Source organism: Desmodus rotundus, chromosome 3, assembly GCF_022682495.2.
Source record: "Desmodus rotundus isolate HL8 chromosome 3, HLdesRot8A.1, whole genome shotgun sequence".
Classification (NCBI taxonomy): domain Eukaryota; kingdom Metazoa; phylum Chordata; class Mammalia; order Chiroptera; family Phyllostomidae; genus Desmodus; species Desmodus rotundus.
The window spans coordinates 39,272,676-39,561,033 of record NC_071389.1 but is presented as its reverse complement, the minus strand read 5'-3'; positions in this window follow the sequence as shown (position 1 = coordinate 39,561,033).

Sequence of the window (288,358 nt, the reverse complement as noted above, 5' to 3'; positions counted from 1 at the left end):
CGCTAGGTGTTTGGATGCGAAGGTAGCTGGGACAAGCTGTCAGTTCTTTTGGTCCCAAAAGAAGGAGCAAACCAAAGGGGGCTAGAGTTATAGATACTGGATGAAAGAGGCGGTGTTTCAGCTGGGCTATGGAGGAAGGCACCTTCATGATTCCATTTTCTGAACTAAAAATTGCCCATAATGTGGTGGACATTAGGGTCACGCAGGCTGGAGTCTGCATCCTTGCTTTTGGGGGACAAAGTGAGCTGATGAATGGCAAGCACTTAGCACATGACATGGCACTGGCTTGCTGTCGAGGAAATGTTACTTGTCTTTCCTTATCTCCCTACACTGCAGTCTTCTTTTTTTGGTTACTGCTGCTGCAAAGTTTTCTTCTTATTTTCCCTGGGGAATCTAAACACTTCATATTGGCAGTATCATTGAGAGCCATGTGATTGAAGGGTTTGCCATTTCACTGGGAAGACTAGTTTAATGGTTGGCATAGCGTTCGTTGCCTTGGTGTTATAAGCCAACAGACTTGAAGCTCTGAGATACCATCTGTTTCTAAAGGCATTTTTTTTCTGGAATCTTCCCTGAGACTATCATTTATACTTAACTTCAGAGATACATTTCTTTTACCTATTAGACAATTTGACTTAGGCCAGTCATCACTTGCCCCCCCCCCCCGCCCCGCCAATCCCCACCTCAAACTCAACCTGAATTTCCTACTTTGAAATTCCCAGGTTGGAATTTCCAAGTCTGTAAGAAAGGCCCCAGCAAAGTATGCCCACTCAGGCTGCAAGCATCAATATATCTAAAACCGTCAGCATACCTATTTACCTGTTAGTAAGGGAATACACAAACAGTAACAATTGAGATATTATTGTTTTTTTCTTAGGCATAGTAACTTGTAAAACTAAAGACAAAGATGTGAGTGTAGGATAGTAACTGAAGCCTAGTGAGACAGAGTTGTATTTCTAAAGGACAGCTCTGAGAGCAGCTGTCCTCTGCTCTAAAACTACCGGGTCCCCGATGATCAGAGTGAAGTTCAGTGCAATTCCAGTAACATATCCCGTGGTGTTTTCTACTTCCTCACTTTTTGCTTTTGCCCATATCATTACTTCAAGTGGGGCCCTTCCTCCCACTAAAATCAACTGGACAGAAAAATATTTAGGAGCCATTTGGTTGCAAGTAATAGAAAACCCAACTCAAAGACTTAAACATTACTGGAATATATTGGCTTATGTATTTAAGAAGTCCAGAGGTATGGGAGAACTCAAGGTTGGTTTAAACCTGTGGCTCATCAATATCACAAATGGATGTTCTTTCTGTCTCTTTGATTTACCTTTTATGGAGCCCAATTTTATCTCCTTGAGTTTTCAATATAGCTGGTAGTATCCTCATGGGCTACATGCTTCCTTCTTCCCTGAGGGAGCAGAGTAATATTTTTATTCATTCACTTCTGAACTAATTTCAGAGCTTCCTCTGATTAAACCTTCATAAATCAGTTGCCCACTCTGGATTACTCTAGCTAGTGTAATGGGCTTCACTGAGTGCCTTAAGCCAGGATTATGTGTGCATTCCTGAACAAATCACAGAGACAAGTTGACTTCCGCCAGTCATCACCCGCCCCCCCACCCCTGCCCTAATCCCCACCTCAAACTCTACCTGAATTTCCTACTTTGAAATTCCCAGGTCGGAATTTCCAAGTCTGTAAGAAAGGCCCCAGCAAAGTATGCATGCTGAGGTTCCAAGCATCAATGTATCTAAAACTGTCAGCACTTAACAAATATTTATGGAGGACATGTAATGCTCTAGATAGGGTCTTAGGCTTAAAGGAAGTCACATTTAGTGGAGGGGAAGGACAAACACAGAACACTTTGAGCATCTGTTCAGTTGCTATAAGGATGACCTGAGAAGAGGATGGAACACCCACTATGCAGTTTGGAGGTAGATGAGGTCAGAGAGGGCTTTCCAGGGGAGATGATGCTGAACTGAGTCTTGAAGGGAAAATTGGATTTAATTAGGTGAGAATATAGAAAGAGGGGAAAGGAAAGGATGGTATGGGGAAAGGAAAGGATGGTATGCCAGATAGAGAGCAGAGTATATATGAAGGCAGAGCAATGGGAGAAAGCATGGCGACTTGGGGAATGCAACAAGTTCCTTATAGCACAGGGTCAAGAGCGTGGAGTCTGACATTGGAATGCCTGGTCCTACCATTTAGTGGCCCTGGGATGGGTAAATTACTCAACCACCCTGGACTTTAGTTTCCCTGTTATGAAATAGGTATAATAATACTAGTAACTACCTCATTAAGACTGTTGGTGAGGACTAAATGAGTTGTGAAGTACTTGGATAATGTCCTACCATAGAAACACTGGAAAAGTGTTGGCGATTATTACCATGGCCAGGGCTGTGTGTATGCACGGGCACACATGCTGACTAGCTGGAAGAAGTGAAATCTGGGACGAGGATGGGAAACCTGCAGAAATTTGATGTTGTATATAACATAGTCTTGCTTTGCTTTTCCTTTCAGCCCTGGCAGAAGTTCAAGGTCTGAGAACTGTGAAGAATGTCATTGTTCTTTTCTAAATTGATGGTCTGAGCTGCTGAGTCAGGGATATTTTGCATGGTCACGTCAATGCTGTAATCTTATTATCACTGTAATCACTGCTGCTTAGCAATTTTGTTAGCTCAAAAAATGAGCCAGGATACTTTGTGCTTGAACGTTTGTGCTTTGGAATCAGGTAGATCTATCTGGTTTTCCTCCTGCCTTGTCGTAGGCCTTTGTCTTTGGGTTCTCACGCCAAGTCTGGGAGCTAGTTCTTGTCACTCCCATTTTGCACATGAGGAAGCTGAGACTTGGAGAAGTTAAGCCTCCCACCTGCTCTCATTCAGATGGCAGGGCTGTACTCCAACCCAGGACAGCAGGAGCTACGGACTTTTATTTCTGTGGCTTTAGTTTTTTTCTTTTTAATCTTTACAATGGGATAATGATCATAACTACCAACATCATGACTGGCCCAGAAATAAATCTTTGATAAATCAGTTCTGATGATGATGATGATGGTGATGATGGTGATGATGATGATGACATTTGCCTTTATTGTGTATTTGATAAAAATCATATTAACGAATGGGTATGAAAACAAATGTAGGGAGGGAGGACCATTCATTAAGACTACTATGATCCAAGTTCATGATAATTAACTCAGTTAAAATTGCATACTTCCAGCATTCACCATCCCTGTCCTGCTATATTTTTCCCCAGAGAACTTCTCACCATCTAATATGCTATATTTTATTTACGTGCCTATTCATTTTTTTCATGTTTCCAATGTAAGCTTCATGAGGACAGGCATTATAGCCTCTTTTGTTCTTTATCACATGTCCCCCCAACCCCAAAACAGTGTTTAGAAATAATAAGTGCTCAATCAGTATTTGCAGAGTGAATGAATTAACTTGTAAATTAATACATCAATTAATAATTAGAGAAAGGACATTTCAGGTTCCTTCCGGTTCTGAGATCCTATGATTCTGTGGGTTTTCCTGTATTTCTCCCTGTCTGCCACCATGGCCCTTAGTTTCCTCATCTACGAATGACAAATGTGAATCCCTCTTTCACAGAGGCATAGCAAGGATCCAGTGAGCCAATTCATGTAATATGTGTCATATTCGCCAGCACAGTGTCTGGTGCATAGTAGGTGCTCAATAAATGTTCATTCTCTTCCTACCTTCTTTCTGAACCAAAAACCTGCCTTTCCTTTGCTGAAGCACAAGCTCAACCACCCCCTCCATCTCTGTGATGACAGATCATCAAGTAATTAGGGCAGCGAGCATTTGAAATTGTGTCAGCTCCCTAATGATTCAGTTTCTAAGCACCTGGCCTAGTACTAAGTGAGGCATGTGCTTCTCTCCCAGCTGCTGTACTTCCTAAGAACCCTGACCCTCTACCTGGGATGGAGGGAAGGAAGGAAAAAGGAATTCCTGAGGTGCTGATGCCGTGGGCAAGGTCAGCAACTTTCCATGTCTGCACAGGAGGCTTTTAGGTGGGTATTTGGTTGTGGAGGTTAGTGAGAAAAGCATGTGTGTTAGAATCGGATGATGTGGCTGAGTCCTGGCTCACACCCTTACTACTCCTAGTATCTAGTACAAGTTACCTAACCTGTCTGAGCCTGTCTCCTCAGCTCTGGAATGGCGATAACACTGTTTATCTAACTGCCTTCTCAGAGAGATCAAATTAAATAATGGATGAATTACATAAGATATAATTTCTAAATGGCGATACTGAATATCGATATTAAGTTTGCTGTGCTGAATAGACATTTAGGGACAGAAAGCGCCATTCTCATAGCAGACTTTCTTTTCCACTTACTGTCTGGATGAACCAGGTGAACATGTTGGTGATCACCTCTGAGTCTTAACATATTTATTTTTAAAACAGGGGTAATTGCCCTTATGCTTCATAGGATGAGCTATGTATATGTTCTTGGTAAACTGTAAGGTACTAATGATACTTATTATTATTGTTATTCATGCTGATAATTGTGGCTATACTGATCTATCTCTATTAAACCAGGACATGAGTAATATTGTTCTTAGAGGAGAGTGCCCCATAGGAAGGTATGGGGAAGTGACTTAACTCTCTGTTTCCTCAAATATAAAGTTAAGAGGATGAGTTTGATGGGCACCTAAAACAGGGCCTGGCACACAGTAAGAGTGCAATAAATTGAAACAGAGCAGGTGCTCAATAAATAAATGTTAGGTAAGTTAACGAGTGCATGGAAAATGAAAGTTATTTCATGGGGTTATTTTGAAGTCTATGTGAAATGAGCAAGTGCGTTAGATGCTACGGAGTGGGGCATGTGTACGGGAATAGTACGATACAGCAGATCAGTCCTATAGCATGCCCAGCCTTCTCCTGCCATTCCCGCCAGAATAACTGCCTTCAGCCTGTGTCTGTGTGCCCTTCTCATGCAGCACAGATGCACTCCCCACACCCAGCCCTCTGGGGACAAGCCCAAGGCTGACTGTGAAGCCCGAGGAGACTGTGGCGTTGTGTGCAATACCAAGCAGAGTGACGGTAAAAAGCACATTGGAGGGGCCTTTGCCTTACTGTATTCCTACTCCTTCATACAGTCCCGTTAGGAAGGACACTGAATCCAAAATCGGAGATTTATGATGGTGTAACATACCATGTTCCTTTTAAGGTTCTAGAATGTTCAGCAATCTGTGCAGACATCTTTTTAAGCTTTGCTATGTTTCTGATAAATGGTAATTGAATGTCTCCTTTTTTCTACATGCTGAATTAAAGAAATAAAATACCCCTGCATAGAATTGGAAAGCATTAGAGAATCTTATAACTCACAACTTACAGACACAAGGATGCTTAGATAGGGACTTCTACCACAGCCTCCCACCCAATTCTTCGACCTCATCCTTGTGAGTACTTCCAGCGATGAGATACTGCTATTTTATTTGGCCTCTCAACTGCTGAGTCAGTGTTGGCCTGCCCTGCATTTCACCTTCTTGATCCTAGTTCTGCCCTGTGGAAGCTCACAGTAAAAACCTCATCCCTCTTCATGGCATCCAGACTTCAAATGTTTGAGAACTGTGCTCTTGGCCCATTGTCTTTTTTTATTTATGCTAAGCCTGTCTTTAAATTCTTCCCGCTATATTCTTGTTTGTGATAATAATATATAACATTTGCCAATATAAAGGTTAATAGGCACCAGACTCTCTCCTAAATGCTTTATGTATTTTTTTCATCCTCACCCGCAGCCCATGAGTATGAAATTTTCATTACCCCAGTTTTACAGATGAAGTGGTTGTGGCCCAGCCCAACTAGTGGATGGTGTGGCTGGGATCTGATTCTAGGGTATTGGCTGCAGAACCCCTAGTCCATAATCCCCCTTTTTTATAATGTTGCTAATAAAATACTGTTAATAGTATTATCATAGGTGCCAATTATTGGTGCCTGCTAATTGCTGGAGTCTGCTAGGAATTTTATATACATTAGTTCTTACCCTCACAAGAACTATGCAAGGAGACCTCTTTGTTTACAGGAAAGGCACCTGAGGTGTGAGAAGCCAGTAATTACTGCGACCTCCGACTTCTGTTTTATTGGTGAAGCACTGATTCATGCTTGCATTCCACGATATTAGATGAGTACCAGGCACAGTGCTAGGCACTGAGATGTACAATGTTAGACAAGACAGGGCCCTCTCCTCCCGCTATTTCTATTGGAGTAGGAAAACAGGCACTAAACCACTGGTTACACAATTGCTTATATCAGAAAGTTTACCTTGTGATGTTAATCACTCAGATAAGGAATTGACATTATATTCAGTGCTATAGAGAAAAAATGAAGAGTATATAGAGAGGGGATCCAAGATTGTGGGATGAGAAGGAATTAACTAGTCCAAGGGGGAGCAGAGTAGGGGAGGGAACAGAGGGTATAGCATGGGCAAAGGCCTTGAGGGGGTATTGGGGTGCAAGGCGAGTTACCTGCAGGGCAAGGCTGGAGAAACAAGCCCAGCGGCCAGGCCCAGCGGCCAGGACCTGTGGAGAGCCAGATGAGAAGTTTACTTTTTGAAATGGTGGTCTTGGAACTTGCCTCAGGGGGATCCCACCAACCTGAAACTATGTCTACTGCTCCCTCTGAGCTGGAAGGAGACTACCTCGCTCCACTCTAACCCTTTATATCAACACACTCCGTACAGTTTCTTTACAGCACAAATCAGAGCCTGTCATGAGCTGAATTTGTTTTTTGCTTGTTTCCCCTCACACACACTTCTTTTTACTAAATATGATTCTTGTCTGTCTTGAAGGCACTTAACAAGTATTAGGTGAGTGAATCTAGTATAATATCATGGTTAAAAGTTCACTCAGGCTCTGGCTGGTGTGGCTCAGTTGGTTGGAGCGTCATCCCATAAACCGAGAAGTTGTGGGTTTGATTCCCACTCAGGGCACAAACCTATATTGCAGGTTTGGTCCCTGGTCAGGGTGAGTGCAAGAGACTACCAATCCATGCCTATCTCATATCGATGCTTCGCTCCCCCATCTCTCTCCCTCTCTTCCCCTCTCTCTGAGGTCAATAAGCATGTCCTCGTGTGAGAGTTAAAAAAAAAAAAGTTCACTCAGCATTTGAAGCCAAACTTCCTGGGTTTAAATCCAGCCAGTGATTTTGTACAAGCTTTTAAATGCTGAGACCTTCCAGTGCTTGGCCTACAGCAAGCATAGCACGGAGTAAGTGCTCAACAAATATTAGCAATAAAGAGTCAATTCATTCACGGGGTTTTGTGAAGATTAAATGAGAAAATGCAGGCAAATTTCCTAGTTAGCCCAGTGCCTGACTCAGAGTAAGTGCCCAATATATTTATCTGTTCGCATCAGCAATGGTCCAGGGTAAGTGACTGGAAAGCAAGTCTGTGTCCTCAGCCTCAGGGTCCCCTGCAGCTCCAGGCAATGCACTGAGAAGACCAGAGGTGAAAAACACAGGATGGCCAGGTGATGAGCAAACCTCCCACCTCAGCTCTCTCGGGCAGAGAATCCATGGCCTGCCTTTACTCCGAATTTTCCACACTGCCTGCCCAATGCCAGCACTTCACACACGCACTTCACAGGGGTGGCTTGAACCAGATTTCAGCATCATCTCAATTGCTCAAATGCTGTCACTCCCAGCCCAGCAGTTTGAGGAAGGCGCTTCCAGATCTAGGGGCTGGCACACTGCAGCCTCCAAACATGTGCCATATTTTTTCGCCTTCCTCAGACAGATTGTGGGTTGCGTGTTCATTAATTAAGATGAGAATAATTGGTCCCAGCAAATAGTCTGCACATCAGCCTGCAAATTGTGTGCACAACGAGGCCCCATGGTTCTTTCTCTCCCATCTCATATCCCTGTCGCTGGTTCTTTGGCTTCTGACTGTTTCCCCAAATCCCCAGGCCCTCGTTTTACCGTAACAGTTGAAGAATAAAGGGAGAGTAGGATTCAAAATGGAATTTCCTTGGCTTATTGGAAGTCTTTTCTTGCCCAGGGAGGAAAGAAATAATGAACCCCCTCGTATGTGTGTAATACTTTCTGATTTCTAAAAAATGCCTTCACTTATGCAATTTCATTTGTTCTTCACTTCATCACGGGGAAGCAGCTATCATTATTGCTGAACGTGTGAAGAACTCAGTCTATGGAGCCCAAGTCTTGTGTCTTCCACTTAGTGGCTGTGGGAAGAGCAAGTTGCTTGGGCTTATCATGTGTCACTTTCTCAATGTCAAATCACATGATAATTTAGGACCTGCTTCACAGGATTAAATTATGGACTGTGTGAGATATACAGGGAAAGCATGAAGTACACATAGGGGGCTCTCCAAGGCTTTTATTGGAAAGATAGCCATTTTACGGATGGGAACTAAGGACTCTGAGATGTCCAGTTACTTGGCCAAGATCTGTAGCTTGTAATGGATTTGACAAAAGTTTAGACTTCAAGTTATTTGGCTCCTAAGTAGACAGTTAATACTAGCTGCCATAGGCTGAGTGTGAGCTAAGTGAGGTCTGGACTTTACCCTGAATTTTGATGACAGTGCTTTTGGTCTACAGCATGCTCTCTGAGGGCTATTATGTACAGGGAGCCTGGCTCCCAGGAAACACTTCCTCTGATTCCCCCACCCCCACCCCGTGATGGGATTAACTAGTAGCCATTGAAAAGGTGTCATTTTTCCCCTGGCAACACAATTTATGCCCTACCCCAGATGTTGTACCCCCAGGCCATTTTAACGTGCTATGATTTACAGCATTGTGACCCCAGAGCAGCTAAAAGGCTCTGCTGCTTGCCTTACTTTCTGTAATTATTTTGTTCTTTTCTATCCCTAAAACAACCTGTTGTTTCCAATAGAATGGGCCTCTATTGACATTCTGGATCAAGGACCAGAGTCTTTCTCCGGCTGGGGACTCACCATGCTGTTCACCCCACTGCTAGACTGTGCCCAGCATAGCACCTATCACATGGAAATCCCTCAGTCAGTACTTGTGGCATGGATGAAAGAACTAATCAGTTGATCGATAAATCAAGGTTATTAGCTCATATGCTTAGATGTTTCTCTAGACTATTTCAAATGCCTATTTCTTCCTGCAAGCAGTTGTCTCCTTTTGGGTGTTGTCCTGACATTTCTTGGAAATGGCTCACCCAGATCCTGATGCAGGTTCTTTTGGACTCATCCATGGGAGGGTATGCATAATGTGTGATGTCTATTCATCTTGGAGTTGTAACTTGCCAAGGGCTGGGGGACTTTCTCAAAGTAGAAAGCCACAGTAGGATGTAGCCACAGTAGCCCAGGCAGCCCTCTGTCTTATGCCCCACCTGACCAAGTATCAGGGCTTCGGTTCCTGACACCATAGTGTGTTTCTACCCTGCCCTAGGGGCAGAACTTGGGACCTTGGCTTTGCTTCTGAGGTGTTAACTCTGTGTGTTCGGATGTTGTTGAGCAGCAGAGTGGCGTGGTGAAAGATATGGACTTTAAAGAGGAATCTAAGATAGCTGTGTAGAAGGTATTTGAAGGAGGGAGGCCTGCCAAAAGTCAGTGGAAGGCTGGTAGGAGGCCAGCGCCTTCCCTGGAAGCCCTCCCTGACCTTGCATGGGATTGCCCCATTTGACAGTGACTGAGGGCCACATGAAAAACCAAGCAGTAGAGCAGAAAGCCCTGGGCAAAAACTCGTAAGACCTGAGTTCACTAGGTCTGTGACCTTTGACAAGCTCTGTAGCTATTGGAGCCTTGGTTTCCTAATCTGTCCAAAGGGGCCAAGTTGTCCCTGCTCTGGGTTACTGTGTTGTGTTGCAGTAAAGCTTGAACAAGGTGATGGCTCCGGAATGAGTCTGAGAAGGACAACTTAAGCTACGTGAGACAAACTGTTATTGTAGGAGAAGTTGGCAGCTATATATAGGATATTTTAATATAGAAAATGTTTCTCTGGATGAAATGGCTTCTTCTCCTGAGGACAAAAATCAGTTCAAGCTCAAGGCTGGTCATTAAATCAGTAAAACGATTTTCCTTTTGTTGGCCTCAGTTTCCTTACTATTTGAAATGGAAGTTAGATACAGTGGTCTTTAAATTTTTACTAGGAGCATGTAAGGATACTAAGTTTGGTTAATTTATGGATAGTAAATTGGCTTTATGGAAGAGAGGTCCCTCCCTATCTTTGGGAAAGAACATCATATTTACTGATTCCAAACTGCTTTTCGTCAGGTTCTTAGCTCCCCTACTCACTTAACTGTCATACAGCCCTGTGAGGCGAGCTTTATTATGCCCTGCTCCACTGAGGAAGGGTCAGCCTCAGAGAAGGTGATGGGTTAAATTGCGCACCCCCCCCCAAATTCATGTGTTGAAGTCCTAACATCTACTACCTCAGAATGCGACCTTATTTGGGAAGAGGGTCATTGCAGATGTAGTTAGTTAAGATGAAGTCATTGGTATGGGCCCTAATCCAATATTACTGGTGTCCTTTTTTAAAGGGAAAATTTGGACATGCAGATGCAGTCACGCGCACACGCACACACACACACAGACTGCCATATGACGATGAAGGCAGAGATCACGGTAATGTTTCCACAGGCCCAGAAATGCAAACGACTGTCAGCTAACTGGGGAGAGGCATGGAGCAAATTTACCCTCACATCCCTTCTAATGAACCAACCCTGCAGACACCTTGATCTAGGACTTCTATCCTCCAGAACTGTGAGACAATAAATACCACTGTTTAAGCCACCCAGCTTTGGTATTACTTTGTTATGGCAGCCCTAGGAAACTAATACAGAGATGCTGACGGTTGCAGAGCTAGTTTCCAAATATGATTTATTTCAAAGCCCATGGACTTGTCCTTGCAAACACCCTCTGTAGACTGGACTCTCAAACCCATGCATGTGAAGGAACAGGGCCAGTGAGGATGTGCTGGACTTAATCTCAGACTTGGAGCATCCTCTTCCTGCAGCCACCACTGGTCCTCTGCTGGCCTAAGGAAAAGGATAGAGTCACTGGATCCAAAGGTGCTTCCTTCTGCCTCTGCCTTCTTACTGGCTGTATTTGACGAAGCAGACTGCCCCTGGCTTGGCTGGCTTCCCTGAACAGTGGCCTCTCACAGTTAGAATGTGGCACCTTTCTGCTGAAGAACAAGATGTCCCACGTTGGAATGTGATGTCACAGCAGGAGGGGACGTTCCAGCAAAGGTAATCAGGGAGAAGCTGCTTAGGCCAATGTCGCCTTTTGTCTAATAGGCCATGGGTGGCTCCTGGCTGGGGCAGCTAAGAATTGACAGTATAGCCCAGGACTTATGAGCACGTTTGAAACCTGGGATGAACTCTCTGTTGGCAGTCCAGAACTAAATGGCACTTGGGCAAGGGGCATCCCATAAGCCCCATAGCAAGTGGGGAAAGGGTAGCATGGGACAGACCCTAGATTAGGAAAAGAAAACCAGTTAAGTCTACTTCCTGTGAGTTTTCTTTGCTACTTACTCACACAGAACATCACTTCTGACACTTCTGATCAACAGATATGTCAGATTCCACAGGTTAAGGGCTCAGTTACTCAAGACTGCTTCCACACCAGGTCAGATGCCAATCACAGGTTACCCACAACTTCTGTTCAACTTGGCTACAAATTCGAGGTTCCCGTGACTCACCCCCATCCTTGGGTTCAATTAATTTGCTAATGTGGCTCACAGAACTCAGGGAAACACTTACTTACATTTACTAGTTTATTAGAGGATATGATAAAATATACAGATGAACAGCCAGATGGAAAAATACATAGGATGAGGCTTGGGAGGGTCCTGAGCATAGAAGCTCATAGAATTGGGGTGCATTAAACCTGCCCCCACTATGTGTATGTGTTCACCCACCGGAAGCTCACAGAACCCTCTTTTTTGTGGATTTTATGGAGGCTTCATCGCTTAGACATGATTGACCATTAACTCCATTTCCAGACCCTCTCCCCTTTCTGGAGGATGGAGATGAGGCAGAAAGTTCCAAGTTTCTAATCATGGCTTGGTCTTTCTGGTAAGCAGCTCCTATCCAGAAGCCATCCAGGAGCTCACCCAGAGTCTCCTTGTTAGAACAAGGCAGTCCTATCAACCAGGAAATACTAAGGGACTTAGGAGCTCAGTGTCAGGAACCAGAGTCAACGGCCAGGTATTAGAACAAAAGGTGCTCTTAGGAAATAACATGGGTTTTAGGAGTCCTGTGTCAGGAACTGGGGACAGAGACATGTTTTATATATGTAATATATAAAACATATATTATATATGTTAAATATATCTCTATATATGAATATATGACATGTTTCATATTATATATATATATATATATATACACACACACACACACACAGTCTGTCCAAAATAAGTCCAACCATTGTTAATATAATGAAAACAGTTTGCACAACATCAATGTAACCTGGCAGCCAAGCAGGTAGACTGGAATGCGCATGTGTGAACAATGACAACTTCACTGTACTAGTCACTGGGGACACTAGACGCTGTTGAGTGAGCAAGTGTACCATATGGCTGTTGCATTCAAAATGACTGAGCAAGTAGAGCAATGAATCTGCATCAGATTTTGCATTAAGCTTGAACATTCCTCCATGGAAACTATTCAGATGATTAAGAAGGTTGTAGCTATGGGCAACTGGTAATTGGCACCTTCATCATAACAATGTGCCCATTTATTCATCATGTCTTGTGCAGACTTTTTGGCGAAACATCAAATCACCCAGGTGACTCAGCCCCTCTACAGCCCAGATTTGGTGCCTTGCAACTTCCGAATTTTCCCAAAACTAAAATCACTTTTGAAAGGGAAGAGATTTCAGACTGTTGATGAGATTCAGGAAAATACAGTGGGTTAGCTGATGGCAATTGGGAGAACTGTGTGAGGTCCCAAGGTGCCTACTTTGAAGGGGACTGAGGTATCATTGTCCTATGTACAATGTTTCTTGTACCTTGTATCTATCTTGTATCTTCTTCAATAAATATCTCTGTTTTTCATATCACATGGTTGGATACTTTCTGGACAGATATACATACATGTATATTTATATATGTATATATGTATATGTGTGTGTGTGCATTATGTATAATTTCCCCACCCCACCCCATGATCTCACAGACCCTCAGAAGGAAATCATCCCTGCCAAGCACCTGCTGTTTCCAACTAAACCCTCCCACCTGGAAGCTTTAACCAGTCCTTCTCTGCCCAGGGGAGGAAACAGACTCAGAGAGGTGAAGTGAGTTTTCTAAGGATACACAGCATGGAGCAGGAAACCTAAGATTAAAAACCACTTTGTCTATAGGAGTCTCTATGCTTTCCTTCACAGCAGCACAGACCATAACACAGAGGAGCAGTGGGTGTGAGTCTGGCTCTCTGCCTGTTTCTCAGCTTACTTGGCTGGCAGAGGATGGAGATAGAACTCAGCATTGTGTGGGAGATAGTTTGAACTTCAGTTTCCTTTCCAAATCCCAGACCTAATCCTGTGCTTTAGCAGATGAGCCCCTTACTGACTAACGGAAATAGTCCAGACTCCTTAACCTGCACTTAGTCCAGCTCTTAGTTCCTTTCCCACCCTTCCTCCTCCCTCTGCCACTTTCCCCCACGGCAGAGTCCACTTCCCCTGAACTAGGCTATCCCTACTTCTTTGCTCAGGCTGTTCTTTGCCCTGGCTTGGTGTGATTTTTCCTGCATGATATAGAAGTCCTTCTCAGGAGTCCAAAATCCATCTTCCTTATGCAGCTTTGCCAGACTCTCCGGGTAAGTTCCATCCCAGGTCTCAGTGTGGTAATGGCAGCATGCATAGCCCAGGTACTGTGAGCATGAGCTCTGGAGCCAGATGGCCTAGGATTGGAGCCTTTCTCTCCTCCTAGATGCATAACCTTGGGGAAATTGCTTGACCTTACATTAACTTTACTTTTTTATCTGTGAAATGGGGATGGTGATGAGCATCTATTTCACTGGGTTATTGGAAGGATTAAAAATGACAGGCATATACAACTGTAATTGAAAAACAAAATTTTTCATTAAAAACTTAAATTAAATACATGGCAGGCTTATAAAAGACTCCATTTAGTACATTGGGTTGTTATTAATTCTTCCCTGCTTGAGCGCCCTGTTAGAACATGTGCTCCTGAACGGTGAGAACTATGTCTTATTTGCCTCTGTGCCTCCTATACTTTCTAACACAGGGCCTGGTGACTGTTTGATAAATACTGTTAAACAAATAAATAAATACATATGTAAATAAAAGGAGATAACCAGATGTCCAGTAGCACTGCCATGTGTGTATCCAGCATCAAGCAGGTGATAACAACATTAATAATAGAATTAGCTAATGTTTATTGAGTGGTTATTATGTGTCATGCACTGTTTTAACTCCTTTACCTGTTAACTCATTCAGTTGTCTTTATAACCCTCTGAAGCAGTTACAATCATTTTCTTTATCCTTTTATGGATGAAAAACTAAGCACCTGGGGTTTCACTGACTTCCCTGTGACTAAACAGCTGGAGTATCGCAGAGCAGGATTCATCCTGGGCTGCCTGGCTCCGGGATCCTGGCTCACAGCCACTCCGTTGCACTGGTTCCAGGGGAGCAGAGGAGGATCCTGGGACAGCAGCCTGTGCTGGGAGGCAGGGTGGGGCAGGGCTGTGTTTGGAGCAAGCAGGTGGCCCAGGTAAGTTCCTCACTTTTCTCTGCAAGTCAGTCTAATTGTCTTAAAGGAAATGAGATAGAGCAGATGGTCATCAGGCAGCAGGTGTGGTCCTACCTGAGGACTGGAAGATGGATAAGAGGACTCCTTCCTTTTGTTTTGTATTGTGTTCCTAGTGTCCAGTGGAATGTTCAACACAGAGTACATATTTAATATATGACAGGTGGATGAATGCATAAGGCTTCAGGAATTCCAAGATTTGGTAGCATGCACAGGTATCCAATTTCCATTTATGTTACTGTAAACCACTTCTCATCTGTATGCCAGAAAGCCCAGTTTAGGGGAGAGGGGGCTAGGACCATCTTTACATGATGAGGTTTTGCTTGTCCGAGAAGCCTGTCTCCCACTATCTGTTCACGCAGCAGCCATTCTGACTGTTGCGCTTCTGGAGCTCTGGCGGGTGGCATTGCTGTGAATGATGAGGCCCACACATGGTCTCAGCAGTGAGCAAATATTAACACTTTGAATCAATTGCGCCTTCCTGATGACTGGGAAAGCTGTTCAGAGGCCAGCCGAGAGTTATTGTGCCATGCAACAGTCGAGGGTGGGTGATAGAGTAGGAGCGGGCAGCATAAATGAGTTTAGGGCAAAGATAGATTTGCACTTGGAAACCGAAATCATATGGTGGGCTTGCTGGTGGAATTGCAAAGTACACCTGGAAGAATGCCAAGAATAATGCAGATGGGCCACTGGCTGTCTCAGCCCGTGTTTTCTGTCGTGGCCAACTGTAAAATGGAAAAATTAATGGTACCTACCTCATAGGCTACTAAGGAGAAGCAAATGAATTAATACAAATAAAGCACTTAGATCAGTGATGAGTATGTTGTAAGCTCTCAGTGAGCATTTCTAGGTACCACAAATAAAACTAAGACTAAGAGACTGGGTCATGCTGTGCTCACAAACCTCACAGTGTAGGAACATCCAGGACATAACTGTTGTGCACCGTGATGGGCACCATGACAGCACAAACTCAGGGCAGCTCAGAGAAGGGGTTTCCTTAAGGTGGACTTGGAGAGTCAGGGGAGACCTCATGGATGAAGTGACACAGTGGGAGAAATAAACAAGCAGGAGGCGGTCAAGCAAAGGACTGCGGAGAGGATGCTCCTAAGCAGAGGGAGTAAGCATTGCATGCAAAGACCTGGAAGTAAGAGAGTGTATCATTGTAGGAACTCGAATTCCACTTAGCAAAATACCACAAATGGAGTGGCTTTAAACATTAGAAATTTACTCTCTCATAATTCTAGTGAAACCAAGGTGTTGTTAGGGCCATGCTTTCCCTGAAGATTTTAGGAAAGAGTCCTTGCTTTTTCCTGGCTTCTGGTGGTGGCCACCAATCCTTGGCTTCCTTGGCTTGTAGCTGCATCACTCCAATTTCTGCCTCGGTCTTCACAGGGCTGTCTTCCCTCTGTGTGTGTCTCTGTCTTCTCTTTTTACAAGTCATTAGACTAGGGTCCATCCTTATCCACCAGGACCTCACTTTAACTTAACGAATTTCATTTGGAAGGACCCTATTTACCAAAAAGGTCTCCTTCTGAGGTTCTGGGTAGACGTGAATTTTAAGGGGATACTATTTAACCCAGCACAGTGGGGGTAGCCTAGGTGAATGGAAATGAATGAGAATAAAAAAGGGACAGCCAGACTATGAAGCGAATAATAATAATGATGATGATGATGATGATGATGATAATGCCTCATTCATGAACACAACAATGTGTCTATCAAGCACCCTGTAAAGCAGTTTACACATATAAAATGTAGATTCCCTTTGAGGAGGGAGAATTAGGCCAATGGGTGCCAGAGGGAAAACTCAGAGCTCTGAGTTCATAAAGTGTATCATCAGTCAGGAGCCTGGTAGGAAACAGATGGCATGCTTGGCTTAGGGTAATTCAGAGAAGGTTTAATGAAGGCACTGGTTATGGAAGTATGATCAAGGTATAGGAAAATCACAAGAAATAGAATAGGGCACGAGGCTGCTACATGGGTCTGAAATATGTAGATGAGGGACAGATGCTAGAACCCAGAACCAAAACACTGTGTGAAGAAGGCCACCTTGAGATGAGCTGTGACCTTTGACTAAGGGAGATAGCCATCCCAAGGTGACCACAGAGGGAGGGAGCCAGGAAAATAATACCCTGACTGGGTTCCTTCTTCCCTCTGGTCTCTTGTCAAGACCCTACTGGCCTCCCCCAACTGGGAGCCAGAGGAGAAGAGTGCCCACTGATGCAGTCCCCATGTATCAGCCTCATGGGTGGAGAGGACTGGAGAGGCAGACAGACATCCTGCACTGGGTCATTGAGGAAAATGCAGAGCCAGAAATAGGCAAATTACAGTGTGATGAGAAAGATGATATAATCTAACATTAAAAAGGAGCCAGGGATCTGGAGTGAGACAGGCTTGCATTCAAATCACTAACACTCCACCCTCCTAGTAGCTGTGTGACTTTGGGCACATTCCCCCCCGCCCCCCCCGCATGGGGTTTTTGATATCATTATACACACCAGTGCAGCTGAAGTGCCTTCACAGTGCACAGGACATTTAGTAAATATGCAATTTGCACCCGCTACTATTTGTATTATTATGAACAGCACCGAACATCAGTCTTTTGCCTTGGCCCACTCTTGGCAGCAAGTCACTCCATACAGCAAGGATGCATTAATTTGTACATGGATCCATTGAACATGTACTTGTGAGCATCTACTGTGTGCCCATCACCGGCCGACATTGAAAAACAAACAAACAAACTTCTCTTCCCACATGGAGCTTACCTTCTGATGAGGAAAATAGACAATAAGCAAAGAAAATAAGGAAAATAGACTGTTAGAGAATGCTCAGTGCTGTGGATAGGAACAACACAGAAAAGGGATGCAGGGGGTGCTTGGGATGGGGTTGCAATTGGAATATGGTGGCAGGAAGGATCACTGAGAAGGTGATATTGCACAAAGATCTGAGCTGAGTCGAGGGAGGAAGCTGGAGGGCCGAGGGTGCTCAGTAGATGGAAGGGCAAGGGCAGCGGTGCTGAGGCTGGAACACTCCGGAGCATCTGAGAAGCAGCAGGGTTGTGGCACTGTGGGGAGGGCGTGGGAGGAGGTCAAAGAGGCCACTGGAGCCAGACCTGCAGAGCCCGTGGTCTTTAAAGGACTGTGTTCCACGGGACAGATCCTGCAACCCTGGACATCTCCCATTAACACTGTTCCCCCATCTGTAAAATGGGGGTCTTTCAGTGATGGTAAGTGTCCAGTGAAAAGATAGGCTATGATATTATATTGAAAATAATTATTAGGCAAGATAATATTTTTATTGCTTGGTGATTTTGCTTTAGGCCACCTGCCGCTGACTACAGAGACTGACCCTGCCCTCGAGGCTTTGGCTGTGCCGGACCATTGCTTGACAGCAGGCTGTCCTCTCTTTTACACAGAAACTCATCTTCTTCCTTTGCCTCTTCAACTGCAGGGCCTGGTTTTTAAAACAGCAGTTGCTTCCCTACTGTGTTTCATGCCCCAAACCTCCTCAGTGGAATTACAGACCAGTAATTCATGGAGGCCCGTTATTTATCCTATATGCAATGAAGACTTTCTGTAGGTTATAGGAAATAAATGTGCTTTTTACTGTCATCTGTGGTTCTTATTAAACTTATCACCTCGGTGGGGAAATATCTTTGTGGTACCAAGCACTTTTATGTCCAGACGGCCAATGAGCTGATAAAGGGTTTTATGTCTGGCTGTAACCAGTGGCATTGCAGGCAGCTATTCCTTCACTGCAGTCAGGACTTGTGGGGTTCTCAGCCCACAGCGAGTAAATACTTCTCATTAATCTGGTGGCCTGTGCTTGAAAGGAGAGAAGCTGGTGTCCCCATGCATGTCAGCTGTTGGAAGTATGGAATCCGAGAGGCTGTAATGCACTTGAAACCTGAACCAAGAATGAATGGCAAGAAATTAAGAAAAAGGATGGAGTAGTAGAAAGGAACTACTGGTGGAGTCTTTAAGTCATGAGTAATTTAAAAAATTTTTTTATTGTAGATACAGACCTGCTCTGTTACTTCTCTTGGTAGGGGAATGGAAGGAGCCAAGACAACTAAAATTTGTTGATAATTATTCTGTGCACCAAGCACTTTACATATACCATGTTTTTTGATCTCCCAGAAAATCCTGCTGAAATTGACATTGTAACCTCCATTTTATAAATGACGTGAAAGGGAATTCGGGACTAAGAGACTTACAGTTGATATATAACCGAGCCAGGGCTGAGACACAAGATAGCCACACTGAGTCAGACACACCAGCTTCTCATCCCAGAAAGCGTAGTAACACTTAGTGTCTTCATCTGTAAGGTAGATGTGATAATGCCACACCTGTAGGCTTGGAGCATGAAGCACCAGCATGGTGCTGGTGTGTAGTTTGTGTTAGGCAAGAAGAGAGCCCTGACTTCTGGTTCCAGCTTCATTCTTCTTTGCTTCCTTCTCTCTCTTCATTCCCTTCAGTATTACACATAAGTGAAAGTAACCTGCAGGCAGCAGCAGTGTGGGGCTGCGGCTCGGGTGAGATGATGGGAGGTAGGAGCCAAAGCTAGGTGATATCAGTAGAAAGTGTGGATGACACTATGAGAGTCTTGGGTTTCATTTAGAATCACAGTGTTGTGTTAGCTTCCAGAGTGATTTCATGGGGGAATTATTGAAATGTAAATGTAGAAATTAGTTTTCTTTTTATCACAATTGGGAAAGGGAAGAGGAAAGTGAATCAATAGTCATTGGTACTTACCATGTGGCAGCTACTTGCATGTATTATCCTTACCATATTTTGAAGAGAATATAAAGTCCATGAGGGCTGGAATTTTGGTCTGTTTTTGCTTACCACAGTATCTGTGGCACCTATGTCAACATGTGGCATGTAGTAGATATTCAGTAAATATTTGCTGAATGGACTGTGGCTATTTAAGTAACAATATAGCATTAGGCAATAACCTATCAACCAAAGCCACTGAGCAACTCATGAAGACAAAGCAATCTGGTTGATTCTCTCTCTTACTGCCCTAAATATTGCTTATACGAATCCCCTTCTCTCTGTTATAACATGGCATGTCACATTTCACCTTTATTCTTGCTGTAGCCTTTACTTCATTCTCCACACCACAGCTAATCCTATGTCTTGCTATGTATCCAGAAAGATTTTTTTAAAAACACAATAATGTCACTCTCCCATTTAATATTTGTCAATAGCTCCCTGCCTTCTGAATGCCAGCCCTCACTCATTCGTGATCATAAGAGCTTGCAGGGTCAGGCACACCCATCTCCATAGCCCCATGGGTCTCCTCTTTCTGTCTGGACTGAACTATTTTTAGGTCCTCAAATGAGCCACACCCTTTCTTGCCTCAGGGTCTTTGCACATACTGTTTCATCTGCTTAGAACTGCCCAATCCACCCTCCACACCTCTCCAACAATCCCTGTCTAGCTGATCTCTATTCATCGTTATAGTCTCCATTTAATATCACTTCAAGGGGCCTTGCTTGAAATCCACCTCCTAAAGCTCCCCAATTTATGATTCCATGGTGCCCTGCATGTCCTCTTTTCATATACTAATAGTTTTAAGTATTTGTTTTCCCCATCGGGCTTAAGGCCTCATGGAGGAAGAGATAGAATATATCTCGTTTATTCCTGTATATATTTTACCTCATTTAATACCTGGCATATAATATGTGTTCAATAAATATATATTGAATAATCATCATTTGATATTAAACTAACCTGCAAAGCAAGAGTCATTCTCATTTTCAGGTAAGGAAATTGAAGTCCAAAAAGATTAAATTTCAAATTCACAGTAACATAGCAAATAGCATATTTGAGTCAAATCCAAGTCAGACTCCAAGATCCATGTTTTTTCCTTTATTCCAAAATGAATTGTTCCAGAAAATCGTACATTCTGCTTACTGGAAAGTCACAACATATGTCATATGCTTGGTACCAATTTACAAAGAATCAAAATACACCAGACACAATCAGTTCTGATGACTCAAAGGCCCTGCTGAGCCTTTCGGAGTGGGTGCTGAATGCGCATGATTATCATTGGAAAGGAGAGTAAAACAGTTCAGGTTATTTATGTTTCTTTTTTTTTCTCAGTTCTAAATACATCGTCTTTGACTAGAATTTCCACTCAGAGAGACGATCTGGTTTACTTCCTGGCCTGAGACCCTGTCGGGAGAATAGCCCATACTTCTCACATATATGGGTGGCACTTCTCACATGAGGGCCTTCCATTCATTCTATCGTGGCTTACTTCAACTCCATCCCCTTCACTACCTACGTTTCAGATTTGGACATGTGATAATGGTTAGTAGGTCACCCAAGGGCCTCATGGCACCCATCCCACCCATTCTGTGGGATGCAACTCATCGGTACATCCACCAGAGGGCAGCAGCAGCAGAAAAGGCAGCCTCCCCCAGGCCATGCTCCATACCACGCAGCCCCACATTGGGGCCACTGGCCACACTGGAGCACTTGACCTAGGGCACATGTTAAGACAATAATATTTGATTATATTTGGTTATAGAATGTATATTGTGGCTCCTCGAAAATTTAGGATTACATATGTGGCTCACATTCAGGGCCTGCATTATATTTGTATCAGATAACATTGCCTGATGCAATTGATAGAATAATAAAACAATTTGCAAAATTTCTAAAATTAGAACACAGTTTCAGTCTGTGTTCCAATTTTAGTAATAAATGTTTTACACAAATATTGTGATATGATAAGAATTAGAGGGAATTTGGAGCTTATCTAGTATGTCTTTATTTTGTAGCTAAAGAAACTGAGGTGCAGTGAGATGGAGCAACTTTGCCCAAGGTCAGTAAGTAAGTGGCAGAGTTGGGCTTTGAACCTAGGCCACCAATCAGTTTCCTCATTCAATGAGTGGCCTGCAGAAAACAGGCACCGTGGGACTCAGAACATATCCATGGGAGCCTCCCACCTTTCTGTTCCCAGCACCAGTGCCTGGCATGTGGTGGGGACATTTTTTTTTTAATTGAATACCTACTTGGTCCAAGATGCTTTATAATACTGCACAAAGGATACAAATATGAGTAGCACTCAAGCTCTGTTTTCTAGAAATTCACACTGTGGTAGAGAAGATACCAGATGCATAGTAACCAGTTAAAATAATAAAACAGAGGTATGGCGAAAAGCTAATATTCAACCTCACTAGTAATTAAAACATGCAAATAAAAACCACGATGTTTCATTGTTTACCTTATTCATATTTTTTCTAGTTTCAGAGGGATTTAAAGTAGTTCATCCTGCATTAGAAAAAAAATCAATAGAAAATAGAATCAATAGAAAAATGGAACGGTATTCTTTCTGTGAGCGTGGCCAGTGGGGGACAAGGCTTTAGCCTGAGTAGGTGGTTTGGACTATACTTTTCAGTTACCTGGTGTGCTTTACCCCAGTTTGCTTGGCTTTAGAAAAATAAAAGTTAATTATATGCCATTGGATATTTACTATACATTGGGCAAAACATTTATCTTCATTTAGTTTAAGAAAATCCGAAATTCCCTGGCTTTTCTTCAGTATCAACACGGGAAAGTTCCTTTGCTGAAGAAACCAAGTCTTATTTTGAGCCCAGTGTCTTCCATAGGACTTTACACAGAATATTCAACTCAATAGAGCTTTGCTGAGTATAGGAAGGGGCCCACATTACACTGTGTCAGTTATGGATCCATGCACTTTACGAGCCTCTTTGTATATGAGCTCATTTACTAATCTCAAAATCCTGAGATTCAGATTCAGAATCTCAATTTGCAAATAAGAAGCAAAAGCTCCAAAGGTTAACAAACGTGGCTCAAATCTCTGTTTACCAGGTAAGAGAGCTGGGATTTGAACCCATAATGTATCTGGTTCTCAAACTTGTGTCCCTGTGTCATGTGAAGGAATAGAATAAAGGGAAAGACCGAGAAAGAATGCTGGGGGAAAAAAAGAGAAAAGGGGAGAAGGATGCAAGAGAGGAGGGAGAGCAAAACAAAGATGGGAGAAAAGGAAGGGGTGAGTGAGTATGAATTAAAAGACTTTTGGCTCATAGTCTAGGAAGAAAGACAAAGAGAAGGGTCAGAGTTTCCTTGGAGAAAATGATTCCTGGCAGTTTAGAGAGAAATTTTCTAATGGCAGGTTAAGAATTCAGCCCCTCTTGAAGGCTTGGCTCTCCGAAGTTCCCCCAGGACGGCCGTTTCTCTCGCCTCCTCATTATTGTGGGAACAATCTTCATGGCCAGTAATGAGGGAATCTTAATGGCTGTGGTCTCAGGAGTGGGTAATGGCCTTGCATATGAGTCTCGGGTCACAGGTTCAGGCCTGGATGCTGTGGAGTGAGCCATGGGGAGCTGCCAGCTGTCCCCCTGGACTGACAGTCCATTAACCCTTACCCTCTCAGCAGTGCAGTAATGAGAAGGTGAGGCCCACTCCACAGTGACGCGGGCACCGGCAAGCAGTGTCCTCGGTGTTGTGGTTGAGAGAGACAAATTCAAACGGACTATCGAGTCCTGTGGAGGAAGAGGGATGGCACGGCCACTCTCTCAAGGGGAGAACAAGCCAACCCTTGCCTTGATAGGCTTTTATTGGCTTAATTTTATTGGCTTAATTTGCATAGGAATACAGGACGTATATGGAAAGCTCATCAATTATTGTCAGGCAGTAATGATCAAATAGATAACATTCAAAGAACTCTGAGAGCTTACTTGGAGTCAGGGTCAGTTAGCTGAAGGGCCATAAAACTTTGGGGAAACAAACTCATTTAAGGCTTGGACCCTTATCATTTAAATTGAGGGTATTAGCAAAGCAGGTTTCACAGGATTTTATGCATTCTTTCTTAGGCCTGATCGCCCCAGGGAATCCACCCTTTCCAGCACAGGACTGCACCACCCTCTGTCATTGTTTCAGGCTTAGGTCAAGCAGGGGAAGTGAGGCAGCCAAGAGATTAGGAGATTTTTTGCAGACAGAATGAGGACTCAGGCCACGTCAAAGCCGAGGGGCGAGGGTCCATCACCCCCTTTCTCCGTAGCCCCCCAAGTCCTTCCCTGAGGGGCCCCTCATGACCATGCCTGTCATCCCTCCCTTGAGGAATCTTACCTGTCATTGGCTAACCAGGCATGCACTGGGAGCCAGGCAAGGTGAAGTAAAGTGGGCAGAGGTGGTGGTCCTGCGAGGGAGATAAGCTTGGTCTCCTTAATGGCTTAGGATCTCAAGGTCTCTCACTCAGCCTTAGCCATGGGGGGTTACAGTTTGAAACCAGGCAGGGAGGTTCCCAACACCACAGCTCCCTGCCGACAGATCATCAGGGTTGGGGTGCCGCCTCCCCGATGGCAAGCATGGCTTGCTTTGACCCTGATGAGCCTCCTCTCCTCACAGTTCTCTAGGTGTGTCTACCAGAATAGCTTCTGCCAGGATTTGGCTCCTCCCAAACTCTGCTCCTAATAAAAGTGCATGTAAATTATTAGGAAGCTGATAGCTCTGGATTTACATCTGTAACATCCTTTATAGTTTCCAGCTGTATATGTCCATCTGTGAGACCATTCTGTATAGTAGAAAGAGAGCAAAGACTTTGCAGTCAGAGTTTTAATCTTAGCATCTTTCTCTATTAACTGTGGGACCTTGGGCACATTACTTCACGTCTGTGAATCTCCATTCCTCACGTGTCATGAGGAATAATAATACCAGTCTCATAGGGTTATTTGGGTTTTTTGTTATTAATAATCATAGCTCACATGGAGTTCTATGTGTTAGGTTCTGTGCTAATGGCTTCATACATGTTTTTGATAATCTTCACAGCTCTACATGTAGATATTGCTTTTATCCCTAACTTACAGAGGTGGAAACTGAGGTTGAGATTGAGTTAGAATTATACCTGCCAGAACTAGGACCTGAAGCCTAGTCTCTCTGACAAACTTTGTAAACTTAACCACTAATATCTCTGAAATTAAAGATTGAAACACCAAGAAAAAGAGCCTGACAGAAGAGTACATTGTCAATAATATTTATTTTCTCCCCCTTTTTTTCTCTATAACTAATATACCAGTTAGAACACAGTCAGAAAACAGAACTCTTTCTCGGTATTTTAAACAGAGGGAATTTAATACAGGAGCTGGTTGCATGGGTGTTGGAAGAGCTGAGAAGCCAAAGGGGGACACTGAAGCAAGCCAGAGATCAGTGATGGAAGAAAGCCACTGTATTCTTTAGGCTGGAAGAAGGGAGAGAGAACGTGGTACCACCAAATCCCAAAGACCAGGGTCACCTTCAGAATCTAGAAATTCAGAGAGAAGCCAGCCCTCCTGGAGATGTGATCCAAAGTCAGGAGAATTGGGGATAGAAATATCCTGACTTCTTTTCTCCTCCTATCCTCCAGTCACCCCACAGTGCCTTAAATTGGTCACCCATACTCAGAATCTCCAGAGCAAAGAAGCTTGGGAAATGTTGTTTCCTGCAAGCTTGACAAAGGACAGAGATTTCCGAAATCAAACAGGCGAGTGCCTGGTGCATCTAACAACCTTCTGAAATAGGTGGGTTGACATTATTCCATTTAACTCTGACAAGTATTCGAACCATGGCACAATAATGACCCCATTTTACAGACGAGGAAAGTAAAGGCCAGACATTAAGCAGTACTAGAGATCTAAAGAGGGAATGATTAATCATATGCGATTCAAGACAAGCTTTAGAATGAGGGGGGCTTTGAGGATATCATGACTTCTGGATGAGTAGGGATTCCTCAGATGGCTCAGCTTAGAACTACTCCAAGCAGTAGGAACAGGAGAGATAAAGAAATGAATCCATACATTGAATGGTTTGGGCTGTGTAGTCTCTGAAATTCCTGCCATCTTTAAACGTTTTTGTTTTAACCTTAAATTTCTATTGGAAATTAAAGAGATATGTAGTCTATATTGTTTTCATAATACCTTAAGGGAAGCACTTTCAATACTCAATTATGTCCTTACACCATCTTTACACTGGCTTTGTGATACCCTTTCTGGTTGATGGAGAAATTGAGAACATAGATGTTGAAACTGTTGCTAAGAAGATCTGCCTGAAAGGGACAGAGAGTTTTGGTTTCTCATTCGACCTCTTCCTGCCAATGTGCTGAAACTAGTGTTCCTGTGATCCATTCCTTCCAGAGTCTGTCTGTCGGGACACAGGACCCACATATCTCCATTATACAGTCCTTTGTACTGAGTTTGATGGATAACTATGCTATCGATGTGACACCCCACATTTTAGCTGTTACCACGCAACACCCTCTCTGGGAATAGGTGCCTCTAGTTTCTCCTGGTTCCCTCCAGTCATCCCTCCACACCCCAGGGATGGACTGCTTTTTTTTGAAATGCAAATCTTATTGTAACAAAGCCTTCCTCATCCTCACTAAAAATCCCTCCCTCAGCTGAGCCCCATACCTTCAAGATAAACCTAAGCTCTTTAGAATATCTTGGCTTCCCCTTCAATCTCCAAATCCCCCGTCTTTGAACTCTGACTTTCTGATATATTGAACTACTGACCATACTGTCTCATGCTTCCACCTGAGCAGACTTTGCATGTGCCGTGCCCACAAAAATATCCTTTCCCAGCTTGTCACCGGCAATTCTATTGCTTCCGAGGGGATTCCTCCCGCCCTACTGCCTCGTTTTTGCATGTTTTCAATGTGCCACGCATACAGTGCTGGCACAATCACTCAGTATTTGCAGCCAGGGTCTGTACAACCTCCTTGAAGGTCCAACACATAGTAGAAGCTGGTAGATACTAGCTATTGGGGGAGGGGGATGCTATTGCTTTGTCTTATGCATTTCAGCTTTCCTAGCACCAAATGCAATGTATGGCACACAGTAGGTGTCAGATAAGTGTTCGTTGAATGAAGAATTGGAGATTTAAAAATAAAAGTGAAACAAAACATTTTAAAAGTCTTCTTAAATATGGTACTATTAAAAGACAGTTCTTAATTCAGACCTGCTCCCAGATAGGGGCCCGCTTCCCACAGAGTTGGCAAGAGGTGCAATAGTGCTTTTTTCAGAGGGATATTACAGGAGCCAGCGTCTCCTTATGCCTGGCCCTGTCACAGTGATCCACCACCTTTGCTTCTCAGCCCAGCAGCCACCTGGGACAGGGCCCTGGGTTCACAGCAAACGTCTTCCTGGGGCAGAGCTAACCTGACCCAGGACAGAAAATAAGAAAGAGCCTTGGCAAATGGCAGTGAGTATTTGTGCTTTCTACTATTTATCAACCGTCCGAAGGTCCAACCATGTGGGCTTTTAAACTGCCTCAGCTGGGATATCGTTGTGAGACACTAGCCCCTTGGTTAGCAGAGGGGCCTGGCTGACCACCCAGCGCCAGTGCTCAGTGCCCTCTTGTTCCTCTGTCTCTGTCTGGGAGTGGTTCACTGACCAGAGCCCCCTTTCCCCTCTAGCTCCGAGGCTGCATCTGTGTCCTACACAGAGTGCACCAGGAAGCCAACACACTAGAGGAAGCCTAGTTGCCAGCCCCAGGGCATTGTCACTGGAGTCCCTTCTTTGTGAGCAGTGTCGGGGGTCTGTGCTCGGTGCAGCCAAACTGCCTGGGGCTGGAACCCACACTCTGCACCCCTCAATGCCCCAGGTTTTGCAGCTGTAACATGGGGATGATCTAGATGTAAGAGTAGCTTGGGTGTCAGTGTTTTAAATAAGTATATATAGGTGATACACTATATACAGCTGTGCCTGATGTGTAATAAGCACCATATAAGTTTGGCTCTCATTAGCCATCCCACAAACACATGCTGAGAGCCTGCTATACATATGAAAAGTGTTGCTCTACATACCATGTAGGGAAACAGATGAAAAGATGGGCTTCCCTCTCCATAGTCTCAGCCTGCATGGGGTGTGAGGCAAGTGAGCAAACGGTGGCAGTGGAGTTTGATGACTATGAATTGCAGGCTTACAGAGGATCACCAGAGCAGAACATCTGCCCAGAATCATCAGGGAGGTCACTGAATGCTTCACAGAGAAGGCACTGGAGCTAATTCTTAAAGGGGCCTCAGGAGTTTGGCAGAAGGATGCGTAGGAGAGAATATTCCAAATAGGCAGTAATGCATGTGCAAAGGTTCAGAGCTAGGGCCCAGAGGAGCCGTAAAGTGTCACCTGTGCCTATGGATGACAAAGCAGGAAGAGGGGGGGTGTTACAGTCAGGCAGGGCCCAGTCCTTGGGCCTCAGATACAACTTTGAAGAGCTTGGACACAGTTTCTGTGGGTAATGAGGACTCTGTCAGAGAAAGAAGGGAGAATTGTGATGGATGTTTCTGGTTGTACTTTGAGCTATTATGTTTGTTTTTAAGAGAAAAAAAGGGAATAAATCAAAAACAAAACTTTCATGAGATGGGTGTTAGATCTGAGTTTCAATATATTTAAATGAAATATTGGTTCATGAGCTAAAAATTCTCTTTGGGCATGTGGTATATTTTTAACTGTATGATTCTTCTGACCAAGGCTCTCAGTCTGAAGGAAACTCATTTAGCCTGAAGGTTCTGCACCAATTACGTAGTTTTATAAGGTCAAAATAAAAGTTGGGAGTCATTTTATCTTCATCTGTACTTGTAGAAATTACACAATCCAGCTGCTTTAATGAGAAAAAGCACGAGGAAGGGAAAAGTGAAAACAGAAGTGTCAGCACCGTTGGAGATTTCTCTGCATCCGCATGTGGGAGACGAGGCCGGGGCAGGGCTGCGAAGCCCCTTGACGACCCCATCTCTGTCTCCAAACAAGTCACCAGAGCTTTAAGAGGAACGGACTTGAAACACAACGTCCTTCCACCCTTATTAAGATTTAATCCTGCTTTCAACAGGATTGCAATTGTTATTAAATTAGATTTTTTTCCCTTCTTTCTTAAACAGGATTTAACTTTTGCTTTCCTGACATCATAATCAACAGGGAACAGACACAAAGGGGAAATCGTGTGACCATGGGCAATATGGACCTAGGCGTCACGTGTAGCATGTGAAGTTATTAAAATGGAAATTAATTCTCTTTATTACAATCGTGCCCTATCAATTAATTTGGTTGGAGATGCTTATGAATATGCAATTATTCCTGCTGCCTGCCTGCCCCTTATTCTCTGTGTGTGGAAAGCATGGTAACGGGGTAGGTAGAATTTTGGCTAGTTTTTCTAACACGGTTCCTCTTTGCTCCCTAACAATACCGATGAAAATGGTGATAACTAAGAGTTCCTGACTTCTTTCTGAGTGCCAAGCACTGTTCTGAGCACTTTACCTCCATGGCCTCATTTAATCCTCACGATACATTTTTGAGATGGGTGGGTTTATTATCCCTGTATGAGGCGGAGGAAGATGAGGTGCACAGAAATGAAAGCAGCTTCCCTGGTCCCCAGGCATTCCGACTCTGAAATCTGTACTCTTCACTACTGTGCTATCCTGCCTCTTAGAGGATCCAGGGAAGGGGCTGAGGCAGGGCATGAGTAGGCTGAGAGAGAATGTGGGGACCTGGGTGGGATAGAGGGCTCTGAGTCGGGGGTACATGTTTTATAATATAGATTTTATTATTATTATGTGGCAAGGCCAAGAGATCAGGAGGAGACTGCCATTAATAGTTTGTTACTCACAGATCCCAATAAGAGAGGACACACCATATCACAGGGGCCACATGGGAAGCTCCACGCTTGGTCAGAAAGGGGAATTGGGGGTGAGAAGAAAGCATGGGCAAGAGCCTTTATTATGGTTTCCATGGGAAGGAAAGAGAGGTTTAGGAATGGCTACTTTAAATTATTTCAGCAGGCTCTGGGGCATAGAGGCTGTCCTTAGTTGTCTGGTACCTGGCCATGGGGTGATTAAGGCAGAGGGAGAGTGGCCTGGAGTGTAAGAGGTTAGGGGTATGGGATCTGGATTGGCTGGGAAGAGGGTCCCTGCAGTATTAAGACCCCAGATGTTAAAGCGTCAGAAATATGAAAAATAGAAGACATGTTTAATAAAGCCCAGTGGGGGGTTCAGTGGGAGGCCCCCAGAGAGTGCCCAGGCTGGGAAGGAGGTAGGCAAGGTAGGGAGACAGGTTGGCAAGTAAGAAAGGCCTGACTGTACAATGATCTTGGTGAGGCCTGGTCAGGGGCAGGGAATTGGAGACATGGAAATTAAGCTTCCAAGTATCTTTAGGTCTTTTGATATTATCCATAATGCATATTTAACACCATATAGGTATTAAACTTTAAGGTGGGAGGAAGTCATGGCTCATCTTCTCAGCCTGACATTTCTGTCTTGGCAATGGAGACTATCTTGATCAAGCTTACATTCACAATCTATGGGTTCCTTTTTTAATTGAGTTTATTGGGGTTCCACTGGTTAATAAAATTAAATAGGTTTCAAGTACAGAATCCTATAACACATCATCTGTATATTCTAATTTGTATTCCCCACCCAAAGCCCAGTCTCCTCTCCTCACCACTTATCCCCCCTCCCCCCTTTTCTTCTTTCCCCCACCCCGCTTTCCCTCTGGTAATCACCATGCTGTTCTGTATCTGTGTCTATCATTTTTTTTTTTGCTTAATCCCTTCACCTTTTTCACCCAGCTCCCCAACACCCCTCCCCTCTGACAGCTGTCAGTCTATTCTCTGTATCTCTGAGTCTGTTTTGGTTGTGTTTGCTTATTTTGTCCATACAGATTCTCCTGTGAGACTCCCTCTCCCAGGATGGAAGAGCCCTGATTCACACCCTGTTTATAAATGCTGGCTCCTCAGTAATGCCCCCCCAGGTTCAGTCTCTCTTCTAGTGCCATTTGCAAACTGTGGTTTTGGTAAGAGGGGGCCTGTTAACCCAGGTGAGAGGAAACCTGGGTGAGGAAATGGTGGTCATGGCTTCTGTTTTCATTGGTACGGGATTCACATGGGGGAGGAGGGCCAGTAGCTGAAAATTCAAATCACCTTTTCAACTAAAAGCCCTAAGGACCAGAAGGGCTCAGATCAGGGATGAAGTGATGTCACCAAATTTCTTCTTTGGAATGCAAAACAATAATTTCTGGGTTCGTGCTACTAGAACAATTGTAACCTAGAAACATTCAATCCTTTTCTCTGTGTATTTCTCTTCTGATTTTCCCGTTTTTATTTTGGGATCTGACACACTAGAACTAGAAACATTCCCTGATATTTAAGTTGGAGAAACTTTTGTATTCATTTTCTATTATTGCCTAGCAATCACTCCAGATTTTAATGTAACAACACTAAACATCTCACAATTTATGTAGTTCAGGAATCGGAGGGCAGCTTAGCTGGGTTCTTCCGGTTCTGGGCTCTGGGCTCTGGCTCACGTTGCAATACTACTCAGGCCTGCTGTCGCCCCAGGGCTGGGCAGGGGCGGGATCCATTTGTAAGCTTATTCTGCGGTTATTGGCGGGATTTACTTTCTTGCCGGTAATGGGGCTGAGGGCTCCATTCCTCTGGCCCTTGGCTGGAGGCTGCCCCCAGTTCCTTACCATGCGGGTCTCCTCCTAGGGCATTTCACAGATATGGCAGCTAGCTTTATCGGAGCTAGTGGGCAAGAGAGCCAGAGAGAGTGAGCGACTGCCAGCTACACGAGGTCCCGTTTTTTTTGGAAATGAGTCATCAGAGCCACATTCTACCCCCTTTGTGGTATTTTTGTTTGTTAGAAGCAAGTTAGTAGGCCCAGGCCGTACTCAAGGATAGGGATTCACACAGGGGCACCAGTACCGGGAGGCAGAGATTGTAGTGGTCACTCAAGAATTTACACTGTCAGTGCTCCATCCAGCAATGTCAGAGTCCTCACATTTCGCGCCACCCCTAGACGTCACACTGCCACACGTGGGTTATAATTCGGGTGCCTGTGTGTCCCAGTTTGCCTGGAATAGGCTCAGGCCCTGTGTAGGATATTTTGATTAAAGGGAAAAGAGTCACTCTAAATGTAAAATAACAATGCTGTGACTATAAAAATGTCAGTAGAAATCTTCTTCATTTTTATAAGGAAGAAATGGTTTGCTTAAGAAAATGTAACTTTGTCACTCTTAATTAATTTACTCAACAAATATTTATAGAGTGCTTTCCAGACGCTGTGGCTACAAAGTAGAATAAAAATATACTCCCTGTCCTTACAGAAGTCAGCGGCACTGTGTAAGAATTGTGAGAAAGGGCAACCCAAAATGTTGTGGGACAGGAGGTGGTGACCCTTGGATTTTTCTGAAGGATGAATAGGCGTCAGCTGGATGGAGAGTGTTTAAGTCAGGTTTCTAACAGGAAACAAAGGGCTCACTCATTCATTCAAAATCGGAGCATTTATTTGGAGAAGTATTTATTTCCAAATGTGAGGGTGTAAGGAAACTGGAATAGAGTGGGTACGTGGCATTCGGCCGATACCATCCAGGCCCCAGGAGATGAAAGGAGGCTGCAGCTCCCAGAATCGGGAAAGGGAAAAAGCCCTGTAGCATTGGTCTCCTCGAGAAAGGAGAATCTTCCGTAGAGGGACATAGCCAGCTCTCGTCAACCTGGTAAGAAAGAGCCAACAGAATAAACACTCTGACCTCACTCCCTCTTTTCCTGTCATCCTCTGCCAAACCCCACTAGAAACCAGAGGACAGAGGACCTGGGACAGAGGAGCTGTAGCCCAGACAGATGAGCCTCCAGGGACACAGAGCCGAGTGGAAAGGTCGAAGGTGGGTCTGGAGGGGCAACTAGAAGCTGTCTGACACAATGGGGTCGGTCAAACCTTCTCCAGAGAAAGAGACAACAGTGAGGTGGGGAAGATGTAAAATGTCCTGATGACTTTGCACTGACAAATGGGACCTGAAACAAGAGGAAAGGAGGAGATGAGGCCAAAGAAGCAGGCAAGGTGAAACCGGAAGAGCCGCTGTTCCTGCTGCCTGTCACCTACTGTTACAGAGCAGGCAGGGGGTGGTTCACGATAAATTATTACAGAAAGGATCCCCCCTTTTCTGTCTCTGGAGTTCCCCCCACCCCGTGCATACCTGCTAGGTTCGAAATGCCCACCACCAGAGGAAAGACGTCTCTCAATGCCAGAGACTGGTGAAAAGGAAAGGAATTGTTTATTTAAAAGTTACACAAACTTAGAATAATGACCTAATGTCTTCAATAAGATACTAAAGTCCTCTAGAATGCCCACAGATGCACAGTCCTTCCCTCTCCCTGTGCCCAGTCCGGGGTACCGTGTCTCAGGAAAAGAAGTAGAAGTCCGTGATTCAGGTTCCTGGCACCATCCGCTGTGTGGCTGCTGCAATCTCCAGTTAATCCAAAGCCATGCAGCACCTTCTCATGGCCCACCAGCAAGAGTCCTTCCTCCCCTTTTCTCCCCGGCAAGGTCTCTCTCGCTGCCTAAGCCACATGGTCCTTCCTATTCACTCCAGAACCGTGTGGTTCTCTCTATTTACTTCGCCAAAGCTGCACGATCCTCTCCTTTCTCCCCCAAAGCCTTGTGGTCCTCCCTCTCTACTTGCTTCAGAACCTCGTGGTCTCCTCTATCTATCTACTTGCTTCAGAACCTCGTGGTTCTCCTCCTTTTCCCTCAGAACCTTGTGGTTCTCTCTCCACTTCACCAAAGCTGCCTGATCCTCTCCCTTCTCCTCCAAAACTTGTGGTCCTCTTTCCCTTCATCAGAACCGCGTGGACCTCTATCTATCTACTTGCTTCAGAACCTCATGGTTCTCCCTCTTTATGGCTGCCGCGCCTAGGTTTAAATCCTAGCACCCATCTTCCTTTGCAGCCCCGTTTCCGACTCCTCCTACAGTCAGCTACACCTGCCAGCATCCCTGCATTCTTCCAGCTTTACTGGGCTGCCATAGTAAGTCTGGGCAGGTGTGGCCCCATGGCTTGGAGCCAATCATCTCCAAGCTCTCACGCAGGCCCTGTAACCAGGGGGAGTTGCTTCCTCGTCCCACCTTGGGTGGAAGTCACTCCCATCCCCCTGGCTCAAAGCACGGCCACAGCAGCTATTTAACACATCTATGAAACCAGTTAAAGGTTACAGATATGTTAAATGACTGCGCCAGGGGTTAGCTGCAAAGCTCTTGCTACCCAAAACATCTCTGAATGGCCCTGCTGCATGTGTCCCATCCCCTCTGGCTCAGGCTTGTGGGGGTGAGGACATCCTATATATATTTTTCTAATATTTCCTAGACACCCTGAGTTCTGGACCCCATTACAAATCCCTTCTTGGGGCCCTCCTCTCGGCTGCTCCCTGCTTCAATACCACACCCAATAAGCAGAGACAAGAATTGAATCTTTAGGGTGCTGTATTCAGATGGCCAGCAATCTGAGAAGATGGTGGGTTTGTACCCTAACAGACCGCCTTACCTTTCCTTTCAAGCCAGCTTTTTTTTATAAGGGGGAAAAAGTGTAGGTAAGGGGTCTGGAATTCCAGGGAAAAAAACGTAGGTCAGGGATTTGGAATTCAGGAAAGAGGCGAATCAGATAAAAGCTGTAGTCCAGCAGTTTCCCTAACATCCATTCATCTGCTCACCAGTCATTTTCTTCACCTGTGTCCTGTGTCCTGTGTCCTGGGCGGCGGACTGTCTGTCCCTGGAACTCAATGGCTGGGATGCCACCTTTATTGCTGATGGTCTCTTCTGGACCAGAAAAGTCCGTTGCCTGTGGTCTCCTGGAGTCAGGGTGGGCCACACTGCAGTTCCTGAAACAATAGCTTTTTACATGCATATACTAAGTGTATTAACTACTACCTGAAACTAAAATTTTCCAACTCTTGATTCCCTCATCAAAGGGACAGATCATGAAATCTCTCTGGGTCTTTTGCAACATTGTCCTAACTGACCCGGCCAAGTCCACGCTCAGCCTGTGCTCAAATGACACCTCTGTAACATACATCCAATGACATCATCCCCAGTTAAGCTGTGCAAAGGAGCTTGACTCCTACCCGAAGGTGATAGAGTAATTTTTGGCAGGACACACGTGTGTGATCTCTGCATTATATACAGGGTGGCTGTGATGGGGAGTGTGGGTTGATTGGAAGGAGCTGGTTCAAACTCCAGCTCTGTCCCTACTGCCTTACGACTTTCCACAAGTTCTTTAAAATCTCTAGATTCTGGCTGGTAAGTGTAGCTGGCAACTCCTGCTGTGTAAACACGAGGATCTGATGAGATAGACATTTTAGAATATACAAAATGATCGACATAAGGTATTCGTACACAGTTCAAATTGATTTTAGCAGAATAGTAATGAGAAAAGAATTAGCACTTTAGACACCACCCACATGCCAGCTCTTGTACATGAACACTTTACATGTAATACTCCACTTACTTCATGCAATAGCCCCCTGAGATAGCTATTACCTCATTTTACAGAAGAGGAAACAGGTCTGTTTTGATTACTACCTGCATACACTGTGCCTGGGGGATATGAAGGTGAGTAAGAAACAGTCCTGGTCTTTAGGAGATCATAGTTATGGACGCTTAGTCATTTAGATCTGCGCTTCTTACATTGTAACATGCGCATGAATCACCCATCTGGCTTCTAGTTAAGATCCTGACTCACTAGTACTAGAGCTGGGCAAGAAATTCTACCTTCCTAACATTCTCCTAGGATAGCCGAAATATGTTGATGCTGCTGGTCTGTGGACAATATTTGGAGAAGCAGAGTTTAGAAGGTCAGATTCAGAGTTTAGAAGGTCAGATTCCCACACTTTTATCAGTGTTTGCAACCCTGATACACTGAAGCAGAGGGAAGATCTTTTACAGCAATTCCAACTTTAGGAAGTGGGGGAACTACAAAGGGAAAAACCATGTGCTCTAATATTCGTCTGAATAGCAGCTACTAAGGCCAGGCATTTTGCTTTAGAATTTAAACCTCCCCTTGTTTGGGCTGAGCAGGATATTGTTTTTTTGCCCCTTGGATATATCCCATTATGAGCGTTGATCAAAGCAAACCTTTCCCTTTGAGGCTTAGGGCACATGTTAATGGCTTTGTTACTGGCATGTATCTGCATATATTTGCAAAGCAATTCAGCTGCTTCTAGGGGCAGGCAAGGTGGGGGCTGGTGGCTGAGCCTGGAATTGAAGCATCTCTGAAAAGCATGGTGCTTAGCATTTCAACTTAAAGGAAATCCAGCAGCAGAGAGCTGGTGCAGTCCTGGTGAAGAGGGAACTAAGAGCTCAGTTTCCAACTGCTCACTCTTCACAGCTGTTCACTGGAGATCTTTGCCAGGGGGAAGTTTTCCCACTCCAGTTCCTGCCCCCCCCCCTTCCCCATTCACTTTGCCCATTGCTGCCCAAGTCTCTTCATAAAGCATTCCTCCCAACAGGTCACCTTCCCACTGAAAGGCTTCCTAGTGTTCCCCTTTATCTATGGGAGCAAATAAGTCTTAATAGGACATCCAAATCCCTCCCTCAGTAACCAAACCCCAGGTATGCGCCAGCCTTCCCTCTACTGCCTCCCTTAGAACTCCATGCTCTAGCCAAACCGAAACATTTCTTGTTTTCTCTAAGCCTTCGAAACTTCGCATGTGTCATTACTTCTGTGAGATGCCTTCTCCTCACTTTCCTCGCTCATGTTCAAATTCTGTCTATCCTTCAAACTCCGGCTCAAATCCTAGCATTTTATGCTTAACTATCTTATTGCATGAATTGTTTATTTGCTTATGTATTAGAACTGTCACAGGTCATCACTGCATGTCTTAAAGGGCTGTCCAGGCCCAGTCAGGGAACTGCCCCCCCCCAAGAAAAATGGAATTTATTTATAAAAAATAGTGTATGTATTCTTACATGTTTAAACTTCAGGCACCTTCGAAGTAATCTCCATTTGATGCAATATGCGTACTGTAACATTTTTCAACTGCTCAGAACAATTTTTGAACTCATGGATTTTGATGCCTTTTAAGGTGCTTCTGCCATTTTTTGTTTCACCTCTTTCACATCAGGATAACGTTTCCCTTTCAGAACTTTTTTCATCCAGGAAATAAAAAAAGTGTCACTCAGGATGAGATTGGGTGAGTAGGGAAGGTGGGGCATGGGGGTCATGCCATTTTCAGTCAAAAATTGCTCAATACTCAGCCCAGTGTGGGCAGATGCACTCGTAAATCATCCATCATGAAATGGGCAAACACGTTGGAAGAGTTTAAAAAAAAAATTCACGGAAGCTAAACACAGCCTCTTACAACAACACCAGCTGGTACACTGATTCAGGTGGGTTCCTAGAACTCTCGCCTAGGCGGGGGGAAGCCTGTACTACAAGGGGCCTGCCCTCCAGAAGATAATTCCCTTTTGCGGGGGATATAGAGATATAAAATAAGTTCTTAAAAAAACTTTGAATGAGTGCATGAATGAATGAATGAAAGATAAGACAGATGGCTTCTGAACTGTGATTTTATAGTAACCTATTTTTCCAGTGTATTCATTCTTTCAATACATATTTATTGAGCTCCCTCTCTGTTGCAGGCACAGGGTTATGGCAGTACAAAGGTGAGAGAGCCCCGGCCTCCCAGGGGCTCTTCTGGGGATAGGGCCATCTCATGTTCTTTGTTTAATTAAGTTGGCTGCACTCCAACTAGTTGCTTAATAATAAATGATTTGAAAAATCTGAAAACATCTGATATTTTTACAGATCAGTGACCTGTTAGATGAACAGGCTAAATCTTGTTTAATCTGTGCTTCTGTTCATCAAAGCAGTCTTTTGGTGTGGAATGTGACAGTAAATTGGATTGTACTTTCATTGTACTGTTTGCCTCCCATCTTAAAAATAAAAATGGTATATATTTATGGTAAAAACCTTAGAAATAGTAAAAATGAATAAAAACCACTCAATTTCACAAAACAATGATTGTTAACATTTGGCATATTGCCTTTCGATATTTTGTTTCTGTTTTTCGAAATACACACACAAACACAGTTTGAACCATATTATGTTCTTTTTAAACCTCACCTGAGGATATGTTTATTGATTTTAGAAAGAGAGGAAGGGAGAGAGAAAGAGAGAGAAACATTGATTGGTTGCTTCCTGTACATGCCCTGACTAAGGACTGAATCCACAACCTAGGTACATGCCCTGACCAGGAATCGTACCCACGACCTTTTGGTGGGTTGGACAATGCTCCAACCAACTGAGCCACCTGGCCAGACATTGAACCATACTTTTTGTATCCTGGCTGTACATTTTTTAACTCACTATTGTACTTTTAGTATTTTTCCATGTTAAAAATTCTTGAAAGTAATTTTAATTACATTGACACTTTATTGTTTGGATATATCATAATTTTTAAACCAATTCTCCATTATTTTAAAAATTGCACACAACTGTACTATGATGCATCAGCATTTTTATGCATCAATATTTTTCCTGATCTGATTTTATTATCAGTCTTGAAGTGGAATTAGTGAACTAAAGGGTATGAAGATTTTTGAGTCCTTTCTTTTTCTCTTTAGTGATTCTTTATATTAGAGATGGTTAATTCTTCCAATCTTATTTGGATGAGTCTGGCCTCCATTATTAAATACCCTTTTGTAATTAACACAGAGACTGTGGGCTCCAAGTCCCCTCCGTCATTAAGGCACAGCAAGTAGCTTCAGAATTGTTTTTGAGACAATACTCCCATTCATCAATATCTGCACTGCTGGCTAATGCTGCTGTTGTTGATTTTTTTGTGGATGGTGGATTTTTGTAACAGCAACTGTAAGTGGACTTGACATCAGATACACTGTTTTTAGTGCATCTAACACTTATTTTGATCTTTCAATTAAAATATACTGTACTTCTTTTGCTCTCAGCACCCAAGAAGAGTAATCCCACTGAAGCTGTGTTGAATTAAATTGAATCACCAGCTTCTCATTGCTTGCTGGGATGAGGGCTGCCCAGCCAAGGATGTCTCAAGGTCCTGGTTCTCATCTTGGTTTGGTATTCATGCAGTTTTATAGACTATAACTACTGTGAAAAACAAGAATCAACTATGTCTATTTTATGGGTTGTTGTGTGTAAGATGTCTAGAGTAGGCATGATTCTTACTGTGACTCAGAGAAGTTAAATAAATTGCTGAAAGTCATATAACTTAGAAGAAGAGCAAAGATAATAATTCAGGTCTTTCTGATTCCAGAGCCCCCCTTCTCAATCTTGACATTATAAAGTCACAAACTCTGGGGGATTTTATAGATGGATAAAACAACCAACAGCAACAACAAAAAAGTGGAGAAGGACATAGAGTTGTCAACTTTTATTTACCCAGGCAAGGACATTAAAGAAAAATGTCGGTATTGACTACCATCATTATTTTATCAAGAAAAGTAATCTTAATATCATAACAGTATGAAGAACTTAACCTCAGATTTTTAAAAGTCCAACCCATTAAACTTTATGAAAACCTTACAACATTGTCTTTCTTTTTCTCATTTCCCCTGGAACAGGGCTGTGTTTGCTATAGATAAGTAGCCTTTGGCAGCCACATCTCTGTATTTTATTCTAAGTTATTTCCCCTGATGTAGGCCTCAGCTTTGCCACACACCCGGGGCAGACGATTGGATCAAGTGGTATCTAAGATCACTTTCAAATTCCAAGGATGGTTTTAGAATTTGGCCCATTTCTCCTTCCAGCCCAGAGACAAAGAGGAGGCCAGTCTCATGTGCATTAGCTGTCAAGTCAGCTGCTGCTGGTCTCTCAATCTTGCCCTTGATGGAAGCAGGCACCTTGCAATTGACCTCCAGGAAAAGAATGAATGCTTAGCGGTGGCAAATAAGTTGCTTTAACTATTGGGAAACAGAGCACACACATAAATCTCCTCTGGATATATATTCCTTAAGGAAATTCATCAGGGAAGAGAAGCAACTTGTGGAAGACAGGATACAACTCTGGTTCCACCCCCTCCTACCCCCACCCCCTGCCCTCCTGCACACTGCCCCAGGTGGATACCTTTCAGAAATGGAAAGGGCCCATGAAATAAGTTAGCTTGAGGGCCCTCCCACTTTTAACTCACCCATCAAACAGGAATCTTCCATTGTCTTGGTCTGGGCTCACTTGCTAACACATAGATAAATTAATAAGCATAAGAATAATAAGTAAGAGCTAGTAACAAGTACAAGTTATTAATGTGAATATGATACATTTGGAAGAGGTACTAAATTCTTAGCATACTTTACCTTTACAGCCTTATGAGGTCATACCATCATCATCCTCACTCACAGATGAAGAAAGGGAGAACCTGAAAGGAGAAGTAACTTGACCCATCCTATCACTAATAAGTATTGCAGGAGAGGTATGAATTGAGCCCAGATGTGTCTCTCCAAAGCACCTGCTTCTGACCAATACACTGTGCTGCCAGGCCTACGCCATGTGCCCTCTTTTCTTATCATTTTCAAATTTTGCAACTAAATATTCAGCTTTTTCATGTCTCCCTTTTGGTAACCATGTAGGAAAATAGCCTGATCCAGAACTTTGGGCATGCATACATGAAGGGGAGACCTCTGCTTTCAAGAACCTCCCATTCTGTGAGGGAGACATGCATACAAGTGGCAATGATATAAAGCAGTCTGTAAGAGAGGTTGCATGAATAACATGCCCTTTGAGCTAACACTTGGAAGGTGAGTATGAGGACCAGGTGGAGGTGAGAACAGGAACAATGCAGGACGTGAGAAAGGGTTCCAAGCAATCTTTGTGGTGGTTGAACCATGAGATGTATGTGAGTGATTGTGGCACTAGATGACACTGTAGCTATCCAAGGGTCATATTTTGGAGGCACTTGAGTGCCATTCAAAGAAGATTGGATTTTATAAATTAAGTAGGCATAGGGGAGACCCTGGAGGTGTTTGGACATAAGAGAAACCTTATCAGAGATGAATTCAGGATAAGTATATCCAAAATTTATGGTCCTAGGCCTTATATGATATCTCTCTAGATCATCTGCATTTAACAGAAGAAGAGAAAGAAACCAAATCTATGACCCGGAGGTGACGGAATTTCAGACTCCAGGGCAGATGCATGGTTCCTAGTTACCTCAATCAGACCATTTAGGTGGGTAGCTCCCAATGTGGCTAGAGAGCTGAGGTGCTGGGAAGCTCACTAAACACCCAGATTCCTAGGCTCTGCCCTCTCATGGTCCTGATTCAGAAGATCCCCCTTGGGCCTGGGAATCCATGTCTTTAAAGTTGGCCAGCTGATTCTGATGACCACTGATTTATACAACTACTTCTCATAGATGCACTGAAAATACTTCTAGCAATGCAAGAAATTTTATTTAAAGAGGATTTTCCCTGAGGCCTCCAAAAGGTTATATTTCTATTGATGTACATTCGTCAGCGTTATCCAGAGAAACAAAACCAGTAAGATACACACACACACCCGCTACTGGTTTTGTGTTTATATATGTATATACTTTATTTTTAGATATATTTACACATAAATATATATTTTTACATTTATATTACATAAAGAGATTTATTATAAATTTTGGCTCACACAAGCATGGAAGCTGATGAGTCTTAAGATCTGCAGCAGGCAAGCTGGAGACCCAGGAGAACCAACAGTGGAGTTTCAGACCAAAAGGTGGCAGACTTCAGCCCCAGGAAGATGCTTTAGCTTAAGTCTGAAGGCAGGAAAAAAAACCATGTCCAAGCTAAATTCAGTCAAGCAAAAAAAAAGCCTCTCTCACTCAGCCTTTCTGTTCCCCTCAGCTCTTCCAACTGATTGGATGAGGCCCACCCATATTAGAGAGGCCAAAATCTGTTCTGTTCAGGCCATCAGTTCAAATGTTAATTTCACAATGAAATACCCTCACAGGCACACCCGATGTAGATGTGTATGAAAATATCTAATTGCACACGACACAAAGAGGTAAGCTCACCTGTCCAGGCACACAGAGTCAGTGGCAGGGCCAACTCAAACCCAGGGCTTCTTTTATGATCTTCCCACGGCAAGACACTGATTCGTGGCGTATTAATTACCAGCAAAGGCACGCAGGCCTTCACGATGTCTTCCCCTGACCATCAGCAATTTTCTGATTTTCTGCTACATCTATCGGTGTCTCTACATATAGGAGAAGCACAAATTAACAAGTGAAAACCAAGAGATACGCTTGTAGTTAATGCTACTAACAGGCAGCATAATTACAAGAGTGCTGAGAGTGTTGCTTGACATACAAATAGAAAACTTTCGTGCCGGCCTCAATATAAATTACACAGCAGAAGGCAAGGAAAGGCTGGGTTTGACAGTTGTGGGATAACAACCTTGAAATATATCTGTACTATGTGAGGGGGATTTGGAGGTTTGTCTTCTGGACTTGGTTAGAACCCATGCTAATGAACCATTTTAATGTTCATATTTTTGCGGGGCCCATCTATATTTCTTTTAAGGCCAAGTTTTACCACAATTGGGAAAACTGCTTAGTTAGATGTGGGGTTCTAGTCCATTTATGTGCTTGATATAGTTAAACCTGTCCAATTAACCAGAAGTCATTAGATTAACATATAGTTGTTTGTCTTATAACATTTTCTCGCAAACTTCTATTAATAGACATATAAATTATTCTTTATATTTGTAATGCTTCATAGTTCTTTTAGTTGACAGCTATTTGTTGACTGGTAAGCTGTGCTAACGACTAGAGTTGCAGAGACACACTATAGTCCACGCCATCTAGTAGCTCACCATTTTGTGCCACCGTTCTCAACACTGCTGCATGTTAGATCGCCAAAGAGCAATGAAGAAATTCTGATGCCCATCTCCCAACCCAGAGACCCTGATTTCCTTGGTCTGGAGTGGAGCCCAGGAATCAGTGTATTTTAAAGGCTTCCCAGATGATTGTAACATACAGAGCTCTGCTCTGGTGGGGGAACAATTGTACCACCAGAGAAGGTGTACTGTAATAAATACAGGAAGAGAGACAGGTGTTCCCAGCTGTGGGGCAGGAGTGCTGATTTCCTCCAGGGAGGACCTGGAAAGGTCTTACTGGAGCTTGGATTTATATTTGTTTCAGAGAGGGTTATTTTTACTTTTTAATACAAGTTTATTATTGTCTTATTTGAGTTGCATTTTGGAGAACAATAGATGTGAAAGGAAGGGGAAAAGAATACCAGGTAGTATGTGCCAAGGCACTTGGGGAAAAGACATCAGTGTCTACAGAGAATTTCGAGTTGTTTAGTTAGGCTGAAGTATCAAGTGTGTGGATTATCATTCATTTTTTCACTCAAGCAATGCTTATTGTGTATCTATGCTGTGTGAGTCATAATGTTAAGTACTGTCAAGGATTCAGAAGTAAAACAAAAGAGATCCTACCCCGAACAAACTCAGGCTATTCAAGGAAACATGAATGATGATGATGTTGGTGATGATGAGATGATGATGGTAATATAGTAATGAGAGCTTAAATGGGAACTCGAGTAGATACTAAGATATAAAAGAAATGGGACTCCAAAGTGAAGTGCCAAATTATATTGTGCAGATGTTTAGAGGAAATGGCCTAAGGTTGAGAGCATGGAAAGGGAGAAGTTGAGTGACAGGATTTCCTTTAAGAATGTTCTTGCAGAGCCCTCTTTGAGTACAAGGGAGGAGGAGTGGGGGCAGTGGTCTGTCTACCTTCTGACCTCACTCTGGGTGACAGGTGAAGAATTTACCTCCCACCTCCAACCCAGAGGGAATAGCCTGTGGTGGGAGCTCAGAGAACTGGGTTCTAATCTCCTGTCTCCCCAGAATATAGAGGGGAGTGGTCAGCAAACTTATTTTTTTAAAGGGCCAGGGAGTAAATTAGGCTTTGCAGGAGGCATATTATCTCCACCATATATTCTTTGATTCTCTCCATCTTTTAAAAAATGTAGAAACCATTCTTAGCTTTGTGAGCTGTAGTTTGCTGACTGTTGATCTAGAAGAGAAAGAGCTTGAGCCTTGGAGTAGGGAGCCCAGAAACAAAGATGAGGAAGGATCCAGCAGCTCCCACCTAGGAGAGAGCAGTCCAAGCAGGGTGGCTATATGATTCATTTTCCAAACAAGGATGCTTGAGAGAGTGAAAGGGGACACTGATAACCACGTAATTTAAAGAGTAATAGAGCTGGGACAATAGGACTAAGCCAGAACTCTCCCAGGCAAAGTGGGGTCAGGTCACCAAGTATATGGACAAGGGAGCAGCAAGCCAGAAGTCTCCAGGAATGGGGGCCTTCCAACTCTGCTGCCCAATGTAGTAGCCACCAGCCACATGTGGCTATTGGGTACTCCAGACTTGGTACTCAAATTGATATGTGTTGAAAGTGTGAAATGTATCTGAGTTTCATATTAAAGACTTACGATGAAAAAGAGAGAATAAAATATCTCATTAATATTTTGTATAGATTACATGATAATATTTTAGATAGGTTTAATACAATGTTATTTCAATTCCAATTTCAATTAAGTCACCTGTTCCTTTTTTTTACTTTTTAATATGTGCCTACGAGAAGGTTAAAAATGACATATGAGGATCCCCTTTGGGGGCCATATTATATTTCATGGGACTGTACTGCTGTAAAGCATCCTCAGAATTGCTCACTAGACCACAAGGCAGCCTTAAACATTTACAAGACCCAGAGGCGCTCAAGCCAGTTTGACTTACTACGGCAAGTACAAGTGAGGCCATTCCTGCCTCTCCTCCTTCCTCCTTCCTCACCTGCCACTCCCAGTTGGGGAAGGGAGAAGAGGGGAACAGGGCAAGAAACAATATTTAGCTCACAGGCAGAGGCAGATCAGAGAAATAAATCAAAGAGAGCTTCAGACAGCCATGCCCAATCCCTTTCTGTCTGTAAGTCTCCATCCTAAAATGGCTAGAACTGAGAGATGTAAGGTCGGCACTAAATCTTGGTCAGGCTTTGATTTATCCCTGGGACTGGACATTCTCATTTCTGAATTGAAACTGCGTTCGTGACTAACAGATCCTGTAGCTGCTTGTTACCTATGAGTAAGCAGGAAGGTCATGGAATTTTAATCTAGGGGCAGAGAGAGACTTCCCCACTCAATATATTTATTTTCTATTCTATTATTTATTTCTTAAGTTTTTACTACGACCATTTTAAAGCATGCATTAAGGTAGAGAAAATGGAATAATAAACTCATTTGCCCTTTACCAAGTTTGAACAGTCTCAATATTTTTCCAATTTTATTTTATCTATTATCTTTTTTTTTTTTTTGAGGAGCGGGGGAAGGGATTTAAGTATTTTAAAGCAAATCACAGACATTATCATTATTACACCCAGAAACACTAAAGTGTATACAGGGTAAGGATTTTGCTTTTAACATAACTGATTTTATTGTAAGGGGACAGAAAGACATTAAAAAGTAAGTATTTAAATATATCACAAATCATGCCTGTTAGCATACTGCTATAGATATTAATAATGGTAATAGACAAACTGCAGCGACTTTAGAGGTTGTTTAGTCTGGTCCTCTTTTTGAAGCTCCAGAGTCCCTGGAGATCTGGGACTCAAGCCCAGTTCACTCTCACAAAACACAAGCCTGCTCACTTGAATCTCACCTGGAGAGATTTGAACTTGGCTTCCAGGGGACCTCAACTGAGTCTCTCTTGCACCTCCAAGGCATCCCCTTTGCATTTCTGTTCTGCAAGCTGGGAATCAAAGAGGAGCTCCTGAAATGTAATTTTACCAGCAGATTAAGTTTGGAGGTCGGCATGGAGCAGATGTCTTACAGAGCCCCTGAAGAATGCTTTAGGAAAAGGCCAAGAGTGGGCAGATCCTCAAGCCATCAAGTGCTTTGAGGTTAGAGGCTTGGCTCCTGAGGAATCGTTTATTAAGGGCTTTGCCCATGTGTGGACTCAGTATGTTCCTCAGAGAGGGCAGCTAATAGCCTGGATTCACTAGCAAGATGAACCTTCTGCCAGCCTCTTGGAAGCCACCTTTCCCAGACTGTCAGAGGAGAAAGAAGATAATCTAGACCAACTGCTCTTTGCCCCTGGTCCCCAGCTGCTGGTTTCCACAGATTCTAAGGAGATTCACATCACCTCGATTTCAATGGATGCTTTATATGGCTTAGAATTGACCCAGGTCATTCTCTGTTGCCCTTTTAGATCCACTGCTCCCTGCTTTCATCTTACCTGATTTTCCAGTCATCCCACTGTACCTACTCCTATATTTGCCTCCAGACTTCCATCCTCTTAGGCCAGTTCTGCTCTGACAATATGTTTCCCACCTGTCACCATCCTCTGTTTTGGTCTTTTAGCCACCTTTTATGCTTTTCCCATTTTTGTAGCTATGGCTATCATATGCTCACATCCCTTTATTTCTCCTCTTGATCCCTTGGGGTCCTATATATTCTTATCAGTGGGGATTTCCTTATCTCTCCTCAGAAGTTTTCCTCCCAATAGTTTTATCTGCAATATCTGGAGCTCTATCCTGGCTCTACCACTTGCAAGCCATGTGAACTTAGACAAATTACTTAACTCTCTAATCTTCCATTTCCTCATCTATAAAATAGTGATAACAAAGTAACTACCTCATAGGATGGAGGGCCATCCTATGAAAAACATTTAGAGCAGTGACTAGCACATAGTAAACCGTCATGTAGGTTATATGCCGGCTCAGCTCTTGTTTCCAATGCATGACAACCACAGTAGGCAGATTAGGCCTGGAGGGACCTCCGGTGTACATCATAGACTTGGTTCAAGCCAGTCTTTCCCATAAGCCTTCAAGCCATGGATTTGAACTTGGAGTACAAGTTCCAATAATATTTTTCCTATGGTAACTTCACTTCTGCACACTTGCTTTGTTGCTTAGCATCATTTGGGAACTAACAGGGTCTTGGTCTTTTTCTTCTCAGAAAACCTCATAACTTTAACGATTTTACCCAATTTCTCAGCTGTGCTTCCTGACCACCTTGGGAGAGGAAGTCTTTGTCTACAGGGCCTGCTATACTCTTTCCCTGGGAGGAACCATTCACAGAGGTCCTACTCTAAGTGAGGTTGTTCATTGGTTGGAGATATAGCTGGACTTTCTTTTAATTAAACAGTGATGAAGATGATGATAATGATGAGTTTTTCTCATGTAGCATTCTGTTACACAAACTTCCTTATAGGGAGACATAGTCTCTGTCCTCAGTTTATTGTCTAGTGAGGAAACTCAAATATATTCGGAGATCCTTACAAGAATTCTTGAGGAAATGGCTATTAAAAAAAGCAGCAGCAGAAGTGATTTTAGGTAATTAGTGGCCATGGCTTCATGTAGGAGTGGTATTTAAGCACTTTCTTGAATATATCCAGTAGAAAGGAGGGAGCTCATTAGTAAGCAGGGCAGCCCAGCTCATGTTGCCTAGGACTACAAGAGGATATTTCCCACAGTATTGAATTAAATTTCACATTCCTCATTTTACCTCCTGGGATTATGAAGTCTTAATGCAGAATAATAATTCTATGGTTCTAGTGGGTCATCAGATGAATGGAATGATGATAGCAGTTGTGGGGGCATAGGTTGTAGATTCTTCTGAATATTAGAAAGATTTTGTTTTTCCTGGAAGAAAAACATAGTTGTAGAAAATATTAAAAAGAAAAAGAGATCACACATTTCACCTTCTTAGGGGGGTGCTTAGTGATATTTGCTTGTTACTACTCTTCTTGCAGTGACAAGGTTACAGAATTGTTCACTATCAGATTGGAAGAAACTTCAGAGTCCAATCATTCAATCTACTCCAGGACAGTGATCCCTCTTATAGCATCCCTAATTGCTGCTTGATTAGTCCCGATGATGAGAAGCCCTCTACTTAGTAGGAATATTTCAGAAGTGATACTATAGGAAAAATATTGGTGTGAGTATCAAAGAGACCTAGGTTCAAATTTACCTTATTAGTAAAGGATATTGGACAAGTCATATCCTATTGGGTCTCAAATATTTCTCACTTATAAACTGGAGAAAACAATGCCTACCTCATGGTTATAGGTATGAAATGAGATAACATAAGAAATATCTCTGACCTAGTGACTAGCTTATAGGAGATACTGAATAGATGGTAATTAATGGCAGGTAGGCAATCTTATTCTCTTCTTCCTGTGCTAAATATTTTCTTGTCTTCCGGGGTTGAAAAATGGATGACATTACTGATGACATAAAAATTGTTAATAAGGCCATAAACACAAAAGCACAATTTTATTTCCTTTCTATTTTCTAAATTTAAAACATAATGGTATAGTTTTGAAGTCATGGGCATTTATTCCAGCAGTGAATGGAGACTCTATAGTGGCCAAAGGAACTTCCCTATAATTTAAAAATAAATAAAATATGAATTGCCCTAGTGGTCTGAATCACCCTTCATTTTTTGACATCAGAATGTCCTGAGTCATTTTAGCATCTCAGAATATTAGAGCTGGGAGTCATCCGAGAGGTTATAATACATGGGCCATTCATTTTATAGATGAAGAAACTGAGGCCCCAGAAAATTAAGTGACCAGTTCAAGGTCATGCAATGAGTTTGTGGTGAAGCTGAGATTTAAATGTACATTCCCTAATTCAGAATACCATGTTCTTTCCATTGTATCACATTGCCTATCCCTAGAATAATAAAATTTTCAAATGACACCCTCATCTTACTGCCTAAACTCCAAGGCAATTATTATACAACCGGAATTTTTTACCTTCTTTATGTAACATGTCTTACCCTGAATCTTGCCCAAGGATTTGACAATACAGTACTGCTTTGAGTTCCTCAGACAAGAAAGACTAGAAAGGGTCTGTCTGTAGGAGGGGGAAATGGCAGTGTGGGCTTGGAAACTTGAAGTGATTATGAAAACAATTAACACCTTTTGATTCCAGAAAAGCGATTAATAAGGATTTAAATAGAGATTGAAGGTCAAATGAAATGAGTACTAACATGTTTGCAAAGATACATTGGCTCAGATATACTGGGACATGTTTTCATCTCTTAGAGAAACAAACAACTACATGTTAAGGCTTCAAACTCAGTGTCATTTAACCAAGGCAACCTGAGACCTTGCTAGTCTTGTGTGCAACGCAGTAAAAATGAGCTTGCTGAGGAATGTTTAAACGTTGCCTCCATTGCCTTTCAGACCCAGTCAGGCGGTGGGGGATTGGGATGGCAATTTGAAATGATGATGAAGACTGTGTTGAAATGTGTTCTCGCAACATGTATTTTACCTGCTGTGTGCCAGACATTGGAGTAGGTATCAGGAATCACAGCATTCTCACTCATTTAGTCATTCAACACTTGTGTTATGTGTCTCTGAGATGCTTGAGACAAGATCCTGGACCCCTGAACCATTTTTATGCCTTTATTTATTCATGCCATAAATACTTCAGTGCCCTCTGTGTGTCAGGAGCTGGGCTAAGCAGTGCACATCAGATATTTTTGGTGTCCTGGATAAGATTGGAAGAAAGAAGAATCTATCCACTTAAACTGTGTTTACACTGGCTCTAACCTTCTCACTGCCACCAAACCCAAAGAAAGTCCCCCTGGTGATACCGTCAACTGGATTTGAAACCAGTTCCTACCATGCCACACGCATAGTATCCCAAATTGGAATTTGTGACTGGCTTATTCTAGCTCACAGTACTGCCCTGCCTGCTCTCCAAACTCTTTTCATCACTCCCCAGCTTTGCCTCCCTCAGTGGATTGAACTCCCTTAGAATAAAGACTTGGTCTTGTTCACCTCAGCGCCCCCTCCTAAGACCTACCTGGTAAACTGCATACAGTTCTTCCCTCTCCTTTATTTCTCTTATCCTCCTACCCTTCCCTGATTCTTTACCTTCTTCTCTGACTTCTTTCTTCTTTCTTTTTCTCCCTTCCTGCTTTCCTTCTCACCTTTCGTTCTCTGTTTCTACTCCTCTCTCTACTTCTTCTCCTAAACACAATTACTGGGTCTCATTCGTTGTACTAGGATGTGTAGAATCCGAAGTACTTACCCTTTCAGAACTTATAGGCTCATAGAAGAGACAGCTGTGTACATAAAAAATTTCTAGTACTGACTGATGAGTAGTTGGTGGAAGTTAGGACCTGGTGTAACAGCATCAAACATAGACTCAAACCTAAGACTGGGCATGTGGGCAAAGTTTGTCATAGAATGAAGTACCAACAGTGAGTTTGCCAGACCAAAAAATGCTGGGGTGTGGTGAGGAAGGACGGGCCTGAGCAGAGGGCACCATACCAGCAAAACCCATAGAGTGCTCCTTGAAGGAGCTACAAAGATGCATTAAGGCTGGAGTCTGGATACCCAGTGGACATTGTCCCTGGTCCTGGAGATTCCAAGTCAGCTGGCCCCCGGGACTTTTCTCATCAGCTATACCTTTAAGGCAACTGGCCTCTGGGTGAATGCCTATTCTGAGTCTCTGGCTTCAGTGGCCAGTGATTTCATACTAAATATATTGGTTAAAATTACATCCTTTAAGGGAAATGAAAGTGGCAAAAGTCTACTGCCTAGCACAGTCTGGAAAGGGGACATAGGCCTGTGGGAGGCACTAGGGAGGCAGGGCTTGTTACTAGGCAACCAGGCCCAAGGTCTGGGAACTCAAGAGCCCTTTAAGATCTGTGGACATTACCACAGGCTAGAACCAGAGATGCTGACAGCTGGAGAGTATCCCCAGCTACTGAAGGGAAACCAGAAAGGGAAAGAGAAGGAGATAGGAGAGAGGCAGGTAGGGAGGGAGGGAGACAGAGAGAGGGAAGGAATATGAGTGCTTAGAGTAGGTGACAACAACACTCAGAATTGGAGGCAAAGGCACAGGCACTGTGATAAGAGTCTTACCTTTGAATTCTAACTATGCACTCAGGAGCTGTCAGGAGTGGTGATGTGGTGAAGTGCTCAAACTCTGACGCCTGAAGCCGGGAACCGGGGCTCATGTCCTAACTCTACTGCTTGCCGGGCATAGGGTGTTACTTAATCTCTCTGAGCTTGAGTTTCTTCACCTGTAAGCTGGGAATGATTACCACATAGGGCAATGATAATAAAATGTAATATGTCTGTGAAGCAGTTAGCAGAGTGTTTGGAACAGAGAAGGTAGCAGCCCTGAGGGGGTTTGGGCCCCATCTGATTGGGCTGAGACTCCTAAGCTAATGAGAGCACCTCAATATACCCTCCTCTGCCGGCCTCGCCTCAAGGGGCTGCCAGAGCCCAACTGGGGGTTTAAAGTTGTCTCCATGAGCACAGCAGGGACGATGGCTGCTGCTCACTGAGCCCCACCTCAGGTATGCCAGGCTCTTCCTTCTTCACAAACTGTATTGCTTTCCACCCCCTGGCAGGTGACTAGCATAATTCCAGTTTAGAGGTGAGGCAGAGGCAAGAGGAGATTTGAGAACTTAAGCCAAAGCTGCCGTGGCAGGATGTGAATGCTGGTCTTCCCACCTCTAGGATTCCTTCAATCAACCTCCTACCTCTGAGTTGGCAGCATGACAAGGAAGATGGCAGGACAGCGGCAGGCAGGGCATGACTTTGAAAAGAGCATCTTGCTGAGAACCCCTAGCACCCTACATCCCTCCCCACCCCTAGCACTTGTGTTCTTATTGTTTTCTGGGAGAAAGCCCTGCCTGGGCATAGGTGGAATTCTCACTTGGCAGAGAGCTGAGAGCCACTGATTTCCAACATGGGTGTTTTAACAGCCTGTGCCTGATTGCAGAGCTCTTGTGCTGATGAGACATTTGTCATGGGCTTTCTGCCAAAGTGAGGTCCAAGTGTCATCCTGGGTACTCACTGATCAAGAATTCCCAAAATGACAATGTGCTTCAGAAAGCACCCAGGTGCAAGGATGGACCAGAAGGAAATGGGGTAGTGTGGAGGGCCTGGGCTTTGGTGTGGGGACCATTCTGCCTCCCATTCTGGTGCTGCCACCATGTGCCAATGTGACCACTGCAAGTGGTTCAGTCTTTCTTAGCCTCAATCTGTTTATCCGTGAATGAGAGATAATAATATGCACCCAGGTCTGCCTTCAAGATCAGAGTTCTCCCTGCAAAATGACACAGGAAGTTCTGGGTAACGGCAGGTACCAGATCTTATTTATTGTACGCATTAGGAATCCTTAAGCTCTGTGAGGAAGGGACTGCACTTGCTTTATGCACCTTTATATTCTCATTTCCTGGTATTGTGTCTGGTAAATAGTTTTGGGTGGATGGATTGAGAAGTATTTTACAGGTAGGATTGATGGAACATAGTACTGGTTGACTAGTGACAAGAGAGGCATAAAGATGATTGGGGGCAGGTGGTTGAGCTTAAGCAGCTTAAGGAGATGGTGTCACTTGATAAGTAGGGATGCAAGAGGAGAAGCAGGCCTAGAGATGGCTGTGGGGAAGATGAGGGCAGCTTTGAATATGTTGAATCAGATATGCCTCTGGGACATCAAGGAGATGTTGGTTAACAGATACACAAAAATGTGTGTGTGTGTGGGGGGGTGTTCAGTAGGGTGGAGGGGGCCAGTAATGCAGACCTAACTTTGGGAAATCATCCTTGTGTCATTTAAGAAACCATGAGCGGCACATAACAGAACACACTGACTCAGAATGACCGAAGTAGGAATGGCCTAACTGGCCCGCCAGCTCCATCCAGCCCACTGCCTGTTTTTGCATATTGTGTTTTATTGGAACACATCCATGCCTATTTATTGTGTGTCATTACAGCTGCTTTTATATTACAAGGGCAGAGTTGCTCTTTTAGAAACATGTGACCAGCAGAGCCTAAAATATTTACTTTTTGGCTCTTCACAGAAAAAAAACAAAAAGGAAAGAAAAGCTGAGCCCTGACTTGAACAATCAAGACTTATACTATCTCATTAAATGACGCAACTAGAGGTCAGGTTGTTTCCTTGGTTTAAGGATGTAATGAGGACCCTGGGTCCTTCCATATCGCTGACTCAATGTCCAGCTCACTGCCCAGTTTCCATCTCACACTCCATCCTCCTGCACTGGTTTTGGCCCAGGCGGTCCCCCTTCATTACTGCAAGATGACAGCAGCACCCCCCTCCATTACATCTAGAAATGACACATCCCGATGCCCAGGAAGAGCTGTGTCCCTTTCTTGTGTCCTTCTTGTAGAAGTCCCCCATCTTCTCCTCATGTCTCTTGCTCCAGCATTTAATCTCAGGCCCATTCCCTTACAAGGGAAGTGGGATTAACAGATTGGCCAAGGCCAGTGATCCTAAGTGCTGGCCATTCATTAGAATGACCCCTGAGACTTCTAAGGAGAAAATCTGCATCAAGCACAGATACTGGGTTTTCAAAAGCATCCTGGATACAGGATGGAGCGAGGATGGAGTGAACACTGAGTTAGACAAATCATTTTTGAAGGACATAGATGCTGGGAACACCAAGGTCATGGCCAACACAGTCTCCTTGCAGAATACACCGAAAGCATGGAGGCTGGGTCCTCGCTCAGGCCATGCTTGTCAGGGGCTGTCTTGGCAGCTAGGCTGGACTATACAAGATGTTTGCCCGGTTGAAACATAACCAGAAGTATAAACTGTGACCAAGAAGGAAAACCAGACTTTAGAGCCAAGACACATAAAATATGAGGTCTGGGGGACAAAATGCAAATAGGAAGTAAGAAAATGAACCAAGAGTATGAAGAAGTAAGAAGGGGATGAAGAGGGTGGACGTGATATGTTCAGGGGGGTGGATGTGAACAGTAGGGGTGCGAGAGACCAGACGGGATGGAAGGTGGGCTCTGAAGAAGAAAGATGGTTGTTCTGCAGAGTCCAAGGGAAGGTGCTGGACTGTAATGGCCAGGACCCAAGTCTCTGTCTCAGGCCTACGGGCTCCATTTTGCCTCCATTGGTCAGGCCAGCTACCTCCCTGCTCCCTCTCGTTTGACTCTGGCTCTCTTGCTGGATTCACAAAAGGAGCCTATAACTTTGCTAATTAAAAACCATCAAATTCACAATAGGTTTATGAGGGCAAGCTTCGCACAGGCCCTTGGCAAAGGCTTTACTGTAAAGAAGCTCAGGTGGTTCTCTAGTGACCACCACTTCCCTGCTCCATGTCCCTTTCACCTCTCTGTCTCTCCTTTATTTTTAATTCCCTCCTTTCTTGGTGGCCAGACATTCCCCTGCCAGCCTCTGTGTTCCCTCCTTTCCTCGTTCAGTCAGGCAAATCCATTCCTCAGTTCACTGACATCCATTCAGTCACTCACTAAACAAACATTTATAAAATGTTCACTGTGCGGGTACCAACCTGCTCTACCTCTGAGGCACGGAGATGGGAGACCTCTAAATCCGCTGTCAGGAGATGCCTACGGGATGGACAGAGATACATCTATAAACAAGAGATCAGAATTTATGGGGACAAGATATGATTACAGTATGATCTTTCCAGTTCTGAAACTAAGCAGAGGGCTAGAGGACCCAGGACCCAGGAGCCACCTCTGCACCTGTCCTCTTGGTTTGGCACAGGGCATACCACCCACCTGCATGAATCCAGCCTCCTCTTCTGCCAAAGAAACAGCAATGACAACTTAGACTTACCCATTGCGACCCCTAGTAGATTAATATCCATAATGTGTGAGTGTCTACAAAATTGTATAACCTTACACAAAGACAGAGGTATTGCAAGTATTTCATTATTCTTCCCCTTCTGGAGAGAAACACACTAAACCTTAAGCGTCCAGTTTTGAAGCTCAAACTCTCCTTTCAGCTAATGTAACAGGGAAGGAACAATATAAGCCTTGAGGCAAATAATCAGAGCGGTGTTCAAAAACTGGTTCTCTCCGTTTGTTGCTGTATGTTTCTCACCAATTTGCTTAACTTGTCTGAGCTTCAGTTTCCACGTTGGAATAGCAGTAGTAACACAGGAACGTCTACTTGCCTGGCTGTTATGAGAAATAAGTGAAGTTACACATGTTTAGCATTTATTGAGTCTGGAGCCCTGGCTCGCAGTGAGCATTCAGGAAACGATGGCTCCTATTATTATTATTATTGTTATTGTTATTATTGTTATTGTTGTTGTTATTATTAATTGTATTATTATCAGTGGTAATTATCATTGGTGTGCTGGTAAATGTTCACACTATAGTCTTCTCACCAAAAGAAAAAGTAAAAGCCTGATTTGCATATTTGTTGATTTCTGTAGTACAGCCCTGCCCCCGTGGCTGATCTGAAGCTAACATGACGTCGCCGAAGAAGGATTTGGGAAGCAATATGCACAGTTGAGCTGGTGTACACTGTCTTGAGCTGGTGAGAGCCAGCTCCAGGACACCGTTGATTGTTATTAATGTTATTCACATAAGATTGGGGCAATGGGACAGAAGCAAGGAGCCGCTGTGGGTGGGAACAACCATCCAGACATATGGGAAGGAGTCTTAGCCTGACTGCCCCACCCTGACCATCTGACAGACTCTTTGCTAGGGATGATCACTTGCATCTTCACTGAGGAATTGACACATGGGTACAGGGTTGTGATTATTATAAGGAGGACAACCAAGAAAAACTCCACTGTCTTATGGGGTGTGTGGCTCAGGCCAGCACTATTTTGGTCTCTCTCTTAAAGAGACTGAATCTTCTGTACAGCAGTCCTGGTCAGACCGGTGGCGCTCGCTGTCTCTGCACAGGCATACCTCAGAGGTGTTGTGGGATCAGTTCCAGCCCACCACAATTAAGTGAGCATTGCGGTCAAACAAGATGCAATCTTTCTGCTGGTGTAGGGTCCTGCCTTCAATTTGTAAAAAACGCAACACCTGTGAAGCTCAATAAAGTGAAGTTCCGTGAAACAACGTATGCCTGTACTTGGGATCCCAACTGCTTTTCTAGGGTAAAATGAATCACTGTAACCACACTACTTTAGACCCCTTTGGATTTTCATACCCACTTTGTTACTTGATCCTCATGGCAGGGAACTGATTCCCATTTTAGAGTAAAGGAAATAGGATCTCTATTAGTTAGAGTATTTTAGCATAAGCTGCTGTAACAACCCTAACATCCCAATTGCTTAACACAACAAATGTTTACTTCTCACATCACAGTCTGAAGTGGGTTTGGGGAATCTCCAAGGGGTGACTCAGGGCGTACCATTGGCCAGAATCCAGGCGTAAGGCCCCAGCCTCTAAGGACAGTTGGGGGAAGTAGTCTTCGTATGTACTCAGGAAGAGGGACAGTAGGCCTCTAATCAGTCTGTACCCCAGAAGCTCAGAGTGAGACTGGCTGGGGGACCAGAGACCTGAGGGATACACTTCTCTTCCGGGCCTCGCTCCCAATCTTCTCACATAATCTGTCATACCTCTCTCTTCCTGCTTATTGTGGGACCTAGCGGAAGACCCTGAAGAGGGCCCAGGGATGGCAGAGGTGCAATGTGGAAGAGCCTGAGTCCCTGGGTCATCTCCTGGAGCAGAGCCTTCCAACACTCTTCAGGATGTGATGTCAAAAAGCAACCCTTGCTGTTTTGAGCATCTGAGATTTGAGGGTTGCTTCAGCAGCTATATTAATTATCACAGTCTCTGAGTTCTGGACCCACTCAGAAGTAACCAGGCAATTAAATGTATGAGGTCTGTCCAGAAGGTATCCAGCCATATGACATGAAAAATAGAGACATTTATTGAAGAACATACAAGATACAAGAAACATTGTACATAGGACAAGGATGCCTCAGTCCCCTTCAAAGTAGGCACCTTGGGACCTCACACAGTTTTCCCAGTCTCCATCAGCTGCCCCATCGTATTTTCCTGAATCTCATTGATGGTCTGAAATCTCTTCCCTTTCAAAGGTGATTTTAGTTTTGGGAAAAGCCAGAAGTTGCAGGGCACCAAATGTGGGCTGTAGTGGGGCTGAGTCGCCTGGGTGATTTGATGTTTTGCCAAAAAACTGCACAAGGCATGATGCATGAGCAGGCACATTATCATGATGAAGATGCCAATCACTAGTTGCCCATAGCTGCTGAATCACTTGAATAGTTTGCGTGGAGGGATGTTCAAGCTTAATGCAAAATTTGATGCAGATTTGTTGCCCTACTTGCTTAGTCATTTTGAATGCAATGGCCACACAGTACACATGCTCATTCAATGGAGTCTACCGCCCCCACTGACTAGTACAGTGAAGTCGTCATTGTTCACACATGCTCATTCCAGTCCACTCTTCTTGGTCGCCAGGTTACATCAATGTCTTGCAAACCATTCTTGTTATATTAATGATGGCTGGACTTTTTCTTGACAGACCTCATATAAACATATAGTCGTATATTTGTTAAAAATACATTTGTGTGCTCAATAAAACTATTTTAGGAGGGGGCAAAGGAAAAAGGAGTTAGAAGAAGAAATAAACCATTGTTTGTTTCATGAATTACCTAAGTATTTATGTTCTAAAGGGAAAAGAGCGAGATCAGAAAAAAATAATTAAATATTCAGGCTTATAAGGTAGAAAGATTTGAGTTTGCCTCTTGAATGTCATTAAACTATGTGATCTTAGGCAAATTACTTAACCACTCTGTGCCTCAGCTGCCTCATGAAATTAGGATGGTAATGGCTACCTCAAAGGCTAATGATGTAAAGATTAAATGAGATGATGCTGGGCCTTGATTTAAAATGAGGTGTTTAGAGTAGCTAATCACTTGGACTCCTTCCAGATCTCACAGTTTCGTTTACAAAGTGCAGAATAAAGGTTGCTGCACAGGCTAACGCAAGAACATTGATTTACCACCCAGGGTTAGTCAAACCTGGTAGAGATTCTTTTCCCTACTCCCTTTTGCATTACCCTTCAGAGGCTAGGAAAGCAGACTCATGCTGGCCCAGGCCCACCGGTGATCATAAAGCAAAAGCCTGGTGAGTTTTATACTAAATGTAAGAGACCAGGGAGACTGCTCATATCTAGCCATTGGGTTGAACACTTTGCCTCTGGGAGCCACAGTTACTGCTTATGTAAAAATAGAGATGCCACAACCTCGTGAGAGTTAAATGGGAAGGAGATTTGCAAGAAAATGTCTAACAACTGATTGGCAAATCATTCATTTGGTAGGTAGTGGTTGCCTGGAAAGCCCTGTTGAGGAAGATCTTGAGGTTTCCACTTCCCAGGCTGGGTGTGAGGTGGAGGGGATGGGGGAGTGGGAGACCCTGTGCTGTGTTTCCGAGGGCTCTGCAGGGCTAGGATATGATGAAACATCAGCAAATGTTAGTTGAGTCGAGTGGAATTTGAACACAGTCATTGTGCCTCTCTCAATTTTTAAGCAAATAATTGAAGTGTAATATAAAGAAACTGAAATGGGATATGGGGAAATTAACATGGAAATCACATTGCAGGCACTTGACAAAACTAATTAAACTGGGAAATGCAGCTAGATTTTTTTTATTTTTGGTGCATAAACATTCTTCTTCTCTTGCAACAAGGGGGTAAAACCGACAAGTGTTCAAATTATGCTTTTATGTGTGTGTTCTTCCAAGCATGTGTGGTGCTTTGAAGAAGGCTCTGTTGTGTTTGTAACAGGAGACTCTGTAATTGCTCTGAGAGTTCCTGGAATTTCTCAGGTATGTGTATTTTTTCCCGAGGTAAGGCAAAACATAATGCTTCTTTCTGTAATAATAATAATAGTAATAAAGTACAGCTGCTTCCTAATCAAGTCTGTGGCCTTGAGCCTTGGTATTCTCATCTCTAAGGTGGGACTCATCCTGCCTATGTTAGAGGCTTGTTATGAGGATTGCATGAGCAAATGGATGTGATGGTGCTTATGAACAATTCAGGCCTGTTCACACATTTCAGATGAGAGTTACTAACAGAGTGAAGTCCTAGGGACACGTGCCAGGCTGCCAAAGCTGGAGTCCCAGCTCTGCCACAGACTGGCTGGTGCAGGCCCCATCACCTCCCTCTGTCTGCTACCTTCTCCAGAAAATGGGGGAACTAGTAGTAACAGCTGCCTCCTGGGGTTGTTATTGAAATTACAAGAGTTAATAAATACCAAAACACTTAACACAATGCCTGCCACATAGTATGTGCTCAACCAATCCTAGCAGTCATCATTATCCTGATTATTAAACATGAGGGATTATAATTTAACTCACTAAACTCCTGAGTTCCTTGGAAATAGCATGTGCTCTTCTGGGTGCTCTGGCGGTATCAAAGACAGGTAGAGCATACTGTTAACCCTTAGGAAGTATGTATAATAGAGGAAAGCAGAGAAAAGTGTACCGAAAACTTATTATCTTAAACAAATGTTTTTAAAACTTTTCCTCTGTAAAGGGAACAGAGTTTTTTATGTTATCAGATTTTCACATGCATTGTCTCCTTTTATCCTAACAACCATATCTGTGCAGTCATATATCCTTTAAAATAGGTAGAATGAGTCCCAGTGATGTATGATCCCCAGCAAGCTGTACTCTGCAAAATGCCTTATTTCAGCATTCCTCTGACAGTATGTAGTGAATAATAAAAATGAAGTTGGAACGTTGTCCATTATTCAGCTGGACACTTCTGAAGTGTTCCACAGCATACAGATTGAGAACCACCACCAGTTGAAATGGCTAGTATGAGGCAGTCATAACATAGTGGACATCCAGAGCACTACGTTTAGGGTAACTATGTTTTTCCACTCTGATCAGATTCTCGGGATCTCAGCTTTCTTTTCTATGAAGTGGGATAATGCTATCTAGCTTTCCAGAGTTGTTCTGGAGTTAAAATGAGGGAATCTTTGTGTATATTTCTAGACCGAGCTCATGTTAGTAGACACGTAATTTGGAATACATGTGAGTATATTAATACATAATGGGTATTGTTTAAAAGTTTCCATTAATTGTCCTGCTATATGATTGACATGTGATGCTTAACCTGATCAACCCCTGTGATTGTGAGTCTTTCAGAACAATATACCGTATTTTTCGGACTATTAGATGCACTCACCACCACCACCACCACCACCACCCCTGCAAATTTGGGAGGAAAATGGGGGTGTGTCTTATAGTCCGAATGTAGCTTATCTGGCTCTCTGGGGTGGGGGGCGGTGGCGGTGAAGCGGGGTCTTTTTTTTTCTTTCCTATTTTCCTCCTCTAAAACCTAGGTACGTTTTATGGTCCAGTGTGTCTTATAGTCTGAAAAATACGGTAAATCATTAAGTACCATGACATAGCTGTAATATAATAAGGTGATGTGCTTGGGGTTGTTGAGTGGATGCATTCAGGAACTGGGGCTTGAACTCGTGTCTTCTGATCCCAAATGCCATGCTGGGACCCAAATACATTCAACAAAGTGATTTGACTTTAGCCACATTGATATGCCTCAGATTGGTATAAAACTAAAAACTTCTCAAAGTTTACTACAAGTAGAAGTTGGAACCAATTTTCTTTCCCCTTTTCTTAATGAAAAACACTTCTTACAATATCAGAAGTTCTGCAATCTGATCCCACACTTCATTTCTATCCTTATTTTTATGTATTTTCATTTGTACCCTGAACTACTTTGATTTTCCTGAACATTATCCATGCTTCCCAACCTCCATGTGAAAGAGTGTTCGGTATCCTATAACTGTCTTCTCTAATGTTAACCAATATGTGCCTAACCCCTTTCAGACTTAGCGCAATTCCTTGCTCCTCTAGAGAGTTTGCTTCAACATCTCCACCCCTCAAGGTGGTCCTATTTTCTTTCCTCTTATCCTCACCTGAGGACATGCTTACTGATCTTTTTACTTTTAATTTTGGAGAGAGGGATAGGGAAGGAGAGAGACACACACACACACACACACACACACATCGATGTGAGAGAGTAACATTGATCTGTTGCTTCTCCCAAGTGCTCCAGCTGCAGACAGAACCCGCAGCCTAGACGTGTGCCCTGACTGGGAATCAAACCCGCAACCCCTCAGTTTACAAGATGAAGCTCCAACTCACTGAGCCACACTGACCAGGGCTATACACTTGTTTTTAAAGCCATTTTTACCTTCCCCTCGTATTATAATGATTTATCACATGATTCATAAGTCCTTAGCTTTAGTAATTTGGAGTTGGAAAGAACCCTGGATTAGGAGTGTGGCAGTTCTGGATTTGAATCCACTATTTTTTGTTGTGTGATCTTGGGTATATCAGACATTCTGAGTTTTTTATTTCTTATCAGCAAATGGGAGTAATATCTCCTTCTCAGGGTGTCGGGGTTACTGAGAGTTCTCTGCACAGCTTCTGACACACAGGAGGCCCTCCATAAATAGGGGTTCTTTTTCTCTTCTTCCCTCTCCTGAAGCATGGGATTTTTTTTAGGTTACTTGCTTAAGTCCCATACACATACTTGCCACAATAAGAGCTCAATACCTATTATACAGGTAATATAAAGTACTATAATTTATTTGATTATAAGCAAAAAAAAGGAATGGACAGACACATGAAAGAATAAAATATGGCTTCCAAAACAAAAAAATAAACTTAAATGTTAAATGTCCAGTGTCCATGTAATTGGTATTTGATTGTACCGTCTATTTTAATATTTCTCTTTTGGATCCATCCTGGGGGAGGAACACTTCTCAGACCCTCACTGCCTTTACTCCTCCTTCAGCTGTCTCTTTTCCTTCGAGTGCATCTCTGAAGACACCACAGTGCTCTGTCTTGAGTACATTGGCTGCGGTATGCTAAAGACAGGCTATCTCTGGGAAGGATAATGCCACCCATGATTAACACGACTTCCGTTGCTGAGCCCTGCCAATGCCACCCGCCCTTGTGCGGCAAACACCGAACGTGCCGCTGACATGCTGAACTTAAGCAAGTTCTGTTGCTTACGCACTGAATTAAATCTACATCTGTGGCTATTAAAGTGGGGAAAAAAGATTAATAAAGTACATGTTGAAGCTTGAAAGAATAATTAGCGGGATGTTATATGTTTTGGCTGCAAAGCCGTCTCCACATTTAGCAGAAAGCAGAACCTTTCTTCTAATCCTTCTGAGGATGAAGGATTGGCTTGAACTAAATTGGTTTTCTTTGTGCATCTTGAGTTTTTTTAATGTTATCATTTTTAAAAATTATTATTTTCCAAATTTCAAGTAAGCTTTTAATCAGCTTCTTTGTGGGATCTTGTTGTTTCTGGATTTGCCATCACTCTGTCACCCGATTAGCTGCCGCCGCTAGGGCCCTGATAAAAGAAAGCAGTTGAATTGTAGGCTGCAAAGAGCTTAAATCACACATCTTTCACCGGGTGCATTCCATTGCTATCAGGGCTGCGATGGTGGCTGCTACCAGCCTAGCTTGCTGAGATGTGGAGTGAGTTATTGGTGTACATAATAAACTAACATCTGTATGGTGCATCTCAGAATGGGTGTCAGGGAAGCTGCAAGACAAAGCAGGATGGCATCATTAGGGCCAGATTTAAGACTCCAATTTGTGTAACATTTGCATAACAATGCACAAGGGCAACTATTCACTGTTCCCTTTCAGAATGCACATGTTTCACCTTCACAAGAATGTTTCTGAGGGAGGGGAGGCAGGGAGGAGGTGTTTGCAAAAGGGATTCAGTGGGCCCAAGCCTCCTTTCTGGAGGCTATGGATTCAAGGGGTAGGGAAGGATTTCCCTACCTCCTGGACCCCTGAGCTTCCCATGTTGCCTCCCTGGTGGCAGTCATGGGTACTCTGGGACCTGGCTTGTACCAGTACCTTCTCTTCTGGCTCTGAGTCAGCATCCAGACATGTTTTTTAATCAACAAACATTTATTAAGTATTTTAAGGTCAAGTAAAAGCCTTGGAGTTCCTTGAAGTACAGATAGGAACCCATGTACTACCTTGTCCATTTTTTACTATTAGCCCTTCGCTAAGATGGCTCACCTTTGTGAACTGAAATCCCATTTTTGCAACAGGGACACTAATAATACGTGTAAGAGTTAGCAGTCACTCAGTGCTGGTTCTGGGAAGCAGAATGCTAGCATATTTAATCCTCACAACCGTCCTCTAAATGCTTCTTTCCTTTTTTTTCCTTTTTTTTTTTAACATATGAGGAAATCGAGGCACAAAAGAGTAACTTGGCAGTCACTTGACATCTAAGTGACAAAGCCAGGGTATTTCAGCATCTTGTTACCTCACATGACAGAACCTCATCAATGTCAAAATGATAATATTGATCACCTCTGGGTGTCAGGCATGGCACCAGGTGCTGGGGATTCAGCAGTGAACGGAAACAGACAGGGCCCCTGCCTTCAGGGAACTCCCATGGGCTTAAGTGAAAGAACTGATGAGGATAGACTCCGAAAACTCTAAATGCTGGTCCCATGTTCCTGTCACTATTTTGTCACTACAGTGTTGCCTGGGGAAAACACAGGCTTTGGAACCAAACAGACTTGGTTTTAAATTCTGACGCTGTCACCTACTTACTGTGTGTCCTTGAGCAAGTCTTTTAACATCTCTGAACCTTAATTTTCCTGTGGAAAAAAAATAGGAACAATAAGTATCCCTGCCTCAAAGAGTTGTTGTGAGAATTAAGTTATATCATAATAAATGGGACAAAGAGTCCTGAGCATAATGCATTGCCACAAGTTAATTTGTTAATTTCTAAACAATGGTAGCTATTGTTATTATTAATCAACCAATATAGTTGGCATGCAGCCGAGCACCTATGACCCGAGGAATCAAAGGGATCCGGCCACTTATGTCTTATCAGTATTTTTATCTGGCCTTGGATCTTGAAGCACCATTTTTTGTTTTCTGTTGTACCAAGGCCATGCACACAGAACCCCTCCTGGCCACAGCCCACTGTCTAGGCATCTGGACTGAGGATCCCCATGAGGACATACATGTTTGCTGGTTTTCCTTCAAAGCAGCCCCCCTTGACGATGCTGTAGTACCAGAATCACAATGTCCTCTGGCCACACACTCACAGGCCCTGAGCAATGTTAAGGGCTGGGCTTTGTGTGTGCTGAATGACAATGATCCTCTCTGCCACCAGGCACTAGCCTAGGACTCTGAGTCTCAAACTCAGAGCCCTAGGCATTTGGGCATTTGAGGAGACTGAAATATTTCTGCACTGCCTGTCAGGCCTCCCTCTGACCCTTACCCTTACAAACCTTGTATCATCCTCAACAGCTCACAAGGTCATGGGCGCTAGAGATCTTATTGGGATGATGAAAACGTTCTGAAACTGATTTACGGTGATGGTTACACAACTGGGCAGCTCAACTGAAAATCATTGAGCTGTGCAACTGAAATGGGTGAATTCTTCATGTAGAAAATATACTGCAATGAAGTTATAAACACAAGTGGGACATGCATTTGGGGATGCTCAAGTTCACTCTGGTCTGACCAAAGTTTCAGTTTCCTCATCTGGAAAACAGGGATTCCTTGTAACAAATGGCTCACTTGAAGCTGAGAAGGCTGTGATACAAATTCTGTTGTCAGTGGGAACAAGGGTAACTGTGCTAGTGAAGGAAAAAATGGGGATGAGAGGCGGGGAGTTGGTGTTGAATGTGTTTATTTTGCATTCCTCCAGAGGGAGGCTGGCTCTAGGTTTGAAATGCATGTACATTTTTTTAAAAGGATTTATTTATTTATTATTTGTTTTTAGAGAGGGCAAGGGAGGGGGAAAGGGAGGGAGAAAAAGAGGGAGAGAAACATCAATGTATGGTTACCTCTTGTGCACCCCAACTGGGGACCTGGCCTGCAACCCAGGCATGTGCCCTGACTGGGAATCGAAATGGTGGCCCTTTGGTTCACAGGCCAGCACTCAGTCCACTGAGCAACACCATCCAGGGCATGAAATGTACGTACATTTTTTAAAGGGACCTTTTCTGAGCACCTCTCTGAGGCAGGCTTTCCTCCAACAACACTGTATGAAATGCTAACGAGAGAACAGCACAGGTGAATATGTTTGGGATGTTCACTGTGCTTCAGGCACTGTGTAAACATATTTTAAGGATAATCTTATTCAATTCTTAAACAGCTCTCTCAGGAATGTTCTACTCTTTCCTGGATGGAGAAACAGAGGCTCAGAGGTTAAGCAGGGACACCAGGTGAGGAGGAAGCAGAGACAGGTCTCCCAGGACTGTTTCCCTGCCCTGGGTGCTTGGGGTCCTCACGAGGGCACCTGTTAGAAATGCAGATCTCAGGCCCCACCGTGCTACCGGATCAGAAGCTCGGGGAGTGGTGCCTGGAAATCTGATGTACGTGTCAGTGTCAGTAGCCATGCTGTTTGGGTGGCCCTGTATCCAGGACTCTGCCACTGACCAGAGGAAATCATGATGAGAGCCAGCTCCTGAGGGGAGTGAGTGCCTATCCTTGGAGTACCCCGATGCTGCCCTGCCTGTGCCCTAAGAGCAGGTCTTGTGCAGGCCGTGAGATGGCAGCTCTGCCTTAAAAAACAGACCAGTCCTAAATGAAACCGTTTATAAAAATCAACTTGATGGTAGGAAGAGTTGACCAGCTGCAGGGTAAGGCCAAGCATGAGTGAGAAAAATAATAATAACATTTATTCAGGGCTCATGGCGAACCAGCCACTGTTCTAAGAACTTCATATGTGTTATTTGGGTTAATCGTCCTAACAGCTCTATGTGGACGGCAGGCACCTTGATGGCCTCCGTGAAAGAGATGAGGACACTGACGAAGAGGGAGGGTAAGTGGCTTGCATAGCTGGTTAGTGGCAGAACCAAGAGGTGAAGACCAGCAGCCTGGCTTCCTCTGCTGTACTGCCTCCACCCTGAGCACTGTCCTAGCCAGTGGCATTTGCCTGGGCTCCTCCAGTGGCATCTCAGGTGTTTTCTCCTTTGTGCTCTCTGCAAAGACCCTCATCCCTTATTTATAGGAAGCTGTGTAGAGAAACTACTGAGTCACCTCCTTCCTACTATGTGTCCCAAAGAGTCCCTCTTACATTTTCCCCTGGATGGAGACTAGGACTTTCAGGTAAATCAAGAGTTTCCAATGACAGGTGGCACAGTATCCCCAGCCCTGGCCTGCCCCAGAGTCAGAGCTGCGTTTGAATCTCAGCTCTGCTACCAACAAGCTGTGTGACTCTGGCCAGGGCACTTAGCCTCAATTTCTGCAACTGGAAAATATATTAGTATCTGTATAAATATGCATTATATACACATACTTATGTATCATACGTGAAAAATAATGCATATGATTACTGACCTCTCTGGGGTGGCTGGGCAGAATGAATGTGAGAGCGTGAGAGAGCCTTTCAGAAAACTCCAAATCACTCAACTGCATGAAGTGTTACTTTAGTCTCTGCCTGTTTCTCCCTGCTCCTTGGTTCTGATTCCTTGTGTTGCTCCTCTGCCTTAGCATGGGTCTGTTATCTCAGTTCAAAAGCAGAGTTCCAGGTGGCCTAGCACTAGATCTGGAATGAATTGTGTGCGCTAATTTATTTCCCCAGTCTTCTGACCCCACCTCCCATCTTTCAGCCTTGAGCTGGGGGTGGCCAAGGAGGCAGAGGCTGGCAGAAAGGAGAAATGGATTCTGGACTTAGAACCAGGCAGGGCAGAACTGCACAGGGCCTCTAAGGAGGGGCGGTGTCACTTTCTGCTTTCCGCTTGTAAACTTCAGAACCAACAGGTGCTCAAAGCAGCCATCTGACAGTGATGACCAGCGACATTTCCCACGTGGCCACCCTGCCCAGGAAGCATCCGCACATGCCAGTCAGAAGGCAATGACCCAGTGGACTTCCATTCTCAGCTGAAGGCTGACATGGACCCAGGGTGCAGGAGGGATGGATTGAAGGCTGAAGCCGACACACAAAGAGCAGGGCAGGCCCGGCCTACACAGGTGTCATTTGTATAATAAAAGGGGTCCTGCCCAGCTGCATTAATGAAAATTTCCTCACGTGACTCATATTTTAGAAGGAAGTAGGGACCCGCCTGGTGGAAGAAATCCTGGAGCATTGTGGCTAAATGAGGAATTGTTTGGTAAAATGAAGTCTCTCCCTTCTTGCAAAACAAATTTCAAATAATGTGAATAATTTAAAATTATTATTTAAATGCATTTAATTAAACAATTAAGATTTGAAAGTCCAATTGCATCAAATTGAAGGCCAGTATTGAAAACATGTCACCAAAGAGAAACCATCAAAATCAGGTGTGTTCTTTGAGGTTTCTCTTGTCCGTGAAGCAGAGAGCAGCACAGTATGCTCAACAGTCTCAGGATAAAGAAACTATTATGATGCCTACTGTGCTGTGCTCAGCACAATGCCAGCCACTGTCACATATGTGACTTCATCAAATCCCTACAGTTACCCAGTGAGGGAGGGACAGTCCCTGTTTCATAATCAGGGCACTTGAGGCTCGAAGAATTTAATTCTCTTGGGAAGTTGCAGGTGATAAAATGAACACAATACGATGTTTATTAACAGCACTTATAACAACAACACACACCGTATGTCAGACGCTGGCATGAGCACTTCCGTCCATCTTAATTAATCCTTACAACAACTAGCCAGTATACTAAAGCGTATCGTCCCCATCTTACAGATTAAAAAAGGATTCAAAGGGTAAGTAACTAGCCCAGAAAGGATAAATAACTAGGCAAGAAGTGGTTGAATTAGGATTCAAACCCAGACTCTCATTTTTAATTTATTTGTGTGTTTGTTTGCTACATATATGCTGTCTAGTGCTCTCCATATGATTTGTGTCTTTTGGTATCAAGTCATTTGTTTATTTAAGATGTGTGGGTCCTCCTATATAATACCCCTCACATTCTGTTTGCTGATTTCTTTGCCTCAAGTACCTAAAGAGAAGCCATTATCCCTACTTTATATCAATAGATAATAATTCAAAGGCTTGGAGAGAAGTAATAACTATGCAAGCCTCACAGATGACGAGCTATAAGCTAGGACTGTTCGGCACAGAGCTAGGATATCTTCTGTATCCCACTAGACCAGGGAAGAACAGAATGTGGATTTCAGACTGGTGGGTATGTATAAAGTGGCAGAAAATAGGTAACTTGGAAAATTTACTATATTTAAAAACTGTAGAATTAACTCATAGCCAATAGATACCAAAATATGCAAAGTCCCCACAAGTTTAAAAGGAAAAAAACATCTTCTAAGATCAGAACACAGGTCCCTGTCAATTCTTCAGATAAGGAGGGAGTCACAGACTAATAGTAAAAGATGGACAATCTGAAATTCAGACCTTAATGTTTTGGATGACTTAAGACTCAGGGTCAGCATATTAGTTTTCTGTGTCTGCTGTAACAAATAACCACAAACTTAGTGGCTTAAAACAACAACAGTTTATTCTCTTATCGTTCTGGAGGCCAGACGTTCGAAATCAGTATCACTGGGTCAAAATCAAGGTGTCAGCAGGGCAGCACTTCTTCTAGAGACTCAAGAGGAGATACTTCTCCTCCAGCTTCTGGTGGTGGCCAGCATTCCAGGGCTTGTGGCCACACCCCTCCAATCTCTGCCTCACTATCCCCATTACCTTGTCTTCTCTGTTTATGTCTAACCTCTCTCTGCCTCCCTCTTCTAAGAACACTAGTGATTGCATTTAGGGCCCATCAACTTCTTGAGATAGGATCAACTTCCTATCTCAAAGTCCTTAACTTAATCACATCTTCAAAGACCCTTTTTTCCTTAGAAGGTATCAGGTATAGGTTCCAGAGATTAGGACTGGATGTCTTTGGCAGTCCTTATTTTGTTCACCACAGCCAGAGACTAAGGCCATTGTGCTCCTAAACAACAGAGGGATAATCTCCTGTCTTTTTTTTCCTTCACCTTTGGGAGTACCATTGCTCTCCCAAGGGACAGTACTCCCTTTCCAAAATCATGCATCCTCACACCTGCTGGGAACTGAGGAGAGGTATGGTTCTTAAAAAGAGTCCCTTTCTTAGAAGGTGAAGTGCTGGCTAAGGCTTAACTGAGGCAGAAAATGAGGTGGATGGAAAGAGCAAGTGAGGGGCATGGAAAAGGTTTGGATAGTTGAAGGTACAAGGAGAGGACAGGGAGAGAAATTAAGGAGACAGAGAGAAGGGAAGGGGAAAGTGATGAAGAGAAGAAAAAAAGTAAGAAAAGAGAAAGATTGAGAAGTTGGGGAGAAGACAGGGAAAACAAAGGATAATGAGAAAAAAACAGAGAGGAAAGGAAGGAGAGAAAGAGATCGACAGGAGACAGGGAGGAAAAGGGGCAGACAGTGAGAGGATAGGAACGAAGAAGGTTGAAAGACAGGAAATAGGAGCGGAGAGAAGTATTGAGAGAGAAAGGAGGCTGAGAGGTGTGAGATGGAGCAGTCAGAGAGAGGAGAGAAAGACAGCAGAGCTGGAGCTCATGCTGAGAAAGAAAATATTAAAGGCCTCTGGTTAGGTGACAAACGTCTATATATGTTAATATGCTGAAATAAATAGCAGCCGCAAGTCACAAATCACATTCATCGGCTGTTACAGTCTGGTAATTGTCCACACAGATATTTCCTTTCTGGTTCCAGACCCTGGCTTATCAGGGGACAACATGCTTTTGAAATGCCACATTATTTCATAAGTACATTTCACGTCCAAAAGTTCCACTACATACGATATACTGAAGACTTATTTAGTTTCCCTTCTGTGCAGCTCCCAGGCTCCAGCACAGTGATTTTAAAATGGCCATTCTGATCACCAGTTTCCTGACCTCCAAGGGCAGGACAGACCTTCCCACGGACTGTTCTCCAAATCAGTCACTGAGCCTCCCTCCCTCCCGTCCTCCTGTCCTCCCCTCTTTTCTCCCCCTCTCTTTCTTTCTCAAGATTTCCTTTATTCTTTCTTCCTTTCTCCCCTCTGTCTTTCTCTCCCTTCTCTCCTCCACCTTTCTCCCTTTCTAAGTGTCTTTTCACAAGGCAGCATGACATCGTGCTCTAGGGTTTCTCCACCTAGGCACTGCAGGCATGAGGGGCCACTTAATTCCTTGGTGAAGTCCTGTGCACTGTATGGTTAGCAACATCCCTGGCCTCTATTCATTAGATGCCAGTAGCACCTTCATCCCTGAGTTGTGACAACCAAAAAGGTGTCTGCTCAGAGGCAAGATCACCCGTAGAGAAAGACCCCATTCTGTAGCCACATAGACCTGAGTGCAAATGCTACTCCTCCCGCATCCTGGCTGTCAAACCTGCAGGTGCATCAGTATGGCCTGTAGGGCTTGTTGAGCACAAAGAGCTGCCCCCACTGCTGGAGCTTTTTGTGCAGTAGATCTGGGCTGGGGATGTGCACTGATAACATGTCCCCAGATGCCACTGCTGCTGCTGGCCCAGGACCACACTTTGAGAACCCTACCTCTAAACTTCCTGATCTTCAGTATCTTCACCTAAATACAGAGTTAATAAGACTTCCCCTCTGGCTTATTCTGTGCATTAAGACAAATATGCACCTAGATACCTAGCACAGGATCCTGGACCATGGTAGGTAATAAATAAATGATAGCTTATCAAGGAAGTCCTCCTGAAGGAGGGTTGGTCTTTGAAAGGAACTGTGAGGATTAAAAATGTATATGAATACAGTAACAGCAGCACACAAATGCCACCATTTAAAAAATATATATTTTATTGATTATGCTATTACAGTTGTCCCATTTTCCCCCCTTCACTCCTGCACCCCACCCCACACACACACACATTCCCCCACTATAGTTCATGCCCATGGGTCATACATATAAATTCTTTGGCTTCTACATTTCCTATACTATTCTTACCCTCCCCCTGTCTATTTTCTACCTACCATTTATGCTACTTATTCTCTGTACCTTTCCCCCCTCTCTCCCCCTCCCACTCCCCTTTTGATAACCCTCCATGTGATCTCCATTTCTGTGGTTCTGTTCCTGTTCTAGTTGTTTGCTTAGTTTGCTTTTGTTTTGGTTTTAGGTGTGGTTGTTAATAACTGGGAGTTTGCTATCATTTTTACTGTTCATATTTTTTATCTTCTTTTTCTTAGATAAATCCCTTTAACATTTCATATAATAAGGGCTTGGTGATGATGAACTCCTTTAACTTGACCTTATCTGAGAAGCACTTTATCTGTCCTTCTATTCTAAATGAAAGCTTTGCTGGATAGAGCAATCTTGGATGTAGGTCCTTGCCTTTCATGACTTTGAATACTTCTTTCCAGCCCCTTCTTGCCTGTAAGGTCTCTTTTGAGAAATCAGCTGACAGTATTATGGAAACTCCTTTGTAGATAACTGTGTCCTTTTCTGCTTCTATGATTCTCTCCTTATTTTTAATCTTGGGTAATGTAATTATGACGTGCCTTGGTGTGTTCCTCCTTGGGTCCAACTTCTTTGGGACTCTCTGAGCTTCCTGGACTTCCTGGAAATCTATTTCCTTTGCCAGATTAGGGAAGTTCTCCTTCATTATTTTTTCAAATAAAATTTCAATGTCTTGCTCTTCCAGTTCTCCTTCTGGTACCCCCATAATTCAGATGTTGGAACATTTAAAGATGTCCTGGAGGTTCCTAAGCCTGTTCTCATTTTTTCGAATTCTTGTTTCTTCATTCTTTTCTGGTTGGTTGTTTCTTTCTTCCTTCTGGTCCACACTGTTGATTTGAGTTCCAGTTTCCTTCGCATCACTATTGGTTCCCTGTACATTTTCCTTTGTTTCTCTTAGCATAGCCTTCATTTTTTCATCTAATTTGTGACCAAATTCAACCAATTCTGTGAGCTTCCTGATTACCAGTATTTTGAACTGTGCATCTGATAGGTTGGCTATCTCTTTGTCACTTAGTTGTATTTTTTCTGGAGTTTTGATCTGTTCTTTCATTTGGGTCATTTTTTTTGTCTTGGCACTCCTGTTACATAAAGGGGCAGAGCCTTATGTGTTCACCAGAGCCGGGTAATGCTGGTTGCTGCGCTGTGACACTGTATGTGGGGAAAGGTCCCAGAGGGAGCAATGACGCTTGCTCCACTCTCTGCTGGTTTTTAGTCACTCCTTCTGCTACCCACAATCATATTGGGCCCTTTTGGTGCTGCTTCCCAGGTGGGTGTGTTTGTGTACATTCTAGGCCCCTGTGGGTCTCTCCAATGAACTCTCCTGTGAGGCTGGGAGTTTCTCCCACTGCTGCCTCAACCCCCACGGGTGTTTTCAATCAGTGATTTGAGGCTTTATTTCCCCTCGCTGGAACTCTGGGTTGGGCGGTCTGTCACCCAGTCCACCAGCTGCTGCCTCGCCAGCCAGCTGCAGCTTTGCCCACCCTGCTCCACAGTCCGCCAGCTCGCTGGGTCCACCAGCCACTGCCTTGCCACGAGTCCTCTCCACCCGGCTGCCCATCTCTACCCCTTCTACAGGTCTGAATGAATGTTTTTTCTTTAACTCCTTGGTTGTCAGACTTCAATACAGTTTGATTTTCTGTCAGTTCTGGTTGTCTTTTGTTTTTAAATTATTGTTGTCCTTCTTTTGGTTGTGCGAGGAGGCACAGTGTGTCTACCTACTCCTCCATCTTGGCCAGAAGTCCTCCACCAGTTTTTTTTAAAAGACGTTCAATGGCTTTTTAGTTACAAAATATGTGTGCTTATTCATGTCTTTCCCAGTGGGATCACTCCCCTGCGATAATGGAAGATAAAGGAAGGAAGCGAGCATTACACCTAAGATCCTGAGAATCTAAAACTGAGACACACATACACACACTTGTTAATACTCCCGAGCATTCAATCCATTACTAATGTCCAAAGAGAAGGAGCATCTGTGGGTATTGTTGCCTAAAAACCCTCTAATATCCTCTCCCCAGCTGAAATGGAATTAACATGTGTCTTGCATCCACTGTGTGCCAGGCAATATGCTATTTTATATGCACATGGACATTTATTCCTCAAACTGCCTAAGAAAGTCTTGTCCTTATTTGTCACATGAAGAAACTGGGGCTCAGAGAGAGGTTAAGTAATTTGCCTCGTGCCAAGCAGCCAGTAAATGCAGTGCCAGAATTGCACACTTGCTCCATGCAATTCTGACTTCTATAGTTGCCCACTGCTGCGTGGTGCTGGCAAGTGCTGTGGGCTCAGATAAACACCTTGCTGTTCGGAATGCTCTGAGCCCAGTGCACTGAAACTCTGTTCACATGTCTGTTTCTCTAGTTAGAATTTCTGTTCCCTGTTTGCGAGCAGTGGGTCTGTTCTCTGTCATTCTAGAACCTGGCATAGTGAATGGCACATGATTTGCACTCAGTGCTGGTAGGGTAAATGAATAAATAAAGAACTGTCTCGATCAGTCGGTCAGGAAATGTCAATGAAGCAACATCAGGTTGCATGCTGGGAGTTCTGGGCTCTGGTCTCAGTTTTCCACAAGTTTATTGTGCAGCCTTAGTGAAGAAGTCATTGTTGTGGACCAAACTGTGTCCCCCAAAATTCACATGTTGAAGCCCTAACCCCTGTATTTGGGGATAGGGTTGTTAGGTAATTACGGTTAAATGACATTGAGGGTGGGACCCTAACCCTATAGGACTGACAGCCTTATAATATGAGGAAGAGAGACAGAGGTAGGGATCTCTCTTTGTGTTCAGAGAAAAAAAAGCTATGTGGGGACACAGTGAGAAGGTGGACACTTACAGACTAAGAAGAGAGTCCTCACCAGAAATGGAATTTGCTTGCACCTTAATCTAGGGTTTTAGCCTGTAGAACTGTGAAAAATTAAATTCCTGTTCTTTAAACTACACAGCTTACAGTATTTCGTTATGGCACCTCGAGCAGACTAATACACTCCTGCAACCACATTTTCATCATCTATGAAACAATAATAATTTAGATTAGATTAACTGCCTCCAAAGAGTTTATATACAATGCCAGTTTGGGGCACAATGCTAATTGGCATGCTTTCCAAAAAGAGTTCTGTGGTTAAAAGAGTCGGGAAAACCCTAAATTTCCTGTCTTCTTCCTGGAAATCTAAGAACATATATAAAGTTATAATAAATTCTACAGCAAAGCCCTGGCTGGTACGGCTCAGTTGGTTAGGTGTCATGCCGCAAAGAGAAAAGTCGATGTTTTGATTCCTGGTCAGGGCACATGCCTGGGTTGTGACCTGGTCCCCAGTCGAGGCATGTATGAGATGCAGCCGATTGAGGTTTCTCTCTCATATCGATGTTTCTCTCCCTCTCTTTCTCCCTCTCTTTCCCGCTCTCTAAAGATAAATAAGTAAAATCTTTAAAAAAATTCTACAGCAGAAACAAATCAATGCAAAAACCCTTTTAACTTGTTTAAGTTTTCAGCCTTACTAGATAGGTAATATATTATTCCCCCAACCCCATCTTCTTTTCTTCTTGCTTGTTTTTAACAGATGAAGGAATTGAGGTTAAATCAGATTGAAAAGCCTCCACCAGGCACATAGCCAATAGGTGCCAAGCTCAAACTCAGGTCTGACTGTCTTAAAAACTCAGGTTCTTTTCAATGTTGATAAATGTATATCATTTAGCATCTAACTTAGAGCATCCAACCCAAATGCTTCTCTGTGGAACTTCAGAGCAAATGGGCAGAGTATTAATAATATTTGTTAACATTTATTGAGTATTTAGTATATTCTAGCCACTGTTCTAAGTGCTTTAAACATTAAGTCATTTGAAATTCACAAATAGTATTATTATCTCAGCTTTATAGCTAAAGAAACTGAGGTACCAGGTATTAAAGTTGTTCAAGGTCACATACAAGGCTAGAAGAGGTACAGTCAAGATCTGAACCCAGCCTCACCTGGCTTCAGGTCCTACACCATCCTACACCTACATATCTTTATACTACGTGGCCTCTGGCAGTGTGCACAGCATTTCCAGAAGTACCAGGGAGAAGTTATAAAGAGGCAGCTCAAAATAGGCAAAGACTTTCTAAGGGAGTTTATAAAGGGCTTCACTCCCTTCCTAGCTTTATTCTTCATAAGACAGACAGAATAGAGGGTTTTCCAAAGATACTATTACATTTTGTTTCTCTTTTGACACTGATCATATTTAATACAATGACCAGGGCCAGATAGTTTCGGCTCTGTATTCCCCTACCTAGTGTGGTGCCTGGCCCACAGAATATACTTGGAGGTGTTGAATTGAATTGGAGACCAATGAACTTCACCTCATGGCAGCAATGAGGTCCTTCTCTAGGAACTAAATGAAATCTATATGGTCATGATTCTGCATTCAGTCAGTGCTCTCAGAATCAGATTCTTCTGCTGGTTGAAAATGCCAATTTCCCCCCCTGTCCTCTGTCCCCAGCCCTGTTAACACTCCCCCACCCTTACCCTCAACTCAGCATTATTTCTCTAAGTTGTGTTTCATTAAGCTAATCATATTTCCCCACCCCGATCCTGGTCCTTTGGACCTTCCAGAGTCAGCAATAGCACTTTTCTCCCCAAGAATGGCATGACTCTGAAACAAATTTTTAAGGAAGAGAAAATTTGAAGTACCCATTTCTTAAAGAGTCATAAAATACTTATATGCACCCTGGCTGGTGTTGCTCTTTTGGAGCATCATCCCATAAAACAAAAGGTTGCTGGTTCAACTCTCAGTCAGGGCACATACCCAGGTTACAGGTTGGATCCCTGGTTGGGGTGCATATGAAAAGCCAACTGATCAATGTCTCTCTCTCTCTCTCTCTCTCTCTCTCCCCCCGCCCCCCTTCCTCTCTCTCTAAAAGCAATGAAAAAACGTTCTTGGATGAGGATAAAAAATAAAATAAAATAAAATAAATTCTTGCTAAATACTGAGAGACTCGTACACAATTTTTGTTCCAACATGTGGTAAGACAGAAGCCCAGTGAGGTGGGTAATTGGCTGAAGTTTACCCACTGGAATAGGAGTAGAGTTTTCTTGAGCCTCAGATTTACAGTTTTCCACTCTTTTGTGTTGTTGGTCACAATCAGGTATAAGATGTTGTCAAAGTGATCTGACATTTATGAAAACAGCTTAGGTCGACCAGAATGGACCAATGTAAGGGCTCATGAGTGATAGCCATAATTTTGAGAAAGGATGAAGAACCTGAATTAGAATTGAACCCAACAGATGAGTTAAGTTTCCAATGTGTGGTATCCTCAGGAAACAGGGCTTACAATTTCCTCCACTACACTAATGGAATACACATTACTATTTATGGGATTAAGCCTGAGTTATCATTTATCAAACATCTACTATGTGCTAGGAGTAGCAGTAGGTTTTTAAAAAATACATAATCACATTTAATCCTCACCACAGCCCTGAATGGGAGATGTAATTATCCTCATTTTTCAAATGAAGGAACTAGGGCAAGGAGAAACTCAATGACTTTGCCAAGGTCATACAACTTAGTTATGGTCAATTCCTACATTCTATCCCCTGTTGTCCATGTGCTGGTCTGCTTGGGCTTCTATACCTTTTTTCCCGAAAAATCTGATGCTCTTAATAATAGTTTGAAGATACCTGCTGGCCTCAATTTCAAGTCTTCAAACTGTCAAAGTTTTCAAGGTTATACTGTAACTGCTTTGTCCTGTTCCCTAGAGGGCCTTCATCTTGATATCTGCAAGTTGGGGTTTGTTTGAATAATCTATTAATGTGGAGAAAATTACCTTCTCATTATGAAGTATTCTGTGTCACTTTAATACTAATTACTCTAACTGTATTTATTGAAGATTAATGACTGAGCAATATTTTATTAATAACTAACTGGCATTTATTATTGCATAAATAATAAATAGAGTGCCTCATTAAATATAAATGCATTTTTTATTTGGGTACCTTCAATGAAAATGTTACCAAAAATTTTTGCATTGATTAAAAATCTCATTAAAAGGGTTAGCTAATCTTACCTTTGTGCCCCCTCCCATCCCCATCTCTCCCAAAAAGAGTCCCTGACAATTTTTGCACAATAGGTAGACTTGGGGGATTATTCATCAGCCTGTCAGGAGAAGCCCCTTTAACAATGTGTGGCTGCTATGAATTCTGGTTGCCATGAGAACCTTAACTTTTTGCTCTTCTCTCATTTTGTTATGTTTACATTTTTAACCCTCACCCAGGCTAGGAGGTTCCTGCATTTACATCAAGCTTGAATACCTGTAAGTAGCTCATGAACCCAGAGGAGCAGAAAAGTACTATTGAAATGATCTTGCCTCTAATTTATAGCCAAGGAAACTGAGCTCCAGAGAGGGACAGTGACTTGCTCCACGCCACACAGCGCTCAGCAAAGCAAGGCCCAGTGCTGGTCCCCTGACTGCAGTCTTCTTTCCCCTGCACCACACACCGCTCCAGTAGTTCTTTCAGCATATTCTAGACTTGTGCCAAGGGTCTGATTCATCCGTCTCTCTCTCCTGAGTTCTTTGTATTTTTCATTCTTTAAAAAAAATCATTAAAAAACCCAAATGTCCCAAAGCTGCCTCACCATGTTAACAGTCACATTCAAATTTTTCAGGCTGAAAAGGCCATCCCCCAACAATTGCATCACCTGTCCCCACCCTAAGAATCTGTAGATATGCCTAAACAGTGCTCACCTACTCTCCTAAAACCAGGCTCTTTGCTTCACATATCATACCTGCCTCTTTCTCTCCTGTCCTGGCCCCACTTTGGTTATTTTCCAGTTTTGGAACCCTCTGAGGGAGCCTCTCTACTGCCACCACAGTCACACACATGAGAAGGCCAAGTCCATGCAGAGTTGCTTACTCCCTCTGCCCCCCAATCTGCTGTTCCTAGCTGGGATCTGTGAAGGAGTGAGGTCTTGCATCCCAGCTCCTGCAGCGCTCTGTGTGCCTGGGACTCACAGCAGAGTAACCAGTGTTCCGGCCTCACATCCTCTTATGGACACAACTGCTGCAGCTTCTGGTCTCACTTTCATGCCCATATGGACTGCAACCCAGACTGGACAGGAAGTGGAGGGCAGATGTCATCCTCTCCCATTCCTCTTCACCTCGAGGTCTCTTGTCTCAGATTTCTTCCTCTTTCAAGGAAGAGAGAAGTCCTCATACATGTTAATCAGATAAATGGATGACCAACAGTATCATCAGCCCATCAGTTCTGCATATGGAAAACTTGTGCCTCAGTTTTGTCTCTGCTGGGACACTGTGTTCTCTGTGCACTTTAGTCGCTTTGCTCTAAGTCTTGCCTTAATAGTCTGAGGCCCTGCAGCTCGGCTGTTACTGTGTTAGTTTACACCTGGAATGAAAGCATGCCTCCTATAGTATTAGGCTTGCCTGTGTTCCCCAACACTGTGATTTTTTTTAAAAGGGCAGAGATTATTTTTTGTTTTGTTTTTTATTTTTATGATTTAAATTCAGCAACTTTAACACTTAGCACAGGGCCTGTCACATAGTAGGACTTCCAGTGATGCTGGTTAAATATTATATTATCAAATGAAAGACTACATGGCTATTTCTACTGGGGTTGAGGTTGCAGGAACCAGTCCAGTTAAGCTTTCTTCAGCCTATAGAACGGGCTAAGCCTTTGAATAAAGGTCTAGTCCAATTTCCAGCTTGAACCATCACAATGAGCTATAAAACGTGACATTTGCATCTATTTCACTAAGACTCTTATACTCTATAACACCCCCCCCCAATCCTGTAACAATAGAAGTCCTCATTCCACTAAAACTGTGTCATTTCTTTAGCGTTTTGAGGGTTAGAAACTAGGACAAGACTATCAGCCAAATGCAGCGGGTACCAGTGTACTGGCGGTATATCTTATCAGATATTCAAGAATGCAGCAAGAAATGTCACGGGGAGCTTTTGACAAAAATATTTAATTAATAGCAACAGCTACAGAAATGAATAACAGCATCCAGGCAATTACAGTGTTCAATAAACCAGCTCTCCGAGGATGGGGCAGCGGCAGACTACTGACTGATGGACTGCATTTAAATATGTTATCTGCTCATTGGAAAGACCCCATGGGTCCCTCCCCTCCAAGACATGGCCAGCAATAGTATTATTATTGTATCTGCTTTTTAAAAAAATAGAGTAACAAATTGAATTATCTGGGGGAGAAGTCAGAGATTTCTGACCCTCTGAAATATTCATCAGGTTTTTTTGACCCTGCCGTAGAATGTTGGGAGCAACTGGAGGGATAGTGGAAAGTACCAAAATGTGTTCTGTTTCAGGGTAAAAGTGTTCATCAAATGTTAATTGACGGTCAGCGGGGAAACTTATAACTCCAATCTTGGCTATATGACCTTGGATAAGTTACATTACTTCTGTAAACTTGTGGTGAAGGAATACTCCTGGCATATAGTAGCAGTTCAAAACTGGGCTGTTTCTTCTCTCTTAGGTAACTTCCTCAGAGCTGGGGGGACCATTGAAGGGTCCATGGTAGGGACACTGATACAACTGAAGTAAATGGGACTGGTGTAGCAAGAAGAACTCAGCATCCAGAAATATAGTAAAATGCCATTATAAGGATCCAATGGGAATCTAAAAATGTCATGTAAGACTCAGTGATGCATTATTGTAAGGTTAACACGATGAGAAGGGTATATGTCCTACAGGGAATAGAGCCAACCACCAAACATTTTATATCAAAGTTTTGCATTCCATGGGATGCATCATCGCAGGCGGTTACTCTAAAGGAACTCATACCGGTGGGAGTCCTAGAAAGTAGCTGCCACTCGGAAAATGTAGGGTCCTGACTCAAAGCAGCACAACACTTGGGGGACTGGTGAGTGTTTCATGGTAGGGACATGGCCCCAGAGCATCCAGAAATAGTCTTTGCACTGCGCATGTTCATTAGTGTCCATGTCGTCTGCTCAGCTGTGAATTCTTTTCTACTCATTCAACAAATACCTAATGGGAAAACTGTTGTGTCCCAACAGAGATGCTAGGCACTAGGGGTATGATGGTGAGTCAGTAATGATCTAGCAGGAATGACTGACATTAAGCACAAAGCTGCACAAATAATTAAACATGTCATCAGAGCCATGAAGGAAAAGTCATGCATGCTGCAGAGCGTGTAACAGTCAAGGGCCGAGCCTTTATCTCCACCAGCCTGCTCCATGACTCTGTGTAGTAAGTGCTCAGTGAGTTCTCATTGACCTGAATTGAATGGAACTAACAGTGAAGCTCCCCAGTTGTCTATCAGAGAGTAAATAGTGTTCTCCCAGAGTACTCTCTTATAGACATAATTCTCAGAGTTACACGGGTGATGACCGAAAACAGATTCTAAACGAGATATTATAAAAGAAATACAGAAAGGGGGCTACAAGTACACACTCTCACAATAGAAAGAATCATCTGTCTGACGTCAGTTTGACAGTGAGGGAAGTAACAAACTATGATAAGCAGACACGGCCTGTGAGCATTGTAGGGTTAGGCCACTTAGTATATGTCAAACGTGCCTATGTACCCTGGTAGCTTCCAAGCGCTTCTCCCAGAATACAGCAGTTCATATTCATGATGAACACCCACCACTTGGGTTGGTTTGAAAGCGTATTGGGAGTAAACACTGTAAGGTCTGCTCTGTCCCAGGTATCGCCCGTTACTCTTCACGTGGCCAGGTGTAAGACACTCAGTCCCTCTGAACCTCGGGTCTTCATCTGTGGGAATAGACTTCCCAGTGACAGCCCAAAGGGTTGTGAGAGGTCAGTGCGGTGGCACGTGTGAATGTGCTTTGTGCACAATAAGCGTAGGTCCATTGCTCCATTCCAGAGCATTCCTCGGATCTTCAGATTTGGACTTCCAACTGCCTTCCACCCAGTTTCCAACGGATGTCTCCCAAGTATCTCACATTACCACGTTCAAAACCAGTTTCTGATTTTCCACCCACAGCAAGTTTTACTCAGCCTCCCCCACTATAGTCTGCTTCACTCCCTCATGATTCTTTCCTATCCCTCATCTCTCATATCCAGTCCACCAGCTAGTCCAAGCCGCTGTCTTGAATCTACATTGTTATTTCCACCTCCTTTGCATCCACTTCAATTTGAGCCACCGAGACCGCATCTGTCACCCACTGCAATTGCACCCTAAGTGGCATCTCTATTCCCCCTTTTGCATCCTCCACCCACTCTTTACAACTACCAAGATAACCTTTTAAAAACAAAATCCATTTATGTCATGTCCTTGCTCAGAAACCTCCAATGACTTTTCATTACACTTAAAAGAAAGCCTAAACTCCATGCCAAGGCCTCTGAGGTGCTATGGAACCAGGCTCCTTCCTGCCTCTTCTTGGTTGCGTTGCCCCCCATCCCTGTACTCACCTGGCTCCACCTGCTGCTTCAACCTGCCGGCTCACACCTATCTATGCAGAGCTTCTGCACCACCAAAGGGGAGCTGCACACTCTTCTGTGACAGGTTAGGACAAGTAGCGGGAAAATCCATCCATAGGAACATGTCCCCTCCCTGGAACACAACTCTCTTCCTTATCAGGGAAACTATTCCGGGGCAAATCCTTAAACTCGGATGCTGGTTCTCACTGAGAAGCACAGGGAGCAGAATATTTTCCTCCTTAATCTTGGGCAGTGGAATTATTCTTTCACTGCATCTTTATCCACACTGCCTAATTTATTTTTAATAATTTTGTATTCCTTTTTGATGTAAGCTTTATTTTGAAGTATTAGACATCCATACAGAAAAGTGCACAGGCCCTATCTATAGGAAACTGGATGAGTTTTCTCAGAGGGACACACCTTGTAACCAGCAGCCAGATTAAGAAGTGGAGCATTCCTGGCACTCCTGAAGCCCCGTCCTGCCCCCTGTCAATCAACACTCCACCGAGGTAACCACAACGCTATCTTACAACAGCATGGATTAAGTGTGCCTATTTGTATATATGGAATCATACAGTATGTACTCTTTCAAGCCTGGCACCTTTCATTCAACATTATTGTGTTACTTTTATAATCAGATAAAAAGGCCATTCCCTCTCTGTAAGAGGGACAGTGGTCAAGCACAGGGAGCTCAGGCTGACTGCTTGTAGACTCTCATTCTGCATTGTGCCCCTATGTTTCTTCACCAGCAGGCCTCTCCACCTGGGATGGCCTCCTGGATTTTACCCTCCTAACTCTTGGGCATCCAAGTCTCCCATTAGCCATCAGCTCCCCCATAGAACTTTCTGTGGCCTATGGAGCCTGGTCCTGTGCCTCTCTCCTCTGGGCCTCCCTCCCACAGTGCCTGTGTTTTTGCTGTCACGGAGCTGCTCACACTCTGGTGTCCTGGCTATTATAAGTTCCCCTTGCCCATGAGGGACGACTTAGGGGAAGGAGCCAAATTTTATTCTGTATCCCCAGCACAATACCTGGTGAAAAGTGTATATTAGTCATATTAGTCAATGCTTGTTGAATTTAACTCATTGAATTAGAGCATGATAGCAATGATATTTGCAAGACCAACTCAAATACAGAACCCCACTCATATTTTATGTTACTGGAAAAGGTACTGATCGTCAATACTTTAGAGAATTCCCCAACTCTCATTGGAGGTAAGGCAATACTTCACTAAGAGCTTTTGCTTCTTTTAATATCCTCCTGGCCAGTAGAACTGAAAATGAATTAATCAACTCCACACATTGTTTTTATACATGTGTATGTGCTAAGCACTTTGCAAGGCATGAGGAAGCTAGGGTAAGGAGTGAGGGAAGGAGACAAAACCTGCTTCACAGAATTGTTATAAGAATTGAAAACTGCATCATAGAGAGCATGTGCTTGCCCACAGTAGATACCCCACTAATACTACTTCTCTTCCCCTCCTTCCCTGCCCACAGCAGGTGTGGCCCGGAACAGCACTATGACCCTGGAGTCCAAAGAGCCCAGGGTGCGCCCTGGCTACATATCTGAGCATCCTAAACCCTGATGTGTGCTCCCAGTAGGAGTGACTGGGCCTCCCATTTATCTCTTGGGAATTCCTCCTGGGATTTCCTGGCCCGAGTCCACAGAGTCTGGCACTCTGTTTCTGGGCCACTTCTCTGGGGCCTGATCATTTGGGGCCATGACACAGCTGCCCCTTAGCTCCCATACTGTCTGCTTCCTTCTCTTCTGATGCTGTCCCATCATCAGTCTGGACCTCTCAGGAGAGGCATCAGGTCTTGGGGACAAAACACACCTTTCATGCTTAGAAAGACCTGTGTTGAGGCCCTTCCTCTGCCCCTTAAGGCTGGGTGCCCCTCCCAGTGAGTGGATTAACCTCCCTAAAATCAGTTTCTTCATTTGCAAATGAGCCTCTGTGTATAGTCCTACTAGGCTTGTTGTGAGGACAGAAACAACGATTGTGAGTATGAAACTTAAGGGTTGAACCAGGAAAGGGCGTGGCAAATGACTGTTGTTATGCCTTGGGGAAAATTAAACAAAGGTGGACTTTGGTAATAGTAAGGAAACACCTGTGGAGTTGAATCCAATTTCTGTCATTTACCAGCTATGCCTTCTAAGGGCATGCCACTTACCATCGCTAAGTCTACCTTGTAGGGTGGTTGTAAAGATAAATGTGATCACATAGGTACGATGTAAGAGTTTCATAAGAGCTGGTGTCACATCAGCATTGTCATTATTTTGGACTCATGTGATGTCCCAGTTTACCATCACCCTCAGATTCTGGCTCCTGGGAGCTGATGGCACCTCTACCATCTGACCAGCTCCCCATTCCTGACCTTTCCTTCCCCCCTTTGGCACTCTCCCATCAATGTGCTCCCAGGGTACCCTGCAGCCGAGCTTGGCTGAATTATGACAGTCAGTGTTGCAAGTGACAAATAGAGGTCCTGACATATTACGGAGAAATGGTACGTCATTTGTCTCATTCCTCCAATACTTTGACTTTTGAGGGGGAAGATAGTAGGGGTGGAGGGTGCAAATGATAATAAAAAGTCTCAGAAATTAATGAGGTAATGGGTGAGCACATTTCCATCCAAATGAGCTGGGGTCATGTTCGTGGGAAGGAATGACAAAGAGGAATAGTGAATTGAACAAGCTCAAAGTGGAGATCAAGCAAACAGGCTGAATAAATCAACGTCCAGTTGAGTCTTATTTGTGGCAATTACTTCTCTGAGCCTCCAGTCCCCAGTGCCCCATGTGTGTGCTTACCGATGCTCATTTAGCAGCCCCAGATTTGACATCTTAATGTGTTCCTTCTCACGTTAAAAATGGACATCTGCTTCGAAATTCATAAATGTCGTTAGTGGTCCCATCAAAACATTTCTGTTCAAAGAAATGGAGTAGAAGAAGGTCAGAGATGATGGCGTCCTGGTGTGTTGGAAGGACAGCTACCTAGGAGTCATGACACTGTGCTTGGAGCCCTGGCTTCATTCTTTTATAGCTGTGTGACCGAGGGCAGGACATGCCCCTTGTCTGAGTCCAACGAACAAGAGGTTTAATCATCCCTTTTTGTCATTTGTTTCTCAGATGGTTGTCAAAGTGCTTCCTGCTAATGACAAAGTGAAGAAGGCATGTTGGGAAGTACTACAAGGGTGGGGGGGCTCTAGCTAGGGAAAGGCTAAGACAACTACCACATGTCAGGTGCTGTTACATATATTAACCCATATATTCCTCATGTCTACTCTATGAGGTGTTAGCATCTTTATCCCATTTTTTTTAATACAGGGGAAAACTGAAGCATTGATAATTTAAGAAACTTGTCCAAGGTCACCTAGCTAGTAAGTAGTAGAGCAAAGATTTGGCCCAGCTGACTACAGAGTCTGTTTTCCTCACAGAAGGAAGGCCTAGGGACCTCAGACAGCCTCTGAAAATGCATCTTCAAGTTGAGGATCCCAGGCTCCTGAGAAGTATGGAGGTGGAAGGGCCTAGAATGGGACCTGTTGAGGTCTGCTTTGCTTCTCAGCTGCCCTCAGCAGAAGCCAATATTGGAAATGCCTGGTGATTTTGAAAGTAGTTATATTTATTTCACTTTGTGAAGAGGCTCCAGAGTGCTTTGGCTGTTAAGCAATTGGAAGTCTCAGGAGTACTGACTACCTGTGGTCCCCAACTCCATCTATCTTAATTCCCCTCCACTGCACCCCTGACTTTTCCATCCACCAATCAGCCTTGTGCTGTGCCTGAATTATAATCATAGGAGTAAAAGACCCAGGGGATCCACTTCATTAGAGGCCAAAGAGGACTCAAGGGGAAAATGAGTCTTGATGACAGGAACCTGTCCTAGCTCTGTGTGTGGGGCTCCTCCCAAGAGGAAGGAACTCAAGTTTCTTGAGTATCTGCCATGTGCCAGGAATTTTATATACATAGTCATCTATAATCCTCAAACCCCCTACGTGAGATGTATTCCACTTGAAGGCAATGAAGCTCAGTGAGGTTAAGTGACTTGCCCAAGATGACACAGTCATAGACAGGTCAGTAAGGATTCAGAACTGGAACCCAGATTTGTATGATTGCAAGTGCTCTGCATTTTCTGCCATGGTGTCCTGCCTCTCCTGAGGTGACCTCAGGGCTCTTCTTCCCTGGCAAGCTCAGTCTGGATGGGGGCAAGCTTTTGGTTTTCTCACCACTCTTTCCGCTGTGCTGAAACAGACTCATCACCTCACCCATGTGGTCTTTACCCCTCCAGGGCACCTTCATTTTTAACACCAATTGAGTCTCTTCTGAATGCAAATGGACTTGTAACACTCCCCTGGCCCCAAGCTCAGTGGGGCAACCCAATTGTCAGCTTTTTCCCGTATTAGCTACTTAATGGCAATCACTAGAAGGAAAGGATGAGTGACTCCTACCCACCACATGCAATCGCATGCCAAGTATACTCACCTTTGTGGCCTGCCCTGCCCCATCAGTAACCTCAGTGTTTTTCATACAGAAATTGCTCCACTTAGGGGACACTTCAGCTCACTCCCTTTCTGTTCTCTAACTCTTCCACCAACAATTAAAACTTCTCTGGGCACCAGCAGAGGCAGGCAGGTATCCAAATGGTGATTAGTGCAGTCTCACCAAAAACCTGAGACACAGGTTGTAAAGACACAGGCATCTCTTTTTCTGAGCTGAGTACCCTTAGCTTTGGACATCTCCTAAGGTGCTTATCACACCCTGCCATCTGTCATTCATTTGTTCCTTCATTCATTCACCCATTTATTTATTCATGCATCCATGCTTTCAGTCATTCATTCAGAAAGATTTCATAGCACGGTGGAAGAAGCACATGCCTTTACTTTAGACATGCCCGAGTTTGAATCCTGGGGTTCTCAGCTCTGCTACGTGACTGATCTTCTATCGTCTCTATAACTGGGAAACTGATACTATCCTCATAACGTTGGAGTGAGGGTGAATAAGGTCATGACAGTGACATGCATCATGTAAAAGCTAAGACAAAACAACCAACCACATGACGATGAGTGACACCATTACAGAAAATAGAATCCAGATATGTCTGTGGGCTTGGTGGAATTGCCTATGCTGGGCCTGGAGCCGGAGCTTCCATTATCTGAAGGACAGTGTCTAAAAAGAACCGACTGTTATGTGTGGTTCCAGGGGAGAGCCATGGCCAGTAGATGGAAGTTCCAGAAAGAAAGATATAGTTCTATTTATACACACAAAAAATTGTAACACCGCCATCCAATAAAAGGCAACATTGAGCAGTTTGTGGTTGAATCTCAGCTCTACCCCTTACAAACTGAGTGACTTGAGCAATTTATTTAAACTCTGTAACCCCCAGTATCTTTATCCAGGAGTTAAGGATAATAACATTAATTCTCCTGGGTGTTTGGGTGAGGATTAAATAAGATAATACATGTAAATCCCTGTGCCCAACATGTAGTAACTTATTCAACAAATTATTCAATAAATGGTAGTTAATTACAATGCCAATAAGAGTCCTAGGTGCTAACATCCCTTCGGAGGCGTTAGGCTGCCTGAGGAGAGCCATGGAGAAGACATGGCTTTGGAGTCAGCCTCAGGAGGTGGCTTTGGAAGACAGCACCCTGATTCTTCTCTGTGTCACAAATGGGAACTTTCAGAATTGAGGTGTCTCACCTCTGTGCACCCCATTCCCCACTGGGAGAGAAGGTGAAGCAGCAGAGAACATGGCCCTAAGTCAGGGAGGCTGGAGAGAAGACAGGGTGGGCGGTGAGGCCAGGGGGCCCTTCCCTTCCTCACTCCTGTGGTTCACAGGCTGCGGGTGAGCTGAGAGCAATCACAGTACAGTGTGGCGAGTCCTCTGCTGGTTCCTGTGTCAGGTGTGAAGGGCACCACCTGGAAATATGCATAATCCACTGTGTGTCAATTTGAACAAGTTGGCTAATCTCTGAGCCTCAGTTTCTTCACTTATTTTTTAAAAAGGGTAACAATACCTAACTTACAGGGTTATGAGGATACAGCATGCTGATCCCCTGGGTCATGAACAGCATTTGCGTTTCTGTGCTTGTGGCTGAAGAATACTGGCCACAGGTCTTTTCATATTCTCCCATTTGGTCAGTGAACAACTCTGCCCAGGGACCATGACTTCTTCTTCCTCCAAGGCCTAATAAATCCCGGTGTAGCTAATACTCACAGCCATTTGTTTCTCTTTTCCCTTTTTTAAGAGCCTACTATGGGCAAGGAACCACATCAGAACTTTATATATTTTTTTTCATTGAATCCTCACATCAGCCATCCATTCACCCATTCTTTTAAAATTATTGATTTCTATTTAAGATTCTTATTCAGTACATACTATGTTCCAGGCACAGTGGTAGGTAATAGAATATAGAGATAAATATCACATACTCCCTCTCTTCAAGAAATACCACCTTGTGGTAAACACAAAAATTATAACACGGATGTCATTAGTTCCATATTACAGGTAAAGAAACAAAGGCTTAGACAGGTTTAAAGATGCTAAGGCAGGTTTTCGATCCAATTCCTACTATGCCTCCTTTAACCCTGAAAGCTATAGTTTCTAAAGTTGCTTTATTGACCTACATGCTTTCCAAGTTGGACAAATACATTTGGGAAAGAAAGGAGAGGGAAAGAGGGGATAGACAAAGAAAAGGTAGACAATAAGGGGGTAGAGCAGAGAAATGTAATTTAACCAATTCACAGACCCTTTCAACGACTGGCCTTCACGCTTTTTGCTGAACCTATTGAACTAATAGCAGGTTGGGGTGCCCAAATTATTAACATGTAGCTGGGAAATGTGTTTCTCAAATGCAAAGTAAAAACACCTTGCTTCCCAACTCTAAGATCTCATTAAATGAGCTAATTCACCTACTGCTTAATTTGCTAGAGACCCTATGAGTAATTAGGCTGCTGACATCTTCCAAAATTATATTCTTAATTGTGGCATTCTTTTGCATCACAATGAAGCTGCCCAGCCTTCTTCCTAGACTGCCTTTCTCCTCCCCCTGCCAGGGCTCCAGCTCCCTACAGAAGAAAGGAATGAGTTTTGCATTTTGCACACTTACTATCATGGACATAATTAGTGAGAAATATTAATTAGAAACACAAGACCACCCTGGAGATCCAGCAGAATATTTGAAGCAATGGATTTGACTGTTTTCATTTGTTTTTCTAAAGCTAGTCCTGAGCCCTGAAATCCTGCAGCTGCTATTTTACCAGGGCAAGCTTCTATTTCTTGATATTGTTTGCAACAATTTATAAGTGCTTACTGGAGCGATGCTGTCTTGCTTTGGCTTGTAACCCACAACACAATATTTCACTCTTGAGATGTTACATCCATTTATCATAGCAAACGCATGTGCATGTGTGTATGTGTGTGCTTGTGTGTGTTTGTGTGTTTATACTCTGGGAAAGAGCAGCGTTTTCCTTATATAAATAACAGTATTCTGGGGGAAAATGTACACTGAGCCATTTCCCAGAGAACCACTGCAAACACATTTTGGGCTCACTGTAGATAGACTCTCTAATTGCTTTGAATTTACTTGAGTACTTTACTGAGGATTGCTTTGAGGTGATTATGAAAGAATAAGGAGGCTTCTGCAAGGAGAATTTAGAAAGACAATACTTAGGAGACATTCTATTTTTCAGGTTTCTGTGTGAGTGAGCCTCCAGTTGCTGATGAGTGTGACAGTGACATCCCTTCCACCAGAACAGTGGCGCTGGGGTCCTCCTCAGAGACTCTTATTTTGGTATGACAAGTTCAACTGTGTCCTGACTGCCCTGCTCTGCCATTGCCTGGGAACCTCTGTTGCTCTTACTTCCTGGCTGCTGGAGAGCTGTTTAGCATTCATGCTTGTACTTGGGAAGGCAGTTCTGTGCCCAGGCTGCATTCTCTTTTGCTCTGCCCAGTGTGCTCATTGGCCGCCTGGGATTCCCATCATTCAGTGCCCACAATATGTTGGCTGGATTTCCCCCACCCCCTGAATCTTTCAGTCAGCTGTAAATAAGGAGATTACTCCTACATTTGGGAAGAGACCCTTTCAGGTTCTCACTCCACTGCAAGCTTTCTGTGTGGGTTTGACCATGGCATCTGAGCCTTCCAGGATTCTGTTTTTATTTAATATGCTAAAGGTAAGGCTTCTCTTAGCTACTGATTGTCGTAGATGTGTGCATCTTGGGTGTCAGAAATCTGACTCAGTGAGATAGAACATTTGAAAGCTTATCTCTCCCTGTTTTGCCTTCCTCAGGAGGAAAGGGCAATGACCTAATTGAGTGATGAAAATGGACAAGAGGCCTCAGGGTGCACTGTAAGAGCAGGGATTTGGATTCAAGCAGACCTGGCTGCAAGCCAGCTCCACAACTGAAGAGCTCCGTTGCCTGGAGTCCCTCCCCTCTCTAAGCCTCCATTCCCTCTTTTCAAAGCGGGACCATAATGCCTGCTTAATGGAAATTAAGTGGGAAAATATTGGTGAAAGTTATAAACACAGTATCTGGCATACATAGGCTCTCAAGGAAGGTTAATTCTCATCTGGTATTCCATTCCATCCTCCTTGAAGGGAAGACGACGTGCCCAAATTGAATCATAAAACAGAAACTAAAATCAGTAACCAGGAACAGAAGGCAATGAATGGGTGTAAGGAAAAAAGGGGGAGCCATCTGACTTCATGATGGTAGAGAATTTTGCTCTCTCGAAGACAGCTTAGGAAAGATGAGGTGCATATCTTCCTCCTGGTCTGCCGCAGGGTTTTTTAAAGATACTGAATGAAACCACAACTATAATACTAACCACTGTTTGTTGGGTCCAGCAGTGGGCTTGCTAAGTGATGTACATACACCAGCTCTAATCCTGACACCAGCTTGCTGTTGCATTTTATAAAGAGATAGTCACAAAGTCAGATATCTAAGAAAACATAGAGGTCAGGTTTGAGTGGTTTGATTCTATATCCATGATTCCTGTTCTACCTCTGTCAAATACAGGCTAGAAAAGCACAATGGTCTTTTAAGTGAACAACACAGTTGACCCTTTTGCTTAATATGGGTGCTTTACCTAAAACGGGTTCTGGTCTAAATGGTGATTCACCTTTGCATCCCCAACCTCTGGTGCATGGTAACTGCCCACTTAAATGCTAAATAACTAAATAAACAAAGTTAAATCTAATTCAGTTAATCAACAAAATAAACTCACACCTCACCTGAGGAAAGAGCCAGACTCTGTATCCTGGACTTTATTACCCAGGAGAGCCTCCTGGTAGGTAGAATACAGCACCATCATCCAGAGTTCAGGGGCAAGAAATGAAGGTTGACTTCCCATCGCAGAAGGGAGAGAATTTTCGGAATTGGATTTTTACTCACATGCCAGAGTTAGCTGCCACAGAGGGACACTGGAGAACTTTCAGAGAGCAGGTGGTAGAACTCGAATCATATCCTCTGTGCTCAGATTTCACAGACCCATGGTGGCCAGCAGGAAGTTAGTCAGGATCCTTGCTTTGAGGACCAGTGTTCCTATCATCAAAATCCTGTTGACAGTTGATCCACATGCACTTTGTGGGACACTGTTCCACAGAGCCAGTGCAGAGCAGGCTCTTGGAGCCACTTTTATTTTCTTGCCAGCAAGTGGGGCATTTTAACACAGAAAAGTAAGTGAGGCAAAGGAAAGGAAAGTCATTTTTATTGAACAGTATTCTGTTTAAGGCACCATCCTGGGCATCTTTAATAAAATAAGTCATACAATATTCAGAAATCAAAGGTATTTTTGTATACCAACAATGAAATACCAGAAACAGAAATCAGGAAAAAAATACCATTTGATATAACAACAAGAAAAATAAAGTACCTGGGAATAAACTTAACCAAGGATGTAAAAGACCTGTACTCAGAAAACCACACAACACTGAAGAAAGAAATTAAGGAATACACAAATAAATGGAAGCATGTACCATGTTCATGGACTAGAAGAATTAACATTATCAAAATGGCCATACTACCCAAAGCAATTTATAGATTCAATGGAATCCCTATTAAAGTACCCATGGCATATTTCACAGACATAGAACAAACATTTCAGAAATTTATATGGAACCATAAATGAACCCAAATAGCTGCAGCCACTTTGAGGAAGAAGAACAAAGTAAGAAGGATCACAATACCTGATATCAAACTTTATTACAAGGCTACTGTAATTTAAAAAACCTGGTACTGGCATAAGAACAGACACATAGACCAATGGAACAGAACACAGAGCCCAGAAATAAACTCAAGTCTCTATGGTCAATTAATATTTGACAAAGAATGAAGAAGCATAAAATGGAGCAAAAATAGCCTCTTCAACAAATGGTGTTGGGAGATCTGGACAGCTACATGCAAAAAAATGAAACTCGATCACCAACTTACACCATACACAAAAATAAATTCAAGGTGGATAAAAGACTTAAATATAAGTCATGACACCATAAAAGTCCTAGAGGAGAACATCGGCAGGAAAATCTCAGACATTCCGTGAAGCAACATCTTCACTGATATGCAGGGGGCAAAAAGGAAAGAATAAACAAATGAGACCTCATCAAATTAAAAATCTTCTGCATGGCTAAAGAAAACAGCAGTAAAATGAAAAGAGAACTAACTATATGGGAAAACATATTTGCCAATGATACCTCAGACAAGGGTTTGATCTCCAAAATACATAAAGAACTCACATGATTCCACTCCAGGAAAACAAAAAACCCAATTAAAAAATGGACAAAGGACTTGAACAGACACTTCTCCAAGGAGGACATAAAGAGGGCCCAGAGACATATAAAAAGATGCTCAGCATCACTAGCCATCAGAGAGATGCAAATTAAAACAACAATGAGATGCCACTTCACACCATTGAAAAAGGCCATTATAAACAAATCAACAAACAAGTGTTGGAAAGTGTGTGGAGAAAAGGGAACCCTAGTGCACTGTTGGTGGGAATGCAGAATGGTGCAGCCACTGTGGAAAACAGTATGGAATTTCCTCAGAAAAGTAAAAATGGAACTGCCTTTTGACCCAGCAATTCCACTGCTGGGATTATATCCTAAAAACCCTGAAACACCAATCCAAAAAAACCTATGCACCCCAATGTTCATAGCAGCACAATTTACAATAGCCAAGTGCTGGAAGCAACCTAAGTGCCCATCAGCAAATGAGTGGATCAAAAAACTGGTACATTTACACGATGGAATACTATGCAGCAGAGAGAAACAGGAGCTCCTACCCTTTGCAACAGCATGGATGGAACTGGAGAGCATTATGCTAAGTGAAACAAGCCAGGTGGTGAGGGACAGATACCATATAATCTCACCTTTAACTGGAACATAATCAACAAAAGAAAAAAGCAAGCAAAATATAACTAGAGACATTGAAATTAAGAACAATCTGACAGTAACCAGAGGGGAGGAGGGAGCGGATAATGGGTGGAAGCATTTTCAGGAAAAACTTTAAAGGACACATGGACAAAACAAAGGAGGAGGGTGGAAGCAAGAGAGGGAGGTGGGTTTGGCTGGGGTGGGGTGTAATGGTGGGGGGGAAACGCAGACAACTGTAATTGAACAACAATAAAATAAAATAAGTCATGTAATCTTTACCAAGAACCCATGACATACCTTGTCCCCCTTTTACAGATGAAAACATTGTTGCCTGTTCAATCAGTAAAGCTCATTGGCTCAGTATTGAATTAATGTCAGGGGTCACCAGAGATGAAGGAAAATTATAATATGATTTTTGCCACATTTTTCAGGGTATTGGTGATACTCTTTGGGTGGTGAAGGGCACACACAGACAAAAATATATATAAAGCCAAGACGTTGAAGAATTACAGCCCCCTGCACACACATACATTGTCTCATCACTAAGATATAGCTATTGCCAGCATTATGGGTAACTTCTTCCAGCATTTTTCTAAGATTTTAAATTTTTTATTAGATTATTACTATACACAAAATTTAGAATCCTGTTTTTTCACTGATCATTAGTTCATATTCCATATTATTAATTTAAACCCAGTAAACATAATGTTTAATAACTGTATAATATTCTAACCAATGGCTGTCTCTTGTAATTATTCTTCCCCTCCTTTTTCTTCTCCTTCTCTTCCTTCTGCTACTGATACTTCTTATTTACAGCTTATCTTTATTAAGAGCTTGCAATGTGTTAGACTCTGAGTTAAATTCTTCCTTGTAAAACCTCATTCACTTCTCGTAATAGTTCTATGAAGTGGGTTCTCCTATTATCTCTCTGTAGAGACAAATATAGAGATGAGGAATATAATGTATGAAAGGTTAAATAATTTACCTAAGATAGCACAGCTATTAAGAAGTAGTGATAGTTTTTGGTTTTCTCTGATTTTAGAACTGAAGTTCTTAACCACTGCCATGTTTTATTGTCAGGTACCAATTTGGTTCCAATCTTTCCTTGTAATATCATCCTTGTATTCTGTGGTACATGTGTGCATAGTTACTTTTGATTAGTTTCGTAAAAGAGATTTACAGAAAAGGAATGACTAAGTAAAAGGGTATGAATATTTTTCAGGCTCTTAACATATGCAGCCAAATTGCTTTCCAAAAGTTCTGTCCACTTACATTTCTGCCACCAATGTATGAGAGTGCTCATTTCATTACACATTTGTCAGAAACAAAAAGGGAAACAAAAATAGAAGCGAATGACCTTCTATGACTAACATTTCAGACAGGTACAGCATCTGAGAGTTCTGGGGCCCCTGGTTAGAATAGGTCTATGAGGGTCTTGGGGAAGGCAGAGAGAAAGGCAGCCTAGGATGAGGGTGAGAATGTGTGTTAAAAACATTTAGAATCAGACTATTTGGGTTTGAGACCCCTGTCTACCAATTGCTAAGTGTCAGCCCTGAGATTTCAGTCTCCCTCTTTAAGTTACTTCATTTAGTCTAATTGTAGGGTGGGGGGCATGGGTAGAATGGGAATTATGAAAGGCCTTGGAAAAGTGGGATTGTTCAACTAGGCCTTAGATGTTGGGGTAGGATTTTGGTTGGTGAGGAGGTAGCAGAAGGGCATTCTGATTAGAGGTGACTCCTGAACCACAACCTAGAATCCAAGGTTTGTTTGAGGACAATGGGAGCAATGAATATTCACACAATTGGGCAGTGGCTAGAGTTGGCCTGGCAAGCTTGGGTAGGATGTTGAGAACCTTAAATATCATTCCAAGGAGTATGAACTTGACTTACAGATAACGAGACTCAATGCTTCTGAGGTAAGCAGCTTGATCAGATTTGTATTTTTTAGGAGACATCTCTGAGTAAATAGGAAACTAGAGAATAAATGGACAGAGAGGCCCTAGTGAGGCAAGGTGAAAATAATCGAGGCAAGATATGAACAAGTCCGAACTTTTAGTTCAGAGAATAAGGGGACTGTGGCTATAATAGAAGCATATACACTTTAGGGAGAGCTCAGCAGAGGGATTAATTAATTTCCACCCACAATAGGAGTCAAGAGAAAGAATTGAGATGACCAAAATGTACGGAGTGCACACACAACCACCCTGCAAGGAGGGTAATCTTATCCCCATTTTACAAGTGAGTGAAATGAGACTTGGTTGGGTCAATCAACCTACTCAATGTTATGCAGATAGAAAGTGAAAATGTTGATGTTAGAGCCAAGTGTATCAGACCCCAAATCCCAATCCACTTCACTACCTGTCAAGGCATTATAGAAGAGGTGGTCTTTCAGTGGAACCTTAAAGAAAACAGTCTTTCTTCAAATGGACAATGATGGATGAAGAAAATTCCAGGCAGGGAAAACAACCTGGTGAGAGTTTGTGCAGACCGACTTTCAGGGGTATGTATACACTAGAGTCAGTGCTCAGTTTGCTAATTGTTTATCATTTATCATGTTTCAAGCCTTAGTCTTAGTGCTTAACACTTACTGAATCTTTGAATCTTGCCTATAGCTTACATGTAAGGACCCGTTATCATGCCCACTTTGGAGATGATCACACTGAAGACACGAAGCAGTTAATTGAATTGCCCAAATTCATACAGCTAGTGAGTGGCAGAGCCAACATTTCTCCTCAGATGTCCTGGTTCCTGAGCTCTTAACCACTTTGCATCTTGGTCCCATAAGCACAGTGTGGAGGCTAGGAGCCATTCTTCCCTGGCCCCAAAGTAGAAGGACTCTTGAGTAAATCTACTTTTTCTTCCCCTGAAGAGGATATGAATGACCTTGATGAGGACAGAGGTCAACCAGGAAGACCTGGGTATCACTCTACAATTGTTTTTAAATGAGTGTGACCATAATGACAGCTGTCATTTCTAGAACTACACTGTTGACCAGGCACTGTAGGATGCTCCATAGATCTTCTCTCCTGGGCAGACCCTGCTGGGTGTATTGCACCAGGGGAATACTGACTGGCCAGGCCACGGGATACTGGTGTGGAAATGGGGGGAGAGATAAGCACTGTAAACCATGCTAAGAATGTGGGCCTTGTCTTCATGGCAGTGGGAATCCAAGGAAGGTTTTGAAACCAGTGACTGATAAAATGCTGTTGAGGGTTCAAACTCTATCTCAGGTGATTGTTTGGCGGGGGAAAGGGAAACTGATTGAGGGAGTGTTAGGAGACCAGAGGCAGCAGATTGGGGTAATCCAGATTACCTGATAAGGGTCTAGACTGAAAGAGTGGCAACGGGAATGAGGAAAAAGAGACAAATTCAGGAATAATGATAGATTCAATAAGACTGAGTGTCTAATTGCATGTGAAGAGCATAAGAAAGCAGCATTAGGGATGGTTCCCGCTTTCTGTTTTATCTTACTGGGATCCAAGGATTACTTATCTCCTTGATTGGCTGGAAAACTGTATCTTTATAAAGAAAGTATATCTAATGTTGAGGCCAGGAGCAATACACTTTTTTTTTTTCTGTGCAGAGAAAGCTAAAAGTGTCAGTGATATGCATGAATAATAAAAATCCAGATTCCTTTCACCTCTCCCCACTTAACAAGAAAAATTATTTTGCTCATAACTTTGATGAGCTTGATGACTGTTCAGAATCATCCCAAGCACACAAACTGCCCACGCACTGGGGAAATTATTAATATTTTACTGGTGGACTTGGTTGAGCAAACACAATAAAAACAGGCTCGGTGTCATTGCATGCTGGAAAAGCAGATGGCAGTTGGAAGCAAAGCTGCATCCGGCAGTTTGAAATTTCAAATTACATCAATTTGAAGCTTTGCTTGTGCCTCAGGCAAGATTTCCCCTCAAATGAAGGAGATGGAGGGGGGTAAATCCTTTATTCTTGGGCTGGTTTGGAGAGGCTGCTGAATGGTACCCTGCTTTGTATGATGCTGGGTGGTCCCAGAGCTGGAAGGGAGATGGGCTACTTCTGTCCCAAGTTCCAGAGTATAAACCTGGAATGAAAAACCTGAGAAGTCCCTAGCTCTCTAGGATCTCATCAACCCTAGCTCTCTATTCTCACACATTCTGTTCTCTCAGTCTCAGGTAAACTTTCCCTTTTTATTCCTCCCTCTCAACCTAGGTAACTTCTATCCTTTAGGACACAAATCATGCACAGCTTGCTTCAAATTACATATGCCTTTGTCAACCTGTCAAAGTCTCCTGCCCTCCCATCTATATCTCTTCCACTGTGTTGCCTTCTCTCATAATACTTACCAACTTGGATTGCAAGATATACTTTGGTGATGGGAGCCTGTGAGCTCTTTAGAGCTGGGACTGGACCAATCTTCAGCACACCAATACTAGTACCTAGAATATAGTAGGCACTTAATAAATGGTAGTTGTGTTATAATAATAATTACTGGATAAAGATCAGCTTATGCTATATCTGTATATGCGGCATATGTAATACACACAAAGAAAGGGTGGGTATGTAAATGTGTACATGATATCCAGTATAGAAGATGTGTGTGAAAGGAAGGTAGATGTGGGGTGTGGGCATGTATACAGGGGATTTGCACATTGGTCAGGTGTTAAAGTTAGCTAAAATTCTAGCTATCTATCAAGTTACAAGAGGGTCTTTTTCAAAATATAAATTCTGGGGCCGCACTGCCTGGAAATTCATAGAATTGATAAGTTTTAAAGATCTTCACATATAATTCAGATTGTGAACCAAGATTGTGAGCCTTTGATTAAATTGTAAGTATTTGCTGGTTGACCACTGTTTGCTAGCACTGTTGTAGATCCTGGAGACCTACTGGTGACCTAGACACAGTCACTGCCCTTGTGGCACTTCAATTTGTGGAGGGAGGGAAGGTAAAAGACATAAATAAATCAATGACTACCCAGAAGACTTTAAAATGGTACTGTTGTTAAGGAAATAAAATAGGACTTCCAGTCAAGGTGTAGATAAACATGCTTCACCTCCTTAGGCAACCACAAAAAGAATTACAACTAAATCCAAAATAAATAACACCCAGAACTGTCAGAAAATCAAACTGTATAGAAGTCTAACAACGAAGGATTTGAAGAAGCCACAATCATCCAGAAGGGTAGGAGGGGTAGAGATATGGAGACAGGGCAGAGAGGCAAGAAAACATGGCATGGTGCAGAGAGGTGGCAGTGGCAGCAGAATGGGCCCAGCTGGTCTCACATTTATGTGTGGTGGATAAAAATTAGAAGGGATACCTTGGGAGCCAGCTTTCCCGGTCGCAGGCCAGAACTCACAGCCCAGGGTTCCATAACTTCTAGCTGTGAAAACCAGTGGGGGTTGGGGCAGCGGACAAACTTCTGGGTTTTCAGGAAACTTCACTTAAAGGGCCTACACTGTCTTAAAACATACACAAACCCACCCACTCTGAGATTCAACACCAAGGCAACAGCTGGAAGGCCTCCAGTTGCATGCAGGGAGTGGGTGAAGTGACTGGAAATGGGATGAGTGCTGGGCAAACCCCAGAAGCCAGGCAATGGCATAATACCCTCTATACTTCCCTACAGAGCCTCAATGTGATGAAGTGGGTTGCCCCACCCTCGCAATTACCTAAGGCTCTGCCCTGCACAATTTACAGGTTCCTTTTGCAGAGACTCAAAGCAGCCTTACCAGAGCAAACACAGGGAGGCTGCCAAACTGAGGAGACAAAGAAATATGGCCCAGATGAAAGAACAGAACAAAACCCCAGAAAAAAGAACTAAACAAAACAGAGATAGCCAACCTATCAGGTTCAGAGCTCAAAACACTGGTGATCAGGATGCTCAAAGAACTCATTGAGTATGGCAACAACATAAAGGAAGAAATGAAGGTTACATGAAGTGAAATAAAGAAAAATCTACAGGTAAACAACAGTGAAGGGAAGGAAGCTGAGATTCAAATCAACAATTTGGAACATAAGGAAGAAATAAACATTTAACCAGAACAGAAAGAAGAAACAAAAATTCAAAAAAAAAAAAGGAGAGTATAAGAAGACTCTGGGGAATCTCCAAATGTGCCAACATCCAAATCACAGGGATGCCAGAAGGAGAAGAGAAAGAGCAAAAAATTGAAAACTTATTTGAAAAAATAGCCCTGGTTGGTGTGGCTCAGTGGATTGAGTGCCAGTCTAAGAACCAAAGGGTCATCAGTTCAGTTCCCAGTCAGCGTATATCTTGGATTTTGGGCCAGATCCCCAGTGGGGAGCATGTGAGAGGCAACCGATCAATGTATCTCTCACACATTGATATTTCTCTCCCTCTTTTTCTCCCTCCCTTACACTCTCCCTAAAAGTAAATCAATAAAGTCTTTTTTAAAAAGAAAATAAATAATGAAAGAAAACTTCCCTAATTTGGTGCAAGAAAGAGACATAAAAGTCCAGAAAGCACAGAGAGTCCCAAACAAGTTGGACCCAAAAAGGGCCATACCAAGACACATCAAAATTAAAACACCAAAGGTTAAAGATACGGAGAGAATCTTAGAAGCAGCAAGAGAAAAGTAGAAAGTTACCTACAAAGGAGTTCCCATAAGACTGTCAGCAGATTTCTCACAAGAAACTTTGCAGGCAAGAAGGGACCGGCAAGAAGTATTCAAAGTGATGAAAAGCAAGGACCTACAACCTAGATTAATCTATCCAGCAAAGCTATCATTTAGAATGGAAGGACAGATGAAGTGCTTTCCAGACAAGGTAAAGCTAAAGGAGTTCATCATCACCAAGCCATTATTACATAAAATGTTAAAAGAATTTATTTGAGAAAAAAGAAGATCAAAACTATGAACATTAAAAAGGCAACAAATTCACAACTATCAGTTGAATCTTAAAACAAGACACAAAAACAAACTAAGAAAACAACCAGAACAGGAACAGAATCATAAGTATGGATATCATTTGGAGGGTTATCAGCTGGGAGGAGGCAGGGGGAGAATGGGGGAAAAGGTGCAGGGATTAAAAAAGCATAATTGGTAGGTACAAAATAGACAGGAGGATGTTAAGAATAGTATAGGAAATGGAGAAGCCAAATAACTTATATGCGCAACTCATGAACAAGAACTAAGGAGGGGATTGCTGGAGAGAAGGGGATACCAGGAAGAGGGTGGCAAAGGAGGGAAAATTGGAACAACTGTAATAACATAGTCAATAAAGCATACTTAAAAATCAATCAATAAATTTTAAAAAATAGTCATGGGAATGTAAAGTACAGCATAGAGATTATAGTCAATAATATTGTATTGGGTTGGCCAAAAAGTCTGTATGATTTTCTCCACAATATAAAAGACACATTTTTCATTTTCACCAGTAACTTATTGACTTGGATATTTTGAGTATCTCAGCACTCTCCTACATAGTATAACATCTATTGTTCTCAATTAATGTCTTGATTTGATTGCTATCAACTTGAACTGGTCTACCCACTGTGCCTTTCTTGAAATAATAAAGCACAATTGCCAAAAATATTGTGTATTTTCTTCCATCTTCAATATAAAAATGGCTACTCAAAAATTCACTAATTTTGATAAGTTTTTTTTTTTTAAAGTGCACTCTGATTTGACAGCTGTCACAATACAATCTAATAAAATTGTTTCAAATGACGTTAAAGACAACTAAGCACTACTAGAGCCATCTTATGGGAAAAAAACAGGCAAATGTTTTGGTGAACCCAATAATAACTATGTATGGTGTCAGATGGGTACTGGAAATATCAGGGGGAACACTTTGTAGATTATATGATTGTCTAACCACTAAGCTGTACACGTGAAACTAATACACAAAAATACTGAATGTGAACTGTAATTAAAAATAAAGTAAATTAGGTAATGGCATAAGCAGTGGTTGGGGTGGTCAGGGAAGTTCTCTTCGAGGATGGGACATTTGAGCTGAGATCTAAATGATGTGAAAGGAACAGTCAGATGAATACCCGGGGATGAGACTTTGAAGTAGTAGGAACTGGGAATGCGATGCCACTGAGCCAGAAATGAGCTTGGCATATTTTGTGAGCAAAAAGAGGTGAGTGTTCCTGGACTATGAAAAATGATGACAGAGGGTAGAGTAAATGAAGTCAGAGAGAATGGTAGCGAGGTCAGATCATAGAGGATGTTGCAGGAAGGGCAAGAAAATTTACTTGGAATAATTGAGGAAGCCTGTGGGGAGGATTTAAAGTAAGGGAGTAAAATGATCCCACTGAGGATTTTTAAAAGACCACGTTGGGTTGCTTGGAGAAGTTGTTGTAGGGATGCAGGAGTGGTAGCGGAGAGACTGGTGGCTAGTGTGACAGTCTGGGAAAGAAGTGGTAATGACTTGGAGGACAATGGTAGTAAGAAAGGTGGAGAGAAGTGAACGGACTGGGGAGAGTTTGGAGGTAGAGCTGGCAGGATGTCTTCATGGACTATGTAGGATTGAGGGAAAAAGGGAAACTGAAGATAACACCCAGGTTTTAGAGTAGCTAGATGGAGTGTGAGGCCATTTTGTAGGATAAGTATCAGGGGGTTATTTGGGAAATGTGTTTCTTGTGTAGTAGGCTTTGTGCACTTAAAGTTGAAGTCCGTTTGATAAGCCTGCACAATGTGTGTGTGTGTAGAATGTATATTTAGGAAACATATATTGTAGTCATGTCCTGAGGCTGCTGCAACAAATTGTGACAAACTCGGTGGCTTAAAACAACAGAAATGTATTCTCTCAACAGTGTTTGTGGGTGGAAGTAGGAAATCAGTTTCACTGATTGGAAACCAAGGTGTTGGCAAGGCCATGCTTCCTCTGGAGACATCAGGGGAGAATCCATTCCTTGTCTCTTCCAGCTTCCTGTGGCGGCTGGCACTCCTCAGCTTGGGGCCACCCCACTCTAGGTTTCTAGGCCAGCAACTTCAAATCACTCTGCTCTGTCTTAACATCATCTTCCCTTGTGTGTAAGAAATCTCTCTCTGCCTCCCTCTTATTAGGATTTATGTGATTGCAGCATTTAGGGACCACATGGATAACCAGAATAATCTCCCCATATGAAGATACTTAACTTAATCACATCGGCAAGACCCTTTTTGCAAATGAAGGCAATATTTGCAGGTTCCTTGGATGAGGACCTGTGTACATTGAAGTGTGCAGATTATAGCTCAGTGGTGTGCAGGTATGTGTGTGCACACACACAGTTCACACGTGTACCTGGCTTTCTAGGGCTATAAGTATGTGAATGTGAGGACCTCTTTGTGTGGGGTGCACCTCTCCTGTGTCCTCACACCAAGAGACTCTGCCAGTCACATGGTTGCTGCTGTGAAAGTGTTTATAAACAACATAGGTCTTTCTTGCTTACCCTGCAAATCCAGGTTAGTGTTAGATTCTGAGGCCATCTCAAAAGGAGTCCTCCTGTTTTGAATGTATAACTGGTTACATTTATATCATTTGGTTTGTCTATTTTAGTTTTGGAAATGTTTTCGATTTGCTTCCCAATGTCTATAAGTTTATGAAGCTCCCTTAGAAGGTAAAAACATGATGTGCCCTCCCCCTACTCACCATGAGAAGAGTTATATGTGCTTAGTGTCCACTGACTGAGGACTGTACACTAACAACAAGTTAATGTGAATTTGCTTATGTTTTTGAATAAATGTTTATTTTATTAATTAATCTCAATGGCATCTACCTACACTTAAAAATACTGCTATCTGGATGTGCGTGGCATTGTTTTGTAGGCGATAGGTAATGTTTGGTGTGTATATATGTCCATGACACTTTGAAATAACTCAAAGAACCCTCAGGGAATCTGTATCCACAGTTTGGGAAATATTATAGTGGAAATGAGATTCACAAATTGACCAGCAGGTGTGTCTGCATTGGCTAGCAGATTATTATTACTGCATAATTAAAATGTAATGCCTTTGGTAGAACCTGTACTCTCTTGTGAGTTCTAGTTACACTATTCACAATTTTACTAAACCTGCATGCCCCACTGCTTTATAACCCAGTGGTCCTGGAAGACATATGATTTGTGATCCCTGATATAAATGTAGCCATCTACAATTGGTAAAGTATGCTGATATCTGTGATCTCATTTTGGCTTCATAACCCCACCACCACCACCCAGAGTTGGAGATAAGATATCATTTCTATCTTAAAGATAAGTTAATTGAAACTCAATAGTTTTAACAATTTGCCCTGTGTCATCCAGCTGGTAAGAGGAATTGCTATGGCTGGAATCTAAGTCCCTTGACTCTTAGAAAGATGCTTTTACCCTCACACTACACTGTCTCCCTTACAGTTTGCTTGAACTCCAGATAAGCCAGATATTACTGTCAGTGGACAGCCATCAAAATCAGATCTGAGGAAATAGTAGTAAATAACTGAGCTTAAACAAAAGCAAGGGAGGAAATCTGCTTATTTCAGTTCAAGACATTGAAAAGTGGTGGTAGGTAATGTATAAGAAAGCAGATAATGGAGTTTGTAAACAATAGAGCAATTCCCTCCATGCTAAGGAAAAAGCAGAGGTTACTGAAGGCAGAGAACAAACAGTAGAAACAACACAACTGAAGAAGCCAGAGAAGATTGAAACCTTGACTTGTGCCTGAACAAAGCCACCTCTCAGAGTATCCGTTCTGTTTTGTTTTGTTTTTTCTTCTTCAAGTAAGGTTGCTCACTCATATAATACCCATTTCTTTGTATGGTCAGTGTGAGGATTAAACAGAATCATGGAGGCAAAAGTGTTCTGCAAATACTACAATGAGTAATAACTCTGATCTGAAGCCCAGGAGGCTTTCAGATAAGTATTTTTTTTCCTCCATGGGGAATTAATATTTTTTTCTTTCTTTTTAAAAAATTTTTTATTGCTATTCAATTACAGTTGTGTGCCTTTTCTCCCCATCCCTCCACCCCACCCCAGCTGAACCCCCCTCTCTCCCCCCCTCCACCCTCCCCCTTGATTTTGTCCATGTGTCCTTTATAGTAGTTCCTGTAGTCCCCTCTCCCCACTGTCCCCTCCCCACTACCCCCTGGCTATTGTTAGGTTGTTCTTAACTTCAATGTCTCTGGTTATATTTTGTTTGCTTTTTTCTTCTGTTAATTATGTTCCAGTTAAAGGTGAGATCATATGGTATTTGTCCCTCACCGCCTGGCTTATTTCACTTAGCATAATGCTCTCCAGTTCCATCCATGCTGTTGCAAAGGGTGTAAGCTCCTTCTTTCTCTCTGCTGCCTAGAATTCCATTGTGTAAATATACCATAGTTTTTTGATCTACTCATTTGCTGATGGGCACTTAGGAATTAATATTTAATCTGTGTGGTCATTGAAGTTTTTCTTGTTTCTCATAGAATATTGGGAGTTTATTATTAGGCCCTGGATCTCTGTGCCAGACCTTAAGACAAAAATAAGTTGAACTGGTCCAGACATCTAATATATCCAAGTTCCTGATGGATAAAATATTGCAAATGTTTACATTAGGTGGTTAGATTCTGGGGGGGTTGAATTTGAAACTGAGTGAATGTCTTCGCCTGTTGGAACTGATGTAACAAACCACCATAGAATAGGTGGCTTAAACAACAAAAATTCATTTCTCAGTTTTTGAGGCTGGGAAGTTCAAGATTGAGGCAGTGGCAGAATCATTGTCTGGTGATGGCTCACTTCCTGGTTCATAGAAGGTTCATCTTTCTGGGTCCTCACATGTCTGGAGGAATGAGAAAGCTCTCTGTGATCTCTTCTATACAGGTACTACTCTGATTCATGTGTGCTCTGCCCTCATGTGCTAATCACCTGCTAAAGACCCTGCCTCCAATTACCATAGCATTGAGGATGGGGCTTCAACATATGAATTTGGGGGGACACAACATTCAGCCTATAGCAGTGACTATGGTCTTTGGATTTGAAAGGACTATATTTCTTGCACATGTTGCATAAGCACCAGCTTTTTCCAGCATCTTCTGTGTAGTGTATTTACTGATTGTAGCTAACATGCTCTCCAAAGGTGACCAGTCATCAACAATGACAGTTCTCCTCAAGTGCGATAGATATCCTTTTCTCATGCTCTGGTTTCTGGATTTGATTGTGGCTTCAGAACATCTTAGTGAAAATCAGTGAGGGACATAGTGAAGTCTGCGAGTTGCACAGGTTTATGGGTAATCCCACCAACTAAGCTAAACTTCTGAAGGAGAGGAACATCGGGGGGCTGTGATGTTCTCTGCCCCTGCTCTTCTGACTGCTTCTCAAGCAAAGCCCTGTCACCTCTAGTTGGGATCTATTTTTCTTTGCACTGAGGATTTATTGACTGTAACCACCAGAGCACAAAAGTGATCTAAAATGGAAAGGTAGTAAACCCCCAGTTTTTTCAAATCCAACTAGGCAGAAAGGTAACTAGAAAGAATTTTGCTCTCAGAGGTGCTCTCTGTGATGATTGTTGATTTGATTGCAAGAATTAAAAGAGACAACTTATTTTTAGTACCTTGTAATCTCATAAGTAAAGAAGCAGTTTCTAACCTGTCTTAGGCTCCTATTTAACATTAAGAAATTTTGTGGTGCAGGGTTATAGTTATACGTTGGTATCTATTACATGAGAAAAGACATGATACTATAAGCTACAATCTGTAATAGTGTCAACAATAAAAACTACAAATAAATAAAATAAAAAACAAAGAAAAGCTACAAGGAATACCATAGGGCCATTTTATACTGGGGGAAAGAAAGGGAAAGGTCAAGTCAGGAACATGTATAAAGGACCCATGGACAAAGACAATGGGGGGGGATTGAACATGGGACATGGATGGTGGATAGGGCAGGGGAGAGTAATAGGAGGAAATGGGGACAACTGTAATTGAACAACAATAAAGAAGAATTAAAAAATAAAGTGAACTTAGATGTTAAGTGGATACAAATATCACATAACAAAACACATTAACATTTATGGAGCTGTACTCATACATCTGAAAATTTTTAATTGACATATTACCAACACATTGTTCTTTCTTTTCTTTCATTTTATTTTTTATTTTTATTATTTTTATTTTTATTGTTGTTCAAGTACAGTTGTCTCCATTTTCACCCTACCATGTGCCCCCGCTCCACCCATCCCCGCCTCCCAACCTTGCACCTACCCCCTTTGGCTTTGTCCGCATGTCCTTTATACATGTTCCTTGATGTCCCTTCCCCTATTATCCCCTATTATCCTTCTTCTCCCTCCTCTCTGGTTACTTGTTTTTTCAATTTACAGACAATATTTGATGTATATACAGGTTTGTGAACTCCTTGTAAAAATTTCTTGATTCTCCTGGGCTCTGTTGCCCACTGGTTGAGAAATACTGAATTCTTAAATTATTTTTGATGATTATTTGTATGATGATTAGGAAACCAGATTTCTCGGTTTATTCCTCAGTTATTCCAGATAAATAGGAATGATAAAAAAGGTTTAAGAACTTATAAGTGTCACTTTTTGGCCTCTGATCACCCAACAACTCAAAGGTATGCAAATGACAACACATATAGGATTTGAAAGGGTTTTCAAGATGTGAGGTCTTACAAGGCAGTGGATGAATTCAGAGAGACCTAGCTACACGAATGCTTGAGTTCCATTGTTTCCAGTCTTTGTATCTTTGAGGAAATTGAGTTTTCTAAGTCTCAGTTTCCTGATTTGCAATTTGGGCATATAGATACCCACTTTACAGCAGCATTGTGAAGCTCAGCATATGATAGGCATTTGACAAATATAAGCTATATTTTAACCCAACCCCATTTTATAAACAAGAAAATAAGGGTCAGAAAGATTGAGACCTAAGGGACACACACACACACACACACACACACTAGTTTGTGATAGTGCAAAGCGAAGACCTCCTGACTCATGCACCTGTATTCTACTATAATTCTAAAACTTATACTTTCTCCTCCCCACTCTTAAAAAATTCATACCAATTTTCTAGGCTGGAATTGGCAATGAGCCAACATACAGAGGTTTGTTTTTAAAAGAGACAAGAGAAAAACTCACAGCATCTTTTACCCAGATTCTCACAATAGTTTCCAGTAAGTGCTACTTTATCCCAGGAACTCAAACCTTGGGTTTCTGCTTCTCCTGCCTTCCCTGATTCTGTTACCACTTGGAAAGCCCTGTGGTCCACAGCTAATTAAAGAGGGATGGAAGAAAATTATACCTCTGTTGATGCTGTTGTTTTAATCTATCTCAAAAGCTTCTCAACAGCAAGGCAACAAGCAGTGGACTAAGAGGGAGTTCTCTCTGACAGAGAGGGCACAAGAGACCCTGGAATGATTTCCATGAATCCACTATTATTTCATTAAGTGACTTTTACACTTTCTATTGTTATAGATTCACAAACCACACACACACACACACACACACACAGATAATCTTCTAGGATTTGTTGAGTCTTAGGAAAGCAGGGAGCCCCAGGAGAGAATAAAATACCATTTGTATCACATATTTATTATATGCCTTGCATGATGTTTTTGTTCTCATTTCCTCATTTAATCCCCACAACAAGCATGCATCCTATTTTATATAACAAGATACCAAAACTTTGTGGAGTCAAGATCACATAGCTAATTATTATCAGAGCTGCGCTTCAGAACCATATTTTTATCATCATCATTATAACCAGTCATTATAATTATCATTCACCATCTTCATTAAAATGCCTAACATTTATTAAGCATTTACTACAGATTGAGTGCTTTTCTAGGTACATTGAATATATTAATTTATTTAAACACTTTATATGTACCTCAACAGCTTATTTCTCATAAAAATCCCTACAGTAGGTATTATTGTCATCCCCCAAATTTCCCAAGGTGATGCAGCTGAGGGCCCTATTAGTTAAATTCCAGAAGCTGCACTCTTAGCTACACTACTCTGACTGAATCCAAACCAGATACTTTCCAGCTCTATACCTTGCCTCACTAGGGCTTTCAGGACTGGGGTGTCTTTCAAGAGCCTCAAGGTAACACATCTCCTGGAGAGTATGACCCAGTTCAGATATACCTAGGTTAAAATCCTCCCAGCTATTGTAACAGTATTCATTGCAGCCTTGACTGTGGACAATAGCAGGTATGCTGTTCAGAATTAAACAGGTGAGCTTCAGTAGGTTATCTGGTTTCCTTGGTGCTTAAAGGTGGTCTGCACCTAGAGCAGTGCTAATTAACAGGAAACGGGCAAAGTATGAAGGAAGTTAGCACCTTGGACAGTGCCAGTGGCTTCCCAAACACTGCTAACTGCAATTGGCGGAGATTGCCCTGTTCTAAAGCTGAAACTTTAAAAGCTCTTGACATTCTTGCCCTAGACTCAAAACAGTGATGATTCATCTTTTGTGTGTACATAGTAACCTAAAATAGCAACAAAGCATTATTTCTCATGATTTTGTGGGTTGGCTGGGCAGTTTCTCTGCTGGTTTTCCTGGGCTCATTCATGTAACTACATTCAGCTACAGGGTCAGCTAAGCTGCAAGGCTCAAGTTGGCTTCCATCACATGGTTAGTAGTTGGTGCTGGGTGCTGCCTGGGCTGCTTCATTTCCTCTCTATGTGGTTATCCTATGGTAAGCCACACTAGCTTCCTTACCTGGTAGTGTGATAAGGCAACATTCTCCTCTTGAGACCTAGTTTGAAGAACTCACAAAAAGTCAGTTCTCCCACATTCTAATGGTAAAAACAAATGTCAAGAGGTCAGAAAATAGACTCCACCACAATGAAACAAGCTGCAAAAATATTTGCAGCCATATTTAATTAATCACAGCCTCCTTTAAAAAGCCGATCAAGCTATATCATTGTGAGAAGTAGCAAAGTTCTTCCCTGACTCTGAGAGCAATCCCACCCTAGCTCATTATCCATATAATGCTGCTGGATTTTGTTTGTACCTCTTGATACTAATCTATTTGTGCATTGAATAAGCAATTACTCAAGATTGTTTGTGAGACAGGCACAGTGCCACTTTTCCAAATTCACATTAGCTTATCAAGTTATTACAAGAATCTATCAGATTTTATCATTCCCCTCAACCCTCATTTAAAGAAGAAATCACTGAATCTCAGGAAGTTGAAGAAATTTGCATCAGCATGCACTCAGCACATGGCAGTCTTCCACTTCAGTAGTTTATTTATCTTTGGCACTTAATCTGCTGCATTGCAGTTCTCCATTTACCTGCCTACCTCCCATAAAGGTTGTGATCTCCCTGAGGGCAAGACTGTATATTTCTCCTTTGTGCATTACCAGTGCATTGAAGGCTGCTGGAGATGATTTGCAAATTCTCAGTGAATGTTAGATGGAGAGATGAATCAACTTCCAAATTGTGGACATTATGTCCTTTCCTGATGAGAGTGTCTTCAGTTTATGTTACTTGAGTCCATGTGGCTGAGAATATCATTGGATAAAATCAATAACATTTATCAAAAGCTTGTTAGATCATGGAAACTGTTAGTAATTTTTTTAAAACTATCCTTTTTTAAAATTAAGTAATTAATTTATTTTTAGAGAGAGGGAAAGGGAGGAAGAAAGAGAGGGTGAGAAACATCAATGGTTGCCATCAGTGGTTGCCTCTCACCTGGCCACCACTGGAGGCCTGGCCAGCAACCCAAGCATGTGCCCTGACTGGGAATTGAACCAGCAACCCTTTGATTTTCAGCCCATGCTCAATCCACTGAGCTACACCAGCCAGGGCTGTTAGTAATTTATTACATATTTATTTCATGTATTCTCACCACTTATGAGATAGGTACTGTCATTTGATTTTACATATGAAGAGCCAAGGGGTTAGAGAAGATGATTACATTGCTCAAGGTGATACATCTGCTAGGAGACAGAGTGGAACTTGAACTCAGGACTGTCTGAATCCTAAAGTCATATGCTCGATGACTGAATTAGTCAACTCACTCAACTCTGTTGCTTTTCTGCATTCTTTTCTGGAAGAAAAATTTACAAGTTCATGTGAAAGGAAAATTACATGAGCTAAAACCTCCCCATTCTCTACTGAATAAAATAGAAGGAAACTCAAAACTCTCTGTGTTCTGGCTCCAAACTACCTTTCTGGCCTTATTTCCTACTCAGCATATCTACAGATTCAATATTCTGACAACATCACTCACCCTTCTATGATGTGGCTGCTGTGATCATATCTCTTTGCCTTTGCTGATAACATTCCCTCCATTCTTCACACATTGAAAGTATGACCAGCCCAAGTGACTCTTCTTTGGTATAAACATTAAAAAAAATTCTTTAGTTGCCATTAACCACCTATCGTCAATATTTCTCCAGCAAATAATGTATATATTTGTTTAACCTGATTCTACCCCAGCTCACTATTTACATGACTGTCTTCCACCACAGTGTGAACTTCTTTCATCTCTTTTTTCCAATAGATGTGACATGTCTGCTCTGTCACAGGTACTGTCCTATAGCCTAGGACTGTAGAAGTAACTAAGATGCCAACCCTACTCTCAGGAAACTTATAGAGTTTAGCACAGAGAAACCACTGAGTATTTTTGAGGCTCAGTTATCAAAACTGCTAAAATAGTCAATAATACTGACCTCATAGGGTTTCTGTGAAAATTAAATATATAATAAATGCCTATAATAAGAGCATGATATATTTTAGCATTTTAAACTTCTCCCTAACTTAATTCCAGAAAGAATGTGTCTCAATTCAAAATACACTGTTGAGCTGTGGCCTGGTGGTTCAAGTGTGTTGGAGTGTCATCCCATACACTAAAAGGTTGTGGGTTTGATCCCTGGTCAGGGCACATACAGAAGGCAACTGATGGATGTTTCTCTCTCTCATATCAATCTCAATCTCTCTCTCTCTCCCTCTCTCCCTCCTGTCCCTCTCCCTCCTTCCCTCTCCATCTTCCTCTCCCTCTCCCTTCCTCTCTCTAAAATTGATAAACATATCCTTGGGTGAGGATTTAAAAATTTCGTTGTTGGATGGATGGATGGATGAGTGAATGAATGAGGTAAGACGAATGGAGTAAATTCCAGGCCACAAGGCAAGAGAGCATCAAGTCCCTTCTTAGGGGCTCTGAGCCACCAAAGCCCTGGAAAATATCATCTCCCGCTACCCCAAACCCCTCCCCAAAGACCATGTCACAGCTCCTCCCCTTCACAGGGGGCCCAAAACAGCTTGTTTTTCTCCTCTTTGTGTGTTGGGAATATGTGATTTTACTGTCAGCATGGTGTTTCTAATGAAAGGCAAATAGTGTCCAATGTGACTTGGAAAAAAAATGTACAAACAACAACAAAATTATATGTTCTTTTTTCCTGTAGTGTTCGCTGGGAGAATATGTGACTTGTTTGCTGTCAATACGGCTTATAATGACATGGTGCACAGAAGCGCTGCCAAATGTGTGCGGCATTCATTATACACATGTATTAAATGTAATGCGATATGAGTTTGGCGGCAGAGCAGATGAGAGCTGCCCTGGGGCTAATTTGGAGTTACAGCACCTCTTCCCGTGGATGATTAAGGGGGAAAGGGGAAGTGGGCAGTAGCATGGGTGTGTAGCAGGATGTCTAGCATTTTCAGGACTGATTCTGGGCTAGGTTGAAAGAAAAATCTTAGAGTTTGAAGGGTCCTCAAAGATATATCTTTTTTTTAAAGCAACAATAATAAAAAATATTAGTAATCAATTCTTGAGTCCCAACTAAATCCCAGGCTTTTAAAAGGCCCTGGAAATAAGATGCCTCACCAGCCTTAACGAAATTCTCAAGCTAGTAGTACAAAGAGAAGTAGAGAGAGAATGACCATATGCCCTGATAAATGCACTAAGAGCTATGGGCTAAGGTGAGTATAGAACTACATGAGAGAATAACTAAACCAGCCTAATGTTACTTCCTCTGAGACGTTTTCCCTGACCTCACATATGACCAGGTCATCTTGCTATATGCTGCCATGACACCCTGGGTTTTTCCTTCATGGCAGTTGGTCATGGTCTAAAGTTAGTTGCGTGTGTGACATTGATTTCATCAATGTCTCTGTGGCTTCTAGACTGTAAGCTCCATGAAGGCAGGACCTCATTTATTGTGCTTCCCCTATGTCTCCAGCACCTGGCTCAGTCTCTGGCACTTAGTTCATGTTCCAATAATATTTGCAGTTGAATAAATGGATAACAGGATGCTGTTGTATATGAGAATAATCTTGAAGAGAATGGAAGAAATAAGCCACATAAATGGGCGAGGGTAAAGGTGAGCCAAAGGTGGGGGCATGCAGCATATATAAGTGTATGTAAAACTATAGGAGTGAGAAACTGCAGGATAACATTGAGAGAAAAGCAGTAAGAGTGAACATTTGGGATTCTTAACTATATCATTCACATTTTCTCTAGTAAGGCAAAAAATTACGTGAGAGGCCAAATCTCACTGGTAGCGTCTGTGAGAAAATACACAGGAAACACTGGACTCTTGATGCAAATGTAATTTGGGAGGTAGATGGAGGCGAGCTAGACAGAAAATGCACTAGTGTGGTTCTTGAATCAAACAATGTTCAAAGAAGAGTGTAGCTAAAGAATGTTTAAGAAATTCTTCTCTAAATGGTGAGATGATAATAGGAAGGGGCATATCCATTGCCTGGTTGGTGAAGCTTATTGAAGGAAATGGCTTCAATGGAACCAAATTGTTATGAATGAAATGGTCTTATTAAATACACATTCCTACCCTTGGAAAAATAAGAGGAATAACATTAACAATGACTAATGTTTTTTGAGTAGTCATTATATACCAGCAAGGTACAGTGATAATTAGCTTCCATTCAATTGACTATTGAATGTGGCATCACATTCAATATTCACAACACCATAAGGTAGGTACTATAAAGGTCCCACTTAAAGATGACGTAAGTAGAAGAAGACCTGGTGAGGTTAAATAACTTGCTCAAGGCCATCTAACTAAGCAGAGGCATAGCCATGATTTAAATTGAGATCATTTGACTTGTGAGTCCACTTATTTAACTACCACATTGCTGAACCAAGCTTTAAGACAGCCATGACAGACTGAGTCCCTCATTGCCTGGGTTAAATTTTAAGCATACTTGGCTCCCTCATCCTGTCAACTCACATTAAGTAACGAACCTGTCTTATCCACTTATTGGCCTTTCAGTAAAATGAATTGGGTTCTAGTGCCAGTTCTTTATGGACTTTTGATGTGCTTGCTGTCATAACAATTCCCATGGATTTGGAGATTTGCAAATGTTTTAGGAAATAATTCTTGGAAATATTCAGCACAATAAGAGGGTGAGGGATTTGGTTGACCAGAGATGATGCTGGGGGTGGGTGAGTCAGATCATAGGAAGTCTGATGTGTCACAAGGGAGCTGATCCAATGGACACTTTCAAAAAGGAGGAAATTGAAAACTTCAAAGGTTAAGGGCTTTCCACAGTACTTTGTAAAAACTATGTATATATGTGTATACACATACACACACATATGTAACATAAATATGCACACTTAATATGTGTAATATATCTGCACATACAAGGGTGGGCAAAAGTAGGCTGATAGTTGTAATACAAATAAGTAATACAATAATTAATAAATAATAGTATAAGAATAAACTGTGTTTTATGTACTTAAACTGTGTTTAAGTACATAACTGTAAATGTACTTTTGCCCACCCCGGTATTATATATACACACACATACTATATACATATTAATATATTTTCATAATTAATGATAAATATATAGAGAGATATTTACCTTGAATTATATCAGCTAAGATTTATCGAACTCTTAAGTACTTTCTATGCTATGCCTTTTCAAGCATTATGTCATTTAGTCTTCATAACAACCTGAGGAAGTAAGGTTATTATTTTTATTTTTTCAATGAGGAAAACAGGACTCAGAGAAGTTAGGCCACTTGCCAAGGCCAGAGTGTCACTTACTAGCTAAGCCCATATGTCCTCATCTGTCCAGCTCCTCCAGGCCTGTTCCATTAACAGCCATGTGATTCTGTCTCTCTTGCCTGCCTCCCCCTGTTTAGATAGCTCTGCGAACAGGTTCCTCTGTGAACTGGCTCTTCTGCAAGCTTCTGAAGGTCAGAGCTGGAGTCCATTCATCTGTGTCTCCATGGCTTAGTGCTGGCCCACGTCACTGCGTTGAATATTGGTGGAGTAAGTGAAGGAATGCATTGCCTCAGTATACTGGTATTTAAATGATGGAGCTGGACTAGAACCAGGCTCCCAAAGCAGAGCATGAAGGATCTCTGTTCACCTTTCAAACTTCTCTATTCTCTGAAATCTAACACTTACAGCCAGTTCCTCTTTTTGAGTGAGTCACCAGATACTGTCCTGGGGCATCTTTTCACAGAAGTTTCTTAATATTTAACAAGGTCATGGATTTTTCTTTTTTGAGTTTGCTTCTCTCTCTCACTGGCCCATGGGCTCCTCAGGAGCTAAAAGGAGATAAAGGGATTTATATTTGTTGCGCTTGTAAAGCATGCCAAGTGCCACTTCAAGGCCATCACATGCATGAGTTTATTTATCTTCATGACAATTCTTAGAAACAGTTATTTTCTGCTTTTAGAGGGGAGCCAATCTGAGCTCAGAGAGTAATATGATCTGAGTGCGAATATACAGCAGTCAAGGCAGAACTGGCATTTAAACCTGGGTCTTTCTGATGTCAATCCATGACGTGGGCACTGACTTTCTCACCTTAGCCTAATCACCACATGGCCTGGCTTCCCCTGCCAGAGACACCAGCCCTCCCTCCTCTCCTACATGCTTCCCCTGTATCAGGACCCAATGGCAGTGAGCCCGGCAGCATGGAGGGCTGCAGCAAACATGCGCTCTGGCATCTCATAATGCGGCCTAAGGTATGCCAGCAAGAGGAAGAACAGTTGGTGAACAGTTGGCGAATGGATATTTTTATGCAAGGGTTGCCTAGAGAAAGGGGTGGGGGGGAAAGAGCGAAAAACTGTTTATAAAGAAGCCACAATTGATAAGGTCTTTGTTAGCTTTTTGGATTTAGATTTTCAAGTCCATTGCTTTGTGTTTGAAAAAGAACAGAAAGGTCCCTGAGGAGCCAAGCTCTCCAGCTTCCAAAACGTGAAGGCATTTAAGAAACCCGTCCAAGGCTGAGTGTGTTGAGAATTTTAATTATTTCAGCAAGGAGCTCAAAGATGCTCCAAATTCCTATGGACAGCTTCTCTCCTGGATCGTTTATATCATGGCTTATCCATGTGCTGTCTTAGGAGTTATAGGTTGACAAAGAGGAAACAAAGGAAAAGGGAGCACCACGCATACCATATCTGGGAGAGTTGTAGCCACTTTAATCCCTTGCCTACCATTTTGTAACTTCCTCTGCACCTCAGTGTTCTCATCTGTAAAATGGGAATAACTGTATCCATCACAGTGTGTCATTGTGGGGATGTAAAATATGCCCTTGAAACCTTAAAGCTGTTTTGAAATAAGAATATTGGTTCTTTTTTAGAGCACTATTTTTTAAATAAAGTCTCCATTTCCCTTATCTCCTTTTATACATAAATTTATTCTGCCTACAATTATAATGCTTATAATAATAATAGCTGCAATTTTTCCAGTGCTTAGAATATGCCAAAACCATATTTTGATATATTTGACGCTTACAATGGTTCTGTGAGGAAGGTCCCATTCTTCAACTGAGGTGGGAACTCAGAAAGGTTCAGTAGTGTAGTCCAGGTCAGTAAGAAAATGCCTCGACACTCAGAAAGTCTGCAGTGGACAGGTTGGTCTGAAGTGTGAGCACTAACCACTGCTCCATGTTCCAGGAGCCCCACAGTCACCCAGAGAGCAGACACAGGGATACGTATTCTGTCATAGCTTGAATTGTATCTTCCCCTCCCCCATACATATTGAAGTCCTAACTCCCAGTACCTCAGAATGCAACCTTACTTGGAGATGGATTTCACAGAGTAATTGAATTAAAATGAGGCCATATTAGAGTGGGCCCTAATTGAATGTGACTGGTGTCCTTATACAAAAGGGGTATTTGGATATACAAATATATAGGAAGGGAAGAGACACAGGAAGAAGACAGCCCTCCACTAGCCAAGAAGAGAGGCCTGGAACAGATCTTTCCCCAGAGATCCCAGAAGGAATCAACCCCACGATCAACTGGTTTCAGACTTCTAGTCTCCAGAACTTTGAGACAATAACATTCTGCTGGGTAAGCCAGCCAGCCAGTGGGTGACACTTTCTTGTGGTAGCCCTAGCAAACTAATACATACTCTGGACCCCTTTACTGGATGAGGCACCAGAAGAGGAAGAAACTAAGGTGACTTGCTCCAGTTGGTAAGTGGGAATGATGAGATTGGTACCCCATTCCCCCTTCCACTTCTGCACATGGACTGCTGCAAAGAAACCTCATTGGGGGCTGGAATTCCTCTTGGCTTTTTTTACTGTTGTGGGCCCAGCATTTATGAGGTCTGTCCAGAAAAAGTCCAGCCATTGTTAATATAATGAGAATGGTTTGTGCGACATCAATGTGACCTGGCAGCCAGAGAGAATGGACTGGAATGTGCATGTGTGAACAATGATGACTTTACTGTACTAGTCAGTGTGGGCAGAAGATGCCATTGAGTGAGCATGTATACGGTGTGGCCTTCACATTCAAAATGACTGAGTGAGCAGAGCAATAAATCTGCATCAAATTTTGCATTAAGCTTGATTATTCCTGCATGGAAACTATTTGGATGATTCAGAAGGTTGCAGTTATGGGCAACTGGTGATTGGCAACTTCATCATGACAATGCACCTGCTCATGCATCATGTCTAGTGCAGAGTTTTTCAGTGAAACATCAAATCACCCAGGTGACTCAGTCCCCCAATAGCCCAGATTTGGTGCCCTGCAACTTCTGGCTTTTCCAAAAACAGAAATCACCTTTGAAAGGGAAGAGATTTCAGACTGTTGATGATATTCAGAAAAATACGATGGGGCAGCTGATGATGTTTGGGAGAACTGTGTGAGATTCCAAGGTGCCTACTTTGAAGGGGAATGAGGCATCACTGTCCTGTGTATAATGTTTTCTGTATCTTGTATCATCTTCAATAAATGTGTCTATTTTTTGTACTGCATGGTTGGATACCTCCTAGACAGACCTTGTATATATCATAAACTAAAACTTGTTAAAACAGTGAATGAATACTTTTCTACCAACTTATCTAGAGCATCACCACTAGCATAAATGACTAAAAACAACCAAAAACAAAAGCAGAGGGATCACATTGGAACAAGAGGTTCAACAATCATAGTAATTGTCACAACAAAGTATTTCACATCTTATATCAAATACTTTTTAGTCAGACACAATTATAAACAAATTTTCAAACAAACTCATTGGAAGTCTTATTATACAGATTGGTACAAAACTCCAAGGCCCTAATTCTTACTTATATTTGGAAGCCATTGACTCACTTACCTTCCTTCCTCTCTGGTTTCTGCCTATGAAGCAGTGTAATTAGATGTTTTCTTTTCTGCCTCATCTACCATTCCTGGTTTTCCTTTACTGATTTTTTTCTCATTTTTTTTTCATAAAAGCATTCTGCTTTTCTCTGTCTGGACTCACTCCTTTAGTAGCCCCATTCTGTCCTGTGGCTTTAAATTCTATCTATGTGTTTATAATACCCAAATTTATATCACCTGCCTAGACTTCTACACTGAACTTCAGACTTGTATATCCAAGTAACTTAACTACTTAACATTTTCTCTCATCTATTTTGGTCAAACTTCATCTGAGTAAGGCTTATCTCATTTGTTATGGTTGCACTAAGGTAAACACACTGCAATCTCTTGATCCTGTCTGTTTTTCTGAATTTCATGGTATGCTGGGTATCTTCTCTCAACTAAGTCGTCTCTCAACCATTCTCTACTGTGTACCCTCTCCAGGAGACTGACCTGTATAAAATGCATCAGTGGGCTCCAGTGCCCTAAGGATGAAGTGAGGAGGGAGGAGAGTGAGCTCAGGGTATGTTTTTTCTTGTTCCCTTCCTGAGAGGTCACCTTGAACTGTCTGTGTCTCAAATGCTACTAAATTCTTTAGTGGGGACTACTCTACAGAACTCCCTCTCATTTAGGGTTCTGATAAGGCTTTCTCCCAACTCTTCCACTCCAGCCAGGGGTATTAACCTCCACTATTATTAGATCTGGGTTACTGCTCCATTCATTAGGGTTTCCTGCCCTTGCCTGCACCTCTATTAGTGGTCCTTAAGTTGTTCTCATTTGAATGTTTAACCAGTTTCTTGCTGGGACCTTGACAGATACACCTGGTGATGTACAAATGTTCTCCTGTTTTATTACATTTTATCTGTGGATATCATACCTGATACATTTCCTTCCTTTAATATAATAGATTTTTTCTCATCACTAATACTCAACTGAAGCCAACCTGACCCATCTAGTAATCTGGAATTAGACAATAGCCAAGTGCCTTAACTTGCTGGCATTTCTCTGTCCACCAGATCTTGTACATTTTTAAGTGGAATTTATATGACTGATGTAGATTGATGCATAGTAGGCACATAGCAAATACTAATTAATAATTCTTTTTCCTTCACCTTGGTGCATGTTTTTCTAGCTTCTTTTTCTTGCTTCATTTTGATTAATGCAATACCTTAATCTTCAGTGGAGCTTGTGGAGTAGCACAGTGTGTAATTTGCAGTTGGATAATTTCCTCATCAGTGGGAGTTGCTCTGCTGCTAATTTGGGCTGTATCCTCTATTTTAGTCCTTTGTCTCATTTGTAAAGAGCATACTGTATTGTTCCAACTTCCACAATTTTTTTATGAGACTGTACATTGTGACTGAAATTGAGACTAGAAAATCCATTCCACCCTAAGAGTTGTCGATTACAGAGCATGTATGCAAAAAGGCACCATTGTTAGGGAAAATCTAAATGTACAAGTTTCTGCATATAGGGGTCTTACTCTGCTCTGGGGTATAGGCTTGATTTGCATTCATTGGAGGCACTGTGGAAAGAACTGGACAAAGGCAGGTTAACTGAGATCTCAGCTGCCTGACCTTCAGGGGCTTGAGTCCAGTTCATAACAAGAAATGGCCAATGGACCTGCTCATGGGAATAGTTTAGACAGAGATGGCTCAGGTGAGGCGAGAGAGGTTAAATCAGGAGGGAGAAGACCAGCCACAAACCTCAATGTAATCAGCACATCAAAAAGGCTAAAAGCTGGAACATTGAGTGCCAGAGTTCAAGGTAGAGGTGGGTATAGACCAGATTGCATATCCTAAAGAGAGAGCATAAAAAAAATCTTCAAACATAGAAGTGGTGGCAAAATAAGGTGTGGGTGTAAGCTGGTGCCTATTTGGGAACATAGTGTATGCAAACAGTCATTGTGCCTCTCTAAGGGAAGGCTTTGTGTGGTCCCACCAAGTTAAAGAAAGAAAGTCAAAGACTGCAAGTGGCACTTTTTCTTCTTTGAGCCCTAGGAATCATTTCAGTTAACAGGAGATAATGATCCCTGCATTGTCTGTCACCCAGGCCTATTGTAAGGATTCAATGAGATAGTAGGCATGAAAACATTTTATAAACCACAAAGCACTACTCAAAAGCAAGGATGCAGCAGACACTTCACCATATAGAACTGAACTCTTCTCTAAGAAGTCACATCCCTGGTCCATTGGAGTCAGACCAATTCTGAACTCCATCTCCATGAAGGGTGTATTAATTGAGAGAGAAACTATACTCAAAGGAATTTAAGCAAAAAAAAAAAAAAAGTCAAGTGAAGTGAACTGCAGGAAAGTAAGTTTGTTGCTGGGCTTTCAGGACAACTGCAACTTGGTCTTCAAACAAACCAACCTTGTTCGATGTGGACTCTACTTCTTCCTATGGTTCAGCTGCACTGGGCTCCCATCATAGCCCCACTTTCTCCTTCAGGATGAAGCATGGATACTGCAGCTCCCAGACCTGCCACTTCCCAACATTACTGCCCAAAAGGAATGGACCCACTTCCCTTAGTTCCATTTCAGAAAATCCCAAGAGAATTTGTGCTAGCTTGGGTCCCATGCCCATTCTATGACCAGGGCAAGGGATACTGTGATTGACACTTCTACAGATTTCGGGTCAAGAAAGAAGCTGTTCTTCAACAATTCCTGGAAGGGAGGGTGCTGGAAGACAGAAAAATAGATGACCACCACAAGTATCTAATTAACACTACATCCTGTACACTAGGTTTTGAAGACCAAGACGTCTGGACATTTTAGGATGGACCCCACTCGACTATTAGAGGTACCTCAGGAAGAAGACTGATTGATAGTGAATTAGGCAGAGTCCTGGGGGGAACATGGTACACTCAGAAGGGGGATCAGAAGAGACTTTAGAAAAGGGACTATTTACGGAGGTGTGAGAAATGTTAAGAAGAACCAAAATGGAACTCTGGCCTTCATATAAGGACCCTGCCCTGCAACTGGCAGACCAATGTGGAAGGAGCTGGGGTACAACAGCCTTCACCCCATTCCACTTGCCTGTCCCATGCTATGCCTCTCATTGGCCAATCCCACCTAGAAGTCAGAAGTCAAGGTCAGCTTGATGCAGTTCTTAACATTCAGATTCTCAGGTACAGGGCAAGGTGGAAAAGGATGAAAAGGTGATCTGGAAGGGTGAAGGGAAGACATGCAGCACAAGGGTACATCTGCTCCCTTTGGCTTAAAAGTATAATGGGATTTTAAGACTACAGGGGGCCTTAGGCTCACTCAGACCAGAAATCACAAACTTGTCTATATCTGGCTTTCAATTGTGTTTTGCATGGCTGACACAGTTTGAAAGCCAAACCCCCCCCAACAAAAAAAAAGTTAACAATAGGCAAAAAAGACAACAACCTTCAAATCTCAACGTTCTTAATGTTCTTGAATTAAGGATATACTTTTCAGTTTCCCACAGTCATCATCATTCCCTGTGCTCTAATACCTGCCACTGTATACATTCACATCTCCTTAAGTATATGTTGTGAGAACCTGTGATTAGAAAAGTCAACCTTCTTCATTTTTTCAGATGAAGAAACTGGGCCTAGAAAGGTAAACTTGTTTGCCCATGGTTGTTCAGCTTTGGTGGGAATTCTGTCTCCACAGACAGAATTAGAAATATGTGAATAGGAGGAACAGATAAAAGAGTTATTAGTCTCCACCTTCACACATTGGAGCTGTTGTCCTTTGAAGTGAGGCTTATGCAAGGATTCCACTTGCTCTGTGTGGTCCCAGGAGATGGGACTAGAACAATGGGAAAGTGATTATGGTCAGTGAAAGTCAGGGCTCACAGACAGCTTTTCAGTGTGGACCAGGCTGCATCTATTCATTCTGGTTTCCCTTCTGTGCAGATGGTCCAATAATAGAAAGTGAATTGCCGCTCAATGAGGATGCATTGGTCTCTGTCCTTGGAGCCCTCCTCCTATCCTGAGTGAAGCTGATGCTGAGTTGAATTGGAATGAGAAAAATGTGTCATCTTGGCTCTTTTTCCTGGATTATCTTTCATTTTATCCCATCTCTTTGGGTGGCCTGTGGATGTGGTGGCTTTATTTTACCCTTAACACAGAATCTCTACCCTTTTATCAGGAATCTAGAAGAGAAACGTTGTCTCTTTGCCTTTATCTATTCTTCTCAGATACTCACCCACTTTTCCACTTAGATTAGTCTCTTCTCTGTTCCTACACGTGATAGGCTCCTTTCTATCTCCACATATATTCTCAGGGTGTGGTTAGTTAGGATATTGGTTTGGTTGTAATAACAGAGCTCAAACAGCAGTGACTTAGCAGGAAGGAAGATGCATTGCGTTCTTGTGTAAAATTGGAGCTGTGAGGCTGTGCACATGGGTAGGGTAGTTGAGTTCCCCAAGGTCATCAGGAACACAGTTCCTTCTGTCGTATTGCTTCATCATCCCCCATTGTCTCCATGATCAAAGATGACTCTCCTTTATCACATCATCATACCAGTTCTCACAAAGAGGGAAGATGTGCAGAACAAAGTCATCTTAGGAAGTGACCTACAATACTTCTTGTCATATCCCATTGTCCAGAACTTAACTCATGTGGTCATGCCTGGTGACAAAGAAGGGTGGAGGTAGCTTCTAGCTGGACAGCCATAGGTTCAGTTAAATTGAGATAGGGGAGTATTGGTAAAAGAATGGATAAATGAATGGATGCTGGGAGTGTGGTAGCACATGCATGTTGTGTTTTCTAGCCAGAAAGGTCTCCTTTTGCCTTCTGTGAAACCAATGCTCCTCCTCTTTTAGATACCAGTATACATCTGCCCCCTCTTAAAGCTTTCCCATGAAAACCATCCTTCAAGACTATCTTTAGCATTTGCTAAGAGGACCAGGCTGAATGTTGCGCCTGTACCCAAGGAGTACATGAAGAGGTGGTTCAAATGCTAACCCCACTGTCACCGCCTTTGGTATTTATTGGGCATCTATGAAGTGCCAGGTGCTGTACTGTGTTATGAGCAGCACCCCACTTAGTCATTTCAATTGCTCTATGAGTTATACTGTTGTCCACCTGCTAGATGAAAAGTGTAATACTATATGAGTTCACTTTTTGAAAGCTCTCAGGCTAGGAAGTGCCAGATTCAGAATTCAAACACAAAAATCTTCTGGCTCCAATGTTTATTGCTCCTTGGATCACACAGCAACTTTTCTATAAAGAGCTTTGCAGGATGAAGCCTCACAGAACTGAAATAACTGGGCAATTCAGTGTTGAGACGGTGGTCAGACTGATAATTTGAAGAAGATACACAAGGTAAAAAAATCCAGCTAACTTGTCCATTGTGCTAATTGAATTTCCAAAGGGAGTGTACCGCATTTTAAAAAAATGAATCAGGCTACTCTTTCTCCATGATATGTTTTAAGAAAGTAATAGAGAGGACTTATTTCTCCCTCCAGTTTTAATTCTTCCTTGACCCCCTCCAGGATTTTCTCTTGAGGGGAAGGAGCAGATTGAAAACTGTGGTTATGTATGTAACTATTAAAATAGATGTTCTGCCTATAAAAATGAACTTGTGCCAGGGTCTAATAAATTACGTGCTAATATGCCAGCTCCCCAGTCTGCAGGGAAATTACAATCATTCTGATCAGAGTAGCATAATTCCAAGCCTCTCTATTTGTTTGTTCCTTAACTCAGCACAGCTGAGGACTTTATCTACACTCAATTTAACAAGCCTCCCAGAATAACACAAGGTGCCTGGTTGTGAACTGAGAATTGGAGATGAGTAGTGGAGAAAATATAGGCCTTGCCCTCAAGGACGTTTGAGCACAGAGGAAGAACAAAACAAGAGAAACAGATGATGTAGTGCCATGAGATTTGTCCAAAAGGTGGCAGGTATTCAACATGCTGTTGGTTTAAAGGAGAGAGGTTTACCTCTGAACTAAAATGAGGCGGGTAGGCAATATTTGAGTTGAGCTTTGAAACTATGAGCTAATCAGATACAGGTGAGATCATTCCAAGCAGAATGAACGTAATATGCAAAGACAAGGAGGCATGAAACACATGGTATATTTTAGGAAACACAGCAGATCAAGAATTTTGCAGTATACATTGATCATGTCTATTTAAGGGCCTTATTTGGTGGGTGACAGATTGGAGTGGGGTTTAAGTAAGAAAGTGATCACATTTGTGTTTTAGAAATATCCCTGCTGGCAACATTAGAAGGGCTTGGAGAAATCAGGAAGGCCTGTTAGAAAGCAGTTGCAATGATCAAAGATGAGTGATACAAGGTATGCACTGTTCTATGTTGTTTGGTACAATAACTTTTTTCATCCTCACAACACTCCAAGGAGTTAGATGTTATTATTGTCCCCATCTTACAGATAAGAAAACTTAGGTATTTTACCCGGCTGAAAAAATGGCAGAATCAGGATTTGAACTCCATCTAGCCTAATCACATTTTCTTTTAAGCACTGAAAGAAGATGCTATAATATGCTTGTTTTTTTGTTTTTGTTTTTACCCAGCAGAGCTATTATTTATTTTATTTTATTTTATTTTATTTTTCTTTTAAAGGTCATTCATTTGTTTTTATTTTGGCTTCCATGAACAATGCTGGAGTAAATATTATTGTATGTATGCCCTAAGGCTTGGTACTTCTATTTCTTTTTTTTAAAATTATTTTATTGTTGTTCAATTACAGTTGTCTGCATTTACCCCCCAGCACTCTCCCCCAACCCAGCCTCCCCCCTCCCTCCCTTGCTTCCACCCACCCTTGGTTTTGTCCACGTGTCCTACAGAGTTGTTCCTAAAAACCCTTCCCCCCTTCCCCCACTATCCCCTCCCACCTCCCTTCTGATTACTGTCAGATTGTTCTTAATTTCATGTCTCTGGTTATATTTTGCTTGCTTGTTTGTTTTGTTGATTAGGTTCCAGTTAAAGGTGAGATCATATGGTATTTGTCCCTCACTGCCTGGCTTATTTCACTTAGCATAATGCTCTCCAGTTCCATCCATGCTGTTGCAAAGGGTAGGAGCTCCTTCTTTCTCTCTGCTGCATAGTATTCTATTTTGTAAATAATATGCTTTTCTTATTGAAATATTAGGCTGGCTAAGTTTCTCTATGAAGGGCATTAGATAAGCTGTCTGGAACTGAATTAGGAAAAGGGAGAATCTCCCAGCACTTGAGTAGCTCAATAACCTTGAAAACACAGTAATCTATGTCCTTATTTTTGAAATGGAGCTGATCCTATGTACCTTATAGGATTATTCTGAGGATATAAGGAAGAGCATACATGCAGTGACAACCACAGTGCCTGAAACTTAGAATATAGTTCTCAACTACTAGCTTTTTTTCCCTTCTTCCCTCTTGGAGGATACTGGCTCTTTTGTAATTCTTATTAAAGGTTTTTTTTTTTTAATCAAGATGAAAATTCTTAGAGTGCTGAAGATAAATGAACTACAGCTCCCTCTAACAACACAGATGAATCTGGGAAAAATTAATGTTGGGTGAGAAAAGCAATTCTCAGAAGACCAGGTATGGTATGATTCCATTTTTATAATGCACAAAAAAACCCAACCATATCTAAATAATGTATTGTGTAGGGATATGTGCATATGTGGTAAAAAAATTTTTATAAAGTAAAGGATTGCTTCACACGGCAAAGATGGAGACTGCTGCTGGAGAGGAATGTGGGGAAACAGGAAGGTGAGGAAGGACATGTAACTGGTGCAATCATGAGGGTGTGTTGGTGGTGAGCACATGGATGTTTATTTTATTATTTTTAATCTTTTGTAGGTGTAAAATTTTACATGTATTATATTTAAACATAAAAGCAATGGGAAATATATTCAAGGAGGGTAGATTAGGCTTTAGGCCTGGCTTGATTCAGGACCCAAACAAGGACCCAAGTCTCTGTCTCTTGGTTCTGCTTCCTCTAGGTTAACAGCTTCCTTAACCCAGGCAATGGTGGCTCCCCTTGCAGCCCCAGACTCAGGTAGTTCTAGCAGCCAGTTCAGCCTAAGAGAAAGCATCTACTTCCTCACCAGGTGAAGTGAATGACTCAGAACTGAATCTCATCCACCCCAATTGGCCTATTGTGTCATATCCAGTGCCCCAGTCAATCCCTGAGGCTGAACTGAGGTTTGAATTGATGGACTTTGTCTGAGTCTTATGATGGACTCATGTGGCCTGGGCTGGAATCAATTTGACTCAAGGCACTTTGGTTAAGAATGAGGGAAACTCTGCTTCCTCCAAAGCCAAATTGGGACATCAATGCCACACCAAGGAGTAGATGTCAACAGTAAAAACAGCAAATGCCCACAGGAACTGTTAAAAATACCGTATGTTTTTTATTATACAAGCAATGCGTGTTTATTACTGTTATTCTTTAAAGTTTAGAAAATCCTAAAGCCAAAAATAAGTCACCAGTAACCTTACAACTCTGAGAAAAACCAGTGTTAAAGTTTGGACTTGTTTCCTCCTTTCTCTATGGTTTTGTTGCATTAGTGACTGTGAATTCAATTATGTAAACTGTCTTTCTTTCCCTTAATAAATACGTCATTACTATTTTCAACAGGCTATCAAAACTTTTTGTGAAAATTTCATCCATTTAGTTTTTACTCAGTAGGTACTATTGAGCCCCTGTTTAGTGTTTGAAATACTGAAATGATTACCCTAGTTCTTGCCCTCAAGCTCAGCAAATAGAGGGTCTACTACTGAATAAGTAGTCATGGGGAAAATATATGTGCAAGATTATTATAATACCATATAACAGGGACTCCTACCCCAACCAGGGTTCCAGAACTATGCGTGGGCTCAGTCTCTAAGGAAGTATAGGGTTTGGGGAAGGTTAGGTGGCAGGTGAGAGGGGAGGCTGTAGAATAGAGAAGGATCTAGGCAAATGGCCCAGCATGATCAAAGGCATAGAGGTGAGATGCACCACAGTCTTTCTTGAACCCATTGTACAAGGCACAGAGTGAAGAGAGATGGAGCTGGAGAGGAGGGCATTGAAAAGGCTTGCACTTCTGGCAGGAGAAGCTGAACTTTTCTAAGGGGGTCCACAGCTTACTCTAGTTTGGGAATGTGGTCTGTGTTTCTCCTCAGGCCAACCCATGACCGTAATTACCTTTCGTCCATACCCTCTGTGTGCCTATCAGCATCTAACATATTCTTTAAGGCCAAATAATGAGCTTCCCACTCCATAAAGCCTCCTTCACCCCCTAAGGGGAAGCCAATTCCCTCCAGCCTCCACAGGCACTGGTCTCTCCCTCTTCTGCCACCGTGGGCACCTCGATGGTGTGTGGGCATTCATTGTGTGCAGTACTCCAGATAGCCCTCCCTAGATGGAAGGCACACTGAGGGCCTTGTTTAAATCATCTATGTGTTTCCAGCCACATCTGACACATGGTATACGAGTCAATCAAACACTATGGAACTCAACTCTCTATCAGCTGTTTTCAGAGAAATTTTTTTCTCTCCGTGGGATATTTGGCAAGGTTTTGGAAACATTTTTGGTTGTCGTGACTGATGAGGGAAGTGCTACAGGCATCTAGGAAGTAGACCCAGAGATACTGCTAAACATTCTACAATGTACAGGATGACCCCCACAACAAAGAAATACCCAGTCCAAATGTCAATAGTGCTGAGGTCGAGAAACCCTGAAATTTACTGACTAAAGCATAGGGGGTCCTAGGTGGATTATCAGAAGCTCTCATTTCTGGTCTGGGCTCTGTGGATTTCCCTAGGAGACCACGGGCAGGTGTGCTCTCCCTGGGTGTCAAGGCCATTACCCATAGGAAGTGTGGTATAAAGATCATACTCAGATGAAGCTGAGCTCAAGTTTTCACTCAACTCTCTACCACCTCACAGGGCAAGTTACTCTTACGCTGCTGTTTCCTCTTTTGTAAACAGGGGTTATGGTGTCTACTTTGGAAAAGTATGAGGAATTGAAATAATTTGTGGAAACCACAACCCATTGGATTTGAGACATGAAAGATTCATGTGATGAAAGATGTTTGATCATCACCTTTGCTGTGACACAACCACTGTTACTGTCAATAGAGTAGAGGGCTTGGCAATGGAACTCTAAGGACTTTTCCAGCTCTAGTAACCTAGGACTCCTTGATCTATTTTCTCTGCACATAAATGCTGAACATTTTCAACTCAGCTACAATAAAAGTGGTGGCCAGGCATGTATATCAGATGGGGTCCCAGCAAGTAACATACGGCACACTCAAACTGGGAAACTTGAACGTTTATTAAAGGGGTTATCATAAAGGTGTGGGCAATGTCTAGGGAAACCAGCATGGGATAATGCAGGACCTCTGGGCTACACCCCCTATGTCTGAAAGGATAAAGAGAGGCACACTTACCAGAATCCAGAAAATGTAGGTATGTGGAAAGGGCCCCCTTACAGAGGCTGCAGTGAACCTTTGTGAAAAGAGCCAGGAAATAAGTATCAGACTTCATTCTCTTCCTCCTCCTCCATCTCCTAGTGATGCCTCCCATTGTCTGAATCCAACAGGAAGCCAGAAAGCAAAAAGTCCATTGGTGCAGACTTACTGTGGATTTCCCAGGACACAGATCCTAGTAAGAGAGTGGAGCTAGTGAAACTAAAAGGGCAAAGAAAATATCAATAACAGCATAGTCTTAGAGTTTGTGGAGTACATAGCAGCAGTCTGGGGTTGGGGTACTGGGCCTGCTATCAGAGTCAACATGTTAGTCCTCTGGCTCTTCTCAGGGGAGACAGAAAGCTACATGTGCTGTCTGCCCCTCGAGCACCTCCACTTCCACCTTTCCCCCTCCCCACCCTGACAAAGACTCCATTCTGATAAAGGCTCTGGGACTTCTTTGAGTCATAGGGAATCTCCAGGCTGGGAGGTAGAAAACAGTGGAGGCTGCTTTGGGCACAAAACGACTTGGTGACCTGGGTCCTAGTTCTGACTTTATCACTTGCTGGGCCTCGGTTTCTTTACCAGTAAATGGTGTAGCATTCTCTAGCTTACAAATATGATTTGTGGATTAGAAGTACTTGAAAAATATATAGTCCAGCCCTGGCCAGTGTGGCTCAGATGGTTGGAGTGTCATCCTGTAACTGAAAGGTTGTGGGTTCAATCCCCGGTCCAGAGCATATGGGAGGCAGCCTATCAATGCTTCTCTCTTGCATGGATGTTTCTCTCTTCTTCTTCTTCCTTTCTCTTTAAAAACAATTTTTAAAAACTCCTTGGGTGAGAATAAAAAAAAAACACAAAAAAAATGATGTAGTCCCGTGCTTGGCACCTTGTGAAATTAGCACCATTTCATTTAATGAGCAGTTACTGAGTGCCAGCTTTGTGGTGGGCCTTGGAATAAGATCATGATGACTAAGGTAATGTCCCAAACTTTAAAGAAATCGCAGTCCGGAATAACAGTTTCTGTCCTGGAACTGATAGGGAGGTTTTGAAGAGTCCATAAACCCCTTAAAATCAAATGCAGAAGTTTGTATACATGTAAGTATGCACATGCATTTTTCTAGAAAGATATTCTCCAAGTTAATAATCACTGAGGGAGAAAATTTGAGGAGAATTCATAAAAAAGTGCAAGGTTATAAACCTCTGATTCCATAGAACAGCAATAATAAAAAAAAACAACGGACAGTATTCAGTTCATATAAAATACTATTAGAGGGTGATTCCATAATAACCTCTTTGTGGCTCTGCATGGAAAAATTTGGGCTAGAGGATAGAAGTTGCAAGAAGGAGATGTCAACTCTATACAATAACTTTAATAATCAGATTTGTCAGAAAATTGATTGGGAGGGACTAGAGAAGATGCTGACAGAATAATTATAGGGCATTCTGTATTAGAATAAGTAACCTGTACAGTCTCTTTCAGCTCTCAGATTTCAATATCTCACCAGGATCAAGTGTAAAGATGTTGGTGACTATGGTAGAGAGAGAAGTATGCATTTCTATGTGTCTGTGCTTGTGCTGCCTTTTGTGTGAGGCAGCATGACTGAATGATTAAGTGAGATGTTGTTATGAACTGAGAATCATTGGACCACTGGCCAGGTACAGGAAGACAGATGAAATAGCACTTTTTGGAGTGTATTGCCATGCTCATTGGTGTGTCCATGTGGAAAGGCTGCTTCTACAAACACAAGCAGATGTTGTTAGGCTTTTCCAAGCCAACTTAATAACCTTGGCTCTGACCAAGGCTAGGAACTATGAAAGCTTCTATTCTTGGAGGTCCTCTAGTTCCAAGGAGTAGGGCCAATGATAAGTCAAACTTTAAAATACATTTATGTAAGAAATTTGAAATTATAGGTGATGTTACTGATTCATTTATTCATTGGATATTTATTGAGCACATATTAGGTGGTAGAAATGGTACCAATCATTAAGCCATGGGCCTGGATGTGGGGGAAGGATCAATTAACATTAACTAAATGAAAAGGAACTTAATAATCATTATCTGATTTAATCAGGATACCAACCTTGCAAGGTGGATATCATTTTCATCTTGCATTTAGAGCAAACAGGAAGCAACTTGTCCAAGGGTTTGAAGATGTTGAGTGCTTGACTTCAAGATTCAAGTTTAAGGTGGAATCACTGCAAATACTGTGCTTTTCTCTGCACTGAAGGCTGTGCCCTTAAGATGACTATAGTATTGCATCAGGCACACAGCTGTAAATACCTTCAAGCCTATGTGTAGTGTACTAACAGGGTGAGGCAGGGGATGTTGCTGATTGAGTGCTGAGGAACCAGCCAGTTCTACAAAACTTGCTTGAGGAGCTAGTACTTGAAATGAACTTAGACGGAGGCATAGGTACAGACAGGATGGAGACCAGGAGGCTAAAGTAGGAATCTCCAAGCCCAAGCAACAGGGTGCTAGGCAAGACATGTGAAAGGCAGTCTCAGTTTGAGGAAAGACAAAGCCAGGATGGTGAGCATGGAACTTGGCTATGGGATTTGAGGCTAGCAGAGTCAGTTGGGAAGAGATTAGGAAGAACTCTGAGTGCCTTGGCTTGCAATATGAACTTTAATCTGAGTCAGTAGGAGGTCTGAGAATATGGCCAGCATTTGGCTGACATGCTCAATTTGTGTTTTAGAGAGAATTACTTCCTACCTCTTAGAATGGTGGCAATGGAGTTCAGCATTACTCCCGTCTCTATCCTCTCCTCAGGCAGGAGCAGGCTGGGTCCCTATCAGCCTTGTTCTTTCCAAGGCAGAACTCTCTTTGGCCCTTTCTCCCATTCTGTATGTCTCCTTCTAAATCAGGAGAAAATGCCCCCGGCCCAAGCATGGCTCTCTTGTTACCATAAATCGCAGTCATGAGTGTGGTAGATGATAGATTTAGGTAATTGCATAATATAAAACTGCCCTTGCCTTTCTCGAGTCTAAAGAATTGTTATCTGTGTATCTCCTTCTGCAATTTATGGCCATTCTGGAAGATAGGGAGTATTCTCACAGTCATTGCCTATAAATTATGTGCTTTCCCACTGGTGAAAATGCCTGATGGTTAATGACTATTATTTCTACTTCTATAGGCTATGCTCATATGTACATAATAAATACAGGCATGCTGGATGATGAGAGCCAATTTAGCACGACTCCTTATTTAGAGGGCAGGGCCAATGGGGGTCAGGGGTAGGGGCAGAGGCAGGGTTTATGCTTCTCTGAATAGGCTCTTCCCATGTGATACAGGCCTCCTCCAATGGAGCATCAGGAACCCTTTGCCCTCCAATATGTACCAGCCTATTATAAATTGGTTCGGCTGTAACAGCTCAAATACAAATTGCTTGTGTTGATTTTTACCACATAATTGACTGTGCAATTAAGCTTACTCCTGTATTATACCTTCATTTTTTTTCTTGATTCTTAATCACAGCATTACTTCTTAAGAAGACACTGTCTTATAATTTAATATCTCCAGCTCTTTTTTGGTGCTATGTAGGTATAGTAGAAGGAATGTAACTTTTTTTAGACAGGCATCAGGTTTTCATTTTGGTCCCTGCTCAGCCCTTCATTAGCTGTGTAACTTCCAGCAAGGTACTGTCTAACCTTGAATCACCACCTCCTCATCTATGTAATGAGGATGGCAGTAATCTTTGGCTTCACATTGTTATAAGAATTAAATGCCGTGCATAGTGCCTGATACTTTATAGATTCTCAATAGATATTTAATGAATTAATTAATTAATGAGCCATGATTGCAGGCTATGTATAGCTTAACATATAATGCATCATGTTAGGGCACAGCTAAGTCCAAAGTACAATGACGCAAGTGAGACAGAACTTTCTCTCTCACCAAACCAGCGTAAACAGACCATTTAGGACAGGCGAGTTGCCCTGTCCCATGTCATCCATGGCCCTGATCCTTCCACCTTATTGCTCGGCCATTCCCCAGGGTAATGTTCTCTTCTGAATGGCTGACGTTGTCTCAACAATACAGCTGGAACCTCACGGAGAAAAGGAGAAGTGGAATGCAAGTGGCTTTTTAAAAAACAATGATGCACACACATCATTCCATTTCTTTGCTGGAACTTAGGCTCATGATCGTACTGAACTACAACCTAACTGGGCAATGGAGTCTTCCATTAGGTGGTCATGTGCCCAGTTGAAATTTGGGAGATAATACTACAAAATACAAGGAGAGAAAAAGGGATATGGGGGATGATTTATAGTCTATATTGCATATACTTACCAACACTTCCATTTGAAGGTCAGCTTTAACTCTACCTGAAGACAGAGTACTACCTTGTATAATTAGTTGTAGTTTCAAATGCATCTCTCTTATTTCTTCTCTAGAGTAAAACCTTCTTGAGGGTTTAGATCTTATTCCTTTTGGGGTATATTCCCAAACTTAGCATAGGATGTGACCCATTGTAGGTACTCAGTGTTTGTTGATTGACCAACTGATTGATTGCAGTGTGCCCTGGAATAGGTGCTAAGTGCCTTGTATGGAACGATAGGAATTTGGATCTATCATTCCATAGCTTGCATTGCACTTCCTCTTTCTTCAGATCTACCCTGCACTTAGAGCAAAGCTGACCCAGAGGATCCTGGTAGCCAACCAGCTCCTACTTCACTGGATATATATCAAATAGGTGGGTAACATCTGCCCACTTTATTGCCTCATCTGCCCAGAAAAACAAAAACAAAAACAAAAATGACAACACTTGGCCTAGTCCATTTTTCAGGTAAGAACACTGAGTTTTTACGTTGTTCACTGACTTGCCCAAAGTTACCTAAAGAGTCATTGTGTCACTGAGGTTCCTCTCCAGCTCTCCAAACTCATCAGTACCCTTTTCACCACTCCATTAGGTTTCTTACACCAGATAAAAATAGTGTCAACAATGGCAAGTGTTTTGCTCTTCACAATCTCTACTGTGTTTCACATCCCTGGTCTTATTTAATCCTTGTAACAGCCGTTAGAGTTAGTATTGTTATGAATATCTCTCTTTAACAGATGAAGAAACAGAGACCCAAAGAGGTGATAAATATTTTCTACCAGTAAGTGAAATGCTAGAACCTAGACTCAATTATTTGTATCCCAATCTTGCTGGGCCTTTGCTCTGCAGATAAAGTGATAAATACCAAAGCACATTGTAAACTGTAGAGCATCTCCAGCATCAGGCACTGTTATTGATGTGTTATTGCTGGGAGACCCAAACCTGCACTTGCGTCCACAACTTGGGAAATCTGCAGTATATTTTAATTATAGCCACTTGATAGTCCTTGTGTATTGTGGGACGGAGGGGGAAGCTGTCCTATATCATGCCTAAGTGTCCTGAAGGAGGGAAATGCTCCGGGTCCATGAATATTCATCATTATATCAAACCACAAACTGCGCTTTCTTCCACTCACAGTAATCAGATGCTCACTGAATCACTGAAACTTTACAGTCACTTTAAGCAGGTGAATCACAAGCAAATATTAGGCATCTCTGCTACGGTTTTCTCTCCTCATCATGTGGTGATTCTAGTAACTAAAACTAACACTCCAGGAATGAAAAGCTACCATTTCTCTGCAGGAAGGCTGGCAGATAACTATTTACAGGGCACCTCACACAGTCCTTAGGGCTTCTTGATTTGGGCATTGCAAGGACACTGTACATTTATTTTTCATTTGCCTTTGATTTTCACATTAGAGGGAGTAGGGTGGGGAAGAACATAACTAGGATAGGACTTTGCTACTTAAATGTGGTCCCTGGAGCATGGCATTGGGTTCACCTAGGAGCTTGTTAGAAAGGAGGAATCTTGGGCTCTACGCCAGACCCATAGAATCAGAATCTGACTATTAGGAAGTTCTCAGGTGAGTCCTTTGCTCATTAAATTGAAGAAGCACTGGGCTAAGAGATTGCAGTTCCCATTCTATTCTCTGTCCCTCACTGGCTGGGTAACCTTGGACAAGGCACTTCACCTCTCTGGACCTCTGTGGCTGACTTTCCTATGAAATGAGAGAATAAGGCACATACTTCAGCAGTTCTGAGTTTGGTTTCGGGAGGTGGTTTTCACACAAATTCAGTGTAGCAAATATCAGCAAAAACTATACTTTCCTTTGAATTTCTAAAACCTCTTCTTTTTGGGATTTACTCATCCAAGAAATTATCTATTGAGTATCTTCATGCAGCAGGCAGCGTGACCCTCAATCTCCTGCAATTTGCTGCCCTAGACTTAGAAGGAACTGCCTCCTTCAATGAAACCAAGCCCAGAATTTCCAAAGTCTGTGCAGAGGAACCCCCAGGTGTGGATTCAATTGGTGAGTCAATTAGTGTTTGCTGGACTTTTACTTCCTTCTATTGTCATTTCAATATTTGTTTTTATCATTACTTCTGTAGGATGAGTCTTCTGTATAAACAGTAGTAATATTCCAGCATTAAATGGTGCTGTGTTAGACTCATATCAGGTGGACAAAGTTTCTTAAAATCTGTTGTGAAGCTGCTTGTTCATCCATCATTTTTGGAGGCCCTAGTGTTCCCCTAGACCCAGGGCTAGGTGGGCAGGACAGAGCAGTGGTAAGACACAAGCCTGGCCCCAAACCAGGCCTCGTGGGAAAGCTAGCCCCGCTGTTCACCAGCCACATGCTAGAGCATGCTCCTTGACCTCACATCTTGTTTTCCACATCTGTAAAAGGGGAGCATGATGCTTTGTGAAGAACAGCACAGATTTGCTCAGCACCCTCAAGGCTGCTGGGGTGCTTGAGTGGCCTACTGGAGAGACAAGTCCAGGTTTGGGGTCAGGCTATGGATTCTGCCTTCCCTGACCTGTGCTGTCCAAGTTTCCTGGGAGAAATGACTTCTAGTCCGAGACCCCAGGAATAAGGAAAAGTTGACTAGATGAAGATAAAAGTGGAGAGCAGGTGGAACAGAAGGGAGAATGTTTTGGGGAGGATGAACAGCATCTCCAGGTTGGGTTTTTGTTTGTTTGGGTTTTGTTTTGGGTTTTTTTTTTTGACATTTCTAAACTTTCCTTTATAAATCATTAGTAGAGATATTAAATACAATTTAATTTCAGGACCACCTTTTTAAATATGTTTTATTTATTATGCTATTATAGTTGTCCCAATTTTTGCCCCCCTCTGCTCGGTACCCCTCTTCTCCAGTGATTCCCCTGGTTCGTTCATGTCCATGGGTCACACATATAAGTTAAAAATGAGAGAAAATGTGGTGAGTTGAGTTAAGATGAACAAAACTCAATCTACTTGTACATCTGGCTTGTTAGGTAGTTCATAGGGCATTCTCTGTAACGGGCTGAGTGTTTGTGTTCTCCCACCCCAAATTCATATGTTGAACATCTCTGAGTGCTGGCCCTTGTCCTATAATTTCTCCAGATCATCTCCCATTTTCTTCCCTCCAGCCTCCTCTCTGCCTCCCACCTGTCCCATGGGATGCTGCAGGTGCTGTAGATGCTGGCGGCCTATTGTGGACATACAGCCCCAGCGTGGCCTCCACCTTCTCTCACAAGCAAGTTTTGCCACTTGTCTTCTGATACAAGTGGGATCTAGCTAAGAGACTCCAGGTTGGAGTGGCTTGGCAGGCGTAACTGACCAAATCGATTTCAGGCTGCTCTCACCACCCCTCACCCCGCACCCCCTTTCCAAGCAATCCAAGACACACATCAGCTGGGGATAGTCAGGTAACCCACACCTGGGCTCCTTCCCTGTGTGGCTGCATTACCACATAGTTCCAAGATTAGTAGTATATATTTTCTATAAATATCTATGAAGCAAAAACTATGTGCCAGACCCACTTTCAAGCACAGGAGACACACAAGACAAGGCCCTTCTCTCCTGGAACTTACACCGTAGTCAGGCAAGGTAGCAGTTAGGAAGTAAAAAAAAAAATGACTAACTCAAAACAGTATCAAATCAGGACAACAAGCTCTGGCTGGTGTGGCTCACTTGGTTGCAGTGAGTTAGTCCCTGGTCAGGGTGCATACAAGGCAACCAATCGATGTTTTTCTCTCATGTTGATGTTTCTCTCCCTCTCCCTCTCCCTCCCTTCTCCTCTCTCTAAAAATCAATAAGCACATCCTCAGGTGAGGATGAAAAAATAGTGGTCACGAATAAAAGAAACAGGGTGATGCTGCAGGGAGCAAGCTGAGGGACTAGTTAGCATTAGTCAGGGAGGGCCGTTCTGAGAACCTATTTGGGCCAAGACTACAAACAGGAGGGGATAGCCATCAGGAGGCAGTGCATCAGGAACAGAGGGAAAAGCTGGAGCAAGTGTCCTGAGGTGGGAACAAGCCTGGCTGTGCCACAGAAGAGAGGGAAGGCCATGTGGCTGGAGCACAGGGGACATGCAGCAGAACAAAGGGGGTCAGGTGCAGTGGGAGGGGTCAGCAGGGCCTTGAGCGTGAAGTTTTAGGCCCTTGAAAAGAGTTTGCATTTAATTATTGAAGCAACTGGAAACCACTAATAGATTCCAAGCAGGTGGGTGACATGATGTGCCTTGTATGTTTAAAAGGAAAATGGGTGCTAATGAGATAAAGAGGCAGAGGAGAAGCAGGAAGAGTGGTTGGGGTGTACATCATTGACTAGGCAAGAACAGATGGTGGCTTGGACTGGGAGAGGCAGAGGACAGGGTTAATTCAGACTGTAGTCTGAGTTAAATGTGACTGAGGCCCAGGCTCCAACCAATGATCACAGATGGGAAATCAATTGGCACACGTGCGATATGGCTGTGAGAGCCTTCCGTTCACAAGAGTGATTATTACTTAAGGGCTCTGTCTCCTTTGGAATAACTTGCTTGTAGGGCTTTATATCTCACTGTGCAGTTGCCTTGGTGATTCTCCAAAACTGTGCCCATTTTCTAGATAAGAAAAGCAAGGTTCAGGATGATCAAGGTCACACCTCAGCAGAAATATGAAGCCCAAGATTAAAAGCAGGTCTTTCAATGACTGAGCCCGTCCATTTCTTTTTACATCTTTGTTTAACATTATGCTCCATCCACTGCAAAAATAGAGATCTGTTTTAAGTTTCCTTCTCCACCTGCCAAGTCAGACCTTGTCCCTAGCACTTCCAGCAGCCATGGACCGCCCCTCCACCCCCAGCATCGAGTATCTGCCTAGGGAAGTTTTTTAAGATTTTATTTATTTATTTTCAGAGAGAGGGGAAGGGAGGGAGAAAGAGAGAGAGAAACATCAATATGTGGTTGCCTCTCACATGTCCCCTACTGAGTACCTAGCCCACAACCCAGACATGTGCCCTGACTGAGAATCGAACCTACAACCCTTTGGTTCACAGGCTAGCACTCAATCCACTGAGCTACACCAGCCAGGGCCATACCTAGGGAAGTTTTTATGTGGTTATTTTTCTTTTTCATGGTGATCCCGACTCTCACTCCTTAATGCCCTTGGTAGTTACTTAACCATTTTGTGACTTGTTTTCCTTGTCTGTAAAATGGGAATGGTATTCATTATAAATGCAAGCACTATAAGTATTAAAGTAGTTACCCAGTACTGAGTTGGTATTGAATAAATGTCAGATCTCATGCTCTGCTCCTGAAAGTGACCTGTAGACATTCACTGCTCCTGCAGTAGCACCCATTTCCATTTGTTAATAATCTCAAATGAAAACAGAAGTGTTAAACAACCACTGTAATAATATTTGACATTTCCTGAGTACTGGGTCATGTACAGGGTCACTGTGGTGAATATTTTAGTCGTTACCTCAATTAAGCCTCCCAAGAGCTCCATGATGCATATATTAGGGTTATTGTGCCCATTTTACAGATGCAGAAAGTAGGGTTCAGCAAGACAACACAATTTACCAGAATTTACACAGCTGGAACATGATAGAGTCAGGAGTCAGCTGCAGGTCCCTCTGACTCCATAGCAGATGCTCCTCACCACTCATCCCTCCTGTCTCCCATGCAACACTAGCTGTGCTGTTACGAACTCCAGTTTGTCGCTCTGATTATCCTCTGCAGCAGACATGAGACAGCATTGGTCCTGAAGTCAGTGGCAGGAGATGTATGTCTCAATTAGGCTTTGAGTTTAACTTCCAGAGAAGGAAAGGAGATGGAGTCTCAGAGGTTGCTAAGTGAATGAAATTGAAACAGCCAGAAATGACTTGCCCTAGGGGAGACAGACTCATTGCTGCCTGTATCACAGAAATTTTGTTTCATCTTTCAGCAGAGCGCTGAGCCAGCAGAGTCATGCCCCTGCCTTACCGTTTGCTCAGATGGAAACTTTAAGGAGGCTTGACAATTTGAACTAAATGCAGAGAGAAGGATCCATGGCCCAGTGTCTTCCATTTCGGGATGAGCTGTGGCATTGAGACAGGGAAGGGCTGTGTCCTGAGTGTGGGTCTTAGTGTTAGACTGATGTGGGTTCCAATCCTGGCCCCATCAGTTACTAGTCTGGGAAAATCAGATTCTTCGTCCATGCAAAATGACATTCCGTACTGACTCAGCAGAGTTGTAGAGAAGATTAAAGTATATCAGCAACGTGCTTGATACTTAGCACACAGTAATCACTTAGTACATGCTAGTTACTGGGGGTTGTGCACATAAAGAGCTTGGAAGGATCTCTGGAACAGAAGCGTATTACATCAGCTACACTTTTTGACATTGACAGAAAGTGACTTTTCCTTCTGTTAACCCTCTAGTTTACCAGACATCCGAAATAATACTACAATTAGAAATATAATTCCCTGAAAAATTCTGTGTCTCATAGATTGTTTCATTTGAATTATTTTCAGGTGACTTTTAAAAATCCACTTCTCACAATGAGATGCTCACCCACCAAAATGGCTAAAATTAAGACTGGAAACACCAAATGTTGACAAGGGTGTGGAGCTACTACTGTGCTCATGCATCATGAGTAGGAGCGTAATGTGGTACAGCCACTTTGAAAAAGAGTCTGTTAGTTTCTATAAAACTGAAGATACACCTAATGTATGACTCAGAGGATCTGCAACTTACCACTGACCAACAGAAGCAAAATAACATCTGTAGAAGACTTTTACAAGAATACTCATAGCAGACTTGTTCATTCCAGCCCCAAACTAGGAATAGCCAGGTGTCCATCGATGAGATAATGGATAAGCTCAGTGGTATATTTATACAAATGAATACTGATTGGGGACAAAAAGGAACACTTATTGATACATACAACATCATGGGTGAATCTCAAAAGCATTATATTAACTGAAAGAAACCTTACATAAAAGAGTACATAGTATATGATCCCATTTATATGAAGTTCAAAACAGGCAAAAACCTATCCTGATTAAAAAAAATACAAAAATGGTTGTTCTGGGAGTTTGAACAGAAATGGGTTCCTGGGATGAAGACATATTTCATATCTTGGTAAGGGCTTTGGTTATGATGTAGATACAGTTGTCAAACCTTAGGGAGAAATTCACGTATGATTTGTGCATTGCATTTTGTCTTTTACCTCAAAAGAAAAAACCAGTAAATAAATGTTGAACTCTAGCTAATGATATTCATGCTGAAATATTCAGGGAGAAAATGTACAGCTATCTATAACTTAATTTAAAATGAAACAAAAATAAGATAAATTGATGGATAGATATATTATAGGAATGGATAGGTATGTTATATATGGTAATAAAATAGTAAAATTTTAAGTGGCAGATATATGGGTGTTTATTATACAATTATTCTTTATGTTTGAAAGTTTGCATAATATTGGGAGAAAAGCAAAAAACAAAAAGAATTTGTTGAATAGGTGCTAGCCTTTCAAATACAGAGATAATTCTAACAGTCTTTTTAGAAATCTAAATATATGCACTGTTTTAAGGAATATACTTTCAGTTTTGTGGTTAAGTTTTAAATTAGTAAGCCCTAACTTATAGGCTGCTTAGGATGAGAATGAAATGTGTTTTGGTGAAAGAATTGAGTTGATGGTTAACATTCTTGCATTCCAGTGCCACTAGACAATTATTAAAGACTTTATTTTTTTATTGAATTTATTGGGGTGACATTGGTTAATAAAATTATATAGGTTCAGGTGTACAATTTTGTAATACATCATCTGTATATCATATTGTGTGTTCACCACTCCAAGTTAAAGACTTCATGCTTTTAGATCAGGTTTGCGTTCATAGAAAAATCAAAGGGAAGTTATAGAGCTTTTCCATATACCTCCTGTTTCTATACATGCATAGCCTTCCCCATTACCAACATCCCCCATCAGAGTGGAACAGTTGTTACAGTTGACGAACCTATATTGAGCCATCATTATCACCTAGAGTCTATAGTTTGCAGGAGGGTTCTCTCATGGTGTTGTACATTCTGTGGGCTCGGGAAAATGTATATGACACGCATCTATCTACCACTGTAGTGCCATACAGAGTCGTTTCCCTGCACTATGGAAGTGTTTGCCACTAGTTTGTTCCTATTGGGTGAGGGGGTGACATTGGTAGCTTTGGATGGTTCCCTCAAGCCTGATGGTTACTATTCATTTACCTATGTGTCAATGAGGGAGACTGAGGCTGGAGTTGTCACCCTATGGGGCAGCTGCCTTCTATCTCCAGATCTCAGGCTTCCCAGAAGAGAATACTACTGTAGAGCTGGGGAAAGGTGCCTTCTGTATGCAAACAAAGAGAGTTAGCAAGTTCTTCAGGTGTAACAAGGGAACTGTCCTCAGTATAGTACTTACCGTGAGCTTCGTTTAATGATCACAAGGTAGTCATCATCAGCCACATTTCACAGATGATGAACCGGGAGATCAGACAGGTTAATTCATTTGCCTGTAGTCACATAACTAGGTGGTAGCAGAGAGGAGACTTGAACTCAGCCTGCCTGGTTTCCTAGCTTGTGACCTCTCACTACCTAAGGCTGCTGGGAAGTGAGATGTCTTCTGGGGGACTTGAAATCTACAATGCATTTCTCCTGAGAAACTATATGATCAAAGGTGATTTGCTATAATGAAAATTGTTCCTTTATCCTTATGGGGTTTTGTTTTTGAATTTGGGGCTAAGTGGGATTCTATAACTTGTCTTAGAGCCTAACCCCTATGAATAACATTATTTTAAGAATTTGTGTCCCAAGATTTCAGCCCATGACTTACAAACTTTTGAGATAAGCTTCCATCTGCAATGGTCATATCTGATGCTCACACATGGCTTTGCTATTTGCAAAGTTCCTTCATGTCTGTGTTGCTATGTGAACCTCATGGCCATGCTGCACACAGAGAAAATAAGGATAGCATAATTATATTCATTTAATAAATGCCAGGGAGACAGAAGAGAGGTACAGAAGTTTGCCCAAGGCCACACAGAGCCAAAGGACAGAGCCAAGTGGGGAATCCAGGCCCCCTGACACCTGGTTCAGCATCTCTCATACCTCACTTACTTTTTGTCCCATTTTGGCTCCAGGCCTCTAGGCCCAGGCTAATTTACATGTGAAATCTTGCAAGTTCTTGGTAGGTGACCAATATATAATGTGCAGTTAGTGAGATTAAGTACAATTTCAGTTTTGATACAAAGGAAGGAGTACTCTTGAGGGGATCATAATAATTGTGCCTTTCTCAGTGGAACTTGGAGAGTTTTATGGGCATGGAGAAACAATCCATCCGCACAGTGGACCAGTATGCCTGGGAACTTCCACTGCCCTCTCCATTCTGTAGAGGAGGAAGGAACATTAAGAGATTTGGCCCAGGGTCACCAGCACCCAGGCCGTCAATCACATGGTCTTGGCGGCAGAGCAGGGAGCGGAACCATGACTTTGTGTAACCATCCATGAGAATCTGCTCCAGCTATCACATCGTGTAATGTATTTTTAAATACCCCAAAGAGTTCTTGTCAAGGAGCAGAAATGGACATCCCATACAACAGCCTTGAAACTCATCAGCAAACCCCATATCCAAGGTCAAAGGAAATCAAGGTAAGCCCTAGAGAAAACTGAGTCCTCTCTATATCATCAGCCTATGAGCATTTCTAAGTTTTTATCTGTGAAGGATCACAACTTTGCCTTCTACATCTAGTCAAGCCTTCCATTAACTTACTCTGTGACCTTAATTGATCCTAGAGAAATTGTATTTTTCAAGTATGAAAGTCTTTGAGCAAGGATTATGTCCTGTTCTCTGTGACCCCAGTGTCTAGCCCAGCTCCTGACACGTAAATGAGGCTTGATGAATGTGTGAGTGAATAAAAATGGCACAGCCCCTTTGCTTAGGACGAGCAATGTTCCCATAAATCCTGTACGCTGCTTGCGTGTATTTCTAGTGTGACCCATTTCATGCTGGAAACGCTGGTTGTTAATCATCCTAGAGACCTGTCAGAATATAGTCACCGGCTCCAAAAGACTCTCATGACACAGAAGGCCAAGACTTTCTCTGTTACTCTAGAGGTCTGAACAATGACTAATGGGCAAAGTTAGAAAGTGATAGTGGGACTCAATTCAAGCCACATGTTTCTAATTGTGACAGGTCCTTACGGGCTAACTTTTAAAGTAGGGAGTAAAAGATCTTGACGGCAGACAGAATAACCACCAGTCACTAGAGGAGAAACTAGCGTCGATGACCACTGAGTTCCTTCCATAACTCTGTGTTTATGCTACAGGATTTCTGTCTCAAAGGGTGTTACTAAATATTTTACCACATTTTTTTGCTTCAAAATTTTTTTCCTATTTTCCTCCTTTAAAACCTAGGTGTGTCTTATGGTCCAAAAAATATGGTACATATCTAATTTCACATGTGTATAATACACACTCAAAGATATTCATCACTATAGGAGACCGTTCTGCATGGCATGGGCCCAGCTCCCACTCGGAAAGGCCAGTGGAAAATGGAGTCTGGCACACAGGACCCACGCCCACGGATAGGTTCTCCCGTGGGGAATCAGGCCTGCATTGTACCTAGGTTGCTTTGAGACTTGGTTTTTGCTAAAACTCCCTCACCCTGAATTGAGGCAGCAAACGTTTACTGCATATCTTTAAAGTAACTTCCTAAAATCTATGCTAAACCTTCCAAGGACCAGTGTAACCAGTTCAACCACTTTTCCCTTTACATTTGCAAATATCCTTCCTTTTTGGTGTAATTAGCAACACCCTCTCCTTTGTTTTCTGTAACCGCCTAAAGCAAACCTGTGCTTAGTAAATGAGGACCATCCTCAATGTAATGTGCCCAGAAAAGCAATAAAAGCCTGCCAAGGCAAGGGTCAGGGCACTCTCCTCTTGAGAGAGTGTCCCTGCAGTCCCTTTTCCTCCGGTAGTCTTGTCTCAGCCACAATGCCACAGATCCTGCGGGCCGGTGTCTGCATCACATCATGACATCTTTAGTAACTTTAAAATACTGGAAACAACCTTAATGTCTTTCAGAAGGAATAAACTGAATACATTATAACATGACAATACAATGAAATACACTGTTATATTGTTAAGAGAATGAAGTCTTTCTATATGTGCCTGTATGGACTAATCTCTAAGATACATTATTGAGTGAAAATGTAAGCTGCAGCATGGGATATATAGTCTGAACCATTGTGTTAAAAAAGTAAAGTGAATACAAAATACCCACACATACACACACCTATATTCTTAGACTGTGTTTGGAAAAATACACGAGAAGTTGGTAACAGTGGTTGCCTCTTGGAAAGAAAATCAGGGAACTGAGTTTTTATTGTATGTATTTTGTAATTCTTTAATTGTTTTAATACAAGAATATGGGCTCCTTTTATAGCAACAGAAATAAAAGCACCATAAAAATGCTGACTTTCTAACTAGACATTAGGTTCTAAGGGAGCAAAAGCATTATCGCTCCCCTCATCTCAAAAAATGCCCCCACCCCAAGCCACAGGGCCAAGCCTCAGAGCTGCCCTGTTTCTCCTTTCTCCCCCATCTGCTGACCAGCACCTCCCATCTGCTGAACTTTTCACACAGATCCGGAATCCGATTCCTCCCACCATTCTGGGCTGGCCCACCAGCATCTCTCACTCAGACCTCTGCTCTACCCTCCCCACTGGTCTCCGGGCGTCTATTCTCACTTCCCAGAGTCTCTTCCCCACAGAGAGAGAGGCAGCCCAACTGAACTTTTTTAAAACCTAAGTGAAATCAGGTCAATTCTATGCTCAAAACCCCCAAATAGCACAAATACCCCTACCATGTGCCCTAAGGCCCCAGCCACCCCTTCTACCCCATCACCTAATTCACTCTTCTTGCTCATTCTGCTCCAGCTACATTGGCCCCATAGTTTCCCTGAACTCTCTCCCACCTTTGCACCAGCCTTTCCCTTAGCCTGGAAGGTACTTCCCAAATCAACCCGTGTGGCTGGCTCTTACTTCCTTAAAGGTCACCCTACCTCTCCCTTCCCCACCTCCATAACAGCACCTCTATCACTCTACACCCTCATCTTGCTTAGTTATTCTACATGGCACTATGCCCACCTGGCACTATTTTGTTCATTGGTTTGTGTAGTGCCCTCCCCCTCCCCCCAAGAGAGCAAACTTCAACATCATTCTCAGCACAAAGGTAGGTACATGGAGTCCCTAATAAATGCCTGTTGGCTTCAGTGGGACTATTTGTTAGCATAATAAAATGAGAACTGGAACAGAAGGAGACCCGAATTCTTGTTCTCCCGCAGTTACTCACTATGACATTAAACAGACCCTCAAATGGTAGTAAAGACCTGCTTCTTCCAGCCCAGTATTTCCAGGTCTCCAGTGGTCTCTAAAGGTTGTGATACAGGGACATCCTTTTCAGTATTTCAAAGTGTCAGAACAGTTTTCCTAACGTGTGTTCTGTGGGGTACTAGCACGTGCTCCTTCACCAATAGAGAAGCCCAAGGTAAAAAATTTCCTTCTGTTTCTTGCAGTGCCAATGGACCCATTTTCCACATTTCCCCCCTCAGAACATGTGTATCTGTGCATGTGTGTGTCTACATGCATATGTGGTTCATCTCACAAGACAGGTATTCAGCAGAATACATTGGAAAGAGCTGGACTAGTCAGATTCACAGCCATGACAATATCAATGGGAAATACTAATCTCTTCCACATCAGATAATATAGGCTTGCATTATGTAGATGTGGAAGGAGGGAAAGAAAGATGGAGGGAGAAAGGGAAGGAGAGAGGGAAGGGTTTGGGAATCACTGTACAAAAGAGGAGAAGGAAGTTAAAACAGGGAAAGCGGAAGCTGAGTACAGTGCACAGCCTGAGAACCTAAACATCTAGAGCAGCTTTGCCCTGAAGAACCCCATCCTGTGAGATGTTTCTATTTGTTCCATGAAAAGCATATCCTTGGACAAGGAAGCTGAGAAACACATACCATGATAAACCCCTTGTTTAAACGTATGATGCCCACAAGCATGATAAAAGTTCTCGGAAGTTTTATAGTTAAGGACCCTGTTTATCACTGTATTCCTAAACTTTCTTTTGGCTATAGAACTTTTCTTCCTTTTCTTTCCTTTATTTTTTCTTTCTTCCTTCCTTTCCTCCCTCCCTCCTCCTTCCTTGTCTGAATGGAAACAGAGGATCTAGAGAACAAGGACAGAAAGCAGGGACTCAGGCTGAAACCCTAGAATAGCCCCATGTCCAATAAGTCACCACCTCCTAAAGTTCTCCACATGATTCTCCTCTCTGTAAAGAGAGGACCAGGAAGACCGAGAGGAACAGAGGTCTAAGCTTGCGTTGGTTTTGCATATAGTGACACTCGGTGTGCACCGGCTAAACAGACTGGCCATGTGTGATCGAACAGCCGGGAGCCAGATCCTGAGACAACCAGATTGATGGCATCAGGTTGGCAAGCCACACCTCTCCATTTAAACATCCACGACTTCAGGGCATCAATAGTGACAAATGTCAAGCACGGGCATTTTGTGGTCCTGGATCTACGACTGGCAATTAGCCATTCATTCGGCCAGGTAAAAACTTCTCCCTCATTGAATTCTCAGTGTCCTCCACCAGATTATTTTAGGACAGAGAGCAAGTCTGATGTGACGTCATGTGCTCGGTCCTCCTACAGCCCCTGAGATAGGTTGAATGAACGTAAGGGGATGAATAAATAATAGCAGTGAATGAATTTGAGTCTCATAGTCGTTCTGTATATAACAGGCTGAAACATAAACCTCACAGGGCTATTATGACGATTTACATAAGTGTGAAACACTTTTGGTTTCTCCTTCTACCAGAAATAGCACTAATAAATAATAAATAGCATTAATAATAAATGTCTCCACAACATGGAAACACACTTTCAGTAGGAATGGAGAAAGTGCAAACACAGGCCATGATTTTCACTTCCAAATCTCATGCAAGTGCAGATCAAACATAGTCCAAGTGAGGCAAGAAGAATTAGCGAGAACACTCATAACAGACAAACATTTGGGCATTAGAGTCACTGGACTAACAAGCACCTTCCAGTGGCCACCTGGCAGGTTCACAACCTGTTAAACAAGGCTGAGTACAAGTGTGAAGCATCAACAAATATGTTAACCAGGCAAGCTACATTCGGACTATAAGACGCACCCCATTTTCCTCCCAAATTTGGGGGGGAAAGTGCATCTTACAGTCTGAAAAATACGGTAAATTCCTAGAAGTAGAATTTGTGGCTCAAAAGGAATGTGTATACTTAAATGTTGGTAGAAGAGGATGAACCACTGTGTCCATCCCAATGCCAACTTATGGTCCGGCGGCAATGCATGATGACACCTGTCAAGGTGAAAAGCCTTTATGATAATAATGAAACTCCTGGTAACTAGCATGTGCATGTTGCTTCATAGTAGCAACAGTGTCTTGCTATATACCATTTATTTAGTCACCAAAACAACTTCAGAAAGTAGATATTTTGTATTCTAGTCGTATATAAGAGCATATGGAAACTTGGAGAGATTGACTGACCATTTGGCAGCTAATGAATAGTGGAGCTGGGAATTGAACTCAAGTCTCTCAGATATCAAAGCCCAGAATGACTCCAACTTAGTCTTGCAGAAAAGAGCTTTTCCAAGCCCACATTTAGAGTTCTCTCTCCTATTGTGAACTCACTGTCCCTGGAAATATTCAGACAGTAGCTGGGTAACACCTTGTCAAGAACGCTGTTGAGGGCTGATAGCCCCAGCGGGAGGGTCAGACCAAATGAACTTCAAGGTCCTCTTTTGTGCCAGAAGTTCATGGACTGAGCTAGCTCTCCTCTCAGCCTTAGTAGCTGCATCAATACAATGAAAATAATATTGCCTGCCTCTAACTACGTTGGAATATCATAAAGGTAAATCAGACAGTACACCTGACGCACTTAGAGCAACTTAAGGAAAATACACTCTATAAATCTGTGTTAGGCTGGGAGGAGGGTGGCTGTAAACGTGGAGGTGTTCCGTCCACTTGGCCTCCCCTGGGCTTTGATTAGGAATAAGTTGCTTCAAATGGATTTGTTTTAAATACAAATAAATACAAGTACACCCACAGGCTTATTCACACACACACACACACACACTGAAGTACTTCTTTCAGCGCATTGGCACATGATGTAAAAATTCACAGACTTTTACCTTTTTATTCTTTTACTTCCCTCTGCATCTGTAACAATGGGACCAGTTTAACCATCTCCCTGGGTTGTTCTGAGGACTATATAAATTGATAACCCATATAAATCGCTGTGTCCCCAGAAAAAAAAAAATATATATATATATATATATATTTAAAGTAGCTAATTGTTATTTTTAAAAAGACTCTCCCTAATCTGACATCTAGCCTCATCCCTAAATTCACTCTGAGCTCCCCCATCACAGCACTTCTGTGTATCATCTCCTGTGAGCTTCACAACGCTGCAGGTTACGTGTTATTTATTACCTCCTTTTTCAGACAGAACAGATGCCAAAGCTCAGAGAGGTGAAGTTTCTCTGTTAAGGTCAGCCAGCAAAAGTGGCAGAGTAAGGATTAGAACCAGGTTCTGTGATGTAAAGTCTGTGTCCTTGCACCTTCCAAGGCCGAGCTCAAGCTTTGCTCCCTCTGGGCTCTGGGAAGACACCTTTGCCTCCTCCCCCAATGCTGTGTTTGCTGCCGCTTTCACCTGCTTTGCTGGCACCTGTCCCGTGATGCTGTGTGTGTGTATATACGGCAAAGTCTATTTCTGTAAGCTTCCTTAAACTGCGGAGCTACTTGAGGGCAAGAATGGGGACCTCTTTATTTTGTGTACCCAGCTCTTAACACAGGGCTGCAGGCACAGAGCTAGAGCCAGTAAAGAACTCCCGAGTTTGAGTGCTGATTGTGTCAGGCATGCTTCAATGTCTTGGACTTTATCCCTCCCTACAACAGGAGGTGGGCCCACCACTATTTCCCAGCAGTGGACATCGAGACTTGGGAGCTTAGTGACATGTCCAGGAGCACATAGTGAATGGAAGGACCCAGGACCCAAACTACGTTCTGTATTCCCCCGAAGCCTGGGGTCGCGAAAATATACCATCACCCCTCCCACCCCCTCATGTAATTAGCATAAAGTCTGAAATATAACTTATTTTTGTAGAATGGGTTTTATTGGAACACAGCCACCCCATTTGTTTACACAATGCCTGTGGCTGCTTTCTTTATTTGTTAACATAGCTTTATTGAGATATAATTCATATAATATAATTTACCTATTTAAAGTATAAATCCAATTTTTAAAACATTGTGTCCTTGGGGACAGACACCTCCCTCTAAGACTGGCCTACCCTGTAGAGAGGAGGTAAACCCCGGGTCCTTGCCCTGTTTAACCTGTCTGTGCCCCAGTTTCCTCCTCTGTAAAATGGGGCTCATCATTATTTTCACATAGGGTTATTTTGAGAACGAAATGAACTACATTTTCCAAAGCCCTAAGAATATTGCCTAGTATGTAATGCATACTCCAGACACACTGCTATTATCACACATTAAGAAATGTTGGTTGCAACTAGAATATGGAAGGACTTGTATGTCAGGCAATGAAAATCACCCTCGATGCTGTAATTCTTGGTTCTTGGACCTGATAAAATCTGGGTTTTAGAAAGGTTTACCTGTCTTAAAATGTGTTAAAGTAGCAGGAAAACTGGAGTCAAGAGACCAGGGAAGGGGCTGCTGCCAAGGTCTTTATGGTAATTTCATTGTCTGGGAGAGAGGAGGGCCAGCCCGGCGGACTGCACTAGGCTTTGTCAATGCCTGGCAAATCGCCTGCTCCCAGGCACTCGATTGGCTGTTGCAGCCCACATTGCCCTGTCAGGGAGCACTTTTGCCTATTACTCTGTAGGAGGTAGGAATCATTTTCTCTCAGCTGGCTGGGAGAGTGTCTATCTTTATGGAGCAGCGAGGAAGAAGGCCTGGGGTCTCGGCACAGACTTGCCAGCTGAAGGACAGGCAGCTGGCTGGAAGCATCTCCCCACCAAGCAGTTCCGCTGAGCAGGGCTCTATTTTTAAGGACGTCAGAGGGCTCACCTAAAAACCTCCTCCGGGGAGACAGCCTAACAGCATGTGATTATGCTGTTTCTGGGTAATGGTAGGCTCCAGGCTGGGCTGCAAAGACGGCCTCTCCCAAGATTAACTCCTGCCACACTTGCCATCCTCCCTTTTCCTCCCATGACAATAATTGTACAGTCTGTCTGGACTTGGACTCTAGGGGCTCTGTGCTGATGGGCTGCTTGGTTCCTTTCCCCCCACAGAGTCATGCACGTACCCAAGCCTGTAATATAGTGCGGGTGGGCTCGCTCCGACTTTGCCTCTCTATTCTGAGCGGGGCTTTGGTTAAATGTGATGCCCAATAACTTCAAGGGATCAAGTGCTTTCAAGAAATTTTTCTCCTAAGAAGATGAGCTGGAGGAAATTGAAAGCAAGGCTGCCAGCTTTGATGTCTTAAGTATGAAATTTCAGTGGCTTACCAGCTCTGGTGTTCACGCGGACAGGGTAAGACTTACGGAAATGATCACATCGTATGCCCTATGGGTGAAAAGAAGCCCGGGGGAGTGGCGGTCAGAGATCCTGACCTGGCATTTTCAACCGGCCTGGGCAATCTGCTAAACGTGTCTTTTAAGACATGGAAATTTGGTTTGGTATTTTTCCCATTGCAAAGTACATACTTATGATCAGAAATTTGGAAAATATGGAAAATCTTAAAGAATACCAAGTGGTAATTTTGCCCTTCCCCAAAGAGAAACATTTTGATCTATTTTCTTCTAGTTCTTTTTCTCTGATTAAAAAAAATGTTGATATATTAGCTTCTTTGTTTATTTACCTTCCTATGTATCCATCTGCATGCTCATTTAACTTAGCTATATGATTGCCCTGCTTTCTGTTTATACAGTTGGTTGCTTTTATTTTTGTTTTTGCTCAACCACAATGGCAATATACACTTTTCAAGTTAGTGCAAAATCTCTGCAATTTGCATGAATAATTACTTGTTAGACCAGGGATTCCTCAGAGTTAGGGTGCATGAAAGTCATCTGAAGAAACTGTGGAAATGTGGGGGTGGTGTCTGGGAATCTAAATTTCAACAAACATTCCAGGTGATTTTTGAGGCATGTGGCTCACGGACCACACTTTGAGGAACATTTGCATCAGGCTAAATATTACGGTTATACTGCTCAACTGAGTGGATTTTTCATATACTTACCCATTTTCATCATCGTGCGTATTTAGGTCATTTATAGTTTTTCTCTATGTGTAAACAGTGACACAATGAACATCTTTGACCATTCATTTATTCTTTCAGGTAGCAGGCATTTTTTGAGCACCTGTACAAGGTAAGCATTTTTCCAGGTGCTATAGAGAGACCAATGACCAGACAGACATTTATTGTTTCTGCTATTATTGGCTTTTGCCTAATGGAGAGAAAGGCAAACAGAAGCACAAAATTATATTATTGCAAATCATGATGAATGCTATGAAGGAAAAAACGCTATGGGGAGGCAAGTCATTTAAATTCAAAGACTCGAAAAGCCTCTATGAGGAGCTAACATGTAAGTGAAGCTTGAAGGAAGAAGACGGTTAGCCTAGGTCACTTTGAAGACTTAGAAGCAGAATTATTGGATTAAAGGTAGTGACTTTTAAAACAGCCTTTTTAATCTCCCCTCCCTCTCAGGTTTCAATGTGCACATTCAAATGTACAGGATGCGTACTGGTCAGGGTCCAGTCCGGAGAAGACAAACCACATTTGGTATTTCATACCAATGAAGCTTAATACAGGGGATTAGTTATAAAACAGTTTGAAAGTCTGAAAGGAAAAAAAGGGAAAGGTGAGGTAGGTCAGAGAGTAGCAAGTAGAGGAAGCAGGTACTACACATACTCAGTGGACATAAGGAAAGCTGGGGTGTTTCCAGTGCTCGGGGGTTTCCTCCTGCTACGCTGCACTGCCGAGGGTCTCGGGGCCCAGCCTGCTCTGGAATCAGTGAGAAGGGCTTACCTGGGCAGGTACTGCATGGCTCCTGTTGGGATGTCCAGATGCTGTGCTGCTGAGGAGGGTCACCGACTGGTGATGGAAATGCTGTGCTAACACCACATGGCTGTTGGGGTTCCAGGGGCACCCCAGGGCTGGTGCTGAGATTGTGGAGATGCTGCTAAGCTCTGGCCCCGGGATCCAGGAAGAGGCTTTGCACTATAAGAGAGGAAACTGCCCAGAGATGCCAGAGGTCTTAGCTGTCCCCTGCTGCTGAAAAGATGCTGGCAGAATCTGGAAGCAGGAAGCAAGTTCCTTCTCCTTTCTTCCTGTCCTTAACAGCATCCTACCAGATCTCCCAGTTGACAAAGTCTAAGAAAAAGTTACCAGGTAAGACAATATGGGAAATACAGATTTTGAGTTTCTTGGGAGAGCAGAAATGGGACCTGAGAATAAGAAGGTATATGACCAGTGTACAGAGATGGAAGAGATCCTTTCCCCTGTCCCTCTTTGTCCCCTGGCCCTGTACACTGCTCCTGGGGATATTAGACAAGCTCACTGGTTATTCATTCATTCAATAGTTCCTCTGTCCTCAAAACATTATTTCTTTTCTAAATGTGTGTGTGCATAAACCTGACACTAAATTATCAAGTCAACACTGTAAAAGCTGGTTGTGTGTATGGATGATGTGTAGATGGATGGTGAGTGAATGAATGGTTGCTGGTCCTAGGTATTGCTAAGAATCTTGTCCTATGCTGAGGCTAAGTGCCTACACTCACTTTCTAAACCAACCCTCACATCTTCCCTTATAAGCAGGCATTCTCACCCCCACTTGGCAGTGAAAGTGAAGCTCCAAGGAGTGAGGGGACTTGCTTACCATCATATATCTCCTAAGTAGTGATGAGACACAAACCCAGGTCTGTTTGCCTCCATAGCTGCTACTGCTTTAGGAACTTCTGCAATATAGGCCAACATCTAAATGCCATTTTGCAATGATTCTCAGACGCAGGTGGAGAGCATATACCTGCGAACATACCTGTTGAACATACCTGGGTTTCCATGAGGCTGTCTTGGTAGTAGCATGGAAGCTAGTTGCCCCTGGAAGTCCAGCAGAAGTGACGGCCTTGCCATTTGTGGCCACGATGTGGCTCCAGGCTCCTGTCTGAAAACCCTCTCCTGACCTTTTCCTAACACTTGGCATTTTAGTGTTCCCTTGATTACAGATCACTTACATGCAACACACTGCTGACTATTTGTTAAAATGGAAAGTGGGGAAAAAAGAAGAAAAGAAAGGACACGCTTTGCCAGAGCAGTGCTGTGGAACAGTTGTTCCCTAGGTATTCATCTCAGTATGTCTAAACACCTATAATTAAACCAGCTTTGGAGCAGTGCCTCCTGGATAGGGTGGAAGAATCAATTCTGCAGCATTTGGATCTTGTTCTTTATATGCACTCCTCAGCAGTGAAGATGTTCAAAAAAAGAAAAAAAAAAAAAAGACCAGATGCTGCAGCTCAAGAATGCAATTACCCACCTATCAGGGTGAATGGATGATGGTCTGGTCTTGAGGACATCCAAGCTCAGGGTAGCAAAGAGAGAGAGACAAGTGATGAATAATATGGTGACCTCCAATTCTCTGTGGCTGTTCCCCAGTCTCATTTCCTTGCTGGGAGGTTTTTTCTTTTTCCAACCTGGATGCAGCCATCGCTAGGTAACTTCCTGTTAAACAGCTAATTAATGGCAACTCAAGTCAGCTGTGCTATTTATGAGACTGAAATAGGCAGAGACACTGCTCGTCAGGAAAAATAAGTTGGGATCAAGCTGCATCTTCTATATAAATATTTGAGCGCGGCTGTCAGATGCCAGCAGCAGCCAGCGCGGTCTGCCGTCACATGAATCACTGAGATGACCCGGACCTTCGTCGCGTTGACTGTAGCTAATGTGTGCCATATAATCTCATGTGCGCGGAACGTCTTGTGAACCACACACACCATCAAGATACAGTTTTAATTAACATTTGCTTTTCAGATAATATACGCAATTTATTTTGGCAAGAGTTCATTGAATGTAAAATCTACATAATTAAGATACTAAACCTGCAATATTTTATTTTCTTTGCAGTACTTTTTGCTAAATGACATGGAGTCAGTAACAGTTATTACCCAGTAGAGAGCTACAATGGGCAATCACAGTTTTATACTTTCTTTCCTCTTTTTTTTTTTTCCATGCTTCTCTAACCAAAGGATACAAAGTTGTATAGTCAGGTTTTTTTTTTCGCTTTTTAAGATTTAGGAATATCAGGTCTTTTTCTTAGTTTAATTTGACACTAAAAATAAAGCAAAGAATATGCATTTATGATTGTCTTGCACAAACATTAGTATTATTTTACGAGTTTGTTTTTCACTGCCGTGATAGGACTCTGGGGCACAGTCACCTGAGAAGAAGGGGTGCACTGAAAGAGATTTCAAGGATCTTTAAGATAACCAAACTCCCCACCTTATGAAGACAGCCATGGCCACTGAGTCTGGGAGTGGGAATGTGACTTGCCCAAGGTCATATATACAATGGAGCTGGGACCAAGACTAGAACCCTGGACTAGGCCAGCTCACTTTCTACTGTTCCAGCTGCTTCCCTTTAAGAAACATCTGCCTCTACCCACTAGGTGCCTCTTCTTCCTCTATCACCTCAGTCTTCTAAACTTGGAAATTCCTCTGTATCATGTAAAATAGGCATGTTTAAAAAAAAAAAAAGGGTGGAAAATAGACCTGGTTCCCAGAACACTTCCCACTATGATGAGCATCGCAATGGCCGAATCCCAGTAGCGTTGTTCTTTGTGATAATCCGTATAATTGGGTCAGAGGGCTAATGACTTGGCTTCAGGAATCCGAGCCATATGCCTCCGTGATTGGCAGCCAGCTGCATGCCTGCAGTGAGAGCTGTTCCTGATGGAAGCTCAGAGCCTCAGCTGAGGGAAGCTGCAGCCAGACCAAAGCTGGGAGCGAGAAACTAGAACGGCCCCTGGTTACGAGGCCATTTTCTACAGCCTCCCTCCACCCCTTCCAATCTGCTTGGTTTCTGAGCTGCCAAGTTCTTCTCAGACAGGCCCTTGACAAGGGCCTTTCCTGAAGACTCCAACGCACTCGGGATGTGGTAGGCAGCGATTGCGCCCATGTCAGTCTCTTCCCTCAGATCTGTAGTAAGCTGCTAATTAGTGTCAGTAATTGCTGGGAGAGAGGATAGCTGGTTGCCCATCAGCATCAACAGGGAGGGGATGCCAGCCCCCTCCCTTCCTCGCAGCTCCCTCCTCTCCAGCATTGAGCGATAAATCTATATCAGTTAAATCGGCTGTTGGGCTGCTGGTTGAAAAGGACGTCAGTGGAGTCGTGTCAGGCTAATGGGTTTAGCTAATGTATGGGCATAAGGATGAGTAACCATCAGGCGTCCTAGCCAAAGGCCAGAGCGCGGGGGCCTGAGAGTCGCCAGAGCAGAGGGCTCACAGGTACCCTTCTGAGGGAGGTCCTGGTCTTCTGGGAGAGATGTCCCCAGAAATATGTTTCCTGGGCAACTCTGTTTAAAGAAGAAGAAAATAGTGCTTTATCTCTGCGAGCCACATGCCAACAGATGGTTGAAAGGAATAGAAGGCTCAGATTTCATGCAGACCTAGGTCCTATTACTGCCACTAACATCCATAATCTGGGGCAGAGGATGAACACCAAGCCTCAGCTTTCGCGTCACTACAGTGGGTCACCCAGAGGTTGAAATGAGCTAATACACATACCATTCTCAGTACTATGCTTGGTACAGAACTCCTGTTCTTAAAGTGAGCACTTACTAAATCCTATGATTTAGGTTAGAATGCATACCACCCCAGGCAGGTGGGAGCTTGTGCTAGTACATTTCGGTATGCTCTCCCCCGGAGGGTCCTTGCAGTCAGGGGAGGAGGCCTCGTGAGTTCTGCTTATCCCACGGTCAGTCCTCTCTTCACCACCCCTCTCCTGTCTTTTTAGCGTGGGTATGTGAGGGAAGTGTGAAGGAATCGTAGCCACCGGATAGCTGTGCCATGAGCAGTTTCTTGCGCCTGTGCCTGCACTGTGCTCGCGTGCCCAGTGTGGCAGGACGAGAGCCCTGCTGGGTCCCACTGAAACACTCTGAAAGTACTGCAGATCCTCCATAAGTTGGATCCAGAATATCCAATGATACGGAGCAGTTGTGCTTTGCTTTATATGCATGTACTGTAATTATAAAATAATGCTGTTGGGGTGTGTGTGTGTGTGTGTGTGTGTGTTCTCACCTTTCTCTTCCCAAAGATCTAGGTATCCTCTCTGTCTACAATATTCATTTGCTTGGCAAGTATATAATGTATATTAGATTCTTATTTATATTATATGTTTGCTTAGAAAGTATGTATTGCCAGTGTGCATACACATCTATTCATTTATTTATTAAGCACCGAGTGAACTGCAGGATTTTGGAGCTAGAAGGGACTTATGCAGACATCCTATTCAGGACTCCTAATTTAGAGAAGAGGAACCTGGGATCTTAATATGGCAAGGCCCACGTTCCTGCTGGGCACCTTCCTCCCTGGTCTTCACTCAGAGTCCACGATCCACCAATGTCATCCCTCTAGTAACAGGTCTCTCTACGTGTGTCCTACTGTGCTGCCCGGACCACAGTTCTGGACAGTCTGGCTGTCTTCCCCTCTGTCTGGCACTACAGCCGCTCCATGTAGCTGAATAAAAAGCACACAGCCAGGCATCCTGGTTGTACCTCATGACAATAAACCTGCACCTCAGGGTGTATGGCCGAGTAGTTAAGAGCTAAGCCACGTTGCCTGGGTTTGTATACCAGTGCTGCCAGGTTCTAATTGTGGGGCCATGGGCAAGTTCCGTAACCTCCCTATGCCTTATCTTTTTTTTTTCATGTAAGATACAGACAATGATATTTACCTCAAAGGGTTGTTTTAAGGATTAAAAAATTAAAAATATACTATAAGGCAGTGCCTGACACTATACAGGCATGCGTTCACCATTATTGTTGGACACACTACACTATTGTGCAAACTCCTCTCCATGCACGACTGCTGGGGCTCCAACCATTCAAACCACACTCCAGGCAACAGTCAAGGCGAGGGGGTTTCTGCCTGCTGAGCCAGCTCTTTCGAGGATCTTTCTCTGAAGGTTCTCACTACACTTCTGTTCACAGAATCTGGCTTCATGGACATACCTAGCTGCAAGAGAGACTTGGAAATGAGATTTTATTCCAAATAATGTTACGTCCCAGTGGGGATACTATTACTGAGGAAGAAGGGGCAGTGGAATATTTTCAGGCAACGGCAGACTCTATTATATCCACAAACCCAAATTTAATGGCTTCTTCTGTGCCCTTCTCTCACTTAACTGCCCAAGACTGTTCTGCCTATCCTTCTGTATACACTTGCCTCTCTTGGCTTCTCCAATACCACACCCTCCTAGTTTTCCTCCTACTTCGCTGGCCACCATCTTTTTAAAATCAATTTTGTTGGCTTTTCCTCCTCTTCCCAATTTCTGTGTGTTAGGAAGCCCCAGGTTTACTACTGACCCTTCCTCTCTTCTCCAGCTACACTCACTGCCATGGTGGTGAATATCCCACCCATGTGGGGAACTCTGCGCTCATGCCTACTATCGCCTCCTCTCCATTTGTATATTGAATGACCATCTCAATATGTTTTTAAAGCATAATTCTTGATTTCTCATCATATGTGTTTCTCCTCCCACCTTCCCCAGCTTGGCACATGGACCCTCCATCAATCTGCATGAAGTCCAACACTCTAGAAACCAGTCTTGATGACTCCTTACCCTTCAACATCCCCTGTTCCAATTGCAGCTCCAAAATAAATTCTAAGTCTGTCCACCTCTTCCTACCTTGGCTATCACTGCTCTAGTTCAAGCCAGCAACATCCCTCACCTTGACTACTGTGAGTCCCTCCTAATGAATCTTTCTATTTCCATGTTTTCTCCTCTGCTAGAGCACAGTAGTTTAGTTCAAGGAATCTGGAGCCAGACTACCTGGGTTCAAATCTTAGCTCCAACATATATTAGTTATCTGACTTAGACAAGTTTATTAATGTTTTTTGTCTCAATTTCTTCATCTATAAGTTGAGAAGAATAATAGATCTATTTCATGTGGTTATTGTGAGCACTAAATGAGTTACTACACAGGGTTGGGCAAAAGTAGGTTCACAATTGTGACTATGTAGAACAGAGTTTATTATTGTATTATTATTTATTAGTTATTGTATATTATTTTCCATATGAACAACTGTAAGCCTACTTTTGCCTCACCTTGTATGCCAGTATGCAGAGCAAAGTCTGGCATAGAGTAAGCATAATCAATAAATATTACCTTATTGTCATTAGCTATTATTCTGTACATTTTTCATAGAGCAGTCAGAGTAATCTTTAAAAACATAAATTGAATACTATCATTCCTGTGCTTGAAACTCTCCAGTGATTTCCCGTTTCAGCTGCAATGACATTCTCACACACTACCATGGCCAAACTCACTACATTACCTAGCCCTTGGCTCCTCCCATCTCTGCCCATAGCTCTCTGTCACTCACTATCCTTAGTCCTGCCTCCTTTATTTTAATTCCGTTAACATTCCAAGCTTTATTTTAATTCATTTAATAATTGCCCCTGCCTTCGTCTGCCTCTACCCTCCCCCCAGCCATTCATAAGGCTGACTTCTCTTTCTCCAGATCTCAGCTAAAATACCTCCCGCTTTGAAAGGACTACTGTGACCATGTGCCTAAAGGAGTCTCCCTGCCCTTGTAATTAGCTCTCCCCCTTCATTTTCATGGTGCTTACTACAAATTTCAGTTTTCTTGTTGGTTTGTTTGACTCTTTTACAGTCTTGACTCGAGTATGGAGTTTCTGAGAGCACAGATCTCACTTAGCTTGTACAGTCATGGATCCCACAATTGTAATGGCACATAGAAGGTATTCACAAGCCCGCTTGTGAATGAAAGAAGAGATGACCCTTGAGCAAGATTTTAAAGGATAAATAGGAATGTTCCAGATACACAGGGAGAGGCAAGGATTTGAGGCAAAGAGGATAGCATTTGCAGATGCATTCAGATATGAAACAGAGTAGTGATTTTCTACTTAAGAATTGTTGTGTAGCCCTGGCTGGGTGGCTCAGTTGGTTGGAGTGTCATCCCGTACACCAAAAGGTTGGGGGTTCAATTCCCAGTCAGAGCACATACCTAGTTTGTGGGTTCAATCCCTAGGCTGGGTGCATATGAGAGGCAACCAATCAGTGTTTCTCTCTCACTTTCTCCCCCACCTTCATCTCTATCTAAAATCAAGAAACACATTTTAAAATATTTTTTTGAAAAAGTATGTTGTGGCCTTCAAACCAGAACCATCAGCCTGGGAATGTAGAGTCTTAGTCCTCAGCCCAGACCCACTGAATCAGAATTTGCATTTTAAGAAGATTCGCAGGTGATTCCTTTGAGAAGCACTGGAGTAGTGTGTCCAGCACTGGAAGCACTGGAGCACTGGAACTGGAAATAGCCATCATGAGTGGACCATAAAGTACAAAAGGGAATGCATCATCTAGGATGCAAATGCAGCTGCATGTGTCAGACCCAGGACAAAAGTGGCTTAAAAACACCAGAAATATGTATTCACATCTCATGTAAAAGTCCAAGCAAATATGGCTGCTTTTTTTGCTGAGTTTCTCAGGGGTCCGATGCATTCTAAGTAGTCTGGAAAGGTGAATTTTCCTTTCCTGTCCTGTGATAGAGACTGAGAGGCTGAGCTCCTATGTTGTGCTTGGTTGAAGTAATACTTTCTGGACTGCATCCCACGATAACCAGTGAGCACCTACTACCTGCCAGACACCTGGCTGGGAGCTGTGGACACAGCATTAAGAAGACATGTGCCCATCCCTCAAGGAACTCAGCATGAAAATTGGTGTTGGGATCTGTGTAACCTCTCAGGAATAAAAGTCATCAGGAATAGGAGGAGTCAGGAAGTGAAGCCTTAAATGGCGGAAGTTAGGGAGAAAGAAAATGGGAAAGGAGCTAGAAGATTTAATATTTTCTCCTTCAAGATATTCAAGTAAAAAGAATAATGATAGCAATGAATTCTAACACATTGAATAATACAAAAAAGAATCCATGAGTCTAAGTGATACTAAAAATTGAAGAGGGAAAGCTCTTTTTACAGGAGAGAACAAGTAATGCGTGAAGAATGATAAAATTAAAAAATTACTATTTTGCAACCACTGATATAGTAATTGATTTAGATAAGCATGATTAACAGATGCTTAAACCATTGCATTAAAATTTGTTTGGGATAAGGATATTCATATACTCTCATATAGCATCCCACAGAGTACTAATTAATTGCACAGGAAAAAGGTACTATTACAACAAAGAAATCTAGTGAACACCATATTAATCACATGATAAACTTAATGTCACTGATGATGGGGTTAATTGGAAATCATGTGACTCAAATTGAGGATCATTCTGAAAAATAACTGGCTTATGCTATTAAAAAGTGTCGATGCCATGAAAAAAAAAATGGGTCGAGGACCAGTTTTACATTATTGGCTCACAAGAAATGACAATTAAATGCAACACACGATTCTTTTTTTTATTTTAATCCTCACTCGAGGACATTCCTTCATTGCTGAGAGAGAGAGAGAAAGAGAAACATCGATGTGAGAGAAAAACATCAATCAGTTGCCTTCCTGTGCGCTACCTGACCAGGAATCGAATCTACAACCTGGGTATGTGCCCTGACCAGGAATTCAACCCTTGACCTTTCAGTCTACCGAAACGCTCCAACCAACTGAGCCACACCAGCCAGGGCAACACGTGATTCTTGATTGAATCCTACATGAGAAAGAAATATTGAAAGATTATTGGGACATTTGAGGACATTGGAATGCAGACTGTATATTAGATAACAATTCTCTAATGTACTGACTCAGATTGTAATATTGTGGTTATTCAGGAATGTGTCCTTGTTCTTAGAAGATACACGCTAAAGAACTTAGGGTTAAAGAGTCATGATGTTGCCAACTTACTCTCAAATGGTTTAAGGAAAAAAGTAAAAGCATACATGGAAAGAGATAAGACAAATGTGGCAAAATATTAAACGTTGGCGAATGTAGGTAAAGGGTAGTGTTCAGGTGTTAATTGTGATATAATTGTGACTTTTAAGTAGGTTTAAATTTTGTTTTAAATAAAAAGTGTTTTACTATCCCTGGTGGTTGATCCTATATAGACCAGGTTTTGTATATATAATAAGATTCCCCAAAATTCACATTGTTACTAGTATGTTTGCTTTCAGTTCTTGAGTTTGGCAAAGAAAGAATTCAGAGCCAAGAACTCTGACACAAGAAGAAGTTTATTTAGCATGCAAAGTGAAATTACACTTGAGAAAATTTGAGTAGGCTGCTCAGAGAGCTGCCTTGACCTTTTAGAAAGAAAGTCACAGAGGCAGAAAAATTGAGGCAGCTGGGCTGCACAGACTCAGGAAACAAGTTATAAAGGTAAAAGAAGGGCCCTTGGAGACAGGGTTAGCCCAGGATGAGCTGCTGCTGCCTGATGCTGCCCTGGTCTCAAGTCTTGTGGGGTCCGTTAGAGCTTAGGAAAGAAAGCAAAAGTTATATACCTGAATAAAGAAGGCACAGGCATACTCTACAGATAGAGAGAGAGAGAGTATGTACTGGGTCCTTTGTCTTAAGGATTTTTATCTGTTTTTTAAAGGCAGGAATTTTAGGGGAGGTGTCAAGGAGGATTTCAATAGAATATTCATGAACTTTCCAGGTGTGTCCTTTCATTTGCTGATTCATCAAAATTAGCACACAGGGTCAGGGTCAGTCTCTACTAATTAGTCTGCACTAGGGTAGGAGGTCATTGGTCATTGCATCTGGTCCTGATGCAGTAGCCATGGCCTTGCTTTGTCTGGTTTTGCTGCTTTTCTGGGCCTGGAGCTGAAACACCACTGAAGCCTAGATGTTATCTCTAGTTTTACCAAAACTGTGTCTGTGGTCAAAAGACCTGAGGCTTTGTTCCTCAGATTGTTTGATGCTGATCAGAGCCTCGTTGTTTGGAGGGCTTAATGCTCGAGGGAGTGGTCTTGCAAGGGAGATGAGGCCAGTTTGTGTCGGCTGTTTGTCTCAGTTTCTCCGTTTTACTTGCCACGGAATTGTCCTAGCTTTTTACTTTCCTGCCTCAACATCATTTGGGATTCAGTTGAGTGTGGCCACTGGTCCATCAGTCTGAACCCCAGGAAATGGGGTTGGCCCTGAGCAGAAGAAACAGGGGCAGCTGGAGTTTTGCGGCCTGAGGTTAAGCCTCTGTCTGATTCCTATTCCCATCATCTGCCTTCTCTTGGAGTGTCTGAACTAAAAAGCCATGAACACATGAACACAGTGCCTGACAGACTGAGAAGCACTGCTGATGAAAGACTGCCTTCCTTTTAAGCAAAAATTTGAGACTTAAAACTGCCTACTGTGTCTAGGTCTCTTTCCTGCTGACTAGGGAGGGACTGGGAAAGAGGAGCAGATCACCAGGCTGGGATGAGCGTCTGGGGTTTTGTCTGCAGGGGTGGGAGTGTTCGTGTGGGGATGGGAGATAAAGATGAGATGAAATTACAATTGTGAGAGTTGGGAAAGGGTGGATTTCAAAGAACATTTTTAGTCACAGATGGTTGAAGAGAAACACAGAGAACAGGCCCCAGCACCTCATCTTCCTAGCTGATTGCAGGGAGGGGGAGCTCGCTAATGAACACATTGATTTCCCAGCTCCTTGGAACAATAGCAAATGCTTTTTGCAGTTATCAATTGGGACCTCACAGCAGGTGTGGGGGATGGAAGGTGGTGGTTATTCTAAGTTTATCTTTGGGGGTTAGGCAAATACAGAGAGAATTTAAAGAGCAAGGAGGAAGGTCACATAATTGTAGCAAGAGAGCTGGACTAGGAGATCCCAACATGACTTTCAGCCTTGCTACTGCACAGCTTACCCTCATTAATTTCTAGTTTTCCTCATTGGCAAAAATCAGAATAATAATTTTCCTTCCCATGGATCATGTGAAACTAAACAAAATAATTAGTACATATAAAAAGTACTCTGTCTTAAAAGTACCTTGTCTTATTGTCTGTCATTTGTTCAGAAAGTATTTATTAAGCACCTACTACACACCAGGGCTGTGCTGGGTTCAAGGAACATAACAATGAAGTGGAAAGAATTGTCCCTGCTCCAGTGGAACTGGTTATCTAGCAGGGAAGCGGGGCATTGACCAGGTGATCACAAATGCACTGAGAGATACCAACTGCTAGCGGGAGCATAAAACAGGCAACCTGGGAAGTCAGGAAGGCCTTTTGAAGGAAGGACTTTCATAAGGGACACGCATCCTAAAGAGTAATAGTACTATCCATCCCCATGGAGCAGGGTCAGGGAATTAAATGCTGACCCTGGTTGACCAGACAGACAAAGGCCTAAAACCTTGTGAAGGAAGTATATTTCTTCACTGAGGAGAGGCAAGCCAGTATGTCCTCAGAGTGACCCCTGCAGTCTTGCTAAAGTTGCCCAGCCTTGTCTGCTATGCAAATGCGCTGGGGACTGGCTGACATCCTAGAGCAGGGCATTGTTCATGGAGGTTGGCACCTTGATAACAAAGCTCGAGCTTTCTAAAAATGGTCAGGTAATTCCTGTCCCCACTCCCAAATAGTGGCAGCAGGGAACTGAAGTCTTCTTCAGGGACACCTAATCTCCTGCAGTGTGCAGCCCAAGTGGCACCTCTCCATGAGAGACTGCCTGCATCCCCCTAGGCCAGTGCCTGCCATTTTCCCTATCTCTGCCTGTGCCCAGTGGCACTTGGGATATTTATCCCCAATCCTAGCTCAGCGCTGCCTTTTATTAAATCACCCTTGAGAAACAGGACTTCTGCAAGCCGGCAGGGTAGTCTAGGATAGAAAGCATGTGTCAGGGAGACAGAAGATTTGCACTCAGTTCCATTGGGAATGTGTTTTCTGAGCAGCCACTGAGAGAAACTCGGGGCTGGGTATGGAGTGTCCAGAGGTAAATATGCTACTTGAGTCAGGGAGCAGGGTCAGGAAACAAAGACTGGGCCTTGTACAAGAGTGAAAATAAAGGTCAAATGAAAGTATCATGAGTGTTGTGAAGAATCTTTTGGGCCTGTCATTCACTCCTTGGGTGGTTTATGCAGATCAGCACGTAATTGCCATTCCATGATTTCTGGCTCCTTCCTCGAGTGGAAGAGGTGGTGGTGGTCTGTGTATGTGAGTGCTTTGGGGTGGAAGGAGTCCAACCCACTCACACCTAACTAACGCACCTTCAGCTGCTTTGTGTCGGTACACCTGCCCCTGCCCTGATTATTCTCCAGTCTGTAACAAGGTTGTGTTCCTTAGAGAGGTATTTCCTGAATATGACAGAGTGAGAGAATTTTCTAAGGACTTTCACATCTGACAATAGAATTAGATCGTACACTTTTCATTTTGCCTGCAGGATCCAGAAGCAATTCCCATCCCTGTTGGCTTAGAACACATAAACTTCACACATAGATGAAATTAGGAAATAGCTTCCCTTTCATGAGGAAATTTTTTTTTTAATCAGGCACTCTCTACTGGAGACTTCGTAAAGAAAGGAAGGAATAAAATCCCCACGTTTATAAGAAACTGATGGTATCTTTGAATATCTTCCCCACAAGCCGGGAAATCTGGTATTAAAAAAGTTGAATTTCCTGCTTATGAAAGAACCCATTTATTGAAGATACGGGTGAATGAAACCATTAGGCAAATGTTATTTAAGTTAAAACAAAAAGCCCCACCCTTATTTCCAGTCTCCGGGACAAACCTTACCCCCAAAGAGCATAGAACAGGTGGGGAAGGATTTGAGTGTTTTTTCTGAGTTAGTATGGTGTATACACAAAAAATGTAGGAACATGCCAGGAATATCAAAGATCAGCTGGTTATATGTTCTACACACCTTATGTGCACTAACTCATTTAATCCCACAACAGTCCTGTCAGAGAAGGGACTATGAGCATCCTTCTTGCACAAGTGTGGAAAGAGAGAGGCCAAGTAAATCACTGGGGATCATAAAGCTGAGAAGTGGTGGTGCTGGGATTCGACCCCAGGCAACAGAGCTTTAAGGTCTACAGACTAAACCACTGTATGTGCTGCTTGACATTATTTTCCTTTCTATTAAGTCTTGGTCCAGAGTCTCCCATATGTGATAGAAAATCTTTCTCAAAAAGCTGACTATTGCCCTGGCTGGTGTGGCTCAGTGGATTGAGTGCTGGCCTGCAAACCAAAGGGTCAGTGGTTTGATTCCCAGTCAGGACACATGCCTGGGTTGCAGGCCAATTCCCCAGTAGGGGGCGTGCAAGAGGCAACCACACATTGGTGTTTCTCTCCCTCTCTTTCTCCCTTCCTTCTATTCTCTCTAAAAATAAATAAATAAAATCTTTAAAAATAAAAGTTGACTATTATATACATGAGATCTCAGTATTATTTCTTAAAACTTCACGTGAATCTACAATTATCTTTAAAAAATTTATTTTAAGAAGAGTTGACTAGCACCATAATGTCTATAAACAGTTTCTAATGTACAAGGGAATTAAAAATCAAGGTACAAAATGACCAATTTTAGAGTTAATGCCACTTTGTAAATGTTAAAAAAATATGGAATTATTCCAGCTGTTGGTTGAGGTAGGTGCGAAAATGAGACGGGCTGAAGTCCCAGTCACACTCTGTCTTAGGAAAGCCCGTTGTCTCAGCCTCAGTTTCCTAAGTGTGTAAAATGGGGTAGGGAGGCCTACTCCGCCGCATCGTGAGGAAAAGGCAGATTTGCAGTCAGGTGTGTGTGATTCCAAGTTTGCTTGCTCTTGAGCCCCGTGATGCCACCCTGAATGTAGGCAGCAGGTGCCGCCTTCAGGGAAGAGAGCCTAGCAGGGCATGTCGGTAGTCCCCTGTCGGTTGTCCCTTCTGCCCTTTCTGCCAGCCTTCCGGGAATCTCTCTTTCTCTCTCTGCAGGACCTGTTCTCAGATTGTTACGTCAGCTCCCCTGGAACTGAAACCTCTTCTCCTCCCAGGTCAACTTGCTTCCTTTTCCCTTCCCAAGTGAACTAGATTTGAAGTCTGAAAATCTTTTTCAGACCTGCTCTTGCTCTGTAGCTTCTAAGAGGCCACTTCCCCAGCAGGGTCTGGATGGGTTTCCCATCCAGAACAGGGTGCTTCTCATCCACAAGGTGCCCAAAGCCCCACCTCCTCTAATGTTCCTCCATTCCGTAACAAGGGTAAGAAAGGGCTCCTCCATCGGTCTGTGTAATCCCAAAGCTGCAGGCTCTTGCCATTCCTATATCTATTCCCCTTAAAACTATTGGCCCAGGGGAAGGGAGCGGTACAGTCACAAGGCCTCAGTGTCTGGGAGAGGGGATGAGCTGGGCAGCCCCACCCTACAAGGTGTGAGCTTCCTGTCAGGAAGGCAACCGGCAGGCTCTCGCCGAGGAAATCAAGATGCTATAATTGGAGAGACTCAGTGCTGCTAAACTGAAAATTTTGTGAAATCAATTGAGAGAAAAATCAATATGGGATTTTTTTTTCACGATAAAAAGACAAGATTCCCACACAATTAAGAATCGGGCCACGGTTTCCACACTCTGCCTGTCATGTTCTCTTGTTTCTGTGCCACAACTGTTCATCAGAAATAATTAAACATTTTCCCATGGGCAACAATTACTTGCTTAAAATATTATGAGTAAGGAGAATACATTTATAATTACCTAACCTTTCTGAAGGTGAAAATATATATTATCCTTTGATAGAGCAGAAAAAGGAGTTCCTGGATATGCCGGCACACGGCTTGCTGTATCTCTCCTGATTACACTAATTGCCTTAAGGAACGGAACAATACTTTTTTACACACTCAAACCTTCTCTTTCATTTTATGTAACTTTTGGGCATCAAATGATGGTCCCTCTTTCTTGCTGCTTTTGTCAGTCATTAAATAGCCAGCCTGTAGCTATTAGGATGCCAGACAGCATCCTGGGATTGCCCAGCGCTATACTATAATGAGAGGGGCAATGTCTCTCTTTTCTTTGGAGTTGGTTACATTGTTAGCCACATACCACCAGCTCACTGTTTCAGGCTTTTGCTAGTTTTCTGATTTTGCCACAAATACAGTGAGAAATCAAAATAATAATCGCAGTAGTTAACAATGACTGAGTGCCGAGGTACTGTTAGGCACTTCTAAATGTATTATGTATGCTATCTCATTTAACCCTCAACAGTTCCATGAGGCAGGTTACTGTTAACGCTCCTGTTTTACAGATGAGACGACTGAGACTCAGAGATGTTAAGTAACTTACTGAGGATTGCACAGCAGTGAAGCTAAGGTTTGGCCCGAAGTCTGTCCCTTTAACCACTACACCATCTCTCAAACTTATCACGTCATTTTGGCTCGATATTTTCTGTTAACTGGAACAGAATTTATTCCCTAAATTTATCAAAAAGCTAATTGTAATTGTGCTTTATGATAAAGACCTTTTCTTCCCTAACTTGTTTGGCCTTAATGCTACTTTTCACATCTATAAGCATATGATACTAATAACAGTAATAGTAGCAGCATTAATAATGTGAGTAGTAGCAGTTACCGTTTATTGAGTATGTATCCTCATACTCAGTAAATGGTTGAGCATTTAACATGGGATCTCTACTCTGGGCCCCATGTACTTCTGATAATGGGGCAGGGTAGCTTCTATCTTGCTTGGTTTACACATGGAAAAACTGAGACCCAAAAGGGGTCAATGACATGCCCAAGGCCACATGGTTAGTAAGGTGTAAAGCAGGGGCTTCAAGAGATTTGCTCGTCTCACTCAGCCAGCTTTTTCCCATGAATTGCATGCCAGGCACTGTCCTTGGCTCTGGCGATACCATGGTGAATTAGGCCTCATCCCTGCTGCTAGCCAGGAGCTTGGTTGGCTCAGAAACCCACCAGGTTTTCAGGTCAGTAGTTGATGTAGCTCCATGCATACTTTCCTCTAAAATGTTCCCTGCTTTATTCTAGGTAACTCTTCCACAGGCTCTAAGGCTATATAAAATTTTGTTCAGGTTCTGAGGAGCCTTTGTTTAAAAAAAAAAAAAAAAGCAGTATGCATTTTTGTGTTTGCATACATCATTTGTATGAGGATATTGTCCCCGAACTCAGTTCCTGTCTCTGTTCTTGTTTCCTTTCTTTACTCCGTAACAGTGGGTAGTGAAGCTCAGTACCGGGTATCAGCTCACCGTCAGAGCTAGATTACTCAACGACAGGTATCATGCTACAAGTACAACAAAGTTTAAAATGTGGGGCCTCCCTCTCACTGAGTACAGTTATTTCTTATTTTGCAAATTCTCTAGACTGCACAGGTGGCAAACACAAGGCCCGTGGGCTGAATCCAGCCCTCCACCTTGTTTTGTCCAGCCCAGCACCTTGTTTCTACCCGGCGGCAGCGCCAAGCTCCTTGCTCCTAGTTAGTTGCTCCTAGTTAAGGAGCAGTCACATTTATACAGTCCTAAAATTACATTCAGCCCTTTGAAGGCAACCTAGAGGCTGATGTGGCCCCCACTGAAAATGAGTTTGACACCTCTGGTCTAGAGGCAATGGAACAGCCGCAGCTCTGGAGCCGGACTGCCTGGCTTCAAGCCTCAGTTCCAACACTTACCAGCTGTGTGACCTTGAGCAAATTACTTACCCTTTCTGTGCCTCAGCTGCCTCATTTATCAAATTAGGATGATAGAATCATAGTGCCTACCTCCTGGGTCTGTCATGTGGATGGAAGGAGTAAATATGTATCACTGCTTAGCACAACAGGGCTTGGTGCCTGGTCACTATGTAAAGGTTGGCCATTGTTCTTGACAGTCATTCATAGACTTGAATTTCATTTATAATTTGATAAAAACTTATTTTTTAAGGGAAAAAAAACAGTGCTTCACTATCTACATTTATTCAGCTCTGAAAGGGCCACCATGTTCTTTCAATCTTTCCTTCTGGGAATAATACATGGCCACCCTGTTAACGATACTTGCCATGTAAGCCTTCCCTGGGCTTTTCCAGTGAGCTGGGGTTCTGCATTGTAGCAACTTGCTCCACTTAGCCCAGACCCATTTACCTATGTTGTCTCTCTTTACACAGTGTGACGCAAGGGGATTATAGGAACAGGCGGCAGAGTTTAAATCGGTGGAGCTGCTAAACCTCTCCTCATTCCCCATTCCCCACCCCGCAAGCCATTAGGTGTTTCCTGTTGCACACCACATAGTAAAACTGACTCCAGACTGAGCCTTTCCTTTTGCTGTGGCCCCTTACAAACCTTCCTCCACGGGGCAGCCAGAGTGATCTTTTTCAAATGCAAATCCGATATGAATGAGGCTTCTCTGCGGAAACCTGTTGCATTGAGCATACAATCCAGACTCTTCCCATGTGTACAAGGCCCGCCTCACACCAGTGCTTCAGACACCCTGGCCTCCTCCAGGTCCCTAAAACATGCCAAGCCTATTCCGAGACCAGACTGTTTATGTGTGTGGTTTCCTCCATCTGGAATATTCCTTTCTGGCTCTTCAGAAGGTAGGCATTTTCTCATTCTTGGGGGCTCAGTTTAAGATATCACTTCCTTAGAGAGGCCTGTATGACCCCTACCTAAAGTGAGCACCACCCTCCCCCATTATGCTCTGTTTTAGCCCATTGTTTATTTTTGATTAGAACATTTACCCATCTGTAATTCCTTCATTTCTTTATATGTTCACCTGTGTCCTGCTAGACTATAGCCTTCTCTAGGGCAGGGGCTAGGCCTGTCTGGCTCTCACTGTCTCCTGAGTGTCTGGCGCAGAGAATCCGAGGGAAAAATACAAGTGCACCAAAAATGCAGAGGTTGATTTTGTTGCCTCTGGAGGGTCTAGAATTAAACTCTACCTTGGATTTCAGCTGCTGCTTTAAATGTCATTTGCTAATTGACCTAACTTCTCTTTTTTTCCCCCTAGAAAATAAGACCAGTCTCTGATTGCGCTGTTAGTAAACAACGGCGATACTTATTTCATACTTTCTTTCTGCGCCTGAATTGGAGAGGTAAACATTCCCCAGGGCCCCAGAGTTTTCCATATCTATTCCTGAAATACGACATGTTGAGTGGCTTAGGGTCCTTTGTGACAGAAACCTGAGACTGAAGGGGACTAAGTAAAGCAGTGGTTCTCCAAGTGTGGTGCTCGGAGTAGCAGCATCGTTATCACCTGGGAGCTTGTTAGAAATCCAGGTTTTCACGTGCCTCCGACCTACCAATTCTGGGGACACGGCCCAGCAATCAGTGTTTTAACAAGCCCTTCAAGTGATTCTGATGTAGCTGAAGATTGAAACCCATTGCAGTAAAGCAATATTTGTCACAGAGGGATGGGAAAGGCGGTAAGTTCTAGGAATACGTGTGCAGTTCAGTAGTTTGGAAATATATAGTTAACATCTACTACATAGCAGGAATGGCCAGGGTGCCTAGGATTCAGAGTTACACCAGAAAGGGTCCCAATTTGAAGGATGTTACCATCTAAGGGGGAAAGAAAAACAAGCACGCAGTTTAGTGTTCTATGTGTTGTGCATAGGGAAAGCAAAAATAGCTAAGGAAGCTCAGGCAGGACTCTCAGTTGAGTGGCTTTGAGAGTAACAGAGGGTACCGGTTTAAAAAGCGTGGATTCCAGAGACAACTGGCCTGAGTTTAAGCCTCTACTCTTTACCACTTGTGTGACCCTGAGTAAGGTATTTATTTAACCTGGCTGTGCTTCCTTTTCCTATCTACAGAATAAAAGTGATAACACTAACAGCAACCTACTTTGTAGCGTTGTTATGCTGATTAAATGAGTTAATAAATGTAAAGCACTTAGAACAACGCCCGGTTCAATGTGAGCACTCAGTAAGTATAAATTGATATTAGCATCATCTGATTGCAAGCAAAGGCTCTCAGATGCACCTAATTCATTAGGGCGGATGAGTGAGGGGTTATTTAAGGGAGGTTCCCACTGCAGCTGAGAGCAGATCTTGATACTCAAAGTGTTGTCCCTGCACCAGTAGCGTCAGCATCACTTGGGTGCTTGTTTGGCATGAGAATCTCAGGCCCTGCTCCAGACCTACTGAATACGGACCTGCATTTTAACAAGATCCACAGGTAATGCTTTTGAGTAAATTTTAAATATTGAGAAACATTATCATAGAATAGTATTCCTGAGCCCTGGCTGCACACATCTGAAAAGCCAATATACAGGCCAATGCATTCCAGGTTTGCGTTTGGGGCTGCAGAATTTGAGGCAGGAAGTGGTGGGAGAGGAGAGGAGGTGTGGACCAGCCAAGGCTGAACCTCATCCACTGGCAAGTTTGCCGTGGCAAAGCCAGGGCTGTAGTCAGATTGCTTTTGAGAAAGCTCAACATGGAAGCCATGTGAAGGCCGGACTTAGGAGGCGAGAAAGGTGCAGAAGGATATTAAAACTGCCGTGAAAGAAAAGATGAGACTGGGAGGCAGTAAAGGTAAAGAGGAGGATATGAACTTGAAGATTAGTAGAAGGTGACTCAGGCTAGCAGGACTAAACATGGGAAATGAGGAAGACAGAAGAGTCAAGTGCGACTCAGGCTTTGAACTTATGTAACTAAGTTAAACAAGTTGCTATCTGGAAGTTGCTCTTCATAACCTCTTTCAATGGTTTCTCTCTGGTGTGGTTTCCTAAACACAGCTGAATGCAGAATCTTCTATTCTTAGCCACACTCAGGGATTTCTTGCAATACTGTCAACAATCATTTTGTGTTACTTCTGCCATCTGAGGATTTGGAGACAAAACGACTTACCAGATCCTGGGAATGATGGTGGTGGTCTTCCATTTTTGTCTGCTGTCTCTAGCTGGGTGTTCAATTATAGCAACACTTCAGTGCCCTGGCTCCCTGCCAGAATGAGTCATTCCATGCAAGCAAAATCTTCCGGTAGCTGAGGGCCAATCTTTTTTGTGTGGAAAATTTTTATTTAAATATTGTACTTTTTTGAGGATATATTTTAATGCATTAGTTTTCAACGTTTTTAAAAAGCAATGGGACCTTTTTTAAAGTAAAATTATAGAACAGCAATATATAAAACAATAGAGTGAGTTACTTCAGTTAAAGAAGAAAGGAGTGGGCAAAGCCACTGACACTTGCTTTCCAAATCATCTATCATTTATTTCCTGAGAGTCCTCCATGGACCCTGTCAGTTTGAAGACCTTTGTTTTAAAATGAATTTAAACTCTGCTAATTTCTTAAATAGAATAATCAAATGTAATTTTTTTTTACAACTAAGGGCTTTGTCGTAAGTATCATTATTATGATATTGTTGAGTTGGTGCAAATAACTTTTACTGCAAGTGACAGAAATCCAACTCTAACACAAGCAAAATCATGAGTTTATTGACACATAGAGTGCTTTTGTGGATATCAGGCATGGTTGTATCCAGGTGCTAAAATGACTTCATAAGGGTTCAGCCTCTCTCTCCATCTATTGATTCTATGTCTCTTGGTTTCTGACTGTGTCAACATTTACTCATTCACCCCTGCCAAAGGCAGCTCTACATTTGCAGCAAACAAGATAATTTTGGCAGTCTCAGGTAAAATCTTTACAGGTCTTAGCACAGATGCCCTCTTCCTTAATGTCCATACATCAGTTCGTGTGAAAGGACTTCTAATTACCCTGCCTGGGTCACGTGATGACCTTTAAGGCCATTTACTCCAGAATGCCATAGGATGGGCCAGCTGTGAAAAGGATTCTGTGTAGACTAAAGCAACAAATGTTTATTATAGTGCTGCAGGCTCCTTTTTAAAGATACTGAATTCATACTTTGTGCTGGGAACTAGGGCAGAGACCAAGACTAAACACAGAAAAGCACTCGGAATTGAGCATGCGGGTACCACAGTATTACGCAAAAACCACAGACTAACGTACTTGATGAGTTGTGATGAGTTATCCAGGAGGGACTCAAAGTATTCTGGGAGAAATGCTCATTGACTGAATAGACAAGCAGTTACTTGTGTCAGCGGAAATCAGGAAAGACTTCACAGAGGAGGTGGTATTTGATGGCATTCACATGGTGGAGAAGGAGAAAAGAGTATTTTAGGTGGATACAACAAAACATTGAAAAGTAAGGAGGTGTGAGAGGTTGGGTCAGTGAGAGGTGAAAAGCTGGGGTCATTGGCCCAGCAGCAGAAGTGATTCTCTTTCCTCAATTTATCTACACAGCCCTCCCACTCACCCCTCCCTCCCACTGTTTCCTCCCCCTAAGTGTGGTATTCGCCCTCTCAAAGGCTGGAGAGAGTATGTGCATGTCTGTGGAGTCTGTCCAGCTCTCCTCCCCCAGATCAGACCTGCTCTGGCTCCATCTGCAAGATCCTTAGGACGGCACCATCCCCTGCCTTGATTACCACTTATCCTCTCCCCCTGCACCCTCCGCCACCAAGAGATCCACCCCATTCTTCCTGCTCTCTTTTCTTTCTTGTGCTCTGTTTTTCTAGTTGTTGCTTCCACACTTTTCAGCCTTGTGAAAAGAAAGACCACCTCTTGTAAAACCATCAGCCAATCAGAATACTCCTTTACCCAGTGATTTTTTTTTTTTTTTTAAGGCTGGGATACACACTGCAGTAGGCTGGAGAGCTTGCAAAAAATTTCCAGTGTAAAGTCTCTACCCCCAGAGGCTCTGATTCACTAGGTGTGGAGGAGCATGAACTTCAGTAATTTGTAATGTTCCTTCCTAAGAACCACCGCTTCACCCTATGTGCAGAGCACCTCGTGTACCCACTGTGGCTTTGGAACCTTCTCACAGAGGCCTGTCCATGGCTCCCCTGCCTAGAGGACATGAGCTGCTTCACAGTCTGTGATGGCAGAACGCTGGTCACTTGACAGCCACCAAGACTTTGCTGTAGTCAAGTTTAATGAGATAGTCCCCAGCTTGTTACACTGTTGTCTTGTTCATAAAAATTATGTTTTAGCCCTGCAGACATCTAATTTTGCAAATCAGTGTCAGGTACAAAAAAGATCCTGTCACTTGAGAGCAGGGCACTCAGTAATTTTAAAGGTCAGAGACCCACATGGAAATTAGCTTTCAGCGACATTGACTTAAACAAACATACAACAGAAAATGTGGTCGTCCGGCATACTGGCTATTTATGTGTAAATAAATTAGCCCAATAGATCTACTGATAACCGGTACCCCAAGTACTACTCACTGATTATCATGGTAGTATGGTAGGAAAACACTGGTAAATGCAGAAAGGCTTTCTGTTTTAAAGACATTGTAATAATAGCTCTCATTTACGGGGTGTCTACTTTATGACAGGCACGACACGGCAAGTTATGTAGTTCACCTCAAATGCTCACAACAGACCTGCAAGGAGGAAATTCAGGCTCATGAAAAGGAGGGAACAGTTACTAGACCCCCTGAGTTCAAACACTCCCAATTTATCACCACACAGTCCTTATCAATGACAACACTGTCCAGGGAGCATGCTCCGCGTGAGGAGACACCCAGGGCCACGGCTACCCCCAGGGCAGGAGAGTCACGCTGAGTATTACTTCCTTTTTAAAGAGTATTGCGGATTTAACAAGTGAAATATGGTGGCTCAGGCTAATTTTCTCAGATGTTGGTTCTGATTAATTTCCTAATTTTTGAATGATCTGACTCGAGTGCATTGTATTGGGAGTAATTAAAACACAAGGATGGATTGTTTTGTTTCTTTGAACTATTAAGCTGGGAGAAGGGGAAAGAATCATAAACTTGTGAACACTGATTTTAGTATTTATCCACATATCAGTTATCAAGGTAGAGAAATACAAATACCCAGTCACCTACACCAAAAGATTGCAAAGCAAATTTGCACATTTTGTTTCTTCTTTTTTCAGTTGGTCAAAATTGTGTCTCCTAACTGTTTTGCGCTTGGGACGAAAACTGAGCTCACTTAGCAAAATGTCTGTTTTGATAAATCGAGAACAAAAAGACCAAAACTAATGACTTCCACAAAAGAAGGTGCCCTGGGAAATATAATACAGAATAGTGGAATCAGGGGCTTGTTTACTATGACTCTGTGTATCCATCTGATGGGGAGTATAAATAGTTTCTTTACACAAAGGGACCGAGGGAATAGTGAATCAGGGAATAATTGACTTGTCTTGGTATGTTTGTGAATGTGCAATTTTATCTGATGGCAAATATGCTGTTGGCCTTTGAGTCCGTCACCCACCATAAAATTTCCTCAGCCTCACATGCACCTAGACAGTGTGCCTACCGCTGTCCCCAAAGAAAACATTTCAAATTAGCATTAATCAGGCAGTGTCATATTTGGGGGCTCCAGAGTGAAAGCCGCCTACTGCAGCTGAATGCCATTCAGCAGGCACCAAGTGATTTGCAATATAATTTAAATGAAGAGTTGGCTTCCTTTCCCATTTAGAACATACCAGTATGGAAAACTGATTGTCAGCCATTCTAGTGAGGAGCATCAACTTGCCTATTCACTCAGAAAATGAAGTTTCCTGAGACACCAGCGCGTTTAATTTATTTCCTTTTTCCTTGTGAAGTTAACTTCGGCTTGTTAAATACAATGACTATCCAAACTACAGAAAAACCAATACCATTAATTTTAATTCTCATAACATAATGGAAGGAGATTATATTCATTTGAGATTTTTTCCCCTTCTAATAGAATGTTTACTTGCCCCTCTCCTTATGAGTTAATTATTATTTTCCTTCCATAATGCTCTGCTTACATCTGAGCAGCCGGTGTATCTGTCAGTGTCTTGAGTCTGTGGACTGCTGCTGATGCCATCATTTTGCAATGTCTGTCGCTGGAACATCAATAGCGCGGCAGCGTGGGGAGTACATATGTGGCTGATAGGAAGGCCATGGGTCCCTGACAGGACCTTCTGCTCTATTTTTATAAAACACTTAGTTTTAGTAGAGTTTCTTTTCTAAGCTTTGATTGGAAGATTGAATGACTTTTCCGTGATTATATAGGAGTGAGCTAAGAATTGGTAACTCTTCCTCTCTTATCATTAAGGTATTTATTCAGTTAATAGATGCACTGTGAACACCCAGCTTATGCTAGCAGTGTGCTAATGTACTAGGGATTAAAAATAATTAATACATCGTCCCCATCCTCGGGGAGCTCAAAGTTCTGAGCAGGAATTATAACAAGGAATTGCAGCCCAGTGAGATGAGTAGTGCAAGAGAACTGGGCATAAAATAATAGAAGGGGTGATAGAGAGAGCTCTCCCTGGAGAGGGTGCAGGAGATGCTGAAGCTAGATCCTGCAAATGGAGACCTAGGCCTTAAATTCTTTGCGTTGGCAGTGAAATTGTGGGTGAAGGTAGGAAAGGGTGGTACAGGGAGAGGGGATAGGGGTGAAACATTGTGAAGTGCTCTTTGTTGGAAAACCTATACTATTTAAATAAGAATATAAGCTGACATTTCAATACCACTTGCCACACCTTGTTTCAAATTTGTATACCTGCAAACCCAATTAAGCCTTATAATAACTCTTCAAAGTAGGTACTATCCACATTCCCTTCTCCAAATTAAAATTGATGGCTGGAGATATTGGGTCTTTTGCCAAATATCACACAGCCGTAGGATCAGGACCAACACTGGAACCCAAGTTCTTGATTTCAAAGCCTACACATTTAAACATTATGCTCACGGCCTCTTTGCCCTTTCAAGTCTTCGGTCCAGCTGTGCAGAGAAGACCTGCAAATAGTGACTGACGTTCATGACTGTATCTAAGTGGGGATAACGACAGTGCCTATCACTAGTGGAGGGGATTAACTGAGGAAGAAAATATATGAAGTGCTTAGAACAGTGCCTGGTCGGCATTAAACATTTATTAACTACTGGTATTATGATGAGTAATGTGGTAAAAGTAGTACAGTCCAATAATACTTAGGAATTCGATAGTACTTAGAAATTCAGACCACTGAGGGGTAGCTTACTGCAGAGGGCTTTGGTCAAGAAACACTTTGTATAGTTGATAGCATCTGATGCTGACTTACCTAGCTGGCTTAATGGTAGAATTCCTGCAGATAAGACTTGGGGGAGAATTTCAGCAATAGAAGGTGAGATGCAGAAATGCAAGTGGGCTAGAAAATTCCATCATGTTCAAGAAAAGTACATCATACTAATTTGATGAAAGCAGAGGGTCTATGAAGACAAGCAGGGGAAATAAGATCAAATAGGTAGGTAGAAATTCTTCACAGCTAATGGTTTGTTACTTAATTGTTGTAAGCATTTTTTTCTGGGGTTATAGGCTCATTTTTTTCCATTTGAAAAAATGAGGTTCAGAAAGTTATATAACTTGCTTAAGGTCATTCAGCTAGGGAGGGGCAGAACTTGGATTTGAACCCAGTCTATGCTGCTTAAAGTGCCATGTTCATTAGATCACACCACACATTCATTTTTGTAGCTCTAACCTTTCTAATTCATCATGAACATTTATAGAATCATTTTTACAGTGAAAGGTGAGAAAAAAAATAAAAATATGTCAATGTGTTCTTAGAATTCTGCTTATCAATCACTGTAGCCCAACATTTTCCCAGTTAATAGCCTGTGTCTACTTCCATTAAAACGGAAAGACCTGGTCTCTCTGATTTCCTATACCCGCACCCCCACCTCAGGTTTCCTATTTGTGTGTACTTGCTATAACACATACTGCAGATAACTTCCCACTTTCTGGGATAAAAGCAAATGGCTAAGAGTTTGGACTTTGAAGAACTATCAGGTCTGGGGTTAGAATCCCAGCTCTGCCCTCATAGCTGTGGCCATAAACAAGATTCTTAAATTCTCTGCTTCTATTTCCTTATCTGTTTAATGATGATAATAAGAGTCCCCACATCAGTGGGTCGCTGCTAGGAATAAATAGATTAATACATACAGAGACTAAAAACTGTACTTAAAATGCTGTGATCATTCATTAAATATTAGTATTATGATTGCCATTATCATGCCTTATATTTCATGTCTCTCCAAATAAAGGGTTGTGATTGGCTGTGTTGGTGAGCACATGGGAAAGTTATCCTTTCATATATTGCTGAAGAGAGTGTGAAATTGTACAGCCTTTGGTGATGGTAATTTGACAGTATCTATCAACATTTAAAAGATGTTCCTTTTACCCAATAATTCTACTTCTAGGTATTTATCCTATAGATAGATTCACTCAAGTGAAAAATGTATAATTTGTACCTTTTGAATTTTAGCCTGTGTATGTATAACCTAGTCCAAATTCTTAAACTAAAGATTAATGAATGTTTTATGCTTAGTTTGCACCCTCCACATCGCCCTGCACAATGTCAGGTACAGAGGCACAAATTCTTTTTTGTTCAGCCCAACACAATTCCTGTGATCTCTGTGCCCCAGGCCCACCTCCATGCATCACAAACACTTCAGAATGGTGCTCCATCCTGAGCCACTCACTCCAAACGCCACTGGGATAGCTGTGTACTTCCTCCTTTCTCCTTCATTGGTTTGCTTTCAAAACTGACATCTACCTCTCTCATTGCAGCTACGTCCTTGGCTTCTCTCAATGACGATTCCTGACTCGTGGCCCTGGCCATCTTGGGAAGACATCATCCAGTTTTCTCGACCCAGACCTCGGGGCCTGCCTTTCCCCAGCATCACCCCCACCCAGCCTGGACACATTGACCACACCATTTTCTAGGACACATGTGAGTAAAATGCTTGGTTCTTTTATGAAAATAGTTCATATCATCCCCTCCTCCCCTCACTGCACATTCCACTGTTGAGCATGATTTTGTATCTCTCAAAAGCTGTTCCAATTCTCTTACTTTCTGGAACTAACAGCCTCTCCTATAATAGTAAAATATTCTCAGGTTCATTGTTTGTTTAATCACTGACTTATTCAAGGAAGTGGTAGCCAGTACCATCTGAGAACTGAAAGGCAAGAGTCTTTGTTCTCCTGTGTGGTTCCGTTCAGGGTTACTTGTCTCTGACTTAGATTGGAGACTAAATGGGTTAGAATAAAACCAATTTAAGGGGAAAAAGAAATACTCACAGATGCAGAAATAGAGACTCTTGCTATCTTGGCTGCCTAAGATCTGCTGGCCTCACCAAGGAATTTAAAAAGTAATGTTTCTTATCGTAAGTGACAGAAATATGCTGCTTTCTGCATCAATAGATATGAAGATTAAAGGGTCTGACCGTATTAAGCAATTTTGCACAGCACCAGGCACTCTGGGCTCTGCTCTCTGCCTTATTACCCTTCATCCTGTGGCTATTTCAGGCCCAATTTAAGAACACAATGCAGTCTGGCTTTGCAAATTGACGTCCTTTAATTTAAACTGTCTTGTGGGAGAATTAAGAAATTATGGAACAATTATTCACCCTCAGTTGAAAGCCGGATGGCATCCTGAGATCCTTGTACATTAGCCATTTGAATTGATTAAGTCACATAATTGAATTACACCTTTGCCCCCATAATATCTTGTGGCAAATATGTCAGTGTTTTGTGTTGGGAAATGCCTCCATAAAAATGAAGTAGGAGTTGGCGTTGGAGGGTGACCTGGGTGTCAAAGAAAACATCGGAGCGGAGCGGGTTGACACTTGGAGGTTTCGTGTGGGAGGCTGATTAGCAGAGCAAGCATTCCATTTGGAGTTTAGATGGAAATTCACAGATCCGGACAGTGTTATGTGCTGTGCAGAGGTGTGCATCCTTTCCTAGGCTCCCTTCCCATTGTCCTTCAGTGTTCAGCTCAAGAGTCTGCCACTCCTTCTCAAAGTCTTCTTTAACATCCCCCTGTGAACAAAAATGCTGGATTTGAGGTACCTCCCTTTGTCCTGCATGGTTCCCCATGTACATGTCAGTTGTGGCACCTCTCACATGAGGACGTCTCTGCCAGGCATTGTGGCTGAGGTCGGAACCACGTCCGAGTCACCTAGGAAGGTCCTAGTGCTCAACAGCTGCCTGTCAAATGAGGAGTTCCTTTTAAATCTCAATACTTTAGTTTCTAAGCTCAATTTTCTTTTGTGGAATGGGAATCAGAAGGAGGCAGAATCTGTTAGTAATTTTTAAAGCTTCATTTTTTTAATCACTCATTAAGATGTTTTATATTTCAGTGTTATTCTTTCTTAGAAAATTCTTAGGGAAATGCATAAAAGTAAACATTAAGATGAACCAAGACAAAATACTAAAACAGTTTTTCTACATTTATTGTTTGTTTGTATATGTGTTTCCTTTGGAACTCCAAAAAGGACTTGCAGACGAGTATTGGTTATTTAAATTGTGAGGAATAAGCTTTCTTTATTACCCCATGTGCAGTTTCATATGAGAACGTATGGCTAGTAATATAGAAATGGTCATAACCACAACTGCGATTAGACATGGAGATTCTTTACTCATAAAGAAACACATAGTTTCTCAGAAGGCTTCATTCTTAAGTAGGGGTTTTGCCCCATTTACACCCTTAGACCATTTCGTCAAGGATTTATTAAACACCAACTCTAATGAACACATCTTTGTGAGGCACCTATTATAGACAAAAACTAGGGTAGGGGCAAAAAAATAGCCAAAACATAGTTACTGTTTCTTAGAGGAGCTGAAACTCTGACTGAGGACTGGGGACATCCGCACGGGAAATAGCCCTGGTGACTGAACGAGCAGGCAGGAGGCTGGTGCGTAGTCCTGGACGATGAGAAGGGGCGACGGTACTTTCCATTTCATTCGTGTCTGAAGTCTGTACTGTCGCTGGTCTGCACTGCCCGCACCCCCTCCCACATCTCCCATTTGGGAACCCAGCAGAGAAGAAAACTCTTAGACGAACATCCCGTGGTCAGGCTGGATCTGTGCCTTTCATTTGAAAATTCCTCCAAGGGAGAGAGATTTTAAAGCACTGCTCTCCCCCTTACCCCACACCAGCTTCCAACTCTCCACCATACTGAGAAGCTTTCTGAATCTCGGAATTCTTTGTCTGTTCTGTGTGGCATGAGAATTTCTCTCTCCTTTTAAAAGCTCTTTACCTTTTCTTTACCTTTATCAAAGGATGTTCTTGGAGCTTTAAAACCCAACTATAGCTATCTTCCTGAATATTTCTGTGTGGAAAGGATTAATCAAGTCTGTCAAACACTGAGCTGTAAGACCTTTAATGTTTCTAAAAGGTTTAAAGCTGGCATATTTATCACATGCATCATTGAGAATAATCCTTTTTTAAATAAAAAATAAACAAACACTCACTGTAAAATATTGTGGTGATGAGCACAGTGGGGGAAAGGCTCCTGTAGGGGCCCCATTGTGATACCGGAAGAGAGATTCTGGCAAAGTCTTTCTCTGACATCACTCCCCCAGAAGCCAGCCAGCCATCTATTGCACATCTATTTATTTGTATGAATGTTTTATATTGTGGAATTTTAGATTCTTGGTGCTGAAAAGGGAAAGGAAGTAGGAGAAAGAGACTAATTTTTGTCGAGTGCCTTCTATGTATTGTGTCTGCGTGCTCGAAGTGGGTTCTGGCATTTTAATTTTCACAATAATCCTTCATGGTAGGCACGATCACCACTGATTTATTGACAAGGAAACTAAGATTCAAAAGTGAAGCAATTTTCTCAAGATCACATAAATATTCATTTGCAAATTCAGGACTTCACTGTAAGCCTGTCCAATGCTTTCACTCTATTTATGTGACAAGTACCTCGCAAATACCTAACACAACGTAGGTACCCACGGAAGGATTGCCAGTGTTGTCGGGACCATTCGCCTTAAGCCTCCTGGGGATCCCCAGTGAACGGTCTTTATTCCACAGACAGGGAAGCACTGGAGGTGGTTGGGAGTGAGTCTCAGAATCAGAGACGTATGTTTTAAGATGTGTCACCCGGTAGTGGTGGTAGTGCTCTCTGATTAGGGAGAGAGTCAGTCACTCAGGCTTTTATATGAATATCGCTAATACAAGCACTGTATTTCATTATTTATAAAGTGCTTTCACAGGCACAGCCAAGTTTAATTACCTCAGCAGCCTTGTGAAGCAACACCAGCACTACTGCCCTTTCACAGACGGGCGAAGTGAGGCCCAGAGACACGACAGGTAAGTCCTGCCCAGACTGCTCAGCCAGAAGCAGCCGAGCTGATGCTCAGGCTCTTCTTCTGGTGTCAAACCCACAACCCTTCCACTGTGCTGTCTTTATTCCCAAGAACTCAAAAAATAAACTTTTGAAACTTGAAAAGACCTTAGAGACCCCCCCTCCCCAGTCTTATTTCTCGGATTTCACTGCTGCAGCCCAGAAACGGTAAGCAGTCGTCACAGAGGTCCGTGCATCTTCCAGTGATAACAGTGGGAAGAGGGATTCATTTGGATGGGGACAGGGGTTAGACAGCAGGGCTACAAATCAGTTAAAACCAGGGAAGGCTGCTCAGAGGTGGTGACCCTTAGTGATGTCCTCAAAGGAAGAGAAGGATTTTAATAGGGAGAGAAGATTCAACAAGTGATATGGAAGAAAGGAATGACTGCGTGGCAAAATGACAACATGGTGTTCCCTTGGGCGGGGGCCCCTCAAGGAAGCTCAAGTTTGTTGTGTCAATATAATTAGTGGTGTAATTGCATTCCCAGACTGCCTCCATAGTACCGCCCCCATGTGTAATTAAACCCTCCCCACCCCCGCCAGCCTGGCGGTGTCTTCTGCACGCCTCCACTTCTGCTCCAGCTTTGCCTCAGAACAAGCAACCAAAAGAAAGGGCCTAAGGTTGGGAAGTTTGGCAGTGTCAACCTCACTTTTTCTATGAGTGTACCTCTCTATGTTTACCAAATGCATCAGAAGAGAAAAAGATAAAAGGTTTACAAAGACACTGAAATTGAGAACAGGTTGACAGTGACCAGAGGGGAAAGGGGAGGGAATTTCAAGGGAAAAGGGTGAAGGGTTTGCAGGAACAATTATAAAGGACACATGGACAATAACATTGGGGGGGGGAAATGGGAGGGAGGAGGGGAGAGTTGGGGTATTGGGGTGGGGGGAAAAGGCAGAAAACTGTACTTGAACAACAGTAAAAAAATGGTTTAGAAGGAGGAACATTTTTCTGCTCCCAGGTTTCTGTGAAGACAACGGGCCCAATTCTGGAACTCTGGGTGGGCGAGATGTTTCCCCAGTTTACATTTAGCAAACTGTAATTAGCGTCAGTAGGAGAAGAGAAACGACTGTGTTGGGGAACACCACTTTCCTCTGCACAACAGCCTCTGTTCTAAAGGGCGGTCCCCAGCATTGGGCTTTACGTGGGGGGAGGCAGTGTACAGATGCCATGTGTAGTTGAAATGGGCTTGTCCTGGGGGTGAAGAACATGTGTGTGGTAGGAGGCAGAAGCCAGTTGACGAGCCTTTTCAGATGGCAGAGTAAACCTTGCTGAAGTGTCAGCCAGGTGCAGTCACAAGGCTCTTGTACGGTTTCATTCATTCCATAAACATACCTGAGCCTACACTCAGGTAAGCCCTACTGTCTGCTGAACACTGTTAGGTGCTCGGGGCTCTGTGAACAGTCATGCTGGTCAAGGGCAGATCCTTGGCTGAATACACAAGAAGCAGCTGAGGTTTTTGGATTTAGGGACCATTGAGTAAATCAGACACTCCCTGTATTAGTTAGGATCAGTAATGGTGGTTGCCTTAATCCACAACTCCTCCCAACCTCAGATCTGACACAGTGAAAGGGTATTGTTCTTCATGTAATCATTCAAGAACTCCGATTTTTTTCTATCTTGTGTATGTCACCATCATATTTGACACGTGGCTTCTAGGGTGTCCGAAGGAGAGAAAAGGGGGAAAGGTCATGCTTGGGAGATTTTTAGGGGCTTTTTCTAGAAGTGGCATACTTTCCTTCCACCCATGTTCTATTGGCCAAAATTCAGTCATGTTATAACTTAAGTTATAACTTAATTATAAGGGGACTGGGAAATGTACCTCAACCGTGTGCCCAGCCTAAATAAACACATTCATGTCTTGACATCCCTTCCATTCAGTTTCTATTCAAACAAATGCAAGACCATCTAAAATAATATTGCCCTGCACTACCACTTTGAGGGGACCTTCCAGGAAAAATGTTTTTCCAATGTAGAATTGAACACTACCGGTGAGAATTTAATTCATAGGAATTATCCAGAAAAGGTGAAATGACTTCATAACTTTTGACTTCAGAACTCCTTTTTCAGTATTTCACCCTAAAAATAAAAATTACAAAGATTTGTGAACAAACAGCTTTATTTCCATATTACTTGAAATTTTGAAAAAAAGATAAACAACCTAAGTTTCTAAAAATGAGGAAAATGTTTTACTGAAGTTTTTCACATTCAAATAATATAGCCATTAAATAAAATGTTTATAAACATGTTTTAATATTTTAATGGCATGTACACATGAAGGTAGGCTTCAGAACTTTGTGTATAACGCCATTCCAACTTCGTTGCAAACCTATGCTTAGGTATGTAGACATAGACACCAAAAAAGGCTAAAGATAGTGCATCCAGATATTAGGAATAAAGATGGCTTTCATTTCCCTCTTTATATTTTTCTTCTAAATCTGATATGAGTATGCAAAGCTTTTATAAATATAAAAAATCAATTAAAATGTTAAAAAGTGTGAAGTAGAAAGAAGAATAGCTTTGGATCAGGACTGACTCAGGTGGAGGAGAATGATCACAAGTGTTTCAGGAGGGGGACAAAGGATGTGTTCCAGCCATGCCCTAGAATTATGTCACGTCCAGAGAGAACAGTGGGCTGGAGACCAGGGGATCTTATAGACGTCAGGATTTATGTAGAGAATTTCCTCCACTAGGCTAGAGAGCACAAATCTCAACTTTAACTGGCTTCCAAAGTGGGAAAACTGGGTGGATTTAAACATTCAAGATGAACGCAATGATTTCAAGCCCTGATGCCTCTAGCCGTGTGGATTTGGGCTTGTGTCTTCACTGTGAACCTCAGTTTAAAGTTGGAATTGAGACGACCTTCCTTATGGTGTTGCTGTGACATTAAATGTGATCATGTTTTCAAATTTTTAGTGCTCACACACGGTAAGTAGGCCCCAGGGGTCAAAATATGAGGGGCTTTAACAGCTGGGTCTATGAACACACTCTCTGTGAATAGAAACAAGATAAGGATGGTCTGTGGTGTGTCGTCACTGACAGTGCTGGGCAACACCTGATATTAGCTGTGGGTCTTTCAGCCCCTGAGGAAACAGAAGAGACAGAATCCAGCCTGGTTCACAGAAGCTTGAGGCAGTTACCTGTAACACTGTGAAAGCTAAAGGCTGACACCTCCCACCCCCCTCAAAGGGGTGCACTTTGGGAGAAAGCTCCTCCCCCATTGAAAATTTCCATAATCCTCTTTGGCCTTCATTCACCACCTCCATTCCTATCCCCTCCAAACTATCACCAGGAGCTCCTGGAGCTTTAGCCCAGAGAAGTCTCTGCTGCTGTGACCCTCACCTGAAATTTGGGGATGTTTATCCTGGGGAGTGTCTTCCCTTTTTTTCTTTGCATGTTCAGCTTGACATCCAAGAAATCAAAGCCCACTCCACGCCCAGCCTGCATGTCAACTAGAAGAGGAAAATCAGTCCCAGAAGCTGTGACTTCACATCTATCTTAGCTCAAGCTGCTGTAACAAAAACACCATAGGCAGAGTGGCTTAAATAACAAAGTTATTTCTCAAAGATGTGGAGGCTGGGAATTCCAAATCAATGTGCTAGCTCATCCAGGGTCTCATTAGGGTTTATTTTCTGGTCCCTGGGTTTCCATTTTCTCCTTGTATCCTCAGATGCAGAGAGAAGGCTTCCTCTCTCCATATAAAGGCATTAATCCCATTCCTGAGGGCTCCACCCTCATGACCAAATTATCTTCCAAAGCCCCACCTCCTCAAAGCATCACATTGGGGATTAGGGTTTCAACATATGAATTTCGGGAGGACACAAACATGCAGTCCATATCAACATCCATGCTGCTTAAGCAAGAGGTCTTGAACCATTTCCTCAATTCCATCTGAAGACAGTCTCAACAAATCATCACAGCCATCGCTTCAAGTAATCATATATGTTCCAGATGTTGTGCCCAAGCATTGTCACACCCGGTACATCTGGCTCTTCCATTGTATTTTCTCCATCAGGAAGAGTTTTGTTTTTCTCCTTTTCTGACTTCTTTCCCCCTTAACCCCTGGCACATCTTTATCTATGTGGCTGCTAAACTGAGCAAGGATGGGACGGAAGTTCCTGGGAAGGTACTTTTGGGCGTTTTTTTGGTTGTCTATACCCTTTGCCCGCACAGTTGAAGATAGATTTGCTAATGATTCTGCAGTGTCCTTCAAATACAGACTAAAGCTCTTCAGCTTAATTTAAATAGTGCTCAGTGACTTCTAAGAGAAAAGAGCATGAAAGGAAATTGTTCTGTTTGCAGCTTAGAGATTCTCCCAAATTCTAGACTGGTCTCTGATTTATGCTGCCAAGAAGCCTGTTGCTGATTATGCTGGATGCCCCCTAAATTAATGAGGGTTGGACTTGGAGTTGACAACGATCACTGAGTCTCTGGAGCAGAAAATGCAACACTAATACATATGTTTCAGAAATGCTCTTTTGTCTACATGTTTGGAGGACAAAGTGCTGATGAGGATCAATTTCATATTGACTTTAAATTTTTCAGTTGACCCAGAGCTCTTTTTATTAAGTAATGTGCACAAAAACATTTCATCCCAAACCAACTTGATGGCTTGGAGAATTCCCTTTAGAATATGGCAACCTAGGTAGAATTAAAAAAGGCAATACCATCATTTATTCTTTTATTCACCCTTTAATAAATATTTATTGAGCACCTGCTATGTGCTCAGTTCTAGAAACTATGCTAGACCAGGAGCAAAGACACAATCTGCCTTCAAGGAATCTAACTTCTAATGAGCTCAACAGACACGTCAATGAACAGTCATGGCCTAATGTGAAATGCTTTGTTAGATGTTAAGTGCAGGGTAGGTGGAAACCCTAAGGAAGGACTCAGAAGGTATCCTGAGCACTTAGTGCAGGGGTGTCAAACTCTTTCACCTGGGGCCACATCAGCCTCGAGATTGCCTTCAAAGGACCGAACATAATTTGTACTCCTTAACAGTTAAAGGGTAGTTACATTTATACAGCCCTAAAATTATTTTGGCCCTTGGAAAGCAACCACAAGGCTGATGTAGCCCCCTGAGAAAATGAGTTTGACACCCCTGACTTAATGAGTACTTAGCTCTTGCTGAATGAATGAATAAATAAATGAACGAATGAGAGAGATGTTCCTTGACCTAAGATTTGAAGGGAAGTAAACATTGGCTAAATTGAAAAGGAGGTAAAGGACACTTGAGGCTAAAGAAACAGCATGTGCAAAGACAGGAAAGTGTGATGTTTTAAATATAGCCCAAGTGTGAGGGGAGGCAGATGTGGGCTCCAGGTAGTTATGAAATATGCCTTGGCTGGTGTGGCTCAGTGGATTGAATGCTGGCCTATGAACCAAAAGGTCACTGGTTTGATTCCCAATCTAGGGCACACACCTGGATTGCAGGCCAGGTCCCCAGTAGGGGGCACATGAGAGGCAACCACACATTGATGTTTCTCTCCTTCTCTTCCTCCCTCCCTTCCCCTCTCTAAGAACAAATAAATAAAATCTTTTTTTTAAATGAAATAGGGAGACCTTGGGTGTTAAGCCATTACCTGACTAAATGGACATGCTCACAGAAGGCTGAGTGGACCCAAGGGAGCTTGCACCCCTTTAGAGGGCAGGTCCCAATGCACAGTGAACGACCATGTGGGCACATTATTTTTTTTTGTTTGGAATGGAGGTCACACGTAAAGGCAATAGTTGTACAAGGCTCACCTCCTTCGGACACTTTCCTGAGGAGGCAGCCCAGTAGAACCACAGTGCCTACTATGTCGAAGACCTGGTTTCGAGTCCTGATTCTGCCGTCCTAAACTGAGCAGATCCTCCTGCTTGCTACAAACCAGGCTCTTATATCCAGTTTTGTCTGAATGTTGGGCAACACAGTGTGAAATCTTCCTTTATGTTCTGCCCTCTACACTTTTCTCAGCTACTCTTTTCTTTCCCACATTCTTAGTTCCTATCTGTTTGTTGGTGTTGCAATTTTGTTTTGTTTTAATCTTGTTTGAATCCTCAAGCCAGTCTGGGGAAACGTGGGCATCCCTCTTCTGAGCGTGTTCCTCTGCAATGTGCTTTCCGGGCTTTGATTCACAGGGCAGAAATTCTGTCATGCTCCCCTGAACTTGACTCAATGGCTGCAGTGGCCTGGCTGATTTATGGCTGTTTCTTCTCATGTTTGATCTTGGCAAACAGACAGCTGTGATGTAGCAGCTTCATTCTACTCACCTGCTGGCATCTTCATGTTTGGGTCTAATAGCTTGTTAACTGCTCTGAGGACAGGCATTGCCCTTCCTGGCTACCATTGAGAGTGGTCTCTATGGTAACCACATCACATGGGGACCATGCTCATTCTTCAAGGCTTTCCTTCTCCATTTTTCTCTGGTGGCTTCTGGGTAACCTGTAATGGTTGGAGCCCTGCCTCACCCTGCCAGGAAGCCACTGCTGATTTAAAGCCTCTCAAAGGAACTTAACAAGACACACTGCTTTCCTCTGGCCTTGTTGCTTATTCTGCGTTGCACTTGGTCCAGGCCTGCAGGGAGCTGTCATTTCTCCTTTATCATTTTTCTTTTTGGCATTCCCCAGATATTGCTCTCAGTCTCTCTCAGAAAGCTTTGACAAAGTTTCTCCAGATCTCTCTGCTCATTAATATCTTGGAACAATCCCTTCTGAATCCTGGCATCCAATATATTCTTATTTCCCTCATTTTCCTTTGTTTAGTCATTCGCTCATCTCTTCAGAAGTGACTCCCAAGCTTTCTGGTCTCCATCTGTACCAAAGAGATTTATGTCAAACAGACTCATGTAGATACTGCAGATACAATATGTGAAGAAAGACCCAATTTATGTGTGATAGGACTCTAGAGTGTTCAGTCTACCCATTGCATTTAGGGCCCAAGAATGAAACAAGCAATAATAGCAAATATTTATGTAGAGCACAGGTGGCAAACACAAGGCCCTCCACCTTGTTTTATCCGGCCTGGTGCCTTGTTTCTCCCTAGCGGCAGTGCTGAGCTCTCGCTTAACTATTAAGGAGTAGTTACATTTATACAGTCCTAAAATTACATTTGGCCCTTCGAAGGCAAATGTGAAGCTGATGTGGCCCCTGATGGAAATGAATTTGACACCCCCGATGTAGAGCTTATCATATGTCAGGCATTTTGGTAAGCACCTTATAAGTTCATAAAAATCCCATTTTACAGATGAGAAAAGTGAGACACAGAGAGCCAAGGAACATGCCTAGGGCCCCCAGCTATGAAATGACAAATCTAGGACTTGAACTCTGGCCCCAGAATCCATGCTGTTCCTCTCCATACTAGACAGTGAGAAGTAACATTTTCTACGTACATGTGTTCTGACTACCAGGAATGGCTCATTTTTGCAAGGCTAAATACGATCTATAATACCAAAATTAAATGCCACCTGCGTTGTGAAACCACCCACCTTCCTCCATGTTCAAGATAATTTTTTTTTTCATTCAGCAAACATCAAAGTATAGTGGTTATAGCCCATTCATTTACCCATTCAATGAGATTTTATCAAATGCCTTAGTGTTTGTTCTGTGCTACATATAGTGGTGAGCAAAGGACAAGCATACACTGCTCTCACCCTACTTACTTTTGGAAAAAAGAAAAACAAACCAGCAGATACATAGAAAGAAAAACAGATAGCTTCATACATTAACATTCCTATAAACTATATCTATACTTATATCCCTATATTTATCTATTGGTCACTCAGTTCATTCACCTTCTTAGCCTGACAGTTAAGATCCTCCATGATCTGTCCTCAGATACCTTTTCAGGCTTATCTTCGACCAGTCGTTGCCTCCTCTTCTCCAACTACCCACTCCAGGCCCCATCTCCCAGAAAACGCTTCCTCATTGGACCCATCCAGGAACAGTCACACCACCATGCTCTATCTCATCATTTTTTCCCTCTGCCTCAAGTACCCTTTTCACGTTTCCTTTCCCACATTTCTCCGTACCTGAGCCCTTTCCAAATGCCTACGATGCTCAGTCTGAGCTGCCTGCCCATTTACACGTTTGTTCTCTCGACTAACACTGTGAACCCCTTGAAGGTGAAAAACAGGCCTTATTTCTTGCTGCATTCCAAGAACCTAGCACAGTGTCTGGTATAGATAAGACTATGATATTATTATTACTATTAATAATAATGATAACTTTCAAAGCATCTTAATTTAATCTCTACCTGACATTCTGCTGAGTATTTCAGCTATTTTGTTTTTCCATCATAAGAATCTTATAGAGTAGATTATCATATAGATACACTTATTAACTTATTTACAGATGAGAAGCTAAGACAGAGAGTGTGCAATACCTGCCCCCAAATCACATGCAGCAGCAGAGCCTGATGAGCCCGCACACGGACTTGCTGCACGGATGTGAGAGCAGAGTCTGTCTGTTCTCCGCTCACCACTGTTGCCACAGCACCTAGCACAGTATCGCTGAAGGCATCTGATAAAATCCTGGACTGCTCTTTAGCTGTTACACTATGCTGTTGGTAGAATAAACAAATGAACTTACATCCTGAGTCTGGAGGAGAGAAGGAATCTGAAAGTGCTTTCACTGCTGTGTGTAGTCACACACAGATACGGAAAAGAAAACCAGAGAAGGATTCTATGAAATTCTGATAAGATGACTACTAGCTGCAAGCTGTATCTTTTTATTTTTTGTAGAAGGTGGCTTTGCATTTAGGTGAACTCCTGGCAGATCCAAAACAGTCTTTTAGATATTTGTAGGCAAGAAGGGTCAGCCCCTGAAGTCAATAAAACCTGTTCGAATTCCATCCTTGCCCTGGCCTCTGTGACTTTGGGCCACATAGTTAGCCCCTCTGAAATTCAACATAGTGATGAATGTGTGTGTTCTCGAATCAGAGGGCCTGAGTTTAAATAACCCGACTCTAAGCTTACTAGCTGTGTATTCATGAGAAAGATGCTTAACCTCTCTGTGCTTCAGTTTTCTCACTTGTAAAATGAGTATAAAATAGTAGTTGCCCCATAAAGTTGATGTGATAGTTAAAAAAGCCAATTCATTTGAGGCATTTAAAACAGTACCTGACACCCAGGAAACTATTAGTAGCTCTTAGATAATTGTATCTATTTCAGAAGAGTGTAGCAAGAGTTAAATGATCACTACATCCTGGAAGCACCTAGCCTTCTAAAATGTAGCCTTAGTATCACCTCCACCACTTACTATCGGTTAGAGTCACAAGGCCAGCCCAGATACAGGGGCAGTGAAGCGGACCAAGCAAGAGTGTAAGTGCTGGAGGGGTGGCTTATCAGGGGCCATGAAGGAACTGCCTGCTGCAGCATTAGTAGCAGAGATGGCTTGAGTTGTAGATCTGGGTTGCTGTTAATGGCTGGGAAGCAGGCAAAATAGCTCTCAGTAATTTCATCCATCGCCACTGGGATATTCCATTCTTCGAAGAGCCCGTTGACCTTCCCCTCAAAGGCTAGTCCTCATTTGCTATAACATTCTAACCAAGTATTAATGTATGCTTTCTAAGACCACAAGGAATCAGAAGAATATTTGAGAGATGAAATCCTTCTAGACAGAGCCAAAAAAGGAAAAATATGACAAAAGACAAAACAGTAACAGTTCTAGTGACATAAAAAAATTCTAAAATGGACAGCAAACGAGGGCATTTAAAACAGACTATACACACAGCATATATATTACGCACATATGCTGTTTCTGTCAGCAGAAGCTAGATCATGACTACAGACTCTAACCTCTCCAACCCCTTCTTCAGTGCTGATGGGAAGGGGGTCATACTGTTGTTTCTCCTCCTCCGAGGAGGGGCGTGTCGCATTCATATGGATTCTCCATGACTGGCCGTTCATAGGTATTGTTAGTGATTTAGTGAATGGTTTGCTATTTACAGGCACTACACTAAATGCTTTCCATATATCATGGACACCACTTTACAATGTATAAATCCTTTGCAGCAATGTCCACTCTTTTATCTTCATTGAAGTTACCCTTTTACACAGGAGAAGACAGAGACGGGATGATGGGAGTTTGTTCAAGTGGCGAAGTTGGGATGCAAACTCATATGGCTTTTTCTCCTAATCCAATGTTCCTTTTATTTCCTCTGACATCCCAGATTATAGTGAGCTCCCCCCCAAATCATTACTCATTTAGCACATTTACTGTGGTAGGTGCCTAAAGGGTCTTGGACCAACTTCTGCCTCACACTCAGTGATTTTCTTTTACCTTGGACTATGCATTTTTATACACATGATATAAATTATTTTTGCAATAGCCATGTAAGCCAGGGACTCTCGCCCATATTGCAGATGAGAAAACTGAGCTCGGAGGGGTTGAATGAGCTTCCTGAATGCCTCCACTTGGAAAGCGCCAGAGCTGTGGCTCAAACACAATCCGTGTAATGCCTAGACATAGGGTCTTCCCGTTGTATCACAATGCTCCCTCCACTTGCCACCTGCAGAATGGCCTCTCAGCTGTACTCTAGTCATCTTCCCGTCATGCTGGACCCAGACCTCTTTCCAGTCCCAACTGCAGAGCCTAGAACTGAGGCTGAAGCTATGTCAGCACTCACAGGTAGGACCAGAGTTTTCTATGGCAAACACCTAGACATCCACATAGGTGGAAGCGAACATTCACCGAGCACCTGCTGTATGCACCTGCCGTTGGATATGCCATGCACGTGCACTAATACATTTCATGTCCATATCAGTCTTACAAGGTAGATACTATTACCCCGTTCTCTAGAGGAGGAAACAGAGGCTCGGAAAGGACAAGTTCCTTTCCTAAAGTCGTCCAGTCTGCCTGACTCCAAAACACCATTTACTCCCTCAGGCTGCCTCAGAGAGGGTTTGAATTATGCAGAACATTGTCTGGCAAGACTGCATGAGAAAGATGAAGTCCAAGCTGTACCTTGGAAAATTTATCACACAGCTAAGATCAGTCTACTGAGAACCAATGAGCGTTATTATAGTTATGATTAGGTTTCCATGCACTTCTCAAATCAGATGTGTAAATATAATCAAAAACATTTCTCTCTGCAGCACAGACCTCCAGCAGGTTCCACCCAGCATCCTAGTTCTGAGGAAAGATAATAAATTAGCTCTAATTAGCTTCCCGCACACTGAAGCAAGTTTCTCCGGTCACCACTTTGCAAACAGGAAAGACAGGCTCTGTTGGACTTCTTGGGAAAGTGATCTGTGGAGGCGGGGGAGGGGGTGGCGGTAGCAGGCCCAGCACATGACTTTCAGGTCTGGTTTACCTTGTGTGACTGTGGACAAGCTATTTGTGCCTTCTGGCCTTTGGTTCTTCCCTCTGTAAAAGGAGGACTTTAGACTAGATTCTTTTTTCTATTACAAGCGAGAGTCCCTGACTCGACCGTCTGGAGAATTTCCCAGCCTGCAGCCCCAGCCTCACTTGTGCATGCAGTAGTTATTGAGTACCCATTCTTTACCAGGCTCTGACCCCGAAGCTGGGGATGTAACAACGAGTAACGAATGGTCTCTGCCTTTAAAGAACTCTCATTCTAGTAGAGAGAATAATATTAACCTCTGCCTACTCCTACCTGCCAGGGACTTGGCCATGCCCTTCCATATGTTCTCTCATTTAATTCCCACAAGAGACCATTGAGGTAGTGCTATTGTTATCTTCATTTTAGTGATGGGGAGGTAGTCTCAGAGAGGTTAAATCATTTTTGCACAGTTGGACTGTTAGTAAACGACGGGACTATAATTTCAATTCTGATCTCTTAACCACTGTGTTTTATTTTTTCTCTTGGAAAGTGTTGGATGCCGTGAAAAAAACAGATGTCAGGTCATAGGAAGATGAGCTCCATGCGGGCGACCAGGGATGGCTTTAGTTAGAGTGGTGCTTGAACAGAATTCTGAAGGAAAGACATACTTTTAATACATCAAGATGGAGGATGAAAAACATTTGAGGTGGAAGAGTCGAGACATAGAGGAAGAAAAGAAAACTTGGGCCTGGGTGAAGAGTAAGTTGTATGAATGAAGCCCAGTGGAGCATAAGACTGGGTTCCATGCCACAACCCTTCAATGGCATATTGTTATTGAGGGCCTACTGTGTGTTAAGAACAATTATGGCCACTGGGAATAGCACAGTGAGCAATATAAACTCCAATACTCTTGTGCAGTAGCTCTTGACCAGGAACAATTTTGTCCCCAGGTGATATTTGGCAGTGGCTAGAGATAGTTTGGTTGTGACATGTTCTAGTGAGTAGAAGCCAAGGGTGCTGCAAAATATCCTACAATGCATAGGACAGTCCCCCCAACAGATCGTTATTTGGTCCTTTTAAAATGTCATTAGCTCTTGTGGAAGCTTGTCACAGCTGGGGCTGGCTCCCAGAGAACCTTGCAGGCCAGGCTGAAGAATTCGCCTGTGCCTTTTCCAGATCAGGGGGCTGCATACAACCAAAATGTAACAGGAATGACAACTGCAAACCATTTTTGTTGCAAATGATCTCCTAGCACAAGAGGAATCAGTCCAGTTGCCTCAGTTATTTTATTACAGGCCCAGGATGACCCGAAATGCAATTCTACCACCTCTGGTTCAGAACGACTCAGGGCTGATGAGAATATACGGCCCGCCAAAAGGGAATGTTAGGTGGCTTCTTCCTTCTTAATCAAATTAAGGAAACAGTGCCGCTGCAGAAACTGCACAGCTGAGGAATTTATTACAAACTCCGTAATCACGTGGTTCTCCCATGAAAAGGAAATAGACTAAACCGTGTCTAACCGTCTTTACCCTGAGCCTCTCGAACTACTGGAGCTAGGCAGAGCCCATTTATTAAGTTAAGCAATATTTACTGGGTCTAGCTCGTGAGTATCCATGTGGCAGAACTTAACTGCCTTTTTCAATGAAAGTCTACTTTTCATGATTATCTCAAGCACCCCAGTGCTATTTAATGCTGGTCAAGAAGAAAATAGGGATTCAGTTGTGGCTTCAAGGAGCATTCAGACTCCAGCTCAAGAAAGAGAAGAGATTATTAGGGCACTCCCAGGCAGGCATCCAGAAAGAGCACTGGCTTCACAAGCTGGCATGCCTACTTGCACACCAGCTTTGTCTTTGGCTGTGAAACCTTGAACAAGTCATTTACCTAACCTCTCTGAACCCGCATCCCTTTATCTAGAAAAATGGAGAGCCAAATGCCTCCTAGGATTGTTATTAGAATAACTGTGAAGAAATGGCATAAAGTAACCTGCGTGGCCCAGCACCAGCCCTCGGTCAATTACAGCTGATGATGTGGGGTCATTTCCCACCCAGATCTGGCTGCAGAGATGTAGGGTTCGACAAAACAGGGGGCCCTGCAGTTTGGGCTTAGTTACTTTTCTTGTCAAGGGTAGAAGAGAGGGGAGATTTCTTATAGTCTAGAGGCTTCTTAGTAGTTCCTGTAGTTCAGCTCAACACTGTGGGTCCAGGCAGAGGCTGGCAGGTAAGCTGCCTGCCAGGTCAGAAGGAATAAGAGGGAAAATCAATTAAAAGGGCCTTTCAGGGAATGAGGGGTGGCATGTGCCCAGGGTTAATCCCAAAGGGAGACCTGTATTTCCATAACAGCCGAGGCCTTTTCTTTAACCCACTGGCACCGCAAGTTGGAGTTTTCCCGGGTGAAGTCCATTACTGGCAATGGGTGTGCGCGTGTGATTAATGACCCTGGTTACGGGCCGGTTAGCAACGGAGAGCTCCATCCATCTCACTTCATGGAAGCATCACACACCATTTATTGTCTGCAGCCAGGATGTGTTCCTTTGCAATTAGGTAAATGCGTCCTTTTGGAGTACATGTGGTAATTCCTCCATTAGTGCCCCCATGCCTCCACCCCACACCCATGGGAAGGGGAGGGAAGGGAAGAGAGGGGGGAAGGAAAAGAGAAAAGGAGAAGCCAAAGGGAAACAGAGATGGTGATGGTGTCAGGTGCTATTTCATGACCTCGCATAGACGAGGCCGGGAGCTGAGCTTTTGCCTGCTCTCGGCTACCTCCTTTTGAAGGAACATTCCATCCAGGGGGTCTGTAAATGTCATGGCTCTCAAACCCACCCAAGGGAAAGAAGGAAGGGCACTGCACGTCAGGTGGACCTTGCGCTCATTTCTGTTGCAAACAGAAACCCTGACGACTAATTGTTTTAAATAACAGCTCTCATTTATGGGGTGCTTCCTCTGTGCCAGGCACTGTGCTCCCCTCCTGAGAGCTCTATCACTCATGCCCCATTGTTCTGTCAGGGACTCTGAGTTGCAGAGAGAAGTAACTTCTCCTGGGTTCAATAGCGAGGTGGCAGTCAAGCCGGGTCCCACAGTCTCACGCTAGAGCTGTGAGCTTCACCGCTGCACAGTTCTGTCTCATTCACAGGACAAGGACCAGCTCCTTGAGACCGACAAACCACGGATCCATGTTTCTTTAAGAGCGCCCACCGTAGGCAAGGAAAGGGGGAACAGTAATTTATTCCACTGTTATCTATTGAGTCCCCACTTTGGCCAGGCATTGTGTAAGTCCTGAGAATATAATAGCAAGTAAGATAAATGGTCTCGGAGCTCACCCTCTACCTGTGAGGAGAAATGGTAACAGTAACAACCACAGCCTCTAGGGGTCTTTTATGATACACCTTTCACCGCACCAGGTAATTAACATACATAATCTCCTTTAATCCTCACAGAAACCACTGAAGAATGCATTATAATTACCTGTATTTTACAAATGAGGAAACAGTGGCAAAGAAACTTGAAATAACCTAGCCAAGTTTTAAGGCCAGTAGTCAGTAGAGGACCTGTGCTTTGCAAGCTCACAGTCTGACCCTAGCCTGTGCTTTTAGAAACTGAGCAGGTCATCACAAATGTGTTGAAAGGTCCTGAGAGCTTGGTGGGGAGCAGATGGGGGTATGGAGGTGAGGAGCACTTAGAACAGGAGGAACTGGCCTAGGCTGGGCTAAGAGGAGAGAGCCAGGAAAAGAACCACGTGAAGGTGTGTACTGGGGAGAAGAGGAGGAGGAGGGAGTTTATCACACCCTCTAAACCTGCAAGAGCATGTGCATTTTTAGGCATTTAGAAGCCAGTGTGGCAGGTGCAGGTTGGCATGATATGAAGCTGGGTGTGGGGGTCGGGAGCTACCATACGTAGGACCTAATAGGCTGTGTTAAAGATATTTGAACTTATCCTATGGACCTTAAGCAAAAAATGGGGGTAATGTATGAGAGACAGCTAGTTATCCAACAAAATTGTGTGGTCCTCATTCCATAATGTGGGCTTGTTTCTGGGGGCAACCTGTGTAAAGAGGGACAGCCTTTCCTACCCTACCCTCTTACTCTCAAGATGTAGGCACTTGATTATTTCTTGCCAAGGAATATGAATGGAAGTGATGGATATCACTGCCAGGCTGGGGGCTGGAAAAGGCAGGTATGCCTTTTCTGGGATACTTTTGTATTTCCACTTTTAGAAGGAGACAGCTCAGAGACCTTAGGTGGTGGCAGGGGTAAGGAGCCAGGGTCCCTGGTTCACCATGTGGCACACAGCTCCACGTGGATGGGATGTGTTTGTGCATGAGAAATACACATCTGCAGGCTTAGTGAGGTTGTGAACTTTATTTGTGGCAGCAGCTAGTACTAGGACAACTAACTGATGAGCCATGATTTGTATTTTAAAGGGCTTGCTGTGATGTGGTCTAAAGCATGGAGAAGAGAGAGAGGAGATCCAGGAAGACCCATGATCCAGGCGAGAAGTGACGGTAGCTTAGACCATTCCAAGGATTCAGATAGTTGTGTGCCCACTGCAGGAATTCTTTAAATCCTCCATTCAGATGGTACAGCAAACAGAGGGAGAGACTTGAAAAGAAACGTCAAGTTCTCTATTTCTGAACCACTTCTAGGTGTTTTATCTTTATGTAGCACTTTCATGGTTTATATGAAAGTGATGTTATAAGAAACAATTGCAAAACATAGTTTCAAATTGTACTGCTGGAGACTTCACAAACGTGTGCACCCTGACTTCCTCACTGGATGTTTCCGAGTTCAGCATTGAATGTCAGACTTGGAGGACCTGAGCCCCTTCCTCAGCTAATTGTTACCTCTGTTTTTTGGTTTGGTGTTGTTTTTGTTTTTGTATTTTTGCAACTTACATAGTCACAGTTTCAGTTTCTTCAGCTGTGAAATACAATAACACTAGCACTTGCCTCATGGTGTTGTTATAAGAATGAACGCTCTTGGTCAAGATCCCGGTGCATAGGAAAGACGCATACGTGGAAATAGTTATTATGTTATTGTTATCACTGTTCCATTAGGGACAGACTTACTTTACATCCCCACCCTTGCATTGTGTTTCTTCTTCATAGCCCTTACACCTTCTTCTCCAAAGGGGATCTTCTTTCTCACTCTCCACATGGCTCGCCCTGGCTCACTCATTTCTACTGAAACTGCTCCTCATAGGGCCTTCGCAGACTACTGATGTCCAGTCGTCCCCTGCTCTGCCGCCGCCTCCTGCCCTGCTTTGCGTTTCCTTCTAGCACTCATCGCCTCCTGACACTACGCAGCCTTTGCTTGTGTGTTGATGTTCCATCTCACTCCAGTAGAGTGTGAGTTCTGTGAGAGCAGGGATCTTATCTCCCCTTCACAGCTGTGTCTCCAGCATCTAGAATGGTGTCTGCCATGGAGCGGGAGCCCGACACACATGGGATGAATAAACAGAAGACTAAATGATGATTTTATCACACACACACACACTAGGTTCCAAGTCCTAGCTTTATGTCAGATCTTACTGTTTCTTTTTTTTCCCTCTGTGATGTAATGGATCGTTTATCATTCCAAAGCCTGTACAAATTTTATTCTTTTTCTCTTCTCTAAAAAGCAACCTCCACATATCTAGTTCCTAATCTGCTTCCATATAAACTTTTTGCCTAAGATAAAGGGTCTGTAACCTTCCCAGAAAGGGTGACATGGGTCCTATCTTCAGTGCACCATAGTTCCCTATGGCATTCATTGCTGGCGCCGTAGAATACACACGCCGCCACACTATCCAGGTTGTCAGAGCCTACAGGTTGGAATTATGGCTCAGGAAGGGGCCTGCTCCTTGTCTGCTGTGGCTCAGCGGGTTGAGCGCCGGCTGTGAACCCGAAGGTCCCAGGTTTGATTTCCCATCAGGGGGTGTTGTGGGCCAGGTCCCCATTTGGGGGCATGCAAGAGGCAACCAATTTATGTTTCTCTCTCTTTCTCCCTCCCTTCCCCTCTCTCTAAAAAAGAAATTAAAATCTTTTTTTAAAAAGAAAACTGGACTGGACCACAGAGCCATCTTATTACTTGGTCACATGCTTGCGCCAGGATTTTCAACAGTTTTATTGAGTTATAATTGATGTTATATACGTATATGTAATATATGTATATGTATATATGTACATAGATGTTGTATATGTCTACATAGACACACACATATTTAAAGTATACAGTTTAGTGTTTTGACACATGTATACACCTGTGAAACCATCACCACAATTAAGAAAATAAAATTTCCATCATGCCCCAAAGTTTCTTTACGCTCTTCTGTAATCTAGCCCCCTTCTCTACAGTGCCCCCAACACCACACACAACCCCCACCCAGGCAACCACAGGTGGGCTTTGTGTCACTTCAGTTACTTTGCATTTTCTAGAATTCTGTAGAAATGGAATCTTGCATCATAAAATCTCTGGATTCTTTCTCTCACCATAGTCATTTTGACATTTATCCATACTGTCAAGTAGAATAGATTCTTCTTATTGCTGATTAGTATTCCATTGTATGTCAAATTCTATTTTCCTGGATCATTTCTAGGTGTTTTACTTTAGGCGTATATCACAACCAGTCTGCCCCTTCCCCTGGCGGCCACTCAGGCAGTTCCCTGTTCGGGGCCGTAACAGAGTTGCTGCGAGCATTTGTGTACGAGTCTTTGGACAGACACGAGTTTCCATCCCCTGGGTACATGCCCACAGGTGGGGCTGCAGGCTGTGTAATGGGTGTACGGTCTACTTTTACATCCTGGACTCTTTCCCAAGGTGGCCGTCCTGTTGCATGTTCTCACCAGCAGCGTGTGAGAGTGTCAGTTGCTCCCGTTCTTGTCGCCGACACGTGGTGTGGTTAGTCTGTCTAATCTTGTTCAGTCCAGTGGGTTCTTGTGGTACGTATTGTGCTTTTAACTTCCAACTCCCTAAAAACCAATGATTTCTCAGCATCTTTCCATGACTTGTCATCTTTATATTTTCTTTGGTGGAGTACCCATTTTTATGGGGTTATCTTACTTTTGAGTTATCAGCATTTCTAGAAATATTCCAGATACAAGTTCTTTGTCAGATAAAAATATTTGCAAGTATTTTCTTCTAGTCTGTGACTTGCCTTTTTAATTTCCTGTCCAACTTCCCTGAGTGGAGCAGTTTTGTTGTGTTCCCCTCCACAGTCCTAGAAACTAGAACACCGCAAAATTTCACACATTGAAAGTGTTCAGGAAATTTTAGTTCTACAAATGGGACAGGCTCAGCTTTAAAGACTTCAAGCCAAGCACATGAAAGGTGACTTTATTTCCTCAATGTAGCAATCTGTAAAATCAAGGCAATATTACCTAATTCAGGGAATTAGTGTCAGAACTGAGTGTGAGTAGATTTCTCAGACCATCATTAGGCATAGAGTAAGAGTTCAGTCATTTTTAGCATTACTTTATTCTTTGATCCTAGAGAGCGGAAGTGGGGCCAAAGGTTTGAAGCCATAAGAAAGCAGATTGTCTCAATTCAGTAAACTTAGTGAAGTGTTTCCCATTGCTGTCCAATAAATGGAATGGAATAGGCTGCCACATAAGCTGCTGAGCTCACCATCACTGGGAGCATTTAAGCAGAGAAGGAATAACCACTTGATCAGGTTCTAGAAGAGATGATTGTTACCCTGAGAAAAATGCTGAATTTCTTGTCTCTCCTGTTTCTATGAAACATTTGGCTTCTTGTAGGAAATAATAGCAACATATAATTTTAATATACTATATTTTATAGTATACATATTGTGATATATAATATAATACATAGGCAAAAGGAGGTTTACATTTATTTATATGAAATAATACAGTAATTAATAAATAATACAGGAATAAACTCTGTGTTTTGCATACTCACAACCATAAACCTACATTTCTCCACCCTGAATATTGTATATGCTATACAATATATAAGACATTCTTATTATGGAGGGTGTGCTATTGTGCTAAGCACATACAAAGTATCAACCATCACAACCACCACCTAAGGTAAGTGAATATCATCTGTATTGAGAGACGAGAATAATTAGTTCACAGGTGGTAGATAACTTGCCCAATAACACACAGCTTGGAGGAGTCAGCGCTCGAGTGAAGATGTGTTTCTGAGTTAAATATGTGCTTGCCACGGATTACCTACTGTCCTTCTGCTCAGTCATAGCCTAGGGACACATACTGCTGAAACTAACAGTCCCCCCGCACCCTGTGTCTCCTCACTTGTCCCACTGCCACTGCAGTGTGTCGCTGAGTCAGTGGAAATACATATTTAGGTTTCGGTCCACAGCTGCAGGATTCCCCTGCCGCTGGCTCAGCAGATCACCCATGAAGTGGCCAAAGACTGGGGCAGTCATGCCTGAGGCCAGCCACCTGACGGGCTCTCCTCCCAGCCCTCTCAGCTGGATCTCAGCTTCCTGGGAATGGCATTCAGTGTCTCCGGTTGGAACAGGACTTGGCCATGCTTTTCTTTTTGGCATATGGAGTGTTTGTTTGTTTTGGAAGTCCTCAGAAGTGCCAGCTTTCTCATCACACAGTAGTAGGGAATGTCCCCATTTGGTGCCTGTCCATCCAGCACATAATATTTATGTTGTCATTGCAAAGCTGTTGGACCTTTGGATCCTAATCATCTAAAGATACTTCTGTGGCTTTTAAACACCAGGCCCAGTCTTCTGACAACAGGTGCCTGCCTCACCAGCATCCTGATTACTGGCTCCTGTTGACAATATAACCATGACAATGTTCACCAGATTGTGCCAAAAAGATGTTACCTAGCAACCAGCAGGAGCACTTGGGATGTGTCCTTGTGTTCTAATACTGTGTACAATTCTTTAAGCATCTTGGATTTAAGGGAGAGTAAAAGCATGCAATGAGGAAGCCTTGAGAGAACAGCTTTGGAGCCAGACACCCTTGTGCAACACTGGCTCTGTGACTGTGAACTTGGGCAACTTCACTAAACTCTCTGAGCCTCAGTTTTCTAAAGAAAATGGAGAACAATAATAGTACCCACTTCAAGCTAATGTGAACATAATATATGGGCATAATCTACGAACATGAGATGCAGAGGATAATAAATATCCTGTATTAAGTAGGTATTCAATGTGTGTTAGTTCCCTTTAAAATATTTTTTCTGTGTTTATTTGATAAAAATACAAATCTAAACTTCTGACGTATCTAGTTCCCTCAGCACTATATTAGTAAATCACCGTGTCTTTTAGTATGTCTCTTAATCTTTCTTTGATTTATTTTTCTTATCCAAAATATGGGAACAATAATAAGTGTTATGGAGCCAACTTGAAATTAGGGAAAATTCTGAAAGTCAGAATATAAATGCTAGAACTGATTAAATTTATTGCTGATACTATTTCTAGTTGAGGGAGGTTAGCAGCACTGGAGTCTAACTAGAGACCTTTGTTTGCAGTTTGTCTGTAGTAGTTTTTATTTTTATCCAGTTATGGCCCTGGTGTTCATATTGGTGAAGCAGGTATTTGAAATCATGTTGAAGCCTGTCTACCGATGCCCCTCCCTTTTGCACTCCAATTTCTATGTTAGTTTCAGTTAATGTTTTCCATCTCTAACACTACCAGAGCCAGGGCAGATGAAAGGTGTCAAGGGGATGCAGTTGTATTAGTTAGGTTGGATAAACCAAGTGCAGGATGACCCAAAGGAGAGATATGAATCCTATAGCATCATGCAAAGTTACCAGCTTTTTAGCTCTGAGCTCAAGGAAAAGTGACTTACCTTCGTAAGCCTCGGTTTTCTCAGATGTAAAATGGGTAGAATACAATTTATCTTGCAGTGTTGTTGACAAGATGAGGACAATGAATATAAAGGGCCTATTAAGGTGCCTCAGTATATGGTATGTATTAATATAATATTAACAATAGCAGAATAAGTACAGTTGGGAAGGAAAGCACAGCTCAAGCAGGAATTATTGCAAATATTTGATCTTTGCAGCAAATATGAACCACTAACAGAAAGTAAAGGTGAGGGGTCAAGAGGCAGGGCAATGAGCGAGAAATAATTTGGAGTCCAGGCCAGGAAATAAGTACATGTTTTGGCAGCCCAGCTAAAAGTTATGGAGTAGGCCAGATATCTTGGCCACTTTGGGAAGCTCTGTCCTTATTCTTTTCCTTTATAGGCCATCACTTTCTCCCTGAGGACTGAAATGACAACCCCCCTGCAGAAGTGCCTGATAGAAAATAGGCTGTTAGCAAGAGGGGAGACAGGGATGCTCCTGGCACAGGGTTCTGACCAATGTCAAGGGTTCATTCCGTACTTGGAATCACAACTCCTCAATGTCAGGGAGTGAGATTTCCCTTAAGAGTTGCCCACATGACTAAGTACGCCTTAGGTTAGTGGAGTGAACTGTTTCCTAGACTTCGGTTTCTTCTTAATCAGGTAAAATCTTGACACATCTAAGATGCCTTTTGGCCATCGTCTTTCTGACTTCTTACCTCAGGGAGCCCCGTTTGAAGGAGTTGCTGGAAGCAACGAGAAAATGCTTGAATTGAATTCCATCAGTCAGTCAATCCTAAGTTTCCCAGCTGAGCTGCATACTGCAGCCAGCCCCTGAAATGCACCTGTCTGGCAGGGGTTAGGTCCAACAGCTAGGAGGTGGGGATCTGTGTTAGTGAATAACATCAAAGAGTGGCATTCTTCTGTTAAATCTGAGTACTCACTGTCTATCACCTGTCCACCCCACAGAGCTCAGGGAAATCCTGGAGCCCGAGACCAGGAGAGCATACAGGTGCCGTACTTTGCAGGGGCTGGTCTAAGGCAAGTTGTGCGGAGTTCACCTGTCTGGACAGTTGTGTTTTCAGTGTCAGGTAGGATATTGGATACTCTATTGTAACAGAAATTTGTTAACCTGCTGGGAAACCTAGGGCATGCTATTTAACATATTGAGCCATAATTTCCTAATATTTTAAATAGAGATCTAAACAAATAATTCCTAAGATTCCCTTAGATCCTAAAATATACATACACTTCTAAGGGAAATACATGTCAATCAGACTTGAATGGGTGGCCCAGTGATAGATATTGACATCTCCACAAAAGGAACCCGGGTTCAGCTCCACAGTAATGCCATATGTTTCACTGGTTCTGCTTGGTTTTGAAAGGTGGCATGATCAACTGTTAACAGACCTAGGATCTTGTTCTTGTTCTGCCACTAATTAGCTGTGTGTCAGTGGGTAAATCACTTCCCCTCTCTGGGCCTCAGTTTCTCCACTGATGAAATAAAAACCTTGAACCAGATAATTTCTAAAGTCATTTCCTGTATGAACATCTGTGATTCCATATTTGTAAAATTGCAATGATTTTTAAATAATTATATATTGACTAGTGATCTTAACTTTATCAATTCTTAAACATTTCTTTATAAAGCCAAAGCCCAGCCTCAACCACTGCCTGTCTGCCACCTGACTTCATCCCTCTCTTTTTCCCTTATTTGTTCTATCAACTTCCAAAATGGCTTTCTCCAGGTAGCTCCAAACCTTTTTTTGTATTGATTTAATATCCTTTTTTTGAGCCTCTGACATGTCCATCATCACAATCAGCTATCCAAAAGCTTTCTTCTTTGTGGCCTGACCTTCTTAGGATGTGGAAGATAGAGATTATAATTAATTATACTCTATTATTTTTTAATCCCATTTGGCAAAAAGAATAAGCTATGGTCCCAGCCCTCAAGTAACTATCACAGTAAATATAGTGTAACAAATATTAAGGTTCATGCATTCAAAAAATATTTATTGAACATATATTGTGTGCCATTCACTTTTCTATGTTCTGGAAATACTGTGATGAATAAAATATAATATTCTCTATCCTCCTGGATCATTCTAGAGGAAGGAAATAGACTGAAAAAAATAAATATGTAAAAAAATGCATATATGTGTCAGATGATAATAAATATAATAAATGCTTTGGAGAAAAATAAGGCAGGGACAGGTTCTTGGGCAGGAGGAGAGGTTGGGGTTACCTCATTGCCCATAAGCCATACGGCGATCAGAATCCGTAGTTGAGCGATGGTCTAGAGTCCTGGGCTTATTTTTATGTGTGTGATATTATTCCTGATGGCCTCCAACAAGATGGCAGTGGTGAGATAATGGATGATGGAGGGAGGCAGAAGTGGGATCCATGGGTGAGCCTCGTCTATTTCCTTGCCACTGGTGATATGAAGGTTGGTGAAGAGGTGATGGGATCCCACAGGTCCCTGGGATCACTCCTGAGTTTTACCAGCTGAGGGAAGAGGGAAGCATGAGGAGCTGTGGAAATAAATATGGAAGCGTTTGGAGCATAGGAGGGAGGAGGCAATTGGGAAAGAGTCCTCAAAGTAAGAGGCAGCAAAGGAGACAGACATCCATTTGTGGGATACTAGGGAAAGACCCATTCTGATGGCCAGGGAGAGCAGTACCTGTAAAGACCTGCAGGTGTCAAGACATCTGGAAGATTTAAAGAACTGCGAGTGGTTCACCTTGACAGGAACCCACGAGGCCAAGTGGAGTCGAGAGATACAACTGGAGAGAAGTAGACTACTCCTGTGAAGGAATGTGCATGTCCTGCTAGGATTATAGCTCTCACACCTCCAGCCTGGGGAAACATTCCGAGAAGACTACAATGACCAAATCTTATGTTTCAGAAAGATCCTTGAGTGTCCGTGTTTTTTAGGCAAAGGACTCATTGGGAGAAAAGAAGTGCTTTAACCAGAAGCAAGGGGAGCGGATAGTAGTCAAAGAGAGGTGGAGACTGGCCCAGCAACATGCAATACAATCCCTGTTCTCTTCTGCTCACCAGCCCAGCAGCTTTTCCAAGACATGCCTGGTGTCTTCATCCACCAGGGAAAACCTTCCAGTTGCTAGGGTCAGCCTTTGGCAGAGGTTCGCAATAACATTCAGGGCTTCATCAGCTGGCCGTGGATCACGGCGCTGTGCTGTCTCTGCACTGTCCTGTTGTCCTCTCATGACAAAACCACCATCAAACTGAACAGGTGTTGCTAATGGTAGTAGAGAATAGGAGAGTCAGAAAAGAACAACTTCAAGACTGAAATAATAACGTTTTAATTGGAAATCTACTGTGAAGTGGCTAACCTATGTAGATATATGCAAATCCAATGCAAATACACATGTGGTCTTCTAACTATTGTCAGAACCTTGATTTGACCCATGGGAATTCTTAATGGTAGATGCTAGCTTTCAGCTGAGGCTAAGGGCTGTTGATGAACAATTCTAGGTTTTACCTATGTTTAAACCATAATTAAGAAATATATTGATGGCAACCTGAACTTAATTAGCTTAATTGAATGTTGGAATTGATTGGGTCTTGAGAGAGCCTCATCTGTGAAACTAAACCTTGGGGAGTTTGCAGGGGGTGGAAGGAAAACCGAACTTAAAGGCACCTAGCAGAAATAAAAAGGAATGGGCAAGGGGCCGCTGAGAGCATTATTAAACGGAAAAGATTTTTATCAGAGAGTTGAAAGAGGAATACTTAAGTTTCAAGTCACGCATAGCTGTTCTAGGTCAGACCACCCAGTCAAATGGGAAAACACTGATGTTGGGAGGCAAGACTGTGAGAGATTCAGCAGGGGAAGGAGGCATCCTTGTGTGGGAGTGTGGCGGTTGCATCAGACTGGTGGAAACCAGCCCAATACACCCGGGCTGGGTCAATGGGCTCCATCCAAAACCCTAGATCACATTCTAGCTCCTGGGGAGGGGCCAGAGTGCCTCATTGTTAGCAACAAAGGATTTCAGCTGTCTGATGTCTTCTTTTGTCTTTATTAAGAACCAATCATGTAAGTTATTGGTAACTTTTTTACTAATTATGTGAGAAAGTTACCTTTTATAATAAATGTCCTAGTTTTTTCATGTATAAAAGCACCCACATTATATATGGAGTTAGGCAATCCTGAGATTAACTCCCAGCTCCTCCCCTTTTACAGTGTGACCGCAGCATCTCTGAGTTCGTTTCCTTCACCAGATTTGATAGTACATATCCAGTCCAACGTGGGGTTAGAAAGGAGCTAAACCCCTGTGGTGCTGACCAAGCCTGACCTCATGTTCCCGTGAACCTGCGGTTTGTAAGTGGTTGAGGTGAGATGCAAGTTCAAGTTTTTTCCATTAGGCCTTTCTGCCTTCATCCTCTCTGATTGTCTTAAGCATCTAGTCCCAACTTTTACCTGCATGAGAAGCAAGTCCATTTGCAAGACAATAACAGCTCAGATATAATATTGCAGCAGAAAGAGAATCCCCATTTTCTAGAGGATTCAAACATCCCCTTGAGACAACACCTAACTTTTCCGGAATGCCTTCAGACATGACCTCCAATCTTGATTGGGTATTTTCTTCTGGTGTAAGGATTACGTCTGTAGTGGGCCCTCCTGGCACGTCCAGGCTCTGTTAAGTGTCCACCTCATGGGCATCTCCTATGGAAAACTGTGATCGTGTAGTAACCCCCCCACCCATCACAGACCCACTGCCATCACTGCCACCTCCACTTCCACCCCCCAACCCTGCCCATGACCACCACGTGCAGCTGCAGATCCAGTGTGAGGTCGTGGACTCACCTTGATTTGGGGTAGTGCAGAACCAGCTTCGAAGGTTCCTTCAGTCCTAGGTTGTTTTGCTGCTAGGCTGGCTTAGACACTCCTGATCACTTCTTGTGTTGGAGTCGTTGCTTTTGGTAACTTGTGTGGTATAACAGCCCCTTCAGGTTGGCCTGGGCTTCTTATCAACTTCCACCCTACCCCCCAGCTTCATAAGGTTACAACTCAGTAAGAACAAGGGATCTATCAAAATGGCCATGGGGCTTTCTCTCTTGAATTACTGATCAGAGGCAGTACATTAATATCATCCCTGTAGTCCAGGATAAATCACATTTAGTCCTGATAATGCTTCTAAATAAGTGCGTGATATAGGTTTGCCAATGTTTCATCTAGAACTTTGGTATTTTATATCTATGCTTGACCCCTGTGGTGTGTGCACATGTGTGTGCATGTGTGTGCATGCACGCACAAGTTCTACCTTGGTCAGGTGCTGGTGTCATTATGTCTAGATTTACTACATTGTGTTCACATCATCTCGACTATGCTTTCTGTCCCTTCTGATATTTTGAGGTGTTCTTTATAGCCTGGAATATGATCACTCAGCACGGTCAGTGTGCTAGTTTGCTTTTAAAATGGCATACATTCTTCTTCGAGGTAATTTAATATAATAGATGAAAGGGCAGGCTCCAGGGACACCTGCCTTCATTTAGAATCAGCCTTCATCTTTACGGCAATGTGTCTGTTTTAATCTTGGGTGAATATACGTCCTTGTGCTTCAGTTTTCCTATCTTTAATACAGGGATGATAATTTCCTAACTCACTGAGTCACTGTGAGATTAAATGAGCTGATAGTACATGTAAATATTCAGAACGGTGCCTGGAACATTTTAAATGCCATACTCATCGGTTGTTAGCAATTGTTTTGAGAGGATGTCTAACTTAATGATAGTATTCTATTTTTATCATTTTAGTTTTTGTTAAAGTCAAGAAGGTTATTTATCACTATCTCCTTATATTTCTGGGAGTTTTAGCTTCATATGTTTTGCCACTATGTAATAGTATTTCTCATTGCTTTATTGTAAAATGAGCCTTTTATCAATATAAAATAACCTTCTTTTTCCCATGCAATGCTTTTTACTCTGAATTCTGCTTTGAAATATTGCCAATTTCTGCTTTCCTTTTGTTTGCTTTGTATATTTGATAAATATTTGCCCAACTTCTCTCCCTTTTTTTTTTTTTTAAACTGTTCATCTCTTGTAAGTGGCATAGAGTTGGATTTTGCTTTTAATGCAATCTGAAAGACTTTATCTTTTACTAGGGCAACTTAAGCCATTTATACTTACTGTCATAACTAATATGTTTGGTCTTATTCCTGTCTTTTTGTTTTATGCTTTCTCTTCTTTATACTTTCCTGGGCTTCCTTTGTTTCCTGTCTTTTTCTATAGGAGCTATTTTATCTTTGTACTTTTTTTTTTTCTTCTAGTGATTTAAAAGCTGAATATCTGTTTTTAGCCAGTCCTGGCTGAATCTTAAAAAAATGATCCATGAGCTACACCAGTGACAGAAGTGCAATGGTGGGAGAGCAGCCAAGCCAGTGCATGTGGAAGTCCATAAAATCTCTGTGAAACCTTGGGGGAGTAGTGATGCTGTTCCTGAGCCACTGTGTCTCAGCCCTACGAAACCCAAGCTCCATAGCTCTGGGTGACAGTCCTGCCCTTCGCACTTGGGTGCAGGCCTACCTATCCAGCCTTGTCTCCTACCGCCTTAGCCCAGTCCTGTGTGCTGCAGGCACATCAAACTACAAACCAGTCCCCAACTTTTAAACATCTCCACACCTTGGCTCAGGCTGTTTCCTCTTTTCCTGATAAAACCCCTTCAAGGCCTAATGCAGTGTGTGTGTGTGTGTGTGTGTGCACGCGAGGGGTTCTCTTCTACTGCCCCATTCTTCTGCAGACAAAATTACACAGTGGGACTCATTGGACAAACCTACCTGACGTTGAGTTCCAGCTCTGCTCCTTGTAGCTCTGCGTGCCCTGCATAAAAACTTTGACTTAGAGCCAAAGTTCCCTCATTTGCACAGTGGAGATACTGACATTATATCTCCCTTAGAGTAAGGACTGAAAGAGATAATGAAATAAGCATGGGAAATGCTTACTGGAGTCCTTGGCCCTGACTAGGTATTCAATATGTTTTTTATAAATGAACAAAGGAGGAAAGAAATACAGAAGGGAGGAAAAGAAGGGTTGATTTTTAAATATGCACAATGCACTTTTAAAAAAATCAAGGTAAATGATACCTTGATTTGCTTCAAAAAGGCTAAAACTTCCATGTCTGACCCCCACAGCAGGCTCATGTTCCATGTGCCTCCCCCACACGCCCTGTGTCCCTGGGTCAGAACGGAGGCATGCGGTCCACAGAGCCTTTTTGTGCAGGCATCATCTTCATTTATATTGCCTGCCTTGCAAAGGCCCCCCAGCCCTAAGGCAAATTTATCAAAGTGGAGTCTATTTATTCAATTTATTAAACAGGAATATTTGAAGGGTTTTCATTTAGAAGATTTATTCTGCTTGGCTCTAGAAGGCAGACCTAAGTTCACAGGATAGAAGTTATAGGAGGGAAGAATTTAGCTCAACCTGAGACATAACAAAAGGTTTGTTGAAAGGGTATGTGTGTGATGTGTGTGTTCATTCATTCATTTGACATGTATTCATCAATCTGTTCATCAATCAGGAGCCAGAGAAGAGAAAACTACCCTTTTTTTTTTTTTTAAAGATTGTATTTATCTTCAGACATAGGAGAAAGAGAGGGAGAGAAACACGGATCTGGGGCCTCTCACACGCCCCCAACTGGGAACATGGTCCACAACCCAGGCATGTGCTCTGACTGGGAATCCAACTGGTGACCTTTCGGTTCACAGGCCAGCACTCAGCCTACTGAGCCACAGCAGCCTGGGCGAAAACTACCTTTGATATAGTTCCTTCTCTGTCTGAGACACTGTGGTAGGCTCTGCCACTTCCTCTTTACTGTGTAAGGAAACACAGTGACATGGCCAAGCTGAACAGCCGCCAGCGTGTGATTGAGTCTGGCTTAAACTCAAATCTCCCTGTTCTCTGCTCAGCTCGCTCTCTTTCCACTTGACTGTGCTGTCTGCCAAAACAGATAGAGGATCAGGTCTGCATGACCACCAGAAATTGGATGTAAGACTGAGAAATCCATCAGCCCACTCCCCTTCCTCCCACCCCCTTCGTTCTTTCTCTTTCACCTTCCTCCTGCCTGTCTATCCATCTCTGCCAGCCCTCAAATCCATCCCAACATGCCACACAAAATTAGACACTTCTTGGCTGTAACCATCACACTGTGGTTGCTGTCAGACCACTTCTCAAAATTATTGCTCATCACAGGGCCTTCCCTTCATCACAAGGCCTCACATGTAAGTGGTTTCCTCATTCAGATTTCAGTTCGAGGTGCCCTGGTATTCCCCATGAAGGAGACCTAAAGCAGAAGGGTAGGTCTTCTCCAGTGACATCCAAGGGAGGGGGCAACTGCCAGGTCCCCGGGAGGAAGCAGAATTAATCTCAGGTGGTTCAAACAGAGATACTTTAATGCAGGGATCACTTGCAGAGCTATGGACAGGGTTCAAGTCCACATGGGTCAAATAAGTATAGTGAGGCATCTAAGGAGTCAACCATAGGAAATTATTTTCACTTCCAGAGCTAAAGGAACAAAAGGAGGAAATCACGTTATCTGAGAAGGTGAGAGCCTGGGCCATGGTGGAACAGCTGGCCCAGGCCTACATTTCTGGACAGGCAGACCTTCTGCAGAAGAGGCTCTAAAGCAGAGAGGGAGAGGGGAGGAAACACCCCACCTCTCTGTCTCACTGCCCCTTGACCTCATGCTAGAGCTTCCCATTGGCAGAACCCACCAAGAGCCAAAAGGCAAAGGAGCCTGCAAGAAGCTGTTCACAAGCATCAGTTTCCTTGGACACAAAACAGAGCAGAAAAGAGTAAAGAATGAACAGGGCAGGGACAACAGAGAAAACAACTAGTTAACAAGGAGAGACTGAGTCCTGGGCTGAATTAAGGGGAAGCCCACATTGAATCACCATGGTGTAGGCCCTCTTTGCTTCGCCAGGGCCAGTTTTCAGAAAGGAAGGGGTCATAGAATTCTGTAACGATTTCTTCTAGAGGCATTCCTCATCTATTCATCACCAGAGATTTACTATGTGTCATATTTTATTTTAAATACTAGGAATACAAAGATGAAAAAGATATGACTCCCACCCTTTTGCATGTCACTGTATACTAAGGGAACCTGATATGGGAATCAATTATTTCAACATGTTAGATGTAAAATAAAAGTATGAACGCTGGTCTGTGGGTTTGCAGGCAGCAGGGGTAGCCCTCCCTGAGTGAATTGATGAAGATGATGCTTGGGTCTTAAAGGATGGATTGGAGTTTTATTGTAGCAGGAGTGGGCAGGACCATTCCTGGAAGACAGCATGACAAATGCTATGTTATATGACATTTAAAAGAGACGGTGTGTGTAGGGAACAGCTAGAAAGTAACTGTGCCCTAAGCAATGGGCACAGTTTATATAATAGGTTTGGGGATAGAGAGTTTCCTGGGAGGGTCAAACCTCGTCAAATTCTTGCTTCTTCCAATACACCAAGTCAGGAGGAAATGTTTCCAAAAAGGTCAAGCATTGCCCTCCCTGCCTGTTCTCTCCCTCAGCCTTCTACAAGAAGGGCCCAGCATGTTCAACCATGTAGGGAGAAGAGCTTAAAGGCACATTGTGGGATCTCCTTGGTGAGCAGAGCACAAAGTTAATTATGTTTAGCTTGTCTTTCTCTAAAGCTTTCTGTGTGCAAAGTTCTTTGGGAAAATACCAATAAAGCATATATCCCTGCCCTTAGGTAATTTCTCAATTGGTGAATCTTGGAAAACTTCCTGGGAGAGAAAATAATGTCTAAGTATACAAAGAAAGAAACCAACAATTTTAAGGCTCTGCTATGTGACAGATAATACACTAGATGCTTTTTATATGTTATATAAGTCTTCTGGCAACCCTGTGAGGTGGGTGTTATTAGTCCCATTTTTCAGATAGGAAGCTGAGGCTCAGAAAAGTGACTTATCCAAGATCACTCATGTAAATGATAACCAAAGCTGAATTCACAATTGACTGGACATGACTCACCAGCCTACATTCTTAGCATTGGCTACATTTGCCTCTAAATGACAATGTAGACCACACACAGTAGGGGTGAGGGATTAGGGAACAAAGAGGTTTTCTTCTGTAACGGATGCCTTCCACTTAGCAAAGTTGTTGGCAGGACCTAATGCAATAAAATACCACCTTGTTTCACACTCTGTGCCTTCGCATTTGCAGATTCCACAGCCTGGAATGTCCTTCCTCCCATCCCCCAAACTCCCCATTGCTCTTATTGCCTATGTTTTGTCTCTATCTTTCTAAACTAAGCTTAGGCCATCCTTCCGCTAGGAAGCCTTGCACATTGTATTGGATGTACCTAGATTTTTTCTATCTCCCCCACCCCACACTGAACTCTCTTCTCACTCTTCCACGTGGCTCCAGTTGAATGGACACCTGTCTATCGGAGACAGCCCACAGCATAACACATGCTTCATGGGTGATACTTTCTCTTTTCTTTCCCTGCTTCTCTGGAGGCAGCAGACATTTTGAATAAAGAATTAAAGTCAAACAGGAAAACAATTGTTTTATTTGAAATGAACCTCTTCTATGAAGCCTTTTAACAAGGATGGCCTTTTTCTGTGAAGGAGGTGAGCACTGAGATGCTGTGCTTTTCCTGGGCTGACTCTACACAACAGCTCTCAGGTCCCCTTAACCTTTCGTGGGGAGGCTGGGGCCACTCCGAAGTGGCTGCCTCCTACCTGGTAACATGTGCCTGCTCTTCCACTTATGGGACCTGGGCCGGGCTGACTGATGGATTGACAAGTACACAGTAGCACACAAAGTAACAGTAAAACAGAATGATAATGCATTTCCTAATGGCCTCCTTCACAGCTGTGTACACTGATTTAATCTTTGCAAAGCACTCTATTGTTTATGAGGCCTCTGGGTACAATTTTATGCCTGACTGAAGAGGTTGCTAATAGCTGCCATATTTGTGTTTAAGGACCTGCAAAGGATTAAACGAAGTATTTTAGAGCAATGAGCCATAATAAACTAATAATATATTACGAATAATAAATGTTTTTTAGCCAATAATTGACTACACATCTAGTGAACTTTAAATGACAAAAATACTAATTATAAATGCAGTTTTTCCCATCTCCTTCCATCGGGATGGAAAACCAGAGAATAGGCGATCTGAGGCATTTCAGATCTTTGGGGAAGGTGGCCCGGACACCGAACTTCCTTTGGTGTCGTGGCTGGAACTGCCAAAATGAAATTCTGGGTTTCATTTCCCTCTGGTGCGGATGGAGCAAGAGTCTGAGGACTAAACCACCCACTTAAGTACTCAAGTCTGTGGGGTTTTTTTGTTTTTGTTTTTAACTTACTCATTTCCATGCTAAACCTTTCCAATGCTTGGTTTGCATTTAGGAGAAGTGCTAGAAAAATCCCCGAGAGGATCTTGGAGATAGGGGCTGGGTCTTAAGAAAAGGAGTTGTTCATGTTTTCTTGAGCCTCTGCACTAAGCCGGTTCATTTATTTATTTTTTTTTATGAGCAACCCAAGACACAGAGAGATGAAGTATTTTGCTCGAGGTATCACGGTGGGTAAGTGGCAGAGCTGCAGAATCAACTGCAGAACTTGAAAGCCCAGGCTGTTTACACCAAATCTTATTACATCTCTTTTCTGAGCTCTTTGTGGGACATCAAGGGGAGGTTCTTTCCTTTCAGTACTTTGGAAGAATGTATTTCTGTACCTTCTCTACCTCTCAGTCATACCAGGGATTTACCTTCTCTAGTGGGCAATACACTTATTTTCTAAATTTTAGATCATGTTTTTAAAAACGCAAGATGAAGATGAAAACTACTCATAAAAGTATCCAAATAAAATACTGTCAAATTTCTGTTTATAGTTTCTTTAAGGATTATATTCTGTGTAATGATAACAAAATAATGGGATTATATTTTATGACTCTTTGGTATCCTAATTTTTTTTAAATAACATTGTTTGATGTCATTGATATTCCCTGAAAAATATTATTTTGTAATTAAATAATATTCCATGGTATATAGTCCCTATTGATGAATATTTAGGCTATTTCAATTTTTGCCTTATCATTAGAAATTTAATAAATATTGAATCTAGCACAGTGCATGGCATCTAATAAACACCCATGTCTTGTATAAGTGAGCAGATCAATTTTTGCTGTTTATTTCTTTTGAACAGATTTCCCAAAGAGTTGCTGGATCAAGTTACCTAAATACTGCCACACTCTTGATATACATTGCTTTCTAAAGAGACAATACCAGTTCCCAGCACATGATAGGCACTCACAAATTCTGGAACCTTTTTTTTTTTATGATAACTTAATTATTAATACACTTACACTTATCTTCCTTATTGTCATATAGTAAGTGAAATACAGTTACCAAGACTCATTCCTGAGAAATTCACTATTAAGTAAACATATATATATACACATATATTTATACACAACATTTATTGAGGATTTACCATACACTGTGTACTTTTCTAAGTACTTTACATATTTTCATACTTTTAATCTCTCATTAATCCCATAAGACAGATACTGAAACTCTGAGATGTTTGTAAAGTTTCCCAGGGTATTATGATGGGGCCCACCCTCTGTTTCATACCTGGTGGTTATAGGTATGAATGAAACAGATAAAAAGTTAGTTATGATATAGTAAGGTGAGTGTTACGGTAGAAGAATGTGAGCAAATCAGAAGACCACAGAGGAGCCTGAAGAGTTCAAGAAATTATTCATGGAGAATATTAAAGGATAAATTGGATTTTGCTAGACTGACAAAATGCAAACACATAGAAGGCAAAAAGACTAGCAAATACCAAACATGGACTATAAAAAGCAGCCAAGGGAGAGAGAAAGGGGAGAGGCAGGGAGGAAGCAGCCTCGGACATTCAAGGAGCTACAAGTAATAAAGGAAGGAAATAATAGTTAAGGTTCTAGGCTCTAGAGTGTCAGTACCTTGGTTCACATCCAGCTCTTGCAGTCATCAGGTGTTTGATTGTGTGATGCTTAATGTGACCAAATATGTAAAGGCTTAGTAGCGTCCCTGACACCAAGTAGATAGTAAGTATTCACGGATTGTGATGGTGGTAGACATGATCCGATTTGGAATGAGGGGGATATTTTAGGACAGGAATCCCTAAGATTCCTAAATATGTATACATATTCTGTACACACTCTGTATACATTTAAGGTCTTATCTGATTTGGCACAAAGAATAACCATGTTTCAGGCCAAAGGAAAACAACCTGGCAGCTACCTTGGACAGGTCAGACAGAACAATGTGAGACCTGGGGAGCATGGCGTAAGGGTGGAGAGATGAACATAGTGGAAATGTTCCGCCTACAAAAAGGAGATCTGGGGACATGCTGATGAAAAGTCAATGAAAAACACTTGGCCCTGTATTCATATGAGTGCACACTGAATAGGAAATTGGCACAATCAGATTTATGTTTCTTCAAAGATCCTCTGGTTACTGCATGGCAAATGCATGGGGAATGAAGACGGGGGTGGCCAAAACAGAGCTCTCTCTGGTCAACAAACACTACTACTTTGGACTAGGGTGGTGGCAGTGGAAGTGGACTTGAAAAACATTCAGGAAGTAGTTTTGTTTTTAATCCTCACTCAAGGCTATGTTTTTATTTATTTGAGAGAGAGAGAAACAGATGCAAGAAAATTTCATTGATTGGCTACCTCCCACACACACCGAAACCAAGGATTGAACCCCCAAACCAAGTGTGGGCCTGACCAGGAATTGAACCCATAACTTTCTGGTATATGGGGCATTATTCCAACCAAGCCACCAGCTAAGGCTCAGGAAGTAGATTTTGATTTTTAAGAACTTAATGGAAGCAGTAAAGGAGAGGGAGGAGCCAGGGGTCATTCCTAGGTTTCTGGCTTGAGGAACTGGATAAATGGAGATGCCTTTTCTGAGATGAGGACACTGGAAGAAGATCATGTTTTGAGGGCTGTGATCAAGTGTTCTGTTTGTTGGATGAACAATGAAACTTTTCCTTATAGATCAGGACATATTTCTGGCTTTTCTTCTTTAGTAGGGAGATGGGAAGGTTGTAGGAGGAAGGTGTGGAAGGCTTTGAAACAGGGAAAAAGACAAGATCTCTGTTAGCTATTATGTGCAGCAATAACCCTTGCTGTGTTTATTGCCCATTTAATAGAGTGTACATTATAACCCACAGTGATAATCAAGAGATGGGGGATACTGAATGAGATGCAGAGATACCATAGGTGGGAAATTTATTTCACTGCGGAAAGGTTCTCATTTATGAAAATAGATTCTGGTTAAATCTCAGTCCCTGCCTCCTTCCACCTCTCCTTCCCTCATCCCCAAAAGAGTGAGCACAGATGCTTTTTGAGCCAGAGTATTTGGAGGCAGAGAACATTTTGAAAAGATGGGTACCATAGGAGAGATGGGGATAGTAAGATAAAATAAGGAGTGACTTAATCAAGGGATTGTAGTGTCAGTGATTTTGCCTGAAAGGGACTAACATGCTAAGGATTGAAAGCCATCTTTGCTGCCATTTTCCTTGAAAGAGTACAAGCATGGAACCCTTCAGACCAATGGTCAAAACCCTTATTTACCCAAAATTAGCTATATTACATTTTGATGAGTTTCTTTACTTTTCTAGCCTTAGTTTGCTCATCTGTGAAACAAGACTGTAATAACTTCTTCACAGAGTTATTGTAAAGATTAAATGAGAAAACATTTATTAGACATCAAACACAAACTTGAAAATGCAGTAAACGTTAATTCCTCCCCCTTTCTCCCCACTGTTTACTTTCTCTAATTTATAGATTCAGACTTGGCCTTGACTGAGGCATGACTTGCCTTGAGTTGGGTTTTGAGTGAGCATCATGAAAGCAGGGAGTCCTAATATCTGGGATCACTTATCATCCCTTTATCTTGAGGCCTTGACCCAAATGGGTAGAGTGCCTGTCAGTAAAGGGTCAGGGTGGCTGCTAATTGATGTCATAGGACTTTGATAGTCTAGGCATCCCTGCCAGCAGTCCTCAGAAGCTTGGCTTTTTTCAGGTGTCCTGGAAATAGCAGCATCTGGTGGCTGCCTGAGCAGTAACCCGGCTGCAGGCTTCAAGGGGAGCAAATCACAGCATCTGTGTTTCTCCAGCAAAACAGCAGGGCTATTAAAATAGCTCTTAGGCATGATCTATCACTGCACTGTCTCCCTTGTTTGCACAGGCTGTAACTGGAGAAGTGAGAGTCTGGAGACAGCCTGATGTATTGGAGCAGCAGAAGGGGAACTGGGAGGCTTGGGTTCATGTCAAGGCTTTGCCAACCATTTACTGTGTGACCTTGGGCAAGTCACTTGGATTCTATAGGCATCCTTTTTATGATCTTAAAGTCCCCAGAGGCATTCTATGGTTTATAAAGACAATTGTTGCTTGGGGAGTAGGTAGGATTGATGACGGAAGGCTTCTTTAATATAAGACACTGATAAAACTGTTGAATTTCTCTATGATATAGTTTGCTAATCTGAAATCAGGAATGATGATCGTGTCCATAAAGGGTGGTTACAAAAATGGACTGAGATGCTGATTTTACAGTTTAGACAGGGTTCCTTGCATATAATAAACACTTAGGAAATGCCAGATTCCTTTCTGCCCTAGTTCACAATGTTGCCTAACATCAGTGCTGAGTTATGGGGCCATTGCTGTCTAATCTGAGCATAGAATCTAAAATCATGTGAACAGTGACTATGATCAAGTGTGATATGTCTATTATTCCCACCCTACACTCTAGCACATTAATTTTTTTATAGGTGCTTCTGCACATATTGATCCATTCGCCAAAGAAATGTCCCTCCTTCAGTCATTCTTTGTGGTTGACACAAATGGCTCTCCTTCATGAAATTTTGAACCCTCTCTAAGGAGTTCTGATGTCTCTTTTAGTGAAGTTAAAGTCAGAACTCTGGAGTTTAGCAAATGATGGGGTGACTGTGTTATCCTGCTGCCCAAATATACTTCTGTCAACCATGTGGGAGGACAGGGGGTTGGCCTCAGCCCTGGGAAACATTCATGGCCACCTTTCTGTATCTTCTGCTCCTTTGTGTACATTCCCTTTGTATCTGTGTATAAACAGCCAGTGCCTGACACCTAGGAGGTACTAATGAATGTTTGGCAATTGAATGAAATAAAATATATATACCTAATTCCACAATTATTATTCTTTGATCATCTACTATGTTCAAGGAGGCAGTCAACATAACCTTCCTCTTCACATCATTTAGTTATTTTTCTTTTAATTTTCAAATGAGTTTATTTGATGCCTTTTAGTGGGATGATGGGAGAATAGGCAGCAAAATTTATAATTTCTTAAAGCTCCATCTTGTAGTCCAAACTGGCATTTCTTACCTCACTGTGATATCGTAGATAAAACTGTATGAATTTACTGCAATCTGAAATCACTGAATCACTATTACAGTGTTTATTATTATATTTGTAGTTGCTTAATGCTACTTTATATTTCCACATTTTGTGGTCTAATACATTAGACCACAAAATATTCCAATTCATCTTCAGTTTGTGATTTTAAATAGGTTAATAGGATGCAAATATAAGGCACATTTTTGCATCCTGTTACAAATATTGTAGAGATATTGCTATGCTGTTTGGGCAAAATGTAATGAAATGTAATTTAATATGATACTTTCAAGCACATTAGATTGTTCCTGAGGGCTTTATGGCCGTGGTCCTAAACTGTGTTAAACCACAGCTAAAACAAGTCTGAACAAAATGAGTTTCTTTCCTCCTTTTACTGGCCTCTCCTAGTTGGATGACTTTTTGTCACCATGCCAAATGATGTTTTAGGTTTCATGTGCTGAGGCGAGGCTAGAAATGAGTTTGAAAATATTCAGCTCTCCTCATGAGAATATATTGCTGTTTCTACTTTTAGCCTGTCCTCAATTCACCAACCATTCTATTTATTTATTAATTCACCAAACTTATTCATGTATTTATTCAACTCTGCGTCTTGCTCTATGCTCCCGCCATTAATCTTTCTGCTTGCCCAGATGTAAGTGTATGTGGTCTAGGGCAACCTGCTTTACTGGAGCCTAGGACAACGCCTGGCTCTTAGAATGTGCCGAATGCATGAGAACAGCAAGAGTGGCTGTGACTTTTCTCCTTTATATAGTGAAGTCTCCTTCATCATCAGGATGAAATGAAAAGCAATCTATGAAGTACATGATATAATGTAAGACACTGAATGGTTCATAGGGAAAATGCATAAAGGAACCCATTTCTAAATCTATAAAATAGGAACTAAACACCCAACTCATAGATTTGTTTTCAGAATTAAATAATAGGCCAATAGCACCTAGAAGAGTCCCTGGCATGTATATAATACATGTTTAATTTGATCTCTTTTCTAAAGAAAGATAGTATGATTCACCACCCAGAAAGTACAACAGCAATAACCAAGCAAACTCAGTGGGGGTAGATTTATAAATATCCTTTGAATATCCTGGAAAAGGACCACGAGCACAGAGACTTTCTTAGGACCCAGCCGTTACGATTAGGAAGTGCTTTCCAGGCTCACTCGGTTCCCTTTTCACCCCGCCACAATAGAGCTTCCTCCTTCCAGCCTGAGCTCACATGACTATAAGGTCAGGTATGTAATACCAGGATTCCTGGGTGAAGGAAACGGAGAGAGAATTTTCATAGCTCTTTATCCCTCTCTCCCAACCCCACAATGAACCCCTAAGGCTGGTTTTATATGGACCCCAGCCCATCCGTAGCTCCTGTCCTATAAATCTCTTCCCCTTAAAAAAATGCCCAGTTGTCTGAGCTCAGTTCCCTCTTAAATATAGACAGATCTACCCCAGTTCTTTGAGGAACAAAAGACTCAGGAGCCAGGACTGAAGCTACTTTGACTCCCTCTATGTTTTCGCTCTTTGCCCCTCCACAGATTGAATCCTCTCCATTGATTGCACATCTGCATCTCAGCAGGCAAACGGCAGTTATTCAATGACGGCATGCCCTGATTTCCACCGCGGAAGACCCAGGGCTGGCCGAGGTGACCCAAGCAGGACCATCCTCTGTCAGCAGTGCTGGAAAGAAGTGTCTGACTTAAAATCGCATAGCAAGGGAGAGCCTAGTTATTTACCATTCTCGCAAGTCATTCAAGATGCTGGGCCAAGATCTGCCCCACAAAGGGCCTGCATAAACTTCCTGAAGGTTTGTCTTTTCTGACACCTCAGTAGCGTCCCATTTATGGCTCTTACAACGACCTTATGGCAAGCATGGCTATCCAGTGGTGTGGTTGTCACTTAACTTTCTTTTCACTTACTAGCTCAAGTTTTAAACCTTAGAAGAGAGATGACAGGTAGTCCCCCCCAAATCCCACTCTTCTGTTCCCCACCCTTCCTTCACCTAATTAACTTGTCCTTCAAACATCAGCTCAAATGTCATTTCCTCAGGGAAGTCTTCTCTGATACCTCTATTTAAGTCAGACTAGACTGTTGTAGTCTGATAGGACTTATGGTGCTTTCTCTTTTTATCTCGGATCACAGTTTATTTTATACATACATGTATGTATATGATCTATCTATGGGTGTGTATGTATATTTTATATATATAGTATTTATTATTGTATGTTTGTCCTATTGTGTGGTTACTGTGTGCCCTCCCCACAGGGATATGTCTTGTTCTCCAGCACAAAGTGCAATCCCTGGTACAGAGTAAGTCCTTGATGAGTACTTACCAAATGAATGATTGGACAAAGAAAGTGGTCAAAATAATAGTAAAAGAAAGTGTCAAAGGGTCCAAATTTCCAACACGGTCTGATGATGTAATATAGCATGGTAACTATAGTTAACAGGACTGTCATATTTGGAAGTTGCTGAGGGCATAGATCTTAGAAGTGCTCATCAAAAGAGAGAAATCATTGCAACTATGTGTGGTAATGGATGTTGGCCAGACTTACTGTGGTAACCATTTCATAATATACCCATATATCAAATCATCATTGTGTATACCTAAAACTAATATGTGATATATTAATTATATCTCATAAAACTGAGGGAAATATAAGTAATTTTTAAATCTAAAAATAGAGAAATATTTACTATTTGGTTAATCTGAAGAATTTTTTTATAGCCTCCTAATGAGGCAGTGTTTCAGGGGCACCCAAGACCATCCACACTCAGTGATTCAGATGAAGGGCTCACAGCACTCAACAGCGAGTCAGTCATACAGCTGAGATCTGTTATGGAGCTACAGCAAGAACATACAGCGAGGTCAGTGAGTGAAAGACCCAAGTGGAGTCTGGAGGCATTCACGTTCAGACTTCCTAATCTCTCTGCCTCCCATGAGGGCTCATGCAGAATGCACTCTACCCTCAACGGTGAAAAACAGCAACACTGGTAAGAAGTTTCTGGCCCAGGGAAACCCACTGGACACTAAGTGCCCGGGGAAGCACATTAGACACTTAGTGCCTAGAGTTTCTGTTAGGGGCCGATCATACCTGCACTCTTCCCAGCAAGTACCAGAATTCCAGTTTTCAAACGAGAAAGCAGGTGGTCAGCATAAACTTTATTGTTATCATAAATAGCCTAGGTACTTTGAACCAGTCTCATTAGGTAGGAACCATATGAAAAGCCAAGTTTTCTGTCAGCAGCCAAGGACCAATCTGGCAAGAAGATCCTTTTAAAGGGCAGCAGCCTCAGGCCTGGGTGTTAATTCTTTCTTACACAGAGGACTACGTTTTATTTTTTTGATGTGTGTGGGGAGACACACATACTCACATACATGTGTGCACACTGGCCAATAATGGGGTGAGAGAGGCTGCTTAGTGCAGTAGGTAAAATGGCTAACTTTGGCATCAAACTACTTGGCTTTAAATCCCAGCTATACTTGATATGTTGTCTTAGGCAAGTTTCTTAATCTATACTCTTCACTCACATGTAAAAATGGGAAAAGTACTAGACCTATCTCATAGTATTGTTGCAGAGATTGAGATCAAGCTTTTATTCAACAGTGCTTGATAGGAAGGAAGTAGGCATTAACTGGTGGGTGGTTCATCATCGTTATTATTATTCAGGGATGTTCAGATACTTAATGGTCTTTCTTTTTTATTTATTGATTTTAGAAAGGAGGAAGAGAGAGAGAGAGAGAGAGACAGATAGACAGACAGGCAGACATTGCTTTGTTGTTCTACTTACTGATGCATTCATTGGTTGACTCTTGTATGTGCCCTGACTGGGAATCAAACCTGCAACCTCGGCACATTGGGCTGACACTCCAACCAACCCAGCTTTAATGGCCTTTCCTAGTTTAGTGCGTGTAGGCTGAGTGGCTGAATGAATCTGCAAGTGACAAGCACCTGAATTCTAATTCTGTCTCCATCAGTCAATACATAATAATCAGTGGTTAGTTCTTCCCCTAGGTTCAGTTTTCTCACCTTCACAATTAAGACAGCAGTCTTTAAAAAAAAAAAAAAAAAGACAGTCTTTGGCCAATTCTCTCAGTAGAATGGGAGAGAGTGTAGAGTGTCATGTGGAAATGTTGGACTGTGGAGTCAGATATAATTGGTCATCTCTCTCTGTACCTCAGCCTCCCAACTGGGAAAGTGAGGCAATAGATATAGTGGCATACTTCTTCAGTGGTGGCTGTTGTTATTACTAGTGTTGCAGTTATGTCCAAATGAGGTCATGGGCCTGTCATGTTCTACAGTTACCCATGTAAGGGATTATAGTATTACCAGACAAAGCAAGTTGGGGCTGTAGTTGTTGTACTTTAAGTAAATCTTACCAAGTATTTATAAAACCTTCAGCTGGTGTGGGAATCTGTAGGTGGAAGAAGTCAGGCTGAGCAAAGAGGTGACAGAGAGAGAGATAGGGAGAGAGGAGAGAGGAGCGGGAGAGGAGAGGGGAGAGGAGAGGGGAGAGGGGAAAGAGGAGAGAGGAGAGGGAGGGGAGAGGGGAGAGAGGAGAAAGGAGAGGGAGAGGGGAGAGGGGAAAGAGGAGAGAGGAGAGAGGAGAGGGGGGAGAGGGAGAGGAGAGAGAACATTGTGCCCCCATGAGCAAGACTGTCTTAGAGATTTTCTTTTTATATTGGGTCCCTGGCATCTAGCACAGTGTCTATTACCCATCAAGAAACTCTCAGTACATAAACCCTATCAGCTGAAATATATTACTCATGAGACAACCATTGATTGTCTACTACCTACCAAGCACTTTGTGCATTATCTTTTTGCAGCGTCATAGCTGCCTTACAAGGTCGATACTATTCTGCTCATCCAATGCAGATGAGAAAACTCAGGCCCCAAGAGCTCAAAGTCATAAAGCAAATAAGGGACAGGACCAGGATCCAAGCTCAGTTCTGTGAGGCTCCAAAGTCTCAACATACTTTCAGCAACCTCATGCTCAACTGTCTTATTATTTTACTTCGTTTATCTTAAGGGGACTTCTTTAATTTTTAATAAAATTGCTAGTCTAATCAAAGACATTCTCATAATTCACTTTTAAAGTTTTTATAATGTGCCCTGGCAGGAGGAGAAGCCTCAGTGCAGACACTGCCAGGGACCTCTTCTCTGTCATTTAAGGCTGTTACCCAAACAAGGTTATTCCTTGAAGGGAGGGGGGTTGGAGAAAAATGAAAGATTTATTAAATTATCCAAAAGAGCGCTCTACTAGGCTTCCTTAGCCCGTGCTTTCAAGGTGATAGATTAACTGAAATAAAATTATTGAATTGAGAAGCCATTCATTAACAAGAGTATTTCAGGAAACCAGAAAGATTTTGATAATATTCCCACCAGAGCTGCCAATTAAATGAAAGTTAAGTATTCTTCACAATATTTAAACCTCTGGTTTGTCATCCTTTCCTCTCAGCCTCCTTTCCAATAGTGCAAAAAGTTGTAATTTACAACTTCTGACATCATTGGAAAGTTAATTAGTTTTCCTTAGACTTCACCTGTTTTATTTTATAACCACTGTTTCCATAGCCCTTTTTCTCCTGATTGTCACTTATGCCACAGTACGATACGTTTTTCTCTTTGTCTTCCCCTGCTGTCAGTTGAAATCCGAGATGCGCCGCGTCAGCCGTCAGTCTCTGCCTGCGCACACTGCCGCATGCGTTTTTCTCGTCTGGCCTTTTTTCCCTTTGACTTGATGCCAATACCTCAGTCAGCAGGCTTTTGTTGAGCACGTACATGCTGTCATTGGAAAAGGGGAGGGGCAGAACACAAGGAAGAAGAAATGAAGGCCCAGCGTTGACCCCCAAACTGTCGTCTGGTGGGGAGATTAGAAAGAAATGCAACAGAAGAAAAACTATAAAAACGTACACCCAGAATGGTTGTATGGTACTATGAAAAAGTATGGGTTTTGAAATCAAACAACCACTGATCTACCATTTCTGAATGGTGGGAATGTTTGCAAATGTATATATTTTATCCTCACTGGAGGACATTGTTTCATTGCTTTTAGAGAAAGAGGAAAGAATAGAGGAAGTTGGGGGGGGGGGAGAAACATCCATGTGAGGGAGAAACATTGGCTGCCTTCTCGTATGCACCTCGACTGGGGATCAAACCTGCAACCTGACTACATGCCTGACCAGGAATTGAACCTGTGGCCTTTCAGTCTACAGGACAATGCTACAATCAAGTGAACCACACGGGACTCTAAGCCTCAGTTTCCTCTTCTGTACAATGAGGATAATCACATCCACATCATTGGAGTGTTGTAATACAACAAGAAGGTAATGCAAGTGGAGCCCGGTTTAGGACCTAGCCCTCAGCCACCTCTCAGGACCTGTCAGTGACTCTCCCTTCCTTGATGCCTACAGGCAGATCAAAGGGGGTACAGAGGAAAAGCAAGCTTTGCGTCTTCCCAGGAAGTCAGGAAAGGTGGGAGTCTTGAGAACTAGACATTGAAATATTAATAAAACTATAGTAGTAGTAACAATAATTTGAGGAAAAGGAAGAGAAAAAGAATGGCTACTAATTGTTGAACAGTAAATATTGTTTGGTACTATGCTGTATACTTTACAATAGAAGATAATTTATTTTTTCCCAACAAAATTGGATGAGATGGATGTCATTATTTTTCCCATTTAAAAAATTAAAAAGTCCACAAAGTTTCACTGCCTAAGGCCTTAAAGTGGCTAAGTAACAAGCTAGAATTCAAGCAGACGTGTGTTGGACCACAAAAGTAGGGGTGGACCACATCTGAATTCTCCTAGACACACACAGCGCCCCTCTTCTTGTCTTTTTTCTTCCTGACCACTAGGCCCTGGTTGATTTTCTACAGTAGTGTGATCCCTCAGCAGTGGCTGGAGCCATCCTTCATTCTGGTGTGTGTTTGATGTCCTATAGGAGAAGGGCAGGTTATGAAGGGAAAACAGGCATAAATGTTACCCCCCAAAATCAAAAACGGGGGCTGGCCTTTGGCAGCATTGACCTTTCTCCCAGTAACTTATCTAAGATTTAGCTAGTCTTATATTAAACAATAAGGAGTTACCATAGCAACCTCATTGCCATGTAATAACACTCACAATCCTTCCCAACTGTAAAATCAAAGCTAGAGAGGCAAATAGAAACCATCAAATTACCAAGTAGCCATCTTCTTCGCCTCTCGCTTTCCTTCATAGAATGATTATTGATTGCTTTCTTTATTGTTTGTTAGTGACACTATTACTAATTTATTTTCCCTACCTCCTTTCTCTCGCCCTGTCCATGAATGAGGAGGGACCAGCGAGGAGCGCTCCGCAAGCTCCTCCAGTCCTCTGAGTGGTAGAGTGCCTTTAATTCCAGGAGGACAAAGCTTGAGTCAGTGCCATCTCCTGCCAGCTGCTGCCAGTATTGCTCTGGGGGCATTTATTTCTCTTGCTGGCTGCAGAATGCTTGATTAACTCCATGCACTTGCCACATCTGCTCTGACGCCTGCTTACTGTTTCTCTTCACCTTCTGGCAGAAATTTGCCGTCTATGCTGGACCCCCGAGCAGCAGTGTCTACACCAGATGTCCCCTCCTTGGTGCATAAAGTGGGACAACTTCTGTCTCACCCCACCACCTCTACATACCTGCCCTTGCTTTTTCCTTCTCTTCCCATTGCCTTATTCCTAGTTTCCCTTCAAGATTTGGGTCAGGCATTACTTCCACCAAGGACCCTACCCTAATCCTCTTGGCTTGGATGAGATGCCCTTTCTCTGCTATTCTGCAGATTCTGTTTATTTCTTTATATACTGCACATCATAGCATGCCAAGCACATAGTAGGAACTTAACAAATATCAAACATCCCACTTCCTTAACTGTGAATTGCATGAAACGGTTTATTGGCACCACTATATGGATAGTTAATTAGACTGACTGGCTCTTCCAGGGTTTTTTTCCCTGAGATTTTTACATGTGAATAGAAGTAGATGGACTGAGAAGCAAGTTTGGTTTATCTGCTGTATCTCTAGCAAACCACATCCTTTTAATTTCATGCATCGGTAGAATGATACGTCATGCTTGTTACAGTGCGACAGCTTGCTACCTTGTATAACCCAACATGCTGATGCAGCTGGGAGTGTGACATTATTCCAGGAGGGAGTCAGACCCAGGAAATCAGAAATGGTGCCAAGTTTCCCAAGATGGCATTTCTTTACCTTTTCTTTATGACTTCATCCAATTGTGGCACCTGACCTGAACAACATTCACACATAAGCTCAGTGAAGGGCAATCATGCCCTTTTACTAGACACCAGATCCTAGAATCATAATGCCTAATGAGAAAAATTTTCTTATTTGGAACCAAATGGTCACTTATTCAGTCAACAGCTATTCATTGAGGACCTCAGTAAGTGTGTGTATAATAAATGAGTGACTGAATGAAAGAGTAAAGTATCTTATCCTTCAATATTCCAACTCCCCCCCATTCCAGATATGTTATTCTAAAACCCACTCAAGTCACCTCCTCCCTGGCAGAAACACTTGTGATAATACTTTATCCTTTACAGGAAATAAGTCCAAATGTCTTGACTCAGTGAGACATTCAAATGCTTTCAGAAACTGGCTTTGTTCCTGCTATTGCACTGTGCCCCTTCCTCTGAACAGCCCTGCCTCCTCTGATGTTCCCATTTATTTGCTATGTATTGGAGGCAATAACTCTCCTAAAGAGAGATATTCTTTGCTCTGACCAGTGTGGCTGAGTTGAGCTTCACTCTGCAAAGTGAAAGGTTATGAGTTCCATTCCTGGTCAAGGCAGATGCCTGGGGTTGTGGGTTTTGTCCCTGGATGGGGTAGCAACCGATTGATATTTCTCTCTCACATCAATGTTTCTCTCCCTTTGTTTTTCTCTCCCTTCCCCTCTTTCTAAAAATGACTAAATAAAATCTTTGGGGAAAAAGAGTGATATTCTTGAACTTGAGAGTTTACAAAATAAGTTTCTCATGAGCATCCAAAAATCTGCTCTCTCAGGTTGAATGAGCATCTTCAAAGATGGTGGAGATGTCAAGCTTCTTTTCTGGGCGAGCCCGGGGCTCTGAGCTCTGACTCAGCTGGGGATTCCCAGGAGCTCAAGTTTTGTTTGGGAGTAGGCATGAGCTCGAACAGCTCGGCATAGAACTGGAAAGGTCCTGAGCGAAACTGAGCCAACCCCTTCATGTTACTTGTGAGAAAGCTGAGACCTGGACCAGTTAAGTGGCTTGTCTGAGATCATGGGCTTCAATGACCATAAGTACACTAAAAAACAGTCCAGGCCTTTTCCCAACCCATTTTGGTTGACACTCAACTCCCTCATAGAAGGCATCTCCTGAGGCCACTCATCAGCACAGCTTGGGATCATGTGAGTCTTTCTTCAGGCAGGTCACTTGTCAGCTCCTTCTCCCAGGAGGCTGTGAGTATCTCCTGGAAACTTGAATGCTTCTGGAACCCCTGAAGCTTGACGAAGCATGACGAAGCATTCCCTTTGCAGGCTAGCGGTAGGGATGAATGCCATAAATATTAGCTGTGGGCACCGAATGACTGACACAGGGAATAAATATTTGTTTCCTCTGAGAGTTTACACTGTGGTATTGGTTAAGAGGAATATTCCACTGTTGGCTTCTGGCAAAATTGCTACTGAATATCTGACATACATCAGTCTCCATACATGTTATTGTTGAGATCAGATATAAATCTTGAGCTGAGAACACCTGCATGTGACACCCCAGTCAATAATGAAGCTCTCAGACTCTCCTTGAAACCCCTCTTGAGGTAACAGGTCGTGGATGCCCTATTTCTCTGAGTCACACCCTGGAAGAACAGTCAAATTTGACAAGCAATCAACCATAATCACCAGTTCCAGGAAAACATTGTGCTTCAGTCTCCAAGGCAAATTCCTGTCCTACAATTTGATCTCATTCATAGCAATATAATGCAAAACCTTCCCTGATAGGAACTGGGGGTGGGATAAAACTGTGCACTTTGGACCCAAACCACTAAGCCTTAAATCCTAGCTCAACCACTCATGGGCAGTGTGATCTCTGACAAGTGGCTTAAATTCTCTGCACTTCAGCTTCTTCTATAACATGGAGATCATAACAACACCTACCTCATAGGGTGATTGTATGGACTAAATGAGTCAACATAGAATTCCTGTATTTTGCTATGTATAATGCACTCTAATGTAAAATGTGCACCCACATTTTTGGCACAATTTTTCAGGAAAAAAAATCCTTCATTTAAATTTTTTTAACTCATTTATTTATTTATATTTAGAAACAAAACTGATTATTGTACTCCAGGATATTATTTTGCATACAGATATCACTATTGCTTTCTGGAGTTAAACTTTTAATGCATAAGCATAAATAAAATAATTAAAAACATTTATATAGATATAGAATTATTACTGCCCAATAATAATGTGCATCCTTATTTTTCCTGCAAAAATTTGGGTAAAAAAGTGTGCGTTATACACAGCAAAATACTGGTAAGTGCTTGGAACTGTGTTGGCAACTTAAGAGAGTAGTCAATATGTATCAGCTATGAAGATCAACATCATCGTCCCCATTACTATCACTACTATTATTATTTTTCTAGTTGCCAACTGATCAGACAGCAAAGGTATGAGAGAAGGAGCATGGGCTTTATAACCAAACAGACCTAAGTTCAAATCCTAGGTTTGATGGTTACTTAGCTGGGAAGGTTTAGGCAAGTCACTTGACCATGTTGGGTCTCTGCTTCTTCATCCTTAAAGAAAGACCAGCATTCCCTGCTTCAGTCTTACTGTGTTAGATGACAATAGTTCACATGGTGCTAGAACCTGGAGGCATCCCACAAATGGTTACCTTCCCTTCATTCCAGGACCAGTTTCCTTGTTCTCATCAATCCCTGTAGATTCATCCCCCTACCAGTTACAAAGTTACCACTCTGCACCAGCTGTATGCTGCACACTGGAGATACAAAGATTGATGGACTCAGACCTCAGGGGGCTCACAGTCTCACCCAGGTCCTGTTTTATTCTCTGTTTCTTGCCTAGAACTGTAGATTTGTTCTCCTATCTTGCTTAAGTACATAGCCTGCTCCTCCTCCTCCAGAAGGCCTGGACTTGCTTTCTGCATGAACGACCTCAGGCTTGCTTCCCAGGGCCCATGTGCCACCTTCACCCTCCTCTCTTCCTCTGAGTCCCACCTCTTCACTCACCACCTCTCCTCCCAGCTTAGGGTTAGAATGCCTGCCCTCTGCTTGTTTAAATCATTGTGCATTTTGTATGTCATTATACCTCAATGAAACCGAAAAAAGTCACAGTTTTCATTTTTTGTTAAAATATTCTGGCATTATTATCTTTATTCTGTCTTGGAAGTCCAGAGTTTTTTCTCTCCCCTTCTCTTGGGAACCCTCTAGCTCAGCACATTCAAAATCTAAATACAGGCATACCTCAAAGATATTGCAGGTTTGGTTGCAGGTCACTGCCGTACGGTGAGTATGGCAACAACGCGAGTATCGCAATAAAGGGAGTTATATATCTTTTTGGTGGTAGGGAGTCTTATTGTCAGTCTGTGAAAAAAAAAATCCAAAAGAAAAAACCATTGTGAAGTGCAATAAAGTGAGATATACCTGTAATCTTTCCAAAGTGAACTTTTCGCCTGTTCCAAGGATATTATTTAATTATCTGTACTAACATGCAACTACCTTATAAATAGGGTAATCATCTTTCTGGATCTGTTCACGAATGGCCCAGTTTATGCCTACAGTGTGGACATAACTTATTAGTACTGCCCCCTTTCATGATCAACAGTCTCGGTTTAAACTTACAATAAATTACATTGTGACCATAGTTGTAAAAGATGCACCTGGAGCTCTTAGTTTGCTCTGCAGGACCTTCTCTCAGAAGAACCCTTACCCACTGTGGCCTTGACTGGAGTCTCTGTTCTGTCCAGACAGAACCTCTGTTTTGTGGTCCTTATTGCCATCTCCCTGCCGCATCAGCACTGCCTTTGACGAGAAGAGACACTTCCTACCTGGAGGCTTAACTAAAAACAATCCTCCATTGCTGATTACCACGGACAGCATGCTGCTTTCTATCCAGCACTGTGAAACATTCCCCAGGGTGGGATGGGAGAGAGGGTCAGGAGGGCAGGAAAACCTTGCTAGAGTCCGCAGGCATTATCCTTTCGTTAGCTCGTGAATGTTCCATGTGGATTACATACACAAACTATAAAAATGGTCAGATACACATTCTACTCACAGTTGACCATTCTACTTTTTAATTCAGCCACTTGAGGGAACCTGGGACCCAACAGGCTGGCGTTGGGGGTAAGATTTAACCCTTGCTGAACCTTGGCTTCCTCATCTGTCAAGTGAATTTGAGGATAACCTCTGCCTCACAGAAACTGTGAATATTTAATAAGATCATAGTTATTAAATCCCCATCGGAGTCCCACCACATAACAGAGGCTCGGTGAACACTTTTTCTATTGCCCTCTCCTAAATGCAAGTTCAGTCTCTAAAATACAGTAAATGGGTTGCATATGATCTTAGTGTTTTTTAAAAAAACTCATGATAGAAAGGCTGCTGGCACTTCTGCTTCTTCTTTTGTTCTTGATACAAGTAGTCTCAACCTCATTAGAGTCTTCTGTACCTAACCTGTGGGGTGCGTCCTATATTCCATCAAGTGAGAAAGTCTTGCTTCAATATGCTCTTAGTCCATGTACTACTCATACCTCCCACCTGCTTTCCAAAGCAGATACAACCCTCATGGTTCTACCACAGCTGCTGGTATGCTTGATAACCCAGAGGGCTGCCTAAAGAATCTGTCCCCTTTGGTCATCTAGGCCTCCTTGACGATTGTGAACGTTTTGTTTAAACCTGTGATGGGAAAGAGAGAAATCCCACTTGAATACATAACCTGCTGTCACCGTCATAGTTGTGACACAGGGACATCTGACTGTTCCGACCATGCCAAGTAGAGGGCTGCTCATTGCCTCTGCTTTTGATAAACACCAGTCGCTGTAGGGGTAGGAGGAGCTGTTCCCCAGTCATTTCCCCAGGGGCCTTCTTTTTTCACCCCTCCCATCTCTTCCTTCTTGAGCATACCTTCTGGCACCAGCCATACATGCTGACTGCATCATTAAGTGCTGAGACTTTACATCTTAATTCTGTGTGAGAGGTTTTCTCTGGGGGCGATGGTGCATCTGTGGAAAAAGAATTTCTGTGTACAATGGAGGTGATATGTTGGGGGATGTTGATGGCCTATTTAAGGGAACAGCTGTCCAGAAATTATTGTGGGTGAGGGAGGGGAGGAGAAGGAGTTGGCTGGGTTTGGTTGTCCACAGGCTACAGTGGAATGTGCTGGCTTAGTTTAGAGGTTTGTCAAGGAAAAGCCTTGAAGTACTTAGATCAAGCAGGAAGAAAGAGGATTAAGGATGTGGGGTGATTTGCTAAACTTTTATTCTCTTTGTATCTGGGAGGCTCACAAGCCATTGAGCAGTATTATCGCCCATTGCCACTTTGTGCGGATTCCCATTAATGTCATTTGATATTCTTTTTGACAGAATGGGGACTAACCCAGGATAAAATTACGGCTTAATTTTTTAAATATAATTCTTTTGGAAACAAAAAGATGTCTGTGTTCAATAGCTGGATAGATGTATGGCAAATAGGGGAAAGGCAAACTGTAACATCAGGACCAGTTTCTATAGCAACAAAAATGTCAGCCATCCTTTTGGCTGATCCTATTAATCTGGAGAGAAGCAATGATACTGACACATTCGAAACACATTTAAACCAGAAGGTGAAAGCATAACCCAGCTGTAGATTTAAAAGAGGTAGAGTCCTGAAGGGACCGACGCAGGGACGATGTCGGGGAAAGTGAGGCGTTCTCAGACACAGCTTTGGCATTTTATTTTCTTGCAAGGGATTAAGCTGTTTGCCAGAAGTTGTACCAAACGTTCTTGGACCCAAGTAGAAAAAATCAGGGAGGGGAAAGATCCACTCGCCTTCCATTAGAGCAGAGCTGATTTTTCAGCAGTGTTGTCTCAGAGTAAACCCTGGAAGTTGTTTTGAAAACGGTGAGATTTGTAACTTTGTGAGCATCTTTCCAGAAAGGAAAGACTAGATTTCTGAGAAGACAAATCTGGTCTTTGGACCCAGGGCATGTGGTTGTGGTTTCTGCTTTTTTAACCACACCCTGGGCTAGTGTGAGGCTTGTGGCCATCACCGATTTCTATTAATGAAGGTGGCCACCCTGTGTACTTGGCCAGGCCGTCACGAGGGCCAGGTGAGATAATGGATGTGGATGTTCTGTGAAAGAAATCTAAAGTACTATAGGGATGTAAAGGGATTGTTATTAAGGGACTATTATATAAAGGGATGTATCGGGATTATTATTAAGGAAGAGCCAAAGTAGTACTTTCCTAAAGAGCTCCAGTTGCAGACAGAGTTCAGAAGGCGAGTTATAAATTCTGACTATATGGGTCAGTGGCTTAATTTTTTTTTTCCTAGAGAGACTCTAAAGCTATTATTCCATGCTATTCCCCTTTAGTGTCTCTCTTTACTATGGAATTACTTAAAGGGCTAAATATTTTCCCACTTTGCAAAGCAGAATGACAGTCCCCAGTATATTTTGCTGCTGGAGCACAAAATAAATGGGGATGCAGATTTGTGTCATTATAATAAAACACCATCTTGTCGTCTTTATCTTAGAATTTCAGACTCCTCAGGAAAGATGACCACCTCTTGTTATGGAAAATGAATTTGCTGGGAAAGAAAGATCCCTTAATTTGTTCTTGGGTCTTTGTGTTTCCAAAAGCATAAAGAAAAATTAGCTGTTTACTATTTTTGGTTTATTAAAACTGCTTTCCCTTCTCCCCCACACACACTCCCAAATCTCTACATATAATTATGGAACAACAGAGGACAACAGAAACAGAAACAAGCAAGGAAAATTAAAAGAGTACATAACATTTGATAACCAAGATATCTTCTGTAAAGGGATAGAACCTGTTTTTTAGAAACGAGTAGCAAAAGGTCCAGATATTTCTACCCCTGTCTGGATACACTTTCTTACAGCTCAGACATAATGAACACTCTCAAAGCAAAGGAGATGTGCCTTGAAATAAAATGTTGTTTTTGCACATACCGTGGCTGGGGATATGTGGCTGTCACCTTCAAACCCTGCGTCATGACTGATGACCTAGGAGGTTCCCCAAATCTCAGAGTTTATCTACATCCATCAGTCACCAGTCCAGTATGTGTCTAACACTATGCTGGCGTCGTGAGGATAAAAGACAGGGAGGATGAGCAGAAAGACTCTAGAATTGTTTCTTTGTACACTTACCAAATTTGAGGCATGGAGTTGCTACCTCTGTGTTTGTTCATCAAATAAAAACACAATGAACTTCATAACCTTGTAAAACCAGAAAGGCTAGTTGATGAGTTAAGAGGAACACATTTTTAAATTTCTGTTTGTCTTTTGGCAATCATCTCTTCTAGGAAGCTTTTCTAATTGTCCCTTTGTGCAGTCCAAGCTTATTTTGTATTTGACTTGATCCTTTTAATGTTTGTTTCCAAGGCCACTCATCACACTATATTATTGTTTTTAGCTGTTTCTCTAATGATTAGCCTGTGATAGCTAGAGAACAGAGCTTGTATATTGTTGTTTTAAACTTACTTCTCTCAATAGTAAAGTACTTTTCTAGGGATTTAGGAAGTATTTGTTGGATGGATAAAAGAACCAAGTAATGAAAGGAAAAAAACCCCACCAAATATATAAAAGTCGTCATTAAAAAAAATTTTAAGGAAGAGTTTGAGCCCCCCTTGACTGTGTAAGAATGACCAAATATTACCACATCTGTGCTTTGAGTTGGCTGGTTTGCCGCTGGGCAGGCAGGCAGAGCACTGACACCTCCTGGGCTACGGGGCTCTGTCCTTAAGCAAAGAGTAACATTTTCTTGGCCTTGCGGAAAGCACAGACTCGGATCTTCTGAGAGTGTGAACAGAGAAGCCTTAGATCATACCATTTCTATTAGAGATGAGTAGCAGGCCCCTTTGCAGCTCCAGCCCTCATTTCTAATCCACATACTCAAATCAATAATTTTGAGTGGGCTACAGAAAAGCAGCCAGCAGATCAAGTGTTGCCTGAGGAGCCTTTCACCCTTGGCTGCCAAGAAGTGTGACCCTCTCCCTTGACTTTGGCAGCCTGAGCTGAAAGCCTGAGGCAGCTCCTCTTGAAAAGCCAGCACAGAAAATTCCTTCAAGAGCTGGAGAGGGGAGGATACTCAGTGATGCCTGACGCTTCATGGCAGCAGGTCAGAGCTTGGACTGGACATCTAAAGCAATCAGAAGAATGTTTCTAGCATTATCTGTTCTTTTTAAAGATTTTATTTATTTATTTTTAGAGAGAGGGGAAGGGAAGGACAAAGAGAGGGACAGAAACGTCAATGTGTGGTTGCCTCTCACACGTCCCCTACTGGGGACCTGGCCCACAACCCAGGCATGTGCCCTGACTGGGAACTGAACTGGTGACCCTTTGGTTCACAGGCCCATGCTCAATCTACTGAGCTACATACACCAGCCAGGGCATAGCATTATCTATTTTTAGTCCAAAACCACTTTTCACACTTAGCCCAGGAATCTACACTTCCCCAATCTTCTAGATCTTCTCCTCCTCCCTTTGAATGACCCACCCCAATGCCCAGCTCCCTCTCATCCTTGCTTTCTGCTCTGTTGTGTCTGCTCAGATGAAATAGGTATAAGTGCCAATTACAATATAACAATAATAGCTAGTGTTTATTTAATACATATTATGTAGCTGGCACAATTTAAGTGCTTTACCTCTTTTTACTGATTTTATGTTCCCCATAAGGTAAGGAAACAAAGGCACAAGGTAAAACATAGGATCAAAAGAAAGAAATCAATGTAGCCCTGGGTGGTGTGGCTCAGTGGACTGAGTGCCAGCCTATGAACCAAAGGGTCGCTGGTTCAATTCCCAATCAGGGCACATGCCTGGGATGCGGGTCAGCTCCCCAGTGGGGGGGGCACACTAGAGGCAACCACACATGGATGTTTCTCCCCATCTTTTTCACCCTCCCTTCCTCTCTCTCTAAAAATAAATAAATACCTTTAAAAAAGAAAGAAATCGATGTATATAACTACAGAGTACAGTGAACATGAATTAGCCCATGAGGGGTGACTCTGAAAAGGCATAATAGGATTTGTGAGTGAATTAAACTTGAGATATTAGGAAGAGAGCGGGGAGCATACGTGCCAGTGGGCAGGAGCATGGGTCTGTAAAGCATATCTCAGGTTACTGCTCGTAATTATACACTACCTGGTACCTAACAGGCACTCAATGAGCCTAAACTGAAATAAAATCAAATGACATATTTGGGTGAACATTGCGAACATTACAGAACAGAGCAGGAGGCCAGAGGTAGGAGGGTTAGCCTGGTATCAATCGTTTTCAGGACGAGAGGGTGAGTGATGAAGCTTTCTACAAAAGCAAGAGCAAGTTTTATGACTGCAACTCAAAGATTTCTCATCATAATGAATTCTCCATTAAATGTCCTCCTAATCCACACTGGTTGATGGATGAACCCCTGAAACAGAGAGCTCCCAGCAAGATCTATGGGAGTAGCCACATATCAGAGGAGATGAATGTAGTTAGAAATAGAAATTACAGGAGTCGAAAGGAAGATGGGACCATTCGCCTGGACTCTGTTTGAAAGCCAGATAACAAATGAAGGCCTCAGCTGTATGTTGTCAAACGTTCTATTCATATTAGCCACTGCCTCATTCACCAACACCTTAGCAGGCTTTAAACAACTTAATGAAGGTGTGGGAGTGTGCCCGAGAGAGCACCACACTGGCAGTCATTGAGCTCTTGAATGGCACAGCTGGATGGGATCTTAGATATCATCTAGTTACATGAAATCTTAAGGCAGAAGCTGAATAAATAAAACAGGTGGAAGCAATGATTGGATTCCTCTGGCAATTTAAATCATTATTTGTCAGACAAGCACATTTCCTTGTTTGTGAATTTCCCAGAGCACACATATGTATGGAAATACTTTTGTATTAAAATTAGAGTTTGATTTCAATACACTAATTTTACCCATGAGGGAAACAGAGGCACAGAGCAGGAAAATGACTCCCTCAATATCACCTGCGTGGCCACTGGCAAGTTCTGAGCCCAGACCAGGTTCCAGAAGTCTTGTTCTGCTTGTTCATCCAACAGTAATGTTCTTTTGTTCAAGACACATTTATCAAGCAGCTACTATGTAAAGACACTGCCTGGAGGATGCATTGAAAGATGAAGTTTCTGTTCTTAAAAATTTGGAGGAAAATTGCAAAGGTAGATCTAATTCAGTGTGAAAAACACAAAACCAGAGGTATGTACACATTATCCTTCACCCAGATATCACACATTCAGAGGCTTTCAGGAGTCAATCTGATAACATGGGTGAAACATGCTGAGAATAAGCCAGGGTGGCAATGGAGGAAACTGACACGTGAATGCCCACTGAGTACATTAATTTTTTTAAATTTTGAAAATTCCACTTGATAAAGAATATTTAACAACAGCATTAAAATAGAAAGAGAACCAACAGTATGGGGAAACATATTTGCCAATGATACCTCAGACAAGGGCCTGATCTCCAAAATATATAAAGAACTCACACGACTCTACTCCAGGAAGACAAACAACCCAATTAAAAAATGGGCAAAGGACTTGAACAGACACTTCTCTGAGGAAGACCAACAGAGGGCCCAGAGACATATGAAAAGATGCTCAGCATCACTAGCCATCAGAGAGATGCAAATGAAAACCACAATGAGGTACCATCTCACACCAGTCTGAGTGGCCAACATAAACAAATCAACAAACAAATGTTGGAGAGGATGCGGAGAAAAAGGAACCCTAATGCATTGTTGGTAGGAATGCAGACTGGTGAGGCCACTGTGGAAAACAGTATGGAATTTCCTCAGAAAACTAAAAATGGAACTGCTTTTTGACCCAGCAATTCTGCTGCTGGGATTATACCCTAAGAACCCTGAAACACCAATCCAAAAGAACCTATGCACCTCAATATTCATAGCAGCACAATTTACAATAGCCAAGTACTGGAAACAACCTAAGTGCCCATCAGCAAATGAGTGGAACAAAAAACTATGATTCATTTACACAATGGAATTCTACACAGAAGAGAGAAAGAAGGAGCTCATACCTTTTGCAACAGCATGGATGGAACTGGAGAGCATTATGCTAAGTGAAATAAGCCAGGCAATGAGGGACAAATACCATATGATCTCACCTTTAACTAGATCATAATCAACAAAGGAAAAAAGCAAACAAAATATAACCAGAGACATTGAAATTAAGAACAATGTAACAATAGCCAGAGGGGAGTGGGGAGGGGATAGTGGGGAGAGGAGTTTATAGGAGCTACTATAAAGAACACATGGACAAAATCAAGGGGGAAGGTGGAGGTAGGGGAGGGAGGTGGGTTTGGCTGGGGTGGGGTGGGGGTGGGAGGGATGGAGAGAAAAGGCATACAACTGTAATTGAATAACAATAAAAATTTAAAAAAATATTTAACAAAAACCTATGACTAACATCATACATAATGGTCACGATCTTCAAGCTTCCTCACTAAGGTCAGGAACAAGGCAAGGACATCTCCTCCTACCACTGTGTTTCAATGTCATACTGGAAGTCCTATCTAATGCAGTAGGACAAGGAAGGAAATAAAGGTGTCCAGACTGGAAAAAAAAAGAAATGTTTCCTTAGATTATAGATAAATGTCATCTATGTAGAAAATCTGAACAAATCAACCAAAACTTCTGGAACTAATATGCAATTATAGCAGAGTTTCAAGATACAAGGTTAATATACAAAAGTCAATCACTTTCCTATATACAGCAGTGACAAGTGGAATTCGAAATTAAAAACAAAATATAATTCACGTTAGCATCACGAAAAATGAAACACCTATTTGTAAATCTAACAAAATATTTACAAGAACCATGTAAGGAAAACTATAATACTGTGGTGAAGGAAATCAAAGAGCTAAAGAAATGGAGAGATGGTCCATGCTCCTCCCTAGGGAGACTTGCTATTGCCAAGCTGTGAGTTCTTCACAGCTTGATCTGTACAGCCAATGAAATGCCAGCACGTTATTTTGTAAATATTGACAAACTGACTTTAAGGTTTATATGGAGAAGCAAAAGACCCAGAATAGCCAACACAATATTGAAGAAGAACAAAGTTGGAAGACTGATAGTATCCAACTTCATGACTTGCTACAAAGCTACAATAAGCAAGACAGTGTGGTATTGGTAGAAGGGTAGACAAATTGATCAATGGAACAGAATAGAGCCTAGAAGTAGACTCACATTAATAGAGTCAACTGATTCTTAACAAAGGCAATACAATGGACAGAGAGGGGTTTTTTTTTTTCCAACAAATGGCACTGGAACAACTAGACATCCACATGCATAAAAATGAATCTGGAGACAGACCTTATACTTCTCTTGAAAATTAACTCAAAATGGATCACAAACCTAAATATAGTTTGGTAAAACACCAAACTATAGAACCCCTGGAAAATAATCTACGAGAAATTCTTAGGTTTGGCAATAACCTTTTAGATACAACACCAAAGGCATGATCCATGAGAAAAAAGAATTAATAAGAAGATTTCTTTCAATTGAAAATCACTGTTCTGTGAAGACACTGTCAAGCGAATAAAAAGACAGTCACAGACAGGGAGGAAATATTTGCAAATGCAATATATCTGACATAACTGATACACCCAACATATCTGACAAAGGGCTGTTATCTAAAATATGCAAAGGACTCCTAAAACTCAACAATAAGAAAACAAACAACCCCATTAAAACTTGGACCAAGGACTTTATCATATACCTCACCAAAGAAGACATAAATGGCAAATAATCATATGAAAGATGACCTACATAGTAGTATGTCACCAGAGAAATAAAAATTAAAACAACAATGAAACACCACTTCACACCTAAGGATAGCTGAAATCTAGAACACTAACAACATCAAATGTTGACAAGGATATGAAGCAACAGGAACTCTCATTCATTGTTGGTGGGAATGCAAAATGGTACAGCCTCTTTGGAAGACAGTTTGGTGGTTTCTTACAAAACTTACCCTTACCATATGATCCAGCAGTCGTGCTTCTTGGAATTTACCCAAAGCATTTGAAAAGCTGTATCTACACAAAAATCTGTACATGGCTGTTTATAGCAGCTTTATTCGTAATTGCCCAAACTTGGAAGCAATCAATATGTCCTTCAGTGGGTAAATGGATAAATAAACTGCGGTACATACAGAAAACAGGGTTACTTGGTACTGAAAAGAAATGAGCTATCAAGCCGTGAAAAGACATACATATGACTAAGTGAATGAAACCAGTCTGAAAGTGTTCATACTATATGATTCCAACTGTATGACATTTTGGAAAAGGTGAAACTATGGTGACATAAAAAGATCAGTAGTTGCCAGGGGTTAGGGGAGGGAGGAAGAATAGGTAGAGAACTGAAGATTTTTAGGGCAGTGAATCTACTCTGTATAATATGGTAATGATGGATTTACATCATTATGTATGTGTCCAAACCCATAGAATGTACAACACCAAGAGTGAACTGTAATGTAAACTATGGACTTTAGGAATGAAATGTAACAAATCAATTGTAAGGAATATACCATTCTGGTGGGGGATATTGCTAGTGCAGAAGCTATGCAAGCAAGTGTGGGAGGAACTCCATCCCGTAGAATTCCTCCTGGCTGTCGTGGATGAGAAATAAGTTGTCCAGGACACAATCTTGTTGTTCTAGCGGGAAAGGGGGGTGGCAATTCCCTCCAGTGAGGAATGTGCTAAGCCCTTCTCCCTAATGGCTTTTATTGGGAATGGTATATGTAGGTGTATACATGCATAGCTCATCAATCAATGTTAAAAGGCTATAGTCATTCAAAAACAGGTATTATCTACAGATAACAATTGAAAGAACACAGAGATGTGTCATAGGTCAGGGTCTGTGAGACATGCAGACGCCAGATGGTCTTTAAGACATATTTTATGAGATAAGGAGTTTATTCCTTATGCCTTGAACTTAAACATCTGGTTTATATCAACAGAGCCATACAAAGCAAAGCAGAGTGAGCTTCAAAGGACAAAATGTGCCTTTCAGGCCTGATTCCCACAAGAACCCTTGGTGTTCTTAGAGTCGAGTCATGCTTGCCACCTGTGTTTTGACCTGGTTTTCCAAGGAGACTCGCTAGCCCCTTTCAGAGCCTGCTCTTGTGTGGCTACAGTCTCCAAAACCACACAGAGCGGTCCCCAACAAGCAAGGGGGCAGGAGGTACATGAGAAATCTCTGTACCTTCTCCATTTTGCTGTGAATCTAAAAATCTCTTAAAAATAAAGTGTATTATTTTTTAAATTGAAAACACTGCACAGGGAAAACAAAACACATTTGTAACCACTGGGTCTCTAGTTTGCTTCCCTGGATACCACCCCCATAAATTTTACAAAGCTCTTTTATATACTATAGCATTAATTTACAAAAATGAATATATTTAACATAACAACCTAGTACATACATATGTACATATATACATACATAAAATGAGACAAAATATTGCAAAGCTATACTTACTCTATATGTGAGCAGCTCTCCATTCTATTCCATTTCATTCCATTTTATTCTATTCCAATTCTAATTTGTTTAAAAATAGTGGTTGTAATTCACTTGACTAATTTCCAGACCCACGAATGGATCTTAAAGCACAGGTTGAAAAACACTGCGATAGCATCAGAGTCTCTGACAACCCTGTGAGGCAGGTAGTGATTGTTCTCATTTTGCTCGTGAGGAAATGAACACTAAAGGAGGTCGAGTGATTTGCCCGCCCTCATACAGTGAGTGAGTGGCAGGCCCAGACTGGACCCAGAACCTCCCAGGGTCCTGGCCTTGTGGTTCTGTAAGAAAATCTCCTGGCCTTCCCAGCGTAGTGGACACTAAGAAGCCTGGGTTTCAACTCAGACTCAAATCTTGATTTTTGCATTGCCCCTGATGACAGGAAGTTCTTCATTTTCCAGTATGGATAACTTGTTCCCACTTATCTGCTGGAGTTGCCTCCTCTTGAGCAATCAACACGAAACAGCCTTTCAGGAAGGCAGTAGATTTAAATATGGACTTGATGGCTCACACATGCTCTTTGTTGTGCCCGGCGTGCAGTTTGAGAATATCCCAGCAAGCCCTTTTCCTGGTGTTTTTATGACATTTCCTGACCTGGCAAGTAAATATTTTTCTCTAGAAATTTCAGACAGATGCTGTCATGGTGCTGGCTAAGGGAGCTTTCTCAGCCCCATGTGTACATCCTGCTGCTGGTGTTCCCTGCAAGTTTAATAAGGCCAGGACCATAATTATAAATATTTAAAAACTTGATGGGTTGCCAGATGGATTCATTATACTACATCTGTATTTAGACTCATATGTTCCAGTTTAGCACTGGGCTTGTCACACAGGAAGTCACACAGGATTCAGGATCAGATCGGCACCTAAGTGCCAAAGGTAAAACATTTATTTATGTCCTCACCTCCAGTTTTCCTAACAGTTCTTATTTAGTCTCGCCCAGGCTGAGATGGGAACCTGATGAAAAAATAATGGATATAAATTGTGCTTCGGTCACTGGCTGTTTATCTTAAGACGAGGAACTTTCTCTGAACTTCCTGAAAATTGAACATCTAAAAAGTTCACTAAGAGAGGAAGAGGCTGGGACAGTGCCGAGTGGCGAGAGACCAGAATGTTTGTTTCCTTTCATTAGAGAGGAGGAAGAGGCTCCAATCCTTTTATTTTTCCCCAAGTTGTGACTTTTGTTGTTTATTGAGTATGACGTCCACTACCTAAACAGCCTATGAAATATCTATGAATTCTTAAGCTTCAGCACATTTTAAATATCTTATATTCGACTCTATGAAGAAGGTGGAGAGCTGACACGGTGGCTGGGGAAAGGGACCAGAGCCATGGGGAGAAACTGGAGTCCTCCATTCAGTTATTCATCCATTGGTTGATTCAATAAACATTTATTGACCCCTTTTTTTTCATCCAGCCGGCTAGTACACAGCATGCTCCCTTGAGCCCAAGCATCAGCTCTGCCAGAGTCTCCTACGAACTAAGCCTGAGATAGATGCCCCTCCCCCATCCCGCAAGTTCCCAAGGGTTAGTGCAATGGAAGCACCTGTCGCATCGTAGGATAATTGCCGGATTTACAAGGCTGCCTGTCACTTTGCTGTGAGCTCCTTGAAGACAGAGACAATGTCTTAATTTGCCTTTGTATTCCCAACATTGTGAGTAGTGCTTGCCACCCAGAAGGATTGTGATGTTTCAGATATTTGAGAACATGATGATGAATGAGTCCTTGCTCTGGAGGAGTAAGACATATCCTAATTAGCAGCTAGCCTTTCTATGCACAGTATATCCACATGGTCTATATTGACCCTCATGAATTTGTCATTATTTGTGTATTTCTTTAGTTATTAATAGTGAAGAAGGGCTTTCCTGCCATTAATATGAACATAATACTTTTTCCACTATTTCAATGCAATCTCAAGTGCTTTCCTAATTAGACCTGTATTAGGACCTGTATTAGACCTGTTATAGGTACACATAAACATTCTATGTATAGAATATATAATATGTATTACATACATTTCTATATGTGTAAATGTGTAGTGGGCATGCATGTGTTTTATATATATACATATATGTAAATTCATACACACATATACATAGTAGGGCAGAAGTGGGTTTACAGTTATAACTATACAAACACAGTTTATTCTTGTATGATTTATTAATTATTGCATTATTTTCCATATGAACAACTTTTGCCCCACCTTGTGCATGTGCACAAATGCACACACACACACACATACAAAAGATAGGATGTAATCCTTCAAAAAAATTGGTGAAGACTGTCTTCTCTGTGTGTTGTAGTACAGACAGCACAGCGGAGCAGGAGTTGGAACTGTCCTCGTAGACTAACCCCGTGTGTGTCCGTGAGCAGCATTCCACATCCTCCCTGAGCCTCTGTTTCTTCATCTGTGACACAGAGATGATGAGAGCTGCTACGCCTCCGTCTAAGGAGTTGGTGTGGGTCTCAAGTGAGACAGTAGTTGGGAAAACCCTTTGCTGGTTCAGTCAATGAAAAGAATTAGCAAATGCCAAATGAGTCATATTTGTGACAAGATTGGGTTTGATGATGCGATTTACTGATTGGAAATGTGAATGAGAAAAAAAAAAAAACACTTTCAAAGGTTCCTGGCACCAGCCAGTGGTTCTGAGAGCAATGCTGGCACTGCCTTTTTGCTTGTTCCTTTGAGTGCTGAACATACACACATTCCCATTTGCTTGGCAGCTGCAAAACCCACTTGTAAAATCCCAGGTTGTCTGTTCCCATTCTTTCCCTGCCCTCTACCTCTGGCCTCCCTGTCCTCCTCCCCCACTGTAGGCATGCATGCACACAGCTTCACTGAACAGAAGCAGGTGCTTCCGCTCCTTTGTGGTCATTTCTAAGCCCATTCTATATCTCTGAGAGCCTTTCTTCCCATGCTGTACTCCTGGAGCCTTGAAAGGAAACCCAGGTTGTGGATTTCCAGGGACTATGGCAGCTGTTCCCTGAAGAAAGATCTTGGACTCTTCCCTTTGGAATACATGAGTCTTTGGTTTACACAGGGACTTTGTCTTTTTAAACTGGCATGCTCACCCTGAGGCGTCTTCAAACATGTGCCCCATTCCACCAACAGGTAAAAATCAGAGCAGGGTATGTTCATGATTCAGAAGGAGGGATCACATTTTCTAAATTTAACCAGGAGAGATGTAGACCTCATCTTTCCCGGCTATGTGAGGACCAACATCATTCTTATTAAGGAAACATAAGACTTTTTAAAAATGTTTTTCTGCTTGAAGCTCTTCAATAACTCCCCTGAGTAAGGAGTAAGGCTGAGCTCCTTACCAGGGCTGCACCACCCTATGCGATCTATTCCTGCTCTATGTCCAGCTTTGTGGGTGTTCACACCCACATGGCTTAGGTTACCTAGAGCATCCATTTTTCCATCTATCCGCTTATTTAATTACTTCTTTTCAGTACATATCCACTGAGGACCTACTGTGGACCGCACTGCGTACTGGGCATCAGGAACAGAATGGGAAACAGATGGTGCCCGAGGCAATAATGACTTTGTGGTAGGCTGAGTAATGTTCTGGGAAGATATCCGGGTCCTAATCCCTAGAACCTGTGAACATCACCTTATATGGCAAAAGGACTCTGCAGATGTGATTGAGTTAAGGGTCTTGAGCTAGGAAGATTACCCTAGATTATCAGTGAGCCCTACTGTAATCACAAGTGTCCTTATAAGTGGGAGATGAGGTGGGATTTGCTGATAGAAAAGGAGACGGCAGTTGACCACTGAAGCAGATATTGGAGTGACAGCAGATACTAGAAGCTGAAAGAGAAAAGACATGGATTCTCCCCCTGGAGTCTCTGGAAGGAATTAAGTCCTACTATTTTACTTATATAAGGCTCAGCTCAGACATCTGGCCTACAGAGCTGTAAGAAAATAAATTTATGTTGCTTTAAGCCAGTAAACTTGTAGTAATTTGTTAATGGTTTTTTTCATATAGTTTCCTAGCAAAAGGAATCTAATTCACACTTTAAAGTCAAGTTATAAGCTAGAAATTACCCTTCAGTGTTACTTTTAGGGAAGTACATGTTTTTTGGGTTTTTGGGGGTTTTTTGAGGACACAAAGCAGGGGAACTTTTCCTGGAATTGAGGAATCAAGGAAGGCTTCTTGGAGGGAATGATGTCTTAGCTGCAATCTGATAGCTGAGCATGAGTTGTTAATCACACGAGAGAGGCAAGGACAGGTCAGGTGATTGCAGGCAGAGCAAATGGCATATAGAAAATGTAATATGCCACCTCAGCACTTCATGCCTTTCACACGCTTGTTCCTTTGCTCTTTTCCTCCCCACCCTCCCACCCACACATAAATACACACACTTTGCTTATGTACACTTCCTGATTTTTCCACTTAGCAAATTTCTAGTATTATTTTAGATTGCTCCAACACCCCCCTCTGTAGGAAGGCTCTCTTCCATGTCATTCTGTCTTGCCTCCTCAGCAGAGTTCAGCAACAGGCTCTCTTAAGGAAACCCCATTCTTGCTTTTTGAAATCATAGAAATGATGTCAAGAAAATGCCTCAGCAGAAATCAGTGATGGCCCTTACTCCTACTTTTTCTTCCTCTACTCCATGGAGATTAAAAACACCCAGTGTGGGAGGGAAGCCTTTTGCAGAGCCTTTTGGCAGTGGCAACTGAGTTGGAAACCCATCAAGAAAGGCTTCACGGTCTCCCAGCAAATCCTCTTAGGCTTGTGAGTTTAAGTCCTTGGCACAGATGGCCTCCCATGGGAAATCTGGAAAGCTCCAAGACACCCTTTTGGATTAGCTGGTTCTTTCAGGTCAGGTGGCATTTTTGTCAGCTAGAATGCTCTGCAATCCTGTAAGGAGAAGAGGCACAGTGGGAAGTACAGATGTTCCGGTTGTATGACACCTAAGTACGAAATTAGGCTAATTATAGCATTCTCCTTCCTTCCTTCCTCCTACCTAGAATGGAAGCAAACAACTGTGTCATCAAGGAAGGTTTTCTTTTTCTTTTTCTTTTTCTTTTTTTTTCTTTTTCAGCTGGTTGCTAGGGTGTCATGAAAGGAGGACCCATCTGCAACCCTGAGTGTTTTATATCAGGAGGCAACTGTCATTCCTTAATTAATAATTCATGTTTTCATTAGGAACAATAATGAGAAACAGTTGACATGACAGGTCCCTCATCTTACAGGGAACCCTAAAATATTCATTTATTCTTTGATTAGCAAACGTTTTTAAGGTAGAGAGAGCGCTAAATTTGAAGTCAGAAAGATTTCAATTCCATCTCAACAACCACATAGTAGGTTGTTAATGTAACATTTACTTTCCTTCTGTGAGCATTGGTTTTCTCACCTGCTCCTTGGAAATGACTAATGAGTACAGATAACAAAGATAAAGCACTTAATTCGGTGCCTGGTAGAATAATACTTGGTCCAAGGTCACTGTTAAATATCACCAGTTAGGGATAAAGCTGGAAGCGAAGAAGTGCTCTTCTGGCCAGCTCTGACTCAGTTCACAGTTAGTCCTCCCATTGGTTTTGAATGTTGATTTTTCTGCTCTTGGGTTAGGAACATTTTGGGTATTTGGAGATAGAATTACCAATCTGCAGATCAGTATATAGGAAGTATGCCTTGTAGTTTTTAAATCTGATGGCATTAAATTGCATTTAGTAAATGCCCCTCTGCTCATAGGTTCATGTTTTCAGAGGTTTTTTTCTGTTGTGATTGTTTTGTTTTGTTTTTCCCAAGAAGTCTGAAGTGGCTTCAGTCCTTGGGAACACCAACCCTATGTTTCATTACATTTGTTGGAAAACAGAGAAGTTACACCTTCTCCTAAAGCTCACACACACACACACATGAGTAGCAATCTGGCTCACAAGCAACTGAGTTCAGCAAAGAATCAATGATGTGAAACTTGCTCATGTTACATGATTTGGCATAAGCGATTCTATGACTTCTTTGTCCCTAAATAATTGGAGTACAGTCAAATGAGATAATGCACATAAAAGCATTTAGAAAACTAAAGTTCTCATTGTAATGGATCATTATCATTCTAATTATCACTAATCTGAAGAATCTAATATGCATGGGCCAATTATCAAGATAAGAGTATTTCTTATGTTGTGAATATTTGGCACCCATTTAATATTTAGTTTTATGCTGTTTTGCTTTGTTCTCTAATTATTTTATACATTTTGCTCTTACCCCTCTACCCTAAGTAAATTGTAAGCATCTATGAGCTCTGATCATTCAGTAAAATTCACTATTTCAAACTCTTTTACTGAATACTAACCATGTGTCAGGTACAGGCCTAAGTACTATAGCTGAAGAGGTGTCTAAAATGCTTTTCATATCCTCAATTAGCTTTCTCTCTGGTGTAGGAGACAATCAAGAGATGACTAGAATGCAGGGAGCTGAGTGTGCCAACATTGGTAAGCTTGGGGGGCTCTCAGGGCAGGAAGTGTGGGCCGGGACTGGGAGGATGAGGTCAGTTAATCAGGTGAAAAAATGAGAAGAGTATGAAATGGAGAGAGTAGCATATGAAAATGCTCAGAGGTTCTTATGAACAATGATAAAATAATTTAAAAATAAAATTAAATTTAAAAAAGGCTTAGGGGTGTGTGTATGTTTATGAGGGGGGAGGTAGGAAGGGGGGAGGAAAGGAGGAAATAATACATTTATAGAACTGTAAAAATTCAGTATCGCTACAGAATAAGTGGAGGTGGTGGCACAGTATTTGGAATGAAGCTAAAAATGTTTCAGTTACATATTGCTGCATAACAAGACACTCCGAAACTATGTGACACAAAAAAATTAGTTTCCGTGATTCTTCAAGTGGGTCAGGACTCTGGGGGAAAGTTTGTTAAAGTTGGTATTGACCTAAGCTCCAGGGTCACATAGCACCACTTCTGCCACATTCTATTGGTCAAACAAGTTACAGGGCCCTCCCAGATTCAAGGTAAAGGAAGATAAACTCACCAAGAGCAGAGTGAGTGTTCAGGGACAGGAGGAATTGTTAGCAGCCCTGACTGCGGACAGTCTACTACTGAACCATGAGCCATGCCATGGAGAGCTTGTTTATCCAAAGCCTGCAGTATGACCACTGAAGGAGTTCTTGACTGGGAAGGAGAGGTCCTGTATTTTTACAAAGCTGACTCTTGGAAGCAACTTGGGGCATGGAGTGAAGATAAGGCCAGCAATGGAGAGGGCAGTAAAATGCTGGTATTATAGTATGGGGAGAAGTAATGATTGCCTAGACTAGGGTAGGGACAGTCGGAATAGTAGAGGAGAGTAACAATAGATTAATTCATTCATTTATCCATTTAACATTTATTGAGTGACTGTTCTATGCAGCTGTGCTGAGAATTCAGCACTAAGCAACTCCCCCTACACCAAAAATTCTTTGCCTTCTTGGATCTGACATTGTAGTGGGTATAACAGAAAGTGAACAAGTCAAGGATGCAAAACATATGTTTTAAAGAATAAATATAAAGGAGGGAAGGGAGAGAGGACACATTAGGGCGTATATGAAAACACCAGATCAAAATCACAGTGCTAGTAGGCAGGCAAGAAAGGCTGACACACAGCAGTGAGCATTCATTTTTGGTCAAGTACCCAGAGAATGGTTTACTGGAAAAGCAGCTAAGGGAGATAAGGAACCATGATATGTAGTTCTTGGAGGAAAAAATATTCCAGGAGTGTGGAGGAGCAAGACAGAGGCCCTGGGATGAGTGCTGGGGCTGCCATAATGAAGTGCCATAACTGGGTGGCTTAAACAGTAGAAATGTATTGTCTCTCAGCTCTGGAGGAGAGAAGTCTGAGATCCGGGTGTTCACAGGTTTGGTTCCTTCTCAGACCATGAGGTAGGATCTGTTCGCAGCCGCTCTCCTGGCTTCCAGTGGCTTGCTGGCAGTGTTTGGTAGTCCTTGTCTTGTAGACACACCACCTCAGCCTTCACCTTAATTTTCTCATGGTGTCCTGGTGTACATGACGCTCTGTCCAAATGTCCCCTTTTTATAAGAGCTCCAGTCTTATTGCATTGGGACCCTATCTCCAAATAAGGTCGCATTCTGAAGTACTAGGGATTAAGACTTGTATCTTTTTGGGGGGACACAAATTCACCCATAACAAGCCCCAAAGCATGAGGACCATGTGACTGGGGTAGAGTGAGCAAAGGAAAAAATAAATATTCGATAGTGGTATCAGAGAGATAATGAGGCCCAGATCAGGTAGGGCCTTTAGGTCATAGGAAGAATGTTGGTTCTTTCCTACATGTGAAAAGGAAACTGACTAGAGTGTTAAGGCAAAGAAATCACATAATTTCTCTTACAGTTTTCTAGGACTGCAATAGTTAATGTGTTAGGAATAGACTGAAAGGGGAGAAGGAAAATGAAGAGACAGAGTTAGAGACTCAGTGATTTGAGGGAGAGAGATTGATAGTGGGATCAGAGTAACGACAGCAGAATTAGTGAGAAATAGTCAGATTCTGGATTTATTAGCATTAGCTGATGAATTGGATGAAGGACTCTAGGCATCAAGGATGACCACAGGTTTGGGGTCTGAGTAGTGGATACATGGAGTTGTCATAAACTTCAGGTTCAGTGGGTTATATCAGCTACAGACATGTACAGTTGGAGATGCCTCTTGGATATTCCAATGGCGATGTCAAGTACACAGTTGGATATGCAAATCTGTAGTTCCACAGTTTAGAATGGAGATGTACATTTGGAAGTCATCGGTACGTGAATGATATTTGAAGACAAGCAACACAGGGATATCTTTACTAGTAAGTTAACTTCTCTGAGTTTTTTATGCAAAATAAGAATCATAACTCTCCCCTCATAGCATTTCAGTGAGGATCAACTGAGATCTAAATATGAGGGATTAATATAAAGGCTTTTCAATAAATGCCCATGATATGAATTAAATTTTTAAAAAGTAAAATCATGGTGACTATACTCTGAATATTTGTCTCTTGGTGCTTCCTTCTAATGGCTGGGTTTTGTTCCCAAGCACCTTGAGATATTTATATATTTCCTAAGGAAAGCCCATACCTCCTACAGATGGATGTAAAAACCTCATAATCCTTGCCCACCCAGGGTTCTGAGGTGATTCAGAGAAGGTCAGCAGTGGTGTGCAGAGGGTTAACACACACCAGTGGGATGTGCAGACCGGGAGCTCTTCTAAATCTCAATACCACATGCTGCCTTAGGGACCATCATGTACTGAAGCCCAAGATAAAAAGGCCTGACAAAGATTATTGACGGTTTACCTTTTAATGAGCAGTTGGGATTGATTCTGTTCCCCTCTGGGATGGCTTTCTCTGTCCTTCTTTTTACCCAAGAGGCCACAGAGAACAACAATAACAACAAAAAATACAAATCTCCAATTTGAATAATTGCAAGGATCTGGTTTCTAGCAAATAAAGTTTCCAAGGGTGAGAAATGGCTTACAGCTTTAAAAATATATATTTAGAATTATTATGATTACCATGATTATTATCAAGCACTCCTTGTACACTGGGTCTTTTTCAAAGAGTGCTGGTTGCCTCTAATTGGATATTCCTTGCAGTTTCCTTCTGGGTAGGTCATCAGTGTTAACTCTTAATCATCCGAGGCAATTAAATGCATGCAGTTCTAACTATGCACCAAAGGCTGCTGAATTGTTAATCAGTGATCATGGTAGAGCCAGACTTAAGGGTGTTGTTTAGGAACAAGCAGCTAGCAACCAGTTATCTGAACTCTGGCACATCTGCTTTGGAAAAGGGAAATCAGACATCTGCAAATGGAAATGGGCAACAGTTCTGACAGTCCTGATCTGCAGGCACAGCCCCCTGTGCTTCTCCCTGAATCTGATTCTTCCTTTAGTGTGGGGCCAGAGATGCATCTGAGCCTCTGAGTACTTGGCTGAGGTTAAAAGGAGGCCTTCAGGTCACTTTTAGGGTGGGTATGATGGTTATTAGAAGTAGTCTAGAGTAGGAAGAACCAAAGAGGAAAAGAAATCATTTTGAGATAATCTTTTCAACCAAAGATAATCTTTTACAACTCTTTTTTAAAGTATATTTTATTGATTATGCTATTAGTTTTCCCAATTTTCAACCCTTTATCCCCCCTCCACCCTGCACCCCCCAACCCTCCAGCATTTCCTCCCCCCTTAGTTCATGTCCATGGGTTGTAGTATAAGTTCTTTGAGTTCTCTGTTTCCTATACCATTTTTGACCTCTCCCCATCTATTTTATGCCTACCAATTATGTTTCTTCTTCCCTGTACCTTTTCCCCCCATTCCTCCCTACCCCCTCCCCACTGAAAACCCTCTATGTGATGTCCATTTCTCTGATTCTGTTCCTATTCTAGTTGTTTGCTTAGTTTTTGTTTTTTTTCTTTTTTCTTTTAGCTTCATTTGTTGATAGTTGTAAGCTTGTTGTCATTTTACTGTTCATAGTTTGGATCTTCTTTTTCTTAGATAAGTCCCGTTAACATTTCATATAATAAGGACTTGGTGATAATGAACTCCTTTAACTTGACCTTATCTGGGAAGCACTTTATCTGCCCTTTCATTCTAAATGATAGCTTTGCTGGATAGAGTAATCTTAGATGTAGGTCCTTGCCTTTTGACTTCAAATACTTCTTTCCAGCCCCTTCTTGCCTGTAAGGCTTCTTTTGAAAAATCAGCTGATAGTCTTGTGGGCACTCCTTTATAGATAACTGTCTCCTTTTCTCTTGCTGCTTTTAAGATTCTCTCTATCTTTAATCTTGGGTGACTTAATGATGATGTGCTTTGGTGTGTTCCTCTTTGGGTCCAATTTCTTTGGGACTTTCTGAGCTTCCTGGACTTCCTGGAAGTCTATTTCCTTCACCAGATTGGGGAAGTTCTTCATTATTTGCTCAAATAAGTAGTTTTCAATTTCTTGCTCTTCCTTTCCTCCGTATGGCACCCCTATAATTCAGATATTGGAAGGGTTAAAATTGTCCCAGAGGTTCCTATGTCTCTTCTTCATTTTTATGAATTCTTGTTTCTTCATTCTGTTCTGGTTGGATATTTATTTCTTCCTCTTGTACAAATCATTGATTTGAGTCCTGGTTTCCTTCCTGTCACTGTTGGGTTCCATGAATATTTTTGCTTTGTTTCATTTTTGGGTATCTTTCATTTGTTCTTTCATTTTTTGACCAAACTCAAACAGTTCTATGAGCATTTTGATTATCAGGGCTTTAAATTATCCATCAGATAGGTTGGCTATCTCCTTATCGCTTAGCTCTCTTTTTGACATTTTGCTCTGTTCTTTCATTTGGGCCCTATTTCTTTGTCTTGGAGCACCTTGTTGTAAGGGGGAGGGGCCTTTGGTATTCACCAGGGCAGAGCAACCCTCCTTGCACACTGCAGTGCTGGCTGTCGAGGGGAGGGGCCAGAGAGGGAACAATGCAATGCCCCTGCTAGTCTCTAGCCCCACTTTCCAACAAACTCTCATGTGAGACTGGGAGTTTCTCTCACCTCAGCAACCCCCGGCGTAGTTCACAGTCAACTCTGAGTCTCAGTTTCCTGTTTAGCCAGCCCCGCCCTCATGGTCTGCCACCTTACCAGTCTGGTTGTTCTAGTTGACTGTTTCTTTAATTCCTTGGTTGTCAGAGTTCCAAGCAGTTTGATTGTCTGGCATTTCTGGTTGTTTATTGATTTTGGATTGCTTGTTATCCTGCTTTGGTGCGAGGAAGCAAAGGGTTTCTACCTACTCCTCCATCTTGGCTGGAAGTGCTTAAATATGTTATGACTCTTAAGAAAACCAACTATTAAGTTCTATACCAGCTTTACTAACCACCCAGCCTTGAATCTCACACCCTCCCTGACCATCATCCCTGCACCGCCATTCCAGATCCATTGTAGAAATTGGATGAGGATACCTGTAATAATACATGTTTCTTAATAATGAAGTTATTTTCTATAACTTCAAATGGACTATAATAGTGGTATCAGACTTTTTATTGGGACTCACATAAGATATATATTTTACATCTTTGACTCAGTACATATACCCATGACCAAATCAAAGTTTCATAGTTGTCCTGAAAAATAATTATCTTGTATTACATGCAGTGCCCTCTAACAGAATCTGTCCTATACTATTTCCTATACCACAACTTTTTCTTAAAAGTTGTCCATGACTACTTGATTTCATAGCCTACTAATAAATCATAATGCACAGTTTAAAAAACATTGAGTTAGAAGTAAACGCAAGGGAGTCTCTGGCCTCTGGGTCTCAAGAATCAGTAAAAATGTGGATAAAGTAAGCTGTCCCAAGAGAAAATAGAGCCAAGCCAAGTGAGAGACTCATAAAGCCTTTCTTTCTGTAGCCTCTTCCAAGATCTAGTCCTAGTCCAAAGACCAAGTCTAATGCACAAAAATGGACAACGAAGAGGCCCCAGGATTTCACTGTGCGTTCTTAATTTTGTTCAGACTCTCTCTCTGTGACCTTGACCACCTTCGTCAGTTACCTGACAACTCTTTAAATCCCAGATCTAGTACCAGAGAGTGCTGGATATTTTGTTGTTTGCCCCTCCAGATCTGCAATCTCCCCTTCCTCCATGCTCTGCACTAGGGAGAGACTGTATCATCTGGCATTGCTTGTCCTCTGGCTTCTGCTTGGGTTCCTGCACAGCTAGACACAAGCAGGGGAAAAAGGGTAGGAAGAAGAGATCAGAACCTCTAAGTCCCCAGCTCCCTCTTTCCCAGGCTACTGGTTGACAGTTGCTGTGTTCCTCAGCCTAAGACTACAGCCCCCACAGTGTGGCTTCCTTTGATAGTTATAGCCACTGGTGCAGGCCTCTCTAGGTTGTGGTAGCTGCCACTTTGTCCTTGAGGTTTATGGGTACCGTTTAGTGCAATTTCCAAGGCATAGTGTAGCACCCTTGGAAACTGTACCTTCTCCAAACTCTCCTAAATCACCCCTCTGTGCCATCAATTTTGTATTGGGTCTTGGAGAAAACTTTGGCATTCTTTCCAGGAAGGATGTGCTGTCCAGCTATGTGGAGTAAGGTCAGCAGACAGCCTCTAGCTGTCAGCTGCAAAGACCACCTTGTCCAGGTCATGCTCTTACCAGCAGCTCCCATCTGGTGACTGAGAGAAGCAAGAAAGCAGGCATATGCGGGTCAGGCCATTTAGGCCTGATTCAAGACAACCTTGACAGATAATGCTCACTTTATGGCTCTCTGCCAGGATGAACAGTCTCTGTGGGGCCTGCCTCACAGTTCAACTTTTCTCACTATCCAATCCTGCCCTTCCCCCTTCCTTTTTAGCTGTTGGTCTCTATTTAAAATTTTATACCCTAAATGTGTCTCTGTATCTTCCTCCAGAGAAACTCATCTGAAAACTAAAAGCCAGGGTTATAGAAGGGCCCATTTTAGCAGTAGAGATATCTCCCTATTGGTGTTTCCACCAAAAGGACAAATACAAAGTAAGTTAACTACTTCACCCACTGGTCTGACATACCATTCTTAGACACAAGGCAGAGAAAGCTGTGCTACGATTTAGAGACTCCTCAGGAATGGTGTGGCTTTCAGTGAGTGTTCAAATGTTAGGTTTTGGACCCTTATCACCATGGCTTGATTTCTGCCAGAAATGTCTTTCCCCAAGGGTGAATTCAAGGAACTCACTCAAAGTATGATCTGAACCGGAAAGATGTGCACCACAATAGCTCAATGTGTGGCAAGTGAGAAATGTTCTGGGAAAAGTCCCCAGACCCCCATTCTGAGAAGGAAGAAGACTTTCTCCTGGGTCCATCAGACCCAGGGCCTCACCTCTGAGGGATGCAGCTGCTTTATCCTTCTTAGCACACAGGCTTAGTACCACTAAAAAAAAAAAGGATGATGCTGTGAACAACTTCATCCAATTTCCTTCCCTCAAAGCACATTGTAAATAAAAGTATTATCCACTTATTTCAAGACACTAAACTGTATTCCTCAGGGTTCCTTTGTGAAGGGGAAAGTATGGGGAAGAAGAGAGGCTCTGATACTCTAGCCCCTCTCCTGGCCTCTCCCCAATTCAACTAAACACCTCCACTTTTATTTTTTATACATAGCTATGGCTAACCTAATTCATCATCTTACAGGTGAGAAGTCAAATGTCTAGATAAGACAAGTAACAATTCATATCAGAGTCAGAAATAAACACAGGTCTTCTTTGCTCTCTTCATTACCTATGGTTCAGTGTGATATTTTCTTAGAGATTTTCCCATCAAAAAATGTTGGCATATTCAGACACAAATGAGTAGAAGGTACAGAGGAATGCTATGTCTCATTGATGGAGTGATTGGGAGTGGGGGCTGTGTTTTGACAATATGTGTGGGATCTTCTGATCCTATGTAAAATCATATGCTAAAATCACCACTCTATCTGCAGGAATATAATTTATTCTCTTTTGGACTTCTAGCATTAATTTTGGGCCTGGCATGGAATAGGTTCTTAGTAAGTGGTTGTCTGTGGATGAATAAATGAATTTGTAAAATTCCCTAAAACCAGCAGCTCAGGGCAAGGTCATTGTCCTTCTTCAACAGTGGTTCTTGTCTTAGCCGATGCCTGGTAGTTCAGGTGGGCAGCAGGAAAAGAGCCAAATTATACTGCTAGCAGGTCACTGGATCTGATGTAAAGGAGTTGGGGTGGAGATGAAAATTAGACATAAGTTGTTATTAAGGCAAGTAATCATGCGATGTGATATATTTCTTCCTGAGACTGTAGCTTAAATCCCAATTACCTTCTTGTGACAAATGAACTCGCTGAGTAATTCATTTTGACTGTTGGAGCTCAAACCTTCTGTGTTGCCATCGCAAGGGGAAGGTGTATGACAAATTTCCAGATTTAATTTTAGTGCTTGGGAACCCAAGTGGCACAATTACCAGATCAAGAGCAATGACAGAATACTAACGTGCAGAGTTCATGCGAAGCTGAGTGTCAGCTGAGAATGCTCAAACCTGGACTGTGGCAAGCAGTGTGGAGTTCCAACTGGTCCCAGGCACCTGGACCTTAGGATTTTTTCTTGTCTGGCTTTATCCTGATCCCTGTCATTCAAAACCCCTCTGAGTCCTGCTGATTTTATCTCCAACATACCTCTTGAATTTCAGCCTTTCTTCCTTTCCCCACCATCTTTCATGCTGACTGCTGAAGGCAGTATGCATAATGATTAAGCACCAGTGGAAGTTCACATCATGCCTCGGCCTTGTCCTCCCTAAGTAACCTTGGCTAAGTTACTTCGCTGCTAGTGTAGGGTTGTCCTGAGTTTTAAACATGATTATACAAATGAAACACATGGCAGATAGGAAATGCAGAACTGATTGTAGTTTCTATGTTAGCATTAGCATCCCAGTCTGGCCCCTGTCTACTGTTCAATCACTCTCCTATCCAGGGACCAGCAAACATTTTCTGTAAAAGGTTAGATAGTACAGAGGTCCTCAAATAACATTGATCCTTTCAACATTGTTTCCTTATAATATTGATGAAAAGTTGTAGGAACTTAACTCTTATTTATGTCAATTAGCTTACGATAAAATTGGTTTCATTACACATTGTGTTGCTTAAAGTCACAGAACCTATCAACATTGAGGACCTAATGTAAATATCTTAGTCTTTACTCTTCACATGGTCTCTGTTGAAACTACTCAGTTCTGCCATTATAGAAAAAGTGGCTATAAACAATAAGGAAAAAATGAATATGGCTGTTAAGGTTTGTATATAAACTCTAAAATTTCATATAATTTTCATATTGTTATGAAATGCTGTTCTTTTGATTTTTCTTTCAACCCATCTAAAAATGTAAAAACAGGGCATGCAAAATGGGTGAAGGTGTTCAAAAGGTACAAACTTCTAGTTATAAAGCAAGTCCTGGGGATGGACAGCATGGTGATAGTAGTTAACAATACAGTACTGCATATTTGAAAGCTACTAAGAGGGTAAATTTCAGAAGTTCTCATCCCAAGAAAAAAATTCTGTAACTATGTGTGCTGACAGATGATAACTAGACTTATTGGGGTGGTCATTTGGTAACAGATATAAATACTGCATCATGTTGTAACTCAATTAAAATAATGAAAATTAATCAGTTAATTAATTAAAATGTAAACACCATTCTTAGCTTGCAGACTAAACAGATGGTGAGCCCAAGTTGGTCTATGGACTGTAGCCTGCTGACCCTTGTTCTGATCTATCATCTACTTGATGGCCAGCTTAATTTTTCTGAGAAACCCAGGGCTGTGACCCACAACCTCAAAATGCTTTCAAGGCTAGACTGAAGAGTTTTGACTTTAGGCAATAATAGAGTCATTGAAGGTTTTGAGAAGAAGAAAAACGATAGAACTGGGGAGACCCAAAATGCTCGAGCAAGATGCTATTATGACAGCAGCCCCAGCTTCTCTAGAATGAAGGAGTCCATTCATAGCTGTGGGGGTTGAGGGGACTGAGGAAATCCCTCCCCACCTGCTCCAATAACTGCTCTTCCTGACTTGCTCTACTGTACCAAGGACTCCCCATTCATTAAATCCCATCTCACCCTCACAAAGACCTCATGATGAAACTGTATCCTCATTTTGCAGTCAAGGAAATGCATCCAGAGAGGTTATATAACTGGCCCAAGGTCACACAGCTAGTAAATGGCACATCCAAGACTTGAACTTGAGCACCAAGAATGGCGGAGCTCATCCTCTTACCCATTATATCACATTGAATATTTTCTTGTATGACAGCTGGTGACCTTCTGAGAGGAGCTTCTTCAACCAGCAAAAATAAACATTCCATTATGTGCAGGAATGTGTAGAGGCATATGTAATACCTTCCCCGAAGATAAATTTCCCCTTTCTGTCAAACCCAATGATAACAGAAAGAACATAAGATACCTTATTTATACTTACAAAACCATACTGTTCCCTAATCCACACAGACAGTCTTGAAAGTGAGCCCAGACATGGAAGAAATGCTGCTTTGGATGTATGCTAACCCACAGTGAAGGATTTCCCATCTTTGTGCAATATCATCATCAGAGGACTCAGTTTAGGCAGAAAGGGAAAGGCTGCTAAAATGAGTTAGCTGCCTTATTTTTCCAGCAGAGAATGGTGAGACCACATAAATGTAATGCGCGTTGACATGAAATGGCTAACTCCCTTTAACAAGACTAATTTGAGCTGAATCGTCATGTTGGTGGGGGGAGTGTTGGCTCTTGCACATCTCTCTTCTGGACCTTGAGACTTCTGAGAAGAGTGATTTGGCAGAACAAGCGTAGAAGACAAAATGTCTGAGGCTGTCTGTCTTTAGCTCCTGACCCCTGCCCAAGCAGGCGGCGGGATGCCATAGAAAGTGCCCCATGGACCAGAAATCACATACTCTCATCCTCCACTTGCATTTCCCCTCAACTTGCTGTGTGGTTTTGAGGAAATTACCTCAGCTCTTGGCTTTGTTTTTCTTGGCAATGATGTGGGTATCACCATCATTGCATCTTCAGCCTTCTACTTTTCAGCAGAGCAGGAGATCCTGCAGCACAGTGGGTGAGAGCTTGAACTGCAAAGGCAAGCTATTTGGGTTTAAATATTGGAGCTATCATTCATTACTAGGTGACTTCGAGCCAAGTAGTTAGCCTCCTTGTGTATTGGTTTCCTCATCCGCAAAATGGGAAGAAGAATAGTACTTACTTCACACAGTGTTGCAAGGATTTAATGAACTAATCTCCATGAAGTTCTTACCACAATCACTGGCACATGCTGAGCACATGATAAGTAATGATTGTATCAGTCTTCTAATTAGAGAACAATAACTAATGTGTATGGCCCTTTTTAATTTTCTATATAAACCAATTGCACTTAATCTTTGTGAAATCCCATGCAGTATTATAGGTAGGTTTATTCCCAGTTCAGATTAGAAATCTAAGCATCAGAAGGGTTACATAACTTGTTCCAAGCCTCACAAATTGTTATTGTATGTTATTGACTTGAACAAAGAACTCTTTCCTGTGTACTTTCTTGTTTGGAAACTGTAACTTTCTTTTTGTATATGTAAAGAATGATTACTATTACTGAATTAAGAACCGGGGATCTTTGGATTTCAACATTTTCTGGTGTCTGTAGGTATTCTTATAGTTGCTTTTTAAGTGTTTTATGGTTTCCAACTAAATAAAGGTAAAGGTAGTGCTGTCCTACATAGACAAGGCATACACCTGTTTGAGCCACGATTGGGTTAATGTGTTACACAGAAATGTGAAGAGAAAGAAGGAAATATTAATAGAAAAAAGGAGAAATGAAAGAAATATGAAAGTAAGGAAATATGACTTACAAAGGAATATGACTCTGCTGACTTACAAAGTAGGATTATACAGCAAGACAGAAGGCTTGCAGACCAGACTGTTGTCTTCAGAGACACATTCCCAAATGTCTTCATTCTTCTGCTACGTTATCTATGGCTGAGTGTGGAGGACTCAGTTTCTGAGCATATGAAAGGAAAGGCATAGGAATAGCTGCTCATTAGTAGGAGGATTTAACTCAGAGAAAATATAATAAAAGACTTTGTCTAACATGCAGAGTTGTTTGGAAGGAAGAGAGAAACAAGATGGGCAGATGTGTTCAGATATTCTTCTCTCCAAGCCAAAGCCAGCAGCTGCACTGGTCAAATGTGGGTAGTATGGAGGGCAGAGGGCTTTTATCCCCATTCACACCTTAGGACTCTACAAAGAGAAAACCTTTGGGGTTACCATACATAAATCTACAGTGGAGCACAATGTAGTCAGGTAGAGAGATGCTCAGGGGAAGACACAATGGCCATCACTGAACTCAGCAGACAGGAAACAGCCCTATATCAGGCTGGAGGAGGAATGATTGGTGGGCTGGATGCAGGAGATGATAGAGACTCAGGGGTCTGGAGCAAGTGGGAACTGAGGAGAGAGCAACCAGCCTTAGGCGAAGCTGAGGGGGAGACCACAGGGATTGGAGGCCAAGCAGAATCAAGCAGCCAAAGGCCCATGTCCCCAGAGACCAAAATGTGCAGTGATGATATGTCTGATGGCCCCAAGTCCCCTTTGCTTTTTCAAGGGCTTCCCAGCCATGCCCACCCCATATACATCTGAACACTACCAAGGGAGAAACAGAGGTAGATGGAGACCATCTGCAAAATGGAACATTATTGGAACATTATTATTTTTTTAAATCAGAGATATTGGGCAGACCAAAAATAGCTTAAATTATTGAATTAGAATTAACTTAAACTGAATTAGACACTTAGTTTGACTTAGATTGTATTTTTCATGCCAATCATTATATAACAGTTTGAGGGGGATCCCAGAATAGTCTTAGGAAGAAAATTACTTTTTATCTGCACATATGAATTCTGGAGTGAGTTAAATTTACCACAAGCATATGCATATATTAAGATTTTTTTTAGCTCTGTATTGTATTAAAGCAATTTATGGATAATGTTATATTCTTGCAATATTTCTGTTACTTTGGCCATTGTACTGACTAAGAAACTGAGGATTCTACAAGGCAAATTATTTTTCCAAGAGTATAGCTATAAGTAATAAGAAAGTATTGGACTTAAATTTATATTTGTTGAAATACTTGTATATCCTATATATATCCAAGCATTATACTTCATGGGTGATTATAGAGTATAAAAAAAATTAAAAAGTCTTTTAGACTATGTGTAAATGGAAAAGCCTTTCAGGGTGTTTGCTTAGGACTCTGCTATATCAGAGTTCTAAAATGAGGAAAATATTGGATAAACTTATAATAATTATACTTCTTTGGTATTTAAATCCTCCTATGATTTATCCTCTACCTGTGTATCTATCTCTATGCTTCTTTGTCTAGAAATCCCCTCTCCTTAAAGTTTGCTTCCCCTACATACAATGGAATTACTTAATGTAGCATTTCCCAAAGCATGTTTGACAAAACACTGGCTCCTTTGGAAGTTCATGGGTGTAACAAAAAAATGAGTTCCAATGATCAAATAAGTTTGGAAAACACTGGATTAAGCAATTAAATAGATGTCTTTACTCACAATTTTTTCAGAAACTTTGATGTGGTAAATGAGGTTTATGACTCCTAGAGGGAAATGAAATATGTTACAGTTCTCACCTTATTTGACCAAGGGACCATTTTTGTCAGTGGTCTCCTGTATTACCCGTATTCTGTAAAGCATATGTTCACACTGCCACTTTAATCAATAACTCTGATGGATGGGAGAGAGTCGAGCTATGACATGGGTCATTCCATTGACCATTAGGGGTGATTAAGCTGACTGGCTGGATGGATAGTTACATCCTGGCGCTGCATGCTCCAGCAAACATGTGCTCTTCCCATAAGGACCATTATTAGGTCAAGTGACTGTGGTCCCTTAAGATTCTGATTTCTGCTTGAGCACTACTTGCCATGATTCAGATATCTGTAGCCATGAGTCATGGTGGAAGGAAACCAGGTTTAGGTGAGAACTGTGCCTGGAAACTAATTTCATTCATCAAAGCAACAACTATTTTTTAACACCTACTAGAAGCCAGACATTGTGCTGTGTGCTAGAGATACAGTTGATAAATAAAGCATAGTCACTGCTTGGCTTGCAATCTGGGAAGGGAGAGAAAATTTGGAAATGACACATATAGAGGCTAAAATAATAACCTGATGTGGTGTTATGTAAGATGCATACGTGTAGATACAGTGGAGGCACAGGACAAGGACTGCCTTGGTCTGACCAAAAGGGTCAGGGAAGGCATTGTTGAGGAAGCGGTGCTGAGGCGGGGCTGGTGAAATGAGTGATGTTTTGTCTGATGAAAATGTAGAGCATCCCTAGAACAGAGAGGTAGAGAGGTCTGAAAGGACACGTCACTGTCATAAATCGAGAAGTGGTATGACTTGGGTGGAAGACAGAAACCAAAGGATGGGTTGATGTAGCTGATGTCGGAGAGGCAGGTGGGAGCCAGATCATGATGGGCCTTGTGCCCCTACAATGGAATTTAAACTCGGCCCTGCTGACAGTGAGGATCTGTCTGCTACTTTCCTAGGCTGTTTTGATTTCCTCCTCCTCCACTGCTGCTGACAGAAAGCTAGATTGTAACAGGAGCAACCAGTAGCTAAAATTGCAGGTTCCTGAGGATGAGAGGACCTAGGATGCAGCCAGTCCAAGGGGGGCCAGCTTGCATTTGAAATACAGGCCAGAGGTTGGTTTTATGGTTTAACGAGGATCCAGTATCAGGGAGCAAATCAGTGAGGGACATCAGGACCCCATCCTAGCACTGAAATTTAGGTGGTGCTCCAGTCTTGTCAGGGAATCCCAACCGAATCAGGACACTGAGATGGATGCTGAGTTCCATCAGGTCAGCAAACACTTTGCAGATTCAGAAATGGACTGCTGGTTACGGGCCACGCTGAGGACAGGATGACTCATTTCAGAGGTCACCTTCTATGGGGACTGAGTGTGCTTGCTAACTGCCTACTGATTTTCAATCATTTTCTCAATTCTCACAACAACCCTAGAAGGGGGTTTTACTATCATTGTTTTATAAACAATCCCAGAAGTTGAGGCATTGAGGTACAGTGAAACTTGCCCAAGTATACATGGGAAGTTAGAAGTCAAGCCCCGCTCTATCTCTGAAGTCTGGTGCAGCTCTGCCACTATGCTTGCCTGACTTTCCGTTTTAGCCCCCTGCCTTTCTGCAGCCTCAGTCAATGTTGGCCAAAGGACTGGTGGGCCTGACACTCCCTTGAAGTTTTCTAGAGCAAATCCTGGCCTGTTATAGTCACTGGCATTGTCGCACAAGGCCTGTTTGTCTCTTCTTCATGGCCTTCTCTTCACTTCCATGCTCACTCCTTGGTTCAGTACTCCTAAAACACCTTCTTTTGAGGACTTCACCAAAGTATGAACACACTCATCAATCCCCAGTCATTCATGTAAAGCAACAGTTAGTTCTAGTCCCTTATTCCCAGGTATCCAAGGTAAGGTATTACAAAGTCAGAGAAAACTTGTCACAAACCTGGGGACTCCAAGATGTGTATCTAGGAAGAATATCCTGTTCATTTAATTTTTCTGCCTACATGAGGCTTTGCACCCTATTTTATGCCGTAGGACCCCAGGGTAGATGTTATAATTGGATCACTAAAATTGCATAATGAATTCATCAACAAATTCATACCAAATAGCACCCAGTTCAGAAAGTGGGCCTAGAAGACGATTCTCTGCTTGGAACTTTAGGTTCCTTATGTATCAAGTGAGGAGATTAGCTTCGTAATCTTTAAAACCCTATTCAACAATGCAATTCATGTGCATTTTACAGCTGATGAAATTGAAGACCATGAGGTTAATAGTTGAGCCAGGAAACTTCAAAACTGGAATTTTAGCCATTTGGCAACATATTATTTAAGAAAAATCAATTGTTAAAAATCTTTATTGAGTACCTATTAAGTAAAGTCACTGTGCTGGAAGCTAGAAGTACATGAGTTAAAAAAGGATCCCTGCTCTCTAGACAAGTATCAATTTATTAGAAAAGACAGATGCATAAAAAAATTCCAACGTGATGCGAAAGGAATTATAGGAAAAGCAAAAATTAGGTTTCATAAGAGCAGAGAGGAAAGAGTTATTACCTAGGCCCAGATGTTTAAGAAAAGTTACAGCGAAGGTGACATCTCACCCAGGGAAGGATAGTTGACTCATGAGCTAATCAAATGAACTGATGACCAGTTGCTCTTTGGCAGCTTGTAGAAAAAGACACCCTAACTTTATTTTCACTGTTTTGGAGTCTTAAAAACGCCAGCAAATAAAGTCTCAGGATCTGCCCAGTGGAAAAAGAGCTATAAAGAACAAAGAGCAAGAGAAGGTCCTCAATGGTATAGGGATGTAGACTTGGAATGCCTGCCTGCCACCTAGCAATAAAAGTAGGTATACAGTTGTTTGAATGGAAAATAATGCAATAATTAATAGTAGTACAGAATAAACTCTGTATTTTGTGTACTCACATCTGTATACCTACTTTTGCTCTACCCTGTAAACGTGTTGGACAAGAACAAGAGGAAACAAAAGGAAAAGTCATAGAGAATAACAGGAACCTGCATGTTGTCCAAGCTATACACAAAGCCTGGTGAGATTAGAGCAATTTTAAGAGACAAAACCAAATTGATAAGGGAATGCCAAGATGAGAATAGAGGGGAAGACAACAGTAGGGACAGAAATAAATAATATGTTTTGCAAGTATATGTCCAATAAATCCTCAAACGGAGGGTTGGTGGGGTCCCGGGAACTCACCCAATGTAATTTATTGACAAGGAGATGTCGACATTCCTTTAAAAAATTAATTCTTTGCCTCAGTGATTGTTAACAGGAGTGGTTGGGAGAAGAATGCTAGGAGCGAGCATAAATTCCCTTCTAGAGGAGAGAAATAGCACTTGGAAGAAATAAAGGTGAGTCCTGACAAGAGGAAGATGATTAAGAACTAAGCGTGCTCAGAGATTGAGAGAGTGGTCAAGCCTGGAGAGATTGATTGGAGAGTCTCAAAAGACACACTCTAAGTTGGATGTCTGAGCATCTCCGGATATTGAGTGGGGAGGGTTGGGAGCCCAGGTCTCGTGCCCTCAATGAACTGTTTCCCTTTGTGTCTGCAGGAGATTAGGAACAAGTGTTTGTTGAAAACAAATTACATGCTGGGCACTGTGGGAGGTGTTTTACATACATTGTCACATTGATTTCTCATACCCTGTGAGGTAGGCATTATTAGAAGAAAACTGAGGGTCAGAGAGGTTATACAGCCCAAGTTCACATGGTAAGTAACAGACCCAGGATTTGAACTCCAGTCTATCTGATTATAAAATCTATATGTTCTTTTCACTTCCTACCAATGAAGTAGTCATATCCTTATACAGTTGCATAAAGGATGCATCAAACCTAGTAGCTGGTAGGACCTCAAATAATAGTAGCTAGAAAAAATAAAAGTAGGAATAGCAAGAGAAGGAGGAGGAGGGGGTATATGTAAACAGATCATAATACATACCTGTCTGAAAGGGCTGTTACGAGAAACAAGATAATAAATGTCAAGTTCTACATAGGGCCTGGGGCATAGTGAGAAATTAAAAAATTCCCAGAATATTTTAGTTAAAAAAGGGTAGGCCCTTCTTTTGTACTAGATACTTTGTGTGATATATTTCTGTATATTTTCTATAGGTTTGAACATTTCTAATAGGTTTAAGCTACTTGAAGGTAGATATTTGCCTAATTAAGCTCTGTTTCTCACAAGAATTCACAAGTACAAATGAATGCAGATCAGGACTATATAGAATGAAAGTGTCATATTTCTTTTTACAATTACTATTGTCATTAATACTGTTACTTTCATTATTCCTAAAAGTGCACCTGACATGCTATAAATACACACACAAATGCATGTGTGTGAGCATAAGTGAGTGTGCATAGTGTAGTGTACCAGGTGCTTTGGAGAGACATACAACCAATTTATTGAGGAATCCAAACCCACAGCTTGATGCAACCTTCTTTTCTCATTCCTTAACGATATCTTGCATGGAGTGCATAAACGTTCTATCACTTTCTGGGGTTAAATGTTCACCCAGTGTACAACTCCAGTCCCATAGTGGATTTTCCATCCGCCCCTGTCCTGTGCAGCTGAAACTGTGGTTTAGGGGACATGCTGAGGAAAGGGGTTTGGGGCTGGCTCTCAGATACTTCTTCCTCTTCAACGTTCTGCTCTAATGTTGGAGGCTGGAGGGGCAAACATTGCTTTCTTACTCGCTCTAAATAGTAGTAGTTCCCCACTGGTTGGTTGTCACTGATTCCCTGGGGACCCTCACTGACCCTCAGCACCTCTCTTAGGGTGTATGTGCGGGGTCCCCAAGAGGGCCCAACACAGCAGACACCCTAGCAGCCTACACCAAAGCCTCTTGCCCTTGGGACCCCTTGCCTGGTGAGAAATTCTCTTTGTCAGCCATGGAGATGACTTCTGGGACCTTTGACCCACAGCACATCGTTCATCCTTGTCCCTCACATCATGGGAGTAAGGGAGGATTTAGGGTTCTGCCTGCCTCCCCACCATTTCTCCCCAATTTTCTTTTCCCTGTTCTCACGTGGGCAAAAGAAGCAGTGCAGCCAGTCTGCCGTATAATCAGCTATCTAAACAGAAAAAGTCCAGGCTCCTCCCCAGCGGGCACCCCGGTCTCTGTGAAGGATCTTCTTCGCACATCCTCTGCCTTGCTTGGGGGCAGGCAGGCAGTGAGTGGCTCAGGTAGATGAAGAAAAAGCTTCTGCACCAAACCCTCTACCCTGCCAAGGCTTCTAGTGACTTCCTTCTCAGCTCTCTCCGGGATTTTTGTTTTTCTTTGTTATAAGTGAAGGAGGGGAGAATGTTGTAATGGTTGGTGGGGTGGGGGTGGGGGGGCAATGGTAAAGTCAGTTTTGCTGCTTTGTGATAAGGCCTAAGGGACATGATTGCTCTCAGTTGCTGATGCAGTCTTTAGATATGAATCCTTTTGTCTCAGCTTTGGGTTTTACCTGCCAATTCTGAGGCAACATGAAGAGTCTCCATCAAAATCTGGTTGTACATACTCACAACATAAATGTGTGATCCTGATGAAGTAAAATGTGTTGCCCTCCTTTCAGTGAGCAAAATCAGGCTCAGAGGAGATAAAGTAGGTTGTCTGGAGTTACACATGGTTAAGTGGCAGAGCTGACATTCAGACTCCCTCTGCCTGACCCCGAAGTCCACCCTTCGGGAGCAAAGAGATGCTTTCTTGAGCAGGGGTGGGAAATAGAGGGGGCACATGGGTGGTGGGGAGACACCAAGTGCCTTTCCTGCATAGTCAGAGAGAATAGAAGGAGAAAGCATGGATGGAGGCAGAGAGAGGTGATCTCCGGTGACCTGCTCCCATGGCCAGGGCTCCACTAGACCATGTCAATGAGGGGATGGCACTCCCCTGGGACACAGCCTTAGAGGGCCTGGGGGAGAAAAGGCAAAGCCCTGGGCAACTAAATCATTGGCTGAATGGAGAAAGCCCAAGGGACCATCCTTAGAGACTGATGTGTTTATAAGGGACAAAGAGCCTGCACCAAGAGAGCCTATTCCCTTCCAGGTACTGAGAGCTACTCCCCATATTAGCTAGGACAGTGTTTCTCAACATAGAGTCCCCCAATTAGCACCCTCCACATCACCTGGAGATTTGTTAGATATTCAAAATCTCACCTTCTCCCGCTCCCCAGACCTCAGACAAAATCAGAAGCTCTGGGGGTGAAGCCCAGCAATCTTTCAACAAGCTCTCTAGGTGATTCTTTCTTGCTTCTTAGTTTTAAGTCAGGTTTCCTGGGGTATAACTTACATACAGAGAGCAATTTGCCCCATTAGATGTAAAGTTTGAATCGTTATGATACATAGGTACAGTTGTGTAACTAGCACCAAAATCAGTATGTAGATTATTTCTATCACCTTACAAAATTTCCTCATACTCCTGAGTAGTGAGTACTCTCCCCTACTTCTCATCTCTGGCAACCCCTGATCTGATTTCTGCTCCTACAGTCTTGCCTTTTGTAAAATGTCATGTAAATGGAATCACACAGGGTGTAGCCCTGTGTGTCTGGCTTCTTCCACTTGGCATAATGCTTATAAAAGTATCCATGTTGTTACATGTAAGTACAATAGTTTGCTCATTCTTATTGCTAAGTGGTATTCCAGCGCATGAATGTCTCCGTTTTCTTTGTATCCATCTCCCAGGTGATGGATGTGTGCTGTTTCTACTTTGGGGGTTTTGTGAATAAAATTATCATAAATATTCATGTACAAGTCTTTGTGTGGACAAATGTTTTCATTTCCCTTCAGTAAATACCTAGGGTGGGATTGCTGGGTCATCAGTTAAGTATATATTTAGCTTTATAAGAAACTGTTTAAATATGTTTCCCAAAGTCACTGTAACATTTGCTTCCCACCAATAATTTATGAGAATTCCACTTGCTCCATAGTCTCTCCATCACTTGATAGTATTATTATTATTAGGTTTTTGTTGTTGTTAACTTAGTCATTCTAGTAGATATCAAGTGGTACCTAATGATGGTTTAATTTTCATTTCCCTAATGATAAATGATGCTGAGCATCTTTTCATGTGCTTGTTTGTCATTGACATTTCTTCTTTGATAAAGTGTCTACTTCAATCTTTTCTCATTTTTTAAATTGTGTTATTTTATTACTGGGTTTTAAGAAGTCTGGGGTGTTCTGGATACAGGTCCTTTAACAGATCCGTGTTTTGAAAGATTTTCTCCCACCCTGTGATTTATCTTTTATAGTCTTCACAGTTTTTTTTTTTTGAAGAGGTGAAATTTTAAATTTTGATGAAGTTCAATTTATCATTTTTTTCATTTATGGTTTATGCTTTTGTGTCCTATATGAATATTTTTTTCCTAATCCAAAATCACAAAATTTTTCTCCTAGAAGTTTTATAATTTTAGATTTTTAATTTAGGCCTATAATTCATTTTGAATTCATTTTTCCGGGTGGTATCAGGGTGTTGTTTTCTGTGCATATGGGCACCTAATTGTCCTAGCACCATTTGTTGAAAAGATTACCCCTTCTCCATTAAATCACCATTGTGCCCAGGCAAAAAATGAATCGGCTGTCTACGTGCAGGCCTATATTTGGACTCTGTCTTCTGTGCCATTGATGTATCTGTCTGTGCTTATAGCGATACCTGTCTTGAGTACTGCAGTTCTTTACCAAGTCCTGAATCAATAATCTAAGTCTGCAAACTTTGTTCTTCCTTTTCCAAGTTGTTTTAGCCTGTCTCATTCTCTACAGTTTTATATCAGTTTTATAATTAGCCTGTTTATTCTTTTTTAAAAGTACCCACTAAAATTTTGCTCAAAATTGCATTGAATGTATAGATTAATTGGGGCATAATTTATTTGTTAACGATATTGGGTTTTCCAGCTCACTTTTTTCCTATTTATTTACATGTTTTAAAATACTCTACATTCTTTTTATGGTAGCAGCATACAAAATTGCATTAGTTAGATTTATTCATAAGCATTTTATGTTTGTTTTTTTAATGCTACTGTGGAGGCTTAGCTATTGAAAAAAACAGTAATGGCATTTTATCCATAATGTTTTCCCCAGAATCCAGCCATGCCCTCCACTAGTTACAGTAAGGGCTTTGCTATCTGGCTGAGCCCGTATTATACATCTACAGTAATGCCTATCTCATAGGTTAAAGGGTTCGTGTCAAGCAGTGTCAAGCACTATCAAGCACATAGAAATAACTCTAGACATGGTAACTTCTATTATTTCTTGCCAGCTGTGTAGCCATAGACAAGCCTTTTTCAAGGAGCCTCAATCGCTATCTACATTTATAATTTAGGAACAATGAGAGTATTGATAGAATTCTGTTAAAATTAAATTAAAATAAAGCTTTGGCAGCACACAGCACAGTACCTGGCACATACTAAGCCCTTATTAATGTTAGCTATTAAAAACATCTATGTTAACACAGTGTCTGACATATTGACATTAATCAAATGAATAACAAAATAAAGTACCTTCTGAACAATGAATACTAGCATTGCAGAAAACTGAAGGGGGGATTCAAAATCTGTAGAAGTGGCTGTTAAAATATTTAGATGATGCACAGATGGACATATTGAACACTGGCTATTTTCAACCATTCATGCTAAGTGGTTTTCCTTAGTTGTACACAGAACTACCCCTCCCCTTACACTGTCTCTACATTCATTGCAGATGGTGGTGTTCAAGCTTCAAACTAGAATCAATCTATTTATTGTAATGACTTCTTGTTACACACACCCAATTACCAGTGTCATTAAGAAAGTGGTAGCTGCCAATAGTGGGCAGCCATGTGACATTAGGTGTTCAATGCGTTAGCTCTAAACCCTGACCTTCCTACCTGGAAAAATTAAAAAGCACCTAAGATAATACCTTATTTGTCCTTAACTCTTCTCCTATTTTATTTAAAGAAAAGAACTTGACCAACTTACTAATGTTGGGCAAGAGACAGCGGTAGGTTCTAGAGGGTAGAGGTACTGATAGGGCCTTCTAGCTTATGGCATGCTCCTGACGTAAATGGTAACATAACAATCTCTAGGGAACTTAGCCAGTTTAATCCCACAAGCACCCTGAAAAACACGGGAAATCATACACCACCAATATATAACAGAAAACTGTGCATCAAGATCTAAGCCACAGGCCTGAACGCCTAGCTCAGCGATGAGATTTATAAAGCCGCGTCTCTTTGGCCTAGTCATCTGCCCTCTCTTTTCCTGCTTTTCATCTGTAAGATATGAGCCAGTTTAATGAAGTTAATTGGAACCTAGTGATTCTGATTTTATTTCTAGTTTTAAGAGAATTCTCTGCCTTTAAGCTTGTTGCCTTCTGGTCGGAAAAAAGGAGTCTATCTGAAAAGGCAAATAATTATCCTAGATACTGTTTGACTAACAGTGAGATTAATAACCTCCAAGGTAGTAAAAGTCTACAGTGCAGGGGAAATGAATTAAATTAACATTGCAGGATGTTTTCTCATCTGTAAAATAGGTTTAATTATAATTGCTTTGCAGTGTGTAGAATTAGTGAATTAGTGCTTTTCAGACTCCTAGAATATTGGAAGTATATTAAAAGTTAGTCGCTTTTCCCGCTGGACCTGTTGTCTATTTAAACTTCCCAAGACTGTGTATCTTGACATAATAAAGAAAACTGTGCCCTGAAGACATTTGGATCATAAATCTGCCCAGAAAGCTAAAGATCCAAATCAGTTCTACCGTCTTCAAGGGACCAAATTACCCATTATATTTAATATAATCGATCTTCCCAGCTCAGCCAGCGCCAAATCATCTCCTGCATTTGTTCTTCTTTTTTTCCCCTCTCAATTCTTTTAACCAAATCGAAAGACCCAGGTGATAATTATTCCACGTCAGAATCTGGTAAAAAGCTTTGGGATCATATAGACCTGTGTTTAAACCTCATCTCTGCTATTTACACAATTGTGTAATTTAGGTAACATGCTTATTTCCTGTTTGTCATCTGTAAAATAGTAATGTACTCACGTTAGAGGTATTTTTGAGTTTTAAAAGAGGTTAAGTAAGTAAAGATTTTAGCCAAATGCAAGGTATAAAATAGCAATCACCAAATAATACCTGTTGTTATGTTTGCTTTGCACCCCAGTGAAGTGACGGTGGGGTTTTTGAAAGTTGTTCTTTTATCATATCTCATTCTGTTGCCTGTAATATTGGATTTACAAATAGCTTAAATGGAAGTAGCCTAAATGGTTCTCATCCCAACCATAGAGAATGGTTATATCTATGTGATATAAAATTATTCAGCTATAACAGTAATGTAATAGTATGAGATATGTAATAAGGAACTTAAAAAAATAATTAGGCAGCAAAAATGTGTATATAGTTTGATCTCAAATATATAAAATATGCCTCAATAGAGACATGCAGATTTAAACTGGGTAGTAGTGGGAATATGGTCACTTTTTTCCTTTTTCTACTTTTCAAAATAGGTACCAATTTCTATACTTTTAAAAATATGAGTATTTTTTTCCTTTTGGTACTTTCCACTTTTCAAAATTTTCTATTTTTAAATAATGAATCTATGTTAAATATAGTATAAAATAGCAAGCCACATCCATTTGAATGCCTAGTAAAAAATAACTCTGTATGTATCAGTTGTTAAAGATTTAAGCATAGTGAAGAATACCCCTCTGACAGGATTATGTTACTTAGTAAACCGTTTTAGTCTGATGAATATTTATCAAATTATTCTCATAATCTGTTTCAATTATTTTCCTTGCCTTTCCATTTTTGCCTTCTCCTCGGCATAACTTTAATTTAAATGCCTCTGCTGTGTGCAGTTAAGAAAGGCACACAAGATGGGTGTGTTAGAAATGCATGAGCAATGTGACGGGCCTGCCGCTGACACAGGTGTGTGTGTGTAACTTGAGAAATGGAAACTCCACATGCTCAGATTCCTGGTGGTTCCAGTTTGGGTTCTTGTAATAGGATACTCAGTTTGGAGCCTTGGCTTCACACCATGACCACTTGAGGATTATCTGGCTGTGCCCATTCCTCAAGCCTAAAATCCATTGAATTAGGTGTGATTTTTTTTCTTTTACAATTTAAAACCTCATTCTCTGGTTTCAGAATCAGTCATTGAGCAAGGTGAAGAGATCAGAACTGTCAGGTAGGAAGAATGGAAACTGGTTTCCATGGTCTCAGGCCTCTCTCCCTGACACGGACAGATACACATCGTCACAGGTCACCTGGAGAGGGAAGGTGGGGTGCAGTGCGGAAACTGTCTCTGGGGAGAGTTTGCAGACTTAGCATCGATCTTTAACCCACTGACGATTTTTCCTTTTTTCTGCTCAGTAGTGATGAAGAAGCAGCCACCGTTACTTGGCCCACGTCTGACTTCTACACAAGGTTTTGAGATTCAGGCAGTCAGGGAAAATCTTATCTGTTTTGGTTCCCCACATACATGGCATATAGTAGCTACTAAGTCAATATTAGTGAAATTTGATTTAAATTTTATCAACAGACCTTTAAGATTATAGCACTGTTAAGGGAGATGGGATGATTTGAAAAAACAGAAATCATATTTCATCACCACTCCTCTGCTTACAAACAAAGACAGTAAAATTCCTATGATGGCATTTAACCCTTAACTTTGGCCTATAAGGCACATGTGACTTGGTCCCTCCATGCCTGTCTCTCCCATGTCATCTTGTACAACTGATCTCTTTTACTTGCACCCCTCACACTGCCCTTCCAGTTATAATAAATGTGCTCCTTCGTACCCCTGAGCTTTTGTCATTGCTGATCCCTCTGCCTGGAGTGCCCTGAGCTCTCTCATCACTTTCCTGGTCCTTCCTGATCAGGTCTTAACTCCAGGGTTAGCTCCTGAGAGAAGACCTTCCTAGCGGCCATATGTAAAGTTCTTTTCCTCAGTCACTCTCTGACCACATCACTCTTTTATCTCCGTCATAGAAGTTTTCACTATCTGAAATATCTTCTTTATTTATTTGTTTCCATACACAACCTCACCAGATGGTCAACTCATTGCAGGCAGGGGTTTTCCTGGACTTTGCTACTGATGCCCCATCTCCTGGAGAGTACTTGTGAGAGGCATGGAGGGAGAAAGGAGGAAGGGAGGACTTTTAGATCAGGCAGTCCTTACAACTACTATCCTGTGTGGTAGCATCCAGAATGTGAAATTTACAGATGAGTAAACTGAGGTCCGGAGAACTTATTTATCTACGCGGTGATCACAGCCAGTGAACGGAAGAACTGGGATTCTAAATACAATCTTTGTGAATAAAAAACAGCCCCTGAGGTTATCTTAAAAGACATTCTGGAACTTCTATTCCAACCATGTTAGAATAATTGTTACCAGACTAACCTGTACACTGTAAGTAACTAGAAAACTGAACAAAGTATAAGAAACAGCTGATTTTAGACGTGAGACAACTGGCAGCTCAGCAATGTGATTCCTGAGAAAAGGAAAACAAATAAGGGGAAAGCTACACTTGCCCGTGCTTTCTGCCTGGAGGCACTGTCTGGAGTATAGCAGAGGGAGGGAGAAACTAAGCATGCCAGGGCCAGCTCAGGGGTTGAGGAGGTAATGATCAGAGTCCAGAGAGACCGAGGCATTTGAAAGTAGCAAGACAGGGTTCTAGAGAAGAGGTTGGGAGAGAGACAGAGGGAACTCCAGGAATACGCACATGGGTCCTCCTAAGATTGTTCCTGAACACTAACCTATGTATTCACGAGGTAAAACCATACGCAGTTAGGCAAAGGACCGTTAGGAAGTACTAAGCCAAACAACTTCCAGAGCTCACGAAAGAGTTTGAGTTCTGAGCAGCAAGAGTAGAGAGATTTCAACAAACACCCAAAAAGGATCACACCTAGGTGGAAAATCAACTGTAGGGGAGCAAGGGTGGGCACAGGGAGGGAAATCGGGTAGCTGTTGCAATAACCTAGGTAAGAGATGATGGTTATGGTGCTGGTGGTGGTGAAAAGTGGTTAGACTCTATTTTGAAGGTAGAGTTGATCAAATTTGGAAGTTGTCACCTGAGGTGATGGGTGACATATAAGTCATGAAACTGGCTGAGATCACCGAAGGAGTGAGTCTTCTTGGAGAGAAAGCGTTCAAGGAAGGAGACCTTCATCGCTGTGGTGTTTAGAGTTTGAGGAGAGGAGGAAGAGGAAAACCAGGGGAGAGTGGCACCCTGGAAGTCAAGGGCAGAATGTGCTTCCAGGAGGAGGGTGACCAGCTGTGCCGCATGATGCTGACAGTCAGTAAGGACTGAGAGCTGCCCGCTGCGTCCAGCAGCAGGGAGGTCACCGGTGACCTTGACAGAAGCTGCTTTGCTACGGGCAGAGGGAGAAAGCCCGAGTGGAGTGGGGTTAAGAGAAAATTGAGTCACGCCTGGATTTGCTTTCCCAAGAGGCTGCCCTCTGAGTGGAAATGGAATCCGCTTTCACACTTCTCAGCAGCCTGAGTCGTCTTCTTACAAAACCAGAGCTCAAAGGCTCAGGGCTTTAGAAGCAGCAAATAAGAAAGTGGAACCTTTGAACTTGGGGATAATATTAAAGTTGTCCTCTAGGCTTGATATGTTGGAGTCACAGCTCTTGCTTCAGGAAATAAAATGGACCTATTTGGGGGGGGGGGGGGGAGTGGCAGGGGTGGTATTCTGGTTCTCTGCCTAAGACTACAGCAAAAAAAAAAAAAAAAATCTCCTTTTTATATTTTCCCAGGGACTATGTCCCCACAGCCTCCCTTGACAGCAAAATGAAGTGTCCTTAAAAGTCTGGACTCTGAAAAAAAAATTTTTTTCTCTCTGATGAAAATTTCTTCTTCATGGCTCAAGTCTTCATTCATTGGGGTAGCACCTTCTTTCTGCCTGGTGTGGTTGGTGTGGACATGGGGCTAGGACGCTGGAGAACTGAATTCTCATCCCTGCTGCGACTAATTTGTTATGCAAAAATAATCATGTCGTTACATCCTTGTGTCACATCCTTGTAGATCAATATTTCCCTCTAGTTTGGCAGGATAACTTCTGAATTCCTTTCTAAATCTTACATTCTCTGACCCATTCTAAAATTTATTTATGTTTTCCAAGTTTCTAATTTATCTCTTCTTTATACTAATCACAGTCCCCCCTCACAAGAGGAACAAGGACAACCATTCAGTGATTTTTACGAGCAGCATTTAATCTTGATGTGGCAAAAATTCAGGACTGAGTAACAGAAGGGCAACTGAGACCTGGAGTCCTGACCCCTCCAGGACTGAAGCTGGTTGCTTCCCAGTGTTCAGGTTGCGCTGGTTGCTTCCTTTGAACTAAACTCAGTGAGGCCCCTGGTGCTCTTGGCTGCCTTTGCATCCTTTGTTGAGGTAATTAAACTTTCTGTGCCTTGGTTTCTCTACTGAAGGGAAATAGCACTATCACATGTGTTGAGAGAGCATATGTGATAGTCTTTGCAACTTACTTGAGAGTAGCAACTTACCTAGCTACTTACACGATTGATAACTGCTTATTGTAGTTATCTGGCAGCATATCCACTCAATTCAGATTTCACTCTGCAAAACTAGCCAGCGAGGTTCTCTTAACTCTGCAGTTTATGGAAACAGCAAAGAAGGGAAATGAAAAGCAAACACGCAGTTGAGAATGAAAGCCCACAGGAACTACTATAAAGGACATATGGACAAAATCAAGGGGGAGGGTGGAAGCAGAGGAGGGAGGTGGGTTCGGCTAGGGTGGGGTGGAGGGATGGGGAGAAAATGCGGACAACTGTAATCGAATAACAGTAACAAATTTTTTAAAAAAAAAATGAAATCCCTCCTAAGCGTGTCTACAGCTCTGCGTACTATACAAAGGATTCTAAAATCACCTCCTAATTTCCCTCATGTGGACTCTGTAGTCAGGAGGAGCATTTCTGCTTTGGTGTGGTCTGCACTTGTCCTCTAGATGCTGCTGGTTGTCTCCCTTTGTGTCATGCTGTGCCTTTTCAACGTATTCTGTGACACCGGTTACTTCCTTCGGGCTATCAGTGCTACAGTGAATGAAGTCCCAGTCTCTGCACAGGCACGTTTTTAGAACGTACTTTAAGAACTGAGTCTTAACCACAACATGACTAAAGAGGCCTGACCCCCTTGGAGAGGTCTGCCCGCTTCCTGGCTGCATTCTAAGTGTAGTCTTTCTACACTGTACTCTCTATATTCTCTGCACACACTTCTAAAAGGAAGAGGCATTTTAAATTTCTTTGGGGAGGAGAATTCAATCATTCAATCTCCATTGAGGTTCCCACATTGAAGAGAAGTATGGATTATTGTAATACAGCCTCTGTATCATCATTCATCATTTCCTTTGCTCATTTGGCAGTGGGGGGAGAGGGAAGTGGGGTGGGTGATGGTGCCCACTTAGACCATTTCTGTTGTCTCTTTCACTACAGTGTGAGCCCCTTATGGGAAAGGGTAGTGCATTTCACTTCTCAAGTCTGATGCCTAACTCAGGGCCCAGCCATGTGAGGGGCATAATCAATAGCTCTCAGAATGAGCTAACTGCTGCATTGGAATTACTGTCCCTGCCTTGGAGTGTAGTACCTGGTGTCATAGCAGAGTGGGATCAGAGGTAAAGGACTTCTCTTAGGGTAGTCCAGAAACAGAGATGGGAGCCGTGGACTCTGCTCTGGGCATTCCAGAGAAAGTCACAGTTTCCTAAAGACTTGCAGGCTGGGTAGGAATTTCCCTCTCTGACAACAGTGGTTCTCAAATCCTTGTCCACAGATTGGCACTGGTCGCTAGTGAAATGAAGATGGAAATGCACAATGTAATTATTTTTTAATAAAGCTAAATATATGTTTTTAATCTGGGTTTATGGACTTACTGAATTTGTTTTCATGTCCTTCTACACTGAAATAATCTTTTTGAAATTATGGTGTTGGCAAATGGCAATTTTTTTTTAAAGATTTTATTTAGTTTTAGAGATAGGGGAAGGGAGGGAGAAAGAGAGGGACAGAAACATCGCCTCTTGTGCACCCTCTGCTGGGGACCTGGCCCGCAATCCAAGCATGTGCCCTGACTGGGAATCAAACTGGAGACCCTTTGGTTCACAGGCTGGCACTCAACCCACTGAGCTACACCAGCCAGGGCACAGATGTTTTTCTTAATGTTACTATTAGAGGGAAACATTGTTACCTTGCATTGCCTCCCAGTTTAGTTTAGTTTAGTTTTGACATTTTTCTGCCCCATGAAATCTCTCTAAGGAGCACTGTTAGAGCTTGGCTTCTAACGAGACATGGACGATTCTGAGAATGTAAACTAAAGTTTCAGATCCTTTCTGCAGGGAGACCCATATACATCTACACCCACACACACAAACTTACAGGTAATTTTGGAAGGTCCACTGTCCGCTTTAAGACCAGCCATGGGCTTTTGAAGGAGCCACTAAATCCAGATTAGGAATTCTAGGACCAGAGGGAAGTGGCAGTCTACTACTATGAAAAAAAGAAAAACAATCTTTATTTACTTATTTGCTTTTTAATGAAATATTCAATATACATATTCAATAAAAAGTTTTCCATCACTACCTTTGAGAACCATTAAAAGTCTAAGGAACCAAGGATAATGATCGAGTATTTAATAGACATTTTGCAAAAGCAAATGGCACTCTGTGTAAGGCAGCTGATAGCCAGCATCCTGTGGACTTGGTGGGTGCAGGGACCGCTCTTCCCTTTGGCATTTTTTGCTGAGCATATGTTATGACCCATCACCACTGACAGGGCTCTGCATCTCCCTGGCTGTCTCGGGGAGTCTTTTTGAAGGCATTTCAGCCATCTGTTAGGGTTTCCTGCTCTCAAGGGTGCTTTGATGCCATGAGGAGATGTAACATGACATTTGGAATCTGGGCCCACATGTCACAATGCCAAGGGCAGGGACAGCCCCAGGGTGACTGACTCTGGCCCGTTGTGTAGGGTTGAGCATGTCAATCAAATACATCTGGCTGGGTAGTTATATTGACAGCTGGTTGCTCAAATTTAGAAGGGAGGGTGGAATGAAAGGTCTTAGAAACCTTCAGAAGAGAAGGCCAATCCCCTCGATGCTCATCTTCCTCTGGGAAGGCCTTGGGGTAGAAGTAAAGGGTACAGCTGGAGCAATGAAGTTGGCAGTGATCAGCGTCGCAGAACCATAAATATCATCACATCCGGAATTTCTTAGACTTGAGTTATTCAAGCCCCATAGCCATGATATTTTGCTGTCTGCATGTCACCAATAATTGACTTTTTATTTTCTTTAAATAGGCTCACATTTTATTTAATACACATATTTTTAAAGAAGCTTTATATTAATAAATAAAACTAGCATCATTGCTATAAATACAATATAACCAAAGTAAATAAAATGAAAACAAAGCAATCTTTTGAAATTATAGCCTGACACTGTGTTCTGCTAGCTCATTGTTGGAATGAGAAATCAGCAAGGGTCTTGGGATGGTTAAAGGTATTAACTCAGGCTTATTCCTTGATGTAGCTGTCAATGTTGAAAGCAAATTCAAAAGCAAATCTTCATTACTTTATATGCTTAATATTAGTTAATACCACATCCAAGGATTCACTAAATTCCATCTGTCACATAAAATCCTTTTGCGTGCTACTGGAGGGCTAAATTTCACACTATGGGACACGTGGATCTGATCCAATCTTTTAAAGAGTGAGGATACCTGGGGAGTGGAAAACACTTGTCCAAGGTAAGTGTGGTTCTATATCTATCCTCATACCTACAGTGTTTGCCAAATCGTTTTGCAAGTTATCCTGGAGGTAGAGTGCAGGTACCTGCACCTTGGCTTTGGGCTCTGCCTCTGTGACTTATTTTGGCCAGTGGGGTGTAAGTAGATATGATGCAGACAGAGACTTTGAACCGGCTACGGAGCTGGGCTTGTTTTCTTGCATTTTACCATCCATGGCCAGGAGGAGGACGTGCCCTGGTTAGCCTGTCGGTGTAGGAGGATGAGAGGCATGTTGAGCAGAGAGATTCCATCTACAGACAGATTTAGTGTTGGACTGCTGGCTGCTGAACCCCCTTCGTGGTGCAGTACGGGGAGCGTGTGCATGTGCACACGTTCATGGGTGTGCACCGTATGTGCATGAGAGGGACAGGCCGGTAGCAGAAAGAAGTGGGGGAAGAAGAAAAGAGAAGAGAGGAGAGGGGATGTAAGGGGAAGGGAAGAGGTGGTGAAAGGAAAGATGGGTAGGGAAAATCCATGTCTTTAGGGTGGGGGCCATGTCTCGTTCTGTCTTCTATATTCTGAAAGCCTAGCATAGGCTCTTAAAAATATCAATGATGAGTTAATGCTTATCTTTTATTCAACAACTGTCTAAATTCAAGCATTTACTGAAAACTCTGTGTTATGTGTAGAACTGGGCTAAATACACCCAGGGATATATAAGAAGTCACTTTTGTGCTGTACTGTATTAGCATGTATTTTGGTGGGAAGGCCACACCTGCAGACTGTGACTAAGCACCATGCAAGACTGTATCGTTCCTGTGCATAAATGACAAGCACAATATCCCTCAAACTTCAGTGTCCTCTTCTGCAAGTCTGATTGCGCTGCTCCCTCAGCCTACAATGCGTTTCTCCAGCACTTCATGGGGAGTTTAGGTTCTCCACAGATCTGAGTTATCTTTTTCTTTTTTCTTTTTTGTACAGATGTTTCCATTTCTTTCCTTTTTTCCTCTCTCTGGTTTTGCTCCAGAGTGTACGCAGTTACCTGCATACATTTCAGTGGGTTGCTCCTCGGTCCAGTCGGTCTGAAACCCAGGAATTGGCTTTCAATTTCTCCCTCTGTGACTGAGTCCTGTGGAGTCACCTGCAGTTTGCTTGATGAGTCCATTTTGCTTCATGTCCATTGACCAGGGTGAGGGAGGTCAATGCCCTTGTCAGGTCTCACCTGGCTGGTTTCTTAGTATCACCTTAGCCCAGTCTGTTCTCCAAAGAATGGTTGTAGTAACCTTGTAAAATGCTGATCTGATCGCTTAACTCACCTGTGAAAAAGCACTCATTACAATTAGAAAAAAGAACAAACACTCTCATTACTTTGCCTTGTAATACTCTGCATGATGTGGACTGAATAGCTGCATTTTGCAGATGAAGTCAAGGGGATTCCACAGTAAGTGACAGCGTCTTCTGACTTCAAGGCTAGCTCTCATTCTTCATGCCAAATAATCGCAACCACAATCATAACCACTTATTGAGCACATACTATAATATACACATAATTAAACTCTTTATATATATGGACTTCTCTTATCCTCATAGTAATCCTATAAACTAGATACTATTATTATCCCAATTTTACTGTGAGGAATCTGAGGCACAGGATGTTTAAGCAATATCCTGAGGTCACAGAACTGGAAAACAACAGAACTAGGATCAGAACCCAGGCAGTGTAGCTCCATTAGCACCACTGGGCCATGCAACGACCATAGAATCGACTAAAGGGAAGGAATCTTATCAAATTGCCGCCTCTGCTCTATCCCTATCATTTCTCTGACTATATCAGGCTATCCATATCTTTCTATAGCTCAAGCTGGCATTGTTTCTTCCCCATCAAGGGATAGCTGAACATAACCACAACATCAACAAAAATTAGGAACCAACTGTTTAAAATTGATAATGTCTCTGAAGGGCTGAGATGGTCTTCTTCCAAAGAGGTAATTACAAAAACTCAGTAAGGATGGAAAACATTTTTCATAAAATAGAATATGAGCAATCCTAACGGAAATGTCAAAAGGATAATGTGTTTTGCAAATGTTTATTGCCAACAGACAAAAGCAGATTCAATTACTCATTACAGCCTACACATTTTTCTTTTCCTTGTCTAAAAAACACTCAGGTGTTTTGTTTATCAAAAAAAAAAATACTTTCCAATATGGCATGGAAGTATTTTTAGCTTTGAAATTTTGATGGTGAATTGCTATGACCTATTCAAAAAATGCCGAGGCAGCCTTGAAATGCAAGAAAGGATGACGAGACCCCGTGGATGCGATGGGGCTGCAGGAATTCATGTATCAGCTGCCCTCCGCCCCTCCCTCCTCCAATCTCCGAGCTTTCTGAACACCTCATCCCTGATTGTGGGCACTTGACACCACAATCTGTATTGGGCACAGGTGCCTACACGATCAAATAAAATGAATCATCCTTCTCTGCTGTTGCCTCTGCAGGAGCGAGTTTGTGACTCCACCTCCTCTACCAGTGTCCCCTCGCAGGCCCCTCGGAGTGGAGTGAACATCATGGGCTTTGGAGAAGAGTGGATTTTAAAAGTTGATAGGGTGACTTCGTGCATGCTTCTTATCCTTATTGGGTCTCAGTCTCTTCTGATATCCAGTAGGAATGACGTTGCCAGCGTCCCAGGGCAGGCAGTTGAGATGGTTAAGTGAAATGTATTTTAAGTGAGTACTGCCTAGTAGCCTTTAACTATAATGGTTTGAGCCTTTCTTTTGTGCTAGCACTTTATATTTGTTATTCCATTTAATTGAACTCTGTAGAGTAGGTATCATTATCTCTATGATAAAGAAACCAAGGCTCAGGTAAAAATTTGACCATTACGGGTTGAATCATGTTCCTCCAAAAAGGTTGTATTGAAGTCTTAACCCCTAGTACTTCAGAATATGAGGTGGGCCCTAATCCAACATCACTGGTGTCCTTATAAAAGGGGGACATTTAGATACAGAGAGAGACATGCACAGAAGGAAGACAATGGGAAGACACAGTGGAAGAAGACAACCCTGTGACTGGAATGATGCATCTACAAGCCACGAATGCCAGGAATGGCCAGCATACGCCAGAAGTTAGAGGAAGCAACAAAGTATTCTCCCCTAAAGCCATCAGAGAGACCATGGCCCTGCTGATGCCTTGACTTCAGACTTCTAACCCCAGATCTGTGAGACAATAGCATTCTTTTGTTTTAATCCACCCGGTTTTTGGTATTTTGTTATAGCAGCCATAGGAAACAAATACAATCCTTAAGGTCACACCGTTAGTAAGTGCCAACACCAGGGTTTAGCCCCTGGTCTGCCTGACTTAAACACTGGGCTGATAACCACTCCTCCACCATTGCTACTCCAAGTATGGTCCCTGGACCTTAGCATTGGCCTCACTTAGGAGCTTGTTGGAAATGCAGTCTCAAATCTACTGAATCAGAATCTGCATTTTAACAAAAGCTTGAGGGAATTCTTATGCACTTGAAAGTTTGAGAAACATTGCTGTGACTACCTTCTATAGTTACCAATAAATATTAAATCCCTTCTCTTCCTTTTTCTAGCTCCTCTTTCATGTGCTATTGGAGGTAGGTCTTTCCATTTCTAGTATATTCTTTCCAGTCCATTTTCCACTCTACTCAGCATCCTTTCTTAATTGCCTAAGATTTCTTTGTCCTTTACACATGGCAGGGACACTGGGTGCAATAAAGAGATGACAGACTTTGGACCCTATTGAACTTGTTTCAAAATCCTTCTTTATCACTCAGTAGGCATATGAAAGGGCCAGTCACATGTCTTTTTGTAGCTTCAACTTTTTTCATCTATTCCTAGTGACATGACCGTAATAGAAGCCATTACCATCATCTTTTGCTGGACTATTGAAGTGGACTTCCCTCTTTCCCACACCAATCTCAGTCTGTTCTCCTTATTGTAACTTGAACTATCTCTCCAAAAAGCAAATCTGATCATGGCATTTCCCTAATTAAAAACCCACTTCCTGCCTTTGGGATAAAGTCTGAATTCCTGGACATGGCTTACTGTTCCTTGCATGATGTGCCCATGTCTATTTCTCTCATCCTGTATCTCTCCACTGGGGAACTCACTCATTTATTTTGTAGGCATATTAACCTTCCTTTACTTTCTCAAGTTAGCAGTCACCTCTTTCAGGATCCTTTTCTGCACCACACCTCCCTCCCTAATCTCCTATGTCTTGTGTGCCTTCTTTACACTTCTTTTTTTTTTATCACAAAATTAATCAAGCTGTTTAGTAATTGCTTGTTGACTTGTTTCTGTTCCTCACTAGACCACCGGAGCACCCAGGCAAAGACCATGACTGTTTTTGCAATGTGTGTGTCCCCACGCCCAGCACAGTGTTGGTGCACAGTCAGCCCTCAGTACGTGTTTGCTGAACAGATAAAAGGAACTGGGAGATGACCCAGTTTCTAGGCAAGCACTGTGCATTCCTTCAAGAAACATTTGTTTCCGAAACCCTACTGCTGTTTTACAGATTAGGTGCCCGCTGTAGAGTAAGTACAGGAACAACCAGTTTATTTTCTCTGGAGTTTCTTTGTTCTTTCCCACATGATGAAGCCTCCTAGATCCCACCTTGTTAAACAAAGCTAAAGTATTTACTTCTAATTGCTTTAAGTAAGGCCCGTGTGATCTAGCCGCTAATGATCTAGCCGCTAATCGGAGGCTTGCATTTAAAGAAGGAAAGTGACTAATTAACAGAATCCTGTACCACAATGATCAGGATCAGAGCTCTGCGTGGGGCAGCGTGGTGATGCAAGGCACACAGTGAGTTTTGGAGTGTCTGCGACTTAGAGGGCTTTTCCATTCCTAGAGCAGGTGGAAGAACACACCCAAACCTAGCAGGGAGGGGGCGTCCTGACGAGGACGAACCTGTGGGGCCTGGGAGTCTGTTTCTCCCGTACATTGTCAGTAGCAAGGAATGCTGAAAGTTCAAAGTTAAAAAGTTCGAACTACAACATGAAGGCTCACAAGCCACTTGTGAAATTGGTATGAGAATAATAAACGGGGTTAATGGTTGGAAAAAGAGAGAAGTTTATTCACGTGGAGTGGGTCAGTTTTGGCTTTTACATACCACATGCTCAATGAATTTTTGTTGAATGAATTCCCAGTGTGAGAGATTTACAAAAGAAGAAATATATATATAAATATTTATTGAAAAATCACAAAAGAAAACCTGAATAAATGGAGAATATAATACCCTATTCATAAGTAGGAAAACTCAGTGCCATAAAGACGCCACTTCTCCCAAAGTTAATCTGTAGAGTCAAGGCTAGTTCACTCAAACCCCAAAAGGGTTTTAAGGAAACTGAAAAGCCAAACCTAAAATTCAAGTGGAAGAGTAAAGGGCCAAGAATAGCCAAGTGTTTTTGAAGTATGAGATGGGGAAGAAAGAGAACTGACTTCCTTTAGTAGATATCAAGATTTACCATATTTTGCTGTGAATAATATGTTCCTGTATATAATGTGCACCCACATTTTTGGCCCAAACTTTCAGGAAAAATAATCTTTCATTTTAATTTTTTAATTCAGAGTCTTTTAAAAAAGATTTTATTTATTTTCAGAGAGAGGGGAAAGGACGGAGAAAGAAAGGGAGAGAAACATCAATGTGTGGTTGCCTCTCCTGTGCCCCCTACTGGGGACCTGGCCTGCAACCCAGGCATGTGCTCTGACTGGGAATCCAACTGGCAACCTTTGGTTCACAGGCCAGCACTCAATCCACTGAGCTACACCAGCCAGGAGTGGTGTGAATTTAATTTTTTAATTAATTCATTCATTCATTTATTTATATTCAGTTACTTGTGGGTTTTGTATTATAAAGTAATTTAGCATTTATTTTTGAATACATGGTATAAGAAATTTTATGTAATAAATAATTACAAAACACAAGATCAGATACAAGGTATTTCAGGTACTACCCATGTAAAATACACATCCTTAATTTTCCCTCAAAAATGTGGGCAAAAAAGTACACATCGTACACCACAAAATATGGTACTCTAAAGTTGTATGTAATTTGGAGGAATGGTGTTTTGGTGTTGGTTTGCTTATTTGGAAAGCTGGTCATTTGGGGAACTAGTTATTTTTATTATTATTACTGTTTATGCTATTACAGTTATTCTTGCTTTTCTCCCTTTTCCCACCTCCCCCCAGCCCCACACTCTCCCCTCTCTCAGTCAATCCCATATCGTTGTCTGTGTCCACGGGTTGTGCATAAATGTTCTTGGGTTAATCCCTTCACCATCTTTTATCCAGTCTCACCTTTCTCTCCTCCAGCAGCTGTCAGGCTGTTTCATGTATCTATGCTTCTCTTTCTACTTTGTTCATTAATTTGTTGTGTTCATTAGATTCCACATATAAGTGACATCATGTGTTGTCTGCCTTTCTCTGACTGGCTTATTTCACTTAGCATAATATTCTCCAGGTACATCCATGCCATTACAAAACGTAAGAGTTCCTTCTTTTTTAGTGCTGGGTAGAATTCCATTGTGTAAATGTACCACAGTTTTTTTATCCACTCATCTACTGATGGGCACTTAGGCTGTGTCCATATCTTGGCAATTGTAAGTAGCACTGCTAATGAACATAGGGGTGTATGCATTTTTTTGTATTGGTGTTTCGGGATTCTTAGAATATATTCAGGGAACTGACTCTTGGCAAGCTTTCCTAGTGCCTCTCTACCCCAAGGGACTTCCATGAAAAGTAAAGTGATGCAGCAAGAACTTGCTGTCTTGGAGCTCACCTGTGAGCTGCAGCTCGGGGTGGAGAAAGAGCAGGGGCCAGATGCAGCAGGACTGAGGCCCTGCTCTGGGCTCACGAGCTGTAAGATCTTGGGTAAGTTACTTGGCTTCTCTGAGTCTCAGTTTCTTCATCTGCAAAATTTAATTGATAAAAATCTAACTAGAAAAACTACTATTGAACTGTATTCTGGTGCTTTTAGACTGTATTTATATATTAGAAATAGCTTTCTGTAAAGTAGGGGTTGCAGACTCAAATGTCTACAGGCCCAGGCAGATTATGCCCACATGTGTAGCTGCTGTAGAGAAGATAGTGGGGGCGGTAGTGGGTAGAGGGTTATTGCAAACTACTAGTGAGCATAAGACAGGGCCACAGCCGAATCAGCACACACGTCCCCAGTCAGCAGTTTCAGCTCAGGAGTGAGGAGCCTGACATGGAGTCCGAAGATGGACAAGAGAGGTCTTATAGCTCAGCTGCAGACAGTGGTGTGACCCACGGCAAGTTTTTTCCTCCCTCTGGGCCTCATTTTCCCACCTTTAAAATGAGAACCTGGGCCTCTCTAAGAGTGACCGTTGCTCTAAAATTATATAATTCCTATCTATGACTCTAATTTGTGGATGCATTTGCTAGTCTCACTTCTCAAATTAGAAGTCAGAGAATCTCACTTCTAGAATTGGAAGACCAAGGTTCAAACCCAAGCTCTGCTACATATTAAATGCCAATGAAGAATGCCCGGAATATCACTACACATGAATTTCTATCACTAAGACTATAAAGGAAGAGTAGTAATTACATCTTCTTCACAGAGTCGGGGGTGACAAATGTGATAATTAGCTATTCAAATGTTTTATTAACCAGACAACAATGGGAAGGGATGTGGATAAATGTAATGGAAAGGAATGTACATAAACCGTCTACTAAGCCCCCTGACACCCAGCAATACCTACATTGTTTGAAAACCCAACTTTTCTGGGATATAGGCCCTGCTATACTCATTTTACAGACGAGAAAACTGAGATTAAAAAGAGTGGGGCCTGGGACTGAAGTCTTTTCTTTCTGGAGCCACACCCAGTGGTGGGAGCACAGTAATTGCCTCCAGGTCAGGGACCTTGCCCGGAGGGATTAGCTAAAGATAAGAGCAGCAAGCAAGTTTCCAACTCCTCCTCAGGCAAGGCCTAGATTCCTATAAATGAGGTCATCAGGTTTGTATAAGGCAAGACTGAGGGCTTTCACTACACCTGCTGATTTAAATGTCAGGTTGGGGAGGGCAGCTGAGACCTACAGTACTTGATGATGGACAGAAGGCCACAGACCCCAGGTGAACTCACTCCTCACTCAGGCAGAGCACAGCTGCTGAAAGAGACCACCTCTTATTCTCTTTAGGAAACCAACTTGCTGTTCTTGCCCCAGGGAACACAGGTCAGCAACTTCATGAATTACCCCTTTGCCCGTAATCCACTTGCAGTGGTGAAATATTATATTGCCTAGGGCAGGGCTATTCCTGGTTCTTTAGTTATGGAAATTGTGAAGTTTCCTTTTTGGAAGGGAGAAAGAGGTATTGAATGCCTACCAAGTGTCAGGTGTTGTACCACTCACTTCGCATTGATGATTTGGTTTAACTCTTACAAGAGCTGTAGACATTCGATTCCTTACTTCCGTTTATCAGGTGTTAAAGAGGAAGCTCAGACAGTCTAAATAAATTTACCAAAAGTCACACACAGGTTTAGTAAGTGCTAGAGCCAAGGATCAGAATCTCTGGCTCTCTGACTCGAAACCTAACTCTTTCCACAACACCAGTCTGCCCAGTGGTGTGACACTGATGACAAACATGCCTGTAAAATCCAAATAGTGTCATTTACTAATGGCCTACAACAGAAGAAGACTGCTAGCCCAGAGAGTAGAAAGCTCATTTGTTTGGTAAACAGAATAATTCATTCATTTGTTCATGCTTTCTCCCAGCTGAAACCTAAGCCCGTTCTGCCTTTAGTTTGTTGTTATAGCTTGCAAGCAAGGATGTCTCCACACTCCATGCCTTCGAATATCCCATGTGGGACACAGAGGGATGGTGCTTCTTTTGTCTCAACATCAAAGCACAGTTTCTGTCTTGACAGGTGTATGTGTGTGTTAAAAAATATAAATAAATACCGAAAAAATCAACCCCCTCAGGTTGCCTAATTGTCTCAAGAAAATCAAAGAGAGGATAACTTAAAATGAATAAAAATATACTCCCCATTTGGAAGTCTGAAATTGACCATGTTTACCAGAAATCGTGTGTGCAGAGAACTCAGGCTTCTATTTGATTGTGGTTTGAATCCACGCCTGGGCTCTGAGATTATTCCTTTGAGAGTGATTGCTGCTGCTGGGGGAATTGGCAGTGTGACCAGGGAAGGCATAAAGCGATTAGGTCCAAGACGTCATTGCGAAGCTTCTTTCTCTGGGATTTAGAAACCACCTCTCTTTTAGCCTCTTAATGTTTCCTGAATATCACGAATTTTTCCAGGGCACTTTATGGCCAGAACTGATAGCGTTCAATTCTCCAGGGAAGAAATAGGTAGGTTTGTCTTATTTATTTATTTATTTACTTAGTTATTTAAAAAACAAGAAATGGAAAGAAGAGTCCTCTTATCTTGATTGTTGTGGTGGAGGACAGTAGAAAACCTGAGAATGACTGGCGCTGAGCCTGAATCTCTCCTCTGTCAGATCTAACTGCTCCTTACCTCACCCTTCTCGCTCCTCGTTATCCTTTTCACCCCCTCTTTCTCTGTTCTCTCTTTCCTCTTCCTTCCTAGCTCTAACCTTTGCAACAGACTTAAACCTCTGCTGTGGTCAGCCTCTTCTAGTTAAAAGTCACCAAGCATCTCTCAAAGGATCACAAGTAAAAAGTAGTTGTATGGTAAGGACTGAAATCATAAAGCAATCAGGGCTGAGGATGGTGGCTGAGAAGGAGCCTTCATAATCCATCTGGTTCTCAGGAGCCCTCTGGTGTCTCTCTCCAGATACATCAATGGTTCATCCCCTGCTCTTCCCATAAACTTGGACTTCCTGCAGCCTCTCAATGTTGTGACTCTTCTTCATGGCCCTGGTCCTCTTTACCTTTTTCTCTGGTTCCTTTCACTTTTCTCTCCTGCTTCTAACTATATCATGCCATTCATAGTTTCTAGTTCAGATCACAAACAAGGAATTTGATTGCCTGTATTAGGCTTCTCCAGGGAAACAGAACCGAGAGGATGTATGGATGGGTGGACAAATGGATGGAGAGATAGATGGAAAAATACATACTGTATTTCTCTATGTGTATCAATAAAGAGATATATTACAAGGAATTGACACACATAATTGTGGGTGCTAAGCCTCAAGTTCTACAGTTGGCATGCGGGAAACCTAGGAAGAGCTGATATTTCAGTTTGAGTCCCA